Source organism: Mustela lutreola, chromosome 1 (genome assembly GCF_030435805.1).
Source record: "Mustela lutreola isolate mMusLut2 chromosome 1, mMusLut2.pri, whole genome shotgun sequence".
Taxonomy (NCBI): Eukaryota; Metazoa; Chordata; class Mammalia; order Carnivora; family Mustelidae; genus Mustela; species Mustela lutreola.
In genome coordinates, this window is record NC_081290.1 from 228,346,865 (window position 1) to 228,610,046 (window position 263,182).

Consider the following 263,182-nt stretch of genomic DNA (forward strand, 5'->3'; position numbering starts at 1 on the left):
GTAGTGCCAAGCAGCTGGTACTTACTGAGATGATTAGGGGCCTAGTGGGCATTGACATAGAGCAAGGGAAAGACTAGCAGAAATGGACAGGAAGTGTGAGGGCACCAGCGGGGAGGGACGCTGCAAAGGAAAGAGAGGAGTCAAGAATGGAGCTTTGGTTTCAGGTCTCGCCATTTAACAATTTGGAGCCACACATGATGTAGCCCGTTTGAAGGAAAGCAGCGTAGGGTATACTGAGTTCAAGGTGTCTAAATAGCGGGACGATTCAGATCACGATGACCAGCAGACAACTGGGTATAATGGTCTAAGAGCTCAAAAGTGAGGTCCGAGTTACAGAAATAACCAGAGGAACCAAAAATTAAACAACTAAGGGCGCCTGGGTGGCTCAGTGGGTTAGGCCTCTACCTTCAGCTCGGGTCATGATCTTGGGGTCATGGAATCGAGCCTTGCGTAGGGCTCTCTGCTCAGCAGGGAGCCTGCTTTCCCGCCCCCCTGCCTGCCTCTCTGCCTACTTGTGATCTCTATCTGTTAAGTAAATAAATAAAATCTTTTAAAAAATTTAACAAATAAAACTAAAATAGACCCATTGCTTGAAGTAGGTTGGGGAGAAAAAGACAAGAAAAAATAATGAGATAATGCATAAATAATTTGGCTACAAAAACGTTAATGCCTGAACTAAATGATTAGCTAGAGCTAAGCTTATGCTGAAATTATTTTTAATCTTTTTTTTTTTTTAAGATTTTATTTATTTGACAAAGATCACAAGTAGGCAGAGAGGCAGGCACAGAGAGAGGGGGAGGCAGGCTCCCTGCCAAGCAGAGAGCCTGATGTGGGGCTTGATCCCAGGACCCTGGAATCATGACCTTAGCCGAAGGCAGAGGCTTTAACCCACTGAGCCACCCAGGCGCCCCTGAAATTATTTTTATAAGTAGCAAAATAAGACAAAAGAGTAGGCCTCTGAGCAATGCTTGGGGGTTGCACCTGACTTCCGCCTCACGGCTGTAGAGAGCACGCCCCTGGCCACGCCCCCTCCACGCGGCCTCCACCGCCTCGTTGAACCAGGCGTCCATTTTGAGAGACGCTAGTCTTCTCCAGTGGGGAGGTCGTGTTTGGGTTTGAGGCTTTGAAGTCGCCGTAAGTAACACGTCCAGCTCTGCGCTTCCCCCTGTAAGCCTCTCCAGGAATAGGAAGCTACATAAATATTATCAAGCTGGCAGCCAGTGAGGCCCTTGGACCCAAGGAGCTCACCAGGTGTGGTCAGCTGGGAGCTGCCTTTAGCCCTGTGCTCTGGGGAGGCAACTGAGGCCAAAGGGCTTCCACTTGGCCCTGTCCCTGTCCCTGTCGGTGGGTGACAGGGGCACAAGCCGGGCAGGCCCAGTGGCTTGGCTGGCGTCCAGGGCTGGCCTGCTGTCGGCTTGTCCGTGAGTCCCTCCTGGTGGGAAGTTCGGCTCTGCTCATTTGTTTCTCCCCTCTCTGCGGTCATGCCCGACGCTGCCTGTGTTCAACGTGTGAAAATGTTGTTTCTTGCCCATTTTCCAAGTTACTCATGGACGGAGCGTAAGTCTTGCTCTACTTTCTTCATCCTGGCAAGCACATCCTAGTGTTTGACTCCAGCACCGGGTGAACGGTGGTGCGCATTGCTGAGATGCGACAGATTTCAGAAGGAATCGGTTTGGGAGGGAAAATCGGGGGTTCAGTGTGGGATATATTAATTTTGAGATGTCTGCGAGAAATCCAAGTGGAGATGTCAGCTGGGTGCTGGACGTTTGGAAGGGAAACAGTGTTTATTGATCTTTCCCTAATTATGATTGAACTCCAAGGATCTGTAGATGAGTGGGAAATTGTGGTAATGATTCTGGTTAAAATACTACCTTTAGTTCAGTATTCCAGCAGTATACCACCCTTCCTGTCACAAAGTTTTTGTTCTTGGACATACCACTATTTGCAGCTGCTCACACCAAATTCATGTAGTTTCATCACAGTTTCAACAACAGACAATTCGGACTTTTTCTCATTTCCACTGTGATTATTTTCCTTAGACCATGGGTTTTTTATAGTGTGAAATTCCCAAATGTGAATTTTTGTAATTATCGTTTTCTTACTGATTCCTAGCTGAATTGCACCATAATCAGAAAATACGCTCTTAAGATTTCAATTCTTAGAAGTGTATTAAAACCAGTTGTCTAGTTCAATATATGACTTTTGATAAATGTTCAGTTTGGGAAAGAACATACATTCTGCAGTCATTGAGTATAGTGTCCCATAAATGTTAATTAAGATTAGTTTGTTAATCGAGTTGATAAAATCTTCTATATCCTTTTAGACTTTTTTGTCTGCTTATTAGATCATTTATTGAGAGAAGTATGCTAAATCTCCCACCATGTCTGTGAATTTGTCTACTTCTCCTGTAGAAGCCATGTGATTGGGTGCCTGTGAACTGGAAATTATTTATTAGTCATTTTGCATCTTTATGAAATGTCCTTTTTTGTCTTTACTGATTCTTTTTGCCTCAAGCAAAAAGCAAGCGAGGTATTGATCTGCTGGTAACTAGTGAGGTAGATTGTATTATTTGGCTCCAATTCTTACCCTTCCTTTAATTATGCCTTTTGTGTTCACATTCCTTTTGCCTTATAACTTATAATGCCCTCCTACTGTGAGTTCACTTACTCTGCTTCTGATTTTGACTTGAAGACATCCTTTGCAGCAGAGCCTTGAGATGGATTTGCATATTACAGCTTACCCTCTTGGACAATTGCCACCATCAGGAAAATATACTCTGGCCAACTCAGTTGAGCCATACATGGAACAGAGCCAGGTCACTCCGGTCATACTAGCCAAGGCCAGTCTAGATCAACAGAGTATGAGCAGTAAATGCTTATTGTCACATGTGACTCAGATTTCATCTTTGATTGGTATGTGGTGTTGTCTTGGTAATGGGACACTAATCTTTCCATTCTTTTACCTTCTGTAACAACAAACCAAATTCTTGTAAAGAACATATTGTTGGGCTTTGTTATTTTAATCCACTTAGACAATTTTTAATTCTTTTTATTTTTTTAAAACAGACAGAGATCACAAGTAGATAGAGAGGCAGGCAGAGAGAGAGGAGGAAGCAGGCTCCCTGCTGAGCAGAGAGCACAATGCGGGGCTCGATCCCAGCACCCTGGGATCATGCTCTGAGTCAAAGGCAGAGGCTTAACCCACTGAGCCACCCAGGCGCCACATTCAATTCTTTTTAAACATGGAGCATTTAGACTATATTTAAAGGAATTACTGGTATATTTAAGTTTAAATTTGATTTACTACTTGCTTTCTATTCTTCTGTGTTCCTTTTTTCACTTTTTTCTTGCTTTTTGATTGAATAATATTTATGATTTCATTTTATTTTCTTTGTTGGCTTATTAGATGCACACCCCTTTTCTCAGAGGTTACTTCGTGGTGTACAGTATATGTCTTTAACTTATCAGAGTCTACTTTTAAGTTATATTATACCACCTCATCATATATCATATGAGAACTGAATTAACAGTACACTTTCATTTTCCTGCTCCTGGCCTTTAAACTCTTGTCAAACCTTTTACTGCTGCAATTGTTACAAGTGGAAATATTCATTGTTATTGCTTTTGCTTCAGTCAATTATCTTCTGAAGTAATTTTATAAATAAGAAAAACATTATTTTATATCCACCCATATATTGAATATTTCTGGTGCCTCATTTCTTTATGTAAATTTGTATTTCCACCTGGTAGCTTTTGCTTTCATATTGGGTGATCTTAACATTTCTTGTAGTGCAAGTCAGCTGGTGATTAATTCTTTTCTAGTTTTGAATATCCAAAAGGTCTTTATTTCACTTTAATTAAAAAATTTTTTTAAAGATTTTATTTATTGGGGGCACCTGGGTGGCTCAGTTGATTAGGCATCTGCTTAATTTCCCCTGTTTGTATGCTCGCTCTCTCTCAGATAAATAAATTAATTTTTTATTAGAGAGTGAATGAGAGAGAGAGAAAACACGAGTGCGGGGAGGGGCGGAGAGGGAGAAGCAGACTCCACGCTGAGCAGGGAAACTGACTCGAGACTCAGTCCCCAGACTCTGGGACCATGACCTGAGCTGAAGGCAGACACTTAACCAACTAAGCCAACCAGGTGCCCTTTCACTTTCATATTTTAACACTGTTCATTATGAGTGCTGAATTCTAGCTAAATGTGTTTTATTCAGTTCCTTAAAGATGTTGCTCCACTGTCTTTTGGCTTGTATTGTTTTCAACAAATTATTTTTGTTGAAAAAAATGTCAAGAAGTCCTCTTTATTCCACATGTAATACACCTTTCCTCTCTGGCTGGTGGTGAGATTTTCTCTTTACTAGTGTTTTTAAGCATCTTGATTATGTGTCTTATAGTTTGCTGTGTGTACTTTTCCTTAGGGTTTGGGGTGCTTCTTGGCTCTGTAGGCTTATAGTTTTCATCATATTTGGAAACATTTTGGTTATTAATTTTTTAGATATTGTGTTTATCCCTTTCTCACCTCCCCCCCCCCGCCTTTTAGGGATTCCAGGCATGATTATATTAGACTGCTTATAGTTATTGTGTAGCTCACAGTTGATCTCTTCATTTAAAAAAAAATTCTCAAATTCTCTAATCCTTTCTTTTGTAGTATCTAATCTGCTATTAATCCTTGCAGTGTACTTTTCATCTCAGACACTATGTCTTTCATCTCTAAAAGTTCAGTTTACATATTTTTTAAAAAGATTTTATTCATTTATTTGACAGAGAGAGATTACAAGTAGGCAGAGAGGCAGGCAGAGAGAGAGGAGGAAGCAGGCTCCCTGCAGAGCAGAGAGCCGATGCAGGGCTTGATCCCAGGACCCTGAGACCATGACCTGAGCTGAAGGCAGAGGCCAACCTACTGAGCCACCCAGGTGCCCCCAGTTTACATATTTTAAAAATACCTTCCCTGTCTCTCCTTAACATGTTTATTTTCTTCTACTGTCCTCAACATATTGAATACAGTTGTAAAAATGTTTGGTGTCCTTCCCTGCTAATTATATCACCTGAGACATTTCTGAGTTGTTGATAGTTTTTTCCCTCCATATGGGTGCATTCTCTTTTTTATGTTCCTGGTGATTTTTGATTGGATACTAGGCATTGAGAATTTTGTTTTGTTGGCTACTTCTCTTGTTTTATTGTTTGTTTGGTTTGTTTTTATTCTGATCTTTGTTTCAGAACAGAGCCAAGTTATTTGGAAACATTTTTACTATCTTGCAGATCATTTTTTAAACTTATTTATTTATTTGAGAGAGAGTGAGAGAACAAGCCAGGGGAGGGACAGAGAACCAGTGGGTTCAATGTGGGACTCAATCCCAGGACTCTGGGATCATGACCTGAGCTGAAGGCAGATGCTTAACCGACTGAGCCACCCAGGCACCCTTGAGTCTCATTTTTAAACTTCGTTTGGCTAGGCCATTGTCCCTAGTAGTAGCCTTTAATGTAGGCCTAATTTTTTTCCCCCACTATTGAGGCAATACCCTTCTGAGTATGCTTCTAAGTGCCTATGTATTATAAGGTTTTTCTGCTCTGAAGGAAACACCAACTATTCCCAGCCTTTTGTGAGCTCTAAATGTCTAACCACCTCGTTTTGTGTGATTCTTTTTCTAACGTCAATAATTTCTTACTAAGCATGTACTGATTAGTATTCAGCTGGAGACTCGGAAAGACATGGAGGGAGGTACTTTTCCTTCCCTTTTGTCTGCTCAGTTTCTGTCTGCTCAGTTCAGGGATACTGCCAGGATCCACCTACAATCTCACTCCCAGGGCTTCATCCTGGAAACTGTATCCAAATTGCATTTACAATACTCACTTCCTTTGTTTCTTCTCTCTCAAAGGTTGCTGTCCTTCACTGCCTATTGTCCACTGTGTGAAAACCTTTCTTTCATATTTTCCCCAGGTTTTTTAGTTACTTAAGCTGGGAAGGTTACTCCAGTCCCTGTTACTCACATTTTTTGCCAGAATTCTATGTTGACACTCTGCACTCTGAACTACAGCACTACCTTTCACAGAAAAACAGAATGGAGCACAACAGAAAGTTTTCAGGGGTAGAGACCACGCCTGGGATCAGGCCCTTTAAGACTTCTTGTTTGTTTATTCTTAAATACTTAGGGGTTTTTGTTTTTGTTTTGTTTTGTTTTTCCCCCTAATTCCACACGAATTTTATCTGAAAGTGTCCTATTAAAGTAGGGTGAGAAAATTCAGTAGTAACAGCTAGATATAGCCCAATATCTCCTTCCCTCCCTCCCTCTTTCATTCTTCCTTCCTTCCTTTCTTTCCTTTTCCTAGTAAGAAAAACCCCTGTCTGCCAGTAAAATGTAATGTTCAACTTCTTTAAGTGTCCTTAAAGTAAGGGGGAATATCCTTCTTTGTTCTTCTTCCTTTATCCTTGTTGGAATTTAGAATGATAGATACAGCTCAAGCAGCAGCCATTTTGGACCCTGAGAAGGGAGCCCTGTGCTGCTGTGGAACAAAAAGATGGAAGATGTCTGGGTTCTTAATGACATTGTGAAGCCATGTGCCACATAATTTTTAAAATATTTTTGTTGTCAAAAGAAAAAACAAACTTGTCTTATTTCAGCCATTGCTATTTTGAAAATTCCATCATTTAAATTGAGGCTAACCCTAACTAATTCCAATGAGAGAGGATCATAAGTGATGGGGCAGGCAGCTATATATCTGAGTCACTTATTAGTCAACGATTATATTTTTCTCATACCTCACCCACGCCTCTTAAGCTCTCAAGTTATTTCAAGAGCACATTTTAGTTGAAAAAACACATTTGTATATATTATCTAATTATAATTTGTATATATTATCTAATACTTTCAGCATTTATTAGTTGCCTAGGGCAGACAGTATGATCCCATTTTAGGGGTAAGAAAACTAAACCTTGAAGGGTGCATGACTGCAGTAAATACTAAACAAGTTAGTGGTAAAGGGGGATGAAGCTCTACTCATCCACTGAATCCAGTGCATTATCCTAGATTAAAAACTTTAAAATCTATCTTTTTTTGATTGAATTTTCTATAGAGCAGTGAGGTAGGAAACTTTTGAAGGAGCTTTTAGATCCTAATAATTTTATTTGTCATTTCAGCAAGAAGGTGCACCATGCTTAAGGGCAACAGGATTGAGCCTGGGAGCCAGAGAAGAGTGAAAAGGCATTATCCATGGATCCTATGTGGCTGCAACCGACAATGCTATATCACCTTGATTACTGGTTGCTACACCTGCGAGTGGCAGGTCAAGCAGGAGAAAAAGTCTTTACCTGGACCCTGCTGCTGCTCTTGGGTATAGAGACATGGGAAAGAGTTGTACCATACTTTCTCAGATGTGGGGAACGTGGGCTGGTCCCTCCCATGAGAGCTCATTAGAGTCTCCAGGACAAGGGCATGGTAGGGCTCTAGTTCTTTGATGAAAAGCCTCCTGAAAAGTTCTGGAGCCAGAGTTAACCTTATAGAAACACATGCTTGTTTTCCTCATCTTCTTTCACTTTCATTTGCTTCTCTCTCTTTTTTTTTTTAAAACTACCTCTTTTATGTTATTCATTTACTCATTGATTTACTTTTGTTCTCATTCATTTATTTAGCTTTGAAAAAGTGAAGTTTAGTATAATTAGATGTTTTTGACTAGGAATTACAAGAATGCCTGAATCTTTAATTCTCTCTTCATTGTAAGTTTCCCAAAGAGCTGTGTTTATGAGGAAAATAACAGCAAGTGGGAAACAAGGTATTCCTTTATTATTGGTCAGACTAATGCTTGAGTTTCCTTAATGAAAAACTTTAGTAAGACTGAGTGGTAGCATGTGGCCTAGCCTTATTGAGGGCCTCTTACTTTAAACTCTCGGTTATATGTTGGGATTCTCTGGTGGCTGTTTGATATAAAAGACCAAATGATGAGCACACTGAAGGGATTAGAGGAGGGCCATATCCTAAAACTTCATGTACTTATAAACACAGTCCAACCAGGCTCTGAAATTCTGACCAGTTAGATTACTAGTTTCTTATGCCTATGATGGGAAACACAGGAAAGGGAGTAGGTAGAAATGGGAGGTTTTCCTAGATTAGTAGAAGTGTTCTTCTGTCTCCTATATCTTACCTTCCTAGTTATTCTATCCACCTATAGCTGATAAGGACTAGTATATATACTAGTGACTGGGAATAACAAATGGCTTTGATATGATTCCTGCTCTCAAGCAGTTCATAGTCCCTTGGTGGAAGAGACAAGCACAATACAGTCTTAAAATACTGAGAGTATTTATGTGTGTATGTGTATATGCATACATGCCTCCATGTGCCAAAGGAAGGGTTGAAAATACTTCATATAGAAGGTGAAAGGTGATTAAGAATTGGGTAGGTAAGGATTAGGGGATGGCAGAAGAAATCATTTTGGAGGAGTCAGGTATAAGGTTTACCTTAAGTTGAACAGAGGATACAAATGGCAAAGTGATGGGAAACAAAGCTAGAGAGGGAGATGGGACCAGTGTTATTTGGTTTTAAGAATTTGATCTCTGCCATGTAGGACATAAAGAGTCCCTAAAGATGGTAAGCAGATGTTGCCTGATCTGTGTTTTGGAATGATTATTTGATCGTGTGGAGAATGCATTGGAAGGTATGAAACAGGGAGGGAGACATCTTTGCCTTCAAAGAGAAAGTGATAGTATATAAGGTAAGAGATGTTGGTGGTCTGGATTAGAGTAGTGATGGTAAAGATGGAGAAGAGTGAATTGATTCAACAGAACCTTACTAGAGATGAGGCAGTAAGTTACATGAGAGTTACCATGTACTAAGAGAAGGAAAAGGGAGGCTTTGTGCGCAGGGTGGTATTTGAGTCAGTGTGGTATTATGGAAAAATTCCTGGACTAGAGCCTGTTTGGATACTATATCCCACTCTGCCCTTGGACTGGTTATGTGAGATCTCCCAGCCTCTCTACAGTTAGGGAATTTAACTAGATAATTCCTAAGGTTCCTAGATAATTCTCAAGGCCCCATTTCTGCTGAGGGAAAGGAGTATAGCATATAGGATAAGAATTATCCTTGTGTTTTGGGAAAAGACTGCCTGGATTCAATTTATGGCTTTACCCTTGACTATCTCCAAATTAGAGCTTTACCACTGTGTTACCTTGGGCAAGTAACTTAACATCTGGTGCTTTACATGCCTTATTAGAATAATGGAGGTGGAATAGTAGTACCCACGAATAGGATTTGTTGTGGGGATGGGAGAGGGAGAGGTAATATGTTGAAGACACTTAGAATTGTGCTTGTCACACAATTAACCTCCAATAAATGTTAGCTATTTTATTACTCTTCTTGGAGTGACTGACTTGTGGAAGAGATTTTTCACATACAGAAATATGGGTACAAGGGACTGTGGGTAGAGGGAATGAGGTAGTTAGAAGTCAAGGGACAGAGAAGCACAGTAGTGTGCTTAGGAAAAACAAATTTCCAGTGTTGAAGTAGGGACATGTGAAATGATGGTAAGTAGTAGGGTAGAAAGGAATATTTTGATCAAATTATGAAACATCTTTGTGTCAAGTTAAAGTATTTGAATTTTCTCTTATAAACAGTGAGGAGCCTTTGAAAATGCTTGAGCAAGAATGGTAACAATGAGAATCAAAATAAGGAAATGGATTTATTCATCCATTGGAACACTTACTATTTGCCACAGTGAATTAAGACAATTAAGGCCTCAGCCCTCTTGCAGATTATAATCTAGTGGGACGAATTAGTTAGTAGACAGTAAATGAAGAAAGATTATTTCAGATTGTGATAAGAGCTTTGAAGATAATAAACAGGAAACTGTGTTAGAACCTGGGATGGGAGAGTGGTGGGAGAAGACCTCTTTGAAAAAGTGTCATGGGAACGGTCTCCTAAATGGAGAGGTAGAGTCAGCCATATGTACATCTGGGGCAAAAGTATTCCAGGCAGAGGCACCAGACAGTACAAAGGTTTTGAGGTGGAAGCAAATTCGGTTATATTCTAGAAACAAAAAGCAGGCCAGTGTGGCTGGCATTTAGAAATGGAGTGTGGGGCGCCTGGGTGGCTCAGTGGGTTAAGCCGCTGCCTTCAGCTCAGGTCATGATCTCAGGGTACTGGGATCGAGTCCCACATCGGGCTCTCTGCTCAGCAGGGAGCCTGCTTCCTCCTCTCTCTCTCTCTCTCTGCCTGCCTCTCTGCCTACTTGTGATCTCTCTCTGTCAAATAAATAAATACAATCTTTAAAAAAAAAAAAAAAAAAAAAAAAAGAAATGGAGTGTGTAGGATGGGATGAGGTCAGGGATGGACAGGGGTTGACCATGGAGGGCCTTGTTGCCATGGTAGGCAGTTTGATGGTACCTTAGTACAATAGGAAGCTCTGGCAGTGTTTTGAGCAGGGTAATGACATTATTTGATACTTTTTTTTTTTTTAAGATTTTATTTATTTATTTATTTGATAGAGATCACAAGCAGGCAGAGAGGCAGGCAGAGAAAGAGAGAGGTGGAAGCAGGCTCCCCACTAAACACAGAGCCCGACATGGGGCTTGATCCCAGCACCCTGGGATCACGACCTGAGTTAAAGGCAGAGGCTTTAACCCATCGAGCCACCCAGGTGCCTCTATCTGATAGATTTTTAAAAGTCCATGTAAGATTTAGTAGAGTGTAAGTTCTGAGTCAAAGATCCTGTGTTCTTCACCCTCCTACACTCAGAAAGTGCATCTTGATAGCTGTAATGTCTCTCATCTTTTTAGAACACAGTTTCTACATTTTTCATTTTATTTCTTTGTTTTTGCTTTTCCCAGTAATGCCATAATTTAGTCAGGGCAGGGATTATTCTGTCCAGTGTCAACTGATTAAATGTAGTGTCCCAAAGAGGCAGAATTCTTTTTCAGGTGATAAGGAAGTGTTAAGATTATAACTCAGATAGCAACCCAAACCTAACATTCCCAGGAAGGATTTGGCAACGTCTGGTATGACTGGTTTATGATGTGACTTTCAGTGAAGGGGGTTGTCTTCAGGGCTGTTTGAACACCTCCTCTAGGAAGATATCCTCTACCTTGGTTTTAGGTTCAGAGATCTGGGCAGTGTCCCTGCCACTTCTTGGTTGTGTGACCGTGAGCCAATTACTTTACCTCTCTGAGCTTTGGTTCTTCTGCAAAATAAGGTTAAGAATACCTAATTTATATGGCCATATTGAAAAAGAAATCAAATGAAGATAGTTTATGAAATTTCTAGCATTATATTGGCACAAGGTAGCTACTCAAAAAAAAAAAAACAAAAAAAACACAGAAAGCTTTATTCCCTAACCTGTCCCTTGTCCCCTAAATTTGGGTAGGTCAGTGACTAAATGAACCAGTGAGTGATGATTGAATGAATTACTCAATGAATGAGTCAGCAAACGAATGTTTGGTAGATGGAGGGGAGGATGAAAGCAGCAGATGATTGTTAAGAGCCAGCTGCATTTAAGAAACTGTGCTAGAGGGCGCCTGGGTGGCTCAGTGGATTAAGCTGCTGCCTTCTGCTCTGCTCAGGTCATGATCTCAGGATCCTGGGATTGAGTCCCGCATAGGGATTTCTGCTCAGCAGGGAGTCTGCTTCCCCCTCTCTCTCTCTCTGTCTACTGTGAACTCTCTCTGTCAAATAAATAAATAAAATCTTTAATAAAAAAAAAAAGAAAGAAACTGTGCTAGAAAAGAAAAGAAAAAAAAAAAACTGTGCTAGAGTCATAGGGTAGCTCTATTTTTAATTTCTTAAGGAATCTCCACACTGTTTTCCAAAGTGGCTCCACCAACTTATATTTCTACCAACACTGTAAGAGGGTTCCCCTTTCTCCACATTCTCTCCAGCACACGTCGTTTACTGTCTTGTTGATTTTGGCCATTCTAACTGAGGTGGTATCTCAATGCTGAGTGAAGTAAGTCAAGCAGAGAAAGTCAATTATCATATGGTTTCACTTACTTGTGGAGCATAAGGAATAACACTGAGGACATTAGGAGAAGGAAAGGAAAAATGAATTGGGGGAAATTGGAGGGGGAGACAAACCGTGAGAGACTGTGGACTCTGAGAAACAAACTGAAGGTTTTAGAGGGAAGGGGGTAGGGGGTTGGCTGAGCCTGGTGGTGGGTATTAAGGAGGGCACATATTGCATGGAGCACTGGGTGTGTTGCATAAATAATGAATCTTGGAACACTGAAAAAATAAAATCAATACAAATAAGTTTTTAAGTAGTAAAAAAAAGAAACTGGAAACTGCTAGATATTGGCAGGATGGAGGTGTGTAACTGAAGTTCCTATTCCTCAGAGAAGAAACTGTCTCACTGAATACAAACAGATAAACATGTAATTGCAGTTAAGTGTAATACATGTTCTAAATAGGCTTATACAAAATTCCATAGGGGTAAAGAGACTACAGTGGTCACTCCAGCCTCCTGAGGATAATGCATGGCATTGCAACTCTGCAGAACTTTGACAAGTGTATATAGACACTGCTGAGGTAACATGGATACATGGAACTAATTTATACTTTTTTCTTTCTCTTCCCAGAGAGAGAAGTTATTTTACCCATTTCTGATTACTTCATTTTTGCTGTCTTTGGTTTTGCTGTTTGTGTGGATAGAAACTTCGAATGAGTACTTTGGCTTTGACTGGTGAGTTTCATGTTTTGTATTTTCATTTCTATAGGGGCTCTTTGGTTTGTGGACCACCTGAATTGTACCTCAGGCTGAAAAGATTGGGTGGCATAAGAGGGAGGATCACAAAATTGGTCTTTCGACAGTGGCTGGGTGAGAGGCCAGACTCTGGCTTGGAGGAAGGATGCTCAGCACCACCACTTGTGATGCTAACCGTCCACATTTTGACTGAATCTCGTGCAGTGGGAAGCTATTCCAATGACTCTCTGAAACCTTGTTCCTCAGTCTTTTTGTCTGGGCTACTGATGCCTACACTTGGTCCTCATGATCTCTGTCCATGAACCCTCATGTCTCTGCCTCACCTCTGGCCTCTGCCTCTTCTGTCCCCAGGGAGCTTCCTAGGACTCTGAACACAGAAATGGGTGTCCTTCTGGGCATCCTTTCCTGGCCAAACTCTTCATCCTGGACTGCTCCCAGCAATTCCAGTTTCTCTGGCCTGATGATTGCAAACTTACCCACTATTTGGTATTTGGCTGAGAAAGGGGCATGTTTGGATATGAGGCTTTTTAAATTTTTTAAATGGAATACAATTAAGCTTTATTATAATAGAAGTAAAATGTGTTTTGTTTTGTTTTGTTTGAAGAGGGGGTGGAGAGAGAGAGAAAATCATAAGCAGGCTCCACACACACACACACACACACACACACACACACACACAGCCTGGGACTTGATCTCATAACCCTGAAATCATGTCCTGAGCCAAAATCAAGAGTTGAACACTTAACCGACTGAGCCACCCAGGCACCCCTGGTTTGTTATTTTAAATATAAAAATTTGAAAAATATAAAAATCTGCTTTGTCTTATTCTTGAGTGACAATCACTCGTTGGTATATTTCCCAGCATTTTTTTCTACACTTGTTTTTATATTATTGCATTTATATCATACAGAACATGTAATTTTGTTTTTCCTTTTCATTTAAGATAGTAAGAAAGATTTTGACAAATTACTAATAACTGAGTATCATTTAAAATGGTTGCAAAATATTTCATGACATGAAGATGCTGTAATACACTTAAACACTTATTATTATGCATTATGTTTCCAATTTTTTTGTTTTTATGAAATAGGAGTGCAGAGAAAGCTTTGTATTCTGACATAGGTCTTAGACTAGATTTCCACAAGTAGTGTTATTGAGTCAAGAAGAATAAATATTTGTAGTATTCATTATGCCTGTTGCTGAAGTACTTACTCAAAAGAAGTTAGTGATTTTCATTCATGACAGATATATGAGAGTTTCTGGGTTTTGTTTGTTTGTTTGTTTTAGTGAGAGAGAGAGAGAGAGAGAGCGCACACATGTGTGTGTTTGCCTGAGTGGAGGTGGGGGAGGGGCAAAGGGAGAGGAAAGGGGAGAGAATCTTAAACAGGCTCCACACCCATTGGAGCCAAGTTGGGACTCAGTCTCACGACCCTGAGGTCATGACCTGAGCCTAGATCAAAAGTTGGATGCTCAATCAAGGAGCCCTGAGAGTTTCTATTATAACCTGTGGTTGATAACATTAACCGTTCTTATTTTGAATAATTTTTGTTAATTTTCTAGATAGGATTTGTTTTGTTTTAATTTAATCATTAAGTGCTAAAACTTGTTTAATTCATTTTCTTTTTAGAAATACACACACACACCCCACATATCTTTTATCAATTCATCTACCAGTAGACTCTTAGGTTGTTTTCGTGTCCTGGCTGTTGTAAATAATGCTACAAAGAGTATGGGGGTTACATATCTTTTTGAGTTAATGTTTTCATTTCCTTTGGATAAAAACCCAGACGTGGAATTGCTGAATTGTATGGTAGTTCTATTCTTAATTTTTTTGAGGAAGCTTCATACTGTTACCACAGTGGCTGTGCCAGTTTATATTCCCACCAGCAGTGCACAAGTGTTATCCTTTCTCTATATCCTCACCAACACTTTTTTTAAAAGAGATTTTTATTTGAGAGAGCGAAAGAGAGTGAGCTTGAGCAGGGGGAGGGGCAGAGGGAGAAGCAGTTTCTGAACAAGAAGCCAGATGCAGGGCTTGATACCAGGACCCTGAGGTCATGACCTGAGCCAAAGGCAAACGTTTAACTTACTTGAGCCACCCAGGTGCCGCAACACTTTGTTTTTAAATTGAGGTTTAATTGACACACAACATTATATTAATTTTAGGTATACAACACATTTGTTTCATGTTTGTTTTCATATATTGCAAAATAATCATCACATAAGCCTAGTTAACATCTGTCACCATACATAGTTGCAAACTTTTTTTCTTATGAGGAGATCTTTTAAAATTTACTCTCTTAGCAACTTTCAGATATACAATACAGTATTATTAATTATAGCTACCATGCTGTGAATTATATCCCCATGACTTATTTATTTTATAACTGGAAATTTGTACCTTTTGACTCCCTGCACATATTTTGCCTTCCTACTGCCCCCTGCCTCTGGCAACCACCAGTCTGTTCTTTGTATATGTGAGCTTGATTTTTGTTTTTTGTTTTGTTTTATTTTTTTAAGATTTCACATATAAATGAGATTATATGCTGTCTGTCTTTCTCTGACTTGTTTCACTTAGCATAATACTCTCAGGGTTCATCCATGTTGCACATAGCAAGATTTCATTCTTTTTTATGGCTGAATAATATTCCATTATGTATATATACCACATTTTTCTTTATTAATCCATTGATGGACACTTAGTTTCCATATATTGGCCATTAGGAATAATGCACTGAAGATAGGGATGCATATGTCTTCTTGAATTAGTGTTTTTATTTTCTTTGGATAAATACCTTAAAGTGGAATTGGTAGGTCACATGTTATTTCCATTTTTAATTTTTTGAGGAACTTCCATATTGTTTTCCAGAGTGGGTGCACCAGTTTGGATTCCCACCAACAGTGCACAAAGGTTTCCTTTTTCTCCACATCCTCACGCATTTGTTACCTTGGCTTTTGGTGATAGCCATTCTAACAGGTCTCATTGTGGTTTTGATTTGTGTTTGCTTGATGATTAATGATATTGAACCCCTTTTCATGCATCTGTTGGCCTGAATGTCTTTTGGAAAAATGTCTGCTCAGATCCTCTACCCCTTTTTTAAAATGCATTTTTAATTTATTAATTATTTTTATTAACATACAATGTATTATTTGCCCCAGGGGTACAGGTCTCTGAGTCATCAGGCTTACACACTTCACAGCACTTACATATCTCTGCCTTTTTTTTTTTTTAAAGATTTTAAAAATTTATTTATTTGAAAGACAGAGATCACAAGCAGGCAGAAAGGCAGGCAGAGAGAGAGGAAGGGAAGCAGGCTCCCGCAGAGCAGAGAGCCCGATGCGGGGCTCGATTCCAGGACCCTGGGATCATGACCTAAGCCGAAGGCAGAGGCTTTACCCGCTGAGCCACCCAGGCGCCCCTCTCTGCCCTTTTTTAACTGGATTGCTTATTTGCTCTTGAATCATAGGAGTTTTTATGTATTTTGAGTATTAGAATATGATTTGCTAATATTTTCTTTCTTTTGGTAGTTTGCCTTTTTTTTTTTTAAGATTTTATTTATTTATTTGACATAGAGTGCAATCACAAGTAGGCAAAGAGAGAGGGGAAAGCAAGTCTACCTGTGGAGCAGAGAGCCCGATGTGGGGCTTGATCCCAGGACCCTGAGATCATGACCTGAGCCGAAGGCAGAGGCTTAACCCAGTGAACCACCCAGGTGCCCCAAGAAGTTTGCCTTTTCATTTTGTAGATGGTTTGCTTTGCAGAAGCTTTTTATTTTGATGTAGTCCCACTTGTTTGTTTATAAAATCTTTTAGGCCTGTTTTCATTATGAATTATTTTTATTTTTCTAATTTATTTTTTCAATGTGACTTATTTTTAAAGTTCTTGTGCTTTTATTTATTAAATTTTTATTTATTTTATTTATTAAAAATTATTTTTTTCACTGACTTATTTTTAAAGTTCTTGTGCTTTTTATTTCCCATCTTCTGCCTTCCTCTACCCTACTTGTCCTCTCTCCCATGAATGCCAGTGGGATGTCATGTTTTAGTTTGATTTTCTTGGGCTCTCTCTATTTAAAAAAAAAATTATTTGGAAATGACTGTAGGTTCACAGGAAGTGGAAAAGAAATGTACAGGGAGGTCCTGTGCACTCTTTACCCAGCTTCACGCAATATTAGCATCTTGTAAAACTATTGCATGATATTAAAACCAGAAAATTGACATTGGCAAAACCTGTGGATCTTATTCATATTTCACTGGATTGACTTTTAAAAATAGCAAATAACTACATTGATAAGCAACAGTTATGATCACAGTAAAAGTTGAAATTCACCTTGGCTGTGTATTTTGGCATGGGTCTGTGTATGCATTTTTGTGTATTCATGTCTGAACACATACACACATTTGCATATATGTGCGTGTATGAGAGAAAGAAAAAACTCTGGCTCTATCCATATCATGAGACTGTTTTGAGGAACAAATGGCAGAGTCTCATTTAAATACCACTGTTCACAAACTGTAAAATAATAAATAAAAAGTATTTTATTGTAGTAGATGACTATCCTTTTCTCCAGGAAAAATGTTTCAGTAGTGTACACAGTAAGTGAAGCATACTTAACTGTGTAAGAGGGGAGTATGTGTGTGTGTGTGTGGGGGGGTTAGTATATAGGAGTCTTAGCAAAATCCCATTCAAAGATGTAGAATTACAGAGTCAGGAGGGATCTTGGAGCCAACTGTCCCAATTCTCTACATTGTACACATATTTGAAAATATTCTTTCCAGGTGGTCTTCTAATCTCTGATTAAAACTTCAAGTGGTTTTAACATACTGTTTTGTGTTTCAGTCTTTCCCTACTTAGAGAGCTCTAAGTGTTTACGAACTCTTTATTATAATAAGCTGAAGTCTGCTTTCCCTCCGACTTTTTTTTTAAACTTAATTTCTTTTCAGTGTAACAGAATTCATTGCTTATGCACCACACCCAGTGTTCCATGTAATATGTGCCCTCCATAATAGCACCACCAGGCCCCCCCAACCTCCCACCCCCTGCCCCTTCAATACCCTCAGATTGTTTTTCAGAATCCATAGTCTCTCGTGGTTCATCTCCCCCTCCAATTTCCCTCAACTCCCTTCTCAATTATCATATGGTTTCCCCCTGACTTTTACTCACTGGTCTTGGGTTGGCCATCTGGCACCTCACCCAGTGTAGGACAACTGGAGACAGCCATCTTTCCCCTAAATATTCTCTATCGTAAACAACTCAAGCATTTCACATGTTCATTGTATACAAGAATGTTCATCTCTGGGTGAGCTTATTGTTCTTCACAAGAATGGAATCAGGGGCGCCTGGGTGGCTCAGTGGGTTAGGCGGCTGCCTTCGGCTCAGGTCATGATCTCAGGGTCCTGGGATCGAGTCCCACATTGGGCTCTCTGCTCCGCGGAGAGCCTGCTTCCCTCTATCTCTCTGTCTGCCTGCCTCTCCATCTACTTGTGATCTCTCTCTGTCAAATAAATAAAATCTTTAAAAAAAAAAAAAAGAATGGAATCAGGATTGGAGCACAATGGGGTATGAACTGGACCAATCTCCTTCTATATGTGTGTACTTGTATTAATAGCCCCTACACTCATATTAACACAGTTCCCCCCATCTTAGCTCATATTCTTCTTTTTTTTCCCTATCCATTGAGGGGTTTTTTTTTTTTTTTTGGTTTGTTGGTTTTATTGATGTGTAGTTGACACACATTAGTTTCATATGATTCAACAGCTCTGTATGCAGTGTTCACCACAAGTATAGCTATCATCGACCACCATACAGTGCTATTGCGATACCATTGACTATATTCCATATGCTGTAACTTTTATGTACCTTATCATGTGCCTGTTGTTCGATATGTCTTTTTTTTGGAAAAATGTCTGTTTAGATCCTCTGCCCATTTCTAATTGGATTATTTATTTGCTATTGAATTGTATGAGTTCTTTATGTATATTGGATACTAACCACTTACTCAGGTATATGTTTTGCAAATATTTTGTCCCTTTTGGTAGGTTTCCTTTTCATTTTGTTGATGGTTTCCTTTGCTGGGCAGAAGCTTTTTAGTTTGATGTAGTCCCACTTGTCTGTTTTGTTGCCTTTTGCTTTTGGTGTCAAATCCAAAAAAACTGTCACTGAGATGGATGTCAAGGAAGTTAAGCTTATGTTTTCTTCAGGAGTTTAATGATTTCAAGTTTTACATTCAAATCTTTAATAATCCATTTTGAGTTGATTTTTATGTATGGTATAGTAGAGTGCTACTGATTCATTCTTTTGCATGTGGCTACCCAGTTTATGGAAGAAACCGCCCTTTCCTCATTGTATATTCTTGGTTTTTGTTTTCTTTGCCATAAATTAATTGACCATGTATATACATGGGCTATTTATTCTGTTCCATTGATCTATGTGTCTGTTTTCAATGCTAGTACCATACTGATTTGATTGCTATGGATTTGTAAACAGTCTGAATTCAGGGAGTGTGATGCTTCCAGCTTTGTACTTTTTCCATATTGCTTTGGCTGTCCAAGGTCTTTTGTAGTTCTATAAAAAAATAAGGATTATTTGTTCCATTTCTGTGAAAAATGCCTTTGGAGTTTTGATAGGGATTGAACTGAATCTACAGATGGCTTTGGGTGATATGGGAATTTTAATAATATTCTTTAATATTCTTCACGAATGCGACATATCTTTCCATTTATTTGTGTCTTCAGTTTCTTTAATGTATTACCTTTTTCAGTACATAGATCTTTCACCTCCTTGGTTAAATTTATTCCTAGGTATTTTATTGTTATTGATGCTAATGTAAGTGGATTTTTTTTCTTTATTTCTTTTTTTAAAATTTTTTAATTTTTTATTTTTTATAAACATATAATATATTTTTATCCCCAGGGGTACAGGTCTGTGAATCGCCTGGTTTACACACTTCACAGCACTCACCAAAGCACATACCCTCCCCAATGTCCATAACCCCACCCCCCTTCTCCCAACCCCCCGCCCCCCAGAAACCCTCTTTTTTGTGAGATTAAGAGTCACTTATGGTTTGTCTCCCTCTCAATCCCATCTTGTTTCATTTATTCTTCTCCTACCCTCTTAAGCCCCCATGTTGCATCACCACTTCCTCATATCAGGGAGATCATATGATAGTTGTCTTTCTCCGCTTGACTTATTTCGCTAAGCATGATACGCTCTAGTTCCATCCACGTCGTCACAAATGGCAAGATTTCATTTCTTTTGATGGCTGCATAGTATTCCATTGTGTATATATACCACATCTTCTTAATCCATTCATCTGTTGATGGACATCTAGGTTCTTTCCATAGTTTGGCTATTGTGGACATTGCTGCTATAAACATTCAGGTGCACGTGCCCCTTCAGATCACTACATTTGTATCTTTGGGGTAAATACCCAGTAGTGCATTGCTGGGTCATAGGGTAGTTCTATTTTCAACATTTTGAGGAACCTCCAAGTTGTTTTCCAGAGAGGTTGCACCAGCTTGCATTCCCACCAATAGTGTAGGAGGGTTCCCCTTTCTCCGCATCCTCGCCAGCATCTGTCATTTCCTGACTTGTTAATTTTAGCCATTCTGACTGGTGTGAGGTGATATCTCATTGTGGTTTTGATTTGTATTTCCCTGATGCTGAGTGATATGGAGCACTTTTTCATGTGTCTGTTGGCCACCTGGATGTCTTCGCAGACATGTCTGTTCATGTCCTCTGCCCATTTCTTGATTGGATTATTTGTTCTTTGGGTGTTGAGTTTGCTAAGTTCGTTATAGATTTTGGACACTAGCCCTTTATCTGATATGTCATTTGCAAATATCTTCTCCCATTCTGTCAGTTGTATTTAGGTTTTTCTTTTCCTGTGCAAAAGCTTTTGATCTTGATGAAATCCCAATAGTTCATTTTTGCCCTTGCTTCCCTTGCCTTTGGCGATGTTCCTAGGAAGATGTTGCTGCGGTTGAGGTTGAAGAGGTTGTTGCCTGTGTTCTCCTCAAGGATTTTGATGGAGTCCTTTCTCACATTGAGGTCCTTCATCCATTTTGAGTCTATTTTCATGTGTGGTGTAAGGAAATGGTCCAATTCCATTTTTCTGCATGTGGCTGTCCAATTTTCCCAGCACCATTTATTGAAGAGGCTGTCTTTTTTCCATTGGACATTCTTTCCTGCTTTGTCGAAGATTAGTTGACCATAGAGTTGAGGGTCTATTTCTGGGCTCTCTATTCTGTTCCATTGATCTATGTGACTGTTTTTGTGCCAGTACCATGCTGTCTTGTTGATGACAGCTTTGTAATAGAGCTTGAAGTCCGGAATTGTGATGCCACCAACTTTCGCTTTCTTTTTCTATATTCCTTTGGCTATTCGAGGTCTTTTCTGGTTCCATATAAATTTTAGGATTATTTGTTCCATTTCTTTGAAAAAGATGGATGGTACTTTGATAGGAATTGCATTAAATGTGTAGATTACTTTAGGTAGCATAGACATTTTCACAATATTTATTCTTCCAATCCAGGAGCATGGAACATTTTTCCATTTCTTTGTGTCTTCCTCAATTTCTTTCATGAGTACTTTATAGTTTTCTGAGTATAGATTCTGTGCCTCTTTGGTTAGGTTTATTCCTAGGTATCTTATGGTTTTGGGTGCAATTGTAAATGGGATTGACTCCTTAATTTCTCTTTCTTCTGTCTTGTTGGTGTAGAGAAATGCAACTGATTTCTGTGCATTGATTTTATATCCTGCCACTTTACTGAATTCCTGTACAAGTTCTAGCAGTTTTGGAGTGGAGTCTTTTGGGTTTTCCACATATAGTATCATATCATCTGCGAAGAGTGATAGTTTGACTTCTTCTTTGCTGATTTGGATGTCTTTAATTTCCTTTTGTTGTCTGATTGCTGAGGCTAGGACTTCTAGTACTATGTTGAATAGCATTGGTGATAATGGACATCCCTGCCATGTTCCTGACCTTAGCGGAAAAGCTTTCAGTGTTTCTCCATTGAGAATGATATTTGCGGTGGGTTTTTCATAAATGGCTTTGATAATATTGAGGTATGTGCCCTCTATCCCTACACTTTGAAGAGTTTTGATCAGGAAGGGATGCTGTACTTTGTCAAATGCATTTTCATCATCTATTGAGAGTATCATGTGGTTCTTGTTCTTTCTTTTATTAATGTGTTGTGTCACATGGATTGATTTGCGGATGTTGAACCAACCTTGTAGCCCTGGAATAAATCCCACTTGGTCATGGTGAATAATCCTTTTAATGTATTGTTGAATCCTATTGGCAAGTATTTTGGTGAGAATTTTCGCATCTGTGTTCATCAAGGATATTGGTCTGTAGGTCTCTTTTTTGATGGGATCCTTGTCTGGTTTTGGGATCAAGGTGATGTTGGCCTCATAAAATGAGTTTGGAAGTTTTCCTTCCATTTCTACTTTTTGGAACAGTTTCAGGAGAATAGGAATTAGTTCTTCTTTAAATGTTTGGTAGAATTCCCCAGGAAGCCATCTGGCCCTGGGCTTTTTTTGGAGATTTTTAATGACTGTTTCAATCTCCTTACTGGTTATGGGTCTGTTCAGGCTTTCTATTTCTTCCTGGTTCTTGTGATAATTTATATGTTTCTAGGAATATATCCATTTCTTCCAGATTGTCAAATTTGTTGGTGTAGAGTTGCTCATAGTATGTTCTTATAATTGTTTGTATTTCTTTGGTATTAGTTGTGATCTCTCCTCTTCCATTCATGATTTTATTTATTTGGGTCCTTTCTCTTTTCTTTTTGATAAGTTGGGCCAGGGGTTTATCAATTTTATTAATTCTTTCAAAGAATCAGCTCCTAGTTTCGTTGATTTGTTCTATTGTTTTTTTGGTTTCTATTTCATTGATTTCTGCTCTGATCTTTAAGATTTCTCTTCTCCTGCTGGGTTTAGGGTTTCTTTCTTGTTCTTTCTCCAGTTCCTTTAGGTGTAGGGTTAGGTTGTGTACCTGAGACCTTTCTTGTTTCTTGAGAAAGGCTTGTACCGCTATATATTTTCCTCTCAGGACTGCCTTTGTTGTGTCCCACAATTTTGAATCGTTGTGTTTTCATTATCATTTGTTGCCATGATTTTTTTCAATTCTTCTTTAATTTCCTGGTTGACCCATTCATTCTTTAGAAGAATGCTGTTTAGTCTCCATGTATTTGGGTTCTTTCCAAACTTCCTCTTGTGATTGAGTTCTAGCTTCAGAGCACTGTGGTCTGAAAATATGCAGGGAATGATCCCAATCTTTTGATACCGGTTGAGTCCTGATTTAGGACTAGGATGTGATCTATTCTGGAGAATGTTCCATGTGCACTAGAGAAGAATGTGTATTCTGTTGCTTTGGGATGAAATGTTCTGAATATATCTATGATGTCCATCGGGTCCAGTGTGTCATTTAAGGCCTTTATTTCCTTGTTGATCTTTTGCTTGGGTGATCTGTCCATTTCAGTGAGGGGAGTGTTAAAGTACCCTAGTATTATTGTATTATTGTTGATGTGTTTCTTTGATTTTGTTATTAATTGGTTTATATAGTTGGCTGCTCCCACGTTGGGGGCATAGACATTTAAAATTGTTAGATCTTCTTGTTGGACAGACCCTTTGAGTATGATATAGTGTCCTTCCTCATCTCTTATTATAGTCTTTGGCTTAAAATCTAATTGATCTGCTATAAGGATGGCCACTCCTGCTTTCTTCTGATGTCCATTAGCATGGTAAATTCTTTTCCATCCCCTCACTTTAAATCTGGAGGTGTCTTCGGGCTTAAAATGTGTTTCTTGTAGGCAACATATAGATGGGTTTTGTTTTTTTATCCATTCTGATACCCTGTGTCTTTTGATTGGGGTATTTAGTCCATTAACATTAGGGGTAACTATTGAGAGATATGAATTTAGTGCCATTGTATTGCCTGTAAGGTGACTGTTACTATATATTGTCTCTGTTCCTTTCTGATCTACCACTTGTAGGCTCTCTCTTTGCTTAGAGGGCCCCTTTCAATATTTCTTGTAGAGCTGGTTTGGTGTTTGCAAATTCTTTCAGTTTTTGTTTGTCCTGGAAGCTTTTAATCTCTCCTTCTATTTTCAATGATAGCCTAGCTGGATATAGTATTCTTGGCTGCATGTTTTTCTCATTTAGTGCTCTAAATATATCATGCCAGCTCTTTCTGGCCTGCCAGGTCTCTGTGGATAAGTCAGCTGCCAATCTAATATTTTTACCATTGTATGTTACAGACTTCTTTTCCAGGGCTGCTTTCAGGATTTTCTCTTTCTCACTAAGGCTTGTAAATTTTACTATTAGGTGACAGGGTGTGGGCCTATTCTTATTGATTTTGAGGAGCGTTCTCTGAACCTCCTGAATTTTGATGCTTGTTCCCTTTGCCATATTGGGGAAATTCTCCCCAATAATTCTCTCCAGTATACCTTCTGCTCCCCTCTCTCTTTCTTCTTCTTCTGGAATCCCAATTATTCTAATGTTGTTTCGTCTTATGGTGTCACTTATCTCTCGAATTCTCCCCTCATGGTCCAATAGCTGTTTGTCCCTCTTTTGCTCAGCTTCTTGATTCTCTGTCATTTGGTCTTCTATATTGCTAATTCTTTCTTCTGCCTCATTTATCCTAGCAGCGAGAGCCTCCATTTTTGATTGCACCTCATTAATAGCTTTTTTGATTTCAACTTGGTTAGATTTTAGTTCTTTTCTTTCTCCAGAAAGGGCTTTTATATCTCCTGAGAGGGTTTCTCTAATATCTTCCATGCCTTTGTCGAGCCCAGCTAGAACCTTGAGAATTATCATTCTGAACTCCCAATTTGACATATTACCAATATCTGTATTGATTAGGTCCCTAGCCTTCGGTACTGCCTCTTGTTCTTTTTTTTGTGGTGAGTTTTTCGGCCTTGTCATTTTGTCCAGATAAGAGTATATGAAGGAGCAAGTAAAATATTAAAAGGGTGGCAACAACCCCAGGGAAATATGCTTTAACCAAATCAGAAGAGATCCCAAATCGTGAGGGGGGAGAAAGGGGATATAAAGAGGTCAGAAAGAAAGAAAGAAAAAAAAATGTAAAGAAAGAAAAGAATTTAAAAAAGAAAATGAATAAAGAAAACTGTAAAAAAGAAAAAAAAATATATATATTAGATAAACTAGTTAAAAAACATTAAAAAAGAAAAGGGTAAAAGTTAAAAAAATTTTTAGCAAAAGAAGAGAAAAAAAATGAAAAAGAAAAAAAATTAAATTAACTGCAAACTAAAGAATCATAGGGAGAAAGCCATGAGTTCCGTGCTTTGCTTTCTCCTCCTCTGGAATTCTGCTGCTCTCCTTGGTATTGAAACTGCACTCCTTGGTAGGTGAACTTGGTCTTGGCTGGATTTCTTGTTGATCTTCTGGGGGCAGGGCCTGTTGTAGTGATTCTCAAGTGTCTTTGCCCCAGGTGGAATTGTACCGCTCTTACCAGGGGCCGGGCTGAGTAATCCGCACGGGTTTGCTTTCAGGAGCTTTTGTTCCCTGAGTGCTTTCCGTAGAGTTCCAGAGGGCAGGAATACAAATGGTGGCCTCCTGGTCTCCAGCCTGGAGGAGCCGAGAGCCCGGGGCCCCACTCCTCAGTGCGCCCTCAGAGAACAGTGCCCAGCAACTCCCGTCTGCCTGACCTCTGGCCGCGCTCTGAGCTCACCAAGGCTGCGACTGGTTCAAGGTAACCCCGAGCTTTGAGCTCACTGTCGGCTCTGTCTCTGTAGCCGGCTTCCCTGTTCTAATACCTGTAAGCTCTGCGACACTCAGACACCCCCGATCCTTCTGTGACCCTGCGGGACCTGAGGCCATGCTGACCCTGCGTGGGCTTCACCCCGGTTTAGCCTCTGGAGCGATGTCCCTCAGCGGAACAGACTTTTAAAAGTCCTAATTTTGTGCTCCGTTGCTCCGCCACTTGCTGGGAGCCAGCCCCTCCTCCCGGGGTCTATCTTCCTGTCGCTTTGGATTCACTTCACCGCCAGTCCTACTCAGAAAGTGGTTTTTCTGTTTCTAGAATTGCTGTTCTTCTTCTCTTCGATCTGCTGATGGATTTGTAGGTGTTTGCAATCTTTAGGCAAGCTATGGAGCTGATCTGCTAGCTGAAGTAGTCTCAGCCTGCTACTTCTCCGCCATCTTGATCCTCCCCCCTTCTTTATTTCTTTTTCAAATAATTCATTATTAGTGTACAGTAATGCTATTGATTTTTGAGTGTTGATTTTTGTCTCCTGCAACTTAACTGAATTTCCTAATCGGATATAACTGTTTTTTAGTGGCATCCTTAGGATTTTCTCTATATAAAAATCATGAAACCTGCAAATGGAGACAATCATTTACATTCCAATTCTGATGCCTTTTATTTATTTATTTTTTCTTTCCTGATTGCTCTGGCTAGGACTTTCAATACTACGTTAAATAGGAGTGGTGAGAGTGTGCACCTTTGTCTTATTTTTGATTTTAGAGGAAAAGCATTCAACCTTTCATTTACTTTCACAGCCTTTCACAGTTGAGTAAGATATTCACTGTAGACTTATCATATGTGTCCTTTATTATGTTGAGGTATAACACCTCTATATTTTATTTGTTGAGAGTTTTTTCTTTCCAAGTTTTTATTTAAATTCCAGTTAACATAGTGTGAATTTAGTTTCAGATGTAGAATGTAGTGATTAAACACTTACATACAATATTGATGCTCATTGTAGCAAGTACCCTCCTTAATCCCCATCACCCATTTAACGTTGTCTTCACACCTTCCCTCTGGTAACCATCAATTTGTCCTCGATAGTCAAGAGTCTGTTTCTTGCTTTTTCTCTTGAGAGTTTTTAATCATGAAAAGGTATTTAATTTTGTTAAATGTTCTTTTTTCATCTATAGAGATTATCAAATGATTTTTGTTTTTCATCCTATTAATGTAGTGTATCACATTTATTAGTTTATGTATCTTGAACCATCCTTGCATCATGGGGATGAATCCCACTTGATAGTGGTTTATGATCTTTTTAATGTGGTATTGAATTTGGCTTGCTAATGTTTTGTTGTGAATTTCTGCATTTATGTTCATCAGGGATATTGGCCTGTAGTTTTCTTTTCTTTCAATTCTTTTTTTAAAAGATTTTATTTTATTTTATTTAACAGAGAGAGAGATCACAAGTAGGCAGAGAGTCAGGCAGAGAGAGAAGGGGAAGCAGGCTCCCTGCCGAGCAGAGAGCCCGATGCGGGGCTCGATCCCAGGACACTGAGATCATGACCTGAGCCGAAGGCAGCGGCTTAATCCATTGAGCCACCCAGGCGCTTCTAATTCTTTATTTAAATTCTATTTAGTTAACATATACTGTATTATTAGTTTCAAGGGTAGAAATTAGCAATTCACCAATTGCATGTAACAACCAGGGCCTGTAGTTTTCTTGTAGTATCCTTATTTGGCTTTGGTGTCAGGTTAATTTTTTTTTTGTAAAATGAGTTTGGGAGTGTTCTTTCCTCCTCAGTTTCTGGAAGACTTTGAGAAGGATTAGTAATTTTCTAAATATTTGGTAAAATTCACCAGCAAAACAATCTGGCCCCAGGATTTTCTTTGTTGGAAAGTTTTTGATTACTGATTTAGTCTCCTCACTCAGTATCAGTCTGTTTAGATTTTCTATTTCTTCATGATTCATTTTTGGTAGATTGTATGTTTCTAGGAATTTACCTATTTCTTCTAGGTTGTCTAGTTTGTTGGCATATAGTTGGTCATAGAAGTTGCTTATGATCCTTTTTATTTCTGTGGTAATCAGTTGGAGTGTCCACATTTTCATTTGTAATTTTATTTATTTGGGTCCTCTCTTTCTTCCTTGGTCAGTCTTGCTACAAGTTTGTTGGATTTGTTTACTTTTTCAAAAGTCAACTTTTAATTTTGTTAATCTTTTCTGCTTTTTGCCTGTTCTTTGTTTTACTCATTTACAAAATAAATTGGCCCTTGAATGAAGGGAAGGCCTTGCAGGACCTTGCTACACAACCAAAAGAATATACTGTCAGTCTTCCTCATCGTTTTACCCCCAAAGAATCTCTGGTCATTTACCAAGGTGGTTGTGCATGGGGTTGTACTTTTGGGGGGATTAATGGACATTGGTGCTGAATCGATATGAATTTCTGGAGATTTTAAAAACACCACTGACTTACTAGTCAGAGTAAGGCTTTCAGATGACAGGTAATGGATGGCACTTTGGCTCATGTCCATCTGAACAGTGGGTCTAGTGTGTCCCCAGACCTACTTTGTGGTTATTTCACTAGTTCTGGAATGTATAGTTGGAATAAACATACTCAGCAGCAAGCAGAATTCTCACTAAAACTCCATCATCAAATGGAAGTTGTATATATGAGTGCATTCCCACAGGTTCTAATGCCATAAATAAGTTTCATGGGCAATTTTCCCTTGCTACTATAGCAGATTACTACCAATTGGGTGGCATAAAACAATATGCATTCATTAGCTCATAGTTCTGTAGGTCAGAAGTCAGACATACTCAGCTGGGTACTCTGCTTAGGATCTTATAATGCTGAAATCAAGGTGCCAGCTGGCCTGATATTTTATCTGTAGTTCTGAGTGAGAATACACTTAGAGATTTCTTCAAGTTATTGGCACAATCCGTGTATTTCTGGAGTTGTAGGAATGAAGTCCCCTTTCTTTGGCGGTTGTCAGATGGAAGTGTTCTCACCTGCTAGAGGCCTGCATTCTTTAGGCCAGTGGCCTTCTCTATCTTCAAAGCTAACAACTGGGTGTCAAGTCCTTCTCACACTGCAAATTTCTCTGAGTTCTTTTTCATCTCCCTTTCTCTTATGTCCTCATCTTCTGATTTTAAGAGTTCATGTAATTACACTGGATTTACCCAGATAAACCAGGTTAATCTCCCTATTTTATTTTATTTTATTTTTTAATTAACATATAATGTATTATTGTTTCAGGGCTACTGGTCTGTAAATCACCAGTCTTACACAATTCACAGCACTCACCATAGCACATAGTCTTCCCAGTGTCCATCACCGAGCCACCCCATCCTTCCCTCCCTCCTCCCCTCCAGCAACACTCAGTTTGTTTCCTGAATTAAGAGTCTCTTATGATTTGTCTCCTTCTCTGGTTTCATCTTGTTTCATTTTTCACCTCTCTTCCCCTATGATTCTCTGTCTTGTTTCTCAAATTCTTCATATCAGTGAGATCATATAATTGTCTTTCTCTGATTTACTTACTTCACTTAGCATAATACCTTCTAGTTCCATCCACGTTGTTGTGAATGACAAGATTTTTTTGATTACTCCATAATATTCATATATATTTATATATACACCACATCTTCTTTACCCATTCATCTGTTGATGGATATCTAGGCTCATTCCATAGTTTGGCTGTTGTGGACATTGTTGTTATAAACATTGGGATGCAGTTACCCCTTCAGATCACTACCTTTGTATCTTTGGGGTAAATGCTCAGTAGTGCAGTTTCTGGGTTGCAGGGAAGCTCTATTTTTAACTGTTGGAAGAACCTCGATACCGTATTCCAGGTGGCTGCAACAGCTTGCATTCCCACCAACAATGTAGGAGGGTTCCCCTTTCTTGATATCCTCACCAATATCTGTCGTTTCCTGACTTGCTAATTTCTGACTGGTGTGAGGTGGTCTCTCACTCTGGTTTTGATTTGTATTTCCATGATGCTGAGTGATGTTGAGCACTAATATGCATTGGCGGAAGATGCAAGAAAGCTGCATTGTGCAGCTATGGGAAAGCAGGGATGGGGTCCTGGAAGAGTTCTTTAAGCACCAGTGCAATAAATGTGGATTTAGACAAAGTTGTGTTGACTAGGCTGTCCTAACGGGCTTTCTCTATTGTAGGATAGAGAAAAGGGACACGTGATTATGGTGCTAGGTTTATATAAAACAAATGACCTAGAGCAGAGAGAATGCTGCTTGAAAATATTAAGTTATAAGAAGCCTAAATTGGACAGTCCATGTAGAGTGAGCCTACTGCATATTCATCAGCGACCATATATTCCCAGATTAAAGGAGTGATGACCAAGAAAGACTTGCTTTTTCAATTCCCACTGATGTGTAGTCAGTCACTTAAGCTTACTCTTTTTATTTTATTTTATTTTATTTTATTTATTTATTTGATGCAGAGAGACACAATGAGAGAGGGAACACAAGCAGGGGGAATGGGAGAGGGAGAAGTAGGCTTCCAGTTGAGCAGGGAGCCCCATGGGGGCTCTATCCCAGGACCCTAAGATCATGACCTGAACCAAAGGCAGATGCGTAATGACTAAGCCACCCAGGTGCCCCAAGCTTACTCTTTTTCATTCTTCTCACTTGCTTTTGTTATCTGCCCTCTGCCCCAAACCACCACCAAGCGTGAGTGCAGATGAATGGAACAGGAAGAAGTAGAATAGGGAGGGAGGAAAAAAAAAAAAATCACAGCTCTTCCTTTGCCTGAAGTTCATAGCAGGTGGATGAGAACTTCACTTAAGTTTGGTGAGAGAATTTTTTGTTTTTGTTTTTGTTTTTAAAGATTTTATTTATTTATTTGACAGAGAGAGAGATCACAAGCAGGCAGAGAGAGAGAGAGGGAAGCAGGCTCCCCGCTGGGCAGAAAACCCTATGTGGGATCACGACCTGAGCTGAAGACAGAGGTTTAACTCACTGAGCCACCCAGGCACCCCGGTGAGAGAGTTTTGAGCTGAACTAAACTAGTAATAATATTTACATGAGATTGAATATGCAAAATAAGGTTGAAAAGAAGTGGAAAAAAAATCTAATGTGGCTAGAGAAATGATTGGAAAAGATAGAGGCACCATTAAATGGCAAACCTTAGTTTTCCATTCTTACTTGAAAGCAAAGCCTATGTCATTTCTTGTTTAAGCTATTTGATTAATCCTTTGGCTGTATCTAGACTGATAGTAAGTCCATATTTTATTTTCAAGAACTTTGATTGTTTTGATTATCCCTGTGCTTGTATTAAAACATCATATTCTTGGGGCCCCTGCCTGGTTCAGTCAGTAGAACATGTGGCTCTTGATCTTGGGGTTGTAAATTCAGTCCTCATGGTGGATATAGAGATTGCTTAAAAGCTTAAAAAAAAAAAAAGCAAAAACATATTCTTGTTACATGGATATTAGTCCTTCCTATATTTCTCTAAAATTCTTAAATATATTTGTTTTGTGATTCTTTTATGATTGCTCTATTGCTCTGTTTTCTTGGATGCAAGTTACTCTATTTGTCAGCTTTATTGGATTCGTTTGTTGATGATTTCTGATTTTTGCTTATAAGCTCACGTTCTACCAAATGCTGTTCCCGGTGTCTTGGTTTGTGATACTTCTCAATATGGTGACTACTTGTCTGTTTCTTTCTTCTGGGTGTGTCTTATAGGCCCTGACCAAAGAGAATTTCCTTTGTTATTTTTAATGTGGTTATATGTTCATTAATCTATATTTTATAGTATTAAAATATAATTTCCCTAGGTTTTATATTGAGAGAAGGTAATTTCTGTTATATGGAAATGAGTCTAAATTATTTGACATGTAATATCTAGACCAAGTATAACACTGTTTCTCTTGGCAAATCATTATCATATCATATCTCTCATAATCTACTTTCAGAACAGAACACATCTGAACGGTTTTTGTGTTTTTTTAAAAAAAGATTTTATTTATTTATTTGACAGATCACAAATGGGCAGAGAGGTAGGCAGAGAGGGAGAAGCAGGCTCCCCACAGAGCAGAGAGCCCAATGCAGGGCTCAATCCCAGGACCCTGAGATCATGACCTGAGCCAAAGGCAGAGGCCTAACCCACTGAGCCACCCAGGTGCCCCTTGAACTGTTTTTAAAAGGCCCAAATCTTTTAGCTCTAGCATAGAGCAATTAATACAGTAACTATGGTTACAAGTATGATGGAAAACATATGCAAATGGTCAAAGAAACTGCCAAAATGGAAAGTACCAGTTTTATTAAGGTGGTGAACTTATGGATGACTTTTTCTCTTTTGACTTTCCAGAATTTCTGTATTATTATTTTTTTGAAGAGGACATAATTTTTGAGTATATATTCTAAATAACTTTAAAAAAATCCTACCACTAATACAGACCCCTCCCCCCAGTAAAGTACCCAGTTGCCTCTAGGATAAAGTTAAAACTTCTCAACCAAATATCTCCAAAACTTTTCACAGATATGTTCCCAGATTGCTTCTCTTATCTTCTTCCATTTTCTTATGCTTTATTTAGTCCAGTCTTGTTCCCCACCCTTGACACAGACACTACTAATTTCTGCTATGTTTTAAGGATTGAAACACATTTTTGCAGGGTCATTTTTCTAGGTACAGGATACTGGTTCTTTTGGTCCATTGTTTTGCTGAGTTTATTTGGGATCCTGGCTGCCTACAGTACATTGCTGGTGGTGAGTAATATTTCATTGCGGTTGGTGAGTAATGTTTTGCATTTCTCCTACTCTCTTCCTGAGTAGCCTTGTGAGGTGCTCCTGTCTGGGATGGCATCCAGTAGGTGCTGGGAGCCTTCATAACCTAAGATCACTCTTGTCTTAGCAGAGTTGGGGTTTACATCAGCTACTTGAATCTTAGGCACAAAGGATGGATGGAGGAAAGAAAGGCTTGCGCTGTTAGACCATCTGTTTTACAACCTTCCCTTTTAAAGTGTGGCAGAACATCCTTTTTCTAATCTTGTTTCATAACCTATTTTATGGTTTACTCGATGTTGTTACGTTAAATGCTCCAGATTCACATTAGCAGTACCTTTACATATTGAACTACCTCATTTCATATCCTGTCTCCTGAGAATCAGTCTTTCCGAGCCTTATAAATTAGCTAGTTTTTCAAACCTATTCTAAGGTGCAAATGAACATTAGTCCTCTAGTTTAGGTGCAGAGTACATTTTAGCAAGTCTTTTGGCAAAGAGTGACCCTGTCTCTATTGCCTGACATAGTAGTATAGTGTGGTATGAGAAATTCAGGCCAAGCAAGAGAAAAGTCTGTAGAAGTGGAAAGCTACGGGAGGATAACTTTCAGGTAATGGGAGTTTTTCAGTGCCCACTTATCTATAGAATGTATATATCTTTATCCGATTTCACAATTCACTGTCCTTACTGATTTCTTTTATGATACAGAAGACCCCAACCCACCAAATCCATTGCCATTTGCATTTTTTCAACAAAATTTATTAATCACTGTATGAGTGATAAGCACTGAGTATACAGTGATCAACAAAACATGCAGTTTCTGTTTTCATGCACAGTACTTCCAAGAGATAGGTATGAGACGTGAAGTTAGTGTCTTAATTCAATGAATTTAGACTCTAGTAGGGCAACTAACTCATAGATAAAAATAACTAACACAGGCAGAACATTGTATTTGTCATTAGAGAGACCTAAAAAAAGTTCTGCATGGGTTCTGAGAAGGAAAAGGTGACTTACAGCCAAGAGGATTAAGTAAGGTTTCTTGGAAGAAGTGACACTGATGTGTGATCTTGAAGGGATGGTGGATTTGGACACGTGTATATGGGGATGGGGGAAGACCATTCCAGGCTGTGGAATATTATGACAAATGTGCATGACAAAAATTTGGAATGTGACTACATAAGAGGGCAAAGTCAGTTCTGTTAGCATGTAGGGAACACAGCTAAAAAGATGGGCTTGTGACAGATTTTGGAAGGTCTGGAAATAGGGCTAAGATATTTGGCATTAATCAGATTTCTATTTTAGGAAAACCGTCCTGAAAATTGTGGTGTAGAGGGTGGCTATAGGCAGGGAGGGTGGCTAGAAACTTTTTAATGGGGAAAATGCAGATGAAGGATGTGCTCTGGGCAAAACTCTGACCACTGACTTGTACTGCTCTTATACACAGTGAACATGAACTGGTATAGCTAGCTTCTAAGGTGGGAATGAATTCTAGTGTTTCAACAAGGCAGTTTATTATAACTACAACCGACTTTTTACTCTACCCTACTTCTTTTTGGATACATACAGGGACAACAACAGTGCACAAAGAGGAAAACCTTAGTTCTATTTCTATTGTTAGGTTACTTTGTAACCCTGGTCAGTCATATAACCCTTTGAACCTCCATTTCTTTTCTTTCAAATGAGAATGATAATATTTTTTAAAAATGGTATTTTATTGGGCTGGATAAAGAACAAATGAAATCAGATACATAAAATTATTTTGATAAAAAGTTTAAGACCTTTATACATTCCAACTCTCATTAATATCCTGAGCATCTAAGGGTTCTGATTTTGTTTTCCTCTCCATAGTGACTTTTAGACTGGTTAGAGTAGATTCAAATCTAATTAAGATTTATTGACTAAATATCAGGTTAACAACAGTAGTTAAGAGATGTAACAATGGCACTGATTCCTCGAGAAAGAGCTTTTTAATAGCCCTTGGAAGGGCTGGCCTCTGCCTTCTTTCACAAGTGGGTCTAAGTAATACCAGGAATATAGTTCATCATGGGGAAAAGAAATTGGTAGGAACTCAAGAAGTGTATCAGTGTGGTGAGTGTTATGAGATTCCAGAGATGAAAATAATTCTTCCTGGGGATGCCGGTGAATGTTACAAATAGAGGTGACATTTGAACTGCCTTTGAAGAAGCATCAGTGGTGAGGGGAGAGAGAACTTCTCAGGCAGGGGAGCCTCATGGCAGACAACCAGAGGCTGCAAAGTGCAGGCATAGCGAGAAGTGAATGTAGTGCCGGACTGTGAAAGGAATTTTGAGCTACAGAACACTGCTTTGGGGAGTAACTTGTTGATTTCAACATAACCTCCTTTTTCTTCTTTGCTTTTCCAGGTACTTGCATTTTTGTTGGTTTGGGAAGGGTATGAACCAAACCTGCACTGGTTTCACAAGGTAGGATACTGAACCTTTGTAGGAGACCTTGGGCCATGACTGACTGTGCCTCTCAGGCACTCAGTGTTAAGTAGAGTCATCCTTCTTTCATTGTTCCCCTTAGAAAGAAGAGATCTATTTATATTGCTTTAACTGAAATAATTTAATTTCTAACAGATGTAACTGATTTACTGAAGGGACTGAACTCAAACTTCATTTTTCTTTTTTTCTTCTTTTTTTTACCATTTGTTGTTAAACTCACTCTGTGACTGTTATTCCCCTTTTGCCTAAGTAACATCTTAGGCAAACTCCATTACTTTCTCGGTCTTTTATAGTCATAAGAACATTCTCATTTCCGTCATTGAAAATTTTAGTTCATTGTAATAACAAAATCTTCAACATTATAAGATTTTTCCTCTCCTTTTTTGGACCTGACCCAGGCCTGGAAGCTTGCAGTGATAGAGCATGATGGTCCTTCTAACTCTCTTTTCACCAGAATAGGGCACAGGGGAAAGGGAGTAGGATAAAAGAACACAGTTGCGCAAAGAGGGGCAAGAGGGTCATCTGAGGTTGATGCTTTCAGGACCAGGTAAATTTACAGTTGGCTTTTTATCTGACAGACTTTTTCATTCATTTTTTTTTAAAGATTTGATTTATTTATTTGACAGACAGAGATCACAGGTAGGCAGAGAGGCAGGCAGAGAGGTAGGCAAACAGGCTCCCGGCTGAGCAGAGAGCCCAATGTGGGACTTGATCCAAGGACACTGAGATCATGATCTGAGCCGAAGGAAGGCGCTTAACCCACTGAGCCACCCACGTGCCCCCCAACAGGCTTTTTCTAGGTGTATTTTCAGAGACTTCTGCTGAGAACTTTGACTATACCTTTCTTGGTAGAGTCAGTATCTGTCTTCCTATACACCCAGAAATTTCTTGAGGTTTTTTCAACCTTCCCTTATTTTGGAGCCCTTTTAAATGACCCCAGAATGGTGTGTCTCAAGGGATCTGTATTTGTTCCACAGCAAGCAGCATCTGTGCCCCAATATCTGCTAACGTGCAGCTCATTTCCAACATAGCCTCCCTCATTTTGTCCTGCTATGGGCTTGAACAGCTCCAGCCCCAGCCTCTTGCCTTTCTAAAGATTTTTTTTTCAGGCATGGTTTGTTACCATATCTTGTTTTTCCCAAACCCAGGAACATATCAAACTCTGAGTGGTCCCCTTAAGTTTTCTCCTATTCAAATGAGATCTATGAACTGAAAATATAAATTTAAGAGTTATTAGAACAGATCAAAATTGAAGTTATAAGATCTTACAGGGAAAGAATATAGATTGAGAAGTGAAAAAATAAGCCTTATTGAGATCACCATCTGTTTTGGAGTTGGGACACCATGATCAGTTAGTCACTACTGAGAGTCATGTGAAATCTAAAGAAGAAGACAAATGAATAGACAAAAAGCAAAATCAGACTGATAAATACAAAGAACAGTTGGTTGCAGGGGAGTAGGGGTGGGGGGTGCTGGGCAAAATGGGTAAAGGGGAGCAGGAGATACAGGCTTCCACTTAGGAAATGACTAAGTCACAGGACTAAAAGGTACAGTATAGGGAATATAGTCTGCGGTGTTCCAGTAATGTTGCATGGTGACAGATGGTAGTTACACTTGGGGTGAGCATAGTAACATAGTTGTTGAAAATGAAAATGCTAATTTGAAAAGATAATGAACCCCTGTGTTTATCACAGCATTATTTATGGTAGCTAACATATGGAAGTAGTCTATGTCCATCAGTAGATGAATGGATAAAGAAGATGTGGTATACATACATAATGGAATATTACTCAGCCATAAAAAATGAGATCTTGATATTTACAACAACATGGATGGGCCTAAAGAATATTATGCTCAGTGAAATAAGTCAGAGAAAGACAAATACCATATGATTTCACTTGTATTTAGATTCTAAAAAACAAAGCAAGTAAGCAAACAAAAACTAGAAAAAAACCCTGAAAATACAGAGAACAAACTGGTGGTTGCCAGAGGGGAGGTAGGAGGGAATAAGCCAAAAGAGGGTAATGGAGTGTGGAGTGGAAGTTATAGCTTCCAGTCACAGAATTAATGTTACAGAAATGAAAGGTGGTACAGCATAGGGAATATAGTCAATGGTATTGTAATAGTGTTGTATGGATGATAGATGGTAGCTTGAGGTGAGCATATCATAATACATAGATTTACCCAATCATTATGTTATACGCCTGAGACTTTTGGAACATTGTGTGCCAACTATATTTCAATGAAAAAAACCCACACCCCACATTTAAAGTCCAAAGAACAGATTGTATCTTAATAGAAGAGGAAGGACATTTTTCTGAGTAACTGCATTTGACAGGTTCACATTTTTCTAAGAGAAAATGTTTTATATGTACTTTCTAATTGCCTGTATCCTTTGAATCATTAATAAAAAGTTTGGTGTTGAGTAGATCATAGAATCCTATGAGATTCATATGAGTCTGATTTGACAATTAAACCCTTATGTTGGGATGCTTCTGTTTTTTCAGTAGGCAACTTAAAGATTTCTGCATCTTTGTACATAGGAGAGATTGGCATGTATAGGCATACCTTATGTCACTCTGCTTCAGTTTATTGCAGTTTGCAGATACTTTTCCTTTATTACTGTATACTGTATTGTTTGTTTCAGGGGCACAGATCTGTGATTCATCAGTCTTACACAATTCACAGCACTCCCCATAGCATAGACCCTCCCCAATGTTCATCACACAGCCACTCCATTCCTCCTACCCCCCTCCACTCTAGCAACCCTCAGTTTGTTTCCTGAATTAAGAGTCTTTTATGGTTTGTCTCCCTCTCTGGTTTCATCTTATTTCATTTTTCTCTCCCTTCCGTTATGATCCTCTGTCTTGTTTCTCAAATTCTTCAGTCAGTGAGATCATATGATAATTTTCTTTCTCTGATTGACTTATTTCACTCAGCAAAATGCCCTCTATTTCCATACACGTCGTTGTAAATAGCAAGATTTCAGTTTTTTGATGTCTGCATAATATTCCATTGTGTATATATATATATATATATATATATATATATATATATATACACCATATCTTCTTTATCCATTCATCTGTTGATGGACATCTAGGCTCTTTCCATAGTTTGGATACTATGGACATTGCTGCTGTAAACATTATGGTGCATATGCCCCTTCAGATCACTGCATTTTTATTTTTAGGGTAAATACCCAGTAGTACGGTTGCTGGGTTATAGGGTTGCTGTATTTTCAACATTTTGAGGAACATCCATACTGTTTTCCAGAGTGACTGCACCATCTTGCATTCCCACCAACAATGTAGGAGGGTTCCCCTTTCTTGACATCCTCACCAACATCTGTTGTTTCCTGAATTGTTAATTTTAGCCATTCTGACTGGTGTGAGATTGTATCTCATTGTGGTTTTGATTTGTTTTTCCCTGATGCTGAGTGATGTTGAGCACTTTTTCATGTGTTTCTTGGCCATTTGGATGTCTTCGTTGCAGAAATATATGTTCATGTCTTCTGCCCATTTCTTGATTGGATATTTGTTCCTTGGGTATTGAATTTGATAAGTTCTTTACAGATTTTGGATACTACCCCTTTCTCTGCTATGTCATTTGCAAATATCTTCTCCCATCCTGCCAGTTGTCTTTTCGTTTTGTTGACTGTTTCCTTTGCTGCACAAAAGCCTTTGATCTTGATGAAGACCCAGGAGTTCATTTTTGCTTTTGATTCTCTTGCCTCTGGAGATGTGTCTAAGCAAGAAGTTGCTGTGGTTGAGGACAAAAAGGTTGCTGCCAGTGTTCTCTTCTAGGATTTTGATGGATACCTGCCTTACATTTAGGTCTTTCGTGCATTTTGAGTTTATTTTGTGTACAGTGGGAGAAAGTTGTCTAGGTTCATTCTCCTACATGTGGGTGTCCAATTTTCCCAACACCATTTGTTGAAGAGACTGTGTTTTTTCCATTGGACGTTCCTTCCTGCCTTGTCGGAAGAGTAGTTGACCATAGAGTTGAGGGTCCATTTCTGGGCTCTCTATTCTGTTCCATTGATCTGTGTGTCTGTTTTTGTGCCAGTATCGTACTGTCTTGATGATTACAGCTTTGTAATAGAGCTTAAAGTCTGGAATGTGATGCCGCTACCTTTAGTTTCTTTTTCAGCATTCCTCTGGCTATTTGGGGACTTTTCTGGTTCCATATAAATTTTAGGATTATTTGTTCCATTTCTTTGGAAACAGTTGATGGTATTTTGATAGGGATTGCATTAAATGTGTAGTAGATTGCTTTCAGTAGCACAGACATTTTCACAATATTTGTTCTTCCAATCCATGAGCATGGAACGTTTTTCCATTTCTTTGTGTCTTCCTCAGTTTCTTTCATGAGTACTCTATATTTTTCTGAGTACAGATTCTTGGCCTCTTTGATTAGGTTTATTCCTAGATGTCTTAAGGTTTTGGGTGCAATTGCGAATGGGATTGACACTTTAATTTCTCTTTCTTCTGTCTTGCTGTATAAAAATACAACTAATTTCTGTGCATTGATTTTATATCCTGACACTTTATTGAATTCCTGTATGAGTTCTAGCAGTGTTGGAGTGGAGTCTTTTGGGTTTTCCACATGAAGTATCATATCATCTACAAAGAGGTTTGACTTCTTCTTTGCGAATTTGGATGATTTTATTTCTTTTTGTTGTCTGATTTCTGAGGCTAGGACTTCTAGTACTATGTTGAATAGCAGTGGTGATAGTGGACATCCCTGCCGCATTCCTAACCTTAGGGGAAAAGCTCTCCGTTTCCCCCACTGAGAATGATTTTTGCTGTGGGTTTTTCATAGATGGCTTTGATGATATTGAGGTGTGTACCCTCTATCCCTACACTGTGCAGAGTTTTGATCAAGAAAGGATGCTGTACTTTGTCAAATGCTTTCTCAGCATCTATTGAGAGTATCGTATGGTTCTTGTTCTTTCTTTCATTAATGAATTGAATCACATTGACTGAATTGCAGATATTGAACCAATGTTGAAGCCCAGGAATAAATCCCACTTGGTTGTGGTGCATAATCCTTTTAAGGTACTATTGGATCCCATTGACTAGTATTTTGATGAGAATTTTTGGATCCATGTTCATCAGGGATATTGGTCTGTAATTGTCTTTTTTGATGGGATCTTTGTCTGGTTTTGGGATCATGGTAATGCTGGCCTCATAAAATGAGTTTGGGAGTTTCCCTTCCATTTCTGTTTTTTTGGAACAGTTTCAGGAGAATAAGTAATAATTCTTCTTTAAATGTTTGGCAGAATTCCTCTGGGAAGCTGTTTGGTGTTGGACTCTTGTTTTTTGGGAGATTTTTGATGACTGCTTCAATCTCTTTACTAATTATGGGTCTGCTCAGGTTTTCTATTTCTTCCTGGTTCAGTTTTGGTAGCTTATACGTCACTAGGAATGCAACCATTTCTTCCAGATGGTCTAACTTGCTGGTGTATAGTTGCTTGTGGTATGTTCTTGTAATTGTTTGTCTTTCTTTGGTTTTGGTTGTGATCTCTCCTATTTCATTCATAATTTTATTAATTTGGGTCCTTTCTCTTTCTCTTTTGGTCTTAAGTCTGGCCAGGGGTTTATCAGTTGTATTAATTCATTCACAGAACCAGCTTCTAGTTCCGTTTCTCTGTTCTACTGTTCTTTTGGTTTCTCATTCACTGATTTCTGCTCTGATGTTTATTCTTTCTCTTCTCCTGCTGGGTTTAGGCTTTCTTTGCTGTTCTTTCTCTAGCTTCCTTACGTGTTGGGTTAGGTTGTGTATTTGAGACCTTTCTAGTTTCTTGAGAAAGGCTTGTATGGCTATATACATTCCTCTTAGGACCGCTTTTGCTGTATTCCACAGATTTTGAACAGTTGTGTTTTCATGATTTTTTTCAATTCTTCTTTAATTTCCTCATTGACTCATTCATTCTTTAGTAGGATGCTCTTTAGCCTCCATGTATTTGTGTTCTTTCCAACTTTCCTCTTGTGATTGAGTTCTAGTTTCAGAGCATGGTGGTCTGAAAATAAGCAGGGAATGATCCCAGTCTTTTGGTGCTGGTTGAGACCTGATTTGTGACTCAAGATGTGATCTCTTCTGGAGAATGTTCCATGAACACTAGAGAAGAATGTGTATTCTCTTGCTTTTGGTTGGAGTGTTCTGAATGTATCTGTGATGTCCATCTGGTCCAGTGTGTCATTCAAAGCCTTTATGTCCTTGCTGACCTTTTGCTTAGACGATCTGTCCATTTCAGTGAGGAGGGGGGTGTTAACAGGGTCCCCTGTTAATTACTGTATTATTGTCAATGTGTTTCTTTGATTTTGTTATTAGTAGGTTTATATAAGTGGCATATAGGGGCACTTATATAAACATGTTAGGGGCATAGATATTTAAAATTGTTAGATCTTCATGTCGTATGGACCCTTTAAGTATGACATAGTGTTCTTTCTCAACTCTTCTTATCATATTTGGCTTCAGATCTAATTTTTCTGATAAAAAGATTGCCACCCCAGCTGTCTTTTGATGTCCGTTAGCATGGTAAATGGTTTTCCACCCCCTCCCTCTCAATCTGGAGGTGTCTTTGGATCTAAAATGAGCCTCTTGCAGACAGTGTATTGTTGGCTCTTTTTTTTTTTTTTAATCCATTCTGACACCCTGTGTTTTTTTATTGGGACCTTTAGCCCATTTACATTCAGGGTACCTATTGAGAGATATGAATTTGGTGCTATGGTATTGCCTGTAAGGTGACTGTTAAGTGTATATATATTGTCTCTGTTCCTTTCTGGTCTGTTACTTTTAGGCTTTCTCTTTGCTTAGAGGATCCCTTTCAATATTTCCTGTAGGGCTGGTTTTGTGTTTGCAAAGTCTTTTAGTTTTTGTTTGTCCTGGAAGCTTTTTCTCTCTCTCCTTCTATTTTCAGTGAGAGCCTCACTGGATATAGTATTCTTGGCTGCATATTTTTTTCCTTTAGTGCTCTGAATAGATCATGCCAGTCCCTTCTGGCCTGTCATATCTCTGTGGATAGGTCTGCTGCCAATCTAATATTTCTGCCATTGTATGTTACAGTCGTCTTGTCCCAAACTGCTTTCAGGATTTTCTCTTTGTCTGTGAGACTTGTAAGTTTTACTGTTAGATGATGGGGTGTGGACCTATATTTATTGATTTTTGAGGGGGTGTTGTCTGTGCCTCCTGGATTTTTGTTGCCTGTTCCCTCCCCACATGAGTGCTATAATTTGCTCCAGTATACCTTCAGGCCCTCTCTCTCTCTTTCTTCTTCTTCTTCTTGATCCCAATTATTCTAATATTGTTTTGTCTTCTGGTATCACTTATCTCTTGAATTCTCCCCTCGTGATCCAGTAGTTGTTTATCTCTCCTTGTGTCTGCTTCTTTATTCTCCATCATTTGGTCTTCTATATCACTAATTCTTTCTTCTGCCTCATTTATCCTAGCTGTTAGAGCCTCCATTTTTTAAATTATACCTCATTAATAACTTTTTTTTAACTTCAACTTGCTTAGAATTTAGTTCATTTCCCCAGAAAGGGATTCTCTGGTATCTTCTGTGCTTTTTTCAAGCCCAGCTAGTATCTTTAGAGCCATCATTCTGAGCTCTGATTCTGACATCCTTCTAATATCTGTGTTGAATCGGTCTCTGGCAGTAAGTACTGACTCTTGTTCTTTTTTTTTTTTTTTTTTGAGGTAAGCTTTTTTGTTTTGTCATTTTGTCCAGAGAAGAATAGGTGAATGAGGGGACAAAATCCTAAAAGGGTAACAATGATCCCAATTGGAACACCAATTTGTGTTCCCCACCAACAGTGTAACACTAAAGGAATCAGAAGAGACCCACAACCAGGAGGAAAAGAAAGGAAAACAAAGAAGATGGTCAGGCTGGTGACTAGAACCAGCCACACACTATATTTGGGTGTATTTTGGTCTATTGGAAGAAACTGTCTCCCAAAATTTTGAAGAAAGAAAAACTCATATAAGAATAAATATGAAGAGGGGTTGGAATATGACCATAAAGATGCAAATTTAAAAAGATTTTTAAAAAAGGAATTGAGGGCGCCTGGGTGGCTCAGTGGTTAGGCCGCTGCCTTCGGCTCAGGTCATGATCTCAGGGTCCTGGGATCGAGTCCCGCATCGGGCTCTCTGCTCAGCAGGGAGCCTGCTTCCTCCTCTCTCTCTCTCTGCCTGCCTCTCTGCCTACTTGTGATTTCTCTCTGTCAAATAAATAAATAAATAAATCTTTAAAAAAAAAAAAAAAAAAAAAGGAATTGATAAGTTGTTTGAGAAAGGAAAGAAAAATATTTTAAAAAAAGAGAGAGAATGTTATCAGGCAGTAACTAGAACAAAGCCATACACTAGATTTAGGGTATATTTTCGTTTGTTAGAAGAAACTGTATCCCAAAATTTTAAGGAAAGAAAAACTTATATGTATACAAAAAATAAGGTTAATTTAAATGAAGGGATAGACTATGACTCTAAGAATGAAAATTCAAAAAGATTTTCTAGAAAGGTTTTGAGAAGATGGTGGTTAAAATAGGAAAGAGGAAAAATTAAAAGAAAAAGAAAATTTAAAAATTTTAACTTTGAAAGACTAAAGAATCATGGGGGGAAAAACCCTGTGAATTCTATGTGCTATATTCCCTGAGTGTGGGGTTTTGCAGTTCTCATTGACCCATAAGCTTGGTCTTGGCTGGGTGGTCTTGCTGATCTTCTGGGGGAGGGGCCTTTTGCAGTGATTCTCAAATGTCTTTGCCCAAGGTGGAATTACAACATCCTTACCAGGGGCCAGGCTAAGTATTTTGCTCATGTTTGCTCTGGTAGCTTTTGTTTGCTGAGTGCTTTCTGTACAGCTTTGGAGGATGAGAATGAAAATGGCGACCTCCCAATCTCTGGCCTGGAGGAGTTAAGAACTCAGGCCCCACTCCCCAGTGAGCCCTCAGAGAAAGCAGTCAGTCCCTCCTATCTCTCTGGTCTCTGGCCACACTCCGTACTCACCCAGCCTGTGACCGAGCATTTCTGTCTCTGGCACATGACCCCATTTGTTGACTCCAAACCTAGCAGATTCCTGCTGTGTATTCCCAGTGGAGGAAGGGGGTTGGGTCTCCCTGGATCTGGTGGGCCCCTGCTCAAAGAGGCCGACTGTGCTGCAGATCATGAGAGCCCACTTCTTGGTTCCATCTTTGCAGATGGGTTCCTTGATCTGATACCTGGGAGCCCTGCCACACTTGGGCACCCTTAGTCTTTCCATAACCTTGAGGGTCCTGAGGCCACACCATCACACAGAGGGCTTCAGCCCCCACTTAGCCACCAGAGTGACGTCCCTCAGTGGAGCAGACTTCTAAAAGTTCTGATTTTGTGCTTCGCTGCTCTATCCTTTAGTAGCCAGCTGACACAGGCTCTCCCCACCCCACACAGTCTGTCTTCCCATATATCACCTTGGATTCACTTCTCTGCACATCCTGCCTTTCAGAAAGTGGTCACTTTTGTGTTCATAGAATTGCTGCTCTTAGTTTCCTTGATCTCCTATTGAGTTTATAGGTGTTCAGAATATTTTGATAACTATCTGGCTGAATTCCTGGGTCCAGATGAAATGTAAGTCTCCTACTCCTCTGCTATCTTTCTCCTCCCCAGTACATCATTAGTTTTTGATGTAGTGTTCCATGATTCATTGTTTGTGTATAACACCCAGTGTTCTATGCAATCCGTGCCCTTCTTGATACCCTTCGCCAGGCTCATCCATCCCTCCACTTCCCTTCCTTCTTGTTTCCTGGAGTCCATAGTCTCTCATGGTTCATCTCCCACTCTGGTTTCTCCCCTTTCATTTTTTCCTTCTCCTAGTGTCCTCCATGGTATTCCTTATGTTCCACAACTAAGTGAAATGGTATGATAATTGACTTTCTATGTTCGGCTTATTTCACTTAGCATAATCTCCTCTATTGCCAAACATGTTGATGCAAAAGTTGGGTATTCATCATTTTGGATGGCTGAGTAATATTCCATTATGTATATGGACCACATCTTCTTTATCCATTTGTCTGTTGAAGGGCATCTCGGCTCTTTCCACATTTTGGCTATTATGGACATTGCTGCTATGAATGTTAGGGTGCATATGGCCCTTCTTTTCACTACATCTGTATCCTTGGGATAAATACCCAGTAGTGCAATTGCCGGGTCATAGGGTACCTCTATTTTTAATTTTTTGAGGAACCTCCAAACTATTTTCCGAAGTGGCTACACCAATTTGTGTTCCCCACCAACAGTGTAAGAGGGATCCCCTTTCTCCACAACTTTTCCAACATTTGTTTTTTCTTACATTGTTGATTTTTGCCATTCTAACTGGTGAAAGATGGTATCTCAATGTGGTTTTGATTTGAATTTCCGTGACGACTAATGATGTTGAAATAATGTTTTCATGTGTCTGCTAGCCATTTGTATGTCTTCTTTGGAGAAGTGTCTGCTCATGTTTTCTGCCCATTTTTTGACTTATCTGTTTTTTGGGTGTTAAGTTTGAGATCTTTATGGACCTTCAATGTTAGCCCTTTGTCTGTAGTGTCATTTGCAAATTTCTTCTCCCATTCTGTGGATTTCCTCTTTATTTTGTTGATTGTTTCCTTTGTGGTGCAGAAGCTTTTTATCTTGATCAAGTCCCAAAAGTTTATTTTTGCTTTTGTTTCCCTTGCTTTTGGAGACGTGTCTTGGAAGAAGTTGCTGTGGCCGATGTCGAAAAGGTTACTGCCTATGTTCTTCTCTAAGATTTTGAAGGATTTCCTTCTCACATTAAAGTCTTTCATCCAATTAGAGTTTATCTTTGTGTATGATATAAGAGAATGGTCCCAGTTTCATTCTTCTGTATATAGTTGTTCAGTTTTCCCAGTTATGAATGAAAGGGGGAGATCACGACTAACACCAAGGAAATAGAAACAATCATCAGAAATTATTATCAACAGCTATATGCCAATAAGTTAAGCAACCTAGAAGAAATGGATGCATTCCTAGAAACCTGGAAACTTCCAAGACAAACAGGAAGAAATTAACAACCTGAGTAGACCAGTAACTGGTAAGGAGATTGAAGCAGTGATCAAAAACCTCCCAAAAAACAGAGGTCTGGACCTGATGAATTCCCTAGGGATTTCTACCAAACAGTCAAAGAAGAAATAATACCAGTTCTTCTGAAGCTGTTTCAGAAAATAGAAATAGAAGGAAATCTTCCAGACTCTTTCTCTGAGACCAACATTACCTTGACCCGCAAACCAGGCAAAGACCCCATCAAAATAGAGAATTTCAGATCAAGATCCCTGATGAAGATGGATGCCAAAATTCTCAACAAGATCCTAGCTAATAGGATCCAACAGCACATTAAAAGGATTATTCATCACCACCAGGTGGGATATATCCCTGGGATGCAAGGGTGGTTCAACATTTGCAAATCAATGAATGTAATAGAACTCATAAATAAGAGAAGAGAAGAACCACATGGTCTTCTCGATTGATACAGCAAAAGCATCCATTTTGCAAAAGGATGCAAAAGCATCCTTTCCTGATTAAAACTCTTCAAAGTATAGGGATAGAGGGAACATTCCTCAACTTCATAAAATCCATCTGTGAAAAACCCACAGCGAGTTTTGAGATCATTGAGATCAGGAACATGACAAGAATGCCCACTCTTGCCACTATTGTTCAGTATAGTACTAGAAGTCCTAGAAATGGCAATCAGACAACAAAAAGAAATAAAAGGTATTCAAATTGGCAAAGAAGTCAATCTCTCTTCACAGATGATATGATACTCTATGTGGAAAACCCAAAAGTCTCCATCCCCAAATTACTAGAACTCGTGCAACAATTCAGTAATGTGGCAGGATATAAAATCAATGCACAGAAATCAGTTGCTTTCTTATATGTGAACAATGAAACTATAGAAAGAGAAATTAGAAAATTGATTCCATTTGCAATAGCACCAAAAACCACAAGATACCTTGGAATAAACCTAACCAAAGAGGTAAAGGATCTAAGAACTACAAAACACTCATGAAAAAAATTGAAGACACAAAAATTGGAAAAACATCCATGCTCATGGATCAGAAGAATAAACACTGTTAAAACATCTATGCTATTCAGCTCAATCTATACTTTACAAGTCATCCCAATCCCAATGGTACTTTTGAAAATGCTATAACAATCATAAAATTTTGTATTTAACCAGAAAAGACCCTAAATTGCCAATGAAATGTTGAAAAGGAAAAAACTGGGGGCATCATGTTATGATTTCAAGCTATATTACAAAGCTGTGATCACCAAGACAGCATGGTACTAGCAAAATACAGATACATAGACCTGTGGAACAGAATAGAGAGCCGAGATATGGACTCAACTCTGTGGTCAACTAATCTTTGACAAAGTGGGAAAAATACCCAATGGAAGGAAGACAGTCTCTGAAAAAGAGTTTTCTTTTAAAATACTGCTGTTCATTGATAATATACCTGGTCACCCAAGAATTCACATGGAGATGTACAGCAAAATGAATATTGTTTTTATGACTGTTAATACAACATCCATTTTGCAGTCCATGGATCAAGGGATGATTTTGACTACCAACTATTACTATTATTTAAGAAATACATTTTGTAAGGCTAATAACTGCCACAGATAGTGATTCCTCTGATGGACCTGGGCAAAGTAAATTGAAAACCTTCTTGAAGGATTCACTTTCAGGATATCGTGAAGAACATCTGTGATTCATGGGAAGAGGTCAAAATATCAGCATGAACAGGAGTTTGGAAGAAGTGGATTCCAACCCTCATGGATGACTCTCTGAGTGTTTCAAGACACTTGAGGGAGTAACTGCAGACATGGTGGAAATTGCAAGAGAACTAGGATTAGAAGTGAAGCTTGAGGATGTGACAGAATTGCTGTAGTCTTATGGTAAAACTTGAATGGATGAGCAGTTACTTCTCATGGATGAGCAAAGAAAGTGGTTTCTTGATATGGATTCCACTGCTGAAGATGCTGTGAAGATGGATGAAATGACACAAAAGGATTTAGAATATTACATAAACTTAGTTGGTAAAGCAGTAGCAGGGGTTGATAAGATTGGCTCCAGTTTTGAAAGAAGTTTTACTGTGAGTGAAATACTATCAAACAGCATCACATGCTACAGAGAATTCATTCATGAAAGGAAGAGTCAATCAGTGCAGCAGACTTCCTTGTAGTCTTATTTTAAGAAATTTCCATAGCCATCCCAGCCTTCAGCAACCACCACCCTGATGAGATCATTGAGATCTATTGAGTATCTATCAACACTAAGGCAAGACTTTTCACTGGCAAAAACATTATAATTCATTAAAAGCTCAGATGAGGGTTAAAATTTTCAGCAATGAAATATTTTTGAACTAAGGTATATACATTGTTTTTAAAGATGTAATACAATTATATACTTAATTGACTACAGTATGGTATAACCATAATTTTTATATGCACTGGGAAAGCAAAAAATTCATCGACTTGCTTTATTGTAATAATGCCTTTATTGTAGTGATCTGGAACTGAACCTACAGTTATGTCTGAGGTGTGCCTGTACTTTTTCTTTTTCATAATGTCCTTGTTGAGTTGGGGCATGAATGTTTTGTTGGCTATGTAAAACAAGTCAGAATATGTTCCCTCTTTTTATATTCTCTGGAAGAGTTTGTTAAGGATTGGAAATATTTATTCCTTAAATGTTTGGTAAATTAGCCATTGAGGTATTTTATGATAAATTTTGATTATGGATTCAATTACTTTAATAGATAGATAATGGAAAAGAGGTAACTAAACACTCTTTAGTACTGTTCTCACAGTACATATGTAGAAAAATTATACATTTAAAGGAGAAAAACTTGGGTACCTGGGTGGTTCAGTGGGTTAAGCCTCTGCCTTCAGCTCAGGTCATAGTCTCAGGGTCCTGGGATCCAGGCGCACATCGGGCTCCCTGCTCAGCAGGGGGCTTGCTTCCTCCCCACCTCTGCCTGCTTCTCTGCCTATTTGTGATCTTTCTCTCTCTGTCAAATAAATAAATAAATAAATAAATAAATAAAATAAAATAAATCTTTAAAAAAATAAAGGAGAAAACTTAGTTGTGTTTTCTTGGTCTCAATGTTTTTTTCTTTGTGAAGTATATAGTGTTCTGGCAGGCAGATTTCTGTTCCCCTTTGTTCAACAAATATTTATTGGATGCCTATTGTGTGCCAAACATTTTGCAAGGCAGTAAGGATATAATCATAAACATTGTCCTTGATATCATGAATGTTATAGTCTGTTGCAGAAAACATAGAAAAGGCAATTATAGAATACTGTTTACTTGTGAATATATTGAGCCATATAGAAAAGTAGTGAATATTTGTAATAGCCATTGTTGAAGTAGGGTGAGAGGTGCTAAGCAATGCTTAGGGCCCAGCTGAGGCTACAGATGGTAAATTACTAAAGCCAACAGACCACATAGCTGAGTAATTTTTTCCCTGGCCATGCTGTCCAGCGAAGACTTACACACAGAGGTGGTTAAGTGATTGGATCCATTCCATGTTGAAGATTTGCCAGGCAGAGTAAAAGGATGAGGAAATGAAGTCCCGTTGTTGGGACACACATGTAATTCCCCAAAACAGTTCTGATTCAGTCCTAGTGCCTAGATGTCAGGAGATTCTTTCTGTTTCCCCAGGTCCTGGTTCTGCTAGTGATTGTGACAATCTCATTTTTTTTGTGGATTTTATTCACATACTGGAGGGACAGGTGGCTGACTACTGGGTTGTCACTGCAGGTAAGCATCATCCTATAGGTCTAGCGCTGTCTGTCTAAATGTGTCAGCCTAACTTTTGGCTTTCTCCCAGATCTTTGCTCCCTATGTGCACCTGAGTGGCATAACTATGATGGTTATCCTTTCCTGGCCTGTGGGCTTCTACTTAATCCATTTGGAAGAAGAAGGTATGTCATGTGGTAGAACCTTACCTGTTTATTTCATCTCTAACTTTAGCTTGTATACTTCACTTAGCAAAATGCAAATTTAGTAGATAGCCACCACTATACCACTTCAAAATTCATTTAGCTTGTTATTCTTACATGCTCTTTGCGGTCGAACTCACAACCGTATGTGGCCTGTCGCAGCAGTTTCCTAGCCAAACAGGTGTCCTTCTGAAAAGGGATTCTTCTAGAAAAATAAGAATTTTATCTTTGTTGTTACAGATTTTCTGGGAATGGTGGGGCGAGAATAGAGATCTGTTTTAATTTTATTTGACTGAAGTGATTGCACAAGTTACAGTTTCTTTAGTTTGTATCAAATATTGCTAGTATCAACTAACAAACTTATGATGGGTCCAGATATCCCTCGTTCCATCCTAGTAATTCAAAGCAGTCTCCTGTGACTCCCTGACTCATAGCAGAAACAGAAAATGTCTGCTACTGCCACTGATCTCTCCATTCCTAATATGGAAACAAAAGAATCAGAGCTGTATACCAAATCGTTCTGAGAATAAAGTTATCTTGCAGCACCTTCACTAAAAAAGTAGGGTCTTGCTTTCTTTACCGTCTCTCTTTTTACTCTTGATTAAATAAGGAGTATTTGCTTTCTGAATTGTGCAAGGATGCAGGCAAAAGAAAGACTGGATTGATACTTTTGCCATTGTGTGCTTGTACATGTGTGTATGAGGTGAATTTTAGGCAATATTTCTGGGGCAGGATCTTAAAGGGGATAATAATGAACTCTTTTTCATTTCCTAAATTTTAGCTAGAATCAGAAGATACAAGATGGCAAATTATGACAGAGAAAAAACCAGGAGATGTAATACACTCACAAAGTTGAGAGGTTAGAGCTGGAGATCTAGATTTGCAAGTGATTGGAGCATAAGTGGTAACTTAAAAATATGCAAATGGGTAAAATTCTCAGAGGTCTAAAATAGTGTTGGGGGAATGACCAGTGATAACAGATACTGCGATAGGCTGTTGGGTGGGTGTGTGAGAAAGAGAGAAAGAGACGAGCAAATACCTAATATTTATCGATGACCTATTATGACTCATCACTGTTGATATATCAATTCTCTGAGGTAGGTTTTAGTAGAAAGATAGCTCCTTTTTTCAGAATGAAGAAAATGAAGACTCAGAGAGGTTAAGCAACATGTCCTTAGTCACACGACTAGAAAGTGGTAGACTATGGCTTTGAACTAAGATTTTTGTCAACTAGTGCTCCTTCCACTATTTTGCAATTTCTTAAATACAGGCATTTTAGGCTTATCTTTACAGGCTTTCTCAGAACCTACAAAACTACTTTTCCTCCTGCGAAAATATTCCTTAACATTTTCTCTTCATCCTACTTCCTTCACAGTTCATTCCCTTTTAAATTTATAGTTCCAGTGATTTTTTTCTTAATAGTAATGCTTGTATTTGGATAACCCTATACTTTAAAAATCACTGAAAATAAGTGAGGACGTGACAGAAATAGTAAATGAGCTAGTCCATAGAATCAATGAAACTGATAGACTGGGTATTAACTGACAGCTGCTGGGATAGTTAGTTGCTTGAGATGGTTTTCCATTCCACTTCTGCTTTGTTCTCACTTCTCTCTCTCCCAACTTTTTTTTAGCTCTACAGGTGGCTATTGGATTGCCTTTTTTCCTTATCCTTTTATGTCTCTATGTTATTCCATTGGGGATTCATTCTCCCTGCATTCAGGAGGAGGGTAAATTGGGACCCAAGCCAGACTTCTTTGGACATAGAGGTGCACCCATGGTAGGTCTGAGCATGGCTGAGTAGGCATATACATGGGGTGTGTGGATGAGAGAATGGGACCTCAGAACCATGGCAACCCCTGGAAAGGAAAAGGGTTTGGCTGGAAATGACAAGAATGAAGAGTTAATTGTAAAGGTTGGATTTGAACCCAAGTCACCTAACTTATCTTTCTGTACTGTGCCCAGTCACATTACCTCAGATGAGCAGAGTCCCAGAATCAGTTTGGGTAGAGGAGAATATAGGCAGGCTCTTCAAAAAATAGCTCCCCCCCTCCCCCCGCAAAGAGCCAAGGGATCCAAACTCATCTTCCTAAAGCCCTTTGTTACTGGGCTCCCTCCCAGCCATTAAAGGGATGGTGGCAGGGAGAGAGACTCTGAGGAATAGCAGTTGATGTTTTTTTCTTCCACAGTTGGGGCCTGAGAATACCATGATGTCCTTTGAGAAAGCTGTTGAACAAGGGGCCTGGGGGCTGGAGAGTGATGTACAATTAAGGTAGGAAAGCAGGGGCTGAAATGGGGAAGAGATAAGACCAATGCCATGGAAGATGACCAGTATGACCCAACTTGTAGAGAGGACAAGCCCCGGGAAGTTTCTCCTGTATTTGTATGGCACATATGCACAGAGCACACACAGAGACCACTTCTTTACAAACCACACTTCTGTACCCCTACATTCTCAAACATAGTCTCATAAATAATATACACACTATATAGTTCCCATACATAATTCAAATTTGTGCTCATTGCAAACCATGCTGACATTTTAACCCCATGCACTACCCTAGCAATCTACTTTAAATTCCCTGGGCACCTACTATATTCTAGGCCTTTTTGTGGGTGCTAGAGAGAGGCAAAAAAGATGTAGCCCTGCTTAATAGATGTTCGTAGCCAGTGAAGGAGAAACAGCATGTTTATAAAGAGAGTATAAAACGATTTGTGGTGAGTTCCTTCCAGAGAAGAATAAGTCAAATGCAGTAGAACATCAGGACCCTGGGATCATGTGGAGGATCATCAGTGGAGGAAAAGACCACTGCCCATTGTGTGAAAAAGATCGGTGTCCTCAGAATTGTGTTTATGTTGTCTTGAGGAAAAAATATTATTTTACCAATCAAAGGTGAATAAAGAAGGTATTCTATGGAGAGGCAACAGTCTGCAAGCTAACCTGTATGGAATCCTTAAGTGATATGCTTTGGGGGTAGGAGAAGGCTATGTGAATAAGAGGTATGGCTGTAGGACCCACTGAGGCTGGATCATAGAGATCCCTAAATGTGTAATGGGCTGCTTTGGTAGACTGTAGAGGACATATTACCTCATTGTTTTAGAAAGACTCATCAGGACATGTATGAGAGAGAATTGTCAGGGAGATAGGTGGTTGGCTGTAGCATTGTCCAAGGGAAAACAAAAGAAGACTTGAATCAGGGCAGTGGTGAGGACAAAATGACATGCTTTGCTGTAGAATCTTTGTACTAGAGCAGCTGGACGTGGAAAGGTTTCATCTGTAGTATGGGTATATTAGAGAATGTGGTTTGTACAGACTGCCTTTATAGCCCTTCTAAGGGAGAAACAAAAGAGAAATGAACCTTCTATTTCAAAGATGAGGAAATATGTTTTGAACCTAGATTTAAATAAGGACAATATATTACTGAAGTCCTAAGGCTGGAATGAGCATAATAAATCCAGAATTAGAGCTAGATTTCCTGACCCCTGAGTGGAGTTCTTGATGGTATCCAACAGTAACAACTGTTTCATGCAGAATGTTTGACTTAGAATTGAAAATGGATAGTTTATTAGAGCTCCTGGGTCATTTATTGAAATGTCTCATGGTCATGACATAATGTGGTAAAGGTGCTCAGTTGGTGAGGTCCTGGTGTAACGTCTTTCTCTCTCTTGTTACTTCTGTGACTTCAACTTTAAAGTAGGTGATCCTTCCAACCCCTCAGTCTCTTTGCTCATTGTTCCTGCACCATTCACATTCATGGTCATACCCTATGCTTTATCATTACCAAAAATTGCATATCAGCCAGAGTCCAGTCAGGACATGAATACCACACCAGTAACTTGAACAGGAAAAATGCAGTATCAAGAATTACTAAGTATGGGGTGCCTGGGTGGCTCAGTGGGTTAAAGCCTCTGCCTTTGGCTCAGATCATGTCCAGGGTCCTGGGATTGAGCCCTGCCATCGGGCTCTCTGCTCAGCAGGGAGCCTACTTCCCCCTCTCTCTCTGCCTGCCTCTCTGCCTACTATTGATCTCTGTCTGTCAAATAAATAAAATCTTTTTTTAAAAAGTTTAAAGAAGAATTACTAAGTAGAAGTATTAAAATGTGGTTAACTACCAAAAGAGGTAAGAGAATCCTGGGAAATATAAAAATATCAAGTACAGCTACTGGAACTTCTGTTCCAGATGAAATGGAGTAAGCACATTCTACCTTATTTTTTCCAAGAATTACAAAATACAAAAACAACAACAAATGGATAAAAATCACATACTTAAAAGTGCACAAGAATATGAGATGTAGGGGCGCCTGGGTGGCTTAGTCATTAAGCGTCTGCCTTCGGCTCAGGTCATGATCTCAGGGTCCCAGGAGTAAGCCCCACATGGGGCTCCCTGCTCAGCAGGGAACCTGCTCCTTCTCCCACTCCACTTGCCTGTGTTCTCTCTCTCGCTGTGTCTCTCTCTCTCAAATAAATAAAAAGATCTTAAATAAAAAACGAAAAACAAATAAGAGAGATACCTGGCTTTCCTAACACACAGACACAGAGAGCTAGGCAAAATGAGGAGACAGAGGAATATGTCACAAATGAAAGAACAGGACAAAATCACAGGAAGAGAACTAAAATGTAAGTAATATGCCTGAGAGACAATTTAAGGTAATGATCAAAAAGATACTCGCTGGACTTCAAAAAAGAGTGGAAGGCATCAGTGAGACCCTTAAGACAGAGATAGAAAAAGAACCATTTAGAATTGAAGAACACAATGAATAAAAATACACTTGATGAAATAAGTAGCAGGCTGAAAGAAGCAGAGGAACAATTTAATGAACTGGAAGACAGAAGAATGGAAAGCAATCAAACAGCAAATGAGGAAAGAAGAATTATGAAAATGAGAATAGGCTTAGGGAGTTTAGTGACCCCATCAAGCATAATAATATTCACATTATAGGGTTCCCTAAAGAAGAAGAGAGAGAAAACGGGGCAAAAATTTATTTGAAGAATTAGGAGCTAAAAACTTCCCTAAACTGGGGAAGGAAATAGGAGGCAGAGAGATTCCCTCAACAGAATGAACCAAAGTAGGTTCACACCAAGACATATAGTAATCAAAATGGCATAAAGTAATGATAAAAAAAAAAATAGCAAAAACAGCAAGAGAAAACACAGTTACATACAAGAGAAACCTTGTAAGTCTATCAAAAACTTTGTAGGCCAAAAGGGAGTGGCATGATTCCATGCCATATTCCATGTGCCAAAATGGAATAATGAACAGCCAAGAATACTCTTTCCAGCAAGGCTGTCATTAAGAATAGAAGGAGAGATCATTTCTTAGACAAAAACTAAAGGGGGTCATGACCACTAAATCAGCCCTACAAGAAATATTAATGGGGACCCTTGAATGGAAAGGAAAGACCATAAGTGAGAATATGAAAAGTAGGAAACACAAGAACAGTAAAAATAAGTATTTCTGTAAAAAACCAGTCAAGGCATTCATAAAAGGATGTAAAATATGACACCATATACTTAAAATGGGAAAAAAAAGAGTAAAAAGTGTTTGAACTTAAGTGACAGTCAACTTAGTGTAGATTGCTATGTGCAAAAGATGTTATATGCTACCCTAATGGTAACCATAAATTAAAAACCACTAACAGATATGCAAAGAATAAAGAGAAAGGATTCCAAGTGTATAACTAAGAAAACCAGCAAATCATGCAAAAGAGAAAGAGAAAAAAGGATCAGAGAAAAACTACAAACCAACCAGTAACAAAAAGTCAAACATATCTATCAATAATTACTTTTAGTGTAAATGGACTAAATGCTCCAATCAAAAGACATAGAGTAAACAGAGTGGATTAAAAAAAAAAAAAAGCCCATCTATATGCTCCCTACACAGGACCCATTTCATATCTAAAGAAACCTGAAAATTGAAAGTGAAGGGCTGGAGAAACATTATGAAAATGGATGTCCAAAGAAAGCTAGAGTAGCAATACTTAATATTGGGCAAAATAAACTTTTTTTATGTTTTAAAATTTTTAAAATTTATTTAAATGCTAGCATAGTTAACATACAGTGTCATATTAATTTTAGGTGTACAGTATAGTGATCAGAATTTCAAGGGGTTCTTAGGTGGCTTGCTCAGTTAAGCGACTGCCTTTGGCTCAGGTCATGATAATGGGGTCCTGGGATCCAGCCCCACAAGGGGCTCCCTGCTTAGCAGGGAGCCTGCCTCTCCCTCTGCAGCTCCCCCTGCTCATTCATGCTCTTGCTGTCTGTCTCTCATTCTCTGCCAAATAAAAAAATCCTAAAAAAAAAAAAAGTTCTGTACATTACTCAGTGTTCATGATGTTAAGTAAACTCTTAATCCCCTTTACCTATTTTACCCTTCTCCCTGAGCACCCTCCTCTAGTAACCTTCTGTTTGTTCTCTATTGTTAAAAGTCTGATTCTTGGTTTCTCTCTTTTTTTTTTTCCTTTGTTCATTTGTTTCTTTTTTAAAATTATTATTTTTTTTAATTTGAATTTTAAGTAGTTAACATACAGTTCAATATTGGTTTCTGGAGTAGTACTCAGTGATTCATCACTTATATACAACACGCAGTGCTCATCATAAGTGCCCTCCTCAATACCCATCATCCCTCTAGCCCATCGCCCACCCTCATTTTGTTCTCTGTCATTAAGAGTCTCTTATGGTTTGTTACATGTATCGGGCAAAATAAACTTTAAAACAAAAAGTGTAACTAGAGACAAAGAAGGACACTATATAATAATAAAGGGGACAAACTAACAGCATAATATAACAATTATAGGTATTTATGTACCCAACATGGGATCACCCAGATATGTAAAACAGTTAATAACAAACACAAACTAATTGATAGTAATACAATAATAGTAGGGGACTTTAACACCCCCACTTACATCGACTAATAGGTCATCCAAACAAAAAAATCAAAAGGAAACAATGGCTTTGAATGACAGACTGGACTAGATTTCACAGATATATTCAAAATAGTCCATAATAAAACAGCAGAATATACATTCATTTCAAGTGCACATGGAACATTTTCCAGTATAGATCACATATTAGCCCCCCCCCCCCAAAAAAAAAAAAAAACAACCCAGGCCCCAACAATTTCAAAGAGATCTAAGTCATACCATGTTTCTTTTCTGATTGCAATGCTGTGAAACTAGAAATCAGCCACAAGAAAAACGCTGAAAAGAACACAAATCCATGGAGGTTAAATAACATGTTAGTAAACAATGAATGGGTCAACCAAGAAATCAAAGAGGAAGTAAAAAAAATACATCAAAACAAATGAAAACAAAAACACAATGGTCAAAAAACTTTGGGATGCAGCAAAAGTGTTTCTAAGAAAGAAGTTTATAGCAATACAGGCTTACCTCAAGAAGCAAGAAAAATCTCCAATAAACAATCTAACCTTACGCCCAAAGGAGTTAGAAGAACAACAAACAAAACCCCAAACCAGCAGAGTGAAGGAAATAATAAAGATTGGAGCAGAAATAAATGATTTTCAGAAACTGAAAAACAAAAACAAAAACCCAAAACAATAAAACAGATAAATGAAACCAGGAGCAGTTTTTTTTTGTTTGTTTTGTTTTTTTTTAAAGATCAACAAAATTGATGTACCTCTAGCTAGACTCATAGGAAGAGAGAGAGGGAAGGAAGGAAGAAGAAAGGTGAAGGGGAAAAGACTTAAACAAAATCACCAATGGAAGAGGAGAAATGATAAATCACAGAAACAAAAACAGTTGTAAGTGAATATTATGAAAAACTATGTGCCAACAAATAAGTTCACCCAAAAGAAATTGGTAAGTTCCTAGAAACATATATTCTACCAAAAGTGAAACAGGAAGAAATAGAACAGTTAAGCAGACTGATTACTAAAGAGATTGAATCTATAATCAAAAACTCCTCAAAAAACTCAAGTCCAGGACCAAATGGCTTTGCAGGTAAATTCTACAAAACATTTTAAGAAGACTTAATACCTATTCTTCTCAAACTATTCAAAAAAAATAGAAAAAAAAACCCTTCTAAATTCATTTTTTGAGGACAGTATCATCCTGATAACAAAACCAGATAAAAACACCAAAAATAAACCACTTGTAGACACACTACAGGCCATCTCTGATCAACATAGATGTAAAAATCCTCAATAAAATGCCAGAAAACTCAACATCAAAAAACAAATAATCCAATTAAAAATGGGCAGAGGACATGAACAGATATTTCTCCAAAGAAGACATCCAGATGGCCAACAGACACATTAAAAGATGCTCAACATCACTCATCATCAGGAAAATGCAAATCAAAACTGCAGTGTCATCTCATACCTATCAGAATGGCTAAAAACAAAAACAACAACAACAAAAAAAACCCACAAGAAACAACAGGTGTTGGAGAGGATATGAAGAAAAAGAAACACTTGTGCCCCGTTAGTAGGAATGCAGAGGGGTACAGCCACTGCAGAAAACAGTACGGAGGTTCCTAAAAAAGTTAAAAATAGAATTACCCTATGATCCAGTAATTACACTACTGAGTATTTTGCCCCCAAGATAAAAAATGCACTAATTCAAAGGGATATGTACACCCCTGTATTTATAGCAGCATTATTTACAATAGCCAACTTAGGGAAGCAGCCCAGAGTATCCATTGACATAGATGAGTGGATAAAGAAGATGTGGTATAAGTATGCAATGAAATATTATTCAGCCTTAAAAAAATAATGAATCTTGCCATTTACAATGGTATGGATGAAGCTGGAAAGTGTAATGCTATGTGAAGTAAGTCAGTCAGAGAAAGACAAACACCATATGATCTCCTCATATGTTGAATTTAGGTGGGGGGGAAGCAAATGAGCAAATGGGAAAAAACACAAACCAAGAAACAGATTCTTAGCTATAGAGAACTGACCGAGGTTACCAGCGGGGAGGTGGGTGGAGGGATAGGTGGAAGAGGTGATGGAGATTAAGGAGCACATTTTGTATACTTGAAACTAATATTACACCGTATGTTAACTGTATTGGAATTAAAAAAAAAACACACACACACACAACTCTCCTCTTTTCTCCCTTCTCTCAGCCCCTGGTAACCATCATTCCATTTTCTGTTTCTATGATTTTGACTACTGTAGATACCACATATGAATGGATCATCCAGTATTTGTCTTTTCTGTGACTGTCTTATTTCACTTAGCATAATGTCCTCAAATTTCATCATACTAAGGCATGTGACAGGATTGCCTTCCCTTTTCAGGCTGAATAATATTCCATTGTGTGTATATAACACGTTTTATTTATTCATTTGCCAATGGACATTTGGGTTGCTTCCACATCTTGTTATTTTGAATAATGCTGCTGTGAACATGAGTCTACAAGTATATTTTCTAGACCTTTCTTTAAATTCCTTTGGGCATATACTCAGAAGTGGAATTGCTGAAACATGGTAATTCTGTGTTTAATTATCTGAGGAACTGCTGTGCTGGATAAAGGGATTTTTTAAACCTGTATATAAAATCCTGGGCAGACCTTTGTGTAATCTATGCTTGAAGCCTTACAGAAACAACACAGCTGAATATTTGATAACTGGATGTTGGTCTGGAATACCATCCGGATTTTAGATTTACTTCTGGGTAGCACATAATGGGATAGGCCAGAAAAGCATTGCAAAGCTTTTGAAAACTAAACTGACTTTGGAGCCATGGCTGCAAACATGGGCCAGGACATGTGTGCCTAGAAACAATGACTGCTAAAATAAATTTATTTGACAGAGATCACAAGTAAGCAGAGAGGCATAAAATAAATTTAAATAGCAGTGAGGCTTTCATCAAAAATCCCAAGGATATAGTCCAAAGTTTTCATCATACTTACAAAAATCTAAGCCTAAAAGGTAATTAATAGATGTTACCACCAAGAGAAACAGATGTTGGAATCATCAAGAATTTTAACACAGCTGCCTTAATATATCTCAAACAAACTGCGGACACTCATTAAGCAAACGAGAAAGGAGAATGTATTAGCAAAGAAAACGAAGGAATAAAGAAGAACCACATGGAAATAAAATTTCTTTAATGAAAAGAAGATGATTTAAAAAGTCAATTTGTGGGGCATCTGGGTGGCTCAGTCGATTAAGTGTCTCCTTCGGTTCAGGTCATGATCCCAGTATTCTAGGATCCAGCCCCTACTTTGGGCTCCCTGCTCAGCAGGGAGCCTGCTTCTCCCTCTGTTACCCCCACTGCTGCTCCTCTCTCTGTCTCTCTCAAGTGAATAAATTTAAAAAAATCATAAGAAAAAAAAGTCAACTTATTTATATAAAGTCATCATTGTGTTATACATCTTAAATAAATACAATGACATGTCAGTTAGTCTCAGTAAAATGAGAAGAGTCAACCTCTGAGCATTTGAATTACTCCCTCATTTAAAAAACACTTTTAATTTGGCTTCTAGGGTATCATATGGTCCTGATTTTCTTCCTTTCTGGACTGGTTTCCTAAATGGTTTTCTTTGCCCATTCCTGCCATCTCTTCTTACTCTCAAAATTGTGGAATTTTTGAGATTTGTGATAAAATATTTATAAAGGAAGTCTCATCCCTATTTCCTAAATGAACTTGTTTTGACAGTGTTTACCCCATTTTGTAAAATTATAAACATGTTTTAATTATATATCCAAACATGTTTATATGAAACTTTTATTTCAATATGATATTTTTAAGATGCATTTGAAAAAGAGGTGTGTCTATATGTCAAAAGCAAGGAGTATAAACTAGTATTTAGCATCTAAGAGAGAAAGTGTATAGGAGGACCTATTAAGAATCTATGCAAAGACTTTTGGCTGTTCAGGTTTATGGCATAAAGGCCCAGTTAGACAGCCTCACTAAACCTGGAGCAAATCCTCTTATTTTACTGAGTCGTTGTGTTTCCTGAAGCAGTGTTGACCTCATGTGAGCCAAAAGAAGAAATGACTCACTGGAAGTCAAAGGAAGCTGAGGCACAGAAAGATCAAAGTAAGCTTCTGTGGGATTTACTGCCCCATTCCTGCTAGCTAAGTCAATTCTTAACTTTTTAGGGGAAATATGTGTAAATGTACTTAGCAGGTGTGTGTGTGTCTGTGTTTGTGTGCACACATACATGTGTGTGAGTGTGTGTGAGAGTTCAGTAATTTCTTGCAGTATTACCTACTCTTTAGCATTCACGATGAACAAAATGTCAAATATTTTAGTACAGATGTGCCATGCCAAACCATAATAGATCCCGAGGCAAAAGGTAAAGTCAGTAATTTTATCTGTATTTGAAATTTAATTATTTTCTTTGTCATGGATTTTTCCTTAATTTATATTTTTTAAAGATTTATTTATTTGAGAGTGTGTGTGCGCAAGAACGAGCAGAGGGAAGAGCAAAAGTGGGGAGAGAGAGAACATCCAGCAGACTCCTGGCTGAGTGCCGAGCTGGAGCCTGAAATCATGACCTGAGCTGAAATCAGGAGTTGGTTGCTCAACTGACTGACTCACCTTGGTGTACGTTTATTAATTTAGATTTTTAAAAATATTACATTGGGAAAGGTATGTGCTATGGGGAGTGCTGTGAAATGTGTAAGCCTGATGATTTCACAGACCCATGCCCCTGGGGCAAATAATACATTATATGCTAATAAAAAAATAAATTTAAAAAATTTTAAAAAATACTGCATTAAAACAGTATCTTGGTTACTGATTGTTTGGCACCTTCGTTCCATCTTACACCTGATGTGAGCATACTACTATTTTGCTATATTTTTCTCATTTCTTGTCTCACTTTAGATTAATGGGGTACTTTTTAGGACTTTATCTACTTTTTAGGACTTTATCTCCCCTATTGGCTTATTAGCTATGCTTTTTTTTTAGTGGATGTACTGAGTTACAATATGATATTTAACTTACCACTTCTTCATTAAATATATATATATATATATAGCGTGTGTAAAATACAAATCTTTTAACAATATACTTCCATCTCACCTCTCCTGTTGTTTGACCTGTTACTGTCATGAATTCCACAATACATTAATTTTTGCTTTAAATGGTCAATAATCCTTTTTAAAGATTAAAAATGAGAAAATTTTAAATATTTACTCATGTAGTTGTCTTTTCTGGTACTCTTCATTCTTTTGTGTAGTCCAAGTTTCCAGTTGATACTTAGTTTTTGCCTAAGAGTATCTTTTAATTTTTCTTAGAGTGCAGGTCTGTTGGAAAAAGAATACTATCTTTTGTTTCTATGGAAACATTCTCATTTTCCTTTTATTTTTTTAAATATAAATTTATTTTGTGCCTTCAGGTGATGTTTGTGTGCTAGAAACATTTTACTTTAATTGAAATCAAAATAAGTATTTAGTTTATTAAACTCAGAACCCTTGTTCTTAAGCTTTTGAATTTAGTTTATAAACTTTATTCCCACTCCTGGGTGGAATATATCTGACATTCTTCTAGGAAGCTTCCAACTATCTTAATGTTAATGCCTTGCTAGAGGGAAAACCAAGCTTAACTTGACAACAACAAGGCCCAGGGTATCCTGTGAGTCTTCTTTAACATCTGGAAATCCTTTTGAAACCTCTCTTTTCCTTACCTCCCCCAGCTCACAAGTATCTAATCAGCCACCTCTCACAGCCCTGGGGCAGCAGCTCTTTCTGCCCATAGGTCCTATAAAATGGTGGTTAATAAAACCACCATTTTGCACCAAAACAAAACAAAAACTTATTCCATTTATAAGTCTAACTTTTTTATTAGTTTTTTAAATTTAATAACAGTATTGTTAACATACAGTGTTATATTAGTTTCAGATGTACAGTATCGTGATTCAGCCATTCCATACATTACTCAGTGCTCATCATGTTAAGTGTACTCTTAATCCCCATCACCCATCCCCCCCATCCATCTCCCCTCTGGTAACCATCTGTTTCTTCTCTATAGTTAGGGTTTTGTTTCTTGGTTTGTCTCTCTTTTTTCCTTTGCTCATTTGGTTGTGTGGGGTTTTTTTTTTTTTTTTTTTTTTTTTTTGGTTTTTGTTTGTTTGTTTTTTAAAGATTTTATTTATTTATTTGACAGAGAGAGAGAGTCACAAAGGCAGAAGCAGGCAGAGAGAGAGGAAGAAGCAGACTCCCTGCTGAGCAGAGAGCCTGATGCGGGGCTTGATCCCAGGACCCTGAGATCATGACCCGAGCCGAAGGCAGAGCCCCAACCCACTGAGCCACCCAGGCGCCCCTCATTTGTTTTATTTCTTAAGTTGCACTATGAGTGGAATCAAATAGTATTTGTCTTTCTCTGACTTATTTTACTTAGTGTAATACTCTCTAGCTCCATCCATGTTGTTGCAAATGGCAAGATTTCATTCTTTTTTGTGATTGAATAATATTCTATTGTATATCTATACCATATCTTCTTTATCTGTTTATCTATCAGTGGACACTTGAGCTTCTTCCTTGATTTGGCTATTATAAATAATGCTGCTATAAACATAAGGTGCATGTATCCCTTTGATCTATTGTTTTTGTATTTGGGGGGTCAATACCTGGTAGTGTGATTACTGGGTCATAGGGTACTTCTATTTTTAACTTTATGAGGAACCTCCATACTGTTTTCTGCAGTGGCTGCACCCCTCTGCATTCCCACTAACAGTGCACAAGTGTTTCTTTTTCTTCACATCCTTTCCAACACCTGTTGTTTGTGTTCTTTATTTTAGCCATTCTGACAGGTGTGAGGTGATATCTCATTGTAGTTTTGATATGCATGTTCCTGATGATGACTGATGTTGAACATGTTTTCGTGTGTCTCTTAGCCATCTCCATTTCATGGAGAAATCTATTTATGTCTTCTGCTTATTTTTAATTGGATTACTTATTTTGAGGGTGTTGAGTTATGTAAGTTATGAAAGTTTTTAAAAAATATATTTTGGGTACTAACCCTTTATCAGATACATCATTTGCAATTATTTTCTCCCATTCCATTGGTTGCCTTTTAGTTTTGTTGATTGTCTCCTTCACTGTGCCAAAGCTTTTTATTTTGGTGTAGACTGTAGTTTATTTTTGCTTTTGTTTTCCTTGCCTCAGGAAAGATATCTAGAAAAATGTTGGTATGGCCAATGTCAGAGAAATTCTTGCCTGTGCTGTCTTCTAGGATTTTTATGGTTTCACGTCTCACATTTAGGTCTTTAATCCATTTCAAATGCATTTTTACGTATGGTGTAAGAAAGCGGTCCAGTTTCATTCTTTTGATTATAGCTGACCAGTTTTCCCAACAACACTATTTGTTGAAGAGACTGTTTTTTTCCCAGCAGATATTTCCTGTTTTATCGAAGACTAATTTGATGTAGGAAGGATGTTAAGGTTCAAAGCCAATGACCAAGAAAGAATTCTCGAGATGTCTTTAGTGCAAAAAAATGATTTTATTAAAGCACGGTGACAGGACCCATGGGCAGAAAGAGCTGCACTGGGGTTGTGAGGAGTGACTCATTATATACTTTCAAGTTGGAGGGGGCTTAGGGATAGTGTAAATCTCTAAGGAATTTTGGAAGCAAGGTTTCCAGAACCTTGAGGGGGGCTAGGTATTTTTGGAAGAAGGTCATTTATTACCATCTGATAAAAACTTAGTCATGAGACCCTTCAGATATTTATCAATGGGCCATATGCTTGGGGGATGATTGCCAACACGTATCTTGGGGGTTTAGAGATAAAAGAAATTTCTAAAGGAATTTTTATATGTTAAAGTCTACTTACAGGATTCTAGGGGGTTGGGGGAAGGGTTAGGCTAGGATTGCCTTTTGCAGTTAGCAAGGTATTAACATCAAGGCAGTTGAGTCCCTAGAGGAATGTCTCTCTGCCTGTTTCAAGGACTCATCAATGAGCTGTAAGTAGTAAGGAAATTTAATAAAATTTTTCTTATGCCTTTGTTTCTTACATCAAATTGACCATATAATTGTGGGTTTATTTCTGGGTTTTCTATTCTTTTCTGCTGATCTATGTGTCTATTTTTGTGCCAGTCACATACTGTTTGATTACTGCAGCTTTGTAATATAACTTGAAGTCTGGGATTGTGGTATGTCCAGTTTTGTTTTTCTTTTTCAAGATTGCTTATTTGGGGTCTTTTGTGGTTGCATATAAATTTTAGGATCATTTGTTCTAGTTCTATGAAAAACGAAGTATTTTTATAAGGGTTCATTAAATGTGTAGATTGCTTTGGGTAAGAAATCTTCTTCTAATCCACGAGCATGGAAATCTTTCAATTTCTGTCATCTTCCATTTCTTTCATCAATATTTTATCAGAGTATGTGTCTTTCTCATCCTGGTTAAGTTTATTCGTAGGTATTTTATTCTTTTTGGTGCAGTTATAAATGGGATTTTTTTCTTAACTTCCCTTTGCTGCTTCATTATTAGTATATAGAGATGCAGTAGATTTCTGTACATTGATTTTATATCCTGCAACTATAACTCTAATTTTTTTGTATTTATTTTTTTATTAGGGATGTGAGGGAGGGCTTAATGAGGCTCTTTGCCCAGCACAGACCCAATACAAGTCTCAGTCTTATGACCCAGTATCATGATCTGATCAAGTCAGATGATTAACTGACTGAGCCACCCAGGCACCCCTATAAGGCTAATGTCTTAACCATTTTTTTTTTTTTTTTTGCTTAAACACTAGAAATTTTTTTAAAAAAGATTTTTATTTATTTATTTGACAGAGAGAGATCACAAGTAGGCAGAGAGGCAGGCAGAGAGAGAGAGAGAGGGAAGCAGGCTCCCTGCTGAGCAGAGAGCCCGACATGGGACTCGATCCCAGGACCCTGAGATCATGACCTGAGCCGAAGGCAGCGGCTTAACCCACTGAGCCACCCAGGTGCCCAAACACTAGAAATTTATTTTCTCATGATTCTGGAATCATGGCTAGTCTTCTCCCTCAGTGTGTGTCTGTTGCCCAGATTTCCTCCTCTTTTTATTATGTTAAGTTTACCAACCAGTACATCATTAGTTTTTGATGTAGTGTTGAATGATTTATTAGTTGTGTATAATACCCAGTGTTCTTGACAACACATGCTCTCTTTAATCATCATTTTTGAGGGCCTTTGAGTAATAATCAATCCCATTTAATTTAGATGTTTTAAATTGCTTTTATGCATTTAATATATTGTTTTGGTACTGCAGTTGTCTGAAATATTTTAAGAATACTTTAAAAATTCTTATAAATGTAATATATTAAATATACAGCTATGGAGACATTAAATGCTCTTATATCTTTCAAATCTATAAATGTAATGAGATGTGAACTTATAATCACAAATAATAATCACAAATCTAGATCAGCTACTCAGTTTCATATTTTAAATTGAAATTACAAAGGTAACCTAGGAGAAATACTCTTAAACACATAAATTTACTTAAAATGCCAAATACTCAGTATGATTGTTTTAAACATACATATATTTAATTATTTATTTGTCCACTGTGAAATGTGCTTACTCACCAAGAAAACAAGCATTTCATCTGGGTTGCTTTCCCAAGTAAATATTATGTGGTGGCCTTTTTTGGTATAAATTTTTAAAAATTGTTGTAAAATATAAGAGTAAAAAATGTATCATCTAACTATTTTTTAAATGTATAATTAAGTGGTATTGTATATATTTATAATGCTGTGCAAACTTCAGCCATCCATCCTCATAGTCTGAAACTCTATACCCATTAAATAATAACTCCCTATTCTGTCCTCCTTCAAGCTCCTGGCAACCCCATTCTACTTTCTTACATTATAATTGTGACTACTCTAAGTACTTAATATAAGTGTAATCTTACAGTATTTATAGTTTTGTGATTGGCTTATATTATTTAGTATTAAGCTCTCATGGTTCACTCATGTTTAGTGTTTTGTACAATTTTCATCCTAAAAAGAATTAATAATAATCCATTATATGTATACACCATATTTGTTTATCTGTTTATCAGTTGATGGACACTTGTGTTACTCCCACATTTTAACTATAGCAAATAATTCTTTTATGATCATGGATATATAAATATCTACTTAAGTCCCTGCTTTTATAACCAAAGAGGTAAAGGATCTGTACTCGAGGAACTACAGAATGCTCATGAAAGAAATTGAAGAAGACATAAAAAAGATGGAAGACCATTCCATGCTCTTGGATTGGAAGAATAAACATTGTTAAAATGTCTATACTGCCTGGAGCAATCTATACTTTTAATGCCATTCCAATCAAAATTCCCCCGGTATTCTTCAAAGAGCTGGAGCAAATAATCCTAAAATTTGTATGGAATCAGAAGAGACCCCGAATCGCTAAGGAAATGTTGAAAAACAAAAACAAAACTGGGGGCATCACATACCTGATTTCAAGTTTTACTTCACAGCTGTAATCACCAAGACAGCATGTTACTGGCATAAAAACAGACACATAGACCAGTGGAACAGAGTAGAGAGCCCAGATATAGACCCTCAACTCTATGGTCAAATAATCTTCGACAAAATGGGAAAAAATATACAATGGAAAAAAGACAGTCTCTTCAATAAATGGTGCTAGGAAAACTGGACAGCTATATGTAGAAGAATGAAACTCGATCATTCTCTTACACCGTACACAAAGATAAACTCAAAATGGATAAAAGACCTCAACGTGAGACAGGAATCCATCAGAATCCTAGAGGAGAACCTAGGCAGTAACCTTTTCGATATCAGCCACAGCAACTTCTTTCAAGATATGTCTCCAAAGACAAAGGAAACAAAAGCGAAAATGAACTTTTGGGACTTCATCAAGATCAAAAGCTTCTGCACAGCCAAGGAAACAGTCAAGAAAACAAAGAGGCAACCCACGGAATGGGAGAAGATATTTGCAAATGACAGTACAGACAAAAGGTTGATATACAGGATCTATAATGAACTCCTCAAACTCAAGACACACAAAACAGACAATCATATCAAAAAAATGGGCAGAAGATATGAACAGACACTTCTCCAGTGAAGACATACAAATGGCTATCAGACACATGAAAAAATGTTCATCATCACTAGCCATCAGGGAGATTCAAATTAAAACCACATTAAGATACCACCTGACACCAGTTAGAATGGCCAAAATTAGCAAGACAGGAAACAACGTGTGTTGGAGAGCATGTAGAGAAAGGGGAACCCTCTTACACTGTTGGTGGGAATGCAAGTTGGTGCAGCCACTTTGAACAGTGTGGAGATTCCTCAAGAAATTAAAAATAGAGCTTCCCTATGACCTTGCAATTGCACTACTGGGTATTTACCCCAAAGATACAGATGGAGTGAAAAGAAGCATCATCTGTACCCCAATGTTTATAGCAGCAATGGCCACGGTCGCCAAACTGGAAAGAACCAAGATGCCCTTCAATAGATGAATGGATAAGGAAGATGTGGTCCATATACACAATGGAGTAGTATGCCTCCATCAGAAAGGATGAATATCCAACTTTTGTAGCAACATGGACGGGACTGGAAGAGATTATGCTGAGTGAAATAAGTCAAGCAGAGAGAGTCAACTATCATGGTTTCACTTATTTCTGGAGCATAACAAATAACATGGAGAACAAGGAGAGATGGAGAGAAGGGAGTTGAGGAAAATTGGAAGGGGAGGTGAACCAGGAGAGACTATGGACTCTGAAAAACAATCTGAGGGTTTTGAAGGGGCGGGGGTGGGAGGTTGGGGGAACCAGGTGGTGGCTATTAGAGAGGGCACGGATTGCATGGAGCATTGGGTGTGGTGCAAAAACAATGAATACTGTTACGCTGAAAAGAAATTAAAAAAAAAAAAAAAAAAGCTTACAGCAGCCAGGGCAATGCTTACTTGAGAAAATACAGTTGAATCTCAATAAAAGACCTTTGTGGGGGGGGGGGACCCAAAAAAACAAACCCTGCTTTTAGTCCTTTTGGGTGTATACCCAGAAGTGGGATTGCTGTATTATGTGGTAATTCTGTTTTTTAATTTTTTGAGGAACTGTCATACTTTTCTTCCACAGTAGCTATATCATCTTATGTTATTACCAGCAGTGCATAGGGGTTCCAATTTCTCCACATCCTCAACAACACTTTGTCTTTCCTCCTCTCTCCCTCCCTCCTTCTTTCTCTCCTTCTCCCTCCCTGTCTCCTCTTTCTTTCTGATAGTAGCCACTTCAATGGGTGTGAGGTGGTATCTCATTATAGTTTTTATTTGCATTTACCTATTAATAAGTAATGTCTAGCATCTTTCCATGTGCTTATTAGCAATTTATAATCTTCTTTGGAGAAATGTCTCTTCAAGTCCTTTGCCTAGTTTTGAATTGGTTTTTTCCCCCCCTTTGTTCTTGAGATTTAGGAGTTTTGTATATATTCTGGGTATTAATCCCTTATCAAATATATGATTTGCAAATATTTTCTCCCATTCTGTGGGTTGCCTTTTTCCTCTATTGATAGTGCTTTTGATGCAGAAATTTTTTTTTTTTTCATAAAGACCAATTTGCCTTTTTTTTTTCTTTTCTTTTTTGAAGATTTTATTTTTCAGAGAGAGCACAAATGCACACAAGTAGGGAGAGCATCAGGCAGAGGGAGAAGTAGGCTTCCAAGTGAGCAAAGTGCCCAATATTGGACTCAATCCCAGGACTCTGGGATCATGACCTGAGCTGACAGCAAATACTTAACCAACTGAACCCCCAGGGGTCCCATGCCTGTTTTTTCTTTTGTTGCCGATACCTTTGTTGTCATATCCAAGAAGTAACTGCCAAATCCAATGTCATGGTTTTGTCCTCTAAGATTTTTCTTGTTTTATTTCTTAAATTTATATCCTTGATTCATTTTGACTTAGTTTTTGTATATGGTATTAGGTAAAAGTCCAGCTTCATTCTTTTCATGTGAATGTCCAGTTATTACAGCATCATTTGTTGAAAAGATTGTCCTTTTCCTGTTAATAGTCTTGGCACCTTTGTCAAAAGTCATTTACTGTGTATGTAAAAGTTTATTTTTAGGTTCTCTATTCTGTTCCATTGGTCTGTTTTTCTTTATGCCAGGACCACACTATTTTGATTACTGTGGCTTTGTGGTAAGTTTCAAAATCAGGAAACATGAGTCTTCCAGTTTTCTTCTTCTTTTTCAAGATTTTTTTGGCTATTTAGAATACCTTAAGATTTCATATGAATTTTAGGATGGGTTCTTCTATTTCTTTAAAAACATCACTGGGATTTTGATAAGAATTGCATTAAATCTGTAGATTGCTTTGGATAGTGTTGATATCTTAACAATTTATGTCTTTTAGTCCATGAACAAGGGATATGTTTCCATTTACGTCTTATTTAATTTCTTTCAGCATTGTTTTCTAGTTTTTATCATGTAGATCTTTCACCTCCTTGGTTAATTTTTATTCTTTGTGATGGCTATTATGATTGGAATCATTTTGTAATTTTTTTACTCACACTGTTAGTGAATAATTAGTGAATAGAAATGCAACTGATTTTTATCTTTTGACTTTGTATCCTGCAGCTTGGGTCAATTTATTTGTTCTTTTTTTGGGGGGGAATCTTTAGGATTTTCTATGTATAAGATCATACCATCTGAAAACAAGGGTAATTTTATTCTTTCCTTTCCAGTTTGGTTGCCTTTTCTCCTTCTTGCCTAATTGATGTGGCTAGAATGTCCTGTACCACTATGAATAGAAGTGACAAATGTAGACATTCTTGCCTTATTCCTAATCTTAGAGGAAAAGCTTTCAATCTTTCACCACTGAGTATGATGATCATTGTGGGTATTCATTTATGTCTTTTATTATGTTGAGGTTGTTTCTTTCTATTCCTCATTTGTTGAGTCTCTTTTATCATGATTGGTGTTGAATATTGTCAAATGCTTTTTTTGAATCAATTGAGGTGATCATGTGGTTTTTTCCCCCTTTATTCTGTTAATGTGGTGTATTACATTGATGGGTTTTGGTGTGTTGAACCATCCTTGCATTACCGAAATAAATCCTACTTGGTCATGGGCTATAATGGTCTTAATACACTACTTAATTCAATTTGCTAGTATTTTGTCGAGGATTTTTGCATCAGTGTTCATTAGGTATATTGATCTGTAGTTTTCTTGTAGTGTGTTTGTTTGGCTTTGGTGTTAGTGTTAGGATATCCTTTAGACTCTTCACTTTTTTTTTTTTTTAAGCAATATTTTCTGTTTCTTTTCCTCAGACTCAGTACTTCTATTGTACTATTGTCAAGTTCACTGAATCCTGCTTTTGCCTGCTTAAATCTGCCTTTGAATTTTCTCATCAGTTTTTCATTTCAGTTCTTGTACTTTTCAGCTTCAGAATTTCTTTTTGATTTCTTTTTAGATTTTTAAATCTTTTTATTCATATTTCCATTGTGTTCATACATTGTTTTCTTGACCTTATCTACATCTTCCTTTAGTTCTTTGAATATTTTTAAGATGATTGTTTTTAAGTCTTTGTGTAGTATATCTGCCATGAGCTCTTTCTCAGGAATAGTTTCTGTTGATTTATTTTTTTCTGTGAATGGGCCATACTTCCTGTTTCTTTGTGATTTTTTTTAATTGAAAACTGGAAATTTGAATCTAATAATGTGATAAAACTAGAAATCAGATTCTCCCCCTTCCTCAGGGTTTGCTATGTTTTTTGTTATTATTTTTATATCATGTAGTATGTCTAAAGTATAAAATCAAGGTCTTAGGTTTTCCTGATCCTTTCCTCTGGAATGCACAGTTACTTTCTGATTTTCCCCATATATGCAGCTATTTCTAGTGTGCTAGCCTTTTAATATCTTGGGAAAAGAGAAAAATGAAGAGGGGTTAAAGTCCTTTAAATTTCCTGGCAGTCACTTTTGCCTGAAAGGAAGGACTTTGCAATAGTGGGAGTAGGTGCAATAATGGTGGCTTGCCTCTCTGTCTGCCCTCCTATGGCAAAAAGCAACAGTGACCAGAACACACACCCCCTATATTTGGGGTACAGGGTGGTTTGTGCTACCAGCTCTCACCAGCTGCTGTGTAAGCTACTCTTGGAACTGCACAGTTTTATGCCATGTGGCTGGGGTGGGGGGTTGATAGCTGCTAATGTGCTAAGAGCTGAAATTGAGGAAGATTAACCCCAATTTATGTGCCAGCCTTCCCCTGGAAATTGCTACCATTTTAATATACTCCAGAGTTCCAAGATAATTACATTAGACATAGTCTGCTGATACAGTTGTTGTCTAAGTTGAAGGACAGATTCCTGGTGCTTCCTACTTTGCTGTTTTTCCAGAATCCTCTTTTCTTTCATTTTTGAAAGATTTTAAGTTAATAGTTATTTTCCTTCATCGTTTAAAATATGTTGATTCACTAATGTTTTGTCTTTTATCTTTTATCATTTTTTTATGAGAAGTCTGCTATATGCTTTTCTTTATTTCTCTCTAACTATGTCCTTCATTTCCTCCTCTGCCTACCTTTATAGTTTCTTTTCCCTTATCAGTTTTTGGGTATTTTTCACCAATTTGGATGTAATAATCCTTAATGTGGTGTATGTATATGTACTCTTTCTTATATTTATCCTTCTTGGTATCCCTGAAGATTCTTGGATTTGTTAATGTGTAATTATCATCCAATTTTTAAGACATTTTACTTTCGTTTCCTCAGATTTTTTTCTCCCATCTTTTTAAGACCCCAGTCATGCATATACAATATTACTTGTCTAATAGTGTCTTATAGGTCATTTGGATAGATTCTATTCCTACATCTTCAAATTCTCTGATCTGTACATAATCTATACTATCTAATCTTATGTTACGTAAGTGCAGTGAAATTTTCATTTAATTATTACAGTTTTTCAGCTTTGGAACTTCCTTTTTTGTGTCATACAGTTATGTTTTTATTATGTTCATGTTTTCTTGACATTATTTAAATGTATATTTAAATATACATTTAAACAAAATATGCATTTTTGTTTTATATGATTTAATGCCCTTGTTGATTCATTCTATCATCACTTTCATTTCTGAGTTTGTCTTTATTGAATAATTACTTCTGGTTCTGGTTACATTTTCCTGCTTCTTTGCATGTCTGGTAAATTTGGTGGACATGTGGTTTTAGGATAGCTGCTGTATTTTGTTGTATTCCTTTAAAGAATTTTGGACTTCTTTAGCAAGAAGTTAAGTTACTTAAAGTTAGGTTGATCCTTTGAAGGATATTTTTAAGTTCTTTAATGTCATTCTAGTTCTAAATTATCCCCATTTTAGGGCATGGCCCCCTGGAGTCTCTGAAGAATGTCTTTGTAATTACTGAAGTCTCTCTGCTCTTGCTGGATGGAACTTGAAAGATTCATAGTCCTGTGTGGGCTCTGTACATTGTCTTAGAACTTTCTGGTGATTTTTCTTTTCATGGAAGTTGTTCTTCGCAAGCTTTATAGGGTTTTACTCTGCACATTGATATTTAGGTATATACTCAAAGGACCTCTGCATATTTCTCAGGAACTCTTTATTTTTGTTTTCCCCATAGCTCCATTCTTTGTGAGATGCTAGCTGACAAATTCTAGCTAACCCGACCTCTCTTTGATCTGTTCTCTTTCTACTCAAATCAACATGATAGCTGGGTACATTTTAGGGTCCCCCTCTCTGTGACACAGTCTAGTATTCACCTGCAAAAAGGAAGCCTGGGTAATGGAAGAGCTAATTTCATCTGTATACATTTTCTCAGAGATAATCATACTGTGCTCCCAGTTCCCCACTGGGCTGAAAAGAATTATTTCCCTTATTTTGTCCAGTTTTCTAGTTGTTTATGGACAGGAGGCCAAGTCTCATCTTTGTTACCTCATGGCTATTACAGAATTCTCTTCACAGGTACTTTAATGAGAAAGGAAGAGAGATTTTCATAAAACCAGAGATACTTAAAGGCAAATAACAGATAAGAGAACAAGGAACTTTTCTAATGATACCATCTGATATGAAGGGTCTAGGGCCAGAAATACTCAAGGAAGGTACTTACCTGGGAAATGGGTCAGAACAGGAGATTGTGTGGATGCCAGCTTAGTATGGTTTTGGACCTCAGAGCTTTGCCCCATCCCTACACTACTTGCCTTACTCTCAGGTTATTACTGTACCTACTGTCTTCTTGATGCCAGAAAGCCCCTGGATAGGGAAGCTACTTTTTTACCATCACTAATATGATTATTATATATCATTAAAAACTGATTTCTAGAGCATAAAATATTGAAATCAAACTATAAGTGACTAGTTTTTAGTCCTTTGCTGAGATTTGGGAGGGAGTAAGGAACCCTAGTAAGTCTTTGACATTGATGGGCTTTCTGAGAACCAACGTGGCTGAGTTCAGCCTTTTTCCCTCTTCTTTTCCCCTTCTGCCTGCAGTTTAGATCATGTACCTTTTCTTATGCATGACTATGACCTGAGAAGAACAACCAATATTAAGGAGGTCATGCCAAATGCCTCCTTAACACATCCTAGCTTCTTCCATTGGAGTTTCCTGTCGACTCTGAATGCAGGCAAATGGTTTGTACAGTCACCGGTAAGGCATTTCCCAACTCAACAAACCTGAATTGAATCTCTCTTCTGTATGAAGTCATGTGCTGCTCCTAGCATACACACAATTTCATCCCAGTTTGGTAGCAGAACTGTAGCATTGATAGAGGGCTTTTCCAGGAATGCAGTCAGTCTAATTGTTGCTTTCTACATTGACTGGAAATTCTGAAGATAAACACATAAGCTTTTGTCATTTAATTCCTTTTTATCGAAGCATTGCATAAACTTTTATTGTATCTTCCATGTACACAGCATTTTCCTAGGCATTTTGAGTAGCTCACAGTCATAGATGAGGCAGACTGGGGACACATTTATTCTAACCTCCTCTTCTTATCATTCATTAGATATCTATTTGAGTACATTTTAGGTTCTTGGCACATGGAATATAATGGTGAATAAACACACACTAAGCTCTGATGGAGTTCACAGGCTAGAAGAGACAAAATACAGTGTGATAAGTGCTGAACTGAACTTAATTTTAGATGGCTTAGGAGCACACAAGAGCCATGTCTAACTCAGTCTGGGGGATGGAGATGGGGGATTCTGGGAAAAGGAGATAAATAGGCCAATATGGTAAAATATAAAACATTGCTGTGTACAGTTTAATTTAGAGGCAAGAGTGAATGGTTGTACTTGAGAGGGCTGAAGAGTACTTCATGCAAAGGTATCATTTGAGCTGAAAGAATATCATTACTAATGGGAACCATAGACAATGATGGCAGCATGTTTCAAAGATTACAGTATACTGGAGCAAGAGTGGATATGGTGTACATGCATGCATGTGTGAAAGAGGAAGAGAAGAACGGAGGGAAGAAAAGAGAGAAAAGTCAGTAAGCAGGAGATGGGAGAGAGACTTGAAGAAGAACCTGGGAAAACATGTTTAGAGGAGAATATAGCAATGCTTAAATAGCAAGTTAGAGAGTTTAGAATTATCCTGAGTATTTTAAAGTGGCTAAAATAAAAGGTAACATTTGCATTTGATAAAAGTTAAATCTGCCTTTCCAAGATAGATTAAAGACAACAAAACTGCCTAGTTTCCAAATTATCATATCCCTAGTGGGAGTCTATGTGACCTGGGTTATACCAATCATATACACTCACTTGAGACTTCAGTTTTGAAAACAGACATCTGAACATGACAGGACAGCAAACGTTCATACTGCTAGCACCTGTAGCATCAGAGACAGTGCGGTGTGGATATCAGCTGTAGTAATAGCTCTCTTATCCGGTAATTATAATTAGGAGAGTAAGTCTTACAGTATTTTTAATTGTGTACTTGGGGATGAATGGAATTTTATTTAAATTTGATACTAGCCCTGAGAACTTATTTGAATCTGTTTCATGTAAAAATATTGTTAAGTAAAGCATTATGTTAAAATGGACTTCTCTACTTCAATTTCATTCTGTTAACTAGTGTTAATATAAGAAATAGCTGGAAGTGGATTTGTAATTACTGTATCTTCTGAGAGAATGTGATTTTTTAAAAAAAGATTTAATTTATTTATTTGACAGGGAGAGAGGGAGTATAAGCCGGGGAAGTGGGAGAGGGAGAAGCAGGCTTCCCACTGAGCAGGGAGCCCAATGTGGGGCTCCATCCCAGGACCCTAGGAGTATGACTTGAGCCAAAGGCAGACACTTAACTGACTCAGCCGCCCAGGCACCCCAGAAAGCTTGTTCTTATAGGAGTGTATAGCCTCTCAATACTGTTTCTGTGTGCATGTAAGCTCTGTATATGTCTCATCATACATAAATAAATAGACACATACAAACCAGAGATGCTCCATTAGAATGTATATATTGAGTTAGTCAGCCATAGTTAATGTTATGGCGAATGTGCCTTCCAGATGGAAAGGCTGATTTTGTGTCTTATGTATAATGTATAACATAAAATCTTACTGTAAGTGATAGGGTTAGATATGTTATTGTAATAAATTTTGGTGGATTTTTTAAGGATTAAAAGTTTTATTTTAGCATATTTAGGTGGCATGCTTGCAGTATTTCATTAATACTACTACTGTGGCTACTGTGAAGTATCCCAAAACCCAAAGTTCCAAATATGATTACCTAGGGGGCTTTATTTTTAGGTTTAATTGTGGAGTATCCAAAAACCCGAAGTTCCAAATATGGTTTCCTAGGGGGCTTTATTTTTAGGTTTAATTGTGGAGTTTTCTTTGCTGGCATGCTGTACAGTCGGGGTGGCTGAAGTGGTGTCGGCAAGTGATTTAAAGATTTAGATGTGTGGATACTTTTTTTGTAGCAAAGACATTGTTTTTGTTAGGATTATTCTGGTCATTCTTTATTGGGTGTGTATGATTATGGATTGATGATGGTGGTGAGTTGACCATTAGTTAGTATATTTATTCCTGAAATTATTGGTAAAAATTAAATTGTTAATCTGATTGATAATGAAATAAAAATAGAGCAGTTCTGGTAGTTGTTCCTGGAAGTTCAGCTAAGTTCCTATTTCTGCAGCAAAACCATTTCTGTAGAGCTTTCTTAAATCTTTTTGTGAAAGTATAATTCTCAAAACAAGAAAAATCTAATTCTTATGTAGGAACACCTGAGTAGGTCAGTCAGTTAAGTATCCACCTTTGGCTCAGGTCATGATCTCAGCATCTTGGTATCAAGCCCTGCATCAGGTTCCCTGCTCAATGGAGAATCTGCTTCTCCCTCTCCCTCTGCTCCTTCCCCACACTTGTGCGTGATCTCTCTCTCTCTCTCAAATAAATAAAGAAAACATTTAAAAACAATGTAATTCTCCGGCAACTAGATAGCGAACATGAGTAAAGTTTTATTTAGCACATTAATGAGAGAACAAATCAGGATGACAAAACCCACTCAAAAGAAAAATGAGAAACCAACATGTGTATAGTGAGTGCAACAAAGAAATGCTGAAATTAGATCACTAGATTAGATACAAACTTAGTTAATATACTATACTATATATACACACACATATATCTGATTATATAATACTATATGACAATAAACTCTATCTTTGTAGTTATCTTCTCTATCAGAAAATATTATCTGCATCTCTCCTGGGCAGAAATCATTTCCGTTTTTATCAGTTTTCTACAACTTACCATCTAACTTTGCATAGTTTTGTCCTAATTGATAATTAAATGGTAATTCAAAAAAAGGTACCTTCCTCAAAGAGTCAGATGACACTGACACAAGTTTGTTAAAGAATGTGCTATCATATGATACTATATGATCCAACAATCAACTTTTTGCCTTATTTCTAAGTTTGAATAGTTTAACAGTCTCCTCTTAAAATCATAATTAACTTCTATAGATTATTTAGAGATTCATCTTAGTGAGGTGTTGTGTTATTTGCTTTTATTAATTTCTATAGGTTCAGTAAGAAAGATCAATTCATACACATAATGTTCCTTGTTGTATAGTCAGCAAATCTAGAACCAGATTGTGTTAAACAACTTCTATCAAATTAGATTTTTTTTTTAAGATTTATTTGACAAAGAGAGAGAGAGAATGCACAAGCAGAAGGAGTGGGAAAGGGAGAAGCAAGCTCCCAGTCGAGCAGGGAGCCTGATATAGGCCTTGATCCCAGGACCCTGGGATCATGACCTGAGCCAAAGGCAGATGCTTAACCAACTGAGCCACCCAGGTGCCCATCAAATTAGATTCTATCTGGAGATTAAGTACAGAATCAAAAATTTCAATTTTAATAGTCCCTGTCATTCCAAAGCTCTTTTTATCATGATTATTTACACAATAAGAAATTCATCTCTACCAGGTTTCACCTGTGTACCTACAAACATGGGCAAATTTGTCTTTTTTCCTGCTAGGCATTGATCTTTCTTCCTGCCTGTGATGCTGGGACCATGTACAACAACAGATACCAGATTGCTAAGGAAGACTTATAAGCATGGGCTTTCAAATATCAATTATATTTGTGTCCTTAATGGAGACTGGGTATGTTAGGTCCATAATCAAAAGAGCGAGACTGATACAAAGTGAAGGTCAAACAAAGCTTTATTTTGTGCCAAGCATCAAGAATCAAACCGACTGTTCGGGGCCACCTCTTACAGAGAGAGCGACCCCTCCCTGCCTTACAGACTAACTTTTATAGAGCAAAGGCCATGTGGTTGAGCCTGGCCACACGCAGGTGGCCAATGAGATTGTAACACACAGAGAAAGCTGCACAGTCATGCTAGGTCACACACGAGTGGCCAGTTGAATTACAATTCACCCCATAGTAGCTATTTGAACTAGCCTGTCATCTTGGTCAGAATTGGCACCCAAAAGGTGGGGCCCACACTCTTTGGTAGCTAGGGAGACAGTATGCGCACCCCACTGATTGGATGTCTCCACCTGGCCCGACTCATCCCTGCATTGGGGCTCTGTTATCTCTACCTGACCTGACCCACCCTTTGGGCTCTGTTATCTGGGACTGGCCTACGATATTTTACTGGTTTCCTGGACTTGCTTTTAAGTAGGTTCCCCTGGGGATGGGGGCAGGGTCAGTTTAAGTTTTACTGCATAAACAACAAAATCACTATGTAACTGAATGGAATCGCTCTGGCTAGATAGGCCCTTACAGGTACTTGTCATATCTGACCGAATGGAATGTATTGTCAAATATAATCCTTCATATTTGACCTTGATTACATAATTTGTTAAATTATATTCCAGTAAAAAGGAGGACAGATTTTTATTCAACATATGCAAATAACTGCATTGCCATGAGAAGTAGAGACTCAGTTAAAAATATTTCTACCTTAGTTCTGTGGGGTTATTGAGAACAAGATACTACATACAAAGAATGTTTTGCACATGCATAACAGAGAAAAAGTCAAAAGAATAGGTTTTAAAATAGCAGTAAGTACATACCTATCAATAATTATTTTGAATGTAAATGGACTAAATGCTGCAATCAACAGACATAGGGTGATAGAATGAATAAAAAGGCAAGACCCATCTATATGCTGCCTACAAGAGACTCATTTCAGACCTAAAGACACATGCAGATTGAAAGTGAGGAGGTAGAGAAATATTTATCATGCAAATGGTATGAAAAGAAAGCTGGATTAACAATACTTATATCAGGGGCACCTGGGTGGATCTGTCAGTTAAGGGGCTGCCTTCTGCTCAGTCATGATCTCAGACTTTTGGGATGGGGCCCAGTGTCGGGATCCTTGTTCAATAGGGCGTCTGCCTCGCCATCTCCCTCTTGTGCTCTCTTTCTCTCCCTCTCTCAAATAAGTACATAAAATCTTACAAAAAAGCACCCTACTTATATCAGACAAATTTGACTTTAAAACAAGATCATAACAAAGAACACTATTTAATCATAAAGGGAACAATCAACAAGAAGATATAATAATTATAAATATTTATGCAGTCAACATGGGAGCAACCAAATACCTAAAGCTGCTAATAACAAACATAAGGAACTAATCAATAGTAATACAGTAGTAGTAGAGGACTTTAACACCCACTTACATCAATGGATATATCATCTAAACAGACAGTTGACAAAGAAATAGTACCTTTGAATGACATATTGGATCAGATGGATCTAACAGATGATATTCAGAACATTCCATCCCAGAACAGGAGAATATAGATTCCTCTTCAAGTGCACATGGAATAATCTCCAGAATAGATCACGTATTTGGCCAAAAAACAAGCCCCAACAAATTAAAAAAGATTGAAGTCATACCATGCGTCTTTTCTGACCATAATACTAGAAATCAACTAATTTTCCAGAAAAAATCTGGAAAGAACACAATTACATGGAGGTTAAATAACATGCCAATAAACAATGGAAGGGTCAACAAAGAACTCAAAGAGGAAATCAAGAAATACATGGAACAGAGGAAAATGAAAACACAGCAGTCTAAAACCTTTGGGATGCAGCAAAAGTGGATCTAAGAAGTTTGTACCAATACAAGCCTCCTGCAAGAATTAAGAAAAGTCTTAAGTAAAAAACCCAACCTTTATTATCTAAAGGAGCTAGAAAAATAAGAAAAAGCCCAAAACTAGTAAAAGGAAGGAAAGAATAGATATTAGAGCAAAAATCAATGAAACAGAAACTAAAAAGCAGTAGAACAGATCAGTGAAGCTAGGAGCTTGTTCTTTGAAAAGATCAACAAAATTGAAAAACCTTTAGCTGGACTCATCAAAAAAACCCCAAAAACAAAAAACAAAAAGCAAAAAAAAAAAAAAAAAAAAAAAAAAAAAGAATTAACAAAAATCAGAAGTTAAAGAGGAGAAAAAATCAAATACAAAGACACAAAATACAATTATAAGAGGATATTATAAAAAATTATATGCCAACAAATTAGACAGCCCAGAAGAAATGGATAGATACCTTGAAACATATCACCTACTAAAACTGAAGTAGGAAGAAAATTTGAACAGACCAGTTCCCAGGAATGAAATTGAATCAGTTATCAAAAAATTTCCAACAAGAGAAGTCCAAGACCAAATGGCTTCACAGGTGAATTCTGCCAATCATTAAAAGAACACTTAAAACTTATTTTTCTCAAAATAGTCCAAAAAATAGAAGAGGAGGAAAAGCTTCCATATTCATTGTATGATGCCCGCATTACCCTCATACCAAAACCAAATGAGGACACTACAAAAAACAAACAAACAAACAAAACTCCAAATCTGCAGGCCAGTATCTCTGATGAACATAAACGCAAAAATCCTCAACAATACATTCATCATGATCAAGTCTGATTTGTATCTGGTGTGCAAGAGTAGTTCAGTATTCTCAAGTCAATCAACATGACATAATACATCAGCAAGAGAATGAATAAAAACCAATGATCATTTCAATAGGTGCCGAAAAAGCATTTGACAAAATTTGACAGCCATTCATGATAAAAACCTTCAACAAAGGTAGGTTTAGAGAGAAGATATCTCAACATAATAAAGGTTACTTGTGAAAAGCCACAGCAAACATACTTAATGGTGAAAAACTGAGTTTTTTCCTCTAAGATCAAAAACAAGAATGTCCATTTTCATCACTTATAGTCAACATAATACTGAAAGTCCTAGCCTCAGGGATAGGAAGGAAAAAAGGAAGACAGGCAGGCAGGCAGGTGGGCGGGCAGAGAGAAAAAGAGGCAGGGAGGAAAGAGGAAAGAAGGAAGACAGACATCTGAAAGAAAGAGATCTGAATTGGTAAGGAAGAAGTAGAACTTTTTTTTTTTTAATTTATTTCACAGACAGAGATCCAAGTAGGCAGAGAGGCAGGCAGAGAGAGAGGAAGGAAAGCAGGCTCCCTGCTGAGCAGAGAGCCCGATGTGGGGCTCAATTCCAGGACCCCGAGATCATGACCTGAGCCGAAAGCAGAGGCTTTAACCCACTGAGCCACCCAGGCGCCCAGAACTTAATTTTTGTAACTGTCAGAATTTGCACATCACATGATACTGTATATAGAAAACCATAAAGACCCCCAAAAGCTACTAGAACTACTGAATGAATTCAGGAAGGTTGCAGAATACAAAATCAATGTACAGAAATCCATTGTATCTCTATACACTAATAATGAAGTAGCAGTAAGAGAAATTAAGAAAACAGTCCCATTTATAATTATACCAAAAAGAATAAAATGTCTAGGAATAAACTTAATCAAGGAGGTAAAAGACTCATACTCTGAAAACTATAAAACATTGATGAAAGAAATGGAAAATGACAGAAATGGAAAGAATTCCATGCTCATGGATTGGAATAACAAATATTGTTAAAATGTCTATCCTACCCAAAGCAATCTACACATTTAATGCAGTCCCTATCAAAATACCAGAATCATTTTTCACAGAACTAGCACAAACAACCCTAAAACTTGCATGCAACCATGAAAGACCCCAAATAAGCAAAGTAGTCTTGAAAAAGAAAAATAAAACAATGTATCAGAATCAAAGATTTCAAGATACATTACAAAGCTGTAATAATCAAAACAGAACGGTACTGGGACAGAAACAGACACATAAATCACTGGGATAGAATAGTAAGCCCAGAAGTAAACTCCCAATTATATGACCAATTAATCTGTGAGAAAGGGAGTAAAAATATGCAATGGGAAAAAATTATCTTTAACAAGTGGTGTTGGGAAAACTGGACAGCTACATGCAAGAAATGAAACTGGATCATATTCTTACATCATACATAAAAATGAACTGAGAATAGATTAAGGACCTAAATGTGAGACCTGAAACATAAAAATTCTAGGAGAGAGAGTCATAGCAACATCTTTCTAGATATGTCTCCTGAGGCAAGGAAAATAAAAAACTATTGGGGCTACATCAAAATAAAAAGCTTCTGGCACAGCAAAGGAGACAGTCAACAAAACTAAAAGGCAGCCTACTAAATGGAAGAAGTTATTTACAAGTGACATGTCTGATAAAGGGTTATTATGCAAAATATATAAAAAACTTGCACAACTCAACACCAAAAACCCACAAATAATCCAATTAAAAAATGGGCAGAAGACATGAACAGACATTTCTCCAAAGAAGACACCTGGATGGCCAAGAGACACATGAAAAAATGCTCAACATCACTAATCATCAGGAAAATGTAAATCAAAACCACATGAGATATCACCTTACACCTCTCAGAGTGTTTAAAATAAAAAACACAAGATACAAGTGTTGGTGAGGATGTAGAGAAAAAGGAACCCCCATGCACCTTGGGTGGGAATGCAAACTAGAATAGCCATTGTGGAAAATAGCATGGAAGTTCCTTAAAAACTTAACAATAGAATTACTACATAATTCAGTAATTCCACTAGTGGGCATTTACCCAAAGAATACAGAAACAGTAATGTGAAAAGATATATGCACCCCTTTATTTATTGCAACATTATTTACAATAGCCAAATTATGGAAGTAACCCAAGTCTATTGATAGATAATTGGGCAAAGAGGATATGGGGCATATGTACATGCACACAGAATGGAAAGTTATTCAGCCATAAAAAAAGAATGAAATTTTGCCAACGATGGATCTAGAGGGTGTAATGCTAAGTGAAATCAACCAGTCAGAGAAAGACAAATACCATATGATTTCACTCATATACGGAACTTAAGAAACAAAGAGAAAAAGAGACCAAACAAAGAGGTTTAACTATAGAGATCAAACAGATGATTACCAGAGGGGAGGTTGGTTGGGGGAATGGGTGAAATAGGTGATGAGGATTAAGAGCACACTTACAATGAGCACTGAGTAATATATAGAATTGTTGAATCACTATATTGTACAACTGAAACTAATACAACACTGTATGTTAACTATACTAGAATTAAATAGTGCTCAAGTGTTGGGAGAATACATATTTATCATTGTATGATTTTTTAAAAGATTTATTCATTGATTCATTTATTTATTTGATACAGAGAGAGCATGCACATGAGAGATTGGAGCCTGATGCAGGCCTTGATCCCAGGACCCTGGGATCATGACCTGAGCCGAAGGCAGATGTTTAACTAACTGAGCCACCCAGTCACCCATGTTTTGTGTTCTTGATGTGTTGACCCCTTTTATCATTATATAATGACCTTCCCTGTCTCTTGTTAACATTTTTGTCTTGAAGTCTATTTTGTCTGATCCAAAAATAGTTACATATGCTTGCTTTTGGTTATTTGCTTGGAGTATCATCTTCTACCCCATCACTTTGAGCCTGTTTGTGTCTTTATCACTGAAATGAGTCTCCTAAAGACATCATATAGTTGGGTCTGGACTCTGTCTCTCTCTGTTGATTGGTGAGTTCAATCCATTTACTTTTAGGGTGATTACTAATATGTAAGGACTTACCACTACCATTTTATCTTTTGTTTTCTGGTTATTTTGTATCTCTGTTATTTTTTTTCCTTGTTGTTTCTGTCTACCTTTTAACATTGGTGATTTTTAAAATTATGGTTAGCTATGTTTCACCTCTTTTTAAAAAATTTTTGTTTATTTATTTGACAGATACAGAGACAGCGCAAGTAGAGCAGCAGGCACAGGGAGAGGGAGAAGCAGGCTCTCTGCTGATCTGGGAGCCCGATTCAGGGCTTGATCCCAGGACCCTGGGATCATGACCCAAGCTGAAGGCAGCTGCTTAACTGACTGAGCCACCCAAGCGCCCCCATTTCACCTCTTTTTAAAAAAAAAATTTGTTAGTTAACATACAGCGCAATATTGGTTTCTGGGGTAGAATTCAGTAATTCAGTACTTAAATAACAACAGCAGTGCTCATTGCAACCAGGGTCCTCCTTAATACCCATCATCCATCTAACCCATCCTCCACTCACATCCCTCCATCAACCCTCAGTTTGTTCTCTGTAGTAGAAACTCACTTATGGTTTGTTTCCCTCTCTTCTTTTTCACTTTTCTCCCATTCCCATATGTTTATTTCTTTTCTTTCTTAAATTTCACTTAGTGAGATCATATGGTACTTGTCTTTATCTGACTGACTGACTTTGCTTAGCATAATACACTCTAGCTCCATCCATGTCATTGCAAATGGCAAGATTTCATTCTTTTGATGGCTAAGTAATATTCCTGTATATGTGTGTGTGTGTGTGTGTGTGTGTGTGTGTGTGTGTGTGTGTGTGTCCTCTTCTTTATCCATTCATCAGTTGGTGGACATTTGGGCTCTCTCCATAGTTTGGCTATTGTTGATAATACTGCTTTAAACATCAGGGTGCATGTACCCCTTTGAATTTGTATTTTTTTAATAGATTTTATTTATTTATTTGACAGAGATCACAAGTAGGCAGAGAGGCAGGCAGAGAGAGAGGGGGAAGCAGGCTTCCCACTGAGCAGAGAGCCTGATGCGGGTCTCGATCCCAGGACCCTGGGATCATGATCTGAGCCAAAGACAGAGGCTCTAACCCACTGAGCCACTGAGGCACCCCTGAATTTGTATTTTTATATCCTTTGAGTAAATACCTGGTAGTGCAATTGCTGGATTGTAGGGTAGATTCTATTTTTAACTTTTTGAGGAATCTCTAAACTGTTCTCTGGAATGGCTGCTTCAATTTGCATTTGCTTCTGAGACAAAGATAAAGAGCCTTGCTACTGGATCAAAGAATAAGCATTAACAGGCAATGAGTCTTCAGTGTGTGCTGGGTTGCTGAGTTAATGCTTTTAGACCATGGCTTCCTATTTCATATACTTTCTTTTTTTTTTTTTTTTCCTTTTTAAAGATTTTATTTATTTATTTGACAGATAGAGATCACAAGTAGGCAGAGAGGCAGGCAGAGAGAGAGAGAGGAGAAAGCAGGCTTCCTGCTGAGTAGAGAGCCCGATGTGGGGCTCTATCCCAGGACTCTGGGATCATGACCTGAGCTGAAGGCAGAGGCTTTAAGCCACTGAGCCACCCAGTGCCCCCTGTTTCATGTACTTTCAATTAAAGAAAGGTTTATTATGATTTGGAAGATCAGCAAAGATGATTGTTGAAGAAATATTTTGAGATTACTAATGAAGGTGTTTTTCATTTCTGTGTTTTCTGAGAATGGTTCCCAAGATGTTTAAGTTAAATCATACAGAAGCCTATTTCAGAAAAGCTTGCTGTGTATATTCTACAACATCCAGCTAATTCCAGTAATTATTTCATTGTCCTTAGTGTTGGGCCTTGGATAATTTTGGATAATCCATAATCTCTCATTAGATTATGTCTGTCCTCAGGCAACACATCATGGCATAGATCAAGTGTTGGCCAGTGGTGGCTTGCTGTCCAAATCCAGCTGTTGGGGTCGATTCCACGTTAAAACATGTTAACCCCCTGGGCCTGCCTGGGCCTACTTAGCCATAGTGACTCCATGTTGCCTAGGTAGATATTTTGTTGTCTAGAAAAGTTACTGCTCTCAGTTCCAGGTAACTGTTACTAAAACACAACACCTAAAACAAGGTAACTGTTACAAAACACACACCTAAAACAAGGCCAATTCCAGGTAACTTACTAAAACACATACCTAAAACAAGGCCATTGGTAACCGTTACTAAAACACACAGGTAGGAGACATCCAATCAGCCAAAGTCACATATGCAGATGTCTGCGATTGTGCCCTATAAAAACTAGCCTGTAAGACCAAGGGGCGTCGCTCTCTTTGGAGGCGGCCCTGGCCGGTCAGTCTGACTTCTAATGCTTGGCATAGAATAAAGCTTTACATAACTTTCACTTTGTCTCAGCCTCATTTCCCTGGCCGGTCAGCCTAACTTCTAATGCTTGGCATAGAATAAGGCTTTGCATAACTTTGTCTCAGTCTCGTTCCTTTGAAAACGGACGCAACATATGGGGGCTCATCCGGGATCAAACAACGAGAACTGAGCCAGCATCAGAATTTCTGGGAAAAGCCTCCGGAGGTAAGATCTCCATATTCTTTGAGATCTGGTCTGTTTGGTTGTGGAGCTCCAGGGTATGGCCCACCGGGGAGAAGCTGGAGTGGTCCCCAGGGCTGGAGTGGATGCTCCCCAGGGCTGGAGTGGATATGGGGACGCCCCATCCCTCTTCTGGTGGATCGTCTGGGGGTCCGAGACCCTTAGGCGGTCATCTGGGTCTGTAGGGGGCCGGGTAACCCCCGTCTGAGGGGGCTGGGAAAACCCCCATCAGCAAGTGAGGGCCGCTGGGTCTTGTCTTTTTGTTGTCTGTTTTGTTACTCGTTTCTAGGGGACCGAGAAAATCCCCACTGGCGAATGTTTGTAGGGGACTAAGAAAATCCCCATCAGCGGCAGTTTCTGGGTAAGGGCCGCTGAGTCTGTGGTTGTCTGTATCTTGTCTTTTTGTTGTCTGTTATGTTGTTTGTAGTGTTTGGGGAAAAAAAAATGGGACAAGCAGAGAGTAAGGGGACTCTGACTTTCATCTCTCCATTCCTCCTAATAGATGTGGGACTTCTCCCTTGCTCATTTCTTATGTTAATGGCTATAACTGGAGCCAACTGTGGTTGGCCTAACTCGAGACAGAGACTTTAAGGAATATTCCCAAACAGCTGCCAAAACTCCCTTTGTTTAGGGGAAGTTCCTTGCCTTCTCTGGCCCGACCTCGACTGCCTAGCCCCTCTCCCTTGCTGGCGGGGCCTTCTGGCAGCACTTTGTTTGTTCTCTCTTCTCCTTCTGTTTCTGCACCAACTTGGGTGCAGCCTGCATTACTGGCTTCTAGACCATCCTCGGTGCTTCCTGCACCACGGCTCCTTCTCTCTTCACTGTCAAGAAACAAAAAGAGCACCCCTTGGACCTAACACCCCCCACTCCAGATATTCCCACCCGTGTCTCAGGTAAACATAAAAAATGGAATGGGTCCAGGTGAAACGTAAATCAGTACTTAAACTAAATTAAGTTTGTTGGTTTAATTAAAATAGACATGGCTTTAAAGTTACATCAGTAAAAGTGAAACTTCAAAGTTTACTGAAGGTCAAATAAGCTCATGTTTTTGTTAAAATCTGTTAGCAAAGAAATAACTGAACTGATGATTAATTGTCTGTCTCAAAGTTTTAATGGATAATTGCTAAAATAGCTTTCAAAGTTTTTAGTAACCTGAAACACTGAAGGTTTACTTGGATGACAAATGGAATTAAATTTGTTGGACATCTAGGTCTTAACCAAATGGGATAAAATACTAAAGCATTAATTACTGGAACCAGGTTTATGCTTTTGAGTTCTTACTGCAAAGAAACTAAAAATATTTAAATCTGTTGATAAACATGTTTTGTGCTTAACTGATTCATAAATTTGCCATCTACAGAATTCTGTTGTAACTGTTCACAATTGGTTAATACTTAGCCATCATTAGAGACTAACGTGTTTCTAAGAATAAAAAAATTCTACTAATTGTAACTAAGACTGAAAAAAGTAAGAAAAACACCCTATATATAAAAAGTAGGAGATACAAAAAAAAGGGGGGGGATAAAAATATATTTCGTTAAAGATAAAAGGTAATTTTGTCCTAAATGAGATAATTATTTTAAAAAAATGGCTTGGGACAAAACCTAGATACAAAAAAATTGTAAAAGGTTTGTGAAGAAAAATCCTCAAAAAAATTTTAGGTATGGTCAGGACAGACTAAAATTAAAATGAATTTTAAAATGTAGCACATCAGAATAATAAATCACATAAAATGACTCCATGTATTCTAGATTACCAAAAGAAAAATGCCATTAAGGTTTTTATTAAACGTTTTAATGTTATCTAAAAAAAAAAAAAAAAAAAAAAAAAGAGAAAAGGCAGTTGACTGATAACTAATAGTAAGTGTCTATTTTAATTAAACCAACAAACTTAATTTAGTTTAAGTACTGATTTACGTTTCACCTGGACCCATTCCATTTTTTATGTTTACCTGAGACACGGGTGGGAATATCTGGAGTGGGGGGTGTTAGGTCCAAGGGGTGCTCTTTTTGTTTCTTGACAGTGAAGAGAGAAGGAGCCGTGGTGCAGGAAGCACCGAGGATGGTCTAGAAGCCAGTAATGCAGGCTGCACCCAAGTTGGTGCAGAAACAGAAGGAGAAGAGAGAACAAACAAAGTGCTGCCAGAAGGCCCCGCCAGCAAGGGAGAGGGGCTAGGCAGTCGAGGTCGGGCCAGAGAAGGCAAGGAACTTCCCCTAAACAAAGGGAGTTTTGGCAGCTGTTTGGGAATATTCCTTAAAGTCTCTGTCTCGAGTTAGGCCAACCACAGTTGGCTCCAGTTATAGCCATTAACATAAGAAATGAGCAAGGGAGAAGTCCCACATCTATTAGGAGGAATGGAGAGATGAAAGTCAGAGTCCCCTTACTCTCTGCTTGTCCCATTTTTTTTTCCCCAAACACTACAAACAACATAACAGACAACAAAAAGACAAGATACAGACAACCACAGACTCAGCGGCCCTTACCCAGAAACTGCCGCTGATGGGGATTTTCTTAGTCCCCTACAAACATTCGCCAGTGGGGATTTTCTCGGTCCCCTAGAAACGAGTAACAAAACAGACAACAAAAAGACAAGACCCAGCGGCCCTCACTTGCTGATGGGGGTTTTCCCAGCCCCCTCAGACGGGGGTTACCCGGCCCCCTACAGACCCAGATGACCGCCTAAGGGTCTCGGACCCCCAGACGATCCACCAGAAGAGGGATGGGGCGTCCCCATATCCACTCCAGCCCTGGGGAGCATCCACTCCAGCCCTGGGGACCACTCCAGCTTCTCCCCGGTGGGCCATACCCTGGAGCTCCACAACCAAACAGACCAGATCTCAAAGAATATGGAGATCTTACCTCCGGAGGCTTTTCCCAGAAATTCTGATGCTGGCTCAGTTCTCGTTGTTTGATCCCGGATGAGCCCCCATATGTTGCGTCCGTTTTCAAAGGAACGAGACTGAGACAAAGTTATGCAAAGCCTTATTCTATGCCAAGCATTAGAAGTTAGGCTGACCGGCCAGGGAAATGAGGCTGAGACAAAGTGAAAGTTATGTAAAGCTTTATTCTATGCCAAGCATTAGAAGTCAGACTGACCGGCCAGGGCCGCCTCCAAAGAGAGCGACGCCCCTTGGTCTTACAGGCTAGTTTTTATAGGGCACAATCGCAGACATCTGCATATGTGACTTTGGCTGATTGGATGTCTCCTACCTGTGTGTTTTAGTAACGGTTACCAATGGCCTTGTTTTAGGTATGTGTTTTAGTAAGTTACCTGGAATTGGCCTTGTTTTAGGTGTGTGTTTTGTAACAGTTACCTTGTTTTAGGTGTTGTGTTTTAGTAACAGTTACCTGGAACTGAGAGCAGTAACTTTTCTAGACAACAAAATATCTACCTAGGCAACATGGAGTCACTATGGCTAAGTAGGCCCAGGCAGGCCCAGGGGGTTAACATGTTTTAATGTGGAATCAACCCCAACATCCCCCCCTTTTCTTTCTAGATTAGTCAATTCTTTAACTTTTTAAAGAATCAGTTAGTGCTGAAATTAGGATGGGAACCGTAGGTTTTGTCCATTTTATTTCTGCAGCAAGATGTTGGAATCCCTTGGGTACTCTATAGGATGACAGTAAATGGTCCCTTTCAATGAGACTTCAAGTTTCTCACGCAGTGGCGGCATATCCAAACCAAGTCTTTGGGGTGGTAAAGATGTTGTTTCGTCTTTGTCTCCATCTCAGTGTAGGCAGCTTGGATCCCTGCATGGGCTCTTTATAAGACATACTGTAGTGCCTGTAGTGATTAAAATACAGACTGATCAGTCATTTTTGTTAGGGTAACCTTTTGTAGCCATGAGCAGAGTGGAGGGGGTCTCCCGAACATTATTTTAAATGGGGTAACCTTGTTTAACTAGGGTGTATATCGCGCCCTAAGGAGGGCGAAGGGAAGGAGATCCATCCATCCACCGCCAGTTTTTAGAATTAACTCTGTCAAGGTTTTTTTTTTTTTTTTTTTTTTTTTTAAGAGTCCGGCTCATTCTTTCTCTAAATCACAGTCTTTCAGAAGGTACTCTTGTTTGGCTTCTGTTTTTGTTATGAGCTTATGTTTATCATCAGCATCTCTGCAGTTATCACAAGTTGCCAGATCAAAGTGGGTCATAAGGTAAGAATCCATAAATTCTTTACCACACTCTTCACAGATTGCATGATCAAATTCCATAACAGGTCCTGGTTGATGGACAACTTTTCCAGTTGTACGTTGTTCTCAGCCACTGGCTTTTTTTTTTTTTTTTTAAGATTGTATTTATTTATTTGACAGACAGAGATCACAGGTAAGCAGAGAGCCAGGCAGAGAGAGGAAAGGAAGCAGGCTCCCTGCTGAACAGAGAGCCTGATGTGGGCCTCGATCCCAGGACCCTGGGATCACGACCTGAGCCAAGGGCAGAGGCTTTAACCCACTGAGCTACCCAGGCGCCCCAGCCACTGGTTATTTTTATATAGTCTGTGAACTAATAAGACTGGTTTTTACGTTCCTACATGGTAGGAAATGTGGAAATGAAAAATGGAAATGGAAAAAAATCTAAAGAAAAATAATGTGATATAAATTATATATATGTTATGTTACATATTATGTTATATATTTATATATTATATAGAAATAAAATGATATAAAACTCAAATCTCAGGGTCCATAAATAAAATTTTATTGGAACATAGCCTTGCTTATTCACTTATGAATTGTCTGTTGCTGTTTTTGCAGTATAATGGCAGAGTTGAGTCGTTGTGACAGAGACTGTATGTTTCACAGAGTCAAAAAACATTTGGTATCTGACCCTTCACAGAATAAGTTTGCTGAACCCTGGATGATGAATTGTCATTTTTAGAACTAAAATTTCTTTTTAGAAGCTCTATGACTATATAGTTGATCTTACAATTTCAAGATGCATTACTACAGATCCTTATTTTTTTTTTAAAAAACATTTTGTTTATTTGTCAGAGAGATAAAGAGTAGAGGTAGACAGAGTGGCTGGAAGAAGGAGAGAGAGAAGCAGACTTCCCACCGAGCAGGGACCCAGATGCAGGGCTCCATCCCAGGATCCTGGGATCATGACCTGAGCCAAAGGCAGCCACTCCACTGACTGAGCCACCCAGGTGCCCCACTGTATATCCTTATGCTCTTCATTTAAGATTTGAGAAAAGTAGGATGGGGCTTCAATAAATGTCTGAAGCATAACTTTCTAGGTAAATTGTTGATTGTTCCCTGATGAAGCCCATGAATATTAGCTATCTTCACCAGATAAATCATGAAAGAAAGCAAAGATAGGGCCAAAGAGAATGCATTTGGGTTAGACAATACTCAAAAGTGAGATATAACTCTTTGGTAAATAGCTTATAGATAATTAGATGAATTTGTATCCTCTACCATCATAGTTTTGTGTTTTTTTTAAAACAGGTAAAACAGACATTTTGCTTGGACTAATATTAGGGATAATTAAACCTTGTTGTCTTAAAAGTCTGTTACAGGGGTGCCTGGGTGGCTCAGTCGTTAAGCATCTGCCTTCAGCTCAGGTCATGATTCCAGGGTCCTGGGATCCAGCCCTGCATCAGGCTCCCTGCTCAGCAGGAAGCTTGCTTCTCCCTCTCCCACTCCCTCTGCTTGTATTCCCCCTCTCTCTTGGTCTCTCCCTCTCTGTCAGATAAATAAATAAAATCTTAAAAACAACAACAACAACAACAACAACAGTCTGTTACAGTTGGCTTAGATCTTCCTTAACTTCAGTATTAAGAGGTTTTTAGGCAATGGTATCAACAGAGTCAATCTGAACCCTTACAGTTTTAACTCCTAATTATTCTTTCTTTTCCCAGTGGTCTGGTACAATGGTCAATTATTTAGTTGTTGTTTGAATCAATATACTAATGTCCATAGCCATAATTTGATAATGTGCAGTAGAATTTTTTGCAACTCCTGAAAAGATTTTGTCTCTGTTATATTTCTTTTGGTGGATCTTTTTTGCAGACTAGATTCCTAATGATGAAATTTATAGGAAAGTGCCATAGAGAAGAAAGTAGTGTTCTTTTGACAAAAGTAACAGTTACAGGTTAGGACGTGGAAAAGGATTCAAAATTGTTAGAAATTCCCACCACTTAAATGGTTTTACTACTTTGAGCAATCTGATTTTTCATGGTAGTAGAATTAATACTAAAGGTAGTTGCACCTGTATCAACAAGAAGTTGTATTGTTGTTCATCTATATTTACAGATAATTCTTTTCAGAACTGTATGTTGAGTGATAATGTTTCCCTTTAAGTGGCATTATTGGGAAGATTATGGAAAATTGTTTTATTTCTTACCAATTTGACATTGGACCAATATGATATAGGACATTAGATTGTCCTACTTGTAATTTCTCTAAGTATAACCATAGAGAACTGAGAACTTTTTGGTGTTGTTTTTATTTGAGAATGAAGTGTTTTATATGGAAAACCAGAAATTTTTTTCATTTCTACCTCGTTAATTTCCTCGGGCTTTTTTGAAAATGTTCAATCTTATGTTGGAGAGAGGTTAAACTGGCTATGTCCCATTCCCGTTTATTTTTCTCACTAAGTCCCCTATATTACATACAAAAAAGGGGCTCAGTTTATTTTTGCCATTAGAGCTACTCCTATAAGACTATTTAAAGCTTACCGAAATCTAGTTTTAAATTCTCCTCTTGTTTAATCTTTATTATTATTTTTTTTGCTCAGTTTATCCTTAAAGGAAAGCCTTTTAGAAATGTCCCTGTACAGTGCATCGCCTATTCTTTTTGCCTGCTCAGGGACATTTTTCAATGTATGCACAGCTGAGTTATCTAAGTTCTGTCTTGGTCTTTCTCATTCTGTTCTTTTAAAAATTTTCCCCACATGAAGATCTAATAATTAAGTGAATCAGTTGGTCTAGATCTGGTCGAATCTAACAGTATATTGTATTTTGAAGCAAATTTTCTCTTTTCCTGAGGATTTAGAAAACCTTTAATAATAGACCTCAGCTCAGATCTAGACCATGGTTTAACTTAATTTCTATGGCCTGACTTCTGTTCTAGCATGAGATTACTGTACAATCTGATAATTTCTTTGCTGAGAATAAGGAGGTCAGGGGAAGGGGAAGAAATAGGGTAAGAAGGAGAACAAAGATAAAGTTGTGTAGGAAAAAGAGATTACTTGCCTCTTGACGAAAGAACCCATGTCCTGTTTCCTTCTTAGAAGTAGCCTTTTATCACTGACTTCACCTACAAATGATCTAAAATGGGCAAATGACTATAAAAGTAGTCATCTATTAAATTTAATATAGTTAATATACATATGGACTGAGGTGTAAAATGAAATGTGGTGTATTGCAAAGAAAATATGACAGTTCCTGCTATAAGGGAGGTACAGTCCAGTAGAGACAGTAGGAAGTAAGGGAGCTATGTGAATTGTGCACTTTTCTATGTACTAGACATGCTTGTAGATGCTGTATTTTATTTTTGAATATTTAATATTTAATATTTAATTATTTGAATTATTTGAATATTTAATATTTAATATTCAAAATAATCCTGAGAGGGGCTCCTGGGTGGCTGAACTGGTTAAGCGTCTGCCTCTAGTTCAGGTCACCATCTCCGTGTCCTAGGATTGAGTCCTGTATAGGGCTTCCAGCTCAGCGGGGTGTATGCTGCTCCCTCTCCCCCTGCCTCTCCTCCTGCTCATCTCTCTCTCTGTGTATCTTTCTGTATTTCCCTGTCTCAAATGAATAAAATCTTTAAAAAAAAAAAAACAAAATAATCCTGAGGGATACATAGATTACCTCTCCCCTCCCCCATTTTATAGTTTGGGCAATAAAGACTCTGAGAATTTAAAGGTTTTACCAAGGTTACACAACAAGAGACTTATGAAACCAGGATGTGAACCTGGTCTAAGACATAAACAAGTAGAAGGCAGAATGAAACATGCAACTGAGGCATAAAAATGAGCCTTTGCAGTTTAATAACATCAAAGTGTCTTTAGTTCAGGAATATTTAAGGAAGGCTTCATGAAGGAGGTAACACTTAAGCTGTAGGTTTAGGAAGGTGGGGGGGGTGCCTGGGTGGCTCAATCAGTTAAGCGTCTGCCTTTGGTTTGGGTCATGATCCCAGGACCCTGGGATTGAGTGCTGTGTCTGACTCCCTGCTTAGCAGGGAGTCTGCTTCTCTTTCTCCCTCTCCTTCATCCCTCTGCATGTGCTTGCTCTCTCTCTCTCTCTCTCTCTCTCTAATAAATAAATAAATATTTTTTAAGAAAGATTTTGAAGGTAGATTCATCAAAGAAAGCCAATGAATGATAGAGTTGGGATTGAATCCAATTTAATCTGAAGCCAGAGCCTATTTTCTTTCCATTACATAAAACTACAACAGCGAGAATAAATGTGGGAAGCCAGTGTGACTTTTATAAAAAGAAGTTTTATTATCTCAAGTTATAGAAAAAAAAGCTGAAAAGGAAAGTCAAGACAAAAATATGAAGGAACTTCAGTGTAAACACATGTCATACAGTGTAGAAGAAATCATTCCAAATACCATGATTACCTATGAAGATTACATTTAATTTCTCTCCTTGGCAACTCTTATCTCAAGACCAGTATTTCAGAGGGTCTGGTGGGTGGAATGATAATGGAGCAAAATGGAGGTAGGTCTGGGTGTGGGGCTATAGAACAGGAAAACTGGAAACTGCTTTTGATAGGAGCCAATGTATTCTTTGATGTATTTGTTTTTAGTTGAAACCATTTTACAGAATGAAAGCCCTATCAAAGGCTGATCGTGAAAGAGCAGAAAATCAGACGATTCCAAAACTAATCGATTTATTGGAACTTGCACAGAAGGAAAAAAAATTTGTGATGTTTGATCTTAATGCCCCTCCACAAAAACATCCTGTCAGAGGCACATATATTCGCCGTGTAGTACGCTTGATCCTTGACTCTAAAATTGAGCAACATCTGGTATGTCTACCTCATTATTCATGGTAGAGTTTGGGAGGTGGGTAACATGTCCCAGGAGAATAGCAGTTGAGCTTGACCTATCCTGTAGATCTTCCCTGAGATGCCCAAATAATTTTGCTATCTGTAGAAATGGAGGTTTTTACTTATGTAGCTGCATGTTGCAATCTAAGAATGACCCAGTTGAATTTTCCCCAGTAGGGAAAACATGGAAGTTGTTTGCTACTCTAAACCAAATGAAATAACAGCACTCAGTTAGAAAAAAAAAGTGTGTGTGTAATGATTATGTGATGTGGCCTGCATTGTCACTGGCATAGAACTATTAGAAGGAGCTTGGGCAACACTGAGGCTTTGAGGATTTGGCTTTAATTAATGATACAGAAGAAACAACTGGTTCTTATTTGTTCAGAGATTTGAGCAGAGATTTGTTCATCAGAACAAATTGTTTTTCAGAAGCAATTCTCTGCACTTGAGCAATCATTCCAAATCTCTTAAGTTCTCAGAATGTGGTAGAGTGCTGAGTGAAACAAATATGTGTTTCCCTGCGAATGGAACTATTTCAACAGATGAATCCTTATAGTATTCCCCGATGACAGGAAATGACCCCTTTTAAAGGTGATTTTTAATGTCATCAATCAGAGGAAATATGATTCCCACCTTTCATCCACACCTACCAACCCTCATCTACTTTGGCTCCTGTGAGGCTATCTAAACACAGTGGGTCTTTGACTGAGGATGTTAACTCTGAGAAATCTCATCTCCAGAACAATCCTGGTGAAAGCCCCCTTATAAGAGTTCATTAGACAGTATTAGGCCAAGTTGGGTCTCATCAAGAACTAGAATCTCTCTCCACCCCCTGTAGACTGTTAACCAGTGCTGGAATGAGGCTCCTTTTATTCTACATGGGGCTCTCTGTACCTGGAGAGCTGATTATCCACTGAATGACTTCCTTTTTTTCCTTACAGATTTTTTGGTTGCCAGCTTTCGACAGGGAATATGTCAAACAAGCAGCTCCTGGTTTTCAGCAAGTGGGCAGGTTATATTCCATTGAACGTCTTACAAAAGAAAATATCAGTAGAATAAACGTTGACTACAAGAAGTTGTTCTACAATGGGTTGAGGTAAGAGTTTGACCACATTTCTCTTGGCAGATATTGCCTTACTTGCATAAAATCTGCTCTCCCACCAAGCTCCTTAGCTTCTCCTTCTCATCTCAGGATTTCTTTGTATGGCTCTTTTTGGAATCCCCTGTTTTCCCCTCTTCCCCTTCCCACCCTATCTTCCACCTTCCCTCCCTCTACCAGCAAACATTTACCAAGTGTAGACAATTCCCTTGAACATAGTCTTCAGCCCCTTCTCCTTTATCTCTAATCTATTATCATTCAACACGCTTTTTTGTATGCTTGGTGGTTTTGTTCCTATATAAGATGATCATTGAACAGTCAGAAATCAGGAAGTTGTTTATTTCCTTCTGCCATTACCAGACGGATTACAGTACCTCATCAATAGCTTTGTGGTCCAGATAGCCACATTTCTTGTAGGGATAATTAAGAACATAACTAAATAATTTAAAAAAAAAATTTAAAACAGCCAAGCACGAGAAGAAACTAAAATTATTAGCTACATTTATAAATATGTAACTAGTGACAGATTTTTCAAATTAAAAGCACCAGGGAATAAAATGTCGACTTTTCCAAACTTAACTATTATTAATCACGGCTTAATTTAATCCATATTTCCTTTCTCTTAGATTTAAAAGTAAATTTTTTCAGATGATTTTAAATGCTTCAAAGACAAAGTTTTCCTTGGAGAAATGTATATCCAAAATCTCTTTGGGCTTAATAAAAATTGCCACTAAATACCTTTCTGTGCTTCAAGCCATGAACTAAGCTGTTGGATTTACCTCTGCTCCTGTTCTCACTTTTCCTGCTTCTCTGGCCATGGGGTTGATCATGAAATCTTGCCTTTTTCCTTTTGCTATTTCCCAATCAGAACATTTTTCTTTGCTCAACTACTACTTCTATTTTGAGTGTATTTCTCTTTCATTTTACTTTTTTTCAAATAGAAAATAGTTCTATGATGATGTTCTTCTCTCCTACTCATAATTTAGATCAATCTAGTAGTTGAAAAATAATTATAATAGCTTCCATTTATTGAGCCTTTATTATGTATCAGGTTCTATGGTTATTAGACCACACGCTCTTTTTCTCATCGTGGCCTACTCATCAGTTACACATGACCTTGGACAAATTTCTAATCGTCCTTTTTCTCATTTGTAAATTAAGAGTAGCAATAACCTAAGGAGGAAAAAAAAGAATAGCAGTAACATGATGGACTGGTTAAAGGATTAGATGAGAATATTCTTCATATTATGCACATGCAAAATGCTGGGCAAGTATAAGTACACAATTAAGTGTTAGCTGTTGCTTTTATCATCATCAGCCTTACATGCTGTGCCCTGGAAATTATCACCATCCCTTTTGCAAATGAGGAAACTTGCCTCTAAAGAGGGAAAGTTTGAACAGGCTAGGTAATCCACCAAAATTAATATACTTGATCAGTGGGGGACCAAACTTAGATTTATTTTTTAAAAATATTTTATTTATTTATTTGAGAGAGAAAGACAATACACAAACGGGGAGAGGCAGAGGGAGAAGCAGGTGCTCTTGCTTCTCATGACCCTGGGATCATGACCTGAGCCGAAGGCAACTCCTTAACCGACTGAACCACCCAGGTGCCCCTAAACTGAGATTTAAACATAGGTCTGACAGAGTCCAGAATCCAAACTCTTTCACCCTCGGCCTTTGAAATTATTTCTTGGCTTAGTTATATGGGCATAGTTTCAACTGACATCAGATTTGAGAGGGATCATATCCTGAGTCCTGTTAGAAGTCAAGCAGCTTAATTTAGCTCAGTGAATATTTACCGTGTGATAATATGTACAAGTGCATCATGCTAGTCTCATGTGAAAAGTCAGAAGCAAGGCGCAATCCTTTTCCTTGACTGTATTCCAGTAAGGACATGTTTTCTAATAAGGACAATAAGGGTTTTTCCATATAGCTATACTCCAAGGCTGACTGTGACAAATTCATGTGTTATACATTCTTCTAAGTCCTTCTCCTCAAGGACCATTATATTTTAAGAAATTAATTTGTTGTACCTTAAATTATTTGTATAAGGTTTATGACCAGAATATTTGTAATTATGATCACAATTCCAATATATTTTCTGTGGAAAATAATTCCAATATATTTTATGCTCACTTCATAGTCTGGCCACAGTTACAAGACATTGTGACCTTGCCATTTTTTTTTTAAAGGGTTAACTTAACAAGGATTTATTCACAGGAATACATGTAAGTAGAGAAAAATAACAGAAAAGCTAAACAAATGAAATGAAGAGGATCCAAACCAACTTTCACTCTGTAGCTTTTTACTTGCACCCTGTGTGCATATATCTAGGGCACAGAGGGCCACCAACATGCGCCAATACAGTGTAGGAACCCTGCATTACATCCATTAACTTAAACATATCTTTAAGATCATGCTTTGAACAGAAAAAGAAAGCTTAGAAGGCAATATGTTGAGTGGGATGACCTTGCCATTTTGACTGAGAATGCTTTAAATACATTATTTTAATCAAAATTATATGAATTTAGAGATGCCCTCTGCTTTATTTCTGATGTGGGAATTTTTATGGTGTTTTAAAAACTTAATTTTAGGGGTAGCTGGGTGGCTCAGTCAAGCATCTGCCTTTGGCTCAGGTCATGATCCCAGGGTCCCAGGGCTGAGCCCCACATTTTTTCCTAGCACCATTTATTGAAGTGATTATCTTTCCCCAATCATATATTCTTGGCTCCTTTGTCCTAAATTAATCAACTGGGTATGCGTGAGTTTATTTCCAGGCTCTTTGTTCTTTTGATCTATGTGTCTTGGTTTTGCCTGTACCATACTGTTTTGATTATTACAGCTTTGTAGTATATTTTAAAATCTGAGATTGTGATACCTCCAGCTTTGTTGTTTTTACTTAAGATTGCTTTGGCTATTTGTGGTATTTTGGGGTCTCATACAAATTTTAGGAATACTTGTTCTAGTTGTGTGAAAAATGTTCTTGGTATTTTGATAGGGATAGATTGAATCTGTAGATTACTTTGAATTCTGACCTTTTTAATTCTTTCAAACCATGAGCATGGAATTCTTTCCATTTCTTTGTGTCATCTTCAATTTCTTTCATTAAGTGTTTTATAGTTTTCAGAGGGCAGGTTTTTCACCTCCTTGGTTAAATTTGTTCCCAGGTATTTTATTCTTTTTGGTGTAATTGTAAATGGGATTATTTTCTTAATTTCTCTCTATGTTGCTTCATTTTTAATGTATAGAAACACAACAGATTTCTGTGTATTAATTTTGTATCCTGCAACTTGACTGAATGAATTTATCAGTTCTAATAGCATTTGGTGGACTCCTTAAGGGTTTTCTCTATATGGTATCATGTCACCTACAAATTTTGACAATTTTACTTCTTCCTTATGAATTTTAATGCCTTTTATTTCTTTTTCTTATCTGATTACTACAGCGAAGATGTCCAGTACTATGCTGAATAGAAGTGATGAAAGTAGACATCTTGTCTTGTTCCTGATCTTAGAGGAAAAGCTCTCAGTTTTTCCCCATTGAGTATGATGTTAGCTCTGGGTTTTTCATATATGGCCTTTATAATATAGCAGCATGTTCCCTCTAACCCTACTTTGTTGAAAGTTTTATCATGAACAGATTTTTTTTTTCAGTTGCTTTCTCTGCACCTTTTGAGATGATCATATGGTCTTTATTTTTTTTCTTGTTAATAGAATATATCTCATGGGTTGATTTGCTAATATTAAACCATACTTGTGTCCTTGTAATAAATCCCACTTGACTGTGCTGAATAATTTTTTCATTGTATTTTTGAATTCAATTTGCTAATATTTTGTTGAGGATTTTTGCATCTATGTTCATTGAAGATATTGGCCTGTAGTTCTTTTTTATTGTGTCCTTTTCCGGTTTTGGTATCAGTGTAATCCTAGCCTCATAGAATGAATTTGGAAGTTTTCCTTCCTCATATTTTTTTGGAAAAATTGGGTAAGAAGAGGTATTAACACTTATTTAAATATTTGGTGTACTTCACCCATGGAGCCATCTGGTTCTGTACTTTTATTTGGAAGTTTTTTGATTATTGATTAAATTTCATTACTAGTGATTGATGTGTTCAGATTTTCTATTTCTTCCTGATTCAGTTTGGAAAATTGTATGTTTCTTGAAATTTATCCATTTCTGCTAGGTTGTCTAATTTGTTGACGTATAATTATTTATATTCTTTTGTAATTCTTCGTATTTCTGTGGTATTCATTGTTACTTCTCTTCTTTGATTTCTGAATTTATTTGAGTCATCTGTCTTTTTTTGATGAGTTTGGCTAAAGATTTATTAATTTTGTTTAATTTTTCAAAGAAGCAACTCTTGGTTTCACTGAGGTTTTTTTCATTCTTTTTTTGTATGTTTATTTCCACTCTAATCTTTATTATTTCCTTCCTTCTACTTGTTTTGTTTGTTCTTTTTCTAGGTCTTTTAGATGTACGATTAGGTTGTGTACTTGTAGTTTTTCTGGTTTCTTAAGATAGGCCTTTATTTCTACAAACTTCCCTTTTTGAACTGCTTTTGCTTTGTCCCAAAGATTTTGGATCATTGTGCTTTCATTTTCATGTTTATGTAAATTTTATTTCCTCTTTGATTTCTTCATTGATCCATTGGTTGTTTAGTACCATATTGTTTAACCTCCATGTATTTGTGGTTTTCCAATTTTTTTTCTTGTAATTGATTTCTAGTTTCATGCTGTTGTGGTTGGAAAAGATACTTGGTATAATTTCAGTCTTCCTAAATTTATTGATACTTATTTTGTAGCCTAACATGTGATCTCTCCTGGAGAATGTTCCTTGTGCAGTTGAAAAGAATATGTATTCTGTTCATGGATGGAATGTTTTGTGTGTATCTATTAGGTGTAGTGTATCATTCAAAGCCAGTGTTCCTTTGCTAATTTTCTGTCTGGGTGATCTATCCATTGTTTGTTTTTTTTTTAAAGATTTTATTTATTTATTTGACAGAGATCACAAGTAGGCAGAGAGGCAGGTAGAGAGAGGGGGAAGCAGACTCCCTGTAGAGCGGGGCTCGATCCCAGGACCCTGAGACCATGACCTGAGCTGAAGGTAGAGGCTTAAACCACTGAGCCACCCAGGTGCCCCCTATCCATTGATTTAAAGAGTATTAAAGTCCCCTACTATAATTGTATTACTGTCAGTTTCTCCCTTTATAACTGTTAATACTTGCTTATATATACATGGGCTCTACTGTTGGGTGTATAGATATTTATATTTGTTATATCCTCTTGTTAGACTAATTTCTTTATCATGTAATGCAGTTCTTTGTATCTTGTTATAGTCTGTGTTTTTTTTTTCTATTTTTTTTTTTTATTTTATAAACATATATTTTTATCCCCAGGGGTACAGGTCTGTGAATTACCAGGTTTACACACTTCACAGCACTCACCAAAGCACATACCCTCCCCAATGTCCATAATCCCACCCCGTTCTCCCAAACCCCCTCCCCCCAGCAACCCTCAGTTTGTTTTGTGAGACTAAGAGTCACTTATGGTTTGTCTCCCTCCCAATCCCATCTTGTTTCATTGATTCTTCTCGTACCCACTTAAGCCCCCATGTTGCATCACCACTTCCTCATATCACGGAGATCATATGATAGTTGTCTTTCTCTGCTTGACTTATTTCGCTAAGCATGATACGCTCTAGTTCCATCCATGTTGTCGCAAATGGCAAGATTTCATTTCTTTTGATGGCTGCATAGTATTCCATTGTGTATATATACCACATCTTCTTGATCCATTCATCTGTTAATGGACATCTAGGTTCTTTCCATAGTTTGGCTATTGTGGACATTGCTGCTATAAACATTCGGGTGCATGTGTCCCTTTGGATCACTACATTTGTATCTTTAGGGTAAATACCCAATAGTGCAATTGCTGGGTCATAGGGCAGTTCTATTTTCAACATTTTGAGGAACCTCCATGCTGTTTTCCAGAGTGGCTGCACCAGCTTGCATTCCCACCAACAGTGTAGGAGGGTTCCCCTTTCTCCACATCCTCGCCAGCATCTGTCATTTCCTGACTTGTTGATTTTAGCCATTCTGATTGGTGTGAGGTGATATCTCATTGTGGTTTTGATTTGTATTTCCCTGATGCCGAGTGATATGGAGCACTTTTTCATGTATCTGTTGGCCATCTGGATGTCTTCTTTGCAGAAATGTCTGTTCATGTCCTCTGCCCATTTCTTGATTGGATTATTTGTTCTTTGGGTGTTGAGTTTGCTAAGTTCTTTATAGATTCTGGACACTAGTCCTTTATCTGATACGTCGTTTGCAAATATCTTCTCCCATTCTGTCAGTTGTCTTTTGATTTTGTTAACTGTTTCCTTTGCTGTGCAAAAGCTTTTGATCTTGATGAAATCCCAATAGTTCATTTTTTCCCTTGCTTCCCTTGCCTTTTGCGTTGTTCCTAGGAAGATGTTGCTGCGGCAGAGGTCGAAGAGGTTGCTGCCCGTGTTCTCCTCAAGGATTTTGATGGATTCCTTTCGCACATTGAGGTCCTTCATCCATTTTGAGTCTATTTTCGTGTGTGGTGTAAGGAAATGGTCCAATTCCATTTTTCTGCATGTGGCTGTCCAATTTTCCCAGCACCTTTTATTGAAGAGGCTGTCTTTTTTCCATTGGACATTCTTTCCTGCTTTGTCAAAGATTAGTTGACCATAGATTTGAGGGTCTATTTCTGGGCTCTCTATTCTGTTCCATTGATCTATGTGTCTGTTTTTGTGCCAGTACCATGCTGTCTTGATGATGACAGCTTTGTAATAGAGCTTGAAGTCCGGGATTGTGATGCCACCAACGTTGGCTTTCTTCTTCAATATCCCTTTGGCTATTCGAGGTCTTTTCTGGTTCCATATAAATTTTAGCATTATTTGTTCCATTTCTTTGAAGAAGATGGATGGTACTTTGATAGGAATTGCATTAAATGTGTAGATTGCTTTAGGTAGCATAGACATTTTCACAATATTTATTCTTCCAATCCAGGAGCATGGAACATTTTTCCATTTCTTTGTGTCTTCCTCAATTTCTTTCATGAGTACTTTATAGTTTTCTGAGTATAGATTCTGTGTCTCTTTGGTTAGGTTTATTCCTAGGTATCTTATGGTTTTGGATGCAATTGTAAATGGGATTGACTCCTTAATATCTCTTTCTTCTGTCTTGCTGTTGGTGTAGAGAAATGCAACTGATTTCTGTGCATTGATTTTATATCCTGACACTTTACTGAATTCCTGTATAAGTTCTAGCAGTTTTGGTGTGGAGTCTTTTGGGTTTTCCACATATAGTATCATATCTGCGAAGAGTGATAATTTGACTTCTTCTTTGCCGATTTGGATGCCTTTAATTTCCTTTTGTTGTCTGATTGCTGAGGCTAGGACCTCTAGTACTATGTTGAATAGCAGTGGTGATAATGGACATCCCTGCCATGTTCCTGACCTTAGCGGAAAAGCTTTCAGTTTTTCTCCATTGAGAATGATATTTGCAGTGGGTTTTTCATAGATGGCTTTGATGATATTGAGGTATGTGCCCTCTATCCCTACACTTTGAAGAGTTTTGATCAGGAAGGGATGCTGTACTTTGTCAAATGCTTTTTCATCATCTATTGAGAGTATCATATGGTTCTTGTTCTTTCTTTTATTGATGTGTTGTATTACATTGACTGATTTGCGGATGTTGAACCAACCTTGCAGCCCTGGAATAAATCCCACTTGGTCATGGTGAATAATCTTTTTAATGTACTGTTGAATCCTATTGGCTAGTATTTTGTTGAGTATTTTCGCATCTGTGTTCATCAAGGATATCGGTCTATAGCTCTCTTTTTTGGTGGGATCCTTGTCTGGTTTTGGGATCAAGGTGAGGCTGGCCTCATAAAATGAGTTTGGAAGTTTTCCTTCCATTTCTATTTTTTGGAACAGTTTCAGGAGAATAGGAATTAGTTCTTCTTTAAATGTTTGTTAGAATTCCCCTGGGAAGCTGTCTGGCCCTCGGTTTTGTTTGGAGATTTTTGATGACTGTTTCAATCTCCTTACTGGTTATGGGTCTGTTCAGGTTTTCTATTTCTTCCTGGTTCAGTTTTGGTAGTTTATATGTCTCTAGGAATGCATCCATTTCTTCCAGATTGTCAAATTTGTTGGCGTAGAGTTGCTCATGGTATGTTCTTATAATTGTCCATATTTCTTTGGTGTTAGTTGTGAAATCTCCTCTTTCATTCATGATTTTATTTATTTGGGTCCTTTCTCTTTTCTCTTTGATAAGTCTGGCCAGGGGTTTATCAATCTTATTAATTCTTTCAAAGAACCAGCTCCTAGTTTCGTCGATTTGCTCTACTTTTTTTTTGTTTCTATTTCATTGATTTCTCTCTAATTTTTATGATTTCTCTTCTTCTGCTGGGTTTAGGGTTTCTTTCTTGTTCTTTCTCCAGCTCCTTTTGGTGTAGGGTTAGGTTGTGTACTTGAGACCTTTCTTGTTTCTTGAGAAAGGCTTGTAGCACTATATATTTTCCTCTCAGGACTGCCTTTGTTGTGTCCCACAGATTTTGAACCGTTGTGTTTTCATTATCATTTGTTTCCATGAATTTTTTCAATTCTTCTTTAATTTCCTGGTTGATCCATTCATTTGTTTAGAAGAATGCTATTTAGTCTCCATGTATTTGGGTTCTTTCCAAATTTCCTCTTGTGATTGAGTTCTAGCTCCAGAGCAATGTGGTCTGAAAATATGCATGGAATGATCCCAGTCTTTTAATACCGGTTGAGACCTGATTTGGGACTGAGGATGTGATCTATTCTGGAGAGTGTTCCATGTGCACTAGAGAAGAATGTGTATTTCGTTGCTTTGGGGTGGAATGTTCTGAATGTATCTGTGATGTCCACCTGGTCCACTGTGTCATTTAAGGCCATTATTTTCTTGTTGATCTTTTGCTTGGATGATCTGTCCATTTCAGTGAGGGGGCTATTAAAGTCCTCTACTATGATTGTATTATTGTTGATGTGTTTCTTTGATTTTGTTATTAATTGGTTTATATAGTTTGCTGTTCCCACATTAGGGACATAGATATTTAAAATTGTTAGATCTTCTTGTTGGACAGACCCTTTGAGTATGATATAGTGTCCTTCCTCATCTCTTATTATAGTCTTTGGCTTAAAATAGAATTGATCTGATATAAGGATTGCCACCCCTGCTTTCTTCTGATGTCCATTAGCATGGTAAATTGTTTTCCATCCCATCACTTTAAATCTGGAGGTGTCTTCAGGTCTAAAATGAATTTCTTGTAGGTAACATATAGATGGGTTTTGTTTTTTTATCCATTCTGATACCCTGTGTCTTTTGATTGGGGCATTTAGCCCATTAACATTCAGGATAACTATTGAGAGATATAAATTTAGTGCCATTGTATTGCCTGTAAGGTGACCGTTACTTTATATTGTCTTGTTCCTTTCTGATCTACTACTTTTAGGCTCTCTCTTTGCTTAGAGGACCCCTTTCAATATTTCCTGTAGAGCTGGTTTGGTGTTTTCAAATTCTTTCAGTTTTTGTTTGTCCTGGAAGCTTTTTATCTCTCCTTCTATTTTCAATGATAGCCTAGTTGGGTATAGTATTCTTGGCTGCATGTTTTTCTCGTTTAGTGCTCTGAAAATATCATGCCAGCTCTTTCTGGCCTGCCAGGTCTCTGTGGATAAGTCTGCTGCCAATCTAATATTTTTACCATTGTGTGTTACAGACTTCTTTTCCCGGGCTGCTTTCAGGATTTTCTCTTTGTCACTGAGACTTGTAAATTTTACTATTAGGTGATGGGGTGTGGGCCTATTCTTACTGATTTTGAGGGGCATTCTCTGAACCTCCTGAATTTTGATGCTCGTTCCCTTTGCCATATTGGGGAAATTCTCCCCAATAATTCTCTCCAGTATACCTTCTGCTCCCCTCTCTCTTTCTTCTTCTTCTGGAATCCCAATTATTCTAATGTTGTTTCGTCTTATGGTGTCACTTATCTCTCGAATTCTCCCCTCGTGGTCCAGTAGCTGTTTGTCCCTCTTTTGCTCAGCTTCTTTATTCTCTGTCATTTGGTCTTCTATATCACTAATTCTTTCTTCTGCCTCATTTATCCTAGCAGTTAGAGCCTCCATTTTTGATTGCACCTCATTAATAGCTTTTTTGATTTCAACTTGGTTAGATTTTAGTTCTTTTATTTCTCCAGAAAGGGCTTTTATATCTCTCGAGAGAGTTTCTCTAATATCTTCCATGCCTTTTTCGAGCCCGGCTAGAACCTTGAGAATTGTCATTCTGAACTCTAGATCTGACATATTACCAATGTCTGTATTGATTAGGTCCCTAGCCTTCGGTACTGCCTCTTGTTCTTTTTTTTGTGTTGAATTTTTACGTCTTGTCATTTTGTCCAGATTTGAGTAAATGAAGGGGCAAGTAAAATACTAAAAGGGTGGCAACAACCCCAGGAAAATATGCTTTAACCAAATTAGAAGAGATCCAAAATCGTGAGTGGGGAGAAAGGGGATAAAAAGAGGTTCAAAAAGGAAGAAAAAAAAAAAAAAAAGAAAAAAGAAAAAAGAAAAGAAAAGAAAAGAATTTTTTAAAAAAGAAAACACCTAAGAAAAATGTAAAAAAGAAAAAATATATATATTAGATAAACTAGTAAAAAATCGTTAAAAAAGAAAAAGGTAACAGTTAAAAAAAAAAAATTTACCCGAAGGCGAGAATAAAAAAAAAAAAAAATGAAAAAGAAAAAATTAAGTTAACTGCAAGACTAAATAAAAAATCACAGGAAAAAAGCCATGAGTTCCGTGCTTGGCTTTCTCCTCCTCTGGAATTCTCCTCTGGAATTCTGCTGCTCTCCTTGGTATTGAAACCGCACTCCTTGGTAGGTGAACTTGGTCTTGGCTGGATTTCTTGTTGATCTTCTGGGGGAGGGGCCTGTTGTAGTGATCCTCAAGTGTCTTTGCCCCAGGCGGAATTACACCGCCCTTACCGGGGGCCGGGGTGATTAATCTGCTCGGGTTTGCTTTCAGGAGCTTTTGTTCCCTGAGCGCTTTCCGTAGAGTTCCGGAGGACGGGAATACAAATGGCGGCCTCCTGGTCTCCGGCCCGGAGGAGCCAAGAGCCCAGGGCCCCACTCCTCAGTGCGCCCTCAGAGAACAGCGCCCAGTAACTCCGGTCTGCCTGACCTCCGGCCGCGCTCCGAGCTCACCGAGCCTTCGACCGGTTCAAGGTAACACCGAGCTGTGAGCTTACTGTCGGCTCTGTCTCTGTAGCCGGCTTTCCCGTTCCAATAGCCGCAAGCTCTGCGACACTCAGACACCCCCGATCCTTCTGTGACCCTGCGGGACCTGAGGCCACGCTGACCCCGCGTGGGCTTCGCCCCGGTTTAGCCTCTGGAGCGATGTCCCTCAGCAGAACAGACTTTTAAAAGTCCTGATTTTGTGCGCGGTTGCTCCGCCGCTTGCCGGGAGCCGGCCCCTCCCCCCGGGGTCTATCTTCCCGTCGCTTTGGATTCACTTCTCCGCCGGTCCTATCTTTCAGAAAGTGGTTGTTTTTCTGTTTCCAGAATTGCTGTTCTTCTTCTCTTCGATCTGCCGATGGATTTTCAGGTGTTTGCAATCTTTAGATATGCTATCTAGCTGATCTCTGGCTAGCTGAATCAGTCTCAGCTTGCTACTTCTCCGCCATCTTGACTCCTCCTCCTATAGTCTGTGTTTTAAAGTCCATTGCGTCTGATAGAAGTATTGCTACCCTGGTCTTTAAAAATTTTTTGGCTTCCATTGGCATAAAATAAGTTTTTCTACCCATTAACTTTCAGTCTGTATTTATTTTCAGGCCTAAAGTGAGTCTCTTGTAGGCAGAATAACATTGGTCTTTGATTTTTTTTTAAGATTTTATTTATTTATTTGACAGAGAGAAATTACAAGTACACTGAGAGGCAGGCTGAGAGAGAGAGAAGGAAGCAGGCTCCCTGCCGAGCAGAGAGCCCGATGCAGGACTCGATCCCAGGACCCTGAGATCATGACCTGAGCCGAAGGCAGCGGCCTAACCCACTGAGCCACCCAGGCGCCCCTTGGATGTTTTTTTTTAAGCCATTCTTGTCACTTTATGTATTTTGATTGGAGTGTTTAGTCCATTAACATTTAAATTAATTATTAATATATATGGAGTTATTGCCATCTTATTATTGTTTTATGGTTATTTTTTTATTCTCTGTTCCCTTTTTCTTCCCTTGCTCTCTTCCCTGTGTTTTTTGATGGCTTTCTTTTGTGGTGTGTTTTGATTCTTTTCTCTAATTTTTGGGTATCTATCATAAGTTTTTGATTTGTGGTTACTGTTGAGTTTATACATAGCATCTTAAGTATGTAGCAGTCTACATTAAATTTATGGTCACTTAAGTTTGAACATCTTTTTTTTTTTTAACTTTATTTGTTTGACAGGGAGAGAGATCACAAGTAGGCAGAGAGGCGGAGAAAGAGAGGGAAGCAGTCCCTGCCGAGCAGAGATCCCCATGTGGGGCTCGACCCCAGGACCTTGAGATCATGACCTGAGCCAAAGGCATAGGCTTAACCCACTGAGCCACCCAGGTGCCCCAAGTTTGGACACATTATAAAAGCACTAATTTTTGTTTCCCTTCTCCATTTTATGCATAAGATGTCATATTTTACATCTTTTTATTTTGTGTATTCTTTGATTTACAAAATTTTTTATAGATATTTTTTATAGATATGAGAAAGAGAGAGCCAGTGCGAGTGGAAGGGAGGGGCATAGGAAGAAGCAGACTTCCTGCCTAGCAGAGAGCCAGACACAGGACTAGATCCCAGGACCATAGGATCATGACCTGAGCCAAAGGCGGATGCTTAACCAACTGAGCCACGCAGGCGCCCCTAAATATGATTATTTACTACTCTTGTACTTTAACCTTTATACCAGCTTTATAACCTTTAATTTGTGGTTGCTTTTACCTGTGAATATTTTCCCTTTCATAATTTTCTTTTAATTATAGCCTTTTCTTTTCACTTAAAGAATTCTTCTTAACCTTTCTTATAAATCTGGTTTAGTGATGATGAGTTCCTTCAACTTTTGTATATCTCCTTCTCTGTCATTATTTTTTGACATTTTGCTTTAAAAAACAAAACAAAACAAAACAACAACAACAACAAAAAACAGAACTAGGTTTCATGCCCAGTGTGGGGCCTGAACTAATGACCCTGAGATTCAGAGTCACATGTTCTACTGAGTGAGCCACCAGGCACCCTACCATTTTACTTTATATGTTTTGGTGTGGCCCTCCTTGGGTTTATCTTTTGAAGGCTCTCTGTACTTCTGGACCTGGATGTCTGTTTCCTTCCCCAGGGAAGGGAAATCTTTAGTTGTCCTTTCTTTAAAGAATTCTTTAAAAAATTCTTTAAAGAATTTTTCCTCTCCTTTCTCTTTTTCTTTTCCTTCTGGGATCCCTATGACGTGAATGTTATTACACTTGATGTCACTGAGTTCCTTTTACTTACTTACTTACTCACTTACTTTGTTCTTTTTTCTTTTTGCTGTTCAGCTTGGTTGCTTTCCATTACCTTGTCTTCCAGATTGCTGATCCATTCTTTGGCTTCCTTTGATCTGCTCTTGAGTTCCTCTAGTATATTTTTTATTTTGGTTATTGGATTCTAAGGCTCTGACTGGTTATTTTCTATATTTTCTGTCTTTTTGTTGAAGTGCTCACTGAGTTCCTCCACTCTTCTCTCAAGTTTACTGAATATCTTTCTGAATATTATTTGGACTTCCTTATTATATACATTGCTTATCTCCATTTCATTTAGTTCTTTTACTGCAATTTTGACTTGTGATTTTATATGGGACTCATTCCTCTGTCTTTTCATTTTGTCTAACTCTCTGTGTTTGTTTCTGTGTATTAGCTTGAGCACTTATGTCTACTGGTTTTGAAAGTAGTGGTCTTTTGTAGAAGAGGTCCTGTGCTGCCTTATGGCACAATCCCCTCAGGTTACTAGAACCAGGTCCTCTAGGAGTGTCCCCTGTGTGGGCTGCCTGCACCCTCCTGTTGTAGTTGAGCTGTGATTGCCTTCAGCCCAGCTGACTGCAGTGGCCTCCTTTGCCTGCTGTGGATAAGCTGGGCAGGGTTTGGCCCCCATGTTGCTGAAAGGCCTGCCTGCAGCAACCACTGTCTTATTGGTGGATGGGCCCAGCTGTCAGTCTAGCTGTCTGCAGTTTGCCTCTCCTGCCATAGCTGTAGGCACACCAAAGGGCAGTGCTTGTTCCCTGTGAAGCCAGCTAAGACACCAGGTTGCAAGAACTGTGAGCACACTGCTGTGTGGATTATTTTTCCACTTCTCCAGGGCAGGAGTCACTTTGGAGTGGCGCTGGTCCAGCTGAGGCAGACTTCAGGGTGTGATGGGGCAGGAGCCACTTTGGAGGGACCCTTTCTCTGGGTTGGATGGGGTGGGTCTGCAGGGTAACACCGGGACAGGACATGTAGTGCTAGCAAGGTAGATGGAGAGTGTTAGCACTAGCTTCTTCAAGCATCTGGCCATCTGGTTTGGGAGAGTGGAAGACAAATGCTGCCTGCTAGCACTTTTGTTCTCTGAGAAATTTCCTGTAGTTTCTTGCCCTCCCTACCATACATGTTCTGAGATTGGTCAATAAATCTTCTTTACTTCTACCCTAGGCACTTTTCAAACTGCTGCTTTTGTTCTATTTCTCAGCCTAGTTATTTAGTACGCTGGTTCTTTATGTTCAAAGGCTCAGTTTCCTCTCACCTGCAGCTCTCCCAGAATTAAGTTTCCTGAATTTTTAAAGCTCATAGAGTTAAGCCCTGCTAAAAATTAAGGCTCTTAGAGTTAAGCTCAGCCCATTTTCAAAGTGGGCCCTTTGCAGTGTAGGTCCTGCCAGAGGTACCTGGTTTGGGGTCTGATCCTCTTGCCTCTCTGTGATGTGATGTACTCCTGTTTGTGTTTAGTCCCACTGAGAATTTGTTCTGAGCAAAGTCCCTGACCCACTATCAGTGTGGTCTTCTCTCTATGATTACCTATGGAGGATCTGTTCTGCCAGTCTTCAGATAGTTTTCAAAGTTAGTCACATAGATGTTGCTATTATCTCTGTGTGTCCCTGGGACAAGGTGAGTTTGAGATCTTCCTACTCTGCCATCTTTCTAAAACAAGTAGTAATTTTTAGTTTTTTGGAAGAATTGTTATACTGTTTTCCAGAGCAGCTATACCAGCATGACACAGAGGTTCCAATTTTTCCATATCCTCCATGTCATTGTTTTCTGATTTTTTGATGTAGCCATCCTAATGGATTGGTATTAGTTATTCTTTAAATGTTTGGTGGAATTCACCAGTGAAATCATTGGGTCTCAGGCTGTCTTTGTTGGGATATTTTTGGTTAAGGATTCAGTCTCCTTACTCATTATAAATCTATTCATGTCTTCTAATTCTTGATGATTCAGTTTTGGTAGGTTCTGTGTTTTTAGGGATTTGTCCATTTCATTAGGTTATCAAATTTGTCAGGGTACAGCTGTTCATAGTATTCTTTTGTAATTCTTTTTATTTCTCTAAAATTTGTGATAATGTCTTTTCATTTTTTATTTCAGTACTTGAGTCTCTTTTTTTCTTATTAGTCCATCTAGCTAAAGGTTTATTAATTTTGTTGATTTTATTCAAGGAACTAACTTTTTTTTTATAGATATATAATGTATATTTATCCCCAGGGGTACAGGACTGTGAATTGCCAGGTTTACACACTTCACAGCACTCACCATAGTGCATACCCTCCCCAAAGTCCATAACCCCACCCCTCTCCCAAACTCCTTCCCCCCAGCAACCCTCAGTTTGTTATATGAGATTAAGAGTCACTTATGGTTTGTCTACCTCCCAATCCCATCTTGTTTCATTCATTCTTCTCCTACCCCTTAACCCCCCATGTTGCATCTCCACTTCGTCATATCAGGGAGATCATATGATAGTTGTCTTTCTCCAGTTGACTTATTTCGCTAAGCATGATACCCTCTAGTTCCATCCACATCGTCGCAAATGGCAAGATTTCATTTCTTTTTATGGCTGCATAGTATTCCACTGTGTATATATACCACATCTTCTTGATCCATTCATCTGTTGATGGACATCTAGGTTCTTTCCATAGTTTGGCTATTGTAGACGTTGCTGCTATAAACATTCGGGTGCACGTGCCCCTTCGGATCACTACGTTTGTATCTTTAGGGTAAATACCCAGTAGTACAGTTGCTGGGTCGTAGTGTAGTTCTATTTTCAACATTTTGAGGAAACTCCAAGCTGTTTTCCAGAGTGGCTGCACCAGCTTGCATTCCCATCAACAGTGTAGGAGGGTAAGGAACTAACTTTTGGTTTCATTGATATTTCTCTATAGGTTTTCTTTTCTCTAATTAATGCTATAATCTTTTTTATTTTCTTCCTTTTGCTGTGTTGGGTCAATTTGTTCTTTTTCTAGATTCTTGAGATATAAAGATAGGTTGTTGATTTGATATTTTTCTTATTTTTTTTAAAGATTTTATTTATTTGAGAGAGAGAGAGAGAGAGTGGGCATGAGTGGGGGGAAAGGTAGGAGAAGGAGAAGCAGACCCCCCACTGAGCAGAGAGCCTGATGCTGGGCTCAAGCCCAGGACCCCAAGAACATGAACTGAGCCAAAGGCAGATGCTTAACCAACTGAGCCATCTAGGCACCCTGAGATTTTTCTTGTTTTTTAAATACAAGCATTTATATGTGTAAATTTCCCCCTCAGCACCACTTTTGCTGCATCCCTGAGTTTTGGTATTTTGTATTTTCATTTCCATTAATCTCTAAGTATTTTCTAATTTCCCTTGTGATTTTTTTAATCCATTGATTGTTTTAAAGTGTGTGGTTTTATTTTTCACAAATATGTGTATTTTCCAGATTTATGTTATTGACTTCTAGCTTCATGCTCATGTGATGGGAAGATACTTTGTATGAGAACTGACTTTCTTTTTAAAGATTTTATTTATTTATTTGAGAGAGAGAAGGAGAAAGAGAGAGAGCACAAGTGAGGAGGAGAGGGAGAAGCAGATTCCTCGCTAAGCAGGGAGCCCCTATGTGGGGCTTGATCACAGGACCCTGGAATCATGGCCTGAGCGGAAAGCAGACGCTTAACCAGCTGAGCCATCCAGACACCCTGATAGCTGTCTTTTAAAGTTTTTAAAGTGTATTAAGACTTAATCTGTGACCTAATATATGGTCTAGCCTGTAAAATATAAAATGCACTTGAGAATAATGTGTATGTTGTTATTGTTAAGTATTCTGTATATGTCTGTTAGATATAGTTAGTTCCTTCTGTTAAATCATCTGTTTCCTTATTTTTCTTTAATCTGCTTGTTCTATCCATTATTGATAGTGGGTATTAAAGTGTCTAATTATTATTATACATCTGTCTGTTTCTCCCTTCAATTCCTTCAGGTTTTCTGTACACATTTTTCTGGTCTGTCATTAGGTGCATAAATGTTTATAATTGTTATATTTTCTTGCCATATTGAACCTTTTATTAATATATAGTGTCTTTCTTTGCCTCTTGTTACCTTTTTCGATATAAAGCCTATTTTTTCTGATATCAGTGTAGCCCTCTCTGCTGCTTTGGGTTACTATTTGCACAGAATATCTTTTTTCCTTTCTTCGTTTGTAATCTGTCTATATCTTTGGACTTAAAATGAATTTCTTGAAGAAAGCATATAGTTGGGTCATATGTGTTTGTTGTATAGATTAATCCATTTACATTTAAAATAACTACTGAGAAGGAGGAACTTAGATCATTTTGTTACTTTTGTCATTTCTGTAAATATTTATTATTTTGTTCCTGTCATCTCTGTTATTTCTATGTGCCTTTTTAACTTTTGTGTCCCTTATTTCCTGTAATACTATTTTATGTATGTGTGTTTAGTTGATTTTTTTGGTAGTGAAATGTTTAAATTTTTTTCTTATTTCTTTTTGTATGTGTTCTATACCTCTTTTCTTTGTGGTTACCATGGGAATTACATTTAACATCCTAAAATTATAACATTCTGATTTGAATTTATACCAACTCAATTTCAATAACATACCAAAACTCTGCTCCTTTACAGCTTCATTCTTACCTCTTCTGGTTGTTGATAGCAGAAAATTACATCTTTATATATGGTGTTCTCCAGAACATAAGTTAGTAATTCTTTTTTTTTTTTTAAAGATTTTATTTATTTATTTGACAGACAGAGATCACAAGCAGGCAGAGAGGGAGGCAGAGAGAGAGAGAGAGAGAGGGAGGGAAGCAGGCTTCCTGCGGAGCAGGGAGCCTGATGCGGGGCTCGATCCCAGGACCCTGAGATCACGATCCGAGCCAAAGGCAGCAGCCTAAACCACTGAGCCACCCAGGTGCCCCTAGTAATTCTTTTAAATGGATTAATCTCTTAAATTACATAGAAAACTATGTGAGGAGTTACAAACCAAAATGTCAGGGATACTATGTTTTAGACTAATTGTTTTGTCTTTAGATGCATTGTTTTAATAATACTAGGTTTTACATTTGCCCATATATTTACTTTTATTGAGATCTTTCTCCGTACAGCTTTGAATTACTGTCTAGTACCCCATCCTTTCACCTTGCAGGACTCCTTTGAGCTTTTCTTGCAAGGTAGGTCTAGTGGCCACAAACTCCCTCAGATTATCTGGGAATGCCTTAATTTACCCCTTCATTTTTCAAGGACAGTTTTGTTTTGTTTTGTGCAATAAGAGTCTGGTTTATTGTTTGTTTGTTTTCTTTTAACACTTGGAATATGGAGACCTGTTGCTTTCTGACCTCCAGAGTTCCTGATGAGAAATCTGGGGATAACTTCATTGAGGATTCCTTGTCTGTGACAAGGTGCTTTTTCCTTGGTGCTTTCAAGATTCTTTGTCTTTTGAAAGTTTGATGAGTGTCTTTTTTTTTTTTTAAAGATTTTATTTATTTATTTGACAGAGAGAAATCACAAGTAGATGGAGAGGCAGGCAGAGAGAGAGAGAGGGAAGCAGGCTCCCTGCTGAGCAGAGAGCCCTATGCGGGACTTGATCCCAGGACCCTGAGATCATGACCTGAGCCGAAGGCAGCAGCTTAACCCACTGAGCCACCGAGGTGCCCTGATGAGTGTCTTTTGAAATGAGTCTCTTTGAGTTTGTCTTACTTGGAGTTCTTTAAATATTATAAAAACTAGTCCTTTGTTGGAACTGTGGTTTGCAAATATTTTGTCCCAGTGTATGGCTAGTGTGTAGGATCTATAGGATCCTCTTAACAGTGTCTTCCAGAGAGCAAAAGTTTTTTAATTTTGATGAGGCCTAGCATATCAGTTTTCCCTTTTATGGGTCATGTTTTTAGTTCAAGTCTAAGAGCTCTTTGTCTAACCCTCAGAGCTCAAAGATTTTCTTTTATAGTTTTTTTTTTCATTGAAAGTGAGTTTTATATATTTTATATAGTTTTATATATTTAAGCTTGTAATCTCTCTTGAATTAATTTTTATATAAAGTATATGGTATATATCAAGGTTTTTTGTTTTGGGTTTTTTTTTTTTTTTTTTTTTTTTTTTTTGCCTATGCCTGTCCAGTTTCTCTTCTACCATTTGTTGGAGAAACTGTCCTTATTCCATTGAATTCCTTCTTCTTCACCTTTGTAAAAAAAAATCATTTGGGCGTATTTGTGTGGGTTTGTTTCTGGGTTTCAAATTATGTTCTATTGGTCTGTGTGCTTATCCCTTCTCTAAAACTACACTGTCTTGATTACTGTAGCTATATATAAGCCTTAAAATTGGGTACACTCCATCTCATTTCATTATTCTTTGTTTTATTTTGGGGTTCTGTCTTTCCATATAATTTTATTTTATTTTATTTTTAAAGATTTCATTTGTTTATTTGAGAGAGACAGAGAGAGAGAGAGAGAGCGAGTGAAAGAGAGCCATATACGGAACTTGATTCCCTGGACCCTGGGGTCATGACCTGAGCCAAAGGCAGGCACTTAACTGAGCCACCCAGGTGCCCCTCCGTATAATTTTAGGATCAGTTGACCTAGTTATACAAAACAGCTTGGGATTGTGATAGGAATTGCATTAAGCCTGCAGATCAATTTGAGAAATAACATCTTTACAGCATTGAGTCTTCTAGTCTATGAACACATGTCTGTTTTTTTAAATATTCTTTCATTACTTTCATCAGCACTTTGTCGTTTTCAGCATAAGGATCCTATACTTCTCTTGTTGAGTTTATACCACAGTATTTTATTTCTTTGTGAATTGTTAATGATATTGTGTTTTCGACATTTTAGTTTGCATGTATTCATTATTAATATATGTAAATGTGATTGATTTTTATGTATTGGTTTTAAAAGTTTAAAAAGTAGCGTTTTATTACTATTTCCTTCTTCTGTTTTTTTTTAATTTATCTGTAGGTGATTTGTAGAATTGTCTTAGAGACCATTCTAACATACTGGATAACTAATTGTGCACACTCATGCAAAGGCAGTATTGTTATTTATAGTTTATAGTTTATACATTGAGCCTAAAAATTTACCAGGTTAGTATATGGCAAAGGTGAGATTCAAACCCAAGCTTATACAGAGCTATTTACTATCTCAGGTTAAAAAAATTTTTTTTTTTGCTTCTTGCTCAGCAGGGATCCTGCTTCCCACCCTGCTCTGCCTGCCTCTCTGCCTACTTGTGATCTCTCTCTCTCTGTCAAATATATAAATCTTTATAAAAAAATGTTTAAAGCATTTACATGATATATTTTGTAAGAAATTTGATTCCTAAAAGTGATATTTATTTATTTATTTATTTATTTTTCAAGAAGATTTATTTATTTATTTATTTGATAGACAGAGAGCACAGGTAGGCAGAGAGGCAGGCAGAGAGAGAGGGGGAAGCAGGCCCCCCACTGAGCAGAGAGCCCGATTCGGGGCTTGATCCCAGGACCCTGAGATCATGACCTGAGCTGAAGGCAGAGGCTTAAATCGCTGAGCCACCCAGGCGCCCCGCTAAAAGTGATATTTAGACTAGACTTACTAGGTATCTCAATACTTATTTTTCTTTTCTCTGTAAAGAATGTACAAGTATCTGCTAACATTTTTTGCTTTGGGAAATGTTTGATTTCATTGCCTTTACTCAGTGCTTATAAAGATTTTTTTGTATGTGAAATTTAAGTTTTCACCAGATTGGTATCCATTTATTCATTCTTTCATTTATCATTTATGAAGGTAGATATTATACTACATACTAGATATACAGAGATGAGTTATACATTACTCTCTACTTTTAATTTGACTATAGCCAAGTAAAGAAGACTATCAGGAAAGTAGATAAATACAGTAGAGGATGGTTAAGTGCTCTGATGAAGGTATAGTTGCTACACAGTAGTGTGCTGGAGTTGGCTTATGACAGCACACAGAAGTCAGTTATTAAATAGAAACTTTGCAAATCCATTTTACTAGTGGTAGCTTAAAATTGGCTATGGTAGGAATATTTACACCATGGAAATCGGCAAATGCTACAAATAGCGCTTTCTCTTTTTTTTCCTCCTTTCTTTCTTCTCTCCCATCAGGATATCCAGTTTACTGACATACCATTTTGGTACAGGAGCAGAGGTATTAATTCCAGTCCTTTACCTCATTGCAACACAAGCCCATTCTGCATTATCATAAGTTGTCACAGGACCAGCTGCTTCTAGTGATTTAAGCAGCAGCCTCTCACAAACATGGTGGCTGTTACCTTTTTAGATGAAAGCGAGATTAAGTCTAAATTCCCTCTGGGTTCTGTTTTTATTCCAGAGATTATAAAGCAGCTAACATCAAAATCAACTTGTACCTTGTCAATGAACCTTGGCTCTACTCACTGGCCTGGTGCTCCAAGATTCACTCAGTGACCACAGACAACATTCACATCCTGAGTCAGCTAGATCAGCCTTACTTCCTCATGGTGAGCTGGCTATCCAGGTTGTTCTTTCAAGCCTTGTACAGTAGGAGTCTAAGTCTCTTATCCTACCCCTATATTGTCCACTGTGCAGGCCTCTTGGGAGCCACTTAATAGCAGAGACCTCTATGATGGTGGAGATGAGACACTCTCCCTTCTCTCACCCACATCCTTCTGTGGTTTGCAGAAAGAAATTAGTATTGTTATAATATTGTCGTTTATTGAATCTTCACAATGTGTTTTTCATGCATTATGTAATTGGACCCTCTGAATTACTCATTTTTATTATTCCTATGAAGAAACTGAAGTTTGATGACGTTGACATTCTGGACATAGTCACATGATGCAAGGTTCAGAATGAGATTTGATTCCAGAGTTTTGTTACAGAAGTCCTGCTTTTCTAGAGGCATGACAACAATGACAGTGGCATGGACTATGGGGAGAAAACCAAGTATATCTGACTCCAAAGTGAAAACTTTGTGTCCTGAACAAAATGCTTTTGAAAAGGAAAGCCAGTCTCAGGGTCATGAGATTGGAGCCCCATGTCAGGCTCCCAGCTCAGCATGGAGTCTGGGTGAGATTCTCTCTGTCCCTCTGCCCCTCCCTCTGCTTGCATCCTTTCTCTCAAAATAAGTAAATAAAATTTAAAAAAAAAAAAAGAAAAGAAAAAAGCTAGTGTCCAGCCTACCTTCCTTGAGTGTTCCTCCTAGCCCTGATGCTGCTTATTGCCAGAAATGTAAGGACGTGGGTCATAATCACAGCTAAAATCTTATTATTTACTATCTGTGGAAGCACCCCCTGGATAACCAGTTAACTGCTACAGAGTTCTTTTTTTGTTTTTATTTTATTTTTGTATGTTTGTTTTTCAAGATGTTTATTTACTTATTTGACACAGAAAAAGAGAGAGAGAGAACACAAGCAGGGGAAATGGGATAGGGAGAAGCAGACTCCCTGATGAGCAGGGAACCCAACACAGGGCTCCATCCCAGGAATCCAGAGCCAAAGGTAAATGCTTAACCAACGTAGCCACCCAGGCGCCCCTACTACAGAGCTCTTATCTGTGTAGAGTATCTTGACTGGGCCAGACACAACAGTATACAACAAAACTTTTTTTCATTGACTGTTTAAACTTCTCTCTGAGCTAGACTTTCCCTGCTCCTGAATGAAATCTTAACTCAGGTCCCGTAAGTTTTCTAGTCATTTTTAGATAACTTCAAGATTTCACTTCCAGTCACCAAAAAGTCTCACTTCAGAGTAGATGTGTCTAGTTGAAAATACACCCAAACTCCAAGCTGTTTTAAAAGGTAAATCTTTAGGCAAAGAAGCCCAAATGAGAAGCATAAATATTTCAGGCTGTCTTCTCCATACTTCTGGCCTCACTAGCCCTTGTTTCGGGTCAGGACCAGGAGAAAGGGAATCAGGGTCAGGGCACAATCTCATAGAGCCAAGCCCTGTGGTGGCAGTGTAATAAAATTACTGACACCTTTTTTCTCGCTGGCTTGGTCAACTTTGTGGAGACGACCCTGAAGAAAACCTTCAACGGCAGGTCCCTTGGCTAAGTGAAGCCTTTCTACTTGTCTGTGTTCATACAATTTTCCTTCCTATGTGTACTATATATTTTTCTAAGATTTTGTTTTTAAAAATTGATTACAAAGTAAGCCTGTTCATTATATGAAATTCAGTCATTATAAAAATACATAAACCGGAAAACAACACACCCCTCCATAATCCTATCCCCCTAAGTCAGTAATGTCTCATAGTTGTGCCTGTGGATATATTAAATGAAGCTTTATTAAATAAAGCTTTTTATTTTAATACTTGAATTCATACTGTTTGAAATAATTCATGTGATTCAAAATTTTAAAAGTGTAGAAGGATATAAAGTTAAATATTTTCTTCTATACCTGGCTGTGGCTTTTCTATAGGACCTAGGGTCACCTTGTTCAGGAAGGTGAGACCAGTAAATATCCTCATGGCTTTCTCAAGCAGCTCACTTTCTGGAGTTTGAATATGCAGGTTTAAATCTTGGCTCTACCCCTTACTGTGTGAACTTGGAAATGTTAGTTAGCTTGTCCATGCCTCTGTTTATTATTAAATTATGCATAATGATAGTACAACAGAAGTACTTGTATCTCTCACAGTTTAATCTGATCATTGGTCTGTTAATTGAAAAAGTTAAAGTGGGGAATCATAGATAGATATGTGTGTGTGTGTGTGTGTGTGTGTGTTTACAATCTGTCGGTTTTTAGTACTTAACCCATCTGAAATGTAGAGCCTTAAAATAACAAATATTTCTTTGTCATATTCTTTGTGATGGCTACATGGTCCTGTGGTCAGAGCCAGCTTAGTGTAGGGTGGGTACAACCGTATGTCTAGGTTCTTACCTGGATTGCGTGGGGTCTATGTGATCACTCACCGTCAAGGAGGCTGGCTTGAGCACGTTCACTTGGTGGCAATGGGTTCCCAGCGAGGAAGAGAGGTAAAGCCCCAATGCAGTATAGTTTTCAAGGTTTCCCAGGTGTGATTTTTGTTAATGTTCCATTGGTCAAAGAAAATTACAAGGCCAAGTCCGGATTCAAGGTAGGGTAGGAGAGAAAAAGACTTCATGCATTGATGGGGAGGAATAGCAAAGTCACACCTGTATACAGGCCTGCATTTGGGGAGGCATACTGTCATTTTTATAAATAATCTATCACATAAATACCTCACACATTTTATTTTAAAATATTCATTTACCTTATAACATAAAGTCAGGGTCTTTGAGGGTACTTAAGCTGGTGGAATTCTATAGTCATTTGTTTATTTCAACACCCAAATGAACCAGCTATGATTTCTAAGTTTTATTTCTTTCAAGCAGAACAAGAACATAAAGTCATTGAAAGAAACAATCTGAATGAGGGATTCACTGAGATTTTCATAATCCTCTTATCCCCAGCCTCTTACGTGTCTCACTCACAGCTCATTCAGTTGTAGTTTATTTTTTAATCTCTTATCTTTGCTGGGTTTTCCAAAGCATTGGCTTAGTTTTCTGGAAAATGATGTACCTCTTTTTTCACTTAGATTTACAGATTTGAGTAACATTTAATTACACTGTACAGTTGTAATAAGTAGACTGTTCTAAGCCATTTCAGGGAGCAAGAACGATTGATTCTTAGTAAATGGACAGCTCACCTGCTGGGAATCCTGGAGCAGCTCGGGCTATCAGTCACTCTTTCCCAGAGGGGAGGGATTAAGAGCCTGGGTTTAGGGGCACCTGGGTGGCTCACTCAGTTAAGAATCTGCCTTTTACTCAGGTCATGATCTCAGGGTCCTGGGATTGAGTCCCACATTGGGCTCCCTGCCCAGTGGGGAGTCTGCTTCTCTCAGCCTCTTCACTCTCTCTCTCTCAAGTAAATGAATTAATTTTTAAAAAGAGCCTGAGTTTAATGGATGTTGGCTAAGAACTTCTACTGTACCTGCTTAGTGGGGCTGTTGTGAGGATGGGATGTAAAAACACTCTTTAAGGCTTAGAATGCTTCATAGCTCTTGTGGATGCTCATTAATTGTTGTCGTTGTTGTTAATTGTTAATTGACCCATTAGTGTTATTATTACTATTAGTGTTATTATTCAGCTCATGGAAAGACCTTGGGATAAGCTGAGGAGAGGCTCAAGAAAAAGCAAAAAGTGCCAGGACCAGGGGCATCAGATAACAGTGGAGGTGGAAAGGGAGGATCAAATCAGTTAATTATAAAACTCATACAAGAGGACCCAGGAGATTAAGTTCTGGGAGATTCAGGCAAAGGAACATGGAGAAGGGCCATGTTAGCTAAGGGGGAGTTATAATTTCAGCATACTTATTTGAAGCATGATGTTTTAGAACAAAAATTCTAGATGCTGGTTCACAGACTAGTTGCTTCAGCATCACCTGGGAAGCGTGTTCAAAATGCAGAAATTCTAATTCATAACGTATGTAGTGGACCTGTGACCCTGTATTACTAAAAGCTGCCCAGGTAGATATGGATGTGCAGACAGGTTGGGGAAGCCGTACTATGAAAGCATAGAGTAGTGGAACTCAAGAAACTTGGGCTGTAGTCCTGGGTCCAGAATAGACTTGCTGTGTGGCTCTGGGACTCCTCTGTATTTGAGTGTTAAGGGAGATGAAGGATATGAATTGTTTGTCCCTTCTAGAGTTCCCTGCACTTATAAAGGGTGATTGTTAGGTTATGAGTAGGTACTCTCTGTTCGAGACCAGCACATCAGAATTCTTCCACCTGCTCTGCCCTCCCCCCAGCCCTGGCAGCAGATCAAGGGACTTGACCTTTTTGATCTAAAATCCCTTCCAATTGTTGTTTTTTAAAAACTGTTTTGTTTTCTATTTTGCAGACACCAGGTTACTATATGTTTATGTGGCTTCTCTTGGATAGTGTTTCTGCGGTTCTCATTGTTACCGTATTTTCTTTTCATTGGTAAGCCTATATTTGCAATTTTAAATGAAATTTTCCCAAGATAAAAGTGTAATTGGTTCTTATGGAAAGTTCAGAAAAAACACTTAGATTTTTCCTGTAATCGCACGGGGCAAGCTCTCAGGAAGACAGAGTTTATAATTTGAATTTCTCATTACTTCTTGTGCTGTCTGTACCCCCTCACATCCTTTGTACCTCAACACAGGACAATATTCTAAGGATAAGGACTCTCAGTAAGGCCTGGTCAAATGCTATTACTACAGATTCATTGTAGACCAGTTGGAAAAGGCCAAAGGTTAGAGGTTGTGCAGAACAAGTGCCTTATCTTCTCACCTTTTGTGAAACAAAACAAGTTCACAAACTGGGAAGCCTGGGTTTTAGTCCTGGCTTTGTCCCTTAGTTGCTGGGTGGCCCTGGAAAATCACTGTCTCTTTCTGGGCTATAGTCTTATTATCTGTCCAAGAAGATGACATTTGAGAATCCTGCAAGGCAAATGTTACAGGATTGCAAGATTCAGGGTGGGAAAGGGAACATCCAGGGAGAAGAATTTTAGCTAGAGGAGACGATTGTTTTTCAGACCTCCTCACATGCATCATTTCATCATTCGTGGGTTATCCTTTAAGGAGGAAAGTATAAACCCTGTACTTGGATGAGAATTTGACCAGATTATGTTTCTTTTATGACTACTGCCTTGGATTATTATCTTTTTTGGAAGAGGTCTCTGAGACTCATGAATAGTCTCTTTCCTTCCAGGTGGAGAGAGCACAAAAAAGAAATGGCCGATAATGCCAGCATTCACACAGGTAAAGTCAGGTCTGCCCTACTCCTGTCTCTTCATCCCTACCCACGGCTTCCAGGATATGGAGCCTGCTTTTCATTCCTCTGAGAAGAGCTGAGAGAGTCTGGGGAAAGAGGGAGGTGGGGACCAGTGGGAAGCTGGGAATTATAGGTTGGAGGACTTGACATCAGGCTTCACTTTGGACTTTATCCTTTGGCAGTAAGATCCCTTGGAAGATTTTTGAGCATAGGTATTTGTCCACTTGTAAATATCTTAATTCATCACACAGTTGGTTTTGGAGTACCTGCTTTGTGCTAGGCACTCTAAGAAGGGCTAAAGATTACACAAAAGCTGTCATGGAGGGTGGCCCAAAGAGAGTGGGGCTGGCCCCCAACGAGCAATGAGGAAGCAGGCAAAAGTAGATAGCTGACACCATTGGGGCAGGCACCAAGGTCTAGCTACCAAAGTAACTGTCATGCCCATTAGAGCTTTATGGGCTTCACCTGTAGGTGATGTATGTTGGAGAGTGGACGGAGAAAACTGCAGAGATCCTAAAATGCTAGACTAGAGTCTATGCTCTGCACAGAAGCAATCAAGAGATAGCAAATGAGCTTCAAACAAGAGAGCAATATGCTTAGATTTTTGTGTGAAGGGATGGAATAACAGAATACCTATTATTTAGCAGAGTAACTGAGGAGCTAAGGAAGTAAGATAGGCCCAGCAAGGGGAAGGAAAGCTAGATTTTGTTTTTCAGGAGGTTGCAGGGATAATCACACAGTCAGTGAGTGGTTGGGAAGTTAGTGCTTTGTCAGAGGAAAATGAATTAGGAGAGAAAGGACTGGGCTATATATGATAGATTTCTTCCACAGCTCCTGGAGGCTTAGGTAAAGTTGGTATAGTCACAGAATCATGAATTAATTTAATTTCTTGTGAGTAGTAGTAAAGATCCTGAAATGCCATGCACCAGCTGGCAGAGGATTGAACTGATGAAATACTTAGAGGTGCAGGAATGGATCCATAGGGACCGTGAAAAAATAAGTTCAGAAATGTGAATAAATTAAATGGAGAGCAATAGTCTTGCATATTGTGAAGCTGAAGTTTCAGATTAAGGTCATCCAAATCTCTTAGGAGCCAAAAGATCTCAAGTAACTCTGAGTTATATGGATTTTTAAGATCACTCTACTGACTGTTAAGAAGTCTGAAGGCTTTAGCCTAGCTATCTTATAATTTTCAGTAGTTGTTTTAGTAAAGCAGGGCTTCTCTGAATACAAGAAATTGTATGGCTTAAACAACAGAAATTTATATTCTTATTTCTCTAGGCTAGATGTCCAAGATCAGTGTGTCAGCATGTTTGGTTTTTCTGAGGCCTCTCTTGGCTTGCACGTGGCCATCTTCTTGCTGTTTCCTCATATAGCTTTTCCTCCGTGCACTCACACACCAAGTGCCTCTCACTGTGTTCAGATTTTCTTTTCTCCAGTCAGATTGTTTTAGGCTTCATTTCAAGCACTTCTTCAAAGGCCTTATTTCCAACCATAGTCAGATTTTAAAGTATTGGGGACTGAGGCTTCAACATGTGAACTTGTGTGGGGCCCAAAATTCAGACTGTAACAGTAATAGAGCCAAGAAATGGAAACAAACAAATAAACAAAACATAGAAATGGTGACGAAAGTATAGGTGGGAGAGAAAGTTCTGGAGGAACAAGGAAGACTGAAGCTAAAACCACATCCCATGTCCCTTGAGGCTGAAGAGAATAGAGCCTCAGACACTAAGCAAGCACAGTGTTCCATCTTGCACCATGACAGCCTCTAGGACGGACACGTACTGCTGCAGCCGCTGCCACCATGAGGCATTTGTCGGCTTTCTAGCTGTAGGGTGTATTTCTCAGCACACTAATGAAGTCAGTCCTTTGACTTCTGCCTTATATAGTTTCTTAGGAAGTCTTGAGCAACAAAAGTCTCCCATTTTATCTTTGTTCTTCTGCTTGTAATATGTCATTTTTCTCTATCTGCTTTTAAGATTGCGCCTGTTATTACTTATTTTCAATAGTTTGATTATGGTTTACCTTGGGGTGTGTGTGTGTGTGTGTGTGTGTGTGTGTGTGTGTCTATCCTGCTTGGGGTTTGCTGAACTCTTAGTATAATTTTTATCAGACTGGATCAATTTTCAGTCTTTATTTTTTCATGCTCCTATCTTCTGGGATTCCAATTACATAGACACTAGAAAGTTTGATATTATCCCATAGGTTGCTGAGGCTCTGTTCATTGTTGTTTTTAACCTATTTAATTTCTATGCTTTATCTTGAGTAGATTCTATTTCTGTAGGTATTACTTTCTTACTGCTGTGTAACAAATTATTGTAAACCTCACAGCTTAAAATAATACAGATTTATCATCTCACAGTTTCTTTGGGCCATGATTTCAGGTACGGATTAGCCAGGTCCTCTACTTAAGAGTCTCACCAGGGTGGGGTGCCTGGGTAGCTCAGTCTGTGGAGTGTCAGACCCTCGGTTTCAGCTTGGGTTGTGATCTCGGAATTGTGGGATCAAACCCCACGTTGGGATTCTCTCACTTGCCCTCCCCTGTAACACTCTCTCTCTCTTAAACATATTCTCCCAAATAAATAAAATCTTTAAAAAAAAAAAAAAAGGAGTTTCACTGATCTCATCTGAGACTTTGTCTTCCTCTAAGATCACTAGGTGTTAGAAGAATTTAGTTCCTTACAATTGTAGGGCTGAAGTTTTTTTCTGTTTTCTTGATCACTATTGGTGGGGTTTTTCTCTGAGCTCCTAGAGTCTACCTTCAGGTACCAGCCATATGTTACAAGAAGACAGTCTACTTCTTCAAAACCAGCAGGATATCTTATAGCAGATAGATTCAAGAAGAAAAGATGAAAAGAAGCTAAATAACAGGCAAAACAAACAGAAAACAAGTTGAAGCATGATAGTCATAAATCCAGCCATTTTCTTAATCAAATATAAATGGACCAAATGCTCAAAAGTAGAGGTTGTTGGACTGGATAGAAAAAAGCTGGACCCAAACATACATTGTCTACAAAAGAAATACTTAAAGACAACAAAAGGTTAAAAGTGAAAGGATGGAAAATGATATGCTATGCAAACAATAAGCATAAGAAATAATATTTGAGCAAATAGACTTCAAAACATGGAGCATTACTGGAAACAAAGATTTCATGATGATGAAAAGGTCAGTATATCAAGAATATATTATAGTTAGAACTCTTGAAACTTAACACAAGGGTGAAACAAAAACTGAGGGAGGTCAAACTTAGGCATGTTAACATTCCTCTCTCAGTACCTGCAAGAACAACAAAGCACAAAAAATAAAATCAGAAAGGATTTAGAAATCTGAACAACACCTGACGCCACTTTGACCTAATTGACATAAAACATTACATACAACAACTGCAGAATATATAATATTTTCAAATGTACATGCATATTTGCCAAAATAGACTACCGGACAAACCAAAAAACTAGTCTCAAATTAAATAGAAATGAACATTAGTAAAATATTTATATGTCTCTAAATGCTGAAATTAATTTATTTCTAAACATCCCATCCCATCCCATATCCTGATCAAGGGATAAGTGACAAGAAAAATAAGAAAATATTTTAAACTAAAGGATAATGCATCCACAACAATGAAATTTGTGGGATAAAGCTAAAGCAGGACATGGGAATTTATAACTTTAAATTTAGAAGGAAGAAAGGTTTAATACTGATGAAGTTTCTATCTCCAGAATCTAGAAAAAGACTAAATTTCCCCCCCAAGTAAATAGAAGGAAATAATAAAGATAGCAGGAATTAATAAAATAAGGATACTCAAAAAATAGAGAAAATGAGGGTCTAAATCTGGGTTCTCTGTTCTGTTCCATTGATCTATGTGTCTGTTTTTGCGCCAGTACCATACTGCCTTGATGGTCACAGCTTTGTAATATATGCAGTGATCTGAAGGGCTACCTGCAACCCAACGTTCATACCAGAGTCCACAATAGCCAAACTGGAAAGAACCGAGATGTCCACAGACGGGTGAATGGATAAAGAAGATGTGATACAGACTCACAACAGAATATTACTCAGCCATCAGAAAGGATGAATACTTACCATTTACACTGACATGGATGTACTGGGGGGTATTATGCTGAATAAAATAAATCAAACAGAGAAAAATAGTTATGGTTTTACTCATATGTGGAATATAGGAAATAGCACAGAGGATCATAGGGGAAGGGAGGGAAAACTGAATGGGAAGTCATCAGAGAGGAAGAAAAGCCAGGAGACTTAATCATAGGAAACAAATTGAGGGTTACTGAGGGGGAGATGGATAGGGGATTGGGGTAATTGGGTGATGGGCATTATGGAGGGCATGTGATGTGATGAGTACTGGGTGTTATATGCAACGGATAAATCGTTGAACACTACATCTGAGACTAATGATGTATTATATGTTGGCTAATTGAATTTTTAAAAAGAAAATGAAAACAGTAAAAAATTGATTTTTTGAAAAGATTAATAAAATTGATAAACTCTTAGCAAGATGAGGGAGGGACGGAGGGGGAAGAGAGAGAGATTGCTCATATGATGAATGAAAGTGGATTACCTGTCCAGATCCTAGACATGAAAAGGAAAATTAGGAATATTTAATGCTATTAAAATGTATAAATTAAGTGAAATAGACACATTCCTTGAAATATGTAGCTTATCAGAACTGAGAGAAGAAATAGAAATTTATTTTTATATATTTTTATTTTTATTTTATGCTTTTAGTTTTTTTATAAACATATATAATTAGTTTCAGGGGTAAAGGTCTGTGAATCATTAGTCTTACACAATTCACAGCACCCTCCCCAGTGTCCATCAATCAGCCACCCCATCCAGACTTCCAGCTTCCCTCCAGCAACCCTCAGTTTCTTTCCTGAAATTAAGAGTCTCTTATGGTTGTCTCCCTCCCAAACCCATCTTGTTCCATTTTTTTTTTACTTCCCTACTCCACAAACTTCCCACTCTGCCTCTCAAATTCCTCATATCAGGTAGGAAAAAAATTTGTATTTTAAGGGTACTCAGTAGTGTGATTGCCAGATTGTAGGGTACCTCTATATTCAACTTTTTGAGGAACTTCCATGCTCTTTTCCAGAGTGGCTGCATCAGCTTGCATTCCCACCAACAGTGTAGGAGGGTTCCCCTTTCTCCACATCCTTTCCAACATCTGTCCTTTCCTAACTTGTTAATTTTAGCCTTTCTGACTGGCGTGAGGTGGTATCTTATTGTGGTTTTGATTTGTATATCCTTGATGCCGAGTGATGTGGAACATTTTCTCATGTGTCTGTTGGCCATCTGAATGTTTTCTTTGCAGAAATGTCTGTTCATGTCCTCTGCCCATTTCTTGATTGGATTATTTGTTCTTTGGATGGTGAGTTTGATAAGTTCTTTATAGATTTTGGATACTAGCCCTTTATCTAATATGTCATTTGCTAATATCTTCTCCGATTCTTTAGTTGTCTTTTGGTTTTGCTGGTGTTTCCTTTGCTGTGCAAAAGCTTTTTTTTTTTTTTTTTAAGATTTTATTTACTTATTTGACAGAGTGAGCTCACAAATAGACAGAGAGAGGCAGAGGGGGGGGCGGAGCAGGCTTCCTGCTGAGCAGAGAGCCTGATGTGGGGCTCGATCCCAGGACCCTGGGATCATGACCTGAGCTGAAAGCAGAGGCTTTAACCAACTGAACCACCCAGGCACCCCTGTGCAAAAGCTTTTAATCTTGATTAAGTCCCAAGAGTTCATTTTTGGCCTTGCTTCCCTTGCCTCTGGTGATGTTTCTAGGAAGAAGTTGCTGTGGTTGAGGTCAAAGAGGTTGCTGCCTGTGATTTTGATGGATTCCTGTCTCACATTGAAGTCTTTCATCCATTTTGAGTCTATTTTTGTGTGTGGTGTAAGAAAATGGTCCAGTTTGATTTTTCTGCATGTGGCTGTCCCAATTTTCCCAACACTGTTTGTTGAAGAGACTGTCTTTTTTCCATTGAACATTCTTTCCTGCTTTGTCAAAGATTAGTTGACCATAGAGCTAAGGGTCTATTTCTGGGCTCTTTATTCTGTTCCATTGATCTGTGTGTCTGTTTTTATGCCAGCACCATACTGTCTTGATGATTACAGCTTTGTAATAGAGCTTGAAGTCTGGAATTGCGGTGCCAACAACTTTGGCTTTCTTTTTTAACATTCCTTTGGCTTTTGGGGGTTATTTTCTGGATCCATATAAATTTTAGGATTATTTGTTCCATTTCTTTGAAAAGAATGGATGGCATTTTGATAGAGATTGCATTAAATGTATAGATTGCTTTAGGTAGCATAGCCATTTTCACAGTATTTGTTCTTCCAATCCATGAGCGTGGAACATTTTTCCATTTCTTTGTGTCTTCCTCAATTTCTTTCATGAGTACTTTATAGTTTTCTGAGTATAGATTCTTTGCCTCTTTGGTTAGGATTTATTCCTAGGTATCTTATGGATATGGGTGTAATTGTAAATGGCATTGACTCCTTAATTTCTCTTTTTTCTGTCTTGTTGTTGGTGTATAGAAATGCAACTGATTTCTGTGCACTGATTTTACATCCTGATGCTTTACTGAATTCCTGTATGAGTTCAAGCAGTTTTGGAGTGGAGTCTTTTGGGTTTTCCACATAAAGTATCATATCATCCGCAGAGTGAGAGTTTGACTTCTTTGCCGATTCAGATGCCTTTAATTTCTTTTTGTTGTCTGATTGCTGAGGGTAGGACTTCTAGTACTATGTTGAATAGCAGTGGTGATAGTGGATCCCTGCCATGTTCCCGATCTTAGTGGAAAAGCTCTCATATTTTCCCCATTCAGAATGATAGTCACTATGGGTTTTCCATAGATGGATTTGATGTATTGAGGTATATACCCTCTATTCCTACACTTTGAAGAGTTTTGATCAAGAAAGATGCTGTACTTTGTCAAATGCTTTCTCAGCATCTATTGAGAGTATCATATAGTTCTTGTTCTTTCTTTTATTAATGAATTGAATCACATTGATTTGCAGATGTTGAACAAATCTTGTAGCCCAGGAATAAATCCCACTTGGTTGTGGTTCATAATCCTTTTAATGCACTGTTGGATCCCATTGACTAGTATTTTGATGAAAATTTTTGCATCCATGTTCATCAGGGATATTGGTCTGTAATTCTTTTTTTTTTTTTTTTGATGGGGTCTTTTCCTGGTTGATGATGATCATCTTTTTTGATGATGATCTTTTTTGATTATCTTTTTTGGTGGGGTTTTATTTGGTTTGGGGATCAAGGTAATGCTGGCCTCATAAAATGAGTTTCCCTTCCATTTCTATTTTTTAGAACAGTTTCAGGAGAATAGGTATTAATTTTTCTAAAAATGTTTGGTAGAATTTCCCTGGGAAGCTGTCTGGCTCTGGGCTTTTATTTGTTTGGAGATTTTTGATGACTGCTTCAATGTCCTTACTTGTTATAGGTCTGTTTAGGTTTTCTAATTCTTCCTGGTTCCATTTTGGTAGCTTATAATCTCTAGGAATGCAACCCTTTATTCCAGATTGTCTAATCTGCTGGTGTATGGTTTCTCATAATATGTTCTTATACTTGTTTGTATTTCCTTGTTGTTGGTTGTGATCTCTCCTCTTTCATTCATGATTTTATTAATTTGGGTCCTTTCTATTTTCTTTTTGATAAATTGGGCCAGGGGTTTATCAATCTTATTAATTCTTTCACAGAACCAACTCCTAGTTCTGTTGCTCTGTTCTACTGTTCCTTTGGTTTCTAGTTCATTGATTTCTGCTCTGATGTTTATTATTTCTCTTCTCCTGCTGGGTTTAGGCTTTCTTTGCTGTTCTTTCTCCAGCTCCTTTAGGTGTAGGGTTAGGATGTATACTTGAGACCTTTTCTGTTTCTTGACAAAGGCTTGTATTGCTATATACTTTCCTCTCAGGACTGCCTTTGCTGTGTCCCACAGATTTTTTAAAATTAATTAATTAAAATTAATTTTTTAATAAACATATAATGTACTTTTATCCCCAGGGGTACAGGTCTGTGAATTGCCAAGTTTACACACTTCACAGTACTCACCATAGCACATACCCTCCCCAATGTACATAACCCCACCCCCCTCCCCCAACCCTCCTCCCCCCAGCAATCCTCAGTTTGTTTTGTGAGATTAAGAGTCACATATGGTTTGTCTACCTCCCAATCCCATCTTGTTTCATTTATTCTTCTCCTACCCCTTAACCGCCCATGTTGCATCTCCACTTCGTCATATCAGGGAGATGAGATGATATGATAGTTGTCTTTCTCCAATTGACTTATTTCGCTAAGCATGATACCCTCTAGTTCCATCCACATCGTCGCAAATGGCAAGATTTCATTTCTTTTGATGGCTGCATAGTATTCCACTGTGTATATATATACCTCTTCTTTATCCATTCATCTGTTGATGGACATCTAGGTTCTTTCCAGTAGACATTGCTGCTATAAACATTCGGGTGCACATGCCCCTTCAGATCACTACATTTGTATCTTTAGGGTAAATACCCAGTAGAGCAATTTCTGGGTCATAGGGTAGTTCAATTTTCAACATTTTGAGGAACCTCCAAGCTGTTTTCCGGAGTGGCTGCACCAGCTTGCATTCCCACCAGCAGTGTAGGAGGGTTCCCCTTTCTCCGCATCCTCGCCAGCATCTGTCATTTCCTGACTTGTTAATTTTAGCCATTCTGACTGGTGTGAGGTGATATCTCATTGTGGTTTTGATTTGTATTTCCCTGATGCTGAGTGATATGGAGCACTTTTTCATGTGTCTCTTTGCTATCAGGATGTCTTCTTTGCAGAAATGTCTGTTCATGTTTCTACCCATTTCTTGATTGGATTATTTGTTCTTTGGGTGTTGAGTTTGCTAAGTTCTTCATAGATTTTGGACACTAGCCCTTTATCTGATACGTCGTTTGCAAATATCTTCTCCCATTCTGTCAGTTGTCTTTTGGTTTTATTCACTGTTTCCTTTGCTGTGCAAAAGCTTTTGATCTTGATGAAATCCCAATAGTTCAATTTTGCCCTTGCTTACCTTGCCTTTGGCGATGTTCCTAGGAAGATGTTGCTGTGGCTGAGGTCGAAGAGGTTGCCGCCTGTGTTTTCATCAAGGATTTTGATGGATTCCTTTCTCACATTGAGGTCCTTCATCTATTTTGAGTCTATTTTCGTGTGTGGTGTAAGGAAATGGTCCAATTTCATTTTTCTGCATGTGGCTGTCCAATTTTCCCAGCACCTTTTATTGAAGAGGCTGTCTTTTTTCCATTGGACATTCTTTCCTGCTTTGTCAAAGATTAGTTGACCATAGAGTTGAGAGTCTATAACTGGGCTCTCTGTTCTGTTCCATTGATATGTGTCTGTTTTTGTGCCAGTGCCATGCTATCTTGTTGATGACAGCTTTGTAATAGAGCTTGAAGTCCGGAATTGTGATGCCACCAACTTTCGCTTTCTTTTTCTATATTCCTTTGGCTATTCGAGGTCTTTTCTGGTTCCATATAAATTTTAGGATTATTTGTTCCATTTCTTTGAAAAAAAATGGATGGTATTTTGATAGGAATTGCATTAAATGTGTAGATTGCTTTAGGTAGCATAGACATTTTCACAATATTTTTTCTTCCAATCCAGGAGCATGGAACACTTTTCCATTTCTTTGTGTCTTCCTCAATTTCTTTCATGAGTACTTTATAGTTTTCTGAGTATAGATTCTTTGCTTCTTTGGTTACGTTTATTCTTAGGTATCATATAGTTTGGGGTGTAATTGTAAATGGGTTTGACTCCTTAATTTCTCTTTTTTCTGTCTTGTTGTTGGTGTAGAGAAATGCAACTGATTTCTGTGCATTGATTTTATATCCTGCCACTTTACTGAATTCCTGTACAAGTTCTAGCAGTTTTGGAGTGGAGTCTTTTGGGTTTTCCACATATAGTATCATATCATCTGTGAAGAGTGATAGTTTGACTTCTTCTTTGCCAATTTGGATGCCTTTAATTTCTTTTTGTTATCTGATTGCTGAGGCTAGGACTTCTAGTACTATGTTGAATAGCATTGGTGATCATGGACATCCCTGCCGTGTTCCTGACCTTAGTGGAGAAGCTTTCAGTTTTTCTTTATTGAGAATGATATTTGTGGTGGGTTTTTAATAGATGGCTTTGATAATATTGAGGTATGTGCCCTCTATCCCTACACTTTGAAGAGTTTCGATCAGGAAGGGATGCTGTACTTTTTCAAATGCTTTTTCAGCATCTATTGAGAGTATCATATGGTTCTTGTTCTTTCTTTTATTAATGTGTTGTGTTACATTGATTGATTTGCGGTTGTTGAACCAACCTTGTAGCCCTGGAATAAATCCCACTTGTTTGTGTTGAATAATCCTTTTAATGTACTGTTGAATCCTATTGGCTAGTATTTTGGTGAGAATTTTCGCATCTGTGTTCATCAAGGATATTGGTCTGTAGGTCTCTTTTTTGATGGGATCTTTGTCTGGTTTTGGGATCAAGGTGATGTTGGCCTCATAAAATGAGTTTGGAAGTTTTCCTTCCATTTCTATTTTTTGGAACAGTTTCAGGAGAATAGGAATTAGTTCTTCTTTAAATGTTTGTTAGAATTCCCCTGGGAAGCTGTCTGGCCCTCGGTTTTGTTTGGAGATTTTTGATGACTGTTTCAATCTCCTTACTGGTTATGGGTCTGTTCAGGTTTTCTATTTCTTCCTGGTTCAGTTTTGGTAGTTTATATGTCTCTAGGAATGCATCCATTTCTTCCAGATTGTCAAATTTGTTGGCGTAGAGTTGCTCATGGTATGTTCTTATAATTGTCCATATTTCTTTGGTGTTAGTTGTGAAATCTCCTCTTTCATTCATGATTTTATTTATTTGGGTCCTTTCTCTTTTCTCTTTGATAAGTCTGGCCAGGGGTTTATCAATCTTATTAATTCTTTCAAAGAACCAGCTCCTAGTTTCGTCGATTTGCTCTACTTTTTTTTGTTTCTATTTCATTGATTTCTCTCTAATTTTTATGATTTCTCTTCTTCTGCTGGGTTTAGGGTTTCTTTCTTGTTCTTTCTCCAGCTCCTTTTGGTGTAGGGTTAGGTTGTGTACTTGAGACCTTTCTTGTTTCTTGAGAAAGGCTTGTAGCACTATATATTTTCCTCTCAGGACTGCCTTTGTTGTGTCCCACAGATTTTGAACCGTTGTGTTTTCATTATCATTTGTTTCCATGAATTTTTTCAATTCTTCTTTAATTTCCTGGTTGATCCATTCATTTGTTTAGAAGAATGCTATTTAGTCTCCATGTATTTGGGTTCTTTCCAAATTTCCTCTTGTGATTGAGTTCTAGCTCCAGAGCAATGTGGTCTGAAAATATGCATGGAATGATCCCAGTCTTTTAATACCGGTTGAGACCTGATTTGGGACTGAGGATGTGATCTATTCTGGAGAGTGTTCCATGTGCACTAGAGAAGAATGTGTATTTCGTTGCTTTGGGGTGGAATGTTCTGAATGTATCTGTGATGTCCACCTGGTCCACTGTGTCATTTAAGGCCATTATTTTCTTGTTGATCTTTTGCTTGGATGATCTGTCCATTTCAGTGAGGGGGCTATTAAAGTCCTCTACTATGATTGTATTATTGTTGATGTGTTTCTTTGATTTTGTTATTAATTGGTTTATATAGTTTGCTGTTCCCACATTAGGGGCATAGATATTTAAAATTGTTAGATCTTCTTGTTGGACAGACCCTTTGAGTATGATATAGTGTCCTTCCTCATCTCTTATTATAGTCTTTGGCTTAAAATAGAATTGATCTGATATAAGGATTGCCACCCCTGCTTTCTTCTGATGTCCATTAGCATGGTAAATTGTTTTCCATCCCATCACTTTAAATCTGGAGGTGTCTTCAGGTCTAAAATGAATTTCTTGTAGGTAACATATAGATGGGTTTTGTTTTTTTTATCCATTCTGATACCCTGTGTCTTTTGATTGGGGCATTTAGCCCATTAACATTCAGGATAACTATTGAGAGATATAAATTTAGTGCCATTGTATTGCCTGTAAGGTGACCGTTACTTTATATTGTCTTGTTCCTTTCTGATCTACTACTTTTAGGCTCTCTCTTTGCTTAGAGGACCCCTTTCAATATTTCCTGTAGAGCTGGTTTGGTGTTTTCAAATTCTTTCAGTTTTTGTTTGTCCTGGAAGCTTTTTATCTCTCCTTCTATTTTCAATGATAGCCTAGTTGGGTATAGTATTCTTGGCTGCATGTTTTTCTCGTTTAGTGCTCTGAAAATATCATGCCAGCTCTTTCTGGCCTGCCAGGTCTCTGTGGATAAGTCTGCTGCCAGTCTAATATTTTTACCATTGTGTGTTACAGACTTCTTTTCCCGGGCTGCTTTCAGGATTTTCTCTTTGTCACTAAGACTTGTAAATTTTACTATTAGGTGATGGGGTGTGGGCCTATTCTTACTGATTTTGAGGGGCATTCTCTGAACCTCCTGAATTTTGATGCTCGTTCCCTTTGCCATATTGGGGAAATTCTCCCCAATAATTCTCTCCAGTATACCTTCTGCTCCCCTCTCTCTTTCTTCTTCTTCTGGAATCCCAATTATTCTAATGTTGTTTCGTCTTATGGTGTCACTTATCTCTCGAATTCTCCCCTCGTGGTCCAGTAGCTGTTTGTCCCTCTTTTGCTCAGCTTCTTTATTCTCTGTCATTTGGTCTTCTATATCACTAATTCTTTCTTCTGCCTCATTTATCCTGGCAGTGAGAGCCTCCATTTTTGATTGCACCTCATTAATAGCTTTTTTTATTTCAACTTGGTTAGATTTAGTTCTTTTATTTCTCCAGAAAGGGCTTTGATATCTCCCGAGAGGGTTTCTCTAATATCTTCCATGCCTTTTTTGAGCCCAGATAGAACCTTGAGAATCGTCATTCTGAACTCTAGATCTGACATATTACCAATGTCTGTATTGATTAGGTCCCTACCATTTGGTACTGCCTCTTGTTCTTTTTTTTGTGGTGAATTTTCCGCCTTGTCATTTTGTCCAGATAAGAGTATATGAAGGAGCAAGTAAAATACTAAAAGGGTGGCAACAACCCCAGGGAAATATGCTTTAACCAAATCAGAAGAGACCCCAAATTGTGGGGGGGAAAGGGGGGATAAAAAGAGGTTAAAAAAAAAAAGAAACAATTTTTAAAAAGAAAACAAATAAAGAAAAAATATAAAAAAGAAAGAAAATATATATATTAGATAACCTAGTTAAAAAACGTTAAAAAAGAAAAAGGTAAAAGTTTAAAAAAATTTAGCAGCAGCAGCAGAATTTTTTGAATTTCCAATTCAAAACATTGAAAAAAAATTAAATTAACTGCAAGACTAAAGAATCATGGGGAGAAAGCCATGAGATCCATGCTTTGCTTTCTCCTCCTCTGGAATTCTGCTGCTCTCCTTGGTATTGAACCTGCATTCCTTGGTAGGTGAACTTGGTCTTTGCTGGATTTCTTGTTGATCTTCTGGGGAGGGGTCTGTTGTAGTGATTCTCAGGTGTCTTTGCCCCAGGCGGAATTGCACCACCCTTACCAGAGGCTGGTTTGAGTAATCTGCTCGGGTTTGCTTTTGGGAGCTTTTGTTCCCTGAATGCTTTCCTTAGAGTTCCGGAGGATGGGAATGAAAATGGTGGCCTCCCAGTCTCTGGCCCAGAGAAGCTGAGGGCTCGGGGCTTTCCTCAGTGTGCCCTCAGAGAATAGCGCCCAATCACTCCCGTCTCCCTGGCCTCCGGCCATGCTCTGAACTCACCGAGCCTGCGACCGGTTCAAGGTCACCCCGAGCCGAGAGCTCACTCCTTAGGTCTGTCTCTGTAGCCAGCTTCTCCATTCTAATACCTGCAAGCTCTGTGACACTCAGATACCCCCAATCCTTCTGTGACCCTGAGGGACCTGGGGCCACACTGACGCCTCATCGGCTTCACCCTGGTTTAGCCTCTGGAGTGATGTCCCTCAGCAGAACAGACTTTTAAAAGTCCTGATTTAGTGCTCCATTGCTCTGCCGCTTGCCGGGAGCCAGCCCCTCCCCCCGTGGTCTATCTTCCCGTCACTTTGGATTCACTTCTCCGCCAGTCCTACCTTTTAGAAAGTGGTTGTTTTTCTGTTTCTAGAATTGCTGTTCTTCTTCTCTTCGATCTCCCGTTGGATTTATAGGCGTTTTCAATGTTTAGATAACTATCTAGCTGATCTCCTGCTACCTGATGTAGTCTCAGCCTGCTACTTCTCCGCCATCTTGACTCCTCCCCTCTGTCCCACAGATTTTGAACCATTGTGTTTTCATTATCATTTGTTTCCTTGAATTTTTTCAATTCTTCTTTAATTTCCTGGTTGACCCATTCATTCTTTAGTAGGATGCTCTTTAACCTCCATGTATTTGAGGTCTTTCCAACTTTCCTCTTGTGGTTGAGTTCTAGCTTCAGAACACTGTGGTCTGAAAATAAGCAGGGAATGATCCCAGTATTTTGGTACTGATTGAGACCTGATTTGTGACCCAGGATGTGATCTCTTCTGGGGAATGTTCCATGAACATTAGAGAACAATGTTTATTCTGTTGCTTTGGAGTGGAATGTTCCCAATGTATCTGTGATGTCCACCTGGTCCACTATGTCATTTAAGGCCATTATTTTCTTGTTGATCTTTTGCTTGGTGATCTGTCCATTTCAGTGAGGGGGGTATTAAAGTCCCCTACTATTATTGTATTATTGTTGATGTGTTTCTTTGATTTTGTTATTAATTGGTTTATATAGTTGGCTGTTCCCACGTTAGGGACATAGATATTTAAAATTGTTAGATCTTCTTGTTGGACAGACCCTTTGAGTATAATTTGGTGTCCTTCCTCATCTTTTATTGTAGTGTTTGGTTTAAAATCTATTTGATATAAGGATTGCCACCCCTGCTTTCTTCTGATGTCCATTAGCATGGTAAATTGTTTTCCACCCCCTCACTCTAAATCTGAGTTGTCTTCAGGTCTAAAATAAGTTTCTTGTAGACAGCATATTGATGGGTTTTGGTTTTTTACCCATTCTGATCCCCCATGTCTATTGATAGGTGCATTTAGCCCATTTACATTCAGGGTAACTATTGAAAGATATGAATTAATGCCCTTATATTGCCTGTAAGGTGACTATTAACTGTGTATTGTCTCTGTTTTTTTCTGGTCTACTACTTTTAGGTTCTCTCTTTACTTCGAGGACTACTTTCAGTATTTCCTCTAGTGCTGGTTTAATGTTTGCAAATTCTTTTAATTTTTGTTTGTCCTGGAAGCTTTTTCTCTCTCCTTCTATTTTCAGTGAGAGCCTAGCTGATTCTTGTCTCCATATTTTTCTTGTTTAGTACTCTGAATATGTCATGCAAGTCCTTTCTGGCCTGCCAGGTCTCTGTGGATAGGTCTGCTGCCAGTATAATATTTCTGCTATTGTATGTTATAGATGTATTGTTTGGAGCTGCTTTCAGGATTTTCTCTTTGTCTTTGAGACTTGTAAGTTTTCCAGTAGATGATGGGGTGTGGACCTATTTTTATTAATTTGGGGGGAGGTTCTCTGTGCCTCTTGGATTTTGATGCTTGTTCCCTTCACCAAATTAAGGAAATTCTCTGCTATTATTTGCTCCAATGTAGCTTCTGCCTCTCTCTCTTCTTCTTCTTCTTCTTCTGGGATCCCAATTATTCTATTTTATATATAGTGACCATCAACTTCATATAGACTGCTATATGCAAAAGATATTAAATATAAACCTAATGGGAATAAGAAAGCAAAAGCAAGTGATAGATATGCAAAAAAAGAAAAAGAAAAGCATCCAAGTACCTCACTAAAGAAAGCCAACTTAAGGTGAGAGAAAATCCACAAAAACAAACACACAATAAATAACAAAATGGTAATAAATACATAACTATAAAATATTATGTTAAATGTAAATGGACTAAATGCTCCAGAAGCAAAAGACATAGGTTGATGCGGTGGATTAAAAAAAAAAAAAATCTGTAAGCTTCCTACAAGAGACTTACAACCTAAAGACACATGCATATTGTATATGAGGAGATGGAAAAACAGTTATTATGCAAATGAATGTGAAGAGAAAGCTGAGGTAGCAATACTTATATCAGAAAAAATTGACTTTAAAGCAAAGACTGTAACAAGAGACAAAGAAGGACACTCTATAATAATTAAGGGAAGAGTACATTCGGAACACTGAAAAAAAATAGAATTTAAAAAAATGGGGACAATACAACAAGAATACAGAACAGTTGTAAAAATTTATGGACCCAACATGGGAAAATCCAAATACATAAACCAGTTAATAGCAACTATAAAGGAACTAATCTCTAGTGATACAGAAATTTAGGGGACTTTAACACCCTACTTAACATCACTGGACAGGTCATCTAAACAGAAAATTAACAAGGAAACAGTGGCTTTGCATGACACACTGGATCTGATGGATTTCATAGATATAGAACATTCCATCCTAAAACAGTAGAATATACATTCATTTCAAGTGCATATGGAACATTCTGCAGAAAAGATCAGCGATTAAGTCACAAAACAAGTCACAACAATTTAAAAAAAATTTATACCATGTATCTTTTCTGACCACAGAGCTATGAAACTAGAAATCAACCACAAGAAAAGAGCTCAAAAGAACACAAATACATGGGAGTTAAATAATATGCTAATAAATAATGAATGGGTTAACCGAGAAATCAGAAATACATGGAGACAAATGAAATAAAAACACAGTAATCCAAAATCTTTTGAGATGCAACAAAAGTGGTTCTAAGAAGTTTATATCAATACAAATCTACCCCAAGAAGCAAGAAAAATCTCATCAATCTAACCATACACCTAAAGGAGCTAGAAAAGAACAAAATTCAAAACCAGAAGAGGGAGAAAATAATAAAGATTGGAGCAGGAATAGATGATACAGAAACTAAAATAGAATAGATCAATGAAGCCAGGAGCTGGTTCTTTGAAAAGATTGACAAAACTGATAAACCTCTAGCCAGACTCATTTTAAAAAAGAAAGAGGGGACTCAAATCAGAAATTATAGAGAATATCCCACACCACAGTAATACAAACGGTTGTAAGAGAATATATAAAGAAATTATATGCCAAAAAACTGAACAACCTAGAAGAAATGGATAAATTCCTAGAAACATATAACCTACCACAACCAAAGCAGTGAAAAATAGAAAATTTGAACAAACTGATTATAGCAATGAAATTGAGTCAGTAATAATCAAAAAACAAGTAACAAAAACAACTCCCAACAAACAGAAGTCCAGGACCAGATAGACAGCTATACAGGTGAATTCTACCAAACATTTTTTTAAAAGATTTTATTTATTTATTTGACAGACAGATCACAGTAGGCAGGGAGAGAGAAGGAAGCATGCTCCCCACTGAGCAGAGAGCCCTATGTGGGACTTGATCCCAGGATCCTGAGATCATGACCTGAGCCGAAGGCAGAGGCTTTAAGCCACTGAGCCACACAGGTGCCCCTACCAAACATTTTTTTAAAGATTTTGTTTTATTTGAGTGACAGAGATAGCAACAGAAAGCACAAGTGGGCTTGATCATAGGACTCTGGGATCATGACCTGAGCCAAAGGCAGATGCTTAACCAACTGAGCCACCTAGGGACCCCAACAATACATTTAAAAAAGAAAATCATTCACTACAAACAAGTGGGATTTATTTCTGGGCTGCAAGGAGTGGTTCAAAATTCACAAATCCATCAGTATGATACATCACCTCAGTAAGAGGATAAGAACCATGTGATCCTACCTATCAAGAGATGCAGAAAAAGCATTTGACAAGGTACAACATCCATTCATGATTAAAAACAAAAACAAAAACAAAACCTCAACAAAGTAGGTTTAGAGGGAATATACCTCAACATAATAAAGACCATATATGGAAACCCCACAGCTAACATCCTTAATGAGGAAAAACTGAGAGCTTTCCCTCTAAGATCAGGAACAAAATAAGGATGTCCACTCTCACCACTTTTATTCAACATAGTATTGGAACTCTTAGCCACAGCAATAGATGGCAAAAAAGAAAGAAAAGAAAAGAAAATCATTTAAATCAGTAAGGAAGTAGTAAAATCTTATTTTCAGATGACATTACAATATATAAAAAAGCTGAAAGGTTCCACCAAAAAATTGTTAGAACTGATAAATACATTCAGTAAAGTCACAGGATACAAAAATCAATGTACAGAAATATGTTGCATTTCTATATACTAATAATGAAACAGCAGAAAGAGAAATCAAGAAAACAATCCCAATTGCAGTTGCACCCAAAATAATAGGATATCTAGGAATAACCCTAACCAAAGAGACAAGAAACCCATACTCTGAAAACTATATAACACTGATAAAAGAAATTGAAGACAACACAAAGAAATGGAAAGACAGTTCATGCTCATGGATTGGAAGAAAAAAAAATATTGTTAAAATGACTATACTACCCAAAGCAATCTACACATTTAGTGCACTTCCTATCAAGGTACCAACAACATTTTTTCACAGAACTCGAACAATTCTAGAATTTGTATGGAACCACAAAAACTCCCAGTAACCAAAGTAATATTGAAAAGCAAAGCTAGAGGCATCATGATTCTGGGATTAAGGTTATATTACAAAGCTGTGGTAAGCAAAACAGCATGGTACCTGTACAAAAAAGGTACATAGAGCAATAGCACAGGAAAAAAAAAACCCCAGAAGTATACCCACAACTATATGGTCAGTTGATCTTTGACAAAGGAGGAAAGAATATGCAATGAGAAAAGGATAGTGTCTTCACTTTCTTCACTAAGGTGTGCTGGGAAATCTGTACAGCAACATGCAAAAGAATGAAACTAGACACTTATGCCATACACAAAAATGAGTCAAAAGTGATTAAGGACCTAAATGTGAGACCTTAAACCATAAAAATCCTAAAAAAAAGGGCACAGGCAGTCATTTCTTCGATTTCAGTTGTAGCAACATCTTTCTAGATATATCTCCTGAGTCAAGGGAAATAAAAGCAAAAATAAAAAGCCTCTGCACTAAAACGGAAACAGTCAACAAAACTAAAAGGCAATTGACAACGGAAGAAGATATTTGCAAATGAAATAACTGATAAAGGGCTAGTATCCAAAATATATAAAGAACTTATACAACTCAATACCCCAAAAATAAACAGTCCAATTTAGAAATTGACAGAAGACATGAACAGACATTTATGCAAAGAAGACACACAGATGGCCAACAGACACATGAAAATATGTTCAACATCACTCATCATCAGGAAAATACAAATCAAAACCACAAGTCACACCAGTCAGAGTGGCTAAAATAAAAAACACATGAAATGGCAAGTATTGGCAAGGATGTGGGGAAAGAAGAACCCTCAAGCGTTGCTGTGGGAATGCAAACTGTTGTAACCACTGTGGAAAACTGTGGAAGTTCCTCAAAAAAAAGTAAAAATAGAACTACCCTATGATTCAGTAATGACTTACTGGGTATTTACCTGAAGAATTTTAAAAAAACACTCATTTTAAAGAATACCTGCACCCGTATGTTTATTGCAGCATTATTTACAATAGGCAAATTATGGAAGTAACCCAGGTGTCCATCTGTAGCTGAATGGATAAAGATACACACAGATAAAGATGTAGATACACATACACACACACACACACACACACACACAGAGAGAGAGAGAGAGAGAGAGAGAGAGAATAGAATATTATCCAGCCATAAAAATGAAATATTGCCATTTGCAACAATGTGGATAGATCTAAAGAGTATAATGCTAAGTGAAGTCAGTCAAAGACAAGTACCATATGATTTCACTCATGGAATTTAAGAAACAGAACAAATGAAGAAGAGTAAAAGAAAGAAACCAATAAACAGACTCTTAACTACAGAGAATAAACAGACAGTTGCCAGAGGGGAGGTAGTTAGGGAGTTGGGTGAAATAGGTGAAGGGGATTGAGAGTACATTTCTCTTCATGACCATTGAGTAGTAGATGGAATTACTGAATCAGTATTGTGTACCTGCAATGTAGATAGCACTATATATTAACTACAATGAAATTGAAATTTTATAAAAATTCTAAGGAATCAACAAACATACCTACTAGAACTGATAAGTGAGCTAAACAGTATCTCAGGATACAAAGTCAATATACAGAAAAATCAGTTTTATGTCTTTATATTAGCAATGAATAACTGGAAACTTAAGAAAATTTTAAATAGCACCATAAATGCAAAATAGGAATAGATTTAAGACAAATGTTGCAAGCTCTCACAGAGAAGATATGGTTGTCACTGAAAGCTACAAAAGTTTACTGAGAGAAGGCACAAATAAATGGACTAGTATGTCACATTCATGAATTAGAAAACCTGATGTCCTAGATATTAGTTGTCATGAAATTGACCAAAAATTCAAGTAAATTGCTGTTAAAATACTTTCTTCCTGCGAAGCTGACAAAAATGAAGTTCAGGTAAGCAGCCATTTCTTCAAGATTGACATTACACCAAGGGCAAAAACAACTGAATTCTGGGCTTACTTTGGGTTCTTACTGTCTTCTAGATCTTGGCCCCATAATTCCTCACCATATTGTAAAATTATAGATGATTTTAAGATGTTTTCTTGGTTTTAATTATTATCCAGTTTTTAATTTGTGTTTGGTAAGATTCTGTTTCCTAGCTCCATTATGAGAAGTAGTCTCCATTTATTTTTTCTGTCAGATTAAAATTAGTTTTTGAGCACTTATTATGTGGCAGATATTTCTGAGCACAGCATATGTAGTGGCAAATAAGACACATTTTCCACCCTTAAAAAGTTCCTATTCTAGGGGCGCCTGGGTGGCTCAGTGGGTTAAGCCGCTGCCTTTGGCTCAGGTCATGATCTCAGCGTCCTGGGATCGAGCCCCGCATCGGGCTCTCTGCTCCACAGGGAACCTGCTTCCCTTTCTCTCTCTCTCTGCCTGCCTCTCTGCCTACTTGTGATCTCTGTCTGTCAAATAAATAAATAAAATCTTTAAAAAAAAATTCCTATTCTAATTAAGGAGGTTTTCATTTGTCTGTTCAAATTGATTAGGAAAACAGCGGTTGTGAAATGCATGAACTTTAAGCAGATGTCACTTCCTGCCTTCTGAGGACTTCCATAGTGATCTAAAGTCTCACAAGATAGACTCTTAAACTCAGGGACCATGCTGAATTGGAAGACCATAATAAAAGCTGCACAAAGTTGGGATAGGGAAAACTAAGGGGGGGAAACCTGAGATGGTGTGTGAGGGACTAACATTTTAAGGATGTTAAAATTTCACCACATGACCAGCAAAGATTGGAGAACTGACATTTGAGGAATCTGTGTTTTTGTTGTTTCTATCCCACAGATTCTCAGAGTGTTAGCCACCAAAAGAGAAAACTTGGGAGTCAAGAATCTTCAAATTTATCCATAAATCCTCCTTTCCGAGTTATGGAAATTCCTTGGACTCTAGCATACCTCTACCCAGCTTTAACCAAGAGCAGAAGGAAACATCCAGGCTCTCACCATCTTTTGGTAGTCCCCAAGAAAAAAGCCAGTGAACCAGAGCAAGTCAGGGAAGTCATCAAACCACTGATGCCTCATGAGGATGCTTTTAGACAGCTGGCATCCCCCAAGAAGTCATTTGAACCCACGTGGGATGATGCCAGAAATTATACTTTCCAAACTGCATTGCCTCCCCTGAAGATGAATAAACCAGCAGTTTCTTCCATAGAGACCTCTCAGTCTGAAATAGAATCTGAAAATATCCCCAAAAGTAAACCCTCCCAAGAATCTTCTCTTACCGTGTTTTCTCCCACAACCAGCATGTTCTCCACTGGGCTGGTTTCAAAGAAGAATTAGCTACACATTGCCTTCCTCTTCCTTTTTGTTTCTGTGCCTAAGAATGGTAATGGTGGCGACTTGTTAAGAAAGGAGGCAGAAGGGCCATTGAAGCTCTCAGGAGGATCATTCTCATCTAGCACTTTCCATAAAGAATCTCTCAAGAGAATGGGCAAGGGAGTTATTGTTGTTTGAGAACTAGAACTAGCTGTTCTCTGATGTTATAGCGTTTCTCATCCTAACCCTTCATAGTACTCCCCTGCTAAAGGAATGGCTTTCTGCACATCAGTATGGGAATAAAGGCAACCTCTCAGGAACCCAGAAGGTACATGATGTATTATTTGGACCCCTCTGTGATCACTCAGGCTGACAGAGTCTAAGGGATGAGTGCAAAAGTAATGCTATCCTTAGTCAAAGAGTAAAAACTGGCATAGGCTTTGGCAAGAGTTGGAGGAAAGATCATCTTACATGTACATCCTGTGATCTAGTGTGCAGTGAGTTGCTTGCTAATAGCTTGTTGATGGCTGGTTCCCCAACGGGATGATGGGCATAATCCCATGCCCACCCAGTGGCCCTAGACCTGAGCAAAAATCAGAACTTCAGCAAGTATCTGGAGACCTATCAATCTGGAGGATTCAAAAGAAGGAAGGCCTAGAATCTACCAAATGAAAGAAGTGATGCAGTGAGATAAAAGTGGAATATTTTTAAATACTTTATTAATCAAAGCAGGCATAATCTCTAGTGCTTTATCCTCTTGACTGACACTAAGATTAGGATGTTGCCACTGCCCTCAAATAAAAGCCAATCTAGTGGATGAATCAAGATAAACAGAAGTATAATAAATAACTAGCTGTAACTATTTATAAATATATTTAAATCTTCAAGGTAACAGTGGAAGAGCTATCACCAGACATGCTAGACAGTATTAGTCCAAAACAACTTTAATACCAATCTTAGATTCTTTATTTGTGCTTTTAAAAAAACTTGTGGTAAAGGGATGCCTGGGTAGCTCAGTCAGTTAAGCATCTGACTCTTGATTTCAGCTCAGGTCATGATCTCAGGGTCATGGGATCAAATTCCAAACCCAGATCCATGCTTAGCAGGGAGTCTGCTTGAAGTTCTTTCCTTTCCCTCTGTCCCTCTTCTCTCTTTCTTTCATAAATCTTTTTTTTTTTTTTTAAGTAAAAATAAAAAGCTTCTGCCCAGCAAAGGAAACAAGAGAGTGAAAGGGCAACCTACAGAATGGGAGAAAATAGTTGCAACCACATATCTAATGAAGAGTTAATATCCAAAATATAAGGAACTTCTACAATTCCACAGTAAATACAAACATACATATGTACAAACACATATACCTGATTAAAAAGTGGGAATAGGACCTGAATAGGCATTTCTCAAAAGAAGACATGCAAATGGCCAACAGATACATGAAAACATCTCTAATTATCAGGAAAATTGTAATCAAGACCACAAAGAGAAATCACCCCACACCTGTTATACTGTCTATTGTCAAAAAGACAAAAAATAGGGACGCCTGGGTGGCTCAGTTGGTTAAGCCGCTGCCTTCGGCTCAGGTCATGATTCCAAGATCCTGGGATCAAGTCCCACATTGGGCTCCTTGCTCGGCGGGGAGCCTGCTTCTCTCGTCGCTGCCTCTGCCTGCCTCTCTGCCTGCTTGTGTGTACTCTCTCTCTCTATCTCTGGCAAATAAATAAAATCTTAAAAAAAAAAAAAAGACAAAAAATAACATATATTAGTGAGGATGGAAAGAAAAGTAAATTCTTGTATACTGTTCATGGGAATGTAAATTGTTAGAGCCATTATGGAAAACTGTAGAGAGGTGCCTCAAAAAAGTAATAAATACAACTACCATATGGTCCAGCAATCCTACTATTGGGTATACACCCAAAGGAAATTAAATCAGTGCCATGAAGAGATAGTTGTATTCCCATGTTTATTGCAGCACTGTTCACAATAACCGAGATATGGAAAGAACCTAAATGTTTGTTAATGGATAAAGTGCATGTGTGTGTGTGTGTGTGTGTGTGTACATACACATATATAAACACACATATACACATGATGGAATTTTTTTTTTCAGCTTTCTCTTGGTTTCTATGTGGATGGAATATCTTTTTTAATCCCTTCATGTTCAGTCTGTGTATCCTTGAAGTGAGTCTCTTGTAGGCAGCATATAGGTGGGTCTTGTTTTTTATCCATTCAGTCACAATCTGTCTTTTCATTGGAGAACTTAGTCCATTTACATTTAAAGTAATTATTTACAGGTATAGGCTTATTGCCATTTTGTTAATTGTTTTCTGGCTGTTTTATCATTCTGTTTCTTTTTCTCTTGCTCTCTCCCTTTGTAATTTGAAGATTTTCTGTAGTGGCATACTTAGACTCTTTTCTATTTATTTTTGTATATATTCTGCAGGGCTTTGCTCTGTGTTTATGATAAAGCTTATATAAAACATAATAGTCTACTTTAAGTAGATAACCACTTTAGTTTGAACACATTCTAAAGCTCTACATTTTTACTCTCCCACCACCACATTTTGTGTTTTCAATGTCACAGTTTACACCTTTTGTCTTGTGTATCCATTAAAAATTATTATAGTTATATTTTTATTGCTTTTGTCTTTTAGCCTTTAGATCTGTGATTAACATACCACCATTACATTAGATTATTCTGAGTTTAACTGTATATTTACCTTCACCAATGAGATTGGTACTTTCATATATTTTCCTGTTACTAATTAGCACTCTTTCATATCAGCTCAAAGAAGTCCCATTAACATTTATTTTAAGGGGAGTCTAGTGGTGCTAAACTCTTTCAAGTGTTGTTTGTCTGGAAAACCCTTTAACTCAATTCTTTTTTTTTTTTTTAAGATTTTATTTATTTATTTGACAGAGAGCGATCACAAGTAGACAGAGAGGCAGGCAGAGAGAGAGAGAGGAGGAAGCAGGCTCCCTGCCAAGCAGAAAGCCCGATGCGGGGCTCGATCCCAGGACCCTGAGATCATGACCCGAGCGGAAGGCAGCGGCTTAACCCACTGAGCCACCCAGGCGCCCCCTTTTAACTCAATTCTTAACACTAACTTTGCTGGATAGAATATTCTTGGTAACACTTTTTTTTTCTTTTAGTACTTTGAATACATTGTGTCACTTTCTTCTGGTCTGCAAAGTAGTCTAATGGTGGGTTCCCCTGTAAGTAACAAGTTGTTTTCCTCTTGCTGCTTTTAAGAGTATCTCCTTGTCTTTAGCTTTTGATAATGTGTCTTGGTATGGGTCTCTGATTCATCCTCTTTGAAACTTTCTAGGTTTCCTGGATTTGGATGTCTGCTTCATTCACCAGATTAGGGAAGTTTTCAACCATTATTTCTTCAGATAAGTTTTCTACCCCTTTCCCTCTCTTCTCTCTTTCTGGAACCCCTGTAAAGTGCATATTTGTCCACTTGATGTGGCCCAGTAAGTTCCTTAAGTAATCTTCACTATTTTTTATTCTTTTCACTCTTCTGATTAAATGAATTACACTGCCCTGTCTTCAAGTTTCCTTGTCCTGTGTTAGCTTTATCTAGTCTGCTGTTGAACCCCTCTATTCAATTTTTCCAGCTCATTTATCGTATTATTCCAGTCTGTAATTTTTGTTTGGTACTTTCTTATATTTTCTGTCTCTTTGTTGAAATTCTTACCTTTTTCATTCATTATTTTCCTGATTGTGGTGAGCATTTTCATTGTCATTCTCTTCAACTCTTTATTAGGTAAATCACTTATCCCCTTTTCATTAAGGTATTTTTCTGAGGTTTTGTCTTGTTCTGAAATTTCAAACATATTCCTCTATTTCTTCATTTTCCTTGATGCTCTGTGTTGATTTCCATGCCTTAGGTGAAACAACCGTTCTCTCTGAGTCTTGAAAGAGTGGTCTGATGTAGGAACTGAACCTTATTATTCAACTCTGCCCTAGCTCTTGTTGTCTCTCAAACCTTTGTGATTGTCTAAGCAGGACTGTTCTTAGGGGCTTCAGTAGTTGAGGGTGTGTCAAGACCTATCAGTGTGCAAAAGAGAGAGGGCTCTCAGCACCTAGGTACAGGCTAATAAGAAGTCAGATCCTCGGCAACTTTTAAAGTATGCAAATATACCTCTTTCAAGGGAAGACTAGGAAATGGATGTTTCTCTCTTTCTCCCTCTGCACTGAGCAATAAGGATATAACCAGTTATAAGCTATATATTTGTTTACTCCCATTTTGTTGAACCTGTTAACACTAACCTGCTAGTTACCAGAGCCAGGCTCTGGTAATCAAGGGATGTGTCAAGGGATCAAGGGATGTGTCTTCCAGGTAGCAGCCACAAAAGCCAGGTTACCAGATGGGTATACAAACTCCTTCTTGGAGACAACAGCAACCCGGATTAAGGCAGAGGGAGAGCATGAAGATGGTTCCTACTGGCCCTCCTGGTCTCTGGAGAGGATTGCACTTGGCCTCTAGACATGGGTTAAATTAAAAGGCTGCCTCTTTAAGTTTTTAAGATAAGCTGTAGCTTTTAAGATAAGCAAATAGTCCTGTTTCACAGAGAGACTAGGTATTTCTGTCTGCTCACTCTATGCTATGCTTTAGGGGAATAGTCAGTTAAGAATTGTTTCTCTATTATTGTCCTGTGAGATGCATGAATTTTGGCCCCATTAGCCACCAGAGTCAGGCAATCAAGGGGCATGCCCTGGGCAGCAGCTACAAAAATCAGGGCAGCAAACATGTGCTCAGAATCTCTTCTGGGAAATACTGTTAACTTGGAGCAAGGCAGAGGGAGAACATAAAGATGGCACCCACCAGCTACTGTGCTCTTTGGAGAGTATTGCAGTTGGCCCCTAGATGTATGTTAAGTTTGCAGACTGTCCTTCTAGCTGCAGCTATTAAAATAAACAAGTAAGCCTCTTTCATGAAATGACTGGGTGTGTTATACTCTTATGCCTCTGCATGGGTCCTGGGTGTTCACTGTGGTGAATCCACTTGTGTCCTTGAAATATGGTCTTTAAGTTGCTATAGCCTTGATATAGCAAGGATTGATAGATGGATTTGGTAGATACAATCCCCACTGACTTGCAAAGCTAGATGTTTTGAGGGATCATCTTTCAGACAGAAGTCTTAAATGTTGGGACACCAGATGCAGGGTCCAAGCTCTTTGCTCCTCAGAGAGACGCCAGAAGGGAGTTTCTTCTGGTTGTGCATTGCCATGCTAGGGGTGAGGTTTATGGCAAGATTGTGTCTCCAGTCCCTCCTCTTTTTTTCATTGTGAGATTTTTCTTGTTTGCCCAGTCGAGAGAAAGAGCTTGGTTAGTTTCTGGTGTGGGATATTATTCAGCCATAGAAAAGAAGGAAATCCTGTCATTTGTAACACCATGGATGAAATTGGAGGACACTGTGTTAAGTTGAATAAGGCAGATGTAGAAAGACAAATATTCCCTAATCTTACTTACATGTGAGATCTAAAACAGTCAAACTCTTGGAAGCAGAGAATAGAATGGTGGATGCTAGGTTGAGAAAGAAATGGGGAGATAAAATCACAGGGTACAGAGTTTTAGTTATACAAGATGAATAATTTCTGGAGATCTAATACATAGCAGTATAACTATATTTACCAATGCTGTGTTTTATCCTTGAAATATGCTCACCCATTAAACAATAACTCCTCATTTCTCCCTGAATTCCTTGGCAACCACTGTTCTGTTTTTTGTTTCTGTGATTTTGATTATTCTAAGTACCCCATATGAGTGGAATTATGCAGTATTTGTCCTTTTGTGACTGGTTTATTTTGCTTGGCATAAGACTTCAAGGTTCATCCGTTCTAGGCTCATCCATGTTGTAACATGTATCAGAATTTCCTTCCTTTTTTTTTATATAATTTTTTTATTTTTTATAAACATATATTTTTATCCCCAAGGGTACAGGTCTGTGAATCACCAGGTTTACACACTTCACAGCACTCACCAAAGCACATACCCTCCCCAATGTCCATAATCCCACCCCCTTCTCCCAAACCCCCTCCCCCCAGCAACCCTTAGTTTGTTTTGTGAGATTAAGAGTTACTTATGGTTTGTCTCCCTCCCAATCCCATTTTCTTTCATTTATTCTTCTCGTACCCACTTAAGCCCCCATGTTGCATCACCACTTCCTCATATCAGGGAGATCATATGATAGTTGTCTTTCTCCGCTTGACTTATTTCGCTAAGCATGATACGCTCTAGTTCCATCCATGTTGCCGCAAATGGCAAGATTTCATTTCTTTTGATGGCTGCATAGTATTCCATTGTGTATATATACCACATCTTCTTGATCCATTCATCTGTTGATGGACATCTAGGTTCTTTCCATAGTTTGGCTATTGTGGACATTGCTGCTATAAACATTCGGGTACACGTGCCCCTTTGGATCACTACGTTTGTATCTTTAGGGTAAATACCCAACAGTGCAATTGCTGGGTCATAGGGCAGTTCTATTTTCAACATTTTGAGGAACCTCCATGCTGTTTTCCAGAGAGGTTGCACCAGCTTGCATTCCCACCAACAGTGTAGGAGGGTTCCCCTTTCTCCGCATCCTCGCCAGCATCTGTCATTTCCTGACTTGTTGATTTTAGCCATTCTGACTGGTGTGAGGTGATATTGCATTGTGGTTTTGATTTGTATTTCCCTGATGCCGAGTGATATGGAGAACTTTTTCATGTGTCTGTTGGCCATCTGGATGTCTTCTTTGCAGAAATGTCTGTTCATGTCCTCTGCCCATTTCTTGATTGGATTATTTGTTCTTTGGGTGTTGAGTTTGTTAAGTTCTTTATAGATTCTGGACACTAGTCCTTTATCTGATATGTCGTTTACAAATATCTTCTCCCATTCTGTCAGTTGTCTTTTGATTTTGTTAACTGTTTCCTTTGCTGTGTAAAAGCTTTTGATCTTGATGAAATCCCAATAGTTCATTTTTGCCCTTGCTTCCCTTGCCTTTGGCGTTGTTCCTAGGAAGATGTTGCTGCGGCTGAGGTCGAAGAGGTTGCCGCCTGTGTTCTCCTCAAGGATTTTGAAGGATTCCTTTCGCACATTGAGGTCCTTCATCCATTTTCAGTCTATTTTCGTGTGTGGTGTAAGGAAATGGTCCAATTTCATTTTTCTGCATGTGGCTGTCCAATTTTCCCAGCACCATTTATTGAAGAGGCTGTCTTTTTTCCATTGGACATTCTTTCCTGCTTTGTCGAAGATTAGTTGACCATAGAGTTGAGGGTCTATTTCTGGGCTCTCTATTCTGTTCCATTGATCTATGTGTCTGTTTTTGTGCCAGTACCATGCTGTCTTGATGATGACAGCTTTGTAATAGAGCTTGAAGTCTGGAATTGTGATGCCACCAACTTTCGCTTTCTTTTTCAATATCCCTTTGGCTATTCAAGGTCTTTTCTGGTTCCATATAAATTTTAGAATTATTTGTTCCATTTCTTTGAAAAAGATGGATGGTACTTTGATAGGAATTGCATTAAATGTGTAGATTGCTTTAGGTAACATAGACATTTTCACAATATTTCTTCTTCCAATCCAGGAGCATGGAACATTTTTCCATTTCTTTGTGTCTTCCTCAATTTCTTTCATGAGTACTTTATAGTTTTCTGAATATAGATTCTGTGCCTCTTTGGTTAGGTTTATTCCTAGGTATCTTATGGTTTGGGGTGCAATTGTAAATGGGATTGACTCCTTAATTTCTCTTTCTTCTGTTTTGTTGTTGGTGTAGAGAAATGCAACTGATTTCTGTGCATTGATTTTATATCCTGCCACTTTACTGAATTCCTGTACAAGTTCTAGCAGTTTTGGAGTGGAGTCTTTGGGTTTTCCACATATAGTATCATATCATCTACGAACAGTGATAATTTGACTTCTTCTTTGCCAATTTGGATGCCTTTAATTTCCTTTTGTTGTCTGATTGCTAAGGCGAGGATCTCTAGTACAATGTTGAATAGCAGTGGTGATCATGGACATCCCTGCTGTGTTCCTGACCTTAGCGGAAAAGCTTTCAGTTTTTCTTTATTGAGAATGATATTTGCGGTGGGTTTTTCATAGATGGCTTTGATGATATTGAGGTATGTGCCCTCTATCCCTACACTTTGAAGAGTTTTGATCAGGAAGGGATGCTGTACTTTGTCAAATGCTTTTTCAGTATCTATTGAGAGTATCATATGGTTCTTGTTCTTTCTTTTATTAATGTGTTGTATCACATTGATTGATTTTTGGATGTTGAACCAACCTTGCAGCCCTGGAATAAATCCCACTTTTTTGTGTTGAATAATCCTTTTAATGTACTGTTGAATCCTATTGGCTAGTATTTTGGTGAGAATTTTCGCATCTGTGTTCATCAAGGATATTGGTCTATAGCTCTCTTTTTGATGGGATCCTTGTCTGGTTTTGGGATCAAGGTGATGCTGGCCTCATAAAATGAGTTTGGAAGTTTTCCTTCCATTTCTATTTTTTGAAACAGTTTCAGGAGAATAGGAATTAGTTCTTCTTCAAATGTTTGGTAGAATTCCCCTGGGAAGCCGTCTGGCCCTGGGCTTTTGTTTGTTTGGAGATTTTTAATGACTGTTTCAATCTCCTTACTGGTTATGTGTCTGTTCAGGCTTTCAATTTTTTCCTGGTTCAGTTGTGGTACTTTATATGTTTCTAGGAATGCATTCATTTCTTCCAGATTGTCAAATTTGTTGGCGTAGAGTTGCTCATAGTATGTTCTTATAATTGTTTGTATTTCTTTGGTGTTAGTTGTGATCTCTCCTCTTTCATTCATGATTTTATTTATTTGGGTCCTTTCTCTTTTCTTTTTGATAAGTCGGGCCAGGGATTTATCAATTTTATTAATTCTTTCAAAGAACCAGCTCCTAGTTTCGTTGATTTGTTCTATTGTTTTTTTGGTTTCTATTTCATTGATTTCTGCTCTGATCTTTATGATTTCTCTTCTCCTGCTGGGCTTAGGGTTTCTTTCTTGTTCTTTCTCCAGCTCCTTTAGGTGTAGGGTTAGGTTGTGTACCTGAGACCTTTCTTGTTTCTTGAGAAAGGCTTGTATTGCTATATATTTTCCTCTCAGGACTGCCTTTGTTGTGTCCCACAGATTTTGAACCGTTGTATTTTCATTATCATTTGTTTCCATGATTTTTTTCAATTCTTCTTTAATTTCCTGGCTGACCCATTCATTCTTTAGAAGGATGCTGTTTAGTCTCCGTGTATTTGGGTTCTTTCCAAACTTCCTTTTGTGGTTGAGTTCTAGCTTTAGAGCATTGTGGTCTGAAAATATGCATGGCATGATCCCAATCTTTTGATACCGGTTGAGTCCTGATTTGGGATGTGATCTATTCTGGAGAATGTTCCATGTGCACTAGAGAAGAATGTGTATTCTGTTGCGTTAGGATGAAATGTTCTGAATATATCTGTGATGTCCTTCTGGTCCAGTGTGTCGTTTAAAGCCTTTATTTCCTTGCTGATCTTTTGCTTGGATGATCTGTCCATTTCAGTGAAGGAAATGTTAAAGTCCCCTACTATTAATGTATTATTGTTGATATGTTTTTTTGATTTTGTTATTAATTGGTTTATATAGTTGGCTGCTCCCATGTTGGGGGCATAGATATTTAAAATTGTTAGATCTTCTTGTTGGACAGACCCTTTGAGTATGATATAGTGTCCTTCCTCATCTCTTATTATACTCTTTTGCTTAAAATCTAATTGATCTGCTATAAGGATGGCCACTCCTGCTTTCTTCTGATGTCCATTAGCATGGTAAATTCTTTTCCACCCCCTCACTTTAAATCTGGAGGTGTCTTCGGGCTTAAAATGAGTTTCTTGGAGGCAACATAGATGGTTTTTTTTTTTTTTTTAAGATTTTATTTATTTATTTGACAGAGAGAAATCACAAGTAGACGGAGAGGCAGGCAGAGAGATAGAGGGAAGCAGGCTCCCTGCTGAGCAGAGAGCCCCATGTGGGACTCGATCCCAGGACCCTGAGATCATGACCTGAGCCGAAGGCAGCGGCTTAACCCACTGAGCCACCCAGGCGCCCTGGGTTTTGTTTTTTATCCATTCTGATACCCTGTGTCTTTTGATTGGGGCATTTAGCCCATTAACATTTAGGGTAACTATTGCGAGATATGAATTTAATGCCATTGTATTGCCTGTAAGGTGACTGTTACTGTATATGGTCTCTGTTCCTTTCTGATCTACCACTTGTAGGCTCTCTCTTTGCTTAGAGGACCCCTTTCAATATTTCCTGTAGAGCTGGTTTGGTGTTTGCAAATTCTTTCAGTTTTTGTTTGTCCTGGAAGCTTTTAATCTCTCCTTCTATTTTCAATGATAGCCTAGCTAGATATAGTATTCTTGGCTGCATGTTTTTCTCGTTTAGTGCTCTGAAAATATCATGCCAGCTCTTTCTGGCCTGCCAGGTCTCTGTGGATAAGTCAGCTGCCAATCTAATATTTTTACCATTGTGTGTTACAGACTTCTTTTCCCGGGCTGCTTTCAGGATTTTCTCTTTGTCACTGAGACTTGTAAATTTTACTATTAGGTGATGGGGTGTGGGCCTATTCTTACTGATTTTGAGGGGCATTCTCTGAACCTCCTGAATTTTGATGCTCGTTCCCTTTGCCATATTGGGGAAATTCTCCCCAATAATTCTCTCCAGTATACCTTCTGCTCCCCTCTCTCTTTCTTCTTCTTCTGGAATCCCAATTATTCTAATGTTGTTTCGTCTTATGGTGTCACTTATCTCTCGAATTCTCCCCTCGTGGTCCAGTAGCTGTTTGTCCCTCTTTTGCTCAGCTTCTTTATTCTCTGTCATTTGGTCTTCTATATCACTAATTCTTTCTTCTGCCTCATTTATCCTGGCAGTGAGAGCCTCCATTTTTGATTGCACCTCATTAATAGCTTTTTTTATTTCAACTTGGTTAGATTTTAGTTCTTTTATTTCTCCAGAAAGGGCTTTGATATCTCCCGAGAGGGTTTCTCTAATATCTTCCATACCTTTTTCGAGCCCGGCTAGAACCTTGAGAATTGTCATTCTGAACTCCAGATCTGACATATTACCAATGTCTGTATTGATTAGGTCCCTAGCATTTGGTACTGCCTCTTGTTCTTTTTTTTCTGGTGAATTTTTTTGTTGTCATTTTGTCCAGATAAGAGTATATGAAGGAGCAAGTAAAATACTAAAAGGGTGGCAACAACCCCAGAAAAATATGCTTTAACCAAATCAGAAGAGATCCCAAATCGTGAGGGGGGAGAAAGGGGATAAAAAGAGGTTCAAAAAGGAAGAAAGAAAACAAAAAGAAAGAAAAGAAAAGAATTTTTTTAAAAAAAGAAAACAAATAAAGAAAAATATAAAAAAGAAAAAATATATATATTAGATAAACTAGTTAAAAAAGAAAAGGGTAAAAGTTAAAAAAAATTTAACCAGAAGGCGAGAAAAAAAAAATGAAAAAGAAAAAAATTAAATTAACTGCAGGACTAAAAAAAAATCACAGGGAGAAAGCCATTAGTTCCGTGCTTTGCTTTCTCCTCCTCTGGAATTCTGCTGCTCTCCTTAGTATTGAAGCCGCACTCCTTGGTAGGTGAACTTGGTCTTTGCTGGATTTCTTGTTGATCTTCTGGGGGAGGGGCCTGGTGTACTGATTCTCAAGTGTCTTTGCCGCAAGCGGAATTGTACCGCCCTTACCAGAGGCTGGGCTGAGTAATCCGCTTGGGTTTGCTTTCAGTAGCTTTGGTTCCCTGAGCGCTTTCTGTAGAGTTCCGGAGGACGGGAATAAAAATGGTGGCCTCCTGGTCTCCTGCCGGAGGAGCCAAGAGCCCAGGGCCCCACTTCTCAGTGCGCCCTCAGAGAACAGCGCCCAGTTACTCCCGTCTGCCTGACCTCCGGCCGTGCTCTGAGCTCACCGAGCCTGTGACCGGTTCAAGGTAACACTGAGCTGTGAGCTCACTGTCGGCTCTGTCTCTGTAGCCGGCTTTCCCATTCCAATACCCGCAAGGTCTGCGACACTCGGACACCCCTGATCCTTCTGTGACCCTGCGGGACCTGAGGCCACGCTGACCCCGCGTGGGCTTCGCCGCAGTTTAGCCTCTGGAGCGATGTCCCTCAGCAGAACAGACTTTTAAAAGTCCTGATTTTGTGCGCGGTTGCTCCGCCGCTTGCCGGGAGCCGGCCCCTCCCCCCGGGGTCTATCTTCCCGTCGCTTTGGATTCACGTCTCCGCCATTCCTACCTTTCAGAAAGTGGTTTTTTTTTCGGTTTCCAGAATTGCTGTTCTTTTTCTCTTCGATCTGCCGATGGATTTGCAGGTGTTTGCAATCTTTAGATAAGCTATCTAGCTGATCTCCTGCTAGCTGAAGTAGTCTCAGCCTGCTACTTCTCCACCATCTTGACTCCTCCCCTATTTTTTGCTATTTTTAAATTTAAATTTAATTAGCCAAGGTATAGTACATCATTAGTTTCTGATACAATGTTCAGTGATTCATTAGTTAAGTGTATCACCCAGGGCTCATCCTATCATGTGCCCTCTTTAATGATTGGCCTTAGGCTGTTTTAAAATCTGGTTGTTCATTTTGTTGTTGTTCAGTTTTAGGAGTTCTTTATGTGTTCTCAAATATCAATCTCTTATTATATATATGATTTAAAAATACTTTCTCCCATTCTGTGGTTTGCCTTTTGTCTTCTTGATTAGTGTCATTTGATGCACAAAAGTTTTTAATTTTCATGAAGTCCAGTTTGTCTATTTTTTCTCTTGTTTCCTCTGTCTTTGGTGTTATATCCAAGAAAACATTGCCAAACCCAGTGTCATGAAGATTTACTCCACGGTTCCCTCAAAGAGTTTTATAGTTCTATTTTATACCTTTAGATTTTTTATCTATTTCAAGTTCATTTTTATATATGGTTCAAGGTAAGTGTCCAACTTTTGTACATGGAAGAAAGTGTCCATTCTTTTGTACAGGGATATCCAGTTTTCCTAGCACCATTTTTTGAAGAGATTGTCCTTTTCTCATTGAATGGTCTTATCATCCTTGGCTGAAAATTAGCCATATATAAACTCATTTATTAGTGGGTTTTCTATCCTATTCCATTGGTCTATAGATTTGTCTTTATGCTAGTACTACACTGTTTGATTCTGTAGCCTTATAATAAGTTTCAAAATCAGAAGTTATGTGAGTCCTTCAACTTTATGATTCTTTTTCAAGATTGCTCTGAATTTCCAGGGTCCCTTGAGATTCATATGGATTTTAAGATATAAAAAGTGCCTTTTGAATCTTTTGTTAACATTTAATATATTATTTGCCCCAGAGGTACAGGTCTACGAATCATCAGGCTTACATATTTCATAGCACTCACCATAGCACATACCCTCCCCAATATCCATAACCCAGGCACCCTATCCCTACTCCCCCAACCCCCAGCAACTCTCAGTGTGTTTCATGAGATTAAGAGTCTCTTATGGTTTCTCTTCCTCTGATCTCATCTTGTTTAATTTTTTCCCTCCATACCCACCACAACCTCCTGCCCTGCCTCCATCATTTGGTCTTCTATATCACAAATGCTCTCTTCTGCCTCATTTATCCTAGCAGTTAGACCCTCCATTTAAAAAAAAAATTAACTTGGTTAGATTTTAGTTCTATAGTTAATAGCTTTTTTAAATTTATTTTTTATTTATTGGGAGAAGATATTTGCAAATGACAGTACAGACAAAAGGTTGATATCCAGGATCTATAAAGAACTCCTCTAACTCAACACACACAAAACAGACAATCATATAAAAAAAAAATGGGCAGAAGATATGAACAGACACTTCTCCAATGAAGACATACACATAGCTATCAGACACATGAAAAAAATGTTCATCATCACTAGCCATCAGGGAGATTCAAATTAAAACCACATTGAGATATCACCTTACACCAGTTAGAATGGTCAAAATTAGCAAGACAGGAAACAACATGTTTTGGAGGGGATGTGGAGAAAGGGGAACATTCTTATACTGTTGGGGGAAATGCAAGTTGGTGCAGCCACTTTGGAGAACAGTGTGGAGATTTCTCAAGAAATTAAAAATAGAACTTCCCTATGATCCTGCAATTTCACTACTGGGTATTTACCCCAAAGATAAAGATGTAGTGAAAAGAAGGGCCGTCTGTACCCCAATGTTTATAGCAGCAATGGCCACGGTTGCCAAACTGTGGAAAGAACCAAGATGCCCTTCAACAGACGAATGGATAAAGAAGATGTGGTCCAGATACACTAGGGAGTATTATGCCTCCATCAGAAAGGATGAATACCCAACTTTGTAGCTTTTTAAATTTCAACTTGGTTAGACTTTAGTTCTTTTATTTCTCCAGAAAGGGATTCTCTAATATCTTCCATGCTTTTTTTGAGCCCAGCTAGCACCTTGATAGTCATCATTCTGAACTCTAGTTCTGACATATTACAAATGTCCATATTGATTGGGTCCCTAGCCATTGGTACTGCCTCTTGGGGGTTTGTGTGTGTGTGTGTGTGTGTGTGTGGTGATTCTGCCTTGTCATTTTACCCAGATAAGAATAGATGAATAAAACAACAGAATACTAAAAGGGTAGCAACAGAAATATATACACTAACCAAATCACAAGAGACCAAAACCAGGGGAAGAAGAAAGGAGGAGAAAAAGAAAAGAAAAGAAAAGAAATGTATATATATGAGAGAGAGAGAGAGAGAGACTGGTGAATAGAATAGAGCCACATGTGTATTTTGGTCTGTTAGAAGAAACTATTTTCCAAGATTTTAAAGAAAGAAAAAATATATATATGGGTAAACATGATGAAGGGATGGAATATGACTCTAAAGATGAAATTAGAAAAGATTCTTAAAAAGGAATTGATAAGAAGTTAGTTGAAAGAAGAAAAGAAAAGAATATGATCAGGCTGGAGACTAGAACAAAGCCATGTACTATATTTAGGATATATTTTGATCTATTAGAAGGATTATATCCCAAAATTTTAAAGAAGAAAAAAATCTATCTATATATATATATATACAATAAGACTAAATACAATGAAGGGATAAAATAGGACTATGATAATGAAAATTTTAAAATATTTTTTAAGGTATTGAAAGATAAAATAGTTTAAAAAGTTATAAAAGGAAAGTGGAAAGTTTTTAAAAACAATTTTAAAACAAGAAAAAAATAATTTAACTTTGAAAGACTAAAGAATCATGGACAAAAAATCCATGAATTCTATTGTTGCTTTTCCCTAGCTCTGGAGTTCCTCAGTTCTCATTGATTAGTGAACTTGGTCTTGGCTGGATGGTCTTGCTGATCTTCTGGGGGAGGGGTCTGTTGCAGTGATTCTCAAATGTCTTTGCCTGAGGCAGAATTGAACTGCCCTTGCCAGGGGCCAGGCTAAGTATTCTGCTTGGGTTTGCTCTTGAGAACTTTTGTTCCCTGAATGCTTTTCCTACAGCTTTGGAGGACGGGAATGAAAATGATGGCCTCTCAATCTCCAGCCAGTAGGAGCCGAGAGCTCAGGGCCCCACTCCTCAGCGCGCCCTTGGAGAAAAGCGGTCAATCACTACTGTCTCCGTGGTCTCTGGCTGCACTCCGTGCTCACCAGCCTGTCACTGAGCATTTCTATCTCTGGTGCACGGCCCTGTTTGGAGTCTCCAAACCTAGCAGATTCCTGCTGCTCTACTCTTCAGTGGAGGAAGATGGAGCTCCATGGGTCTCCCACTTGTGGGATCACTGCTCAAAGAATGGTAGCCCAACTGGTTTAAGGTAACCCCAAGCTGAGAGCCCACTCCTTAGCTCTGTCTCTGCAGCAGGCTTCCACACTCCAGTACCTGGCAGCTCTGCCACACTCAGATACCCCTGATCTTTCTATGACCCCAAGGGACTGGAGAGCACACTCTCCCCATGAGGGCTCCACCCCCGACTTAGCCTCTAGAGTGACATCTCTCAGTGGAGCGGACTTCTAAAAGTTCAGATTTTATCCTCTGCTGCTCTCTCACTTGCTGGGAGCTGGCCCCTCCCCCTGCGGTCTGTCTTCTCATTGTCTTGGATTCACTTCTCCGCATGTCCTACCTTCCAGAAAGTGGTGTCTTTTCTGTTCCTAGAATTGCAGCTCTTCTCTTCTATCTCCTGTTGAGTTTGTAGATGTTCAGAATGGTTTGACACCTATCTAGCTGAACTCCTGGGGCCTGATGATATTTAGGTCTCCTACTCCTCCGCCATCTTCAGGAATGCCTGATTGGAATCATTTTTGTTTCCTTAACTGTGCAAAAGCTTTTTATCCTGATGAAGTCCCAATAGTTCATTTTTGCTTTTGTTTCCTTTGCCTCCAGAGACATATCTAGTAAGAAGTTGCTAGGGCCGGGTGTAACCGTCCCTCAGAACAATCTACTGCTTAAAATATAACCCATGAGAAATTATACTGGTTACCAAACATGCTCAGATATAGCCTTAAGAAAAACATGTACTGGCAACAGGTCTCTGGGGGAGAGGACAATATATGGTCTCGAAGCTGAGCAGCTGGGATGCCTGGCTCCTTCAGGCTGGAATGCTGCCTGCTTCATTTTTCCTTTGATCTCCCCTTCCCTGGAGAGCACCTGCTTTAGTTTGAGCTTGCTCACTATAGGTCATGTACTACATGACCAGACATATTTTGTCTTACTTCTTACTTATCTACAAGACTCATGGTCAATGTATGACCTACTCTGGCTTCTTTGTTACTTTGTTCTTTGCTACTTTCCAATAAATATGAGACTGAGGAGTTGTTCGGGGTGACAGTCTTCTCAGTTGTTGACCCCTGCTCCCTTTCTCTTCCAGTTGACTTGTTTGTGCCTCATTCTTCTCCCATGTGCTGCCGGGAAGCAGCAGCCAGGGTCAAAGAGATTGTTGCCTGTGTTTTCCTTTAGGATTTTGATGGATTCCTTTATAACATTAGGTCTTTCATCTATTTTGAGTTTTATTTGTGTATGATATAAGAAAGTGGTCCAGTTTTATTGTTTGCATGTTGCTGTCCAGTTTTCCCAGCACTATTTGTTAAATAGAGTGTCCTTTTTTCCTGCTTTGTTGAAGAATCATTGACCATAGAGTTGAGGGTCCATTTCTGGATTCTCTATTCAGTTCCACTGATCTATGTGTCTGTTTTTGTGATCTTGACAGGGATTGCATTGAATCTGTAGAGTACTTTGAATAATACTATCATCTTAACAACATTGTCTTCCAATCAAGAAACATGGGATATCTTTCCATTGATTTATGTCTTCTTTAATTTCTTTTTTTAATTATTTATTTATTTTAGAGAAAGAGCAGGGGGAGGGGCAGAAGGAGATGGAGAGAGAGAGTCTCAAGCAGACTCTACACTGAGCATGAAGCGCCATATAGGACCTGATCTCACAACCCTGAGATCAAGACCTGAGCTGAAACCAAGAGTCAGACACTCAAGTGAATGTACCACCCATGTACCCCCTCTTTAATTCCTTTTAGTAATCTTTTTTTTATGGTTTTCAGTGTCAAATATTTTACCTCTTCGATTAAATTTATTTCTAAGTATTCTTTTTGGTGCTATTGTAAATGGATCTTTTTAAATGTTCCTTTTTGGAGTGTTCATTGCAAGATCTCTTTAATCCTTTTTTATTACTTTCTCCAGTTGATTCATTTTCTTGAATGTGGACATTTTTTTAAAGATTTATTTATTTATTTGACAGAGCGCGCGCACAAGCAGGAGAGCAGGAGAGGAAGAAGCAGACTCCCCAACTGAGCAGGGAGCCTGATGTAAGTCTCCATTCCAGGACTCTGGGATCATGACCTGAGATAAAGGCAGATGTTTAACCAACTGAGACACCCAGGTGCCCCTTGAATGTGCACATTTCTATCCTCTGTGCCACTTACTCAACTTTCCTCCTTTGTATATGTCTTACAAGTAATTTTTGTATTTTTCTTCATTTTCATTCAGTCCTGTCACTTTCATATCTTTCAATTGATTTCATATATATTCCCTGAGTTTTTAAATTTTTATTCATGGTATGATTTCAAGTATATAGTTGCTTGCTTAAAATTTTTAAAATTATTTCTTATTGGAGTATCTTACTGCTTTTATTTGCTCCATGGCATGATTTTTTTGGTATGCATTTCTTGATCTGAAGTTGTGATTCTTAGTTTCTGCTGATTTCCACAGTGCCCTTATAAAAATAGTTCAGTGATTTTTCTTGTTCATAATAGAACATATTAAATTTGATGGAATAATTAGCAAGGCAATTCTAATTTTCAAAGAGGAGAATCTTGGGTACTTCACACTTATTTCAAGGTCTCCTTCTCTTCTTTTTCAAATTAAAGGCAACTTCTTTAATGTACAGTTACCTTTTGGGGAACAGACTTCCCAACCTTTTTTTTGTTTCAATTTTTTATTAAAATTCTAGTTAGTTAATATATAGTGTAATATTTGTTTCAGGAGCGGAATTTAGTGATTCATCACTTACATATAACGTCCAGTGCTCATGACAAGTTCCCTCCTTAATACCCATCACCCATTTAATCCCTCCCCCACTCCTTCCCTCCATCAACATCTGTTGTTTCCTCCCCCACCTCTTCCCTCCATCAACCTGTTCTCTATAGTTAAGAGTCTCTTATGGTTTGCTTCCCTTTTTTTTCCTTCTCTTATGTTCATCTGTTTTGTTTCTTAAATTCCACATGTGAATGAAATCTTATGGTATTTATCTTTCCCTGACTGACTTATTTCACTTAGCATAATGCAGTCTAGCTCCATTCACATCATTGCAAATGGCACAATTGCCTTCTTTTTGATGGCTGAGTAATATTCCATTGCACGCATGCATGTTTGTGTGTGTGTGTGTGTGGTGTGTGTGTATAGACACACAGAGATGGCACATCTTTATCCATTCATTAATCAATCAACATTTGGGCTTTCTCAGTTTGACTACTGTTGATAATGCTGCTCTAAACATTGGAGTGCATGTGTCCTTTCAAATCACTATTTTTGTATCCTCTGGATAAATACCAAGTAGTGCAATTGCTGGGTCATAGGGTAGCACTATTTTTAACTTTTTGCAGAACCTCCATATTCTTCTCCAGAATGCCTGCTTCAGTTTGCATTCCCACCAACAGTATGAGAGGGTTCTGCTTTCTCCACTTCCTCGCCAACATCTATTGTTTAGCCATTCTGACTGATGTGAGGTGGTATCTCCTTGTGGGCTTGATTTGTATTTCCCTGATGATGAGTAATGTTGAGCATCTTTTCATGTATCTGTTAGCGATCTGGATGTCTTCTTTGGAGAAATGTCTGTTTTCATGTCTTGCGCCCATTTCTTTACTGGATTATTTATTTTTTGAGTGTTGAGTTTTATAAGTTCTCTATAGATTTTGGATACCAACCCTTTATCAGATACATCATTTGCAAGTATCTTCTTCAATTCTGTCAGTTGCCTTTTAGTTTTAGTGATTGTTTCCTTTGCTCTACAGAAGTTTTTTCTCTTGATGAAGTCCCAGTAGTTCATTTTTGCTTTTGTTTCCCTTGCCTCTAGAGAGCTATCTTGTAAGAAGTTGCTAAGTTGAGGTCAAAGAGGTTGCCACCTGTGTACTTCTCTAGGATTTTGATGGATTCCTATCTCACGTTTAGGTCTTTCATCCATTTTGAGTTTATTTTTGTGTATGGTGTAAGAAGGTGGTCTGGTTTCATTCTTCTGCATGTTGCTGTCCAGTTTTCCCAACACCATTTGTTGAAGAGACTGACTGAGAGCTTTTCCTTTATGGTCAGGAACAAGACAATGCCACCAATATTATTTAATATAGTATAGGAAGTTTTAGCCCCCAGCAATCAAACAACAAAAGAAGTCATCAAAGAAAAAAAAAAGCATCCAAATCAGCAAGAAAGAAGTCAAATTGTCACCATTTGCAGATGACTTGATACTGGGTATAGAAAGCTCAAAAGACTCCACAAAAAAATTTCTAGAACTGATAGACAAATTCAGTAAAGTCACAGGATGTAAAATTAATGTGCAGAAATCTGTTGCATTTCTGTACACTAATAAAGAAGAAGAAGCAGAAGAAACCAAGGAATGGATCCCATTTATAACTACACCAAAATCCATAAGATATCTAGGAAAAACCTAACCAAAGAGGTAAAAGATCTGTACTCTGAAAACTATAGAACACTTATGAAAGAAATTGAAGAGGACCCAAAGAAATGGAAAAATATTTCATGCTTATGAATTGGAATATCATCGTTAAAATGTCTTTACTACCCAAAGCAATCTACACATTCAGTGCGATCCCTATCAAAGTATCAACAGCATTTTTCACAGAGCTAGAACAATCATAAAATTTGTATAGAACCACAAAAGACATCAAATAGCCAAAGCAATCCTGAAAAAGAAAACCAAAGCTAGGGGCATCAAAATTCTGGACTTCAAGTTATATTACAAAGCTGTAGTCATCAAGACAGTATGGTACTGGCATAAAAATAGACACAGAGGCCAATGAAGCACAATAGAAAACCCAGAAATGGACCTACAACCATACGGTCAACTAATTTTCAACAAGGCAGGGAAGAATATCCCCTGATCTGTCTAACCTGTTTTGTTGCAATAGCATTCTTAATGTCAGGTGCCTCCTTCTCTTCAGAAACTGGCTGCTGTCTCCACTGAATGTCACCACCTTCCAATGTGACTCCTTCTTTCATGAGAAGTGTTGTCTTCCAAGATGTCCTTCCACTCCCCTAACTTGGAAATTCCTTTACTTTCAATGCCAGTGATCTTATTGCCAAGATTCAGACCTACTCTCATATGTTCCTGTTCAACATGATACCTCTATTGGCATTGTAAAGGTATTTAAAATACCTTTATTGGCATTTTCCAGATGCCACCCCCTCAGAAGCCATCCCTGCATCTTTCACTGTCTTCACAGCTCTCTCTCTAGCACCATCTCTGCTACTTCCTGGGATTTATTTCTACCTCTTTGCTCAACTTGCTTATTCCTTTGTTTACAGGGGTATTTCTGGGTGGTTTTCCTTTCTTTGTGGCTTTCTATGATCATTGATAGAATCTGTGGGAAATGCAAAACTAGCCAAAATTATCCTATAGAAATTCTTATTTGGATAATATACCTCTGTCACTTCATTTATTTGTACTAATTGATATCCTTTGAATCACCACTCCCAGAAAATAAGCTGAAAGAGAAGAATCAGTCAACTTAAATCTTCTTTCTTCCCTTTCTATCATTTCTACAGTGGCAAGATTTGCACTACTTTATCCCTTCTTCTTCTCCTCCTCTTCCTTCTTCTACTTCTCTTCCTCCTCCTCCTTCTCCTTTACATATTTTCATTTCCCTAGGTGGCCTCTAGGGACACCTAGGTTGGGTGGCTCAATCTATTAAACATCAGCCTTCAGCTCAGGTCATGATCTCAGCATCTTGGGATCAAACCCTGTGTTGGGCTCCCTGCTCAGCAGCAGGTCTGCTTCTCTCTCCTCTCTTTCCCTCCACCCCTGTTCAGGCGTTCTCTCCTACTCTCTCAAATAAATAAAATATTTTTTTAAAAAAAGAAAAAGAAGGAGGATTCTATACCAGAGATTTTCTTCTAAGTTTTTTTTCCCTAGAGGTTTTATAATTTGGGGTTTTATATGTGGATCCATGATGCATTTTTAATTAATTTTTGTATATAGTGGAAGGTGTGGATTGAAGTTTTGGGGGTTTTGGTAGCTAATTATACCAGCACCATTTGTTTACAAGACTATTATTTCTCCATCAAATTGCCTTGACACCTTTATAAGAAATCAGTCCTCTATGTACATGTGGGTCTATTTCTGAACTCTTGATTCTGCTCCATTCATCTGCTTGACTGTCTTTATGCCAGTATCTTATTACCTTGATTACTATAGCTTCATAGTAAGTCTTGAGATCAGATAGTGTTAATTATTCTTTGTCCCTTGGATTATTTAGAAGTTTGTTAGCTTCCAAATGTTTGGGATTTTCTAGTTATTTTTATGTTGTTTATTTCTAACTTAATTCTGTATGGCCAGATAATATAGGACTTAAATACTTTAAAATTTATTGGGACTATTTTCATAGCCCAGAACATAGTCTATCTTGGTAAACGTCCGTGTGCACTTGAAAAGAATATGTGCTTTGCTATTATTGAGTGGCATGTTCTAAATGTCAATTAGGTCAAGCTGGTTAATAGTGTTTTTTTATTTTATTTTGTTTGCTTTCAGCAGATACCCATATTTTTAAGTAGTGTTGACACACAACATTTCATTAGTTTCAGGTATACAGCATAGTGATTCAGCTTCTCTATACATTATGCTATGTTCACCACAAGTGTAGTTACCATCTGTCACCAAACAAGGCTATTACAAGAAAATTGACTATTCCCTATGTTGTAGCTTTCATCCCTGTGACTTATCCATTCTGTAACTGGAACCTCTATCTCCCACTCCCCTTCACCCATTTTGCCCATCCCCTCCCTCCTAGGGTTACTTCTCCCCTTTGCCAATCATCAGTTTGTTCTGTATACTTATGGGTCTTTTTCTGCTTATTTTCTTCATTTGCTTTTTAGAGTCCACATATAGGTGAAATCATATGGTATTTGTCTCTCTGTCTGACCTATTTCATTTAGCACAAGTGTAGCTACCATCAGTCACCAAACAAGGCTATTACAAGAAAATTGACTCTTCGATGAACCATCTAAATTCATCCATCTTGTTGCAGATGTCAAGAGCTCATTCTTTTGAATGGCTGAGTAACATTCCTCTGTGTGTGTGTGTGTGTATTCATCCATTTGTCTATCAGTGGACACTTATATTGGTTCTATATCATGGCTAGTGTAAATAACACTGCAGTAAACATAGGGGTGCATATATCTTTTCAAATAAGTGTTTTAGTTTTCTTTGGGTAAACACCCAGTGTGGAATTACTGGATTGTATAGTATTTCTATTTTTAATGTTCTGGGGAAACTCTGTACTGTTTTCCACGATGGCTGAACGAATTTCTAAATCTACCAGTGGTGCATAATCCCTCTTACAATTCTAGCCATTCTGACAGGTAAAAAGTGTTATCTCATAGTGGTTTTCAGAGTACAGGTCTTTCATCTCCTTGGTTTAAGTTTATCCCCAGGGTTTTTTTTTTTTTTTTAAATGGAATTGTTTTCCTTTTTAGATTTTAAACTCAAGTTAGTTAACATATAGTGTAGTATCAGTTTCAGGTGTAGAATGTAGTGATTGTTCACTTACATATAACACCCAGTGCTCATGACAAGTGCCTGCCATAATGCCTATCACACATTTAGCCCACCCCCAACTCCCTTCCCTCTGTCAACCCTCAGCTGAGAGAGTAGTTAAGAGTCTTGTATATTTTGCCTCCCTCTCTGTTTTTATCTTATTTTTCCTTCCCTTCACCTATGTTCATGTTTTGTTTTTAAATTCTACATATGAATGAAATCATATGGCATTTGTCTCTCTGACTGACTTATTTCCCTTAACATACACTCTAACTCCACTCATGTCATTGGAAATGGCATGATTTCATTCTTTCTGATGGCTGAGTAATATTCCATTGCTGATATGGCACGTATTCTTTTTTTTAAGTCACTAGAAGACTTTATTAGTTTTTATTATTATTAACATATAATGTATTATTAGCCTCAGGGGCACAAGTTTTCCTTCCATTTTTATTTTTTTGGGACAGTTTCAGAAGGATCGATGTTTCCAGATATCTTATGGTTCTTGGTGCTATAGGAAATGGAATCGATTCTTTAATTTCCCTGTCTGTATTTTCATTGTTAGTGTATAAGAAAGCCACTGGTTTCTGTACATTGACTTTGTATCCTGCCATGTTGCTGAATTGCTGTATGAGTTCTAGTAGTTTGGGGTGGAGTCTTTTGGGTTTTCCATATAAAGAATCATGTTGTCTGCAAAGAGAGAGAGTTTGACTTCTTCATTGCCAATTTGGATACCTTTTATTTCTCTTTGTTGTCTGATTGCTGTTGCTAGGATTTCTAATACTATGTTGAACAAGAGTGGTGAGAGTGGGCATCATTGTCGTGTTCCTGATCTCAACGGGAAGGCTGCAAGCTTTTTCCCATTGAGGATGATATTTGCTGTGGGTCTCAGTCAACAAAACAAAGAGGCAACCCACGGAATGGGAGAAGATATTTGCAAATGACAGTACAGACAAAAGGTTGATATCCAGGATCTATAAAGAACTCCTCTAACTCAACACACACAAAACAGGCAATAATATCAAAAAATGGGCAGAAGATATGAACAGACACTTCTCTAATGAAGACATACAAATGGCTATCAGACACATGAAAAAATGTTCATCATCACTAGCCATCAGGGAGATTCAAATTAAAACCACATTGAGATACCACCTGACACCAGTTAGAATAGCCAAAATTAGCAAGACAGGAAACAACGTGTGTTGGAGAGGATGTGGAGAAGGGGAACCCTCTTACACTGTTGGTGGGAATGCAAGTTGGTGCAGCCACTTTGGAGAACAGTGTGGAGATTTCTCAAGAAATTAAAAATAGAACTTCCCTATGACCCTGCAATTGCACTACTGGGTATTTACCCCAAAGATACAGATGTAGTGAAAAGAAGCATCATCTGTACCCCAATGTTTATAGCAGCAATGGCCACAGTCACCAAACTGTGAAAGGAGCCAAGATGCCCTTCGATGGACGAATAGATAAAGAAGATGTGGTCCATATACACTATGGAGTATGATGCCTCCATCAGAAAAGATGAATACCCAACTTTTATAGCAACATGGACGGGACTGGAAGAGATTATGCTGAATGAAATAAGTCAAGCAGAGAGAGTCAATTATCATATGGTTTCATTTATTTGTAGAGCCTAACAAATAGCGTGGAGGACAAGGGGAGATGGAGAGGAGAAGGGAGTTGAAGGAAATTGTAAGGGGAGGTGAACCATGAGAGACTATGGACTCTGAAAAACAATCTGAGGGTTTTGAAGGGGCAGGGGGTGAGAGGTTGGGGGAACCGGGTGGTGGGTATTAGAGAGGGCACGGATTGCATGGAGCACTGGGTGTGGTGCAAAAACAATGAATACTGTTACGCTGAAAAGAAATTTAAAAAAAAATATTAAAGAAAAGAAGGATCAATGTTAATCTTTAAATGTTTGGTAGAATTTCCCTAGGAAACCATCCAGCCCTGGAGTCTTGTTTTTTGGGAGATTTTTAAAATTCTGATTCAGTTTTTTGCTGATTATGGATCGGTTCAGATTTTCTACTTTTTCCTGTTTCAGTTTTGGTAGTTTATATGTTTCTAAGAATTTAACCATTTCTTCCAGATTGTCTAATTTTTTGGTATATAATTGCTCATAATATCCTCTTATAATTATATTTCTTTGGTGTTGGTTGTGATCTCTCCTCTTTCATTCATGATTTTGTTTGGGTTCTTTTTTTCTTTTTGATAAAACTGGCTAGGGGGTTATCAATTTTGTTTATTCTTTCAAAGAATCAGCTACTCGTTTTGTTGATCTGTTCTACTGTTTTTTGTTTTTTGTTTTTTGTTTTTTTTTTTTAATTTCTATGTCACTGATTTTTGGCCTAATCTTTATATCCCTTCTCTTGCTGGATTTAGGCTTTATTTGTTGTTCTTTTTCTGGCTCTTTTAGGTGTAAGGTTAGTTTAATTTCTGTTAATTTCTCTCTTTATAGATGTTAACATTTGCTCTGTGGATATATAGGTGCTCCAGTGTTGATGCATTGATATTTACAATTGTTATATCCTCTTCTTTGATCGATCCCTTTATCATTATGTCCCTTTTATGTCTCATTACAGTCTTGTTTTAAAGTCTATTTTGTCTAATATAGGGATTGCTACTCTGGTTTTTTTTCCCCCCCCCCTTGTATTTGCATGGAATGTTTTTCCATTGCTTCACTTTCAGTTTGTATGTGTCTTTAGGTCTGAACTGAGTCTCTTGTAGGCAGCATGTAGCTGGGTCTTGTTTTTTTTTTAACCATTGCATCACCCTATGTCATTTGATTAAAGCATTACCATGTATATTTAATCATTGATAGGTATGTAATTATTGCTATTTTGTTCATTGTTTTACAGTTGTTTTTATCATTCTTCTCTGTTCCTTTCTTCTTCTCCTGGACTCTTTCTTGTGATTGATGGCTTTAGTGTATCTATTATAGGGTTTTGCTTTGCGTTTACCATGAAGTTCATATGTAACACTTTAAGTGAATACTAGTCTATTATGTTGATAGTCACTTAAATTTGAACATTTCGAAAAGGAACTTTTTAGTCCCACCCTCCATATTTTATGATTACATAGTCATTTTTATTGTGAGTCCCCTTAACTAATGTTTTGGATATATTTTATTTTACTACAAGTGATTGCACTACTGCCTTTACTTATGTTTGCTTTTACTCATGAATTTTTTTCCTTTCATACGTTTTTTACAACTTTTTTTTTGTCCCTTTAACATTTCTTATACGGCCAGTGTAGTGGCAATAACTCCTTTAACTTTTGTTTTGGAAACTCTTTACCTTCCCTTCAATTCTGAATAGAAGTCTTTCCAGGTAGATTATTGTTGAATATTTTTCCTTTCATTACTTTAAATATATCATGACACTTTCTTGTGCCCTGCAAAGTTTCTGCTGAAAAACCAGTTGATAGCCTTATGAAGTTTCCCTAGTTACTTCTCTCTCTGCTTAAAAAAAGACTGAACTTTGACATTTTTATTACTGTGTGTCATTGGGTTCATCTTGTTTTCAACTTTAGGTGCTTTATCCTAAACCTGGATATCTGTTTGCTTCCCGGGGTTATGGAAGTTTTCAATTGTTGCTTCAGATAAGTTTTCTCCCTTTCTCTCTTCTCCTTCTGGAATCTCTGTAATTCAAGCATTTGTTCTTTTGATGTTGCTCAAGAGACATCTTATCCTATCCTCATTTTTTAAAATTCTTTTTTTCTCAGGGTGCCTAGCTGGTTTAGTTGGTAGTTTGTGACTCTTGATTTCAGGGTTGAGTTCCAAGCTCAACTAGCTTTGTTGATCTGTTCTACTATTTTTTTTTCTGTCATTGATTTTTGGCCTAATCTTTATTATTTCCCTTCTCATGCTGGATTTAGGCTTTGTGTTTGGGTATAGGGATTACTTTAAGAAAATAATAAAATCTTAAAATTCTTTTTTCTTTTTGCTATTTAGCTCAGGTGTTCTCCATTACCCTGTCTTCCAGATGTCTGCTTTGTTCTTCTGCATCCTCTCATCTGTTGATTTTTTCTAGTGTTTTTCATTTAGATTATTATGTTCTTAAACTGTGGCCCCTTTTATGTTTCCCTTTGTTGAAGTTCAAAGTTCATCTACTATTCTCTCTAGTCTATTGAACATCTTCATGACCATCACTCTGAACTGTCAGGTAGATTGGTTATCTACCTTTTATTTCTTTTTTTGAGGTTTTTATCTTGTTTTTTCATTTGCAGCATATTCTTCTGTCTCATTTGGCTCAACTTTGTGATTGTTTCTATAAATTAGGCAGAAAAGCTACTTCTCCTAAACTAAGAGGAATGGTCTTGTTTATGGGCATCTCATCCCTTGTGTATGTTGTGCCTGTGACTCTGGCTGGTTATGGGTTGGGGGTTCCAGAGCACTCTGGTGGGCCGAAGCTGAAGTGGGTGTGGGCAGGGGTGGTCTTGGGATTCTCCCTACAGTCGGTGCTCTGGAGGTACTACTGACACTGAAGTGGGTGCAGGCCCGGGTGTTCCAGGGTGCTCAGTTCAGGGACTGAGCTGAGGTGTACATCTATGCCAGGGGTACCTTAGCAAGTTGTCTGGAGCCAAACAGGGTGTTCCAGGGTGCTTCACAGCTATGTCACCATGGCAGGATGGCTATAACTGCAGTGAGCACTGACCAGGGCTGTCCCGATGTGTGGTACGCTGGGGCTGCCTCAGAGGGTTGGCCTAGGCTGATGTGGGCTAGGGCTCCAGGGCTCACTGAGACAGGCCAGCTACAGCCCAGACTTGCCTCCATCCACACTATCAAGGCACTTGCCAGCTCCTGTTACCCAGTGAGGGTTCTATGACTGGTTCTTTTATATTCTAGTTGCCCTTTTAAACAAAGGCTTTTTTTCTTTTTCTTTTTCTGCACTTCAGGGCAGACAAATTTGTTCATAAGCCCTCAGTACTATCCACTCCCTGCCACTGCAGTTCGCAGAGTTGGTACAGGGGTTCCCTTCCTTACTGTGCCTCTGTCTCTCTTGCCATTCTCTGTGTGGTTTCTTTTATGGTGAAGAAGCTGCCGGTCAGCCCTCAGGTCATCTTCAGGAGAAGTTGCCCTATAAATAGGTGGGTTCAGTGTCTTCTTACATCACCATCTTGGACTAGAACCAGTAGTGTTTTTCAAGTGTTTTATATCGTATTGATTTTCTGCCAGGTTCTATTGGTTATTGAGAATGGAATATTTAAATCCTAAGTATAACTGTAGATTTCTCTTTGCAGTCTTGTCTTACTTCTTGTGTTTTGAAACACTGTTGATAGGTGTGTAAACATTTAGAGTTATGTCTTCTTGGTGAAATGACCTCTTTATCATTAGAAAATGACCTTTATCCCTGGTAATATTCTTGCTCTACAGTATACTTTGTGTGATATTAATAGCACCTCCATCAAAAATTTTAGTAGTATTAGCAAGGTTTTTATTTTTACATTGTTTTATTTTACTTATTGGTGCCTTTGTATCTAAAGTGAATTTCTTATAGACAGTGTACAGTTGACTCTGGGCTTACCTTTTTGGATTTTCACACTCTTCCTGATTTGGTCCCCATAAGTCCTCACTGTATTGTTAACTCAAATAATTTTGCTGTTTCTTTGTGTTTTAGCCATTTAAAAAATTTGCTCTGAGAAGGAGAGTAGGTCTGAATTCTCTAATGCCAGTTTTTTTTTTTTAAGATTTTATTCATTTGACAGAGAGATATCACAAATAGAGAGGTAGGCAGAGAGAGAGGAGGAAGCAGGCTCCTTGCTGAACAGAGAGCCCGATGCGGGGCTCAATCTCAGGACCTGGAGATCTCACGACCTGAGCCGAAGGCAGAGGCTTTAACCCACTGAGCCACCCAGGCTTCCTCTAATGCCAGTTTTTCCATCAGTCAATTAGTCAAAAAATATTTATCAAGTACCTAGTATGTGACATTTTTGGGGTACCAGGGATATAGTGGTAAGCAAGTCAAAGGTCTCTGGCCTCAATAGGCTCCCATTCTAGTGGCGAAACATGTTCCTTCTTCTCTCTATACTGATTTGAAAGCAATTATTGTAAAATATGTATTCTTTAAGCAAATGCTACTTTTAGAGAGCTTCCTTTGGAGCTTCCATACTCTTCCATAATGGACTTTTTCTGCCCCAGGCAGAATTGGAGGGTCACTTCAAAGTTTGCCCAAAATCTTCCGGGAGGATTTTAGAAGAATGAGCCTAAGGGAGTGGGGGTGGTTCTAACACTTAAGAGATGACTGTAAGTTCACCACACAGCGCACAGATGGGGAAGTGACACTAAAGAGTATGTTATGTCTTTTCTATCCCCTACAGATACTCAGGAACCAGCCCCTGACATAGAAAATGAGTCATGGGATACCCCTGGACCATGGCCACCTTCCAGCCACCCTCAATTACTAAAACTTTCAGATATCCAAACTCCCTCTGTGTCACAGAAGCCCCCAAGCATGAGGCCCTCAGACCAGCACTACCCCTCCAAGGAGGATATGAAACCACCAGTGACCCCACAAGGGGAAGGTCAAGCCACCGATATCCCCCAAGGAGATCTAACTACCAGTGTCCCCCAGGGGGGAGATCAAACCACTGGGGTCCCACAGGGGGAAGATCAAACCACCAGTATCCCCCAGGGGGAAAGTCAAACCACCAGCATTCCCTAAGAAGAACATCTAACCACCAATGTTCTCCCCCAGGGGCGTCATCCGACAGACCCCCTCCACTGAATCACATTGGCCCCCTGCCACAGAAACCCTGGGATTTACAGTGCCCACCAACGAGGCCTCCATCCTGAAAATCCCAGGAGACCCCCATCGTTAAATCCTCCTGCCAGGAATCCTTTTCTATAGCGTATTCCTTTTCTAGCATGTCCTCCTTCTCCTACAGGATGCCTTTGGAGAAAATTTAGTCATACCTTGCCTTCTCCTCCCTCTTCCTCTCTGTGCGTAAGTGTGGTGACGGTGGGGAGTAGTCAAGAAAGGAGTGCAGAAGGGCCATTGAGGCTTTCAGGACGACCATTTTGGTCTAGTGCCTTCCATAAAGAATGCATCTCAAGGGGGAGGGGAACAAGGGAGTTGTGGTCTTGGAGCTGGAGCTAGTTCTCTGATGTTACAGGGTTTCTCATCCTAACCCTTCGTGGTACTCCCTGCTAAAGGAATGGCTTTGTGCACATCAGCATGGGAATAAAGGCAACCTCTCGGGAACCAAGAAAGTAAATGATGTATTATTTGGACCCCTGTGTCATCACTCAGGCTGACAGAGACTAGGGGGTGAGTGTAAAATGCCATCCTGAGTCAGTGAATGAGAAGTAGCATAGACATGATTATGAATTAGGAGGAAGAACTTCTCCTCCCCCCACCCCCATCTCACTCACACACACACACACACACACACACACACACACAGTGATCTAGTGTGCAGTGAGATCATGGGCATAATTCTGTGCCCACCCACCAGCCCTAGGCCTTGAAGGGGAACTAGAGCATAGAACAAGTATCTGGAGCCCCTTGTGTCTGAGAGCTAAATGTTAGAAGCTGTGAACTGAGTTCCATGTGACTTTTACCTATTCACACTCCTTCTCTGAGCTTCTGTATCTCCATCGATATGATGGTGTTGGGGCAGACCATCACAGTACCTTTCTTCTGGTTCAGATTGATCCTGGGCTTCCTGCAGAACCATGTAAACATTGGTGGGGCAAAGCGGTTTCCGACAGCACATGGTCACCCCAGGAAGGAGGGCTGTCTGGTTTGAGTCCTCCATTGTCACAAGCAGCCCCTCCCACACAGGTAGCCTGGGAATAGCATTCCCTGTGGAGTGTTTGGGCATCCAGATGCAGAGGACCCAGGACACTTAAGAGGATTCTGCTCTGCTGCTGTATTAGGGGACTTTTGGGGCTGATCAGAAACATGTCCTCTTAGAGAGGATTCTCCACTGTTGCTTTTCTGGGCAGGCACTCCTCCTAGCCACAGTCTAGGAGGATGCCCCACCCCCACATGATACCTTCCCTGTCTGAAGACCCCACCCCCATACTGTCCCAGATAGCCCCACTTTCTTGTATCATCCTGGTCACAAAGTAACAATTTATAGGCACTCTCAGGACATGGGGGTTTAATCCAAAGCACCATCTGGGAACTAAGGAGATGTTTCTGACCAGATGCAAGGGTCACTCTGGCTCCACTGGCCCTACTTAAGGCCCAGAAGCTGATTCCTCCTCTAGATCCCCAGCCCCTGCACACTTAGGTCCCTACCTCTCAGACTGATATCCCAACATTTCCTCCCACCCCACCCTGGTCCCAGCCAGTCCCTTTAAGCCCCTTTCAAGTCCGCCTTCGACTCAGGCACCCCTACCCCCAAACCCAGACAAGCTTAGCCCTCCAAACACAGACAAAGGAAATACTTACACAGGCCACTCCCCCCAGGACCCTTTCTTTGTCCCATACACACCCCCACTCTCTCCCCTTCCCCCAGCAAGGACACTATAGGGTCAGAAGATGAAACACATACTTTATACCTTGAGGTGATCAGGGGAAACCAGCATAGGGGCTCAGCACTCACACTACAATATATAAAAGTAGTCTGTCTCCCCCATACCAGCTGAGGATCCTGGATGTACAGGAATTAAGCCAGTCCCTTAGGTTTCAGAATATTCTTGGTTTTGTTGGTCCCAGTACGGAGAATCAAGTTGTCCTTTTGATTCCCTGTTGCAGTGGTGCACAGAGAGTCAAAAGAGGTCACATGGTAGGACGGGTCTAAGAAAGGCATCCAAGGAGCACAGGCTCTTACAACTGGGAAGGCCACGGCAAGCTGGGACTAGAACCAACCCTTAGCAGTAGATCAAGGGGAGTTCTGCATCCCAGCAAGTCTGCCTCGCTGGAAGGAGGATAGGAAGCCAAGTTGATATAATCAGTGGTGGCCGCCTGACCCAGCCTCCCTGCCCAGATGGCAAAGTCCTCCCCCACCTGCAGAGGTAGCTGATGGGCCCAAGCCAGCACCACCTCCCTCACTGTTCACTTGCCACTCCTGGAGCCCCGCTGTTTGCTCATGGCTGTGAGCATCTGACTAATATAGGAAGTCAGGAGGTCATCCATCTTGTAGCCCTGGAAACAGGAGCAAGAAGATAAACAGAGCAAAAAGTGTGACAGGATCAGCGCACTGAGACCCAGAACACTTCCAGGAAACTGCAGAGGGCAGAGCCCTGGACAAAGGAGAATCCTGTCCTACTCTGGACTCAGTCTCCCCTGAAGGGATGGACACATCCCACCAGATCTCTAAGGTTCTAAGTTGTTAGGACCCCACGTGAAGGCCCTAGCTTATAGATCTCTTAAATACTACTGACTCTAAAGGCTCTACCAGTTGAGCCATGCCTTTGAAGTTCGGCTCAGTTGAAGAAACCTCATTGCTAATGTGTCCACTGTTGAACTCAGGGGCTAAAGTCTCAGTCCCCAGATTAGTACTAAAGTCACTCAACAAATAATTATTAAATGAGGGGTCTGTTCCTCAGCCCCAAATTATGCCCCTTTCCCAGACCTAAGCTGAGCCTCAAAGGGACCTGACGTTGGCCCAATCTGACCCTTGATCCCAATCTCAAGCCAAGCCAGGCACTCTCTTGTCTGTTCTGGAGACAGATGATAGCTGGAGCTGTAGGCAAAGCAGGGAAGGCCACCAGGCCTAAACAGAAGAGCTCTCACCAGTGATGTCTCACAGAGCAGTTTGCTCCCACGCACCAGGTTCCCAATGGTGATGTGGAAGTAGGTGTTGCCACTGCTCCAGTTGGAGATCTTGGTGAAGGGATGAGTGGTCAAGATGTCCTGGGGAAGCAGAGAAAGTCTGAAGCTGTATTGTCTGGACCCTCCGGCCTCACTTCACTGAGTTCTAGCTCACAGACACCACCCACTGGAAAGGCCTTGGGCCCTCAGACAAGATAAGGAGCAAGAAGATAGAAGACAGCTCTGCCATGGAGCTGCTGGGGGAAGCAGATACCTCTGGCCTCCTTGCCTCATTTGGGGCCAGATGGTGGGACACCCAGGGAAGTCTGGGAGGCTTTGGGGCATGTGGAGCTGGAACTGGAAATTGGAGAGGCTGGAAGAATCTGCAACAGTGATCATGAATGAAGAGGTCCTGAGGAGGAAGAAGGTGACAAGGACAGCCTCTGGAGCATGATATGTGTGGGTGGAAAAGAATCCCATTAAAGTATGTGAGAAGAACGACCAAGAGAGATAAGAGAAAAACCAGGAATGTGGGGCACAGGAGCACAAGCAGAAGGTGGTGGCCAGTGGTCCAGTTGTATCCTTCCTGGGTATGTAGTAGGACTGTGCTTCCTGATTCCCTTGGTGAGGACTGCTCTGGCCCATGGATGTGAGCAGTGGTTATACCCTGCCCCCCTCCCCTGTCAGCATGCAGCCTGCCATCCTGACCAACAGGGACAGAGAGCACTGTTGAAGGAAGGGGTGGTTGATAGGGTCCAGTGATGCTTACAGGCCAAGTACTAAAAAGTTCAGTGGACTGAGTAGTAAGGCATTGGCTAATAACTCTAAGAGAGCAGTTTTGATGGAGCAGGCAAGGAAATGGTCAAAGCAAACACAGCCTCTCAAGATGGATGGCCAAGAAGGCAGATCAAGTGAGGATGGTGGCTGGCAGGGGCTCTTTGGGGGTTGGGTACTGAGACGGTTGTTAGAGGTACAGGCAGAGAAGTCCACTTCCCTACCCCTGCTCTCCCCTGTCAGTGCTCACCTTGGTTCTGGGATCGATGAGGCTGACCCCGTACTTATTGATGGCAATTAAGAGGATCTCAGGGAAGTTTGGCTCCGTAGTTTGCTAGCAAAGAGAGCCAGAAACCATCAGCTCTAGCTGGGGCAGCCCAGAGCAGGAAAAGCTGAGTGCTAGGACTAAGTTGCCCTCTCTTGCTGCCTGCTTGATGCCAGGCATGTAGCAGAGCTGGCAACCCTGCCACAGCCTCATGGTTCCCACCTCTGCTGGGCCTTCAGTGCCACCCAGGTCCCTTTATGGGTCCCCAAATGACCCCATCCCCCACTCTTCCTGGTGACAGTTTATCCCTTCACTCCTGCTCCTCTAGGAGTCTGGGCTATCTCCTCTGTCAGCCCAAATGCCTTTCATATTTAAAAACCCTTTCTGAACCCTACCCCTGCCTCCCCCTTATCTCTGTGCCTCCCTCTCTTCCTTGCACAGCCAGACTTCTCAAAAGGCCCCCTTCCAAGATATGTAACCAAGCCATCCCCTCCTCTCCGTCCTGACCTATCCCCACACTTCTCCTGCCAGCCTGTCCACCATTTTCCTGCCTCACCCCTGCCTCTCAGCCCCACACCCACCCCACCCTGCAGTCAGAGTGCATTTCTGGCCCCATCAACACTGTTCAGAACCCTCCAGGTCAGCCACCACCTGCAGGAGGAAACCCAACTCCCTTGCCTGTTTGCCAAGCTGCCTCACCACAGTCTGTGTGCCTCATAGCCTACACCCATCTGTACTCAACCACTTGCACTTCCTGTGCTCTTGCTAGGCCCTCTGCCAGGAGCTCTCCCCAGGGTCTTCCAGGAAAATGCAGGTGTTGCCCCTCAGCCTTCAATGTCTGGGTAGGCCTCTGAGACTCCCCCCACCTTGATGGGGGCTCCCCCTTGTCACACACGGCACAGTTCATTCTCCATTACCTATCTGCCTCCCCTCCCAGGCTGAGCTCCTGGTGGTTCCTCATGTCCCCAGGCTGAAACACCTAGGTGGTACAAAGCTGAGGATACTTCCCTCCTTTCCTTGCCAGTGCAGGTGGCAGAGGCTGTGGCTGCTTCCCACGGTCCTGGGGAGGAGTTTCTGTGCCTTCTTGCCCCCACTCCTTGACTCCCCACACTTGAGAAGCCACCCATAACGTACCTTCACCTCAAAGAAAGCTGAACCAAAGGTGGGCCACTTGAAGATGAGCTTTAGGAAGGCTAGCTTGGCTTCCTCCTTGGACTTCCCTGCATGCTTGTTGAAGTAGGCGACGATAGACTGCCGGGGGAGCATGGGTCAGAGGCCTCTCCCGTCACTCCTATCCCACCTGCACTGTTAACTGTCATGGGCCCTGGGGGTCCTGGAGGCCAGGAAGGGTTCACCTCTTATCCCAGTTAATGGAATCCTGATCTCCCTTCCCTCCACGCCCTTCCCTAAGCAAGTAGACCAAAGAGTATCAAGTGCAATCAGGTCACCATGGTAACCAGGATAGAACAGATTCCTCCCAAGCAGCCAGGTGAGTCCTTTGCCTGGAAGACTGGATACTAAAGCAAGTAGAAGGGAAGATGGGAAAGTGTCACCCTCATGCACAGGGGCCACAAGAGAGACTTCCTTGGGCTGCTGGCCAGCACCTTCCCCCTGACCCGTGGGGGGCCCAGAGACCCATTCAGCAGTGTCCCTAGTCCTGCTGCCTCCTCCATACTCACCCGCTTCCAGTCATCAGGGGAGATCTGCCGGATGAGGTCCTGGGGCACCAGCTCCCGTAGTAGCTTGGGGATACTGGGGAAGTAGGACTTGTCCTCCTCGAACTTGACCCTGTAGATCAGGGCCCCCAGCTGTAGCACTTCCTCCCGCGTGCACTTGTGGTAGCCCCGGAGGTATTTGGGCAGCTCCTGCCAGGGCAGAGTTGGGCGTAGGTGTGCAAGGAACTGGAGGAAGCAGGTGCCCCCCAACCCCCCCACACCAGCCTGAGCCAGCTCCATGGCCTTACCCCACATTTGGGCCTCCTTCTCTCCCCAGCCTCAGCTGACACTGTGCCCCCAGGGAAGACGGCACAGCACAGGGAAGGAGTCATGCCTGCACAGATGCAGCCCGTTACAGTTAGAAAGCAAAGCCACGTATGAATATTCTTTCCTCTCCCTGTATTTCAGCGAGTGACCAGCTGAAGAACCTGAGACTGTTCCACACCCCTAACCTTCTAAGCCTGTCCTTCCTTGAGAAAAGCCTCTCAGGCTGGCCTCCTCCTCCCATTGTATTCCCTGGAGACTGGCTGGTTTCATCAGCAGCACCAGGTCTTCCCCACTTTGAACTTCCAGACCCAGAAACAGAGTAACAGAGGATGAAGAGTGGACCAAAAGCAAAGATGAAGCTTCTAAAGGGCCAACACTGCCCACAGCCTCACAACTGTCTCACCCACTCTTTGAAGCACAGGGAAACTGAGGCTGACCTAAGGACACACTGCAGATTAGAAACCTGAGTCAATTATTACCCATTTACCTTTTCATCTACTCACCCACCTATCTACCCATCCATACCCATCCGTCCACCAAGATGGTTCCACCTACCCACATCCACTTCCCACCTATTCATTCACTGAGTCCCTGCCTATTCACCCGTCCACCAAGCTGACACAGACTCGTTGAGCATCTACTATGAGCCAGGCTCTTTAAGCAACAACATATATCCTCCCTACTCTCATAGAACTTGTAGTTGTAGTCCAGAACAACCATCCCCCCAAATCAATGTATAATTATCATCTTTGATGGAATCTTCTCTGTGCTATAACAGCATATAACTAGTTAAACTGATCTAGTCTTGGGAAGACAGAAGACCTCCCTTATGATTGAAAAAACATCTAAAAGCTCTGTAGGTGAAGGAAAGAACCTATGGAAGAGCTTCCCAAAAGAGAGAATGTTAAAAGGCCTCCCTAGCACACCTGAGAACATGAACAATGGGGTGCTGGATATAAGATAAGGTAGCAGAAGTAGCTAGTGGCACCCCCATGCAGGGCCACAGTCAGGATTTAGGTTTCTACCTTGGGAGCCATGGGAAGCCACTGAGAGGGGTCCTGAAAGCATGATGACCTCCTGTGGAGAATGGACTCAAAGAGGGTAAAAATGGACAGGGGAGGTCAGGGGAAATGTTACTAGCTTCATCTAGACAAGAAAAGACGATGCACTGACCAGAGTGGGTACAGGTGGTAATGGAGAGATGTGGATCGTTTTAAGAGAGATTTGGAAGGTGAAGTCATCAGGTGAATGATTTGGGACAGGGGAAAGTGGGGAGAGGGAGTTGTGTGGCTAATGTGGGTTTCTGCCTTAGGGGAACTGATAGCTGACATTCATGTTGCCAGTCACTACATGGGCACTGTGGGGAGAGGCGGAGCTCACGTGTGAAGGAGTCTTGCAGACTCCCAGGTCAAGGTTCTCTTTACTCTAGTAGCCACCAGCCCTGTCTCCTCCAGCCTTCCCAGCATCCTCATCCGTTTGCCCCACAGGTAAATGGTAAAGGTAAATGGGCTAGCCCAGAAAAGGTTGCCAAGTCTGCCATTGTGAAGACACAGAAGCAAACCCCAGTTCCACCAGCCCTGTCATCATAATTACGTCACTTAGTCTCTCTGCGTCTCAGTTTCTCCCTCTATAAAATGGGAACAATATGCCTGCTTATTGGGGTTTGCTGGAAGGGCAAAATGAGTGAAAAGTGCCAGATACAGAAGAGAGGGCTCCCCGCTGCTGCCAGCCAGGCTTCCCGCAGGCACATGCTTGTGCTGGAAAGGGTTTGCAGATTCACACAGGCCTCAGATACACCCAGATACAACAGCAGATCCTGGAATTAATTCAGAGGACAGAATTCAGAGGACCCTCATCGAGAGAAGGGTGTGAACAGGTGGGGATTAAGAGCTCAGAAGAAAGTACAAGGCCCTGAGGAAGAAGAAGAGTGTGAGGTGGAGCCAGTCCCGAGGATCCCAGCAGGAATCTCTTGGGGGCCTTGTGGTTATAGACCTCTCTCCTGGCAAGGACAGGAGTGCATGGAGGCAGCCACCGCAGAGAGGGGCGAGGGGGTTCACCTGGTAATAGTGGAAGATGGAATCGGCCATTGGGTCCTTCCCAGGCACTGTGGTCGTCCACAGCTTCTTCATGAAGAACACCTGGTAGGTGAGCGAGGGCACAATTCCTGTGGCAGAAGGTGGGCGGTCACCCAGGGGGTCCCAGCATAGAGGGTCACCAAGCACCAGCCCTGGAGGAGGCCAGAGCTCAGGTCCCACCCAGGTGGACCTTGAAGTATGGCTCTGAGCCAGCACCTGCCCCATTCCGGGCCTCATGTGATCCCAGGACCTGGCCTCACGTTACCATCCTTGACAGGCCTCGCTTTCTTGATCCAGTCTGTCAGGTGTCGAACAAAGTCGAAGAAGAAGTCATTCTCAGGGACACTGATGACCTAGGGACATGTGCATTGCAGTCCACTCATTTTAGTTCCAGCAGTACTGAATTTTCTCACTCTCCCACCCAAGGTCCTCCTGGTTGCTCTTCTTACAGCCAGAAGGGGTGTCCTGCCCTGCCCTGACTGTGCCTATTGAATGTCTCCAGAACACAGCATACTTCCTGCCCAGAGTGACAGTCATTCCATTTGTCATTCAGCAAAGACTGACTACATGCCTCCCTAGACCCTGGGGAGAAGACCAAGAATGGGGTCTAGTCCCCCCTTGGACATTCTGCAGCATCCATGACCTGCTCCTCCCACAGGCTCCAAGCTCCTCTGGGTCCAGGATCTCACTGAGATCCTCTCCAGGTCCCCCACGTCTGGCATGGGGACAGTTGTGAAATGAGACAGACATGGGTGCACGGGAAACTGTGGGTAAGCCCCTGATCTACCTGATGTGGTGAGGGAAGCCTTCCCACAAGAAGAGGTTCTAAAACTGGGCCCTTGACCTCCATGGACACAGAAGCAGGGGAGAACGGTATGTTATGGTGACAGGGGCCTGTGCCTTGGAGTCTGACCTGCTTGGGTCTGCATCCTTGCTGTGGGACTTTGGATGAGTTACTTAACATTTCTGAGTCCAGGTTTTGTGATCTGTTAGGTGAGGGATAATCACCCTCCTTTCAAGGGTTATTTCGACAATTAATCGGTCTCAGCAAGGCTGCCGAAGGACCAGTCAAATCAAATCTGGAAGTACATGTGTGTTGTGGCAGAGTGCTGAGCCTCGTGTATCCAGAACATAAAGTACCACATGGCTCCCAAGAGTTTCGAGGCCGTGCTCTGCTATGCACCAGAAGAGCAAGATTTGAAGGAAGCTGCTATAAGTAAGGGGACATAAGGAGAGGGACCCCGATGCCACATGCAAGCACAACTCTCTCCTCTCCTCTCCTCCCTCCCCCATTCTCTCTCCCCTCCCTGCTGCCCCACAAGCTCCTAGCTCCTATAGCCCAAGCAAATGTTCCAACAGACAGACTGACAGTGGCCTAATAGGAAGCCAGGGATCCACAACCCACCTTGTCTGCAATTTTGACAAAGAGGCTGAATCCCTCTGAGGACTTGAGGAGCAGCCGGGCTGCGATGTTCTGGCAGAAGTCTTTGGCCTTAGTGCTGGACTCCACCTCAAAGGCCTGAGGAGTGTTGGGAGAAGAAGCAGTTACTTGGCTCTAGCAAGGCCTCTGCTGGGGCCCCCTGCATCCCTCTGTCTGTGCCTGCAACTATAATTGAGCCCCTTCCTGTCACCTCCCATCCTCTCCCCTCCCCTCCCATGGAGGCCACCCTCCAAGAGAGGGGTTTTCCCATGGGTCTAGAGCTGGGCATGGCATTTAAGAAAAGGAAGAAGTCAACTCCTGTCTGGACCTTCCCAGATTGTGTCCTCCCCACCCCCCACACAGACTTGACCTCTGCTTCCAGGGTTCTGGGCCTGGCTATGCAAGCATGGGGGTGAGGGGCAGGGGGCACAGATGGGCAGGGTGTTTGGGAGGAGAGAGGCTGGAGGAAGAAGAAAGCAAATTTCAGAAAGGGAGGAAAAAGGAGAGAGGGGAAGGAGCCTGGGGTGGAGGTTAGGGCACTGCTTCATTTAACCTTCCACTGGAAGGACAGGAAAGGATTTCTTGATTTGTTGTCCTTGTCACTGGAATCCTATTATGGCATTTCCGAGTTTTTAGTCTCTAAAGTTTTTAAAACTGCTTTTTAAGCTAGAAGTTTCAGTGCTGGACTCATTCCTCTGAATGAGACCCTGTGCTCAGATGGAGCGGGGAGCAGCAGTCAAGCAGCAGCCTGACCTAATGGACACAATGGGAAGACAGGACCTTTGGTCAAGGAGACCCACAACCAGGCCGGTGAGGAGGAAGGAAGGGGCCTGCAGGGAAGTGGGCTTAGGGCAATGGGGAGGCTTGGGGGGCAGGGGGCAGGGGCAGGCGCGCCTGTGCCCAGGTACAGAGCCAGCAGAAGGGAGGTGGCACTGGCACAGACCTCAGCTCTGAGGCAGAAAGCACTTTTCTCTGAGCCAGAGACTCCTAGGAGAGAGGGAAACTGCTGGAGATAACAGGAGGTTGGACAGGGAACCCCAGGTCTCCTGACTCAGGAGTCTCTAACCCTCAGCTGAGCCCTGACTCCCCTGAGGAGCAGGAGGGTGGGGGCACATGTGGGGAAGGCAGGGGAGAGGCATCAGGACTGCTCCCTGTGTCTTCAGCCTGGCCCTCAGGAACATCCAGTGACCCAAGAAGCCAGAGGCCCTCACCTCATCGGTGTCATCAGGGAAGTAGACCTTGTGGAAAATCTGGGTGGTTTTGTGCTGAATGGCCTCCACCTCCACCAGGTGTGGGGGATACTTCCGGGACCCATTTCTGAAAACCAGGAGATGGATGGAGGAGCAGTCAGGAGGCAGCAGGTTCATTGGGCCATGGGGAGCAGGGAGCAGGGGGACCTTTGGAGCCAGACCCCAATTCTAATTTTGTCCACCACTTCCTACCAGGTGACAGTCACATAACCTCTCAGAGCCTCCAGCTCCTCAACTGTAGGATGAGAGGAGAAGAGCACCCCACCTAGGGCTGTGGAGGGGACGGAACGAGGCAGAGGATGGAGGGGGCTTTGCAGAACAGGAGGTGGGGCCCGGGGGCCTGCCTCCACAGCAGACCACAGGCCTGCCTCAGCCCCTCTGAGCAGCCAGACACCAAGTGTGTCCCGAGTGGGCACCACCTCAGGCTGGCTGGCAGCTGTGCTACCCCAGGGACATATCCCACCTGCTGTGTGGTCCCGTCCTCATCCCTAGGGGACACCAACAAGCTTGGTGTGGCTGGGAACACCTCCCAACCCCTGCCCCAAGCTCTGTGCCTGCTGCCTCCGCTCCGCGGGGCCGTACCTCAGGGCTTTCTGGAGGCGCTGCAGGCAGTCAAGGGCGAGTGGGCCGTGCTTGCGGGACTGCAGGAAGCGCTGCACGTGCGGCAGGAGGATGTTGCTGGGCGGGAAGAGGCCCGTGCACAGCCAGAGCAGCTCCCAGCCCCGTTCCTCGCTGTACCTGCCGGAAGAGGCCAGCCAGGGGTCTGAGGGCCCCAAGGAGCAGCACATCCCTCGGCTCCTCACCGTGGCAGTGTGTGCCGGCCGTGACCCAGCTCCCTGACAGCCAGAGTGCTAGTCAGAGTGCGGTGGGCCACTCCGTGAGTGGCGACACGGCCGGCCAGCCAGTGCTTGTGCCAGAATGAAAGCCAGCTGTATCAACCAAGCACTCTTGGTCCAGCTAAGATTTTGTTTCCCGGCGAGATGGAAGCAGTGTGTGATCCTTGTTCGGGCAGAAGCTCTTTAACTCATGGATTCTTGAATAGCACAGAGTTAGACCGGGCCCTGGGCTCCCTCAGGCACCACTCTGAGTCCTTGGGCCTGATAGGAGAGAAGCACAGAGGGCTTCTAGGAGGAGGTGACCTCTGATCTCAGTTTTGAAGGCTGAGGCAAATTTTGGTGCGCAGAAAAGGAGATAAATGCTGGCTGTGGTTTGGCAGCGTGAAGCTATCTGATGTAAGGTTGAGTGGTAAATTTTGTAAGAGAGGCAGAAAATGGCAAAGCTGAGGAGGGAACTGGGGATCTGGGCATAAGGGTGGGGCTTCTCTCAGTCTCTGACACTTAGCATGGGCCTGAAGTCCCCTTCCTGCCGAGGACCGGCCAGGCAGGGAGAAAGTAACACACTCTGGGACTCAGCCCCTTCAGCTTGTGTGAGTTCTCAGCCAGAGCTTCCAGCTGCCGGCCAGCAGGACACAGCCTGTGCCAGGCTGAGACACAGGCTCATGGGCAGAACCTGCAGGCTGACAGTGGAGTCTGGGCTGGGAAGAGGTGTCAAGAGGAGGTTCGGCAGTGAGTGGCAGGAAGTTTAGGAGGAGCTGGTGCTATTAAACTTGGACCGATTCTGAGGGTGCAGTCACCACCTCTTGGTTCTTGACCTCGGGCCTTGAGGCAGAGGAGGGACGTGAGGGGGCCCAAGGGAAGCTTCCTGTCCTGAGTGAGGAAGGACTGCTGCCAGGTGGGCCAGCTGCTGCCTCAGGAGGGAAGGTGCTCCCTGTCATGTGTGAGCACTAGTGGGGGAAGACGTCCCTCACCCGCCACCACTCCCACCCACCTGATGTGGTTGTCGGTCAGCTGCTTCAGGATCTGCACGTACACCTCATCCTTCAGGGGCTCAGCCTTTAGGGCACCCTCAAAGATCTGGTCAGTGAGCTCATTGACCGAGCGCGTCCTCTTGGATGGGTAGTCGCCCATGTACTTGAGCACGGGTGGGGAGCCGTCAAGGAAGGGCTTGCAACCAGTGGGAGCAGGGGGTGGGGGACACTGACCCAGCAGGCCACACTCTTTAACGGGGTCTGCCCCCACCCCAGTGTGTGACCCCGGGCCTCAGACTACTCACTCAGGAGATGGGCTTGACCCACCCACCCCACTCTCTATGCTGACTGCCCTCCCTCTCCTCCACTCCTCTGACCACCGCCTCACCAGTGATCCCACCTCGTCCCCACCCCACATCCAAAGTCCTCACAGCAACCAGGGCGGATGTTCCAAATCACAAATCTGACTGTGCCATCCTATCACGTAGGGGCTCCTCATGGCCTTGGGATACAGTCCAAGCTTCTTAGCGGGACTTGGGAACCCTTCATTAGTCAGCCCACATCTTCAGATTTCCTTCTAGACCTCTGCATGCTGCATCATTCTGTGATTCAGGCCATCCAGGCATGCTCATTCATCTGGAACACTCCCCACTCATCTCCCCTTTGACTGACTAGGGCCTGCTCAGTCCTCAGATCTCAGCCTCGATACCCCTTCTTCCAGGAAGGCCATCCTGCCCTCCTCCAAGCCCACATCAGTTCTGCCCCATCACAGCACAGTCCCGATCAGCATGTCTGCCTTTTTAGCTGTAAGTGCCATGAGGCCAGGGACTGGCCCTGATCACAGCTATGTCTCCATGCCTGGCCTAGCACATGACACCGTATGCATCTGTGAACCGAAGAACAGGGTCAGAGGAGACCATGGATGAGGCTGCCGCTCACACACTGTTGGTGCCAGGCAAATGGATCCACAGACCTCCACGCGGCCCACAACCCAACTAGGCCCCTCAGAAGGAAGTAGGTATCTGGATGGAAACCCTAGAGGCAGGGGCCTAGCGACCCCCCTCCCTGGAAGTCCCCTCCTTGGGGCCCATGGTGCCCACCCGCACAGGTGCGGATATCGATGAAGGCCATGCAGGCCTCCTGCGAGAGCTCCTCGCTGCCCAGGATCTTCTTAAGCAGTGCCTGCTTGAGTGGTTCCCGTGTGTGGCTCCACAGCCGGTCCTTGCCACGGGCCTTGGATACCATCACCCGGCTCAGCGTGTGCTTGGGTGGGGGCCTGACACAACACAGTTGGCACTGACCCCCAGGTTGTAAGACCCGCCCCTCTCCCACCTGTTATGGAGGCAGAAGGCCCTACTCTTTCTGTTGCACAAACTGACTTGGGGTGAGTCATCAGCCCTCCCTGGACCTTACATTCTCAGCTAGAAAGCCAGCCCTGCCCATCTCCATGGTCTCCTCCCCTCTGTTCCTCTCTGCTTTCTCTGCTCTGGCCTTGCTGGGTCACCCCCTATATAGCTCAGCTCAGACGCCACCTCCTCCAGAAAGCCTATCTTCCAACCCCACCCCCATCCCCCAGCATCCCCACCACAATGCTGGGCACACACAATCACAGCTGCCCAATTTTGTGCCTAGCTCCCCACCAGGACTGTGAGTTGGTGAGGCAGGCACTGGTCATGAGTGCACAGGACCCCACCTGGGATGGCCACACCACAGTTGCAATATATTAAATGAAAGAAGGACAAAATGACACAGGAAGGGTTATCTCAACAAACTGTTCCACTGCTCCCTCTGATACTGTCCCTGCCCCCAGACAGGAGCATCCCAAGGCAACCCCACCGCACAGACTACAGTAACAGAAGCCCACGGCTCACTCTCCTAGTCCCCCTCTACGCTTTCCCCATCACCTGAAATAGTCGTAGGAAAATTCCTCCAGCGTGTAGGGCTTGGCGCGCACCTCAGGCTCTGCTGTCCGCAGCTGCAAGAGGCGGATAACGTCCTGTCTCTGGTCAGGGGTCATGGTGACCAGGGCCTAGAAACCAAGAAACAGAGGAGTCTGAGGTCAGCTCTTCACCTGGGGCTCCCGGCATCAACGTGGTAAAGCTCAGAGTCATCTGGACTGGGGCTGGGGAAGATTGCCGCCATGGGGTTGACCCTCACCCCATTCTGACCCCGGGAGTCCTTTCCCTCTTTGGGATCTCTGAAGCTACTGTGGCCTCCATCATGCTGGACTCAGGATCCTTTCCTGAATATCCTGTGTCCGAAGCAGGCCAGGTCTGTCATAGAGGCTGGCTGAAGTAGGGGGATGTGGTGAGAGAACTGCCCAGTCAGCAGTGCCTAGCTCAGCAACTGCCTGCAAAGCTGGGCTCTGAGTCTTCAGGGCTGCGATCCAGAAGGGCCATGGCCTTCCTTCCCAGCTCTGCTCACAGGCAGTGCGAGGTGATGCTTCCTTTCCCCACTCTCCTCGCATCCCTCACCCCCAGCAGTTTTTCATCTGATGCAGTTTCTAGGCCCCTCACCACCTAGCACAGGTTTGACAGCTTCCCCAGCTCAAAGTTTGTGGTCCTGTGAGACCCCCAGGTCTTCTTCACAGGACCTGCAGACCATAAATCTATTATAATTCCTCACTCCATTTTACAGATATGGAAAGAAGACAAAGAGAGACCCAGAGGACACTCCTATCCATCTGCCACCCCCAAGCCACATACCACAATCTCCCGCGGTGGCAAGGTGACAGTGGGCATGACATACACGCAGTCAGTGGGGAAGTCCCCACGCTGCTTGGTCCTCTCATTGATTCCGTTGGCCCAGCCTGAGTTCATGACCTGCTCTCCTGTGTCATGGTCCAGGATGATGAGATCTCCCTTGGCAAAGCTGAGGAAACCCGACTCCTCCCCCGCTGGGAGGCAGAGGTGGGGGCAGAGAGAGAGGCTGGATTGGAACATCTTTATTTGGGTTGATGACCTATAAGCTATCTCTCCCCACTGAATAACTGAGGCCCTGCCTCTCTCATGTCTGCTTGCTGGTCACCCTGCCTCCACCTTGCCACAACCCTTCACACAGACATGGCCATTGGAAGAGGATACTCCTGTGCTCACAAGCCTTCTGTGGCTCCCCACTGCCCTGGGAAGAAAGCCCACCCTCTTCAACACGCTCACAGGGCTGCTGTGGGCTAGGTTTCCTGACTTCCTCCCCTTCGCTTCTGCCTTTCCTCCCTTTCCTCACCTATACCAGCCCAGCCACACTATCTGCAGCTCCCAGACATGCCGGGTTTTCTCCAGGCTCTGTACTGGGTCTGTCCTCTCCTCTCTGCCTCAAACACTCTGCCCACACATACCTTCTCCCTGAGCCCCAGGATGCCCGGGGGCCTCCCCTCCAGCCACCCAGAGGCTCTGGGCTTCCCTGGTCACTGCACTGTCACAGGGACCATTTCCAGCTCCTCTCCCAGCTGAGAGGAAGGCCAGAGTCCGTTTTACCTCTGTCCTTTCCAAACTCTGCCCAGAGCCTTGGAGGCCTGGGGAGGGCTCAGTGAGAGTAGCTATTACTGATGTCATCACTTGAAGGCAGTGGGTGTTTGGAGACTACTGAGGAGGAACCCCTGATATCACCTGGAGAATGTGATGGGTGGTAAGTGTGGAAGGGGCAGGAGAGGAAGACTCCCCATGGGGCACAGAAGGAGGGTGCAGAATTTGGCTTTTGGTCCAGGTGGAGCCAAGGGCATCTGGGAGGGGTAGTAATAAGCACTGGCAGTCTTGAATGCCAGGCCAAGGCCAAGGTATGTGATCTGCGTGATGCCCATGAGCCTCGGGGCCTGGCGCCCTGTGCCAGGAGCCACTCACCAGGGTTGGGGTTGTCCTGCAGGGCCACCACGTACTTAGACCTCTTTCGGAGCCCTTCCAGGAAGGTGACCACTAGGTCACGGATGTCCTCAGCGTTGCTGGAGGTAAACGTGTACTCATCCCCTTTGATGGTAGCCAGTGTGAAGCTGGGGGCTACCAGTTTCGCTCCCCTGCAGGACCAACACGGAGAACAGGGCCCAGCCGGGGTCAGTCCTGCCCAGCCCGAGTGAGGCGCAGCACAGCCCAGATCAGAGCAGCCCAGCGAGAGCAAGACACGGCACTCCCTGAAGGAGACCAAGGCCAGCCCAGTCAGACACGGCCCCGCCTGGGTGAGACATGGCTCTGCCAAAGTCACACCCGGTGCAGAGCGAGGTCTGCAGGGGCCTGGCCTAGTTCCCTTTGCCTATCTAATTCCTACTCACCCTTCAAATTTCAGCCTAGATACTCCTTCCTCCAGGTAGTCCTCCTTGCCCTCCCACAGCCCTTACCACACTGGTCCTTGCCTTCAAACAGCCCATTCAATGTCTGTCTCCTCCCTCAACTGAAGGGGGCTGCAAGAGGGCAAGACCTATGTTAGTGTCCTACGTCCCTTTGCTCAGCACAGGCCCAGCCCCAGCCCATAGCAGATGCTGCCCAGAGACATTCTCCTAAGCCAGGCATCGGGGGAGGGCTTGCTGGGAACACGAGGCTATTCCAGGAACCCCTCCCACCACTGCTCTAGTGTGCCCACACCTTTCAGTTTCCAGAGCTCTCCCACGGATGGTTACTTTGAGTCCTCACCACTGTTATTGAAGGCAAGTGTTAACAGCTCCACTTCAGGGGCAAGGACATGGACGTGAGTCCCACCTGAGCCCCAGGTATCCCAGGCCAGGCCCTCTTTGTACACACTTGACTGCCCCTGGCCGTCCTCCTAGCTGCCTACATCCATCTCTGAATGCCAGTGATGCCCCTTAGAGGCCGCTCGGCCCCAATCGGGGCGGGGCGGTAGGTGCCTGAGAGGTCTGCACAGGGCGGCCCAAACTGCTCAATCATGTGGGACCGGGACAGGAGACTACATGTCTCTGCATCTCAGTGACATCCGCTATGAGGCAGTGACTCCCTAAAGGCCCCCGGACCCCCAGGAAAGCTCCAGGAGCCCTCTCCTTTCCCCTCTGTCAGTCTGTGTCTCCGTCTGCCCCTTCTTGCTTCAGACAGTGCAGAATCAGAGCACTGGGCTTGACACCTCCGTGCTGCGGGTCGTTGTGCCTTGTCAGACAGCCTGCTCTGCACGGAAGGGAGGCGTGGGAGGGGTTGGACTAACCTACTGCTGGACACGGCCATGATCTCAGGGAAGGACAGCTCCAGGAGCACCTGCTCCTGCTCGTCCACGAAGTAGACTCCCGTCCAGTTGACTGCCACGATGACGTCATTCTTGGGGAGGCTGGGGCCTGGGGCAGAGACCAAGGCAGTGACAGGGAGGCAGCCCCACTCACAGCACAGCCCTTCCCAGTCCTCATGCCCCCAGGGAGGGAAACAGATTTCCATTTTACAGATGGGGAAACTGAGCCTTGGAGAGCACAACCTCCCTACAAGTCAAAATTCAAATTGCAGTGGGAAGACAGCACTGACATCAGGAAACTTGTCTGAGTCCTGGCCCTGCCTCTGTTCATCGTGCAGCTCTGGACAAGTCCCTGCCCTGGAAGGAGGTGGGCTATGGGAAGGGAGTCAGCTGAGCCCCAAGGTTCCCTCCAGCCAGATATCTGGTGATTCTGTGACGCCCGACACCAGCACAGGGCCCAGCATGGAACAGGTGCCTGGTCACTCGGCCCCAAGGATGGCTGAGCCAATGGCCCAAGTGGGTTTGTGTCTGTCATGTCCACAGCGCAGAGTCAGTGCAGCCTAGACTCTGGGCTGCCTGCCTCTGTACACAGCAGATGCTGAATTATGTCAGCAGGCCTTCCATCATCTCACCCAAAGTGCTGCTAAGCACCTAGACTGTGGGGAGACAGGAGCCACCCTACACTTGTTGACCTGGAATGAGCAAGCAAGCCCACAGGCGGAGCTGGGCTGACTGGAGTCTGGCTCAGGCCATCCCTCCCTTCCGTGGTGGTCTGGAGCCAGAGTGCGGGGTGGGAGAGGGCAAGGAGGAAGGCGGGGAGGCAGGAGGGCCGAGGGGGTACCTGAAAATTTGTAGGCTTCATAAAACCTGGAGAAGAGCAGGGGCCACTTGAAACGGGCATAATTGACCACATCCTCTTTGACCTTCTGGGCATCAGTTCTCCTCTGGGCATAAATCCCCTAAGGGGGATGGACAGGGGGGAAAAAGATGTCACATCAGCTCTGTCTGGAAATCCAACATCTGTGGCCCCCAGCCCAGGAAAGCCCTGGAACTAAGGTGTCCTCCTGTGCCACATGGCCTTGTCACACCCCATTAGCCCACAGCCAACCCCATCACTGCACAGGTCACACCTGCAGGGAGCTGCCAATTCAGCCGCGACAGAAAAGCCCACAGTCCTGGCCCACATTTGTGCAAGGCCCAAAGTCAGGGGTGAGGAGGAGGCATCTGGGATATGGGCACATGTGGCTAAGCAGGCATGTATGTGCCACACCAAGAAGAGGGGTGGGGAAGGGACATAGAAGAGCCAGGTCACACGGAAGTGTAGAAGAGGCAGCCACTGCCAGACTGGGCTGTTAGCAGAACCGGACAGGCGAACCTGGGAAGGAGGAAGATCATCACATAGGGGAGGGCTGGAGCAGCCAGCCAGTGATGCAATGCTGCTGGCAGAAGATGAAAGGGCTGGCATTTTACTATCGAAAAATATCGCTTGGAGCCCTATTAACAACTCGGTGGGGTTGGAGTAGAATTGGACGTATCAAATGGAACTCAAGCTATCTGTCATCTCTACACAAACATAAGCAAAGACACCCTTGCCTGCCATGTGTGGAGAGGGCTGGAAGCAGGGCCCTCCCGCGAGGGGACGGGGTCAGAAGAAACCACGGAGAGAGAGGACCATAAAGCAAACACGCGCAGAACCACCAGTGAGTCTGGGTGAAGCAGAGGGGCATACGGTTCCAGGTTTTTGAATTTGCAACTTCTCTGTAAGTTTGAAATTATTCCCAGATAAAACGTTTTTACCCACTGGGCCCTAAAAACCATGCTAGTTCACAGCTTTCCTCCCTATGAGAAGAATGGCCCTGGGATATGGAACACGGGCCAACAGGCTCTGGTCTGAGGGAGAGACACAGCAAACTCAGTCGTGGGCTACGAGGGGCAGAGACCACCTCTGTTCCCTTCACGGCTGTGTCCCCAGGGCCTGGTACAGTGTCTGACACATGGCAAGCACCCCAAACAGAACCAATTAATGAGCAATGGCAGCCATCCCAGAATGTGCCAAGTGCATGACAACAGTGAACACTGAGGAGGCCCTGGGGAGGTGGGGGGGAGGGGCAGAAGGTTGGAAACTATCTGCGAGGTGGAGTGGACAGGCTTCGGCAGGTGACAGGGAGGGAGAGGTGAGGAGCAGGTGGTTGCCTGGACAAAGAGACAGAGGGCTAGAAGGAAAACTCGCATCTCTTCTGCAGGGGGCTGCAGGAAAGGGGAGGGCCTGGTGGCAGAGCCAGGCCTACATATAGAGAGGGAGTGGGGCAGTTTCAGAGAAGAGGGGAGGCTTGTGGGCAACTCATCAGGGAAGGCAAAGACTTGGGTGGGAGAGGCACATGGGGCCTCTGGTTGGGGAAGAGGGCATGGGGTATAAAAAGCTGAAAGACTGCTCGTCTGCAGAGACCCCAGGATCTTGTGTGCAAAGATGACTCTGGTCTCCCACAACTAGGGCCAGGATTACAGAGAGGACTGTGGGTCCCCTCCAGCAGCCAGCCCACCCCTCCTCTACTACTTGGGCAGGCCCCTTAGCCTGGAAAGAGCTACTCAGGGGTGGTTATGAGCCTGGGGCCTCAAGCAAGGGGGTCGGGGGGTCTGTCCCTAAAGTTCTCTGGGCAGGAAGCTGGGCCAGAGCTCTTTTAGGCAAAAAGAAGGGCGGGCTTCCTAGAAGCTCTCCCAGCACGCACCAACACTCCTGAGCTGCAGCTCTAGCATGCAGCTGCGGCCCAGTGCAGGGTGTCCCCCTCCCAACCCAATGCCCATGGTTTCTCTCATGAGGCCACAGGGCTGGATTTGATCCATCTCTATGTCCCTGGCACCAGCCCAGAGTAGACAGCATAGGACACAAGTGAACTGATATCCATGGCAGAGGAAAGCTGCTGGGGAGGCAGGAGGTAGAGGATGCCATCCTGTCTCCCAGTTGCCCTGCGGGCAGACACACGTCCAGTGAGAGCTTGACCTCTTTGATTGTCTGGATCCTTGCCTCCCAGCCCAGGTCACCAGAGAGTCCCTCTCCCCAGACCCTGCCCTGTCCTCCTACCTTCTTGTGGGCAGCAATGGCCAGCTGGGCCCACTTCTCAAGTGTCTTCAAGGGTGTGATCTCGCGGTCGGGGATGTAGGTGGGGACGAGGTTTAGGAGGCGCTCCAGGATCATCTCAGAGCCATAGTCTACGAAGTACTGCTGGGAGGCCAGCTCGGCCAGGTCATCCTCCTAGGTGGGGAGGGAGAGGAGGGTGCTGTTCGCACACCCTCTGGGAAGCCCTTCTGACCCCCGAAGCCCCAGGGCCCTGCCTCCTGGAGCTGTTGACCCCAGGCTTTGGGAAACTGTGCTCTCACGGATTCCCCAGAAGTTCTTGTCTGCTTAGTGGAACCATGAGCTCCCCAAGGGCAGGACCACGCCTCTGCCTTCTCCTGGGTGCCCTTCACACCAGCACAGAGGCACATGAGCTAACCCAGAGAGGCCGGCCCAGCTGTTGGTGAGGGGTTGATCACCACATTCCCAGCCCGTGAGCCAGCGATGGGGACTGACAGGCTGCCTGGGAGAAGGGGGGCCCTGGCACTGCTGGTACTGTCAGAGTGAAGGGTGGGCGCACATTACCCTCTCCATCACCACCCCTCCCTGGGATGGCCCCAGTAGTGAGAGACAAGGAGGCTGTGCCGCAGAGGCTTTTGAGGGCGGGGTGATGGAGACTGGGCATTTGTCCCTCATCTGCCTGAGGGTACATGGCAATCTGGGACTCACCAGGGCTGCAGCAGAAGTGGAAGAGAGAAAGGCTCTTGGGAGTGATGAGGGCAGTACATGCTTCCCAGACCATTCAAAGCATTTCAGAATTTCAACAACTGATACAGCTATACTCATGCCTTCTGGGTGAGGATCAGCTCCGCACCACCATGACCACTGTCACCATCACCAACCCAGCACCTTCCAGGGCCACCAACCCTGCCACATCCTCAGCACCATCATCATCACCACCACTATCCTGAGCACACGTCTACCAGTGCTTCCTCTGCCGTCACCACCGCCGCCACCACCCACCCCCTTCCTTTCCATCCCCTTTTCCTTACTGCCACATCACAGTCACCAACAGATTCATAAGCACCATGAGAACCATCATCAACGCCATCAAAAATAACATAGCACGAGTTACTACTCCATATCATTCCTGACCTTTAAAAGGAAACAAAGAGAGTACACATTTGCAAACTCTGGTCTAAAGGACAGGGTTTCCTGGATGCACGCAGAACAAGACAGCACGTTCTGAAGCACAGACTCTGTACCAGGCACAAGCACTGCAGACACGTGGATACCTTCCACCGGCAGAGTTCACACTGGGCTTCAAAGGCCCCATCCCCATGGACAGAGTTAATCTAGAAGCAACCTCAGTCAGGCTAACCTCCACAGAAGCTAATGGTGGGTCCCAGACAGTAACATTCAGTCAAGATTCGGAACATAGAGGGCTGTGAGCCGAGCAAGATCAGGCAGAAGATTCATGGTCACTCACCTTCTCACACCTGTACTCCCCAAACTTGACCCCTCGTACCACCTGCTGATAGATGAGGTTGGTGGCCACGTTGTCCTCGGAGGGGTTGTGCCACGGCGTGAAGACCTCTTTGCGGAAGAAGAGCCTCCAGGGCGCATTGCGTTCCTGGGCACCCTGCTCCTTGGCATACTGCTCACACTGGGAGATGGCATCCATGACATGGTCACTGCCACTGCCCAGGGAGGACACCTGCGGGCACAAGGCTGGGGGTCACCCAGTGAAAAGCTGAGCAGGCAGGGAAGGACTTACAAAGAACCATCAGCGATGCCAAGTGTTCTTGTTCAGATGGAAAACTGGGGCTCAGAGAAAAGCACGAATGTGTCCAGGTCACCCAAGAAGCGGATCAGACCTCTGGATCCCAGCCATGGGCTCCGAGCCAGCACAGCCTTGTGGGCTTTCCCATTTCCTAATGTAAGACTTATGGGAAACCTGGACGGACAAATGGCCACTGAAAACATGGGAGCTATGTGCAGGTGAGAAAAACTGAGGCAAACTGTCGGGTAATGTGGTTCTGTCCCTGGACCCTGCCGGAGTGGCGGGGGGATGGGCATCTCTGCTATCTGTGGCATTGCTGAGTGTGGAGGCAAAATCACCCACCCCCAGCCCAGATGTGCCCAGGGTTACACACACTCTAGGTGGTCATTAACAAGCAAACAGAAACCACCATAGAAAACTGACAGAAATGTACATTCCCATTTGCAAATGAGAAAACTGAATCTCAGAGAGTTAAGTAGCTCCATGCCCCCCAAACAGGTCCGTGTCTGCTTTGTTTTCTCTCCAGTACCAGGGGAGGGTTGATTCAGCCCAGGTATGTGACAGAAGCGAGCTCTGGGTGTCCAGCTACTACTGCACCACCAGATTTCTAGATGCTCTCCACATTCCTAATGAATTGGGCAGAGGCAGAGTTACCAGTGGCTGAGAAAAAAACGAAGGCTCTGGAAGGTAGGTAATCACCCGAGATGGCCTGAGTCAGTGCATGGCAGACCCAGAACAGGAACCAGGGTGGTGCCAGGAGGGGGCGTTGCATAGAGGTCGTACCTTATCAAACAGGGCAATGTAGAGGGAGAACCCGAACCGGTCCTTGAGCGAGATCTTGTCAGCCAGCGCGTTGCAGAGCTCCTTGGCCGTGGTGGCTGAGTCGGTCAGCAGGGTCTTGGTGGTCCCGTCCATGAATGTCACAGGCAACATGATGGGCTTCTTAGACTTGGTGGCCTGAAAATGACCAAAGAGGGTTTGTGGGGATCTTTTCACTGCACACCTGTTCACGCCCTCTGGGTTTCCCGGCTCCTTGCTCCTAGGTGTTTGGAGCTGGCCCAGAGCCTCAGACCCAGGCATCCCACCAGGATATCCTGACAGCTGGTCACAGGTGCCCAGGGAGCCTTGCAGTATTCCCTGCCCTGACAGCACCTTTAAGGCCTTGAGCCTGGGCGTTGGGATTGGGAGGCCGAGCACTGCCACTGGCCGGGGGCTTCTGCCCTCACATCATGCAACCCTCACAAGACCCTAGGGAATGAGTGTCATCACTGCAACATTACAGATGAAGTACAGCTAGTAAGACACAGAGGGAATCCCCTGCCCAAGTCACTTTGATCGTGAAACAGATGGGAGTCCACTGGGCACCTTCCTGTTCCAACAAGCCTGGGATTCCAGAACTTAAAGGACCATAGAATCCTAGAGTGGGGAATGTTTCTGGGCCACTGGAGTGCACTAGATACACACACGCCCACACGTGCACACACACGTGCATGCATGCCTGGGTGGGGCCGGGGCCACACCTGCAGCTCCAACCAGCTGGGCGGCTGCGTCCGTGTCCCGTTGACAAAGGTCCTCCTGAGCCGCTCCTCACAATATGGAGCGTAGCCGGGCGGTCCCCCGTGGATGAAGTTGCGCAGGTACTGTAGACAGAGGACTGGCTGAGGGACCCCCACTCCAGCCTCCGCTCCGAGAATGTGACAACAGCCACCAGGTCTCCTGCTTCCAGCCCTTGCACCCACATTCAGGACTGGCTTGAGGCCCAGTCATCCACGTCCCTCCATTCCTTCTGGGGCTCCGCTCTGCTGCCCTTGGGATCGAGTCCATGTGCCTCAGGCTGGCAACAAGGCCACCACGTTCTTCTCACCCTGTCCAGTCTCAGCTGTGCGTCCTGCTTCACCCCACACACCATTCCCCCTCTCTTCTCCTGGCCTAATTGCTAGGCCCACCTCCCTGATTCCTTCCGACTGGGAGAGCACTCTCCTCCTCATGGTGCTGGCCAGTGGGGTTGGTCCTGCTCTGACCCGCTCTGCCTCTGTGTCCCCAGCACCCAGGGCCTGGCACTGAAGTGCAGTCAAGGAAGGGACCTGAGACCCACCACAGGGCCTGCTCCAAGACCCTAAGTGGAGGGTCTGGAGATGCTGCTGTCAAACTCAGTCTCTTCCTAAATAGAAAGAGGCTGAGGGGAGAAGAGAGTGAAGGGCTGGAGCCTGGGAGGAGGGCCAGGATGGGGCGGGGCAGGGGGGTGCGCTGTGGCCTGGGAGGAGATGGCCCAGGCAGGGCTTCCTTGCTGAGCCCCGCAGCGCTTCCTCTCCTTGTTCTCTCCTCGGACTCCCTTCTCGCCCCAGGAGGCCAAGAGCCTCCCTACCTTAACGAACTTCTCAGAGGGGGCGAAGCTGCCCACACAGAGAGACACAAGGATCCAGCCCCGGGCGTAGCTGCTCTTGGAGGGGTTGTGAGTGAGCTGCTTGCTGATCTGACAGTAGATCTCATCCCTAGGCAGGCAGAGAAGCAAGGAAGGGAGACAGCGTCAGAGAAGCCCAGCCCCGCCCAGCCACTGGTGGGACACACAACATGCTGTCCTCTCCCTCTTGCCCTGGACCACCCAGGAGGCAGCGGCCTGTGGCCAGCCTGGGAAAGCTATGGAGCCACGAAGAGGGTCTGGCCTTGGAGGCAGATGCATCAGGCACAAAGCATGCTCCTGACTCCAATCCAGATCCACAGCCAGGTCCCCAGGACCCAGAGAGAGGTGCGCCTCTGGCTCTGGGGCATGCTGGTGATCACCCTGATGAGAAGCATGGGATGTCCCTCCTTGTCCCTCACCAGCTGGGTGGCCTAAGCAGGTGAGTTGCCCTCTCCGAGCCCTGCCTACAGTCACGGCAGCAGCAACAATTTCTACTGATGGCAACTAGAAGAGGAGAAACAGCAAACACATCTGGGGAGTCTGTCTGGGAGGTGGAATGGGTAGGGCTTTGACTTTCATTTGCTATATTTCCATAATGTTTGAATACAGTACTTAAGTGGCCATGTATTAATTTTGTGAATCAGATCAAAGCAATAAAGGTAGTTTTGTTTTGTTTTCACTTTAAAGGGAAATATACAACCTTCCTTGCAGGTCTTCTGTGAAGAAAAATGAGCCAAGGCTTAGAAAGCACCTGGCACAGTAAATCCTCCATAAAGGCTAGCTTCCCCCGGGAAGTCGCTGCCTGCCAGGTCAGGACCAAGGACAGGACGTCGATAACGAAATGACCACCAGGCGGTGCTCCCGGCTGAGTGTCCCTCTCAGAAGAGCAGGGCGGGGCAGGAAGGGGCAATTATCTGAATCAGCTGCTCCCAGCTCCCTGTATCTTCAGGGCTCAGGGGCCAGTGCAACTTCAAAATTAATTCTGAGGTTGCTTGCTTTTTATCATGACAAATAAGGTCATTTAAAACACACCATACACAATCTGCCCACTGTCTGTATCACAGTCATTTCATAAAGCAAATGTAATTTTAATATCCAAAAAGCAGAAAAGGTAGAATCTTAGAACAAAAACATTTCTTTCAATAAATCAGATTTACATTATATTTTTCCCATCTCATCACAGATCAGTGAAAGCTTTCTCACTTACACTTGGGAGCTAAGGCCAAGTGAAGGGAGGGTTTAGCCATGGTGCCTCAGAGATTCAACACCCAGCCTTCTGACTCAGCCCAGGGATTCAGACACTGTGTTCTCCAGGACTGACAAGTTTAGGTCTGAGAGACAATTGGGAGGCAAATTCTTGCCCCTTTAACACACCTTGGGCAGCTACCTTTTCTTCCTGGAGGCAGGTGGCCCTGGGTGATTGACCATCTCCAGTGAGGTAGTAACTGACCTCCAGCAGCAATGCCTGGAAGGCAGGAGGTCAGGGAGACTAGGGCCTTGAGGCAAGTCTCTTCCCCTCTCTGGACCTCAGTGTTTCAGTCAGTGAAATGGGCCCAAGCCTCTGCCACAGCCCTATCCTGCTGTCCTCCCAACCAGTATGCAAAGATTCACAGGATCAGCTCTCCTAACTGGCCATCTTACACTGAGGGAGTCCTCAGCAAAGTCCTAGCTGTCTTCCCTCCACTGACTTAGCTGAGTTGATTCCTTTATTGCTGCTGGTGCCTCTTAGATCACTCTATCTCCTCCCCACCACCCTAGGGACCTGAACAAAGGAGGCCCTTGTTCAGGCACATGGGCTGCAGGAACCCCACCCATAGGCCGGAGCTGGCAGGACTGGGCCTACGGCAGGAGATGCATCTGATAATGAGAACAGTTGTACCTACCGCGGGGCCTGACACCCTCTCCAGAGTTCCACCTGCCCACATGCCTAGGAGGTAGGTGCTGGGTTATTCCCTTTTTATGGGTAAAGGAACTGAGGCTCAGAGAGATTAAATAACTCCATCAAAGTCATATGAGGAGCTAGCAGCAGAGCTAAACCCAGGCCTGCTTGGCCTCATCCATTACCAAGGTGACAAGACCACAACTCGGCCCCCAAATCCCTTCAGAGCCCCAATCTGAGAAGCGCGGGCTGCCTCCCAAGCCAGCAGCTCCACAGGCACTGACCGGAGCGCTGGGCGCAGGATGCCGTTGCCGATGATGAAATGCAGCTTCTCCAGGTTGGACGTGGGCCTGTCCTCCAGCATGCTGTTGCCATGCGCCGTAGACTCCCCATCATGCAACCTCTTAGTCACCTGGACGGGGGAGGGGACAAGGCTCAGCCCCGGGCAGGGTTAAGTGAGGGGGTCCCTGGCTCATGTGGGAGTCTCCCACTCCCCTGGAGAGCAGATCCTGAGAAGGGCTGGAAGGGTGGGCTCCCCACCACCATTATGGCCCCAGCCCTGCCCACTCCCCGACCCTGCACAGAACTGACATGGCATCAATGAGGCCCAGACAGTTGGGCAGCACTGGCCTGGTGCCACCTGCGAGGGACCAGGCTCCTTGGCAGGTTCCCTGAACCCTCCGCCTCCAGTGAAGCCCTTTCATCCAGGACAAGGACCTGATCCTCTGACTCTTGGTGGGACCCCTATCTCTCCAGGGTGGGCCACAACTCTGACACCAGTATACACCATGGGTCCAACCACCCAGTCACCATCTCCAATCCCTGGGGCCCTGGTGTCCATGTGAAAGTTCCAGGCCTGGGTTCTGACAGATGCATTTCTCCTGTCTGTTTTCACACAGCCCACCGTGCCAGCCCACACCCCGCCTGGAGCCCAGACTGAGAGGGGAGTGGTAGAAGTGTGCCCCTGCAGGCGGGAGGGGTGGAGGAGGGCCTCACCTCCATGGAACACCCACAGCTATGCTCTCATGCCATCTGGGCATTTCCACCACCCTACCCCACCAAACCAGGCCCTTCAGATTCCGGCAGCAGAGCTGGCATTCAAATCTGGGGCCACGTGGCTGCAGGACTAGATTTGAGCCTCGGATGGGGAAGAGGACAATGGCAGAGGCAAAGCAGACTACGGAAGCCCTTAGGAGGAGCATGACTCTACTGTAGAGCGGTCTGGGCAGGCTTCCTGGAGGAGGTGACGCCCAGGCAGAAAAGAGGAAGGAGAAATTTTAGACAGAGGGACTGATGTGTGGGAATGTAGGGGGATGAGGGAGCCAGTCCCCTCTACTGCAGATGCCTTGGTTATTGTCTGCTGCCCTCCCCTCCTGCACAGTCCTGGAACACAGGGCCAGGATGGCGCTCAGAAGAGGACAGGTGACTGAATGAGAGTTCAAACAAATTAGTAGTGTTAACGCCCCATGGGTACTCTTACCCCCAAAAGTTTGTAGAGTCTGAATGGTCCTTGGATCAAATGCACTGGGTCCCTGCACTGGCAGGAAATGTCCTCCCTCTCACCATGTGCCACTGCAGCCCTCTCCAGCTCTCCAGGCCCCTCTTCTGGGAAGTCCTCCTGGATCTGGCCCCAGCCTGAGCTCACTGCCCCCTTCCACACACTTCTTTCTGCCCAGTGGCTCCCTACACGGTCCAGCCCATGCCCCTGGGAAGAGGCTCCCTGTCATCCCCAAGCTCAGCCAGGCCCCACCCTGCATCTCCTCAGGCACTCCAGGGTGTGCCCTGACCTCCTCTGTCAGTTTGGACTTCTTCTTCAGGGTCAGGTGCACCAGCTTGTGCCGCATGCTGCTCTTCTTCTGCCCCTCCGGCAGCTGCATCTGTGGGACAGACAAGGTCAGGCTCAAGTGACTGGGCCCCAAGTAATGACAAGAGCAAAGGACACCAGAGCTACGGCTAGAGGCTGGGCTCACCTCCACGCTAATGTTTACGAGGCATACCCCACGCTGCCACCCTCTCATCCCCCACTTCCTACACCAGCCCTGTGACGGACAGGAAAACAGAGGCTCGGGAAAGCTGCCCAGAGCTTGCTCCTGCCTCTGACTGCACAGATCTCGGCCAACCATGATCTGCACTTTGCAGTTTGTGGAATGTGTACACATTTGTTCCCACAGGTAGACAGAGGAGGGGTGGGGTCAGGGAGGTGAGGTAGAGGCCAATTTTAGGATGCTCCTTTTGGGGAGCCCCTGAGGCTGGGGACACCAGGCGGCCATTCCAACGGGTCTGGGAGGACATGGACAGACCCGTTGGGGGCTGAGCCTCACCTCACCCTCGCCCTGCAGGGCCTGCAGCTCCCTCTTGTAGGTCTTCTTGCCCAGGGTCTCGTAAATCTTGGTCATCACGGGGATCTTCTCACTGCCATCGCTCATGGCCGTGTGGTACTTAGGCTCAGGGAGGTCCCCCATGAAGCGCAGGATGGTGATCCAGACCGCCAGGGCCGCCTGGGGGCAGAGCCACATCAGGGCACACCGACACAGTGCCTGGCTGAGCCTTCCCAGTAGGCCAGGGTAGCCTGGGGAGGGGACTGCAGGGGGCTGCCGGGCTCCAGTGCTGGAGCCGAGTTGCTCCCAAGGAGCTCCGCTGCTCTGTGAGACTGTGTGCATGTGGCCCGGGCATCAGGGTGAAGTCCGTCCTTGTCTTGCCCCCCAGGGACCTGCCACCTGGGGACCCATGCAGCCCCAGCCCTCACCAGCTGGTCGCCCTCATCATCGTGGAACAGCAGCGGCTGCTTGAGCGGTCGCCGGGTGTAGGTGTGCGTGGTCGTGCCCTGGAAGTAGGTGGCAGCGAACTTGGCGAATTTGTACTCGGAGAGGTCTTCCTCGTCCTCGTCAGGCAGGGGAAGGGCTGCGTCCAGGTCTTCCTCCACCATCTCTCTGCGCCCATGCTCCAGATCCTGAGGAGGCCAGAGGGCTTTCCTGCTGTGGGAACAGACTCGGGCCAAAACCCTCCCCCAACCTGTCCCTGTGGGGCCAGCTCCTCCTACACAAGGGTAGAACTGGGTCATGCTGTTCAAGACCCAAACAGAGCCTGGCGTGTGGTAGGTTCCTCGATACATGAATGAATGAGTTTGTGAATGGCCCTGGAGAGAGACAGTGACTGTTGAAGGTCACACAGCAAGCTAACAGCTGGGCAGGGGCAGGGGTCGCACATCATCACTGCTGCTCTTTGCTCAGAGGGGACCAGGTAGACCTTAACATAAAGAGGAACCAAAGGAGGGAGGGCTATCACACTGTGTCCCCTCCCCACCCCTGTCCTCACTTTGGTACCTCAAATCCACTAGGCGCTTGGCCCTCCTGGCCTGGCAGGCCACCCGAAGTCCCCAAAAAGCCAAACATCTTGTCCACCATGTCCGAGTGGTTGATGGGCTCGTGGCGGGCCCTCTCCATCTGCTCCAGGAGCTCCTTCTTCCTCCGAGCCTCCTCCTTCTCCTTCAGCTCCCGCTCTGCGTCCTCACGAGCCAGTTGTGCCAGGCGCGCCTGTCCGACATGAGATGGGGGGACAGCCTCAGGGGGTAAGCCCTCCTCGGGGAGCCCAGGAGTACCCCTGAAGCAGCCAGGCCTTGGTCCCCACCTCCAGACAGCTGGCAAGGACTGAGCCTCGGGCTTTTCCATCCTCAGCCCCGCTCCATCCCACCTTCACCCTCCAGAGCAGACAGAGGCCCAGAACCCGGCTGCTGAGAAGCCTCCAGACAAGCCCAGAGCAATGCTGTCGCCCTTCAGGGCTCAGCTGGGAACCATCTCCTCCAGGAAACCTGACGGGGCCTCCCACCTGGAGGGGACCCCCACCAACCCAGAAATCCCACAGCCGTTAGGTTGAGGCTCTGGACCAGCCCTGTCCAGTAGAAATCAAATGCAGGCCATGTATGTAGCAGCTTTGTTTAAAAGAGTAACAAGAAATAGGTGAAATCTCTATTAATAATATATTTTCTTTAACCCAGTATTTCCAAAATGTTATGTCAACATTTAATTCTTATTTTTAAAATAGTACTGGGAGTTTTCATATCCTCCCCCTTTTTTTTTCCTGTCTTCAAAATGTAGTGTCTGTTTTACACTTAGAGCCCCTCGCCATTCCAAGCTCTCGGCGGCCACATGTGGTGGGGGGCTCCCAGGCTGTGTGCTCTCACCCCGACTCGGGTTTTTTTTTTTTTTTTTTTTTTTTTTTTTTTTTTTTTTATTTTTTATTATTTTTTATTCCGACTCGGGTTTTTTATGCCCATGTTCTCTCCCACTGGGAAAAGTGTTCCTGAGGGCACGACCCCCTCACTCTGCAGCCACAGCCCCCTGTCCTCAGGCTCCCCCTGGGACAAGCGCCCGCCGCTCAGACCAGGGCAGGCTGCCTGCACAAGGAATGGTCCGCCAGTGCTGTTGGGCCTGTGAGCAGACACCCATGGGGCTGGGCCACTCAGCTCACCTGATGCTTGCGCTCGGCCTCCTCCTTGGCCCTCTTGGCGCTCATCTCCTTTCGGAGCTTCTCCTCCTCTGCCAACCGCATCTTCTCAGCTTCCAGGCGCCGCAGGTACTGAGGGAACAGGCCGCCAGCCAAGTGAGCACCATCATGGTACTGGCTGCTGGCCCCCACCCACCCCACCCTGACTGGGTTCTGGGATGGCGAGTGACCCTGCCAAATGATTTGGTAGACAGGGCAACTGAGGGACCTGAGAATTTCTCCCGGTCACACAGCAGGTTGGGGGCACTGCTGATTCCCAAAGCCAACCCAGATTCACCACAAGAGTGACTGAGGCCCCGGATCCCGCCCTCAGCTGGGAGGAGGGAAATAAGGAGTGTGATCATAGCTTCTCCAGGTCCCCTGACGAGGCAGGGTCCTGGATCCCCTCTGGAGGTATTGGCCTCGGCTGACAAGCAGGGGTGGTCTGCTGACCTGAGGCCGAGCAGCACCCTGCAGAGGCCGCAGCCCACCTGGGGCTCAGAGCCCTCACCTCAGCCCGGAGGCGCCGGTGCAGCCTGCGTGCGATCAGGCCCCGGGCATAGGCCTGCACGGTGAGCACGGCCCAGAGCCGGTGGCGGAAGGCCTTGCGCACCAGGTAGGCACGGCAGCGGGCCTGGAACTTGATGATGCGCTGGCGGGCCAGGCGGTACTGCTGGTGCAGCCTCCGGGAGCGGTGCAGGGCCTGCAGGCGCAGGAAGCCCAGCCGCATCTGCAAGGAGAGCCGGCAGCTCAGAGCCCGCCAGCCCTGCCCACGGGACAGTCCGGTACAGGGCTCCAGGCTGACTGTCTCAAACATAGCTCTGCCTTCTCTAGGACCAGGGCTCCCCAGAGTGAGGCTCTGTTTCCTCTCAGACAAGAGTTCTCTAGGGAGAGGCCTTGGCTTCCCTTGAAGGAGGGCCCTTACCCCCAATGGATCCCCATTCTCAGACTAGGAGCCAGCCCCCTTCCTGTCTGCCTCCCCAGCTCAGCGCCCAGGCCACAGCCCAGTTACTCTGCAAGAGGTCATGTGACACCGGCTCCCGGCCCCCTCCACGGTCTCTAATGGCCCAGGTGCTCCCAACCCATCAAAACATTCCAGAAGAAAAGCCACAGACTTTGCTGACCAGATGGAAAGAGCCACAAGAAGCCGACTTGGACTTTGGGCTGGAGGAGCGGGAACAGCTAGCAAGGACAGTGGCAGGAGGCCAAGGAGGCCTTGGGCACAGAGACAACCTGCTGCTGCGGCAACAGGGCCGGGTTCAAAGGCCTGGTGGGGCAAGGAGCAGCCCCCAGGGAGGCTCACAAGCTCATAGTTCCTCCGGCAGTTGTGGCCCCGCCAGTGCCTCTGGATCAGTGTGGCAGCATTCTTCAGCTTCAGGAAGTTAGATCTGAAATAGCATCATGGTACAGAGGCTCTTAGATCTGAGAAATAGTGCCCAGAGACAGCCAGGGGACTGGTGGGGTTTTGGTGGGGTTCAGGAGACCAGGGCTGAGTCCCAGCGCAGTGTCTCCCAGCTATATGACCTCGGGTAAAGGCATACGACTTCTCTGTGCCTCTGCTTCCTCATCTGTAAAATGGGTACAATACCACCCACCCTGAGTGCCTCACAGCCTCGTCACCTATGCCCACTAAGGTGGGCATTCAGAAGGCATTTACTGAATGAAGAAACATATGAATAATAAGTGAAATGATATAAAAATTAAAACCTTTGAACACTGTGAACATCACTTATTACTAACTTGGCCATTTTATAGACAAGGAAAGTGAGATTTAAGGAGTCTGGGACTAGAGCCCATGTCTTCCACAGGACTCTGAGCAAGCACAGTGCTGACCCCCTGTCCACGTGAGGCAGCTTGTATGGGATGACAGTCCCCTGTGACCTGATGGAGGACAGAGAGACCACACGTCACACAGCAGGTGTCTGCTGAATGTAGACGTGAACAGTGCAGGGGTGAAGGTTGGGTATGTCTGCGTGGGACAGAGCCCGGGAGCTGGTACCTGGGTGTGCATGAACAAGCAAGCAGCTGGGGGTAGGGATGAACAGATGGGCGGACAGACTCATGGACAGAAGAACGGAGGGAAGGGCAGACTGAAGGATGATGGACAGACAGCAGAGGGAGGGAGGGAGGGGCAGGTTGTGGAGTTGTGGAGCCCAGCTCACACAGCAGAGTCAGCCCTGCCCGGCTCTGAGCTGTCCCAGCCATATACATGCCCCTTACAGGGAACATGGGACATGCTCTGTGAGTCACAAAACCTCAAATTTCTTCTCTGGGAAATTTCATCAGGCATCCAAGACACCAGAGTGTCACCCAGGCACCTCACAGATCCGTGTGTGCATGCCGGTTTGGAGGGTGTGTTCCATGTCACTGCGCAGACAGGGCCCAGGCAGGGCTGCGTGAGTCACATGTCTGTGGTCGTCAGTGTTTGCACGATCGTGTGTATACGCTATGCACATGTGTGCTTGCTCCTGTGTGTGCACACAGGATGTGTTTATTCCTGGTGTTTGTGCAGGGGACAGAGGCAAGGCCAGCACACGTGCACACGTTTGTGTGTGGGCCAAGGTGGGGGAGCTGGTCCCGACACATACCTGTCTTTGAACCCCCGGATAACCTTCTGGAGGAGGATGACTCTGTCGGTGATGGCCTTGTCCCGTTCCACCTCCAGCAGCATGTCGTGGTGGTCCTGGAGGGCAGAGCTCCTGAGCCAGACCCCCATCCTCCTCACAGGGACTCCAGCTCAGCCCCCGGCTGCGGCTGCCCTATGCAGGCCCTCCCTCCCTTCCTATGGAGGCCAGGCCGAGAGCTCCCTGCCCTGCTCTGGCCCCATGGGTAGCCTCCTATGGCCACAGGGACCGACCCGGCTCAGGGCCATTTCCCAGAGGCCAGGGTGGGACAAATGGCCCAGGAGGAGCTAATCTGACTAGGCAGGGTCCGAGAGCCCACCACTCACACACTGGCTTCATCCCTATGGCCCTCTCTGCCGAAGCTCGCCGACCTGGGCCCTGCCATTTCTCTCCTGGTCTCTCTCACTCCTGCTCTGGTCCTCCTTTAGGGACGAAACCCCCCAAAACATAAAGCTGATGATGACCTTAAAGTGACACCCCTGGTTCCTGGGGTCAAGACTGGTGTCCCCCTTACTACCCCCCTGCACAGCCCAGGCCCTGCGGACTTCTCTGAGCCTCTCCTCCTCACTCCAGTTAGACAAAACCACATCATATGGTCCAGACAGATGAATGGAAGGTCTCCAGGCGCCAACACCGTGCAAAGTGCTGGGGTGGGGACAGGGGCCCTGCCCTGGGGAGATGGAGCCACATTTGTCCAATAACCCCAGACCACATCACTGTGGACAGGGCCACGGAGAAGCAGCTGGGCGGAGGCTGTCCGAATGAATGAGTGTATGAACGAGAAGTCCGTGTCTGGGCTCTCCAAATGACAGCACATTTCTGGAGAGCCCTGGGAGGTGACAGTGGGGACAAGAATGGTCCTCAGCGCTCTCTGGCACCAGACACCATCCTGCTGCCCGTTTCCTCCCTTCGCCACACAGGCTAGAAGCCCTGCTCTCCACTCCAGGTCAGGGCCCTGCCTGGGCCATGGGCTTCTCCCCTCTGAGCCTCTGAAAAGGGCGTGACATTCTTACGTCCCAGAGCCACTGTGAGAACTAAACAAGTTGCTGGATAAAAAGCACCCCCTCCTTGCCCAACCAGGCCTGCCACAACAAAGAATGCTCTTTGAAAAGGCTCCAGCAATCTGAGCAGGCAGGGCACAGTGGACATGTTTTTCTGACAAGGACATGAAGGCCTGGGGAGATGAAGGGACTGGCCCATGGCCCCTGAGCCAGGGAAGAATTAGAGGAGCCCAGATTCCCTCCAGCTCTCAGTTGGCTTTTCCCTTCCCTCCCGCAGCTATCCCCAGCTGCCAGGGCCCCACCCACCCACGGGAGGAAGGAGCCCTGCCCCTCGCCCAGGACAGCGGAAATGGAAATGGAGAAGCAAGCGGGCTGGGAGCTCACACTGTCCCTGCTACAGCTGCCAGGGCCCCGCCAATTCCCAGCAAGCTCTATTCCAAGGCCAAGACACCACATGGCCCAGCTCCCAGCCCTGCCCCCTCCCCAACTGTCTCATCCTAAAGTCCGGCCCCATTGAGCTCCAGGTGTTGCTCAGGGATGGTGTGAATAGGCCCCTGTAGAGGACAGAGGAGGGGGCTGTATGTGGCCTAGCACAGCCAGGATGAGCCCTGCCTGGCAGGAAATCACAGGAGGGGGCCTTAAGATATACTCAAGAGCCCCCTGCCCCCAAACACATCCCATTTTACAGATGGGAACATGAGGCTCAGAAAGGACCAACGAGCGGCCCAAAATCCCAGGGCAGACAACCAACCACAGGGTTCTGATTAAATCCAGACCTCCCTGGTGAACCACCTCTGACCTCACCCCCAGATCATAGATGCTCTTAAAACCAATTTCCCATCCCCCACAGAGGAGACCTAAACCACCCCCCTATCACAGACCACGGAGCAGGAACATCACAAAGGCCCAGCGCCAACTGACCTGATGCTCAAGCTTCTTTTCAGAGGCCCCAGGACCCCATTCTCACTGCGACGGGAACTCACACACCCACGAGGCCGACAGAGCAGAGGCTACGCTCACCTTCAGGAAGATCTTGGTTTTGCCAATCTGCCAGTCATCGTGGGTGCCCAGGACAGCCTCAGCCATGCGTTGGCATGTCCCCCGAAGGTCGTCCTAGGGGGTGCACAAGGGAAGGGACAGCCCCACCAGTGAGATAGGCCACCGAGTGTCCCTCCCAACGTCAAGAAGCAGGACTCTGGGGGTGCCTGGGTGGCTCAGTGGGTTAAGCCGCTGCCTTCGGCTCAGGTCATGATCTCAGGGTCCTGGGATCAAGTCCCGCATTGGGCTCTCTGCTCAGCAGGGAACCTGCTTCCCTCTGTCTCTGCCTGCCTCTCTGCCTACTTGTGATCTCTCTCTCTCTCTGTCAAATAAATAAATAAATAAATAATCTTAAAAAAAAAAAGCAGGACTCTGGCTCCAGCTCTGTGCCCCTGACATGCTGTGTGTCCCTGGCCAGGTCCTGCCTTCTCTGATCATCAGTTTTCTCCTCAGCTGGGCCGGAGGCTAACATCCAAGGCCCACTGGGCAGCGCTGGTGTTGTCCACTACCCCACGTGCGTGAAGGCCACACCAGCTGCGCACGGTGACCCAAGTCCTTGGAAAGACCTCTACTGGCCCATCCCTGACTTCCCCAGACACACCCTAGGTGGCTGAGCTAATGTTGAGCCCAGCACACCAGCCCCATGAGAAAACAAGGGCTCTTGCCCAGCCCAGAGCCGGCCCCTCCCCTCCTGCGATCTCCATCGCCAGCCCTATACCTGCTTGTAGGCGGGCTTCACCCCGGGCAGGAGCACACGGTAGCGCTCCACAAACTCCACGAAGCTGTAGCGGATGGGGTAGCCCGCCCGGCGGATCCGGATGGTCTCCATCATCCCCGAGTACCGCAGCTGGCGCACGCACAGGAGCCGGTCAAACAGCTGCCGGGCGCAGAGCCACGGGCATCAGCACTGGTGGCTCCTGGGGGCACTCAGTCCCACTCGGCCTTTTCCCAGCCACCCGGCAGATGAGAAGCAAGGCAGACTGAACCCTGGGCTGCCGTTTGAGCCTACTTAGCAGCACAAAATGAAACCCTCCTGCAGGACAAACTGCATCTTTGGGGGCACAGAAGAGAAACAGCCTAACTCCCTTTGGGCTACCTTGAGGGGGCTCCTTGGAGGAGGTGGCCTGGGTTCTTACTTGTCAGGTGAAAGGGCACTAGAGGCGGCAGGGGGGACACGGGCAAAGGTGTGGCAGTCTGAAGCACAGGAATGTTTGGGGACTTTATGGGGACTGAGGAGGCTAATGCACGACAAGGTCATGGTTGTGCAGGTGTTGGGTGCTTGTTCAACCCCACAGCAGCTCTTCCAACAACTTCTGGCTGCTGGCAATAAGAAGCCTTAAGGAAGAGACAATTGTCCCCATGGGCACAGAGTCAGGAGGTTGTAGAGGGACTGGAGAGTGCTCAGAGGCCAGGCTGGGGGCAGCAGGGAGTAACCAGGTTGGAGCTGCATTTGAGACCCACTGGCTCTCACTGCAGTGAAGAGGGAGCTGGAGACCAATGAGAAGGTCCTGCTGCTAAGGCTCAGGCAATAGATGCTGAGGTCTGAGCCCAGAGAAGGTTCTGGAAGCATCTGAGATCAGGAGAGAGGTTACCCAACTAGCTTGGCAGGCCCCTGGCCTCCTTCCCCCAGACTTCCTGCCCTAGATGGGGAGCGAGAACACTGTGTAACCCTCATGCCCCAGCAGACCCAGTCCTGAGCCCCATGGTGGACAGGCCAGCCCACTCTAGGCAACGTTTTCAGGCTGGGGGCAGGACCAGCCTGCAGCTGGCTGGCTTCCGCCACCCGTTTCCTCTCCCTCCACGCACTTTCCCTGGCCCAGCCCTGGCCTCCCTCCTTCCGTCCCTCCCCAGACCCCTCCGGCCCCAGCTTCCCTCCTGGGCCTCTGGGAAGAGCAGAGTGGTAAACAACACCTCCCAGAGCTAAGGAAAGAAAGGGCTCAAATGCAGGGTGGCCTGGGCTCCCAGCTTCTGGCCTCAAGCCCCTCAGGCTCCGGGTCTGCAGTTACACATCTCAAATGTGGAATCGCAATGGTACATCCCTCCTTCCCAGGCTGTTAGGAAGGTGGAATAGGGCTGTGGGGAGACTCTGGCCCATGTCAGGCACATGGAAAAGGGCCAATCAACATTATTCAGCAGAGTCAAAAAATGAGGGCATCCCAACAAGTCAGAGGAATCTGGGAAGGCTTCAAGGAGGAGGTGGTGGTTGGCAGGATGGAAGAAGAGGAGGTTTTCGAAGTCAGGGCTACAGCAAGAACCACAGCTGACTCCCACACCAGGCAGTCTGCATGCATATCGTATGAACGGCCCCCGGGAGCTAAGCCCAGCTAAAGGCGGTAGAGTCAGGATTTGAACCTGAGTGGAGCCCGCTGCAGTCAAGGCTCTTTCCAGGAGATCTGCTACCTCCAGTAAGTCGGAACTGGTTCTATAAGCCCCTCAGGTGCCCTACTATTCCCCAAAGAGAACAAAGTCTCAGCCCAGCCCTCACCCTGCCGCTTGGCCAGGTGCCCTCCCTGTCCCAGGTTGTGCCCCGGCTGGCTGGACCAGGGACCAGGGCCACTCACCATGGGCTTCTTGAATTCATTGGGCTTGATGCAGCGCACAAAGAAGGGCTGGCAGGCACCCAGCGTGCGCATCAGCAGCTCCAGCGACCGCTTGAACTGGCTGCTGAGTGTGGGCGAGCGCTTCCTGGTCTCGGCGCCCTGGAGGGACGGACCACAGGGATGGGAGGGGCTGACCTGTGCCCCCAGCTCTCCAGGAAGGGAAGCAGCAGGGGAGGTCAGCAGGCTTCAGGCCTGAGGGAGGGCTACCCTGGAGAAGCCGGGTAGCAGGGCACTTGGGGTTTTCCTGTAACTGACCATCTAGGCTGGCTCTGGGCCCCAGAGGCACCCCGGGGGCACCCCCTGGGACCTGGGTCTGGAGGAGCACTGGGGGAGTGGGTCCTGGCCCCCAACACTTCCAGAGTTGCTGGAGGACACTGGGCAAGGCCCAGCCCCATTCTGCCTTGCTGGGAATAAATGAGTAGCCGAATTTGGTCACCTCAGGACACTGAGGTCCTCTCTAGAGATGGGTCAGACAGACCGACATTCAGACCCCGGGCCCACTGCCTCCTAACGAAGTGATCTCACACACTTCGCTGAACAGCCCTGAACCTGTTTCCTAAGTGGGAACAGTGCCACCTCACTAGCTGTGACGAGGGCTGTGACGATGGTGAACACAGAATACATCTCAGTAAACAGCAGCCTGGGACCCCATGTGTGTGCTGGGGTCGACGGGGGTGCTCTCCGTGCCCTGTCCCTTCCCTGTGGGATTAGCTGGTCAGCAGCAGGCTCGGATAAGCCTCCTAAGGCACACAGCTGGCCTCCCGCCAGGTGGTCCTGAAGCCCAGACGCTCTGAGGCCGGCTGGCCAGCCGCTATCTGGGTGAGCTGGCTAGCACCCCCTCCCCTGTCGGGGTCCCCATCTCAGAATGCTTTGAAACGAGGCAGGGGTGCTAGGGGAGGGCCTGGTCCACAAACAGGAAGTAGGGCATCTCAGACCAACCCTGTGAGACTAGACCTAGAAATCAGACTCAATTCCAAAGTATTTTGATGTTGTTATTTCCCTCCCAGCTGCATCTGTGTGAGAATTTGTCAGTGAATTTGATTATTATTGTAAGGTTTTGTATTTTAAATGAGGCCTAATTTCATCTGACATCCCTCAGCCCTGCCAGCCAGGCATGCACGTGTAGCGGTGTGAAGTGTATGGTGCGGTGGGGGCAGCAGCGTGTGACACAGACAGCAGTTAGACCATATGCCCCAGACGGAAACAGAGCTTGCTGGGAAACAGCAAACACTCGCTATTCTGAAACATGCCCGGTCTCTGAGTGCAATTTGGCACAGGTTCTAGGATCTCGCCAGGGAGGCTGGGGAGTCTGCGATGGGGTCAGGTGACTGTCAGGTCTCTGACCCCCATGACTGTCCCAGAACCTGACCCAGCCGCAGCACCGGACGACCCGCGGCTTGGAGGGGGAGCGGGCTGGAGCGGGCTTCACCCAGCCCGCACTGGAGACCCTACTCCGAGCACACGCACAGCACAGACATGGATACACAATCCCGCACACAGCACACGCAGCATACCCGCGCGCACGCACACACACACACCCCGAATGGCACATACATGACACAAACCTTTCTTTGGTTTCTGTGATCACTCAGGAACTACTTCTGTCTGTCTATCTGTCTTCCCTAGGGCTGTGAGCCTGGTGAGGACAGGCAGATCTGCCTTGTTTTCAGTCGTGGCCCAGGCCCTGGCACAACTAACAAGCAGCAATGCCCTGTAAAAGCAGCTCCTGGAGTCCACGGGCTCCCAGAAACGTCCGCTTTCCGATTGCTCGGACCAAACTCTAAGGACTATCCCCAACTCCTGTTCCTTCATTTCCAACACGTCAAAATTTTTATTGGTTTTACCTCCCGGCTTCTGCCCCCCACACTCCACACCTCCCTCCGCTCCTCTAGCCTCCCGGCTGCCCAGGGAAAGCTGTCAAAACACAAATCCAGAGCTCTCCACCCGCCCCACTCAGAGCCCCTGCGACTGCTCCTGGCTTCCCTCGCGTGAGCACCGCTGTTCTGGTGAGGCCTAATGGGGTCCTGCGGGATCAGCCCCCTGACTTCCAGTCTCTCCGTGCTTCTAGCCACCCCTGCGTCATGCTCTCCACGGGGCTCCAGGCGGGCCCACAGGCTTCGCACTCGCTGCTCCTCCCCCCTGCAGCGCTTCTCCTCCGCAGCCTCTGCTGCCTCCACCACCTCCTTATCCACTTCCTATAAGGCCTTTCCCAGGGGCCCCTATTCGACATTGCAAACCTCGGGTATTTTTCCCTCCTCAATTTCTCTCCATCGTATCACTCTGACATACTATGTATTCTATTTAGTTATCTGCTTACTAGCAATTTCTCCTCTTTGCCAGAAGATAAGCTCCACAAGGACAGAGGCTGTTTTCAGTTCTGCCCTCTGCCCTGTCCCCAGAATGCAGGCCGACGTCTGGCATGGAATGGACACCCCGTTACCCTTTGTGTCTGAGAGCAGGAGTGTGGGAAGGGGAGCTACTCTCACCTCCTGGCCCCCGGGGTTTCTGAATCAATTGTATTTCACTGAGAGGAATGGTGGTCCTTTCTGATATTCATGGGTTTCTGGGAGAATCTGCAGACATTTGGAAATAGGGTAAAGGCAGGAGTAAAATGTCCAGAGCTCAGTGTTAAATGACTCCCCAGAGGGGATCTGAGGGGTAGACACCTAAGCAGGATGTGCACAGGGCTGGGGACATACAGGCAGGACAAGCCACCTGCATAAAGCTTGAATCAGGGGCTGGGGACATATGACTGGGGTTAGACATCAATTGGGGGGCTGGATGGCCTGGCTGGTCCCTCCAGCAGCACCGGCTGGGGTGGGCTGCCCAGGGCCACCTCAGGAGGCAGACGCTAGAGTCAAAGGATGGAAGTCTGGGGGTTGGAGAGGAGCATAGGACGTGGGTTTGGATCACTGGAAGGAGGTGGTGTGGGCTTCCACCACAAGATAAAGCACTGTCATCAACAAACTGTGACTAATACTTCATGCTTTGCCCGATTTCCACGTCCGTCTAACAGAGCTAGCATGCTTCCAGCAGTCTCCAAAACAGTTTTCTCTCTGAGGTGAGGCAGCACGCACAGAGACAAAGCAGATGCTTGCAAAGCTTCCCCTCAGCCTCACTTGTGTGGGACTTTGGATGATTTCCCATACCTCCCTGACACAGACCTGGACCAAAGTCCCATGTGTCACAAACGGTGTGACCTTGGGCCCGCACTTTGGGTCTCTCTGGGCCCCAGCTTTCCTGTCTCTAATGTGGGGACAAAACTAACCACTTGCAGGGTTGCTCTTAGGAGTGAGGAAGGTGAGAAATGGAAGTGGCTAGCTCACAGCCTGGTCCAGGAAAGAAGATATAGTCACGATCAAACGCACCACTGTTGTGTTCTAACTCTGTGCTCCAAAACTCCCTCAAGAATGAGCTGTTTCTGAAGACCCCAGGGTCTTCAACTTGGACCTCCCCATGGCTCCTCAATAAGTAGGTTCTAGTCCTAGGGTCCAGGGAAAGAAGCCTCAGAATAGGAAAATTTATGGGGAGGTTCCCAGATGTCTCCAGGTGCTTCGGAAAGAGAGGAGAAAGGGCAGGAGGAGAAGACGAGCTTCCATGATCTTCCTGGTCTGCCTAAGACCAGGAGGAACGGCTGAGCCTGGGGTGGGGGTGGGTTGGGGACTGGAGGAGAAGAAGAAAGACTGGGGAAGAGCCCAATGCCAGCGGACATGGGAGACCCGGAGTAGAGTCCTGGCTTGGCCCCCGGCTCATAGGGCATGCTGGGCAAGTCTTGCCTCTTTTTCTAGGACTCTGTTTCCTCCTTTAAGAAATGGAGAGGCTCACAGTTCACACAACTCAAGAAGCAAAAAAACCACACAAAACCACTCCACAAACCACTCCACAAAAAAAAACACACTCCAAAAAAAGAAAAAAGAAAGAAAAAGCCGGCCCTTTCCCCAAGCTTCAGAGCCACGGGGGCAGAGGCCACAGCCTAGCCCCAGGGGCCACTGAGGCATGGCCGCCATCCGCCGGCCCCAGACAGGGGTCTTTTACCTTCACGGAAGCTGCCGACTGGCGAAGAGTGCCGGATGAATAACCACAGAGAAACTACAACAGGAACCACAGTGCAGGGCCAGATGGGGTTGGGGGCAAGGAGAACGTGGTGGATCAGAAAACAGAGAGCAAAGTCAGGGAGACAGGACAACTCTCGGGGCAGAGGTCTGGGCTCCCAGGGATTTGGGGAAGTGCAGGCACCCAGACAGGCACCGAGGGGACAATGGCTCTGCCCTCCCTGCGAGTCCCTCTGAACGCCCTTCAGGAAGCCCTGGGACAGGAGGAAAGTACGAAATTTAAGAGGCATAGAATCACGCAGGAGACAAGTCTGCCAGATGACCACTCTAGGGACAAAGGAAATGCTGAGGATGGGAAATTCTGCACCCCGTATGGGGCCCAGGGCTGGGGCGCCCATGCCTGCTGTATTTGGATCTCTGAACATCCACATCCGTGCACATCCTCGAGGCCAGGTGTGCCCCCTTCTCCCAGGGTCCCTATGAGCTGCTGGAGGTCCAGCTGGGGGGACCTCCACGGTAAGCCATGTCCCGATCAGGCAGTGCTCTGTGACCTCTCCTGGCACCCTTCTCTGGGGCAGCAGGAAGACCAGACGGGAGGACCGTGGAGACCCCAGGGCCCCATTCTGGATCCATAGCAGAGCGTTGCCCTCACTCTGGGGTCAGAGGAACCCAGCCAGAGCTGTTGGACAAGGGTGGGCCTAGGCGCTGGCCTGGCTTCTGGGGGCCCTTCCTGCCTGATAGAGACCCTGCCCCAACATTACCATGGCAACGTCGGCCTGGAAGATCTGCTTGATGAACTTGTTTCTGGAAGAGTGGACCAGCTGGATGATGTCTCCATGCAGGGTGTCCCGGTTCTTCTCCAGGAAGCCTGGGCAGTGGCAAGAAGCAGTGGGTCACACCTCGAGAGCTCCGGCAGCCTCTACCTGACAACACTCAGCCGCTCCCCAAGCCCACAGTGTCTGAGCCCAGAAGACCCTCAAACTTCGCTTAGTTCAACCATACCCACTCCACAGCAGGGGACACAGAGGCCCGGCTTGCCCAAGATGATGGAGAGAGTGGGGGACAGAGCTGGCCCTGGAGCTGCACCTCCCTCCCCACATGCACCCCCTCCACCTGTTCAGAGAGGAGGGCCGCAGGCCTCGGCCCCGGGGAGGGCAGGGCTGCCTTCCTCAGGGAGCTACCCAGTGCCTGCAAGGCCAGCCTTAGTCTTTTGAATGAAGGCACGGAAGCCCCAGTTAAGTAAGTGTGTCACCTGGGAGAGAACACATGTTGGGCTACACAGCTAAGAGCAATGGCATTTAAAACACTGTGTGCTTGAACAGTGTGCTATGTTCCACAAAGTGCCCTCCCAGCACCTTCTATCTGGGGGGTGGAGGGGATTATCTTCCCCATCCCACAAGGGAGGACACCAATGCTCAAAGAAGCAAGTTATCTGACCACCACACGGCAAGCCACGGGCAGGTTGAGACTTGAATCTAGGACTCCTGGCCCCAGCCCAGGAAGGCTCACTGCACCTCACAGACCCTCAAGAGGCCTGCCAGTCCCAGGGACTGAGGAGTTAGGGACTGGTTAATAGGGCGAGCAGGGGGTGGCTCTTGCTAAGGCTGACAGAAGACAGAGTGGCCCACGGCTGGGGAGGCCTGATGAGGAAGAACACTGCAGAGAAGCAGCACCCTTTCCCCTAGGACTCAGGGTGCCCAGGCTTGGGGGACAGCACAGAGATGTAGCATTGGGCTGCCCACCTGGCATCTGGGGAGGGGGAGCGACAGAAGGCACCTAGTGGTGGAGGGGTAGCATTTGGAGGTGGAAAGGAATTGTGGGCTCTAATCAAAAGTCAACAACAGACTCACTCTGGGGCCCTAGGATGGTCCCCCTTCTGGACCTCAGCTTCCTCTTGTGTCAGATGGGAAGGACGGTACCCATAATCTCTTGCTTTGCCTCAGATCCCCTAACACCACCTGATTCGTAAATAAAATGCTGGATTAAAACAGTGCTTTGTGAGCCAGGAAATGCTGGCCAAACTGTTTAAAGCAGCTCAAAACTGGCTAGTGACCTTAGGCAAGCCATTTCCCTCTCTGAGCCTCCATTTCAAATCCATGAAGTAGATAAGCCTCATGTTCCCTCCAGATCTAACATTCTATAATTTTATAACTTTGTGCAGAGTCCACTCAATTTTCCCATCTCTATGCTCAGCAACAGCACGAGGCCAGACACAATCCTCTGTTACTCCCGACAACAGACATATCGGTTTGCCCAAAAGTCCTTCAAACTTAAAGTTGGCTTCCTTCCTTCTAACAGCGAGGTTGGATCTCACAGTCTAACAGCTGGGGAGAGCTGGGCAGGCTTCAGGTCCCATCCCTGCAGCACAGCTCACCGATATACTTGTCAGCCTTCTGGGTGACTCCACAGGGAGTAGGAAACCAGTGGCTCTCTGCTTGTTTGTTTTGAATTTCACTGGCCTTCGACCGCCGATGAAACTCTCGGAGGCTGAACATAAGAGCTCAATATAGACACATGCAACAGATGAGGCCCTTCAGACCAGGGTGGTGGGGGCAGAGTTGCAGGGGCGGTCTGCAAGAATTCCAGGTGGGGTGACCCTGACTGAGGGCTGACCCTCTCCTTCACCGCTAGCTTTAAGACAGAACCCAACTGCACAGCCCGACTGCATGGACCATGCAGCCCATTCAACGCTCACACTTGGTCTTGGTGCTCAGAGTCCCAGTGGGTCTCGGGGCTGGCTCTAGGCCCGGCTTGGCCCCTAACCGGCAATGTGATGGAAAGACCATTAACTTTCCCTTTCGAGCCTCAGCTTCCCTCTCTGCAAATAGGAGCACAGAGCCCACCCAAAAGAATGGAAAGCAGGGACTCAAACATATTTGCAAACCCATGTTCACAGCCTCTAAAAGGTGGAAACAACCCAAACGTGCATCAAGAGATGAATGAATTTTATATATTAAATATATATATACATACACATATGTGGGATTGACACCTGCTACGATACAGAAGAACCGTGAGGACATTATGCTGAGTGAAATAAACCAGACACAAAAAGACAAATGCTGTACAATTTCACTTAGATGAGGTCTCTTGAGTAGTCAGATATATATAGAGAGAGAATAGGATAGAGGTTACCAGGGACCGGGGGAGAAGGGCAAATTTTTGCTTAATCAGTATCTCATTGGGAGCAATGGGTAGGCACTGGAGATGGGACTGTGGCACATACCGTGAGTGTATTTAATGCCACTGAATTGTAATCTTAAAAAACTGTTAAAACGGTACATTTTACATTATATACACTAAACCACCACTTATTAAAATCTCTAAAAGAGAGGCACCCAGGGGCGCCAGGGTGGCCCAGTTGGTTAAGCACCTGCCTTCGGCTCAGGTCATGATCCCAGAGTCCTGGGATGGAGCCCCCACACCCCCACCCCACCGCCAGCTGGGTTCCCTGTTCAGCGGGAGTCTGCTTTTCCCTCTCCCTCTGCCCCTTCCCCTGCTCAAGCATGCTTTCTCTCAAATTAAAACAAAAAAACAAAACAAAAAAAAAACCCAAAAAAACCCCACTTTATAAATAAAAGAAAAGAAAATCTCTAAAAGAAAGAAAGAGCAGCAGACCCAGGATTTCCTAAGGCCCCTTCTGGCTCTGCTCCAGGCCCCAGCCCATCCCGGGGAAGGAGCAAGGCAAGGGCAGGAGAGAGCCCAGGCAAAGAGACTCCAGCCCCAGACAGCCGCTGTACCTTGGCTCTCATAGTAGACGACGCCTGCAAAGTGGTTGATCCCAAACTGAGTCTCGTGGTTGTTCTTAGGGGGGATATAGTTGGAGTTCAGCTTGTGCTGGGAGTTCAGCTTATGCAGCATGGTGGTGTCTGTGCCCTGTGGGAACCGATGGCTGTGCTCAGCCCCCCTTGCCCCAGGTCCTCCTGCCTCCGCTGGCCTAGGCCTTTGCACCCGCTCTTTGGTCTTTCTCAAGAGCGTCCTCCATTTGCACCCCACACAGGAGCTCTCTGGGCCTCCATTTCACCATCTGTTAAGCGGGTGGATTGGAACTACACGATCTTGAGCTTTCAGTCCAGTTTAGAAAATCTATTTCCCACAGTGGAAATCATGGGAGCAGTCCCTCTCCCTCTCCGACACCTATCCCAGGTCTGGAGCACCTGCTTTGTATCAGCTACATGCTTAGATCTCCATCATTTGGTCCAGGGCCCCATGGACTGCAGGTGATTCCCAAATGTCAGAGGAATGCGCCTGCCCTGGCCTCAGAGCCACCCTGAGAGGCACATATCTTTGGTCCCATTTTATAGATGAGGAGAGCAGACGCTCAAGGTGGAAGGGGGTGTTTAGCACAGGCGTCCAACAACGGGCAGGCGCACCTTGGGGAACTTGCTCTCCTCGTCGATGAGGGAGATGATGTTCATGGGCTTGTTGGCGATCATGTCCAGGGCGTCCTGGTTGTCAGTAAACTCGATGTGCAGCCAGTCGATGCTCTCCAGGTCGTACTCCTCCTGCTCCAGCTTGAACACGTGACGCACGAAGAACTGCTGCAGGTGCTCGTTGGCGAAGTTGATGCACAGCTGCTCAAAGCTGCAGGGGGCACGGGGGGCACAGGGGGTGGGCGAGGGACTGAGCAGGCCTGGGTCCTCTGCCCTGCGCGTCCTTGGCCATGCTGTGCTCCCTGCACGGACTCCCCAGCCTCTGAGGCAGGCAGCAGGGCCCAGTCCCCCACCCTGGAGGTAAGGAAGGGGACACTGAGCCAGAAGGCACCAACAGCTGGAACTGTTTTCCCGCATGACCAGGCCTGTGAGCTGACTGACAGGTGGGGGCACCAAATCCCTTTAGAGACCTGGCGGGATTGGGGGGCTGGAGCCATGGCCCTGGGGGCAGGGGCGGGGCATGAAGAGGGATCCAAAGTTGTCAGCAGAGGTGAAGGGGGCTCATGAGATTTAGCAAGTGACCTCCTGAAGGCCAGCATCTCTAAGTCACTAACCCAGTGCTCTACCAGGTGACACTGCACATATCCACTATGGGTATTTGGTGGAGGTGGGGGGCTTGGAGACATCCAGATGCTACAGGAATTGAAGTGAGTTGCTAGGAGTCACATAGGTAGGCAAGTGGGTGGGGAGGCTGCCCCCAGCCCCAGGATCTATGTGGGCCCGCTCCCTCCAGCTGCCCCTGCCACTGCCTCCAAGAATGGCCCTTCAGGGTGTGTGGGATCCCAAGCGTGGCTCAGCCTCATCCGCTTCAAGGCACCTTGCCCCTTGGTCATTGGGGTGTCTATGATGGTGTCAGAGGTTTCTCCCCACCCACCCCCAGTGGCCTCAGCTGACCCCAGCACCAGGAGGTGATGGGCCAGAAGGTGAGTGAGGGAGCCCACGAGGACAACTGGAGGCAAAGTGTCTGCAGCCCGGCATAGCGTGCTCACAGCCTGCTGAGTGTGGTTTAAAGGAGAGCTGCAACACCCGTTCTGTCTGTGGAAGAAAATTCTGGCAGAGCAGAGCCCCTCGTGGTACCTGTTCACAGCAAAGTTCTCAAACCCAAAGATGTCTAGGAGGCCGATGGACCTGCGAGAGCTCTTCACTTCCTGGGAGGGGGGCTTGTAAATGGCCGCGTTGATCTTGTCCACAATCCACACGAAAAGCCGCCCATAGATGCCCTGAGAAGGGGCTGTGTCAGCCCCTGGAACCACATGCAGTCCCAAGGAGATAGGCTGGGTTCCTGGGGCCGTCACCACCTCACACACTCCCTCCCCTGCTGTTTGAACTCCCCTAGTCTTTACTCAAGCTGTTCCCTCTGTTTTGGAGCCCCCTTTCCTGTTGGAACAATTCCTACTCCTCAAAGCTCTGTCAAGAAGCCTTCCCTAACTCTCCTTTGGGCTCCCATCCCTCCACCCACATCTGTCTCCCTATTAGCTCTGAATATTTGGAGGGTCCCAGAACCCAGCACAGAATGCGGCACAGGCAGGAACGCAATGGCTGGCAAACAAGTGAGCGTGGAAGCAGGAAGGGCTGGGGGCCCTCTCCACCTGACCCAGCCCACCTTCAGTGTCTTCTTTGGAAAGACCAGGCCTCCTTGGTCCTCTGGGCTGGGAATAGCACAGTAGACCAAGTGCCCAAACACTATGTCCCAGCATGAGGCCCATGGGGCTGGGGAGCAAAGCAGGCTGGGGATGGAGGACCTGAGGGGACCTGAAGGGACCAGAGCTGGCAGGGCTCCCCAGGAGCACAACACTCAGCCCCCTGCAGGAGGAAAAGAGCTCAGGAGAAGGCAGCCTCTTGCTCGGCTCCCTCCCCGCAGAGCCAGTGGCCAGAGCCTGGACCCAAGGGCAGGCAGGGGTTGTGGCCCAGATGTCTGTCTGGTTGGGTGGACTCCTCCACTCCTGCTTATATGGACAAGCTAATGCCCCCACCCCAGGTGGAGCAAGCCGGAGCCACGCCCCAAAGAGCCCACCTTGACGAAGGCGTCTCGCACATCCAGCGCCTGCTCCCTGCTGAGCGGGGTAGACACGGTCTCCCCGCGGGTGATGAGGGTACGGCTGGTCAGGCAGTTCATCAGGGCTGGAGGGTTCACCTGGTGGGGCAATATCCCGACGCTCACCGGACCCCCGTGACCCATCGCTCCCTCTGCCCACCTTAAAGAGCTCCCTTCCCACTGTCCCCCCCAGGCCTTGCTCAGACCAGCTCCTCCACTGAGAATGCCCTTCCCCACAGCCCCACAGCTGCAGCCTCAGCAGCCAGGTCCTCCCCAGCCATCACACCGCACCCAAAGCCTGGGCTGGCTGCTCTTTTCCTGACCGCCTCCTCACTCCCTATTACCTGGCCCTCCTAGGGCTGGCTCAGACTGGTTTTATTTATCCCAGTTTTCCATCCCAGGGCAAAGCCCAGTGAGGCTTTGCTGAGAGATGGACAGACTGACTCACCCAGGGTCCCCCATGCCCCACGCCATCCCCAGGGGCACCAGAGTTAGGGCGGCTAGGCTCCTGAGTGCCAAGGCTCTATCCCCTCCCTGAGACCCGTGCCCAGCACAGATCCTGCTCACAGTCAGTTCTCCATGTGGAACTTCTAGAACTCTCCCAAGCAGAGTCCCTGCTTCCAGGTTCCCACATGCCCAGCCCCCTGAACCTGAGTCAAGACTGCCCCTCTGAGAGAAACTGAAGCAGAAGCCATGAGGACAGAAGGCCGGACACTGACCTCGAGCAGGGATGCGGCTGTAGCCAGGGACGGGGAGAAGAGGACCTCGCAGGCATCCAGGTTCTCAAAAGTTCGGGCTGTCACAGCCGGCGGGGCGCAGGGTCAGGCAAACGAGGGTGGGCACAGGGGAAAGGGGCAGGCTAGGAGGGCCAGGCTCTCGGGGGCCTGCCCTGTTCACAGGGGCCACCGGCACTGTGATTAAGCACTTCTCTGGGTCAGGGTATTTTTGAAGGATGTTCTTCCCATGAGCTATGGGCACCACGAGGTAGGATACTGGTGCCATGCCCAGTATCCAAGTGGGGACACTGGCCGTTGTGGCCCTTTCCCCTCCCACACTCCTCCACCCCAGACTCCCAGAGCTCCTGACAGCAGCCCTGGCTCTTATGAAGCAGATATGTGGTGGCTGGCGCAGAAGCTGAGCCAACCAGCCCCCCACGCCCCTTCCCTTGCAGCCAGGACAGGACTGGGGCAGAGGTGCACCATTGGGGCCCCTCACCCTCATACTGCAGGTTGCCCAGGTGCAGGATGGCGGCCAAGAGCTTGGAGATCTCCCAGTTCTCTGTGTCGGTGAACATGAGCACCTTCATGGCCGAGCGGATGTTGGCGTATTCCTGGCTGTCCTCCCGGCCTTCGCACGTGGTACAGTTACCCTGGCGAGCAGAGGTGAGAGAATAGGACACAGGAGGGTGTCAGTAAGGCCGTGGGGACCCCCAGAGAGGCAGTGGCTGGGCCAAAAGACCCCCTCTGCCAGGCCAGGCCAGCCTGGGGTGGCAGGTACTAACTTCACCTCGTGAGCACCATGACCTCTCCAGAAAGTCTAGAAAGCTCCTGGTTAGAGCTTTTAAAGAATACACTCCCCACTTCTAAGGACTCCCAGGTGCCCCTTCTTCCCCAGAGTGAGAGGAGCTGGGTCACTGAGACCTGGCCTGGCCAGTCGCCTGGCCCAGCAGTCACAGCACACAGGTGCTACTCCATACCGTGCTCCCACTGCCCCCCCAATGGACACTCTCACTCTCGCTCAGGGACTGGAGGCTTCATGGTTGGGGGGGGGGGGTGGTGAGACTGTAGGCAAGCAGGGCACTGACAGGGGTCTGCCCCAGGATGTGTGCCTGTTCACGTGCGCTTGCCCCCTCCAGCTACAGGAAGTGTCTGGGAAGGCCTGCACACCCACAACACCTACTTATTTTTTGTCCCACATCCCCCGTGTGTCCCTGTGTCCCGGCCCTGCCCCGCCCCAGACAGCCAGGCAGGGATCCTCTCCAGGCCTAAGGAAGCCGGTCCAGAGCCGGCCTGCTGTACCCATGCACCTCCACCCATCTGGGTGGCAGCAAGAGTCCTGGGGCCCATGCCTCCTTGGTAGCTAGACAGCGGCAAGAGACTGCCACCAGGGCTCCGTGACCAGTGAGCCCCGAGGCTGAAGCTGCAACAGCCTCTGTCTTCCAATCCTGGGGCACCTGGCAGAGGCCCTGGTCTTCACGTCCTCAAAGCCCAAACTAACAGCATGTGTGTGGGGGCAGGTCTGTGCACATGTACACACGGGCACATATCTACATGCCCCAGATCTAGGGTATCTGTGCAGACTTAGGAACGTATGTCTCCATGATGACAATTCATCTAGATACATGTGCCCCTGGAAGCATGCCCAAGTGGGACCCATACAAGCCCACATACAAGCCCAGAGTGGGCTGGGGTAGGTCAGGGGACAGGGAGAGCCCACACAGAGGAACCCACCCACCAGGCCAGAAGCTGGGGAGCAGCTGGGGTTGCTGGCCATGACCTTGCTGGGACAGGTGTCCCCTTCCCTAGGTGCCCCACCCGGGCCTCACCATAGCCAAGTAGTTATAGTCCGTGGCCTGGCCCAGGCCCAGCTTCTTCTTCTGATCCGCGCTCATGCCCTCCAGCATGCAGTAGAACACGTGGTAATTTCGTTCATCGGGGGCCTGCAAAAGCAAGTACGAGGTGTTGGGGGGTGGAGGAGGAGGCAGCATCAGAAACTGGTCAGGTTGAAACACAGTTTACTATTTTAACAAGTGACAAAATAGTGACCAAAAAAGCCCCTGTGGGCGGCTTCATGGCGGGAATTCAGGCACCGCAGGGAGCGGGCAGCGGTCTGGCCCGATCCACACTGTGCGGTACCCCCACCGCTCCCGAAGCTGGGGCATCAGGGCAGGGCCAGCTCCGCCCTGGGCTCAGCCCACCTGGCGGCAGACACGGGACTTCTCCAGCAGGTACTGCTCGATCTTGGCGCCCTCGATGGCACCCCGCTTGTTGAAGTGGATGTCGATGTACTTCCCGAAGCGGCTCGAGTTGTCATTGCGGATGGTCTTGGCGTTCCCAAACGCTTTGGGGTGGGGAGAGGGTCATGAGCAAGGTCAGCACGCACCTAGCCCCCCAGCCCCACTCTGCGAGCCCTGGCCCTACCTTCCAGGATGGGGGTGGCTTCCAGCACCTGCTGCTCAATCCAGGAGTGCTGCCCGCTGATGGCCGCCAGGAACTGCAGGATCAACTTGGTGCTCTCGGTCTTCCCTGCCCCAGACTCCCCACTGCAGAGCAGATCCAGAGAGAGTCAGGGCCCATCACAGTCTGCGGGGGCCTCTCCCTACGGGGCTTCAGCTCACGCTGCTTCCCCCACCTACACCTCCCCACTCCCCAGACTATAAAGGCTGACAGTATGGACCTTTCAGGGATGGGAAAGGCTCCAGGACCTCAGGGCTCTGCCACACCAAAGGTACTTTCCTTGTCCTTCATTTAGACACACACACACAAACACACACACACTCACACACGCCCCACGCCATCCACACCTTCCATGGAGCATGACATAGACTGATGCTATATCAATGCTTTGTCCTGTTACCCTCTGCCCAAGAGAGAATAAGGGCCCAAAATGTCATCTGACTCTAACTTAACAGGAATCAGTAATAAACAAGGTTGGCCTCAAAAGCTAACAAGAACTTTGGCAGCATTAACAGAGATGTAAGACCTGGGAAAGGGAGGGGATTCTCTACATGATGAAGCATTAGCAGGAACACAAAGCTGGAGCTCTGGGACTAAGCCCCAATCTGGTGCCGGGCCACCCACCTGATGATGCAGCACTGGTCACGGCTGTTGCGCTTCATGTTGAAATAGCAATTATCAGCAATGGCAAATATGTGGGGGGGCATCTCTCCAATCTTCTTGTTGGTATACTGGCGGATATGCTCTGGTGAGTAGATGGAGAGCAGCTGGTAGGGGTTCACAGCCACCAGGATGGAGCCTGTGTATGTCTGTGGGCACAAAGGGACGAGGAACTTGTTACTTCCCATGGGGGAGGCTTGAACTCTAGAAAGTTCTCAGGCTCCACCCTGCTCCATCCTGTGGAAGGCACAGCCCTCGCTTTGGAGTCACATGGACCTGGGGTCAGAATCCTGCCTCTCTGCGAGCTGGGGGAGGGGTCTGCAAACTACCATTGGGTCTGGGTCAGAGTAGGTATTCAGTGAGGTTTGATGAAGGGAGGAAGGAAGTGGGAGAGGGTCTCTAAGCCTCTATTTCCTTACCTTTATCTGTAAAAAATCATGAAAGTCATAGTTCACCATAGGTACTCCTGCAATGCTAGTTCCCACTTTTGCCTCCAAGCCCTGTATCCCAGAGGTTTAGAGTAACATTCGTAAACTGGACCATGGCTGAGCAGAGGCTGGGTTGGTTCAGGGGGAGTAGAACGAAGGCACAGCATGCTGAAGGGGCTACGGGATGTGGTCTGGGGGCTGGGAAGGCCCCAGTCTCTGCAGCACGGCCCCAGGACAGAGGGATCCCTGTGTTCTGGGGAACAGGGCACCTCCAGTCATCCTGGCCAGCACAGGTGGGGGGCCCAGTGCACCTAAGATAAACTTCTAGGGGCCTTTCTGTTCTTGGGCTCCTCTGTTGATGCACGAGGTTTCCTGCTGTAAGCCCGGGGCCTTGCCACACAGGGGCCAACACGGTCTGGGCCTCTTGCCACCACGGCAGAATAAAGTACCCAGGGGTTACTGCTCCCTCCCCACCCTCCCCAGCCCAGCTTGAAAAGGTCAGGCGCAGCCTATAATTGGTGATGGATGGATGGACATCTGGACCTGGAGAGGCTGAAAAAAGATGTGACCACACAGAGGAAGTAACAACCGGGTCCACAGCCTTCTGCCAAGGCCATATGACATCACCCCAGAACAAAGCCATGCCCAGCAGACTCAGCCCAAGGTGGCCATGCTGGGCAAGTGCGTCTGCCAGCACCGCATTCCAGGGAAAAGGCCCAAACCAGGGTCGGCTGTAGCCATGCAAAGCAGCCTCGGGCTCGGCAGTCCAGACCCAAGTTCCAGTCCTGGCTCTGGCCGCCTCGCCATTTACCGCCCTGCTCTGAGCCCCAGGGGACGCTCCTCTGCCACCCGGGCTCTCCCTCCAAACAGCCCAAGCCAGGGGCTGCTGCATCTGCCGGTACAGACCTCCTGAGTGCATGCAAGAGCCCAGACAGGGAAAGGTGGGGCAGGACAAGGACGCAGGCTGCAGGGGGCTGCCAGGCCAAGCACGTCCTGAGAGCGTGAGCCAGCTCTGCCTTACTTACCCGCCCTCCACAATGGGTCTGAGATTGGAAAGGAAGGAACAGGAGAGAGAGATGGTCAATGAGGAATGGGAGGCAAGGAGCTTCTCCACCAAGAACACCCCACACAACTTGGGACTGGGCTCACATCTCAGATCGGAAGCCATGAACTGCCAGCCCCAGGGTACCTCGACCCCATGACCTACAGCTCAGCACTCCCTGGCTGTGGGAACCAGCTGGCCCAAGGGAGGGAGTCAGCCCCAAAGAACGTCTTTTCCATGGATCACTTTGCTTGTCTACACCTCAGTTTGTTCATCTGTAAAAGGGGGATGGTTAGCACTTCCCCCCTACCCCTCCACCCCGAGGTTATATGAAAACTGAAGGGCATAGCCTTTGGCATGTGCCTGGTTACAGAGAAGCTGTGTTTACATGCCACCTTCCTTAATAAAGTGACACGGAACCACCTGGTCTGTGATCACAAATGGGGCGGGAGATCAGCTCCACACAGTCGTTCAAGGACCCTCCACTGGGACTCAGGGGGAGGCCAACAGCCACACTGTGGGGGCCAGGGAGGAAAAGCCTGGGCCTGGGGGAGGCAGCAGATTCCTCTGGTGGAGAAGATGGGGGCGGAGGGAGAGGGGGCGTGAAGGCTGGTCCGTGGGAATCAAGCACAGAGGCGTGAAAGGGCATGGCATTTGGAAGGTCTTTTGGAGAAAGGTCGCTTTGGCAGCTGAGAGAGGATGAATGGTTGTCCTGGAGTCTGGAGGTAGAGACACCATTTCAGGCCTAATGAGCCAGTCAACAGAGGCAGCCAGAGCCAGACAGGGGTGGTCCTGGGATCAGGCCCGGCAGCCATGTGCAGGCCCAGGCAGTGCCAGAGAGGAGGCACTGATAAAAACTGGGAGAAGCCTTCCTGGGGTGGGGCCCAGAACCTCCCCTCTCCTGCAGAGCTTCCAGGGCCCCCCATAGCACCAGGCTCCCCCTCCTGGATGTCCCCCCATTCTGCTCACCCACCTGTCCAGACCGGACCCCACCCTCTGCACCAGCACGGCTCCTTCTCACACTGCCCAACTTGGCCGACAGAGTCCCCCATCCTTCACCCAGGGTGGCACCCAGGAAGCCCTTCTCTGCCTCCCTCTCCTTCCTCCCAGCCCACCTCTCTCGGGTGGCACAGCCAGGCCTCAGGCCCTGGGCACCATGGGCTCTCACAGACTGCCGCAGGCGCCCCCTGCCATCCACCCTTCACTTGGAGCCAGGGCCAGTTTTTCAAGAATGGGACTGTGTCATCCCCTGCTGAAAACCCTCAAGCGGTTTCCCATGCCTACAGGACACAAGATGCCAGGGCGCTGGTCCTCACCAGCGGCATCCCATGCCAGGAAGCCCCGTCTGCATTAACCCTTCAGCTAACAGCACCAAACTCCACCCCCTGCCCCCTCACCCAGCTAACTCCTGCTGTCCACGCAGAGATGATCACCCCCACAGGAAGCCAGGCAACCTCCTATGTGATCTGCATGGTCCCTGTCCCTCGGCTCCCCGACTCCTCTATAATTCGGGTCCAAGGCCTCCACCCTCTAGAGACGCTGTCCTCCCTACCCAGACCCAGGCATGTGCACGGCACATACAACAGGCTCAGCGAATGTTTCTGCATGATCGAAAGAATGACGAGCAGGTGGAGAAGAAACGGAGTGGACAGCAGTAATTGCTGCTCATAGGAAAGGGCAGAGAAGGGAGCCGAGGGGAGAACCTGCCAGCGACACCAGCCTGTCCTCCTCAGAAGGCTGCTGGGAAGAGTTACATGGTCCTTTCCAGATGGGAGAACTCAGCCTCTGGGAAGCAGAGGGACTCCAAGATCACATACTAGAGAAGCACAGAGCTGAATGGGGGTGGGGGGGACTGCTGGCACCCAAGCCTAGGTCTTACCTAGGGCTGGGCTGATCAGAACCCCAGGAATACACCTGGGGGACTGTGGAGGTAGCAATGGAGGAGTGCAGAAGGGAGAGGCTTGGCCACCATGGGCAACAAGACCCAGGCCCATCCTACCCCTGTCTGTCCCCCAAGGTTCTTAGCATGGCTCCCTGAATGCCTCCAGTCCTCTCTCTCTCTCCCTCTCTCTCTCTCTATGGCCCATGGTCAACAGGGGGTTAATGCCCAGCTGCCCAGCACAGGCCTCCTGCTCCAGCCTCCAGGAAGAAAGTCTGCCTTTGGGGCCATAGGCTGGGAGGAGGAGAGATAAGGGCTATTCCCAAGCCAAGCACACAGCACACGTGGTGCCTAGGGGCCCCAGGTCCCCAGGCAGAGTTCTGAGGACCTCTCTGGAGCCAGAGACACATTCCAAGAGATGTGACAGGAATGGCTCCACCTCTTCCAGAAGTCTCCAGGCCTACTGGCCCTGGGGTATCTCCCTCAGCAGGCCATGGAGACCAAGACACTTCCTGGGCACACATACCTTCCTAGAGTCACAGAGGTGCTCACACAGGAAGTCTTTCCTTGTGCCAGAGGGAAGGCTGAGACCAGAGAAGAACAGGGACTCCCCAAAGGCCACCCAGGTGTCCCAGACTCTAGTCCGTTTAGCATCAGGGAGCCCCGGATCCCCATTGGCCCTGCCACTTGCTTCCTGCAGGACCCAGGGAGGACACCTGGCCTCTGAGACCACCCAGCCAGGGGTTTCTAGGTGTCCTGTGAGAGTCTTTCCCCACTGGGGGTGTCTGGGGCTGATTTGTGGCCCTGGGGTGCTGTCCCTCAGGCTCCTAGGAGGCAGGCTAGCTGCAGTGGGCAAGCCCAAGGCAGATAGTCAGGGACAGCACATCATCTAGCCCAGGGCTGTGAACGGCCATGGTAATTGGAGGAAATCCTAGGTACGCGGGACTGTGCCCAGGGTAACCCAAGCCATGAAGTGACCAGGGGTTGCCATGGTTAGGGACAGGTATGGTTTCTGGTGGAACAATGGCCCAGCTGCTTCTTCAAAGCTCTGGTCCTACCCCATCTACCCATCACAGAGAGTGAGCAAGTCGAAACCTTGAACAGAGCAATCCTTGAACAGAAGGGGTCCCCAGACCAACTGACACCCAGAATCTTAGGCTTGTGGACCAAGTGAGCTGGGGACCGCCCAGGTGATTCCTGTACAAGAAGGCTACTTAGGCACCTCATCTCGACTCAGTGCCCTACCCTGTCCCCTACCCCCTCTCCCCCACCCAAAAAGAGACCACCAGAAAGGTTACTGGTGAGAACTTCTAATTAAGCAAATGGCACAGATCTCAGAGCTTTCTGGAGAAACCATAAATCTCAGAAATTCTTTCCCTTGCTCCCCTCACCAGCCTACTCGAGGACACAAAGCTGATTTCTCTGCTAGCTGCCAGCGGCTCGATCCATCCTCCCAAATTTCACAAATAAGATTTGCTCTTCTTGAAGTTTTCTCTTTCCCCCTCCTTTGTGAATCCTGTGTTTGCCTTGGTTCTCTGATTCAGTCCACTGACTGCCTCTCACACATGAGGAACCAGTTTGCCCACAAGAATCAATAAACTTTGTGCAAAATAACCAGTGACCTCACCTCTGAGCTGTTCTTAGATATGGTCTGGGGTGGGGGTCTCTGGTGGGGACAATCCTCCTCTTACCCAGCTCCTCCTGACAGGAGATTGGGTCAGGACGTTAGCTCTGGTAGTGGCCTCCCTGAGGGGGAGGAGGGAGGGAGAGGCAGGCTCCCTACTTATCTCCAGACCCATGTCAGGCTCCACCCAGCCCCGGGAGAGCAACCACAGAGTGCTCTAGCACCCTAGGTGACCCCCTCCCACCTAGGGAGAAGAGCGAGTAAGGAAACTCGCAGGTCTTCATGGGGTTATCTCCAGCCTGGGCTCCAGTTCTAGCCCCATCCTTCTGTCTGGGTGATGCTCTTCAAATCTGAAGGGGCCACCTGTGCCCTGCCCTGCCCTCTCTCAGGTGCAGGAAAGAGTGAGAGGGACTTTATCATTGCTAAAGGGCTCCCAGCAAAAGCCACTTGCTCTTCATGCCTAGTGGGTAAATGTCTAGGGCTTGGGCACAGTCTCCCCTTGGGAGTCTGAAGTGGTGGAGGGTCCCAGAGTGGGGAGGGTCGCAGAGGGCTTCCCTGGCTGCAAAGTGGCCACAATTCCAGGGCTGCCAAGAGGATGGATCCCTGACCTTGATGCAGCTCCCTGTTGTGACTGCTCAGGGACAAATTTCAGGGCTTCTAGACCTGTCTCCCTGATTCCTCCTCATGGGGCTGACAATGTGAGGGACACTGTGCTGCTCGCTCACCAGGCCCTGTCCTGCCTCCAGCCTTTGATCCACACAGCGCGCCTTCCGGAATGCTCTCTAACCCACTCTGGGAACCCCAACCCTCTCCCTGAGTTGGGAGTGAGGCCTCACCACCCCCAGACCCTGCAGAACCTACTCTGTCTGTACTTACCTCGAGCACACCACACAATACCTGTCACCCAAGGACACCCCCTCTACCCACCGGCCTGCGGCCTGGGGACCTGCCTAGGGAGGGGGACTCTATCCTGCTCTCCTGTTTTCGCAACCATGCTTTCCTTCACCTGGAGCTGCTTGAGGGAGGGTCTGGGTCAGAGACATGCAGCGACCCCAGCACACAGCTCTGGGCCTGGCTAAACCTCATGGGGCTCAGTTTCCCTGTCTATAAAATGGGACTATGGGACTAGGTCAGTGGGTCTGAGAGTATGGTCCGGAGACCCCTGAGGCTCCCAAAGGCCCTTTCAAGAGGTCTGCAAGTTCCTTTCCACCTCCGTGTCTGTGCGGCCTGCTCTTCCTCATATGCTTCAACCAAACAGTCTCACATCGGCCTGGGTGTGAAGCAGACAGGAGAATTAGTGGTCTTCTATTAAGCCAGACATTAAAGGTATTTCAAAAAATTATAAAACACTACCACTCTTCTTGCTAATTTGGGGGGCATATTTATAGCGATGTCTCATTAAAAAAAGCTTTTCCTGTAAATGGATTTTTATGGTTTTTTTTTAACAAATTAATCCATTTTGTTAAGTTTCTTGGTTTTAATTCTTAATATGGTAAGTATCAATAGATACAGCCTACATTAACAAACCCTCTTGGGAGTCCTCAATAATTTTAAGAGCATCAAAGGTTCCTGAAACCAAAACGTGTGAGAACCTTTAGGATACAATCTCCACGGCCTCTTTGTATTCTGACAGTCTCTGAACCCACCTCCTGAGATCAGGTCAGTCCTGGCTAACTGAGACTATTTGTCCTTTTAAGTTTCAAGGTGTAAGAATGTGGAGTGTACGTATGACTGGTTCTTAGGTCAAGGGTTTGTGGAGTCAAGGAGCATGTTCCCTCTTCCCTCCTCCTCTGAGGATACAGACTCCTGATCCATCCTCTCCTCACTGGAGGACCAGTAGGATGGGAGGCTCTCATCCTATGGCGAACCCAGAGGAGGCAGCAGTTCCTCAACTCTGGGCAAAACACGTAGCCTCTCACCGACCCGAGCAATGGCCTGCGGAGGCACACGAAGACGTGGTACACACCGCTCCCTTCTCCAATCCCAGACCACACAAGCTGCAGTCCAAAGAAGGGATGATTTCAGACCAAGCTGTTGCTGGCAGAGAGTCTCTGAGGGCCTCTGGAGTGCGGGCTCTCAGGAGTGGGCGGGGCAGCGCATGGGCGGGGCTGCGCGTGGGCGGGGCAGCACTCACGTAGATGAGGTGGTCGCGGTAGCGGATCAGCAGGTTGCGCAGAATGCCGGCCTCGTTGAGGTCTCCCAGGCGGATCATGTCCTCCACACCGTGAACTGACGTGGGGTGCATGGGCTTGATGTGCGTGGCATTCTGCGGGGAGATCCAGTGTTCCTGTGGGGAAGTACCGTGGTTCTAGTTAGGCGGGGCCCCTGAGACCCAGGCTGTGCTCTGCTGGACACAGGGATCCCAGGTCTGTGCGACCCTGATAAGGGCCTCCTCCTCTCCTGTGGCCACGCTCATTATCAGGTGTGAGCGTCTGAGGATGGTGCTGCCCACCCACACTCTCTGTGGACCACTCCTCCCCTCCAGGAATTCTCTCTGCAGACCTAAAAGCTGAGCAGGGCAGGGATTTTGGCCCCACTCAGAATTCTCATAAAGGGAATTCGAGTCCCCCCCAGTCACTTTGCAAGATGGAATTAGACTAGACTTCAGATGCAGGCTCTGGTAAACAAAGGCATCAAAAGTAATTTCAGACAGTGCCAAGAATAAACCCACAGGCATATAGGATAGAGACCAGGGAGGGGAACTCCCCTAGGGTCTTCAGGAACTACCTCTCCAGAGAGGTAACATTTGAGCAGAGATCTGAATGATGGGTAAGAGACCCCTGTAAGATGTGGGGAGAGAGAGTTCCAGACTAAGCCTCTGAGGCTGGCAAATGAGGTGTAGCAGTGGATCCACTGGGGATAGATCTCACTGGGCTTGTTGATGAATGTGGAGCAAGGTTGAACTTTTGGTGCTCATGAACAGATGTGGAAACTAGAAGAGAGGTTGCCTCCATGGCTCTCCCTATTCTTCCCTGCAGTATCTTCTGCTGGGGGTTGGCGGGGGCGGGGTAGGGGAGCTTCCAGTGGGACATCTGGCCAATGGCGTTGGCAGTTTCAACAAACCTGGAAATCCCTCCCTCCTTCCCCAAGGCAGTTTCCAGCACCTTCTCACAATCTAGCTTCTCAGCAAGGTGAGGGTAAACTGTGCTCCAGGGTATGGCCACAGCCTGAGTGAGACACCATAGCCCTCTGGGGGCCCCTACCTGTTCTCAAATGCCAGAACCCTGGGAGCCTCAGGACCCCCAGGAGTTTGAGTTTTGGAAACAGGGGAGGAGAAGGGGACCCCCTTTGCCACCTCCCAGCTCTGGCCCTAAGACTTGGTGGGTAGTTGTGATGCACACATGTCCTCCCATAGCTGCTTCTCCTCCAGGTCCCCTCTGGAATAACCAACCTCAAAAGCTGGACACTAGCAAGAATCTGAGGCATCACCTCCTCATCTCATCTCAGCCCCAATCTGTCACCCAGGGCTACTCACTCAACCCTGTGAATCAGTCCCCTCCTCACCAGTTTTAAGCCCCTGTCCTGATCCAGACCATCATCTCTCACCTGGCCCCCTGGCCCTGGCTGCCCTCCAGCCCCTCATCCCCCTGGGAGCTGCCTCATGCACCTGTCTGATCACAGCACTTTGGGGCTTAGAGCCCTTCCCTGTTCCCCCCACACTGCAGCCTGGCATTCAAAGGCCAGCCTGAGGTGGACACAAGGACTTCCGGGCCTTTGCTCCAGCAATCCCCTGTACTTTCAAGCCGGAGAAGCTTGGTCTCCACTTCCCCAGACACTTCGTGGCCTTGCTCATGCTTTTCCCTTTACTTCCTTTCTATTCAGCCTTCGAGGCACAGCTCAAAAGTTTCCCATTTCTAAAGCCTTTGCTGACCATGCTGGCCCCTCTTACATGTTCCACTGCGCTATCCCCCCACCTCCACCACAGGAATGTGTCAGCGCCTCCCCTGGACCACCACGTCGTCTGGGTCTCCCATGGAAAGGCGGTGGGCACAATGGGCTGCCATTGTCTGAATGCAGTTCTGACCTCCTAGTGTGCCCCAAAGCTGGGGACTCATGGCAGCCAGACCCCGTGTCTTCAAGACCCTTGGTCCACAGTGCGTCACACAGGAGCCACACACGAATGATGTGGCAGGGAATCTGATAGGACAGACAGCTAGCTGGTGGGCTACGGGGGACCAGTTCTGAATTAGAAGCAGAAATCCTAGTCATGGAGAGACCCTCATAGTCCCTTTTTTCCACCCTCTCACTTCACCCAAGAAAATAGGATCAGAGTAGGACGGTGGCCTGCACCTGGCCCTTAGAGGGAGCGGGGACAGGGCCAGCCAGAGCCCACCACTACAACTGCCCTGGCATTTCATGGCCCCTCCTAGGCCAGGAGTGCTTCAGTCCAGCTCAGGCCCTCACACAGCCCTCTCTGAGGCATGAATGGGCCGGATAGGGAGATCAAAGAACCTGCCTGGACTTTCCAGTCCTGAGTGGAACATTCCTTTCTCCCATTTTAACCTATTTCTTGATAAACGGTGATCCAGTTGGAAAATTCCCCTCTAACCGGTCCCTGCTCACAGACTCGGTGGTAGGCTCCAGCGCGGGCCAGAGAGAGGATGCCTGGGCAGGCTGTCAGCCTTCCTCCCTCGACCCCCACCTCCAGTCCCCACGGTCCCTCCCCTAACCGTTCAGCACAGCAGGGGGAGGCAACCCTGCAGCCCAGCGCACGCCACTTGGAATCCCTGGGCGTCCATGACCTCGTCTATTCAATGGGAATTAGAGTAACCATCCTGTCTTCTGGAGACCTTGGGGGGATTAATTGAGACACTAAAGGCTAACTTTGGTTTCCCTCCCACCATGTCTAAAAAGTGCTGGTGCCTGGCAACTGTACATCCAGGGCTGGGTATTATTACTGCAATGCTTTCTGGTTTTACAGAGGACATCTTTGTTCTCGTTCATTCCTCATAGCATCCCATAACAGAACAACCAGTCACCATTTAACAGTGGGGAGTCACACTCAAGCGATCACCTGGCTCACCCTGTTACACGGCAGAGTCAAGCCTCTCCTCACCCCTTCCCTGCACGGAAGGACCCTCAACCGATGTCAGCAGCCCACAGGTCAATGTCCACAGGCCCCTACAGCACAGACCAAAGTATAACCAGGGCACAAATGGAGGCCTGGCTCTGAAGGAATGCCAGAGAGAGAACATGGCCAGCCCCAGGGACGGGGGACATATTCGGGAAAAAAAGGAGCTGTCCTGGTACTGGAGAGAAAGGGACTATGAGCTCTGCAGAGGAAGGGAGGAAGGGGTGCCTCTGGCAATGGGAACAGCTCCGGCAAAGACAGAATGTTAGGGTCCCCTTGAGGATCATTTATTCATCTACTCATTCATTCAGCAAGGCTTTACAGAGAACCCTCTCTGGCCCTGGCCTTGGGTCTCAGGGGAAGCAGATGGGACTCCCTTAGTCCCTGCCCTAGAGTTAAGGGAGCCTTGGAAGTCAGAGGGGTCAAAGACAACATCCTGGAGGGCAGAGGTGGTAGGGAGGGGAATGGGAAAGCCCCTAGGAGGCCAGAAGCCCTGGGCTCAAGGCCACAGAGGCTAGCCAGACTCCCTGACCTGCTTCCGGCCACCTAGTCATTTCCCTCCCCAGCTGCAACCCCTACCCCCAGGGCTTTAGTGGGAGAGGTGGGAGGGGGGCTCTGGGATCCAGTGACATGGTTACAGGACACCATCTGACGTGCAACATGACCCAGGTGAAACGTAAGCTTGCAGGCAGAGTCCCAGGGCCCCACTCGGCGGGTTTGTGGGCCTGTCTGGGCTGCCAGCCGAACCTGTGCCCCCTTCTCTGGCTCTAAGCTCACAGTGGCTTCCTAGAAGGTCCCAGAACCAGAGCCTCCAGAAGGCTCTGCAGGCCCTCTGGTTCTTTTTTTTTTTTTTTTTTTTTAAGATTTTATTTATTTATTTGACAGAGAGAGATCACAAGTAGGCATAGAGGCAGGCAGAGAGAGAGGAGGAAGCAGGCTCCCTGCTGAGCAGAGTGCCCAATGTGGGACTCAATCCCAGGACCCCGAGATCATGACCCGAGCTGAAGGCAGCGGCTCAACCCACTGAGCCACCCAGGTGCCCCAGGCCCTCCAGTTCTAAAGGCTGCAGGGACAAAGCTTGGCTCAACAGAATCTGAGCGCCAGAGCTGCCACTGAGATATGGACCCAGGAAACACTACACAGAGGCCGAAGGTCCTGGGTACTCATCCCAGCACCATCACTTACTAGCTGTGTGACCAGGTCTGGTGGTCCCTCCCTGTCCCAACTTCCCCTTGGGAAACAGAACATTTGCCTCTCACGGATGCTATGAGGACCCAAAGACAGAGCTGGGGTCAAAGGGATTTGAAGACCCCATGGGGGTGTCCCTGAAAACTGCAGGAACAAGAGTGAGCCCCCTGCTCCCTTTATGGCCAGCACCTGGCCTCCAGGCCCCCGAGACTGTCCCTGCCCCCAGTGAGGCCCTCTGTTCCCAGTCACTGCACCCTCTTTTGCCCCCAGCAATCTTGGACCCCAAGACAGAAACTTGATTCTATCTCTGTGTTCCCCAGCACTGGGCATATCACCAGGCACAATGCCAGTGACGGTAGGACTGAATCTCCCTGGTTCCCTCACATCCCTGATAAGCTAGGACTCTGTTCTTGGGACCACATCCCCACCTGCCCATGCCACGTACACACGTGCTTCCCCTCTGGGCCCTCCTCCAGACTACCTGCCTTCTCCAGGGCATGACTCTGACCTCACACTTTCCCATCCTTCCCCACGCCCACTACCCACAGAACTTAAACCTCCCGTATCCTTTCCCTTCAGGGCTGCAAGAAATAAAGGGTTAATCTGTTAGACAGATTCCTAGGGCAGTGCCAAGGTAAGCAATGAATTCCTAGGATGCTGTAACCCAATAGAGCAAGACTACAGGCATTTTTAGTCTAGCTCACTTTACTGAGGTATTCTCTACGGGGGCCCCAACATATGGGTCAATAACCTGATGAGACAGTTACTATGATCCCCATTTTACAGAAGAGGAAATTGAGGCTCAGAAGGGAAGGAGACTTGGTGAAGGTTGCATTAGTGACAAATGGGCAGGATGGGATTGGAATCCAATCTGTCTAACTCAAAGCACCCCTGTGCCTGAGGAGCTCCCAGTCTGGCATCGCCCCCTGCCCACCACCACACATGGGCAGGTGCCCCCCCACCACATACACACACACACACACACACACACACCCATCTTGAACACTAGGCAGAATGCCCGGAGTGCTCATGGAAATAGAATCCAGGAGGTTGGCCAGAAAGGGAAGCACCATCTTGCTGGGGCAGTGAGAAAGTTGCATGGAAGATGGGGTGTCTGAGAGGTGGAAGTAGGGGCACAGGCACTGCCTCCAACACCCTCAGGTTCCTTCCCAGCCCCTGCCTCAGGTGACCTGTCTGCCTGGGTCTTCCCAAAGGCCTAGGGGCAGGGGAGGTAGGGGGCTACTCACATTGCCTTCATCGTCCACCACCTGGATCTGCCCAGAGTCACAGAGCTTCACCACTGCTCCGATGGGTACGTCAAATTCCTGCCCAGATCTCAGGTCCATCCAGATATAGTCCCCCTGTGGGTGAGACAGAGTCACAGCCAGGTGAGCAGGGAGGGGTATCCTGGGCCGTCATGCATCCCAACAGAGGCTCCTGTGCCAACCACAGGAGAGGGAAGAAAGGGCTGGAAGCCAGCTGGTGCCAGGCCCCAGGCCCAGCTCTGATCCAAGGTCTTCAATCCCCCCTCTTATCAGCTCTTACTGTCCCCATCTCACAGATAGATAAGCGGAGGCTTGGAGCAGGAAAGAGACCCCTTAGCTGGGCAGCTTCACACCCAGGCCTGTCCAGTGCCCAGCTCTCCCCAAGGCTCTACACCCCCTACACAGATAGCAAATCTGTTGAGATTCAGGCTGAAACACCAAGACACCCAAACCACTTTCTCTCTGTCCTAAAGGAGGCATCCTCACAGGATACCCAAACAGCCCCCATCACCTGCAGGGGCAAGTCTCAGAGTCACAGGGGTGGGCTCCTCACAGTGACTGCTCTGAGCTGGGCCCTGCGATATGAGTCCCCCAACACTGCCTCCTGGCTTGCAGGAAGAGCCCTGACCTTGAGGGGGAGGGTGTCACGCTGTGCCCCTGCTCTTACTACATACCCAGTAAGGAACACGGAAGACAAACCCAAAACCCAGAGGCAGAGAAATGGACTTAGAACAGATGCTTTCGGCATGGGTACATTCCGCAAATATGTACTGAGCACCTACTAAATACGAGGCACTGACTGATCTAAATACTGGGGATCCCGCAGTGACAGTGGAGTCTGCACTGCATCTGGGAGGAGACAGAAAACAAACAGCTGAGCAAACACGCTCACGCCATTGCTTCAGAGGATGGTGAGGACTGGGAAGGGCCCAAGCACATGGACGGCAGAGCGGACAACAGCCCTCACAGCCCCGGGCAAGACCCAGCACCGCAGGGGCTCCCCGTCACCGGCCTGCAGGTACAGCTGGGAGTTTATCTTAATCCGAACCAGAGTATTGCCCCAGAGGGTGAGAGAATGCAGACATCCTAATAAAAGGAGAATTTACCACTACCTCCCAGCAGTTAGAAACAGAACAACTGATAAAACAGAGGACAATCCAGTCACCCTGCGGGGACAGCCGAGGGTAAACGGCTCTGGGCGGGGAGGCAGGAGAACGGGCTCCAGGCTCTTCCAGGCTGGGCCTTGGACAAGTCGCTGACTAACTTGAGCCTCAGTCTCTGCCAGTGTCTGATGGGTGGGCTCAGGGAGTCTCAAGGCCAGCACCTCCCTGCGTTGGCCTCCCTCTCTTCCCTTCGGAATCAACTATTTTTCAGCCATAGCTGCCGCTTCGTGGGAGGTTACGCATGTCAAGAGACAGGCTGTCAGAGACAGGCTAGCTCTGAATGTGAGCTTTCTCCCAGAAAACGGAGGGGAAAATTGGAGAGCCTCTGGGGAAGAGAACTATTTCCCGAGCATCTGTGCTGCATGCCTAGGCTGCATGGCTGCTTCCCATAAGGTGCCCCATGTCACCCTTCTGTCCCAAACTGCGCTTCCTGACAGCCTCCAGTCACACTGAGTTCCAGGCCACCGGCCACCGGCTGCTCATACTGCTCTTCTCCACCTGCCCACTCCCCTGCCCACCTGTCCACAGGGAGGATGCCCACCAGTCTGTGCAGGAATTCTGGCCCCACCCACCTCCCCATCTTCCTCCTCCATCTCCTGCCCAACTGCTGAAGAGCTCATTCATTCATCCCGCAGGTATTTATGGAGAACCCCCTGTGGACCCGCCCCATTCCAGCTCTGGGGACAGAGCCGGGAACAGATGGGAAAGGCAGAGTGCCTACAGCCAGATGAGGGGAGGGTGTGGGGGGACCACGAGCAGGTACCAGGTTACACAGGGCCCTGTAACCATGACAGAGGTTGGACTTTCTTTTACGGATGACAAAAAGCCATTGGAAGGTTTTAAGCAGGAGAATGGCATGACAAATTTACATTTTCAAAAGCTCTCTCTGGCTGCTGTAGAGAATGGGGGCACTTCTCCAGGCTCCAGGGCCTCTGGGCTTGCCCCTGACAGCCAGCACCACACGGGATGACCACCATCTATGCAACATTTCACCACTAGCATGGAACACACACACACACACACACACACACACACACACACACACCGCCAAGTATAGGGCTGGGGCTGTGTCTCATCAGGGACTCCCCAGAGTCAAACACCAAAAAACAGAATTTGTCTCTCGATGAGAGAGAAAGAAAGAGAGAGAGAGTGTGTGTGTGTCTAAGAGACAAAGCATGTGACCGCGGGTGTGTGAGAAAGAATGAAGAATGTATAGCAGGAGAGAGAAAGAGCCAGAGACAGAGACAAACACTAACTTCTAGAAGCCAGGCTGGCCAGGATGTTTCTTCATGCTAACTCCCAGTACACCCACGATGGGCCAGGCAGCAAGTTAGATGCTTCCCTGTGATTAATCTCACTGACACCCCTCAGGCAGAGCATTCTATATCTACCTCATCTCCTCAAAAGAGTTCAAGAAACTTGCCCAAATTCACCCAGCTGTTCTGTAGTAAAACTAGGAATGAAGCCCAAAGCTGCCAAACAAAATCCAGTGCTCTTTCCTGACATCTCTCTGAACCCAGTTCTGTGAGCAAAACAGGAAACACTGATAGGACCCCTGGCCTTACATGGCTTGTGGGTCATGCTGGGAGCCTCAGTGGAGGGCAGAGCTGGAAGGCAAGAGTCTGAGTCACCTGTATCCCCTGACCCAGCACAGAGCCTGGCACACAGAAAAATGCATCCTGCTCAGGGAACAGAGGATAACCAAAATAAAAGACCTCATGGGATCAGGAAATGGGAGCTCAGAGAGGCTGAGCAGGGAGCTCAGAGCCTACAGAAACAATGACTAGAACTCTCCTAATCAAGAACAGTCAGGAGGAGGACAGGGACTTAAATTTCTCTTCTTCTTCTCTGGGTCTCAACTTGAAGAAAAAGGCTAAAATGGCAGCTAAGAGGCCTCAGGGAAAATTCTGAGACCTGAGAACTTCTGAGGAGAGAAGTTTCCATGGTCCCAGGGTAAGTTCTTAGGGCATCAGAATGCAGGTGGGTTGAAGGAGTCTTCATTTTTACAGATGAGGAAACTGAGGCCCAAAGAAACAAATGTACCTGGTCATAGTCATGATGGTGATGGATAAAACTGGGAGCACCTGCAGGGCAGGGCCTGGACCAAAAGCAGCATGGGTTGGGAGTCTCAGCTGGGTGAGGGAAGGAAGATGGAAAAGAACAGGAACTGTCTTTGTGGGGCAGAAAGAGGGAGGAGAGGAAAGGAGTATTGGGCCCCAGGTCTTACCCCACTGACCCCTCCAATCCCCAGACCCCAGGCACTGATGCCTGCATCTGGCCCCATTCATAACCACTCCGTTGTGAAGGGCGCCCCACTAGGGACTTCACTTTGAATTGAGAATCCTATTTGTGACCTGATGGATGCCTCAGTATGGCCACATGACAGGGGGCCAGTTCCAGTTTCTCTTCTGTCACATGTGTGGCTAGAGCAGAGAGTCTCCCAGACCCTGAGTGGTGATTTCTCAGAATGGATCGATCTTAAAAGTTCTCAAAAGTACCTGGGACCCCACCCCCCTCACCAGGGAAGCTGGACACACCCACAGTGAACACACAATTTAGAAATCTTAACTGTCTGCCTTCTGCTCAGGTTATAAACAATCCCCGGGGTCCTGGGATCGAGTCCCACATCAGGTTCCTTGCTAAGCAGGGAGCCTGCTTCTCCCTCTGCCTGCTGTTACCCCTGCTTGTGTGTACCCGTTCTCTCTCAAAATAAACAATATCTTAAAAAAGAAAGAACCAAAAGATTGAGATTATTCCTTGCATATTCTCAGACCACAATGCTTTGAAACTGGAACTCAACCACAAGAAAAAGTTTGGAGAGAATTCAAGAAAGAAGCTTAAGACCACCCTGCTTAAGAATGTTTGGATCAACCAAGAAATCAAAGAAGAACTTAAACAATTCATGGAAACCAATGAGAATGAAGACAATTCGGCCCAAAAATCTATGGGATATGGCAAAGTTGGTCCTAAGGGGAAAATACACAGCCATCCAAGTCTCGCTCAAAAAATTGAAAAATCCAGGACGCCTGGGTGGCTCAGTTGGTTAAGCAGCTGCCTTCGGCCCAGGTCATGATCCCAGCGTCCTGGGATCGAGGCCCACATCGGGCTCCTTGCTTGGCAGGGAGCCTGCTTCTCCCTCTGCCTCTACCTGCCACTCTGCCTGCCTGCGCTCACTCTCGCTCCTCTCTCTCTGACAAATAAATAAAAATAAAATCTTAAAAAAAAATTTAAAAATCCAGAATACACCAGCTCTCTTTACACCTTAAAGAACTGTAAAAACCAACAACAAATTAAGCCAACCCCACACACAATAAGGAAAATAACCGAGATTAGAGCAGAGATCAATGAGAGAGAAACTAAAGATACAGTAGAACACATCAACGAAACTAGAAGCTGGTTCTTTGAAAGAATCAATAAGATCAATAAACCACTTGCCAGACTAATCCAAAAGAAAAGAGAGGACCCAAATTAATAAGATTATGAATGAAAGGAGAGCGATCACAACTAACACCAAATAGAAGCAACCATCAGAAATTATTAACAGTCATATGCCAATAAGTTAAGCAACGTAGAAGAAATGGATGCATTCCTGGAAACCTATAAACTTCCAAGACTGAATCAGGAAGAAATTGACAACCTGAATAGACCAATATCTAGTAACAAGATTGAAGCAGTGGTCAAAGACCTCCCAAAAAACATGAGCCCAGGACCTGACGGATTCCCTGAAGAATTCTACCAAACTTTCTTTTCCTTTCTTTTTTATAAAGATTTTTGTTTATTTGACAGAGAGAGAGAAATCACAAGTAGGCAGAGAGGAAGGCAGAGAGAGAGAGAGAGGGGGGAGGAAGCAGGCTCCCTGCAGAGCAGAGAGCCCGATGTGGGGCTCTATCCCAGGACCCCGGGACCATGACCTGAGCCGAAGGCAGAGGCCTTAACCCACTGAGCCACCCAGGCGCCCCTCTACCAAACTTTCAAAGAAGAAATAATACCCATTCTCCTGAAGCTATTTCAAAAAATAGAAACAGGGGTGCCTGAGTGGCTCAGTGGGTTAAACCTCTGCCTTCAGCTCAGGTCATGATCTCAGGGTCCTGGATCGACCCCCACATTGGGCTCTCTGCTCAGTGGGGAGCTTGCTTCCCCCCTCTCTCTCTGCCTGCTGCTCTGCCTACTTGTGATTTCTCTCTTTCTGTCAAATAAATAAGTAAAAAATCTTTTTAAAAAATAGAAACAGAAGGAAAACTTTCAGACTCTTTCTATGAAGCTAGCATTATCCTGATCCCCAAACCAAGCAAAGACCCCACCAAAAAAGAGAATTTCAGACCAATATCCCTAGATGAACTTGGATGCCAAGATTCTCAACAAGATGCTAGCTAATAGGATCCAACAGTGCATTAAAAAGATTATCCACCATGAGCAGGTGGGATTTACCCCTGGGGTGCAAGGGTGGTTCAACATTCACAAATCAGTCAGTGTGAGAACAAATCAATAGGAGAAGGGAGAAGAACAATATTGTCCTCTCAATTGATTCAGAAAAAGCATTTGACAAGATACAGCATCCGTTCCTGATTAAAATGCTTCAAAGTATAGGGATAGAGGGAACATTCCTCAACTTCATAAAATCTATCTATGAAGAACCCACAGTGAATATCACCCTCAATGGGAAAAAGCTGACAGCCTTCCCTTTGAGATCAGGAACCCTACAAGGATGCCCACAATCGCCACTCCTGTTCAACATAGTATTAGAAGTTCTAGCAAGAGCAATCAGACAACAAAGAGAATTAAAAGGTATTCAAATTGGCAAAGAAGTCAAACTCTCTCTTCACAGATGACACAATACTTTATATGGAAAACCCAAAAGACTCCATCCCCAAACTACTAGAACTCATACAGCAATTCAGTAATGTGGCAGGATACAAAGTCAATGTACAGAAATCTGTTGCTTTCTTATACACTAACAATGAAAATACAGAAAGGGAAATTAGAGAATTGATTCCATTTACTATAGCACCAAGAGCCATAAGATACCTGGAAATCAACCTAACCAAAGAAGTAAAGGATCTGTACTCAAGGAACCACAGAACGCTCATGAAAGAAATTGAAGAAGACACAAAAAGATGGAAAAGCATTCCATGTTCATGGATCGGAAGAATAAACATTGTTTAAATGTCTACACTGAGGGTGCCTGGGTGGCTCCGTGGGTTAAGCCTCTGCCTTCGGCTCAGGTCATGATCTCAGGTTCCTGGGATCAAGCCACACATCGGGATCTCTGCTCAGCAGGGAGCCTGCTTCCCTTCCTCTCTCTCTGCCTGCCTCTCTGCCTACTTGTGATCTCTCTCTGTCAAATAAATAAATAAAATCTTTATTTTAAAAAAATGTCTGGGGCGCCTGGGTGGCTCAGAGGGTTAAGCCTCTGACTTCAGCTCAGGTCATGGTCTCAGGGTCCTGGGATCAAGTCCCACATCAGGCTCTCTGCTCAACGGGAGCCTGCTTCTTTCTTAAAAAAAAAAAAAAAAAAAAAAAAAAAAAAAAAAAAAAAAAGTCTACACTGCCTGGGGTCATTTATACTTTCAATGCCATTCTGATCAAAATTCCGACATTTTTCAGTGCTGACACAAACAATCCTAAAATTTGTATGGAACCAGAGGAGACCCTGAATTGCTAAGGAAATGCTGAAAAAGAAAAATAAAACTGGAGGTATCACGTTACCTGATTTCAAGCTTTACTACAAAGCTGTGACCACCAAGACAGCATGGTACTGACACAAAAACAGACACATAGATGAGTGGAACAGAGTAGACAGCCCAGATATGGACCTGCAATTCTATGGCCAACTAATCTTCAACAAAGCAGGAAAAAATACACAGTGGAAAAAAGATAGTCTCTTCAATAAGTGGTTCTGGGAAAATTGGACAACTTTGTTTAGAGGAATGAAACTCGACCTTCTCTTACACCATACACAAAGATAAACTCAAAATGGATAATAGACCTCAACATGAGGCAGAAAAATCTATCAAAATCCTAGAGGAGAACATAGTCAGTAACCTCTTCGACATCAGCCACAGCAATTTCTTTAAAGACATGTCTCCAAAGGCAAAGGAAACAAAAGTGAAAATGAACTTTGGGACTTCATCAAGATCAAAGGCTTCTGCATAGCAAAGGAAACAGCCAGCAAAACAAAGAGGCAACCCATAGAATGGGAGAAGATATTCACAAATGACACTACAAAGGGTTGATATCCAAGATCTATAAGAATTCCTCAAACTCAATACCCAAAAAATAGATAATCATGTCAAAAAATGGGCAGAAGACATGAGCAGTCACTTCTCTAAAGAAGACATACAAATGGCTAACAGACACGTGAAAAAATGTTCATCATCATTAGCCATCAGGGAGATTCAAATCAAAACCACATTGATATACCACCTTACACCAGTTAGAACGGCCAAAATCAACAAGACAGTAAACAACATATGTTGGAGAGAATGTGGAGAAAGGGGAACCCTCTTACACTGTTGGTGGGAATGCAAGTTGGTGCAGCCACTTTGGAAAACAGTGTGGAGATTCCTTAAGAAATTAAAAACAGGGCTACCCTATGACCCTGCAATTGCACTATTGGGTATTTACCCCAAAGATGTAGTGAACACAAGGTCCATCTGTACCCCAATATTCATAGCAGCAATGACCACAGTTTCCAAACTGTGGAAAGAGCCAAGATGCCCTTCAATTGTCCAATGGATAAGGAAGATGTGGTCCATATATACAATGGAATATTATGCCTCCAGCAGAAAGGATGAATACCCAGCTTTTCTATCAACATGGGCGGAACTGGAAGAAATTATGCTGAGTGAAGTAAGTCAAGCAGAGAGAGTCAATTATCATATGGTTTCACTTATTTGTGGAGCATGAGAAATAACATGGAGGACAAGGGGAGATGGAGAAGCGAAGTGAGTTGGGGGAAATTGGAGGGGGAGACAAACCATGAGAGACTGTGGACTCTGAGAAGCAATCTGAGGGTTTTGGAGGGGTGGAGGTGGGGGGTTGGGTGAGCCTGGTGGTGGGCATTAAGGAGAGCATGTATTGCATGGAGCACTGGGTGTGGTGCATAAACAATGAATCTTGGAACACTGAAAAGATAAAATTAAATTTAAAAAAAGAAAGAAAAGAAAGAGAGAGATCTTGGTTCCAGTCCCAGCTCTGCCACTAAAACTGGATGACTTTGGGTAAGCCTTTCTGTCTCTCTGGGCCTCAGTGCTCACAGTGTTCACCCACTCAGAGTCAGGGCACAGGAAGAGGAGAGAGCCCACAAGCCTTCAGGTCCCCCCACCTGCCCTCCCAGGCATGCAGCCCAGTGTGGATGAACATCAACTTCCAACAGGGCCTTGGCCCCTAATGCCCCTTCCCTTCTTGGGGGGGGCCTAGGGCTCAGTCTTCCTTGGTGGGATGAAAAGGAATCTGTCTCAGGATCTGTTTTCCCCTCTCATCCTCATAATCACTCTGGGACACTGGCTTTAGTAGCCCTATTTTCACAGGTGGGAAATGCCTTGTCAAGGGCCCCTGTGAGCGAGAAGTCTCCAGTTGCTAACCTCAGGTGGTAGAGGGGACCCACAGCCATGCTCTGATGCCGGTGAACCAGCCAGACCAGAAGCGTCTCCCAGAGTCCCCTCCGAGCACCTGAAGAGGCTTCCTGCTCCAGACCCCAGAGAGCTGGGGAAGCCCCTTCTGGGATCTGGCCCCTCTATCTTGGGTGAATGCAAAAGCTCCAGGCACAAGGAGGGGCAGCCAGGGCCAAGTTAACGCTGAAAATCAGGAATGGTACGCCCCACCAGAGGGCCCTGCCCGTGTGCACCCTGGCCCTCGGGGCCACCACCCAGTTCCCACCAGGAGGGGAAACAGAGGCCCGGGGCGCCTTGCCGCGGGTGCACCCTCCCCCTCCCAGCACAGGCCTCACCGGCAGGACCGCATAACTCTTCAGCGCGTGGTTCAGGGTGCGCACCAGCGCCCACTTGCCCGTCTGCTTGGTGCGCGCTTCGGAGGGGTCGGAGGGGTCTGCGGGGTCGACGGGGTTGGCCGGTTCGGCCGGGTCGGCAGAGGGCTCCATGGCGCGCAGGGTCTGGCAGCGGCTCTGGTGGCAGCACGTCCCCGGCTCAGGCTCCCTAATTCACCTAATCCCGTGCGCGCCGCCCGCCGGGGAACCCTAAACCCGGCCATCTGCTGCAGGCCCATGGCAACGGCGGCTTAGGTGACGCCCGCGGGCGGGACCTGGGAGGGGGCGCCGGCGCTGGCCTGGCCCTCTCGGGTCTGCACCGGACCCCCCACCACCTGATCGTGGGGATGCCTGGCCGGTTTCACCCAGACCACCATGTGTGGCGCCCTGGGAACCGAACTGCGGGCCTCAGTGCAAACGAGGCACCTGGAACCTCACCGGGACTACAGTTTTGGAGAAAAATCTGTACATTTTCTATGGAAAGCAACCTGGGGATGTTATGGAGGGGACCGCAATAAACCATGAATTTTTGAGTCCGATGGGAAGGTGCCTGAAAGATCCTTCTAGCTCCCTGGCTGCCTCTACAAAGCCATGGCAGCTAAACTGTCTTCCGGGGGTGGGAGGAACAGGAGAAGGAAGCTTCTGAGCAGTTCGTTTCTGGTCCTCCTCTCTCAGCCATGAGACTAGCCAGCTGGTGATCTCCAGGAGGCAGAGGTAGCACAGAGGCCTGGGGGAGGGTGTCCCCTGGTTCTCCAGGACAGCAAGCACCAAGCTGGGCTCCTGTGTCTGGCAGCCACACAGGACGGGGCACCTGGCTCAGGTCCATGCTGGGCTGTGGGCCACAGTAGCTACCATCCTATCCAGAATGCTCAAGCCCCATTACTCTCCTCCTCCTCCCTTCTCCTCTCTCCCTCTCTCTCTTCTCTCTTTGAGGCCTATTGTTTCCATATTTGGCCCGTGGCATTGTCTGGAATCCGGGAAGCCTAACTGGTCCCACAAAAACTGGTCCCACTAACTGGACCACTACGGGGAGTAAGGAGAATGGTAGGAAGGAGACCATGATGCCTCACACAGAACTCAGAGCTGCCCCCACTGGACCTGGACTTCCTTATACCCCCAACCCCATCTCAGCCTCAGGGACCCAGACTCTGCCACCTGGCACCAGCCAACTGACGGCAGCTGTTCCCACCTACTTCCTGTGCCCGTTCAGGGACCCTGTTCTTGGGAGAGGTCCTCTCCCTTGCCAAGCACAGAATAAACACACCCACCCTGGCCCATCCCCCACCCATGGGTGTCCATGGGAAAGGGACCTTCAGACACAGGAAGGTAGTGGGGGTAGAGGCTTCCAGGATTCCTTCCATTTGTCCATTTAACCAACCTTCTCAGGCTTCCATCCTCAGAGCTTAGGGGGCACCACCCTCAGAGCTCCCAGCCTGAACCTGGACAGACCCAGACCCTAATACCACCAGATGAGGAATGGATTTGTCCTGGAGAGGCAGGACAGCATGGCCACTGAGCGGTTGGACTCAGGACCCCGACAGCTTAGGTTCAGTCCTGGCTAGGCAGCTCAAACTGTGTAAACCCGGGCAAGCTCCTCAACCCGTACATGCTTTTGTTTCTGCATGTGTGGGATGACAAGAGAGCGGCACCACAGTTGCCTTGCAAGGATTAAAAGGTTTATGTGTGTAACTCACTCATTCATGCCTATTAGAACAAATGGCTGTGTGAGTATTGCTTAGATCACGTGAGAGCAAGTCATGTTAGGGGCGACACCTGGGTGTTTTGATTATTTTTGGCAGACATGAGAGGGAAGGGCACTCCAGAAGAGGGAACAGCAAAGCACAGAGAAGCAGAGGTAGGAAGAAAGAGATGATAAAACAGGTCTGGTGGATGGAGAGAGGCCCCCTTAGGGAGACTGGGGCAAGTATTGACCCACTACTCAACACCATGCACCAGGCCACCCTGAGCCAAAGCCTGGGAAGAGACCCCTTCATCCCGGGTCTGAAAGGCAAGTCTCACGCCCCTGTGACTCACTGTGGCATCACCACACCATCTCCCGAACCAGGGCCTCACTGCTGCTCCAGCCTCATCTGCCGCTGCCTTGAACAGACTGGACAGGGTCTCCCTCTCCTCTCCTTTGCTTCTGTGAGTCCTCTGCCAGGAATGCTTCACCCCACTGGCTGCTTTCCGGCCCCCGCCCAGCCACCAGGCTCCGCAGAGCCACCAGCCGCCTGTTCTCCACACCCGCCACCCCCACTGCCACCTTTTCTGTACTTTGGTGCCTCATACAAACTCAGACGCGTGGTGCTGCCCTCACCCCACCCTACCCCCATCCAGGCCAGTTCTGGCCAGGTGGGGAGATTGAGGTTCAGAGGGGTTAAAGAGACTTACCCAAGGATACACATACCAAGTTGAGACAAAAAGCTTTCATTTAGTAACTGTGACAACTTTCATGAGCAAGGGATGTCAAGGAAGATGGGAAAGAAAGAAACTCAAGAACTTATTCCTTTAGAGAAACACTAAAAAATGTGGCAAAAACTGTCAGAACCACCTGTACTAGACCTCTAGAAAATATTCAAATATTTATAGTAACCAACAGAACATTTAATAAAGAGAAAAGTGACTGAACCCCAGCAGGAGAGCTTTGTGGAGTTCTAACCAACCCCCCCCATACCCCTGTCTTGTGGCAATCTTGAAGATGTAGGCCCACATCCCTGGTGTGGGTTCTTGGGGCCAGAAGCAGAACAGACATGTTATCAAAGAATTATGGTTGTTTTAACCTGTCTGGGAACTCCTTAAGGGAATAATACACAAAGCTTGCCTTTATTCCCTAACTTGGAGCTTCTGCAGGGTGGTGGGGCAGTTAGGGAGGGCTCTGGTCAAAAACATTCAAGAACAGATGAACTAGCCCCTGCCACATGAGGGGGAAAAATCAGTTGGAAAAAACAAGAGACACTCCAGAAATCCTGGCAGAAAGACAGGGCAGGGACGCCTGGGTGGCTCAGTGGGTTAAGCCGCTGCTTTCAGCTCAGGTCATGATCTCAGGGTCCTGGGATAGAGTCCCGCATCGGGCTCTCTGCTCAGCAGGGAGCCTGCTTCCCTCTCTCTCTCTGCCTGCCTCTCCATCTACTTGTGATTTCTCTCTGTCAAATAAATAAATAAAATCTTTAAAAAAAAATAAAATAAAAAAAAAAGAAAGACAGGGCAATATGGGTTTTAAAAGTTTCCTGCACATGCGAGGTAATCTAGAAAACCTCATATAAGCACAGGATTGGAAGGATGTTCAGAAAAAGTCCAAGAACACCCTAAGTGCATACCTTCAACTGACCTCAAGCTCCATGTACACAGGGAAGTGAAGGCTAAGGCAGGAGTGTAAATGGCCTGAGCATTGAAGGCATGCTCCAACACACGCACGCACACACACACGCACAGCCCAGCTGCAGGACTGAGAGTTTTTTGTTTAGCTTTTGGTCCTAGGGGTTTTCAGAATTTTAGTAATCACACACAGCAAATAAGACGGTCTTCATAAAGATAGTTTAGACATGTCACTGAACAGAACTGCAACAGTAGCAACAAACTGGAGAGAGAGGGGAGAACTGGACTTCCAGAGTTATCATGTTACCTTTGTGATGTCCAGTTTTCAAAAGAGAAAAAAGAGAAGTCCGTAACAAAAAGTTATGAGGCATGCAAAGAAACAAGTATGGAGCATTCATAGGTAAAAGGAAATTAATAGAAACTTTTCCTGAGGAAGCTCAGACATTGGACTTTATAGACAAAGATTTTTCTCAACTACCTTAAATGTAGTTGAAGAATGAAGGAAACCAGAACATCTCACCAAATAAAGAGTATAAATAAAGGGATAGAAATTATTATGCATCACATGTTGGGAAATAATCAATATGAAAACCTCACTAGAGGGGTTCAACAGCAAATTTGAATAGGCCGAAGGAAGAATCAGCAAACTTGAAGATAGATTAATTGAGATTATCCAATCTGTGGAATAGAAAGGGAAAAAAAAAGAATTAGGAAAAGGGAGCAGAACCTAAGAAAGCTAAGACTTCTTTGTGACATGGTAGACCAACGTCTGTGTAGTGGGAATCCCAAAGGAGAGGAGAAGAGAAAGGGGGAAGATGGATATTAGAAGAAATAATTGTCAAAAACGAAGATACAAATCTTCATATCCAAATAGCTCAGTAATTTCCAAGTAGGATGAGCTCAAAAAGATCTACCTTGAGTCTTACCCATAATAATCAGACAGCTAAAACAACAAAATAAAAGGCATCCAAATTGGTAAGGAATAAGTAAAATTATCACAATTTGCAGGCAACATGATATAGAAAACCCCAAAGACTCCACCAAAAAACTACTAGACCTGATAAATTAATTCAGTAAGGTTATGGGATACAAAATCAATATACAGAAATCCACTGCATTTCTATACACCAATAATGAAGCAGCAGAAAGAGAAATTAAGAAAACAATTCCATTTACAATTACACCCAGAATAATAAAATACTTTAGAATAAACTAAACCAGGGAGATGAAAGACCGGTACTCTGAAAACTATAAAACAATGATGAAAGACAATGCAAAGATATGGCAAGATATTCCATGTTCATAGATTGAAAGAAAAAATACATTCAAATATCTATACTACCTAAAGCAGTCTACATATTCAATCCAATCCCTATTAAAATACCAACAACATTTTTTATAGAGCTAGAACAAACAATCTTAAAATTTGTATGGAACCACAAAAGACCCCAATAACCAAAGCAATTTTGAAAAAGAAAAATAAAATTGGACACATCACAATTCCAGACTTCAAATTATATTACAAAGCCGTGGTGACCAAAACAGTACAGTACCAGCACAAAAATAGATACATAAGATCAACAAAACAGAATAGAAAGTCTAGAAATAAACCCATGATTATAGGGTCAATTAACCTTCGGCAAAAGAGGGAAGAACATGCAATGGTAAAAAAAGATGGTCTCTTGAACAAATGGTCCTGGGAAACCTAGACAGCTTCATGCAAATGAAGGAAACTGGACCTCTTTCTTACACCACACACAAAAATAATCTCAAAACAGATTAAGAACCTAAACATAATGGGGCATCTAGGTGGCTGTGTTGATTAAGTGGCTACCTTGGGCTCAGGTCGTGATCCTGGGGTCCTAGGATCGAGCCCAGAATCAGGCTCCCTGCTTAGTGGGGAGCTTGCTTCTCTCTCTATCCCTCCACCCACTGCTCCTCCCCCCACTTGTGTATGTGCTCTAATAAGTAAAATCTTAAAAGAGAGGGAGAGAGAGAGCGGGAACCTAAATGTAAGACCTGAAACCATAAAAGTCCTAGAAGAGAACCCAGACACTAATATCTCTGACATTGGTTGTAGCAACATCTCTCCTGTCTCCTGAGGCAAGGGAAACAAAAGCAAAAATAAACTACAGGGACTTCCAAATAAAAAGCTTCTGCACAGCAAAGAGGAAAAAGATCCACATTGAGACACATTAAAATCGAACTGTCAAAAGACAAAGAGGGGGGCACCTGGGCGGCTCAGTGGGTTAAGCCTCTGCCTTCGGCTCAGGTCGTGATCCCGGGTCCTGGGATCGAGCCCCGCATTGGGCTCTCTGCTCAGCAGGGAGCCTGCTTCCCTCTCTCTCTCTCTCTCTGCCTGCCTCTTTGCCTACTTGGGATCTCTCTGTCAAATAAATAAATAAAATCTTTAAAAAAAAAAAAAAGACAAAGAGGGACTCATTTTATACAAAGCATCTTCAATATGGTTAATAGCTGATTTCTTATAAGAAATCATGGAGGCCAGAAGGCAGTGAGAGGATATGTTTAAAGCACTGAGAGGGGAGAAAAATCAGACCAGAATTAAATACTAGGCAACAACCAACACAACTAAAAGCCTACTGAATGGGAGAAGATATTTGCAAATGACATATTCAATAAAGAGTTTGTACCCCAAATATATAAAGAACTAATACAACTCAACACCAAAAATCAAACAATCCAATTTAAAAATGGGCAGAAGACATATACAGACATTTCTGTAAAGACCCACAGATGGCCAACAGATGCATGAAAAGATGCTCAACATCACTCATCACCAGGGAATTGCAAATCAAAATCACAATGAGATACCACCTCACAGCTGTCAGAACGGTGAGTAAGAAACAGCTGGTGTTGGCCAGAACATGGAGAAAAAGAGACCCTAGTGCACTGTTGATGGGAATGCAAATTGGTGCAGCCACTCTCAAAGATAGTCCGGAGGTTCCTCAAAAAGCTAAAAACAGAACTACCCTATGATCCAGTAATCACACCACTTTGTATTTAGCCAAAGAATACAAAAACACGAATTCAAAGGGCTACAGGCACCCCATGTTTATTGCAGTATTATTTAAAATGCCCAAACTATGGAAGCAGCCCAAGTGTCCATCAACAGACAAGTGGCTAAAGAAGACACAGTATATATACACATGATGGAGTATTACTCAGCTACGAAAAGGAATATAATCTTGCCATTTGCAACAACATGGATGGATCTAGAGAGGATAATTCTAAGCGAAATAAGCCAGTCAGAGAAAGACAAATACCATAGGATTTCAGTCATGTGAAATTTAAGAAACAAAACAGATGAACAAAGGGGAAAAAAGGAGAAAAACAAAAAAAAATAGACTCTAAGGTATAGAGAACAAACAGATGGTTACTAGAGGAGTGGGTGAAACAGGTGATGGGCATTAAGAGTACACTTACCCCCTGCTTCCCACACCAGGCACCGGCCAAGCATGTGCCGGGCGTTGGGGACAAGACAGGTGGGCACGATCAGCAGCTCGGCAGCAGGAGACCAAGCTGAATGCTTTTCTGGACTTACGGCTTCTTAGAAGGAAAAGCAATTTGGAAGGAGGAGGCTCTAGGCACCAGCCTGTGAGTACAGCCGATGTCCGGACACTCCCAGGTTTGGGAGGCTAGGAAGTGCTGGTTTTCCAACTGTTTTTAAAGTCTGCAAACCCCCAATCTTTTAAAAAGGAAACAGAAGAACCCCCAACTTATATAACGGATGCAAACCAGGCTGAAGGCAAAGGACCTCGCTCAGGCCTCCCTAAGTGGCCGGCTCAGCAAACCCCAGGTCCTGACCTCCTGGTTGAGAAAAATGGCTGAAAACCACAAAAAAATGCAAAAAGCAAGTAACAAAATGACGCCCATGTTTTCACCTGATTATGATTCATCAGATATAGTCTGTGGGGACTTGACATGAAGAAATTATTGCTCAAATGCTTCCAATCTTCAGATGGTGCTGTGGTGGTTTGTTTGTTTAAGATTCCTTATCTTGTAGTACATTTGGAGATATTTTGGTTAAATGCTATGATGTCTGTTTGCCACTTGTTTCAAAATGAGGTGTGGCAGAGATGAAAGTGGGCTGAGGAACGCTGGGGTTGAGTGATGGTTACATGGTGCTTCCTTATATCCAAATTAGTAAGCCGGCAGGGCTCAACCTCACTAACTCTGTTCCTTCTATCCTCATTGTCAATAATAATGATGATGATGATGATGATAATAATAACAAAAAAGCATGTTTAGGCTTAAAAAAAAAAAAAGAGTACACTTACCCTGATGAGCACTAAGTAGCACATGGAACTATTGACTCCCTATATTGCACACCTGAAACTAATATAACACAGTATGCTAAATACGGGGTAATTAAAATTTAAAAGAAGAATGCAATATCTGGCAAAACCATCCTTCAGGAATGGCAGAAAAATTAAGACACTCTCAGATAAGTGAAAGCTGAAGGATTCTGTTGCTAGTAGACTTACCTACAAGAAATGTTAAAAGTAGTCTTTCAGGCTGAAATTAAAGGGTACTAGACAGTAATTCAAAGCCATACAAAGAAATAAAAGAACTCCATTAGAGGTAATTTTACCAAAAGCATATTTACATAGGCAAAAATAAAAGCCAACATGATTGTTATTTTGGTTTGTAACTCCTCTTTTTTTTCCTTATATGGTTTAAAAGGCAAATGCAGGGGCATCTGGGTGGTTCAGTAGGTTAAGCATCTGCCTATGGCTCAGGTCATCATCCCAGGGTCCTAGGAACGAGCCCTGCATCATCGGGCTCCCAGCTCAGCAGGAGTCTGTTTCTCCCTCTCCCTCTGCCCCCACTCATACTTGCTTCCTCTCTAATAAATAAATAAAATCTTAAAATAAACATGAAAGGCAAATGCATGAAACAATAACTATGAATCTATGTTAATGGGCACACCATGTATAAAGATGTAATTTCTGAGCAGTATGGAGGCTCCTCAAAAAGTTGAAAATAGGGGTGCCTGGGTGGTTTGGTGGGTTAAGGCCTCTGCCTTCAGCTCAGGTCATGATCCCAGGGTTCTGGGATCGAGCCCTGCTTCGGGCTCTCTGCTCAGCAGGGAGCCTGCTTCCCTTCCTCTCTCTCTGCCTGCCTCTCTGCCTACTTGTGATCTCTGTCTGTCAAATAAATGAATAAAATATTAAAAAAAAAAAAAGTTGAAAATAGAGGGACACCTAGGTGGCTCAGTCACATAAGCTGCAGCCTTCGGCTCAGGTCATGATCCCAGGGTCCTGGGATCCCGAGTTCCACATCGGGCTCCTTCCTCAGTAAGGAGCCTGCTTCTCTCCCACCTCTGCCTGCCACTCTGCCTGCTTGTGCGCTCGCTCGCTCTCTCTCTCTCTCTCTCTCTCTCTCTGATAAATAAATAAATAAATAAATAAAAGTTTTTTAAAAAGTTGAAAGTAGAGCTCCCTATGACCCAGCAATCGCACTACTGGGTATTTACCCCAAAGATACAAATGTAGTGATCCGAAAGGGCACATGCACCCGAATGTTTATAGCAGCAATGTCCACAATAGCTAAACTATGGAAAGAGCCTAGATGTCCATCAACAGGTGAATGGATAAAATGATGTAGTGTACATACACACACACACACACACACACACACACACACACACACACACACAATGGAATACTATGCAGCCATCAAAAAAACCAAAATCTTGCCATTTGCAATGACATGGATGGAACTAGAGGGTATTATGCTGAATGAAATAAGTCAATCAGAGGAAGAATTATCATATGATCTCCCTGGTATGAGGAATTTGAGAGGCAGGGTGGGGGATTATGGGGGGAAGGGGGGGAAATGGAACAAGATGGGACTAGGGAGGGAAACAAACCATAAGAGACTCTTAATCTCAGGAAAGAAACTGAGGATTGCTGGAGTGGAGGGGGTGGAGAGGGTGTCTGCGTTATGGACACTGGGGAGGGTAGGTGTTATGGTGAGTGCTGTGAATTGCATAACACTAATGATTCATAGACCTACACCCCTGAAACAAATAATACATTATATGTTAAATTTTAAAAAGGCAAAAAAAGATGTAATTTCTGACAATAGCAAAAACAACATTTCTTAGGTAGCATCAAAGCAAAGTTGGTATAACTCCCACTAGATTGTTTTAAAGGTAAGATATTAATTGCAAACCCTGGGTAACCACTCCGATATATAAGGGAATCGAAAGAGTACACTGGGGGGGAAAAAAGCACACACATACGAGGCAGTAAGAGAGGAAATTGGCAGCGGGGCGGGCATGGGGGTGGGGGAAAGGACATAGAGGAAAACATAGCCAAATGGCAGAAGTCTTTATACGGAAATGAATTAAGCTCTCCAATTAAAAGGTGGAGTTTGGCTGAAGGAGGTTAAAAAAACAAAAGCAACACCAACAACAACCCAAAAAACCCCCAGAACCCAAGTATATGCCAACTACAAGAGACTCACTTTAGATCCAAAGACAGAAATAGATTGCAGGTAAAAAGATAGAAAAATATATTCCATGCAAATAGTAACCCAAAAAAAGAGCTAGGGTGGCTAGAATACCAGACAAAGTAGACTGGAAATCATTATAGTATTGTTCTAAGAGACAAAGAAGGATATTTTAATAAAAGGGTAAATTCAATTATTATCAATAGCCCACACATTTATCTTCAAACTTCCCTGTGCTCCTGAATCTGGACAAAGTACATTCAGTCCCTACCCTGGGACCACCTCAGAGCCAGAAAGCATGTCACACAGAAGCACAGCAGCCCTCCCTGAGGTCCTTAAAGAGGGTCATGTGTGCCCCAGATCTGTGGGTTCTTGCAAGCACCAGCTGGCCTTGTAACCTGGGTCAATCCCTCCTCCGGCGACCCCAATTACCCCCATCTGCAACAGCCTTGACGCCTGCCCAGACACTCCCAACCCCCCCACCACAGGCAGGCAGAGGCGCCCCCGACCCCCAGCCTCTGTTCCACTCCAGTCCACCCCAGGACTCCTGCTGTGACCGTTTCACTCAGCCTGCCTCCCACCTTAGTCCGGTAACTACTCCAGGACAGGGAGCAACTGATCACTACATCCTTTGAGCCCAGCCTAGTACAGAGAAGGGGCTCAGTGCCATGCTGGAGACTGTGAGAACGTAGGACAGTGAGAACGTGGTGGGGCGGGAGGCAGCTTCTGGCATGCTAGGGGTCTCCAGGCACCCCTACCCACAAAGCCATCAACCCAGCGGGTCTGCCCAGACCTCCACAGGGTCCCCAAGAAAGAGCCTATGTTCTGTAAGTGCCGCCCAACGGGGCAGTCTGACCTCCCCTTCCCCCAGCCCTGTGCCTGCTCCTCCTGCCGCACCCATACACCCTGTACAGCAGCCCCCTCCCAGGGTCTGAGACCTCTCCCTGCCTGCTGCCCCCTTGCCATCATGATTCCCTTCCCGGTCTGGACCTGCCCTAGCTTATGTCAATGTGACCCTTCCTGTAGAGCAGGGCAGGGGCTGTCTCCCACTTCCAGGCTCACCTGCTGGCCTCAAGTAAGCAGAGGAAAAAGATGGAGTGTGATCTGACCCCACCATCGGCAGAGCAGGAATAGCTCCCCAAGGAAACAGTGGCCACCTCAAAGCCTCAGGAGAAGGCAGCCAGGAAAATGGGAAGCGGGTGCTCAAGGCAGAGAAGCTGGATCTTTCGGGGCAGGAAGGAGAAGCAGGACAGAGGGAGGAGAGAGGCGGGCTGGAGAAACAGGTAAAAGCAACAGCACCTTGACTAAACCTTCATGGCATTTTATCTTCACAAGAACCATCCCAGGAAAGATGGGTTTTTCACCTTTGTTTTATAGGGGAGGAAACAGAGGCTCAGAAAGGCTGAAGAACATGCCCAAATCTGCCCACTGCCAAAAATGAAGCCCAAGATGGAGCCCAGGTGGGCGGGCTCGGCCTGTGGAGCTGTGGAGCTGACTGGCTCCCCAGAGCTGGGAACTTCCTCAGGAGCAAAGCAGTAACAGACTTTCTGGGTGAGGAGTGGGCAAAGCCTGTGTTTCCCGGTTAACATCCTCTCCTAGCAGAGCCGGCCCACAGTGTGAGCTGGACCAGCATTAAGAGCAGGCACGTGAAGGAGAAGGCCCAGTCAGCCAAAGACCTGCCTCACAAGCTTCCTGAGGGAACCCCCCCCCCCGGGGGGGCTCTGGGTGGCCCAGGCTGCCCCTCTGGAGGATATGAATGCCTGCACCCACTCAGCACTGCCGGCAGCCCAGGCCCTGGCACCAGCAAATGTTCAGTGATAGCAATTTTCCTTCTCTTGCTGGCTCTGGCCATCTCTGTGAGGGCTTTGAACGGACTGTCAGACCAAGGAGCTCTAGAGGGGGGTCTCCTCCAGCTCTGGGATAGAAAACTGTCCATTCTGATCCTGCCCTACCTGAAGCCCAACTTCTCTCTCTCTCTCTCTCTCCCTCCCTCAATCTCTCTCTCTCTCTCTTTCTCTCTCTCTCTCACACACACACACACACAGCTGCAGAACAAGACTGTCCACTGGCCTCTGACGGGCCTGGAGGAGGTGAAGCTTGTGGCCAAGCCCCCACGGCACATACTCCCACCAGTCTGAGGGCTTGGCCAAGCTGACCTGGCCCAGGGCCCACATTCCTAGCTCTGGAGACTAGGAGCTCATTAGAGCCTCAGGCTGATCACGGGGAAGGGCTGAGGGTCAGGGGCCACTGTGACCCTGGGATGAAAGGGGGGCTAGAGAACTCAGCCAGGACCAGCACTGTAGCTTCTTTCCCATATTACCCCCAGAGGGCTCCAGCTCCCAGCAGTCATCCCCCACTCACAGCTCCCCTGTCCGGCTCAAGGCCCTTCCTGATCTGGCTTCACTAGACTGACTGACCAACTTCCTATTCCCTGTCCCCAAAGGCTTTTGCACATTTGGGCCTTTGCACCTGCTGTTCGACTTCCTGGAATGCCTGGGGATTCAGACATGTATGTAAATAAATAATTTCTACCCAGTGGGGTGAGTGTAGGGAGAAGGGAAGGCCCCAGTAGACATGTCAGAAGGAGCAGTTATAGACCGGGCTTGCAAGAGGCAGGGAACAATTCACTGCTAGGTTTTGAAGCATAGGTAGGAGGGTTCTAAAAGGAAGTATCGGGGAGGGTGTCCTATGATTAGCCATAGGGATGAGAGAATGTGGGGTGGGACGAGATGAGCCAGCCCACAGGGTTCTACCTGGCATAGACAGATGAAGGCAGGGTGGGGGGACACTTACCTGCTGAAGAATCACCATTGTCCCTTGTCAGATGCTCTTGCTTCCTGCCTGGCCAGTTGCAGTTCTGAGGGGAGAGAGACCATGGGAAGCCTCTGAGCAGGCCGGCCCGGCAGCCGGGAGCCTGGCTGGGGTCACCTGGGCTCTTCCCGAAGCCTCAGCCACTCCTCCCTCTGGGGAACCCTCCCTCCCTGGCTTCTCTCCCTCTGGCTACAGCCCAGCCTGCGTGACCTGAGCCTCAGCCGCCGTCACCAGCACTACACCCCAGGGCAGCTGAGCTCTTCTCCTGGTTACAGTCATTCAGAGATTTCAAAAGGGCTCTTAGGAAGTAGCAATTCCAGCCCTCTGCCCTGGAC

The 263,182-nt window shown here is 43.5% G+C and overlaps 2 protein-coding genes across 3 annotated transcripts; one reads left to right on the forward strand and one right to left on the reverse strand.

Moving 5' to 3' along the window:
- Window positions 1-1,069: 1,069 nt before the first annotated feature.
- On the forward strand, window positions 1,070-176,026 carry GDPD4 (glycerophosphodiester phosphodiesterase domain containing 4). 2 transcript variants are annotated; one of them, XM_059188232.1, is made up of 18 exons: window positions 1,070-1,134; window positions 7,138-7,331; window positions 12,559-12,662; window positions 32,027-32,120; window positions 34,516-34,575; window positions 49,289-49,387; window positions 49,458-49,551; window positions 50,351-50,428; window positions 51,203-51,348; window positions 51,758-51,840; window positions 73,924-74,080; window positions 95,193-95,414; window positions 96,377-96,531; window positions 118,383-118,530; window positions 122,888-122,970; window positions 123,721-123,770; window positions 163,425-163,491; window positions 175,272-175,361. In XM_059188232.1, the coding sequence occupies exons 2-17, from the start codon at window positions 7,152-7,154 to the stop codon at window positions 163,475-163,477; spliced, it is 1,806 nt and encodes a 601-aa protein (XP_059044215.1). In that variant the 5' UTR covers window positions 1,070-1,134; window positions 7,138-7,151; the 3' UTR covers window positions 163,478-163,491; window positions 175,272-175,361. The 2 variants fall into 2 exon arrangements, with proteins under 2 accessions (XP_059044215.1, XP_059044208.1); XM_059188225.1 differs by lacking the exon at window positions 163,425-163,491 and having other exon boundaries at window positions 175,272-176,026.
- Window positions 176,027-177,435: 1,409 nt separating this feature from the next.
- Window positions 177,436-241,190, reverse strand: MYO7A (myosin VIIA). Its single transcript, XM_059188244.1, has 47 exons — window positions 241,080-241,190; window positions 235,708-235,860; window positions 228,565-228,749; window positions 227,905-228,026; window positions 227,682-227,824; window positions 227,310-227,423; window positions 225,980-226,133; window positions 225,484-225,560; window positions 224,744-224,863; window positions 223,807-223,949; window positions 222,670-222,880; window positions 222,037-222,172; window positions 219,058-219,164; window positions 214,206-214,343; window positions 212,363-212,521; window positions 211,627-211,719; window positions 209,570-209,664; window positions 208,285-208,369; window positions 207,493-207,711; window positions 206,967-207,074; window positions 205,823-206,032; window positions 205,246-205,449; window positions 204,821-204,997; window positions 204,287-204,376; window positions 202,784-202,911; window positions 200,585-200,711; window positions 199,740-199,859; window positions 199,003-199,176; window positions 197,926-198,153; window positions 196,464-196,634; window positions 194,226-194,343; window positions 193,367-193,493; window positions 192,067-192,236; window positions 190,936-191,126; window positions 190,135-190,259; window positions 189,349-189,506; window positions 188,251-188,404; window positions 187,006-187,161; window positions 186,385-186,490; window positions 185,159-185,272; window positions 184,019-184,106; window positions 183,736-183,842; window positions 181,376-181,561; window positions 180,831-180,947; window positions 179,682-179,765; window positions 178,640-178,759; window positions 177,436-178,048 (listed from the first exon to the last, which is right to left on the reverse strand). Exons 1-47 carry the CDS (start codon window positions 241,176-241,178, stop codon window positions 177,959-177,961), a joined length of 6,501 nt encoding a protein of 2,166 aa, XP_059044227.1. The 5' UTR covers window positions 241,179-241,190; the 3' UTR covers window positions 177,436-177,958.
- Window positions 241,191-263,182: the final 21,992 nt, after the last annotated feature.

Bases quoted from the DNA above. Each gene is read 5' to 3' on its own strand.
- GDPD4 (XM_059188225.1), top strand. From the start codon at position 7,152: ATGCTTAAGGGCAACAGGATTGAGCCTGGGAGCCAGAGAAGAGTGAAA. The intron at 34,576-49,288 runs GTAGGATACTGA...CTGTTTCCCCAG, and splicing joins ACCTGCACTGGTTTCACAAG to GTCCTGGTTCTGCTAGTGAT. The intron at 51,841-73,923 runs GTAGGAAAGCAG...TTCTGCCTGCAG, and splicing joins GAGAGTGATGTACAATTAAG to TTTAGATCATGTACCTTTTC.
- MYO7A (XM_059188244.1), bottom strand. From the start codon at position 241,178: ATGGACCTGAGATCTGGGCAGGAATTTGACGTACCCATCGGAGCAGTG. The intron at 226,134-227,309 runs GTGAGGCCCGGG...TCTGCTCGCCAG, and splicing joins ACTATAACTACTTGGCTATG to GGTAACTGTACCACGTGCGA. The intron at 199,860-200,584 runs GTAGGGAGGCTC...CTCTGTCTACAG, and splicing joins CCTCTGAGAAGTTCGTTAAG to TACCTGCGCAACTTCATCCA.